This window comes from Anolis sagrei, chromosome 4, assembly GCF_037176765.1.
Source record: "Anolis sagrei isolate rAnoSag1 chromosome 4, rAnoSag1.mat, whole genome shotgun sequence".
In the NCBI taxonomy this organism is placed as follows: Eukaryota; Metazoa; Chordata; class Lepidosauria; order Squamata; family Dactyloidae; genus Anolis; species Anolis sagrei.
In genome coordinates, this window is record NC_090024.1 from 185,416,952 (window position 1) to 185,623,167 (window position 206,216).

A 206,216-nucleotide genomic window follows, 5' to 3' on the forward strand; every position below is an offset into this window, starting at 1 on the left:
AGACCAGGAAGACACAAGGGGAATTCCAGGTCAAGGAGTTCTGGTGAAAGGTCACTAAGATCGTAGTGGTGACTTCATGGCTCCAATAATAATTCATAGAATAATAAAACATAAAATATTAAAACATACACATAAGGAATCCTGGTATCGCCTTATTTGCGGATACCGGAGGCATCTGGTGCTTCAGATGCTGGCGTCTTTGGGATATGGAAGTTGATCCAGGGTTTAGGCATGTCAAAGGGGCAGTGGAAATGGGGAAAAGAGGGGAGAGAAGCCCCGCTTGGGACTGAGGGGCTGCATAGTAATTGGCTATGAAAGAAAAAAAGAAAGAAAAAAGGAGACAATGAAGGCTAAGTGAAGAATGTATGAGGGCAAAAGGGGTGTCCGTTTATTAAGGGGGTTATTTTGTAATTCATAAAGGGGGCTTGCAGACAATGTATCCTCTGGTGCTGGTGACTCTCTTCAGCAAACCACCAAGAGTCAAAGCTCTAGTCAGCGAGGTTTTGATCTCCCACCATTGTCCAAATGAAGACTTTGCTGAAGGGATGGGGGAGGTGTTCTTGGCTCGATATCACCTTTATGATTGATTTTTATGTTAGCATGCATTTTGGTGAATATAAACCCACTTCTTTAAATGCAATACCACATAGTATTCAGGCCTCTGGTATAAAACAAATTCATATAGCTGTGGGAATGAGATAGATGTATTAGGATCCAGAAAGATGCAAATCATGTCCCTTATCCTAAATTTTCAAAGGGCTGGGTGGGGCAATATAGGATTTTCAGATCTTTACAGTGGTTAGCAAATGTTGATGTGTGAAAGCATGCTCCAGATCGGACACTGTATAAAGTGGGTTCGTCGAAGTTCATTATTTGTTTGACCAATTTTTATATTAAATAGCAAATGTTGGTCCATTTAAATGTATCCTGTAGATAGACATGGCTTTGGGCTGGACCAAAATCAGTTGTACCTGATAGAGAAACATCCTCCCAGATATGACAGTGTTATTTTTTTTTTTGTGAGCCACAGCTTCTTTTAGTGTGCAGAACTTTTTTCTTTATTGATTATTGCCATCTTTATCAGCTGTTTATCTCTAATTTTGAAAATTGGTTTCACAGAATAGCAAAACTATTTCTTTATCTTGAAGTGGACACTTTCCTGAATATGGCAATATGTGGTGTGGGATAATTAGGATATGTTTTAGGGATTTGGAGGATTTGGGATATTAACACCTTGCATTTTGATTTATCTGATGGGTTTAGTGGTGTTGCAGAAATGAGGGACAGGGAATAAGTAACTGTCTTCAACCTTGTGAGCCAGTGAGGAATGTATAGGTGCCATCTGGTTGCAAAGTAAGAGTGGGGGTGGGGAGAAATAGCAAACCACTGGAATCAAAACAAGATAAATCCCTTAGACTTACAGCGTGATCATCATATTTAAACAGGACTCTGGCAAAGAAAATCGAACCCTCAGTAGAGTAAATTAGGTGGAAATCAGTGGAATCTCTGACTTTTAAATTTTGCATTAAGATTTTTTAAGCTATACTTTGTTTTAACTTGTTGCAAACTGCCTTTATGCTAACACATAAAATAATATCTAAAAGAAGCGAATAGCAAGGTAGATAGCATCATATGCATATAAAACAGAAATCTTTATGTATTTACAAAACAAGGAATTTCAGCAAATTGTGCCTCCAAAACCTGTGATTGGCAACGATAGTTTTTGCAGCATTAAAAAGAGAAAGAGAAAATTTATAAATACACAATCTGTCCATTTGCTGAAGAGATACTAGAGGTAATATTAGATTTTGTAATGTGATTTTAGGTTAAATATTTGGTTTTGAAATTTGAAATATATGAGGCTTTTAAAGGCAACTTAATACTTACATTGTGGTAGAATAACAAAGATATACATCTAATTGCTGTTGCTACATGCCTTTATATCAACCTAGAGTTATGGCCATCGCATCATAGGATTTTCTTGGCTATTATTTTATTCATAGGTAGTTTGCCATTGGAGGAAAGTTCTGAGAGTGCCTTGGACTGCGAGAAGATCCAACCAGTACATCCTCCAGGAAATAAAGCCCGACTGCTCATTGGAGGGAAGGATACTAGAGACAAAGTTGAAGTACTTTGGCCACATCATGAGGAGACAGCAAAGCCTAGAGAAGACAATTATGCTGGGGAAAGTGGAAAGCAAAAGGACCAAGGGCAAGATGGATGGATGGCATCCTTGAAGTGACTGGACTGACCTTGAAGGAGCTGGGGGTGGTGACGGCCGACAGGGAGCTCTGGCGTGAGCTGGTCCATGAGGTCACGAAGAGTCGGAGACGACTGAACGAATGAACAACAACAAAGTTTGTCATTGCTTTCCTCTATGGCTGGGAGAGTGTGATTTGCTCTAAGTCAGTGGTTCTCAACCTTGCTAATGCCGTGACCCCTTAATGCAGTTCCATATGTTGTGGTGACCCCCAACCATAATATTGTTTTTGTTGCTACTTCATAACAGTCATTTTAGTATGGTTATAAATCGCAATGTAAATATCTGATATGCGGGATATATTTTCATTCACTGGAATAAATTGAGCACAAATACCCAATATGCCCAAATGTGAATGCTAGTGGGATTGGGGGAGAGGATTGATTTTATAATTTGGGAGTTGTAGTTGCTGGGATTTATAGTTCACCTATAATCAAAAAGCATTCTGAACTCCACCAGCGATGGATTTAAACCGAACTTGGCACAAAGAACTCCCATGACCAACAGAAAACACTGGAAGGGTTTTGTGGGCATTGGCCTTGAGTTTGGGAGTTTTATCCAGTGGAGTGCTGTGGATTCATGCAATGATGGATCTGGACCAAAGTTGGCACGAATACTCAGTATGCCCAAATGTAGACACTGGTAGAGTCTGGGGGAAAATAGACCTTGGCATTTGGGAGTTGTAGTTGTTGGGATTTATAGTTCACCTACAATCAAAGAGCATTCTGAACTCGACCAACAACAGAATTGGGTTAAACTTCCCACACAGAATCCCAATGACCACCAGGAAATACTATGTTTTCTGATGGTCTTTGATGACCCCTTTGACACCCCCTCACGACCCCCTCAGGGGTCCCGACCCCCAGGTTGAGAAACACTGCTCTAAGTCTTCCTACAGGTTTACATAGCTGAGCAGAAATTCAAACCCATTCCTAGTCTGACACTCAAAATACGACCTATGCTGACTTCCCAACAAAAATAATCCCTCTGAAGCAATTGGAACATGGTATGTCAAAATGTGTGGAAGTTACATTGATTAAATAGTTGTCTCTCAGAAGCTAAGCAGGATCAGTCCTAGTCAGTACTTGCATGGGAGAACCACCAGGGATTGCCAGGCATAGTAGGGTGTGTTTCAGAGGAAGGTAATGACAAACCACCTCTATTCATTGCTTAAGACAATCCTATGAAGTGTATGGGGTCACAATCAGTTATAGGTATAGATAACTTAAAGGTTGATAGACTCAACTTGCTTCCCACTTCATTTCCCTTTGCTACTCCTCCCCCCTCCCCCCAAATTTTGGGAGCATTGGTGGTTTCCATGGATATTCTTTCCCCATCATTTGTGTATGGTCTCCTTGTGTGTTTCCCCCGTATCTTTCCTGGCAGCACAAATATTGAATGTACTAACTGTTTGGCCGGTTGTAGCAATACATTGACTGAATTGATATATAGGATTTCCTTGTTAACATGGCAGCTGAAATCAGTTTTACTTGATGTGTAGTAATCCACAGGCTGCTAAACCCTGTGTCATCCTAAGAAGTGTTGTCAGAGCATCAGACTCGGAGAATGACATTCCCTGCTTAATCAGCCCAAGGTTCTTAAAGGAACAGGTCACATGACACTTGTCTTTCTCTATCTCTCTGCCACTGCTCCCCTTCTAACTACACACTCAGGGATTAGTCTAAGGGCTTTAATAGGTTTTGTGAAGAGCCTGCTAAAAGAAGCAGGGTCTGTCCACAATCACATTACTGTCTCTTCTGCAAAGAAAAACAGATGGGCAAACTTGGTTAATCATGACAAAGCATACAAATCTGCGGCAAAAGTGTGCTAAAAATATTGGGATCCCAGTGTTACACTACTCTAGCAGACTGGATGACTTGTAAAGTACTTCAAAAGACAACATTTTACTGCTTGAAAGGAAAAGAAATCAGAGAAAAACAGAGAGGGGAAGAGGAAGGCTCCCTCCAGATCAAGGCCATGGGGGCCTCCCAGTCAAAACGGGTGAGTAGCTTTCCTCTTGATGATCTGTCAGAAAGGATGAAGCTTAAAGGACTTGCCACATCTCATGATATGGCAAGATCTCTTTGATCAGCAGAATCTGTTCCTCTGCCTTTGTTGACTGTATACAGAGTCTGCAAGTGCTTCCAGATGAGGTTGTCATTATGTAGTCATTTTGCCTCATTTGCGGAATTTTTATGGGATTGGGAAAATCAATGCTGTCTTTCTGTTTTACTGCGCACCTCTTCCATTTTTCACTATTCCCCTCAGTTGAGAAGGTAAAGTTGGAGGAATATTAGCTCCAACTCTTTTGGTTGTGATTTCTATGACCTGGGATGAAAAGAGATATGTGACCCTCCTTTCTTGCACCACCCACCTTTCCCCCCCCCCCCTCTTTTTGAAAGCAAGCAAAGATTAGACACACTGGATAGCCATGCCAGGCTATTCACAGCAAGGGTGGCACACACACACCCAGCTGATATCTGGACTACGCAAGTGTTATGGCATCGCCTACGCATGAAGAAATCATGTGTCTAGTTTCTCAAGGGTGCAAAGAAGTGAACAGTTGATCATGTACTGAGTATAGCCATGTGATGTCATTTAAGAGCTGAGTATTAACCTTCTTGCAATGGTGAACTCTCTACCTCACAGTGCCATTGTGCTATAAAAAGTAATTTATATTTTTACAGATGGAAGAAGCAAACAGTTCTTGCACTCACACAAAACTGTGCCCTGATAAACTCTTAAATGTGCAATCTTGCTGTCATGACTGGTCTACATTTTCACTCTTTCACTGATCCAATGCACATAACCCTTTCTCCCTACATCCTCTCAATAGGAGCCCAAGCACAGCTGAAGTCCAAAGGATTCATGAATGCCTGTCCAAAAAGCACTGGGCTTGTTGACACCACAGATGAAACAGAATGAAGCTTTGCCTTCCACAGCCCCATCTCATTTGTTTAGTTGCAGAGAAAAGCAACACTAATCAACATTTCAAATCCAATCAAGGAAGAGGGGGGAAAGCTCAGAGTGAAAGGCGGAAGAGATGCTGGCAAAACCACATTAGTGTTCCTGACCCTCCCAAGACCAATGCTGAAATAATTGTCTTGGGAAAAACAACATCATATGAGAAAAGGAAGCAGCTCACTTTACAGGGAGAAATGTTGAAACTCAGCATCCAAGGAAGGCTGAGGAACTAATGAAGTGTCTACAAAGTTTATCTTGTTGCCACTGAATGATAGCTTCATTCTGCTGCCTCAATACATTCCACAACTAAACATGTATTTTGCTTATGTTCTCTGTATGGTCCTAGCACTGGGCAGAGTGCATAAAGCTCCCACTTGAAGAGGCATTCGCTATAAGACAGGTGGTGGCTTCCATCTTTTTCAACTAAGAAAGAGATGTTACTGGCCATTAAGAAAGAATCCTGTGGGAGAAACCAGTGGTATTTTGATTTAAGTGTATAAGGAAGCATCCTATGTGCCTGTACTCATTATCCTATTATTTAAGGTAGCATTTGTTTGAATAAGCAGCAAGCAGAAATGAAGCACAGCAATGAGTGAGCAAGCAGTGAGAAATACACTCATATGTTAAGGTAGCCTGCTACTCCCTGGTTCTGTAATGGATGCTATCCCATTACTAATGCTGAAGTAAGATTCATCTGCCACTTCATTCAGCTTCACTGGGTTGAACAAGGTTTGTGTGCGTGCGTACAAGTGCTTGCATGCATGTACCTGTCTGCCTTTGTCTGTCACATTGTCTTTCAGACTACACAGTTGTTGATGTGTGTTAGAGATCTGGTTTATTCTCAGACCCTACTCATGATAAGGAAGGATTCAGCAGAAATATAGACAGTTCTTGTACTGCTTCAGAGCAGAGTACAAGTTGCTGCATATGCTTGGCTAGAGAGGTCTGGATAAGCATTTGATGGGGTGTGACCACTTTTTGGATGAGGTCTGTTACTATATTCTATATATTTTGTTTAAGTTATGCCCAGCCTTTCCCCAACACACAACCCAAGGGGGCTTACAGCAAATTAAAACAAGGTACACTTAAAGCCTTATAACACCACAGTATTATACCCAAAACCCCTCCGCAATGATATTAAAAGCATACTGTTAAAATGGTTTAAAGTATGTTTGGAACATAAACCAAGAGAAAAATGCAGCACACCAAATTAAAAGACATTTCTGCCACATGTGTTAAGAGTAAGCACAGCACTACCTACATAAAATGGTATTTACAATGAGATAGTAAAGTGAGACCAACTGCCTCTTCCAAGGGAAGGAGGTACTGTATACTGTTTTCCACATCTTGTGAAAGGGAGTGTAGTATAATGATCTTATGATTATAGTGTTGGACTGAATTCAGGGAGAAACACACTGGGCAACCCTGGGCTGGCCACTCTTTCCCAGCCTCTTTGTCTTCACAGAATTGTTGTGAGGATAAAATGGGGATGAGAGCCAAATATATAACTCTGAGCTTTATTTTTTCCATAAGTTTTTATTGAGCATTTTTTAAAAATCATACAACAAGAAAAGAAAAACAACAAAAAAGAGGCGATTGGTAGTGGAATTCTTGTTAGTAAATTAAATCTTTACAAATGTCTATTATGTTGCCAAGGGAGAGGAAATTTGTTATAATTATTACATCTATTACTTCATCTCAATTACTATTGTACACACTGTCTAAAAGTATTAAAATTCCATATTTTCTCTATAACAAAAAGAGCATACTCCTGTCATCCAATGTTAAAACTGGTAGTCATGTCTTCTTATGTTGTCCCAAGTTCTTCCTGTCTTGTCTTACAGATCTTACCACCTTGAGCTTTCTTCTGGTTGTCATTGGCATTATTGCTTTGCCTGTATCACTGGGGTTAACATAAGAGTCAGGTTAACAATACTGCCCAATTGCCCAGCTAGAGCTCTTCTGAAAGACTAGTGAGAGAAAAAATAATTAGGACATCTAATGGGAACTCCAGTCTTCATGTCTAATGCCATCAGCATATTCTTAATCTTGCAATGGTGTCCATGAAAACTTTGGGTATGGGGTAAGCCTATGGATACTGATAACATTACAATATTTTTCTATCAATTTTTTTGGATGAGGGACACAACTTCAACCTGACAGACGATAGGCAAATCAGCAGTGGATTAAAGGGAAATCTGCTCAGAGATGGAAAAATCTAATCTTCCAAAACTGCACAGAGAGACAGAAGGATCCAGAATAGTCTTATCATTTTGAGACAATCTTACAAATAATCAAGACAAAATAGAAGAAATCTAGAGTGGGGGTTATATGGTCTGAGCTAGCTTAAATATTATGTGTAATGCTAGTGCTAATCCATCAGCTGCTAGACTGGTGGGAAAGCCTAAATTGCAAAGAAAGCAAGACCTATGCATGGTAGACACATGAAGGTGTCAGAATATATAGAATATTTAGAATCATACAGACTACAAGGGTGATCCAACCCAACCTTATGCCATACAGTGATACACAATCATATGGCCGTCCAGAATCTGTTTTAAAACCTCAAAACAAGGAAACTCCATCACACAGCAAAGCAGTGTATTCATGTGCCAAACATTTCTTACTACCAGGAAGTTCTTCCTAATGTTTAGATGGCATCTTATTTCCTATAGTTTAAATACTTTGCTCCACACTGTAGTCTTTGATGTGGCAGAAATCAAGCTTTCTCACTCATTAAATATTTAGACATGGCCTACACGCCACCACTTAACCTTTTCTTCTCCAAGCGAAACATACCCTAGGCCAATCCTCATAGGGCTTGGCTTCTAGACCAATTTGATAAGTCTAATGCAAAGGTGAGATATTAATAATAATAATAATAATAATAATAAATCTTTATTTATAGCCTGCTTTTCTCCCTAAATGTCTTTTAAACTGCAGTTCCCATTCTCATTTACTGGATACTGTTGAACTGTAGTTTCTGTTCTCCTCTACCAGCATAACTAATAATGAGAGTCATTCATTTTGATGTTCAAATGGAACATCTCTATGCCACGTTAGACCAAATGCTAAAGTTAGTGTATTGGGGAGACACAAAAGAGAGAGGAAATTAGAATTCAAACTCTAGAATGTGTCTGGGATTAAGATTGCCTGTCTTTAGAGACTGAGTTTTGGTGTTGCGTGTACAGGCTCTGTATTTGTAAATTTACTAGCATTTTGCAAGACTATACTCTTTCTGTGACTTCTTTTCAGTAAAATAACAGCAGGAAATATTCAGGGACCTTGGAACCTTTTACCACTCAGAGAATTGGGCGAATCATGTAATTTGGATACTATTTATTCACTGCTTTCTTGAAAAGCTATTTTCTTCCCTAATTTCATCTTTTCTGTGTTAGGGTGAATACAGAACCCACAAGAGCAACCGAAACTCAGGTAAGAATACACTGCACAACTATACCCTGCACTGAATCCAACACAATTTCATAACCCACGATTGCATGAAGGTCTCATGGGCCATCCAATCCAACCCTCCGCCAAGAAGCAGGAAAATCCCATTCAAAGCACCCCCAACAGATGGCCATCCAGCCTCTGCTTAAAAACCTCCAAAGGAGAAGCCTCCACCACACTCTGGGGCAGAGAGTTCCACTGCTGAACATCTCTCACAGTCCGGAAGTTCTTCCTAATGTTCAGGTGGAATCTCCTTTCCTGTCGTTTGAAGCCATTGTTCCAGGTCCTAGTCTCCAGGGCAGCAGAAAACAAGCTTGCTTCCTCCTTCCTATGACTTCCCTTCACATATTTATAAATGGCCCTGATCATGTCTCCTCTCAGCCTTCTTTTCTGCAGGCTTAATACGCCCAGCTCTTTAAGCTGCTCCTCATAGGGCTTGTTCTCCATAACCTTGATCATTTTACTTGAATGGATATTGGCAACCTCATGTCTTAATAACAAAGAAAATGTATTTTCCTTCTTTATATTTTATTGATTATATTTACATCAGCTTTACATTAACTTACACATGATAGGTTAGACCAGAGTTTCTCAAACTCTGCTCCTCCAGATGTTTTGGACTTCAGCTCCCACAGTTCCTAACAGCTGGTAAACTGGCAGGGATTTTTGAGACCTGAAGTTCAAAACACCCAGAAGACCACACTTTGAGAAACACTCGGTTAGACAGATGATGGTCTTAAGTCACCCATTGACTGAGAAGAGATTTGAAGGTCATTCATTCTTGTCTGTTCACCACAACATGTCACCTTAGGGTCACCATAAGGCAGAAACAATTTGAAAACACAACAGCAGTTGTAACAACAAGGAACTTTAGTTATTTTCTACATTCTGCTTTACTGCTTTCTGTTGTTTTATCCATGCTATTGGTTTTACCTTTTTAATTTTACTTGTTTTATTATTGGGATTTGATTGCATTTATAATTTATACACTGCTGGTAACTGATAAAATAAAATAAAATATTAATCAAATTAATTCATGTTGTCCTAATTATAAATATGTCCAAACACATAATTTATGTTGTATTTTTTAATGAAACCAAGAATGTTTCTCAATAGTTCTACACTTAAACAATTTTATAACCTGCAATGCCCTCGTGCAATGAAAATGACAGTAAGTGTCAGGGATTTCAAGTTCCCAACATGTTTTGTGGGTGGAATTTCTGGTCTCACCACGTGGGGGCGCATTAATATAATAATTAACAGAGGACGTGATACAAGGTCTCTTGATGGACCATTTGTGTGACTGACCTTCTATGGCAGCTGAATTCCGAAGAAAATCTCAAAACCAGAAAACCAATCAAGATTTCCCTGCATGGCAATTGCTGTGGGCTGAATCAAGTCATTCAGTATTGCTCAGGCATTAAGCAATAAGCCTTTCCATCTCCACAAACAGTTTGATAACTCTCCCCAGTTTGATACTGGAAAAATCTAGGACCACGGAGAAGCTCTGCAATGGAACTTTCTAGGCACTGAACCTAAGAAAGCAGAATGAGCAGAATGAGGACCTCTAAGGAATTTTCCAGCGGCTACAAAACCCTGGCTCCTGAGCGACATCGCAGAAGGCCTCTCTTATCACACTATTCTCTTCCAGAAGGAGACAGCAGAAGTTTCGAGCATGGCACCTACCAGGCATCCGAGAGCCACAGAAATCTCATTGAGCCCAAGAAACTGCCAAACCCAGTGAGGGAGTCTAGGCATCACCGGGAGTTGCACCGAGAGCTGCTCTTCACACAGAGGAGGTAAGTGGGACTTCATTGCACGTTGGCCGTTTAAGGGAGTTGGCACACTTTTTCTACATGCAACATGAGAGGCAAACACAAGGCAATGATGCAAGGAGACCGCCACTGAATGAAAATGAGACTCTGGTATCTATAACTAGATAGGACAAAATGGAAACAGTTGTGGCCTTGTGCTTTTGGGTTGCTTTGGTGTATTTCTCGACCTATAGTCATTCTGAGAAAATGGCAATTCCCAGAACTCTGTACCAGCAGACATGATCTTGGCATACCGTTTTTGGTTGCAAGACTTGCATGATACAAAGGGATTTTGACTGAGAAAGATAAAAAAATGAGAGGAGCATCTTGTTATTATTGTTATTTTTTATACCCCGCTTTTTCTCTCCATAAGGAGATTCAAAGCGGTTTACATTAAAAGCATTTCAGTACAATTTAAAATATGCAAATATATAAACCTTAAAACAGAATTAAACATCAATGGTTTTAAATTCATAGTTAAAATCCATAAAAACACAATCAAAGCTTAAAAAAAATCACAGCACCCCCGACTTGATCTTAAAAAGTGAAGCACTTTCGCTTCACTTTGGGAGATGGCTCAGGGTTAGGGTTAGGGTTTTAAACCTTCTTCTTTAAAACCCTGACTGAATAAAAAGGTTTTAGCCTGTCACCAGGACAGCAGGGTGCACTTTGGCTTCCCTGGGCAAGGAGTTCCAGAGTTCAGGGACAGCCACCAAGAAGGAAGGCCTGTTCCCATCAATTGAACTTTAGATGGAGGTGGGACCGAGAGAAGAGCCTCTTCTGAAGATCCTCAGGGCTTGGGCAGGTTCATACAAGGAGATGTGGTCAGCCTGATATTTAGGTAATACTGACGCATCAGACTTATCTGGACACAGATTAAGGGGGTTTCATGAAATAGCAGAAACTGAACATATAGATTCCTGGTTATTTTCCAGCAGGCCAAATAACTATCCAAATTAGGCAGAACCATCTAAGGAAGAATGAGTTTTTGTGACACATTTGAATTCTGATGCCAGGAGAATCCTGGGTTTTTATACATTCTGGATGATGAAAAAGATTTATGGAAAGATAGAGAAAAAAACTGAGTTATAGATGTTTTTGTTGAGTGAGTTAGTTTATTAACAAAAGACCTTCCTCATAAACGTATAGCAGAGTAACTTATTAGCAGCAGTATGACCCAGCACCAGTAGCCAAAAGTGATAAAAAGAACAAGAACACATAGACCAATATTATATCTTCCTCAGGAGGCTTTTCTTTGTAGTAAAATAATATGGTTGCACTATTTACAAGAACAAGGTTTCCATAACACAAATAAAGTTCTTTATACTTCCTTCTTTGCTTCCATTCTGGGCTTCTTTCTTATGCAGATAGAAAGATTGGTTCTTATAGAATCTTTTCTCACACTAAACTGACACAGGAGTTTCACACAGTAGCTTTTTACACACAGCAGCCTTCACACTGGATCTTCCCACATGAAGTCTTCAACCTGGGGCTTCTCTCACCGAAGCTTCTCACACCAGGCCATCCTCACACTGAGGCCTACTCATACTGAGGCCTACTCATACGGGAGCCTTCTCTTACCGAGCCATCTCACACTGAGGCCTCTCTCAGACCTAAGCTTCTTCATACTCAGGGCAACTAATACTGAGGCATACTAAGCTATAGCCACACATACTGAACTACAGCTTTTGCTAAGTCATTGCATCCATGTAACGTGTTCAGTGCTTGACTCACATTTTATAATTAAAAATACCTAGTTAATTTTTAATATTTCTAACAGTTTTGACTTAGGTTGTATTGTTGTTTTTGTAGGGGCTTGCTTCCAGAACACAAGCCTGAGCTTCAGCGAGTACTAGAAGCCAGGAGAATGAAGCAACTGAAACAGCAAGAAGAGAATCAAAAGCCTCTGTCAGATCTAGAAGAAGAGCTCAGAAAACGACAGCAGAAACTTGATCAGGTTTGTTCCTTACCATTGCATCATCAGTGCCTTTTGATCTTTCACAGCAACATCAAATTATCTTTTCCATTTCAGAATTTAGCAGTATCTAATCTTATTGCAATAGTAGGTAGTCATCCTCAACAACACTTCCAAATGTAAAGGTTGTTTCTGCAATGATTTGCTTCCCTAGCAAAACACCCATTTGACAATCCTCTAAATTCATTTTTCTTCAAAAACGTTTCCCCTTGACATTAAGACCAGTCGTGTCCGACTCTGGGGGGTTGGTGCTCATCTCCACTTCTAAGCTGAAGAGTTGGCGTTGTCTGTCGATGCCTCCAAGGTCATGTGGCCGGCATGACTGCATTGAGCACTGTCATCTTCCTGCCAAAGTTATACCTATTGATCTATTCACATCTGCATGTTTTTGAATTGCTAGGTTGGCAGAAGCTTGGGCTAACAATAGGAGCTCACCCCAGATTCGAACCACTGACCTTTCAGTTGGCAAGTTCAGCAGCTCAGCAGTTTAACCCGCTGCGCTACTGGATATATAGATGTGTATATAGTGTACTTGATTATTTCATACCAGGTCTTTAATAGTATTATTTATTTTAAAGGTGTATGTCACTTTTCAATTGTATAAACAGCTGGGCTCTATATGATATTTATCCTGATTTAAACTATTAAAGCCATAACCTGTTTGGGCACAGTAACCTGAAAGACCTGTCAGAGTTTTCAGTATGTAATTTCTTAAGTAACAATAAGAAAGTGTAAGTAAGTGTAAGAATCAAGCCCAACCATACTGTAAGCATTAGGAATCGAGCCACCTGGTTAGCCTTGTGTAATTTACAGCCAGTGTGGAGTCGCTGTAAAAGGTACTAAAGTAGCACAAAGCTTCTCTATTGTTGAGGGTTGGTGTTGAAGGAGAGTTGCTGTTGGAAAGAAAGCTACAAAGATACAGAAGAATTGGAGAACAAGGCCAGTGAGAGCCTTTTGCAAGTACGAAGGTTTCAACTACCTAGGAGTGTCTGGAAGAAGGGCTGCAGAAGAGTCCCGGTCTTCTGCTATACTGTAAATATTCCTTGTATAAAGCAATATCTACTTAGTAGTAGATTCTACTACATAGACAAGTTGTGTATGTCTGCTTCTTAACCAGAGGGGGAGTGCTTCTGCTGAAAGAGGAGATTTCTGTTGCTTCATACAAACCTCATTAATTCACTGCAACAAGACCATTATCGTCTGCCATTGGTATCTTCCTGAACCTTAAAAACTCTTTCAGGGGGCAAATAAACAGAGGTAGATGGCTAGCAGGGAGAAGGCCAATTTGCTAGTGACATCCTAGTCATGGAACAGCTCTAACCAAAATATTCACATGGCATCTTTATGGGAGGGGTATCTGTGCTATAAAGACAGTTTTGCTCATTTGAACCTTTTGAACAGGCACATCTTCTAGTGTGAGCTTCTTGTTTTTAAAATCTGTGTTCAGAGCTTATTTTTGTGTTCAGTACCTTTCGTTGTGCTATGATTTAGATTTTGGCTTTTTTAAAATCATTCAGAGAACTTGTATTATATTGTAGGAGGAGTGGGAAAAATATTCATTATACACTGTTCCCAAAGCAAGCAAGCAAACAAACAGCCAGGTTTTCTGGCAGCCGAGAAGCTCTATGAGGAAAAAAAATAGAAAAGCAAGAATTTAGTGTAAGTTTCTCCCAGTTTTTAAACATCCCAAAGTGCTATGTAGAAATTATCATGTGTAGAAAAAGACATGAGCTTTTTAGCACAAAAATACTGTTTTCTGCACATAAAAACTGTGCTAAAGACCCAGTTTTCTGCACATTTTTTTCAGTTCAGAAAATGAGGTATTTGTGAAATAAAACCACATATTTTTCTATGTTGGATAATTCCTCCACAATACTTTGGGATGTTTGAATATTGGGAAAATATTGCAGAATAATATTAGGCATCTCTGTTTTTAGCCCAGAACAAACTATCAGGTGGCTATTCATGCTGTAAACATTCACTACACACTTCTAGGAAGTCTTTCTTGTTTTGTTTTTTTGGTTTTTTGGAGTTTCAAAAACAAATATTATTTACAAAGATGTAACAGGGAGCTGGATGAAAACAATGTCTATGAATGACTGGAAACTATGCCTATGTATCAAACCAGTGTTAATGAAATTTGAAATAATGTGATCAGTTGCTTTATGATGGCTTGTTTTATAGAGAGTTTCTGGCATGGGATTTTAGCTTTTGCCACAATGAATGATGAGGCATTGAGATATTTCCCTCTTTCTCCCATTTGTTTGCAGTACGAGCGAGATATGGTTCTGAAGGGGGAGCAGGATGGCAGGCCTGAGTTCATCCTTGTGAAAGAGAGCCTGAAGAAAATCAAACTTTCCAAGGAAACAGACATAAGGCAGACATGAGAGATCAGCTGCAAATGCTGTTTTTGTCAGAATGACTCCTTGACAGAAGTATATGTGAAGGAATTCAAAAATGATCCAAGAGCACTTTCAGTTGTGTGACCACATCAGCAAACTTCCTCTCTATGGCCTGTGAATCTGTGCTTAGGCTAAACCCAGGACAGCAGGATGAAGGCAGAAGAAAGGACTAGCCATCTGATAAATGGAGTACAGATGGAGATTAGCTGTCATTCAGCCTTGTGGGGATGCTTGTTTGAGAATGGATGGGCAAACTTGAACTTGTCCTACAGACTGTTCAACAACGCATTTTATGAAGAAAATATTGGGATTGTTGAATGCATTCCACTTTTAGTAGGTTCCCATTCACTCTAGCTAGAAGAGAAATACTGGTGATAACTTACCTGGTAGCCCCACTATCAACATTTGCAGCAACTTATCATTGATGCTAAGATCGCTGCAGAAGATCATGGTGGGAGAGTTATGCTTGCTACCAGAACAATCTGTTTAGATTTAATTTATATCTTCAGGATTTAACTAAATAGCCTACCTTTTCCCCAAGGATGATTGCAGGACATGGATTTCCCCAACATGTGTTGCTACCATCCACCCTTCACTTTATTTATTGTTGTGTGCCTTCAAGTCATTTCTGACTTATGGTGACTCTAAGTGGAACCTATTGCAGGTTTTCTTTTGGCCAGATTTGTTTAGAGGGGGTTCATCATTGTCCTCTTCTGAGGCTGAGAAAGAGAGATTTGCCCAAGGTCACCCCATGGCTTCTCATGACTGAGAAGGGATTCAAACCCTGGTCTCAAGAGTCATAGTCCAATGTGCAAACCACCATGCTGGCTCTCAGTTTTATGTATATACCATCTTTTTTCCAGATTGGGACTCACGGTGACAGAAAATTGCAACAAAAACTTACACAGTTAAAATATATAAAAGTTGAAATTAAATATTACATAACAGAATGTAAACAATTTTAAATATTATTTTAAAATCAAAGACAAAAACAAAAACATTACAACATCATGGAAACCTTTGCTAGAATGGAAAGATCTTTACCTGGTGTCAAAAAGAAAATACAGAGCTATCCTAGCCTCCCTAGGAAAGAAATTCCGAAGTCTAGGAACAGCCACAGAGAAGATTTTCTCCCACCTTCCAAACAAACATGCCCAGGAAGATGATTGGATATAAAGAAGTGACTCCACTGAAAATCTAAGATGTTTTAAGAGGCTCATATGAGAAGATTCACTCCTTCAGATAGCCTGGACCTTAGCCAGATGCTTACCCACCTTAAGCAGAAGCTAGCAGATTTCAGACTTGAAGAAATTATTTATTTTTAGTAGAAACCTAAGTTCCACCAACCTCAACCTGGTGCCTAGGAATCTGTTTTTAATACCATAACTGGACACAGCTCATACAACATATCTTTTGTTGTTAGCAATTGTATAAGTATTTCAGGGGGTGAAGTCATTTTGATGTTTGTTGCTTGCTATTGTTGAACTACAAGGTGTTTCAAAATTATGGACCCAATGTCAAAGCAGTTTATTTCATGATGTCAACATATTACAGTTACACAAAAAGTTAGTTTAATGAGTTATCGGATTTTACTAACAATTGTGAGCCCAAAACAAAAATAATCCTGCAAATGGGGAATATTTCATTAGGCCTTATGTTGAGGGGTTGCCATCTTGCGAATGACTGAAACTAGGGGCTGTTTGTGAGCTGGGAGAGGCATCGAGTGGTAATCAAACTCTATGCGCCACCCTTTCAAGGGGTAAGAGTTTTATTCTTGGGCAGTTTGTGATTGCAGAGATACAGCAATTTCAAATCAGGTCATGTTTCTGAAACAACTTGATTAATAGTTATGCACCTGTTGTTGTTCTATAGCAAATCATTCACATTTACAGTAACACCTTGGCCCCACTTTGATTATTATACCACTATTAATTCTAGCATGGAGGGGATTTTAAAAGACAAAACTGGGAAAAAGAAAGTGAAGTATATTTTATTACACAAAAACTGCACTGGCAGCCAGTTCAACCCCCTTGTGCATTGCTGTGAGTTTTTTTCTCAGTAGGATTCAATTTTACACAGTTTCCTGTTAATAGATGTTTCAGCAGATCCTGACAGCATCTAAATCCACCTGTCTCTGAAAAGTTCTAATAAAAATTAACATAATAATGGTGTCTAGCATTTTTTGCGCCTTTATTGTTCTTTTAATTTGCTGAGATGCTGTTTACAGTAATTCCTTCTTTAATCTGCCATTACCTTCCTGTTTGAAGCATTTTAAAGCATTCTAAGGCAAGCAAAAGAATATGGTTCTGGCATTCAGAACAATGCTTTTTGCTCCTTTTTAAAATCATACTTTCATACCAAATGACTAAAACGGTAAGCTCAACTAAACTCAGAGGGACTTGTTGACCCTATTTGAGATAAGTAAAGGTAAGTCTACTTGTGTCCAATTCTGGGGGGTGGTGCTCATCTACATTTCTAAGCTGAAGAGCTGCTGTTATCTGTAGACACCTCCAAAGTCATGTGGCCAGCATGACTGCATGGAGCTCTGTTACCTTCCCGCTGAAGCAGTACCTATTGATCTACTCACATCTGCATGTTTTCAAACTGCTAGGTTGGCAGAAGCTGGGGCTAACAGAGGGAGCTCACCCTGCTCCGTGGATTTGAACCACTGATTTTTTTGGTCAGCAAGTTCAGCTGCTCAATGGTTTAACCTGCTTCACCACTGGAGGGTCCCTCTATTTGGGATAGTATTGCATTGTTATTTTTAAAAGACTATGCCCAGGTTTCCTGCTGTGTCCATTCTCTACCCATTTCTTCCAGTTAATAATTTTAATAATGATTAAATATTTCAAATTAATTGTTTTTATAGTTGTCATTGTAAGTCGCATTGAGTGCCACTGCTGGGGTGTATACATTTTCTCAATAAATAAAACACAATTTAAAATATTTTTAATAGAGAATCATCAAATTGGTAGAGGTTGAAAAAGGTATCCAGTATAATTCCTAATTAATGAATTAGTCACTTATCAGTCGGACTTTACTCACAGAAAAATGAGAAGCATATTTTAATGAGATACTGACTGTTGAGTGTAGAAATAAAATATCCTCAGCAACTGTATTAGTTTCTCTTTGGAAACAGATAGGGAGATTTATTGAACTGGCCAACACTAAGTTGGACAGTGAATTATATGAATAATAAAACATCACCATGGCAATCAGACAAGGGCTGCAGGTAAGAAAATAATACGTTAGTGTAAATAGGCTATGTGGTTCTTTATGTAATGGATTGGATAGCAGAGAAATACGTAGAGTAATTATGAACTCACATTTTGCTGGGATGGAGCAGGGGAGATAATAGATCACAAATAAGCTGGTGGAACATCCACTTTATACAATGTGTATCCAGGAAAGAAAGAAAAAATCATTCTAGCAGTAAATTCAAACTCAACTGAAGCCTGTCCCGTTATTCTGGAAAGGCCATCAGTACTTAATTATCATGAACATGGGTTAAACCCTTGTGCCGGCAGGACTGAAGACCGACAGGTCATAGATTTGAATTCGGGGAGAGCGCGGATGAGCTCCCTCTTTCAGCTCCAGCTCCCTGTGCGGGGACATGAAAGAAGCCTCCCACAAGGATGGTAAAACATCTAAATATCAGAGCATCCCCTAGGCAACGTCCTTGCAGACGGCCAATTCTCTCACACCAGAAGTGACTTGCAGTTTCTCAAGTTGCTCCTGACACGAAAAAAAAAAGTTTGTATGCTTTTGCAGAGGCATGGCTTCAGATCCTCTTTCAGTGATGGTTTTCAAACACAACATACAAAGATAGTGAAGAATCCATGCAAATCAGCACAGCAGTTATAACATTTCCTGATGAAGGGGCTTAAATGAAGAACTGACAGTCTTCTTAGGATCAAAATTTATCTAGGATGGATTTTTGTTTTGCCAAGCAAAACAAGTGGGTACACAATAATGGCAACCAGAAACTTGCTGCACCAGTAAATTCTAGAAGACTATTGCATAAAGGTTATTTGGACCGGCCAACATTTAAACTGCCCACAGTCTCTTCTAGTTTAATAAAACTACAAACCTTTGATTTGTTTAAAATGAAACCAGGCAGTCTCATAGTTTGAGGGTGGAGGGACAAAAAAGGACAGGCACTGAATGCAATATATTTAATCATTTTTCAAATGATGATATTATTTAGACATGGATGCTAAGTAAATAAAGCAGTGGTTCTCAACCTTCCAATAGTCATGATCCCTTAATACAATTCCTCATGTTGTGGTGACCCCCAACCATAAAATTATTTTTGTTGCTACTTCATAACTCTAATTTTGCTACTGTTATAAATTGTAATGTAAATATCTGATGTATTTTCATTCACTGGACCAAATTTGGTGCAGGTACCCAACAACCCCAAAATTGAATACTGGTGGGCTTTGGAGGGGGGGGGGGGGGAGTATGGATTTTATCATTTGGTAGTTGCAGTTGCTGGGATTTATAGTTAACCAACAATTAAAGAGCATTCTGAACTCTACTAACTATGGAATTGAAGACAAACTTGGCACACAGAACTCCCATGACTAATAGAAAATACTGGAAGTATTTGGTGGGCATTGACCTTGAGTTTTGGAGTTGTAGTTCACCTACATCCAGAGAGCACTGAGAAACAATAATGGATCTGGACCACGCTTGGCACGAATACTCAGTATGCCCAAATGTGAACACTGGTGGAGTTTGGGGAAAATAGTCATTGCCATTTGGGAGTTGTAATGGCTGGGATTTATAGTTCACCTACAATCAAAGAGCATTCTGAACTCCACCAACGATGGAATTGAAGACAAACATGAAACACAGAACTCCCATGACTAACAGAAAATACTGGAAGTATTTGGTGGGCATTGATCTTGAGTTTTGGAGTTGTAGTTCATCTACATCCGGAGAGAACTGTGAAACAATAATTAATCTGTACCAAACTTGGCACAAATACTCAATATGCCCAAATGTAGTGGAGTTTGGGAAAAACAGATCTTGTTATTTGAGAGTTGTAGTTGCTGGGATTTGTAGTTAACCTACAACCAAAGAGCATTCTGAAGTCCACCAACAATGGAATTGAAGACAAACATGAAACGCAGAACTCCCATGACTAACAGAAAATACTAGAAGTATTTGGTGGGCATTGATCTTGAGTTTTGGAGTTGTAGTTCACCTACATCCAGAGAGAACTGTGAAACAATAATGGATCTGTACCAAACTTGGCACAAATACTCAATATGTGGTGGAGTTTGGGGAAAATAGACCTTGACATTTGGGAGTTGTTGTTGCTGGGATTTGTAGTTCACCTACAATTAAAGAGCATTCTGAACCCCACCGACGATAGAATTGGATCAAATTCCCCACACAGAACCTCTATGACCAACAGAATAAGTAAAAATACTGTGTTTTCTGATGGTCTTTGGTGACCCCCCTGACACCCCCTTGTGACCCTCCAAGGGTCCCGACTCCCAGGTTGAGAAACACTGAAATAGACCCTTCCTGCTATCTAGTAATGGAACTCCCTCGAAGGCAGAAGGAGGTGGAGCACATGAGCAAAGGTTCTTACATGTAAACCTGCATCGCAATATAATGTCCAGATCCCCTTGAAATATTTTTCTGCTTTGTACACCATAAGACACCCTCCCACCCACCACCCAGCCAACACACACCATTTGATTTTTTTAATGTTTAGTTTTAAAACTATTTGAAATTTTGAAAGGAGGTGTTATCATAACAAAAGAAAAGCAAATATTTCACCTAAGGAAGATTTTTAAAATGCTCATGGCATAATAAGTCTTCAAAAGCAGACTTCTGATGAACCATAACTAGACAAATACACAGAAAGAAAGGCAAGACTATTTAAGATATTTATCTTGTTTGGAAGTACTAGTCATAACCACAGTGAAACTACTGAGTAACATGAGGTTCCTGAGCTGTCTCTGTATTTGTTGTTTATGGAGTTATATTGCTACAATCTGGTTTCGGGGGGGGGGGGGGGGGGAAATCACACACCTATTGTTCTCATTCACCATTATTAGAAGCACTCTTCTTGGTAAGTTCAGAAAATCATGAGTCCACTAGAATTTATGTAGGACAGGACAGGAGGCAGGATGAAAACCTGCATCAAATAAGGATGAGGATGCTGTGCACACACATTAGATCATTTTCTGGAACAAAGTTTTCAACCAGCCATTTAGATGTTGAAGCAACAGTTCTTTCTCCTCAAGTAGATGAGATGTGCCTCACAGATCCCCAGCTGCGTATCTCATTATCTGCCATAGTCAATTGTCCAAAATGAGCTCTGTAATCTGAAAAGTATGACATGGGCAGGATGATTGGTTGAAGATAAGAATGGATAAGAATGGCATGGGCCTTGATATTGGTGAATGCATATCACAACATCTTTCACATTCTTTATGTTGGTTAAATTATGGTGAAATTGAGAGATACTGATTAATTTTACCAATAGCGAGGGATGGGTGAATCAAAGGGAGGAAGCAGACCAGCAGCAGGATCTATATAGCATCATACGATAAGGACTATCATCAAAGGTGACTGTCCAGCTGCAATGCCCTCTTGCCTGCCTCTTGCAAGTCCTTTCTGTCAACTTTATTGTTATTCAAACAGTTCATGGCTAGTGCCACGAATCAGAATTATATATGCAAAGGCGCTTTCCAGTGTTTCATCTCAGTATCAAAAAGTACATCTACTAAAATGTACATCCCTATGATTTCTCTCTAGCTTATAGTCCCAAGTACAGATAGTCCCTGAGTTCACAACCTCTGAGGGTGCCCTGCCATAGATGCAGGTGAAACATCAGGAGAGAATGCTTCTGGAACATGGCCATACAGCCCGGAAAACACACAACAACCCAGCTATAAAAGTCAGCTTGATGGGCATTTGATTGACTGACTGATTAAATACAACCTTTTATCACAATGTCAATTCAGCACCCATTGGACCATTCTGTCAATAGTTTAGTTTTGAAAGGACATTATCTGCAAATGAAGCAAATAAAAACCACCTTGGGTTTTGTAAACTACCCTGAATTCCAGAATGAAAAAAGGTGGGAAGATAAGTAAGTAAGTAAGTAGTACTATTCAACAACTACAAGTGATTGTAAACTGCGTCCTGGTCTGAATCATGATCTCAATTTGGAATTTAACTACAACCATGACCCACTGAATGTAACACAAAACCAGTTTAATGGCTGTGAATTGCTATTTATTCATCTTTACTTTCTTATATAGAACTAGCTGTGCCCTGCCACGCGTTGCTGTGGCCTATAGTAAAACTTATCAAAGTTGAGGTAGATATCTGGACTATTATGAAAGAGAGGTCCCTACCTATTCCTTCCCCCTTTTCCTCCCCCTTTCTCTCCTTTCTTCCTTCTCTACCTCTTTCTTTCTTTCCTTCTTTCACTACTTGGTTTCATCCTTCTCTCTTTCCTTCATTCCCTCCCCCTTTCTTCCTTTGCCTTTCTTCCCTTCCTTGTTTGCTTCCTTCTTTCTCTTTTTATTTCCTTTTATTTCACCACCATCATAACAATAACAATAATGCAATGCATTGCCTCCAGGACCTGACACCTCTCCCATTCCCCCTAAAAGGGTCTCATAGGAACAATAGCATAATAATAATAATAGAAATAACAACCTTTACCCGCCACGTGTTGCTGTGGCCAATCTTCCCTCTTTCTCTCCTTCCTTCCCTCCCTCCCTCCCTCCCTCCCTCCCTCCTTCCTTCCTTCCTTCCTTCCTTCCTTCCTTCCCATCTTTCCTTCTCCTCTTCTTTCTCTATCTCTTTCCTTCCTTCCCCCTTTTTCTTTCTCTTCTGCTGTCTCTCTTTTCTTTCCTTCCATCTTTCCTTTTCTTTCCTTTTCTTCTTCCTCTAACTTTCCTTCCTTCCCCCTTTTTCTTTACCTCCCTTTCTCTTTCTTCCTTCTTTCCTTCCTTCCTGTCTTTCCTAGATTTTGACAGGACGGGAAGGGGCGGGGTGGGGTTTGGAGGTGGCGTGAAGTAAAAGGAGGTAAGATTGGGGCAGGGGAGTGATGGAGCGTGGGGTTGCGTGTGTGTGTGCGGCAGCGGGGGGAGTGATGGAGCGTGGGGTTGCGTGTGTGTGTGCGGCGGCGGGGGGAGTGGGGTTGCGTGTGTGTGTGTGGCGGCGGGGGGAGTGGGGTTGCGTGTGTGTATGCGGCGGCGGGGGGAGTGATGGAGCGTGGGGTTGCGTGTGTGTGTGCGGCAGGGGGTGTGTGTGTGCGGGAAGCGGCGCGGCGGGGCTTGGAGTGGGCATGGTTTCCGCAGAGGGAACGTTGGCCGGAAGGCCATGTGCGCGCGCCAGGGAACTTGCGGCTGGGCGCCAATGCGCATGCTCAGTTGTTTTGCCGTTTTGTGAGTGTGTTGTTGTGTTGTTTTTCATTTTGAGTAGATATGTTTGTACCTTGTGGGTTGTGTTATGGGCATGGGAATTTTGGTTAAGTTTCGTTGGGGTTTTTTTGAGTTTTGTTCTTTTGCCGTTTTGTGAGTGTGTTGCTGTGTTGTTTTTCATTTTGAGTAGATATGTTTGTACCTTGTGGGCTGTGTTATGGGCACGGGGATTTTAGTTAAGTTTCGTTGGGGGATTTTTGAGTTTTGTTGTTTTGCCGTTTTGTGAGTGTGTTGTTGTGTTGTTTTTCATTTTGAGTAGATATGTTTGTACCTTGTGGGTTGTGTTATGGGCACGGGGATTTTGGTTAAGTTTCGTTGGGGGATTTTTGAGTTTTGTTGTTTTGCCGTTTTGTGTGTGTTGTTGTGTTGTTTTTCATTTTGAGTAGATATGTTTGTACCTTGTGGGTTGTGTTATGGGCACAGGGATTTTGGTTAAGTTTCGTTGGGGTTTTTTTGAGTTTTGTTGTTTTGCCGTTTTGTGAGTGTGTTGTTGTGTTGTTTTTCATTTTGAGTAGATATGTTTGTACCTTGTGGGATGTGTTATGGGCATGGGAATTTTGGTTAAGTTTCGTTGGGGGGTTTTTGAGTTTTGTTTCCTCGTTGGATGCCCCTAACAAATTTATATATATAGATGCAACTTTTAAAAATAAATAAATAAGAAATAATTTATCAACACTTTCTAAACACTTCTCATTTTCACTGAATCATGAGTCTGTATCTTGGTAATCAGTTTGGCTGCAGAGAATATACTAAATGCATACAGATATTTGTTTTTCTTTTTCCATATCTTGATATTCCAGTATAATTGGACCTGATGAAGAGTTCCAGAAAACTCCAAAACTTGATACACTTGTTACATTTTACTGATTCAAAGAAAGATGTCGCACGATTCTGATTTTCATTTTATTCATTATTTAATCATACAACTGTCCTGACTGCCTACCTGTGCAAGAATAAGAATGCACTTTGCCACTCATCTAAGAAGACAGCAGAAAGAGAGTTTTCAACAGTTGCAAAGGCTTTTAAAACCCTGGAACAGAACCTTTGTCTGTGAACATTTCTTTGTCTATGGCAGTTTTGTCCTTTTTGTGCACTTGTTGCTTCAGAGCTTGCACTTTTATGCTGATCATTTATCATTAATTCAATACTGTCCAATTCATACTGCACAGATGAGTCATTTCAATTTCTAAAGTATATAAAATGTTTGGCTAATTGGCTTGTAAATAATTAATTGACTGTTACCCTGTTTCAATGTGGTTTTGAAATGAAAAGGAGAGCAGCATCAACATTTAAAGAGTGCGGAAAGGAGAAGAACAAAAGTAATACTGGAAAGTTACATTTATATAAAAAAGATGCCTGATATGTTTAGGCAAAAGGTTTTTGAAGGAGCACAAAAATATAGTTTTCTTTAGATATTGCCTCAAGAAAACTATATTTTTGCTCTTCTAATTAATTATTAATCAAAGAACACTAGGCGTTTTACTATTTTATAAATTTTATGATGTCATTTTTATGTTTTACCTTTGGTAAAGTGTAATACATTTAAAATTTTGGTTTTAATAACTTGCTGAAGTAATTTCTTACTTATACATAAGAAGAAGAAGAAGAAGAAGAAGAAGAAGAAGAAGAAGAAGAAGAAGAAGAAGAAGAAGAAGAAGTGGTGACAAGAAGCAACCGGAAAAGCTTTCGTGACATGAGGATTTAAAGACAGAACTGCAAAGACTCTGGCACAAGCCAGTAAAGGTGGTCCCAGTAGTAATCGGCACACTGGATGCAGTGCCTAAAGACCTTGGTGTGCACTTAAAAACAATCGACGCTGACAAAATTACCATCTGTTAGCTGCAAAAGGTCATCTGCAGGCATTATTCGGAGATAAATCACACAGTCCTAAACACTTGGGAAGTGTCTGACGTGTGATCAAATACAAAAGCCAGCATAGTGTTCTTGTTTGCTGTGTACTAATCTTGTTATGTATCAAATAATAAAACTTTATTTATACCCCACCACTATCTCCCGTAAGGACTCAGAGTTGCTTACAAAATAGCACACAATGGTGCCATACATACATAAAATACAATACATCAACATATAGAATCAATAACACATTTACATAAAAACATACATATAAAATTAACAAAAACAATCTCTATTAAATAGTATTGGTAAAATGTGGCTATAGTCATTGGTTAGAAAGATCCATAGCAATTGATTTAGCAGCCCAGCTGTATACCCATCAAAATGTAGATATAAGGTACTAAAGTAATTGGCAATCGGTTTGGCTACCAGCTTAAATTTTATTAAAGGCCTGCTGAAAAACCCAAGTTTTTAACTCTTTCCAAAAGTGCTGTAGTGTGGGGTCTTGCCTACGTTCCTTGGGGAAGGAGTTCTGAAGCTGGGGGCCACCACCCCCAGCTTTGGGCCCTCTCCCTCATCCCCGCTAACTGCACTTGATATGGAGGTGGGACCGAGAGGACGGCTTCCCTGGAAGATCTTAGAGCCAACACCGGTTCATAGGGGGAGATGCGATCACAAAGATAGGCTAGACCCGAACTGTCAGGGGTCCTCAAACTAAGGCTCGGGGCCCGGATGCGGCCCTCCAAGGTTATTTACCCGGCCCTCACTCAGGGTCAACCTAAGTCTGAAACAACTTGAAAGCACACAACAACAATTCTATCTCATCAGCCAAAAGCAGGCCCACACTTCCCATTGAAATACTAATAAATTGGTATTTGTTCTTCATTTTAATTATTGTATTGTTTTTAAGTGGTTTTTGCACTACAAATAAGGTATGTGCAGTGTGCATAGGAATTCATTCATGTTTTTTTCCAATTATAATCCCGCCCTCCAACAGTTTGAGGGACTGTGGCCTAGCCTTCTGTTTAAAAAGTTTAAAAAGTCTGAGGACCCCTGGTGTAGAGCATTGTAGCTAATAACCTGCACATTGAATTGGGACCAGAAACTTATTGGCAGCCAGTGGAGCTGCTTCAGTAGGGGCAAGGTGTCTCCCTATAGATAGCCCCAGTTAGTATCCTGGCTGCCGATCTTTGCACCAACTGCAATTTCCAAGCCATCTTCAGAGGCAGCCCCACGTAGAGTGCATTGCAGTAATCCATTCTAGATATAACTAAGGCATGGATCACAATGGCCATAATGCAGCATTTAGCAGAAATGTATAAAATTTAGGAGGAAAGGATCTTGTTTAAGAATTGATCCCCCCCCCCCCCCGGTGATTGTAGAGCTTAAAATACAGGGTTAGTCAAAATGAATAGGCCAATAAGAAAATTAATTTTAGACGAATGTATGTTTATTGTAACCAAACTACAGCTACGTATCGACAGATAAATTATCAAAGTTTTGTCTCACCTTCAGAGATGTTTGATATGGGCGCCCCGTGTGACACGGCAGACGTCCAAGCGATAGTCCAGTTAATTCCACATCCGTTGCAGCACATCCGACGTAATGGCATCGAATGCAGCACATATGCGCTGTTTTAAGTCGTCCAAGGTCAGCGGTAATGGAGGTCGGAACACAGTGTCTTTCACATACCCCCAGAGAGAAAAGTCGCATGGTGTGAGGTCGGGGGACCTGGGGGGCCACAGGAGGAATGGAAGATCAGTCACTCCAGCACGGCCAATCCAACGTCTGGGAAGGTGTTCGTTGAGGTACTCGCGTATACTGTTGTGCCAATGCGGAGGGGCACCGTCCTGTTGGAATACGAAATTGGGCACTTTCTCTTCTAACTGTGGCATCAACCATTCAGACAACATGTCAGCGTACACTATGCCTGTTACGGTTTTCTCCGCAAAAAAGAATGGGCCAAACACGTGACGGTTGGTTATTGCACAGAAAACGTTTACCTTCGGCGAATCCCTTACATGTTCCAATACGGCATGAGGATTTTCAGATCCCCAAAAGCGGAGATTATGCCTATTGACCTTCCCGCACAGGTGAAACGTTGCCTCGTCACTGAAGACCAGTCTGTTGGCAAAGCCTTCCTCCTCTAGTCTTCGCTACATTGATTCGCAAAAATCGTGTCGTTTCGAATAGTCACCTTTTTTCAAAGCCTGCACCATTTGCAATTTATATGGCTTGAACTGCAAACGTTTGCGTAACACGCGCCACACAGTTTTTTGCGGAACGTTCAATTCCATGGAAACACGATTTGTCGACTTCTGGGGACTTCGTTGAAAGGATGCATAAATGGATTCCACTGTGTCTTCGGAGACACACGGTCGTCCTGTGGTTTTACCCTTGCATAAGCAGCCCGTCTCCTCAAATTGCTTTACCCACCTGGAATGTCGATGAGGTGGTTCCTTGCCATACTTGGCTCGAAATTCTCGCTGGACCGTAATTACTGACATTGTTTTAGCAAATGTCATCACACAAAACGCCTTCTCTTTGCCTGATTCCGCCATTTTGAAAACAGCGACTCCTAGCGATGCCTAGCGGCATTAACGTACATGTGTGTTGCTCAAAAAAAACTTTGATAGTTTATCTGTCGCTACGTAGCTGTGGTTTGGTTACAGTAAACATACATTCGGGTACAATTAATTTTCTTATTGGCCTATTCATTTTGACTAACCCTGTACATGTACCAGATTCAAGATCCAAGGGCTGAATCTGGTCCTCTAGATGCTGGACTAAAACTCTTGTATTCCTCATCATTAGTCATCATGACTATAGCTGATGGAAAGCAGCAATTTGTTCTGTTTAGTCAGGATAATAGGATTTGAATTTAGATACAAGACTTCTGGATAGTATATCTTACTTTAAATTGTCTTGTAACCATTCTTCTGAGCCACAAGTACTGTTGAGTTGCAATTCTTACAATCCCTAGACCATGACAGATAATCAAAAATGATGGGAATTGTCATTCAATAACATCTGGGGACCCACAATGGATGAAAAGTAAAGAGCACCAACCACTATGTAAAGAATTATTTTTGGCCCTCTGTATCAACAGATTTTCCATCCATGGATTCAACAGCTCTTTGAAAGCAAACATAAGGCTGATGTGGCGCTTGGTAGAATATGAGTTTGACACCCCTGGCTTAAAGGTTGTCAGGGTTCAAATGAATATCATTCTGCAAGTAAGCCATTCCACTTGAGAAGCAACTCTTGATAAGCACTGTGTGAAAAGTCCAACATTTTCTTTGATGCATGCTTTAAGGACAGTGATATTTATTTTCTGATTTCATAAAATCTGCAGTGAAACAAGTAATCATCACTGGATTGCAAATATCCTGCTGCGACCATCATAGAAGGTTCCACCATGATCATAAATGTACACACTCTTCAAACATAAGCATCCTGATACCCAGTTTCTGCAATCTTAAAGGATTTCCAAAATTGGGTTGATGTCAAGCTTTCAAGTTGTTATTGCTTGACTGAAACAAACCTCTACCTCTTCATGAAAAGCAAGAGGAAGTTACCACTAGAAAAACAAGAAAACCACTCTTTAGACAACACCCACCTGTTATAGATTGAATGTGCCTTGGTGTCCTCTTGCAACAATATTGCTGAAGACTCTTCAGTGAATCCTTGTTAAGAGATGGAAGCTGCTCAATTGTCAACTACATCAGCAATGACAGAAAACTGGAGTAGCAACTTTGAAGAATACCCAACTGAATATGATGGATTGGATTCTATGAATATCTGCCACCTGGAACTACCATTTGCTTACATCTTTATCCCCATTCTCTATTTCCTGAGTTTTTTCATCGGTTTCTTTGGGAACCTATTTGTGATCCTACTGATGGCACGAAAACAAGGTAGCAAAAGGCTTGTGGATACCTTCGTTCTCAATCTGGCCATAGCTGACCTGGTCTTTGTATTTACTTTGCCTTTCTGGGGTTTGTCAGCAGCTCTTGATGGCTGGCTCTTTAGTGAAGGACTATGCAAGCTGAGCAGCTATACCATCTCTGTCAACCGCTGCTCAAGTATCTTGTTCCTGACAGGCATGAGCGTGGAACGCTTCCTTGTGATGACCAAGCGTTGGGATGCCAGGTCCATTGGAACCAGGAAGAATGCCATCACGAGCTGTGGCTGCATCTGGGCAATCTCACTACTTCTAGGAATACCATCACTGGTCTACAGAAATCTGGCCTTCAAGGGAGATAGCAAATATTCATGCCAGGGTGACCCCCCTGCCACCTTCAGTGTGGTCATGCTCAGCTTAACCTTCCTGTTGCCGTTGGGAGTCATCTTGTTCTGCTATTGCTCTATCTTCTCCAAACTTCAGAGCCATGCCAGACTAGGCAAAAGAAGAAACAATGCCCTTAAAATCATCTTTACCATCATTGGGGCATTTGTCTGTTCTTGGCTGCCTTTCAACACCTTCAAGATAATCTTCACTATGGCTCAGAACATTGATCTCTCTTGCCAGGCCCTGAGAACTCTCTTCGGGGGACTCACCATCACCGCTTGCCTGGCTTTCGTAAACAGCTGTATCAACCCTGTCATCTATGTCTTTATGGATCAGCACTTTCGACAGCAGGTCCTGATGTATTTCCCTGGATTTTGGAAAGCAAAGGGAAATATGCAAGCCTCCAGCATGTCCTTTTCATCTACAGAATCAAGTGTTTTGTTTGGCAGCAGGAAAAAGCTCCCACCCGCCACGTCTGTTCAGATATGAAACACAGTAAAAGATGTGTAGGTTTGCAAAAGCCTCCAAGATTTGGCACGTTTTTGGCTTGGACTGCTGAGAATAACCACAGGGTTTCTGAGTTATGTTGATTATGAAAAAGAGGGTAAGGAGATGGTCTGTAAATGTGGGTGGAAATTGATATATTTTGACTATCAGTTGTAAATTACAATAGGAAAAGAATTTATTTTTATCATTATTTCTAATGTGTATGAATGAAATCAACTCCCCACTTATATAATTTGACCCCATTTCTATTGCATTATAAGAATAGAAATTTAACATATACCCATCATTATAAAGCTATTTCTGCTTGCTAAAATTGAGATATGCTGGGACTGAATAGGAGAGACATGTACAAGTGTATCTGCAGCTGAAATGTGAATTATTTTGCTTTTACTTTCAATTACATATGTTCTCACCACCACATTTTTGAATGTTTGTATCGTTTTTACAAAATTGATGAATAGATCTTGATTGCTCATTGAAAATATTTAGCATGAAAGAAAAATAAATTACCTTATAATTCTAGACCAGATTTTTAAAACGCATTAAGACAAGCATGCTTAATTAAAGATGAATATAGAACTAAAATTGTTCTTCTGTTGTGACATTATTCAAAAATTCTTGACAATTTCCTTTGTATCTAGGTTTCTCGCAATATGCTTTCTTAATTTTAATTAAAAATGTAAATCTAACACTGTGTGTGTGTAAATCTTTTTAAACGTGGTAATAGCAAATAACTCAATATGTGGGACCTACTCTTCCAGATATTTCACATTTTCAAATTTAAATTGGCAATTGACTCATTAATGACCCTATATCAGGCATGGGCAAACTTGAGCCCTCCAGGTGTTTTGGACTTCAACTCCCACAATTCCTTGCCTCAGGCCCCTTCGTTTTCACCCTCAGCCACTTAAGGGCCTGAGGCCAGGAATTGTGGGAGTTGAAGTCCAAAACACTTAGAGGGCTGAAGTTTGCCCATGTCAGCCTTATATCCATCAATTAACTCACAACATAGCAGTCTGGTTGTCTCTGTTCTTCTAGAAAGGCATAGGGAAATTTTTGACTTGAGCAAGATATACTTCATTTATTTTAGAATCTTGACACCCATCAATGAGAGACAGATGCAAAATTAGCTCTTTGGGAGGGTGGACATGGAATACCCCTAAAAGTGCCTCTGAGCCCATATACCCAAGTAATTTGCCAAAGTCTGTAAGATGCAGCCATAACAGTTAAAATGGAATCAAATTACACACACACACTCCAAGTTAGAGTCTACCACATTGTTATTTAAAATAATGGAGCAGTGGATGATGCAGTGGGTTAAACCCTTATGCTGGCAGGACTGCTGAATGAAAGGTTAGTGGTTCGAATCCAGGGAGCGGGGTGAGCTCCCATCTGTCAGCTCCAGCTTCTCATGCAGGGACATGAGAGAAGCCTCCAACAGGATGGTAAAACATCTGGGCATCCCCCTGGGCAATGTCCTTGCAGGCGGCCAATTTTCTCACATCAAAAGCGACTTGCAGTTTCTCAAGTCACTCCTGACATCGGGAAATTTTTTTAAAAAGAATGATCAATGCTATTTTGTGACAGAAAAAATGAAATCATTGCTTTTTAAAAACTGATTACATTGTCTGTTTAAAAAACCCCAAGCTATGTGTGAAAAAGAAATGCTATGTCTACTACCCGTGCTGACTAATTATGAAATGCAATCTGTTAAAAGCGGGACTTTGATTTCCAGTCTCACCTAGGTTTTGGTGAACCTTAATAAATCTTTCCAAGCGATGATTGCCGTAAGTCAGAGTCAATTCAAAGGCATATAACAACATTTTAAAAATCCAGTGCTTAGTACCTTAGCAGTTTGCTAAGAAGTTCAGCAACAGTATCATAAACAAAAGATCAAAAACATCACTACGTCTATCTGGTAAACATTTTAATTTCCCTGGAGACAAAGCTACAGACCTCAGAGTCGCCTGTTTCACAGAAGACAAATAGAATATGATGAGCATAATAGAAACTCATATTAACACCTGATCATTATGGAACTTTGAGCGAACAACTGCAAGTTTGATGCACATTACAGACACATATTTTGTAGATATTTCCCATTCTTTCTTGCCATGTTTGATACCATTTTTATCCTGTACATATTTCTTTGCACTTTCTACCTGTCTGTATAGCTCTGTATACAAATGGGACCGACGATGAACTAAAGAAAGTGTTCTTTAAGACTTTTACCAATAAAAGGCAGATATTCCTTTGAAAAAAGAACTAGTTCTTCAGCCATTTCTGCCAATTCTGAAGTTCAAAACACCTTTTCTTCAACATGTTAATATGAAATATGCCTATCTCTTACATTTTTCACCTTATTTGCCTTTCTTCCTCATATATATTCTGGTCATTCTGCACTTCATAGACATTTATAAGACTAGAAGTCACTTCATTGGAGGCTTCTACTTCACAAAAGTCCATGCAATTTTTTAAAAAATTGCATTTTTATTTTGTTTTGATCATTTACTATAATAGAACAGAAAATTCTAGTGCAACCTGATTTATCACCATCTGATCTCTTCCTTGAGAAATTGCCAGAGTTGTAATAATGCCATTTAGAGATGCCAGGGCAGATATCAGTTAGATTTGGAAGTCAAAACATTTTTTAAATGTGAGGATAAAGAGAAAAACAGTTTCAAAATGAATCGCATAGCACACCTGCAAAACAATTTGGCTCCTATCCTGTATGAAGGTTAGGAAGCCATCACCGAAATGGTGAATAGTGCAGGAGAAAGAGCATTGCAAGATTGCAACCACAAAATCAAGTTGCTGTCGAAGGCTTTCATGGTTGGATGCTTGCCATAGATGTGGGCAAAACATCAGGAGAGAATGCTCCTGGAACATGGCCTTACAGCCTGGAAAACTCACATCAACAAAACCAAGTTGCTTTAACAAGCATCAATGGCTTCTGATCAGAAAGAAAGGGAGACAGATCACTAAGAAAAAATGTTAGAAGGATGCAAGCAGCCATGCAGTCAAAGGAAATGCAAGGCATCCAAAAACATGTATGGAACAATAATAAGTTATAATTCTGGACATTTTAGGGGTCATTTACCTAACCCCACATATATTCATCTTAACCCTGCAGGGACTCAAAGTGGCTTCCAATACAGCAGGCAAACATTCAATGCCTATACAAAACAAAAATGATAAAAAAATTATGTCATTACTTAGCCTTCAAATAATATCTAGCTATCATCTATCTATCTATCTATCTATCTATCTATCTATCTATCCATCCATCCATCCATCCATCCATCCATCCATCTACACACACACTTTAACAGTTAATAATAGCTACAGTGATTATTTGACTATATATATTTGGGCTACCCTATAGGTTCCCTGCATGTGGCTGTCTTCACATTCCCATCATACAGCCACTTTTTAGATGCTGGGGATTGTAGATTCATGAGGCACCAATGTTATTTGGCAGGTGAGGCCAAAACTGTAAAACTACGACTTCCATGATTCCATAGCCATGGTAGTGAAAATAGTGTCAAACTGCATTAATTCTACATTGTAGTTGTACCCTGGGCCATTTCCTTGACAACAAGTTTGAAGAAATAGAAAGCTGGGAGACCAAGGGGTAGCTTGAGAGTATGGAGCCACCAGCCTATTACTTGGGAGAAGTTACTAGAGAAGTTACTTGAAAGGAAGCCAATAACAACCCCTGAGACCTGCACTTGAGGCTCATATGCGCCTGTTTCTCATTGCCAAAGTGGCAAAGCCTCACTGCATTCACACTTAAATAAGTTAGAATAATAGAGTTGGAGGAGACCAGTCCAGCCCCCTGTCAAGAAGCAGAAAAATCACATTCAAAGCACCCTCAACAGATGGCCATCCAGCCTCTATTTAAAAGCCTCCAAAGAAGGAGTCTCCACCACACAACATAAGTTACAAGCCAGGCCCGTAGCCAGGATTTCGGTTTTTTTTTTTTGGGGGGGGGGGGGAACTAAAATTTTTTCAGGGGGGTTGGGGAGGCTGAGTTTCGGGGGGGGGGGGCTGAGTCTGAGTGAAAGAGGGTCTAGCTTAGCAAACCTTTTGTATCATTACCCCAATACCCCCATGCATATTGGATATATTGAGTATGGTGATCAGATCATGATATGAATAAACATAACAGTTTAAATAATGCACCAGTAAGACCATTTTGCGAACCACCATGGGAATTTCAGGGGGGGGGGGGGGCTGAAGCCCCTCAAGCCCCCCCCCCCCCGGCTACATGCCTGTTACAAGCCCAAAAGGCCTTTCCTGCCATTCTTCTTGAAAACCAGCAGTTACAGCAAGAGTGAGAAAACACTGAAACAGGTAAACATGAATTTGGTTCCTGTATCCTCCAGTTTCTGTATTTTTCAATTATCACAATAGGCAATGAAGCATTGCAAACCTCTACCACTACCACAACTTACTTTTTGAAAACAGAACTTTTTGCAAAAAAATGCTGCAGCAATGATGAGAAGTATGAGTGAATTCATCTCTAAAATGCAAACTTCAAACACACCGAGACAGCAGAGTACAGAATGAAAAACCACAGAACTCACAACTCAGTTTTTTAAAAGATGACCATCATGCAACTATCTTTTTCAAATGTGTTGATTTTTAAAATATTCTTTTTAAATGCATTTTAATAAGTTTATAGATTACTTAATTGCTTAAATATATAGGTGTCCCAGATCCTCTCTAATCTTTCAAGCAAACTAGAGTCAGCCAGGAAAGAGCTTGCAAAACCACCTTGCTCAGTTCCTTGCCTAGAAAAATCCATGGGGTCACAACAAATCAACAGGCAAATCAGAGGCACACATTCTCACACATAAACACACACATACCCCAGTTAACAAAGTAGATGTGTTTCTGAGCATTACTTCTTTAACAAGAAATGTGATACAAGAGGCAAAAATAATGTGGAAAGAATATGGGTGGTTTCCCGAATTATCAAAAAGAAGAGAATTTTAATGTGCTTCAGTAAACCTTTTATCAATACCTAACAATTTCATATATTCAACATTAAGCAGCCTGGTCAGTCTTTTACATTGGTGACTATAAAAACATTGCTAAAAAGAAACTTCATAATTAGAGATTTTGTTAACTGAGATATGTCTATATTTTTAACTGAGCTTTTGGCATATTTTTACATTTTATCCTATTTTAATCTTTGTAGCATGCATTTTAATATATGTATTTTATAGTAATGTGTTTTAATATAAGCATCACATTGTATGTATTTTATGGTGATGTGTTATAACAGTGTTGTGCCCTACCTTGAGCCTTTAGAAGAGGCAGGCAACAAAATAAATAATAATAATAATAATAATAATAATAATAATAATCCTTTACAAGTTAAAATTTCAATGCACGCTCCTTTTCCATTCTATATTGGCTGTAATTTGGCTAGATTTTAAGGACATCTTTCCAAAATGAAATGTAAAGTTAACTACACTGAAGGGAAGTTGCTGCTAACTGAGAGAAGTAAGATTGAACATTGTGAAAGCCACCCACTGAATGGCTATCAGCCTCCTCCCACTAGAGTCAAATCAAGGAAAAGCTTCATGGGAACCACCACTCCTCTTAATGTTCCCCCAGCAACAGCAAGAGAATCCCTTTGGGCAGTTAAACCAGGAAATCCCAGTTGGATGGTCCCCCACAGGAGCAAACCAAGAATGGGCAACCTGAAAGACCCTGAACAGACTCAGACGTGGAGTTCGTAGATCAAAAGACTACTTTGGCACTACCTAAAAAGAATCCGCCACCTAGTGAGACTGTGGAGCAGAACAACTCTGCACCTGTATGCTTGTCACCAATGCCCTGCTTCATCTACAGAGAAAGAACTGTTTAAAGCCACAGACAATGCAGTCCTTGTTGCCCGGTTTTGATCAAAAAAATATTTAGCCACTTGTGTGTCTTCTATTTTTATCAGTTTTTATTCTTATGTATGCCATGCTTTTGACACTAAATAAACTACACTGAGAGCTTGCTATATATATTGAGAAAACACCTGTGGGAATATGATATGGACTTCTTTGGGGATTGCTCAGAGTTGGAACCAGAACTCATAAAACCCAAATGCCAGATATATTGATTAACAGGAAAAATGATATCAGCTGCCACCCTCTTTACTCTGATATTTGCTACAGTCCTCACAGAGAGCTTTCACAACAATTTATATTGTCATTAGCTATTCTTGCTTTACAAAGTGTTTGGTTTGAATTTGAATGAGCAATTAAAATACTTTGGTTTTATAAAAGATGCATTGGCATAAGAGACAGGGCTGCTAAAATGGTTTATTGATAGGGAATCAACACAGCTGCCTACATTATTATATATATATATATTTTTGCTTTCTCAGGCATCCCAGTGGAAGCTGTCATGAAGTGTGCCTGCACCTTTTAATTTGCCTTAAACCATGGAGAATGTTCCTGATGAGTCTGCTCTCCCTTCACCAAATATAATTTATTATTCACATTCTTCCTCTAGGGCAGATAGCATCTAATGTCAAAATGTCAGAGAAAAACTGGAGTAATTTTCAGTTGAAGTTTTATGAATCATGAACTGGCAGAAGTCTGCTAACTCTGGGAACCAACAAAAATGTTTCTGTGACAGGGATCAACTTCAATCCCTCAACATTTTTTTAAAAAAAATCATTATTTTATACTTATTTTATATGAGGATGGGTTCATTGGGCATGTGATTTTGCCATTTCTCATTTCTAAAACAGCAGCAAAGGTTATGATTTGAGTTGAAATTCTTCCAGTATTTCTTATATTAGATGAATGTGATGAAACACAGAGCAATTTTAAATTGCCAATAACAGTATACTCAAAGCCGCTTTGAGTCCCTTCGGGAGAGATAAAGCAGAGTATAAATAATAATAATAATAATAATAATAATAATAATTCTCCTCCCCTTCTCACAGCAGCCTGTTAGATTGAAATTAGAGACAATTACTATGATCAGTAGGCTTGTGCATTCTAGGTAAACCGTGATCCGTTCTGGGGTCCTGAATTTCAGTGGGGCCTCGATCCATTTTACAGAGTCTCCTGAAATCAGGAGGGTGGATATCTGTTTTCGCTGTGCGGTATAGAAAGATTTGTTTTCTATCCAGCCCATTATGGGGGGGGGGGGGGAGGGCTTCCCAGGCCCCTCTTCCCATCATTTCAGATATTTAAGCAGTTTCTACTCTAGAAGAGACTAGAGAGGCACTGCAGGTACTTGCACACACTTTAAGGACGTTTTAAAGCTGTTTACTCTACAGGAAACTGAAGAGGTGCTGCAGGCAGGTGTGTGCATTTTAAAGGGGCTTATCTGTTTCTACTCTAGATGAGTAGCACTACAAGCAGGTGTATGTTCTTTAAGGAGGTGTTAAGAGGAGACTGAAGAGGCGCTGCAGGCAGGCATGCATGCTTTAAGGAGGTTTCTTACCTGTTTCTACTCTAGGGGAGAGATACTGCAGGCAGACCTGTGTGCTTTCACTCTCAGGCCTGCACCACACTATGCATTTTTTTCCTAGGCATTTAAAGGAGGCTTCTTAAAGCTGTCTACTCTAGAGGAGAGGTGTTGCAGGCAGTTAAAGCTTTTTTACTTTAGAGGAGAGATGCTGCAGGCAAGCGCACATGCTTTCTCTCTTTGGCCTGCACCACACCACACAGTACAGCTATTTCTGCTCTCTATTCTAGAGAAGAGGTAACTAACTGGTAGTCATTTTCAGGAAATTAGGCTTTTCTTTTTGTTTGCACTACTGGGATTAATAAAAAAATATTAAACTGTAGTGCCAAAAAGCAGAGGAGGAGCCGAGATTGGTTTTTGCTTGTTTTTGTTGCAGATGGCTTTTTGTATAAAGAGGGCCCTTGCTGTTACGTGCTCCTGAAAGTACAGAAGGTACCGAAGGAAAACAGATCTGTGCATAAGCCTAATGATCAGTTGCAAAGAATTAGATGCAATTAATAGTAAGAAATATGCAGAATGATCCCTGACTAACATGGGATTGTTATGCATAATTCTTTTTATTAATTGCATGTGTTGATTTGCAACTGATCAAAGGAATTGCTCCTTGTCATTTCAACCTAACAGCCTGGATTTGTGAAAGGGAGAGACGCTGTATGGTTATTGGCAATTTAATATTTATCTGTGCTCTCAACCAGTTACTTTCTTCTACCTGATAGGTTTGTTGAGAAAATAAAGTGAATTTGTCTCATTGAGAAAAGTGTGATATAAACTTATTTAGTAAATAAAAACATGCAGACTTAAACCCCACTGAATTCAAGGTACCATTCCAAACACATACATACATAACTAAAGTAGCCATATCAGTCAATTCATTGGGCAATACACAACTGTGCAATACTCCTCTTTAGAACCAGCAAAATGTCACAAAAGTTGCAACCTCTTGATTTCTTTAGAACTTTTCCTTGGGCAAAGTGGTAATAATAATAATAATAATAATAATAATAATAATAATAATAATAATATAAAACTTTATTTGTATTCCACCCTATCTCCCCAAGGGGACTCAGGGAGGATTCCAGCATAACAATGGCAAACATTCAATGCCTACATAAAACACATAATACTAACATAAAATCCCAGAAAACCCACACATATAAAGTAAACATTAAAGCCTGGTATAAAAAAATAGATAATTGGTCAAGAAATAGAAATTAGGAACAGGATTGTAGAATACCAGTCCAGCCCTAGTTGTGCTAACAAGAAATAATTCTCACTGTGATCAAAAGGACTAAAGCCTATAAAGCTAACATACAGTGCAGTCCTAAAATGCCTAGTTTGAATAAGTCTGACTGAGGTCATTGGGCTTTATTCCCAGGTATAGGATTGCAGGCTGAAGCTGACTGATTTGAAGAACTTGAGACCTGAAGGACTTCACAATTGCTTCTTGTCCTTTGCTCAGCTCTGACTTTCATTAAGCTGAAAAAGATCATCTTACCTTGCCATGCAGTTTTTAAGCATATATTGGATTTCCCTAAGGTTGCAGTCTACAAACCTGATCTATCTTTATCAGGTAAAACTTCCTTTGCTAGTAGTTGTACTGAGAAAAGACACACATAGTTTCTAACTGCTTGTTTTTCAGAAAACTCAGGTTAAATGAGGGCAGAAAAAGTCACAAACCTGCACCTTTGTACCTGCGGGAATTGTCAGGCCAAGTAAGAGTACTAAGGAAAGTGATCTTTTGAGATTAATTCAGGATAAGCTAGCACACCACTATTTTACGGCACATATTAGAGACTTGTATGCAAAACCTACCTCTACTTGCCTAGTACTTTGACAATGTACAAGAATATTTTTTGGATTTTGTAAAAACAAAATATATCCATTTCAGCAGATTCATAATTTGGTTTGTTATTACATGCATGCTAAAATAATTTGAACTGATGCCTCGATTTAAATTGGACAAAAATCTCAGGCTCTCAGAATTGCATCCTGTGCTTCTCTATCTGCATTTTAAAGAAAAGTCAGACCTAGTGTTGAAATTGCACAAAAGACAGAGTGAGTTACCCTGGCTAGTTATATTACAAGTGTGAGAATGTGTTGCCACCTAGTGCCGATTTCTGTTTTACAACATCAGGACAGGCTCTCCCATGAGACAGAGTGAATTGCAAACAACAGGCAAAAGATTTCAGGTGCCATGATAGCAAATATTTAGTTAATATGTTGTCATTATATTGTTAGTGCTCCAGATGAAATGAGGGGATTCTAGATTTTTCTGTTTCCTACATGAAAATAATTTCTATTGCTTTGGATACTGTGCATCTTTACTTGAGTAGTGGGGTAGGTTTTATACTGTATAAAGGTAAAGGTTTCCTCTGACATTAAGTCTAGTCATGTCCGACTCTGAGGGGTGGTGCTCATCTCCATTTCTAAGCTGAAGAACCAGTGTTGTCCCCCAAGGTCATATGGACGGCATGACTGCATGGAACACCGTTACTTTCCCTCTGAGACGGTACCTATTGATCTACTCACATTTGCATGCTTTGAACTGCTAGGGTGGCAGAAGCTGTGGCTAACAATGGGAGATCACCCGACTCCCCGGATTCAAACTGCTGACCTTTTGGTCAGTAAGTTCAGTAGCTCAGTGGTTTAACCCATTGCGCTACCGGGGGCTCCTCTATACTGTATATGGTTCAATTTATCATTATCATCTTTATTTTTATCCCTCTTTTCACATGATATTAGGATTCAATGCAGCTAACCATAAATATAAAACAATGTGAATATATAGAGATATAAAAAACAAACAAAATCAATCACATTGTTTCTTATTAAAACCATTAAACATTACAATATCAAAATGCATAAAAATGTTCATCCATATTAAAATTGATCACACCATATTTAAAAGACTGCCATTCATCAGTTTACAAATCCTTGATGGCAGAGGAATATTTTTATCTGCCTGTGAAAGACAAGTAGGGATAGGGCCATCCTGGCCTCTTAGGAGGAAATGCCAGAGTCTGGGAGCAACCACTAAAAAGGCCCTCTCCCCGGTTCCCACCAAAAAAAGCTTGAACTGATTATTGGACAGGGAAAAGGCCTTCTCCCGACAACAATGATATTCTGAAGGTTTCATCAAGACAGACACCAGGTCCTTCAAATAACCTAGATTCAAGCCTTATGGGGCTGTATAGCTCAAAACCAGCAGTTTGAATTGTGCCCAGAAACAAGGTGGCAGTCAATGGAGCTGTTGCAATGGAAGTTGTGTGCTTCCTCATGGAACATTTGGCGGGGGGGGGGATGGGGACCCTGCATAATAGAAATGTGTGGAGAGTGCAGAAATGTGTCCCCTGCAATGTGCTCTGTGTTGATGTCAACATGATCTGATCTATTTATTTATTTATTTATTTGGTTTACTTTTACCCCGCCCTTCTCACCCCGAAGGTATCTATTTTGCATGGGACTCTGATCCCATTGTGAATAGAAGGAAATGTGGCATATTGTATAAACAAAACAGGAAAATTCAGGGAATATTAGAAAATTCAGGAATATATTAGTCCTGGACAGTCTCACAATATATTCAAATGGGACTTTGAAGGCCATGCTTTTTGAGCACTTCTGGTGTGTCACTATTATTGATGATGCACTGCTGTATCATGTACAGTGGATTTTGTGATTATGAGGCAAAGTGTAGTATGGTGCTGACATTAGGTGCATTTACACTACAGAATTAATGCAGTTTGACAACACTTTAACTACACTGGCCCAGTGCTTTGGAATCATGGGAATTCTAGTTTCACAAGGTCTTGAGGCTTCTGTGCTAAAGCGTGCTGGTGCAAAACCAAACTCCAAATCCCAAGATTCTATATCTAGAAGCTATGTCAGTTAGCCTGATATCAAACTGCATTAATTCTACAGTGTATTGCAGATGTACTGTATCCTCCTGGCTGTTCATTGCAATGTTGGCGGTGCTCAGCCATAGGCTGGGCATTTCTCAGATCCACCTTGCACATATATAGTCATGAGCATAAACTTAAGACTTTTGAATGCTATGATTTTAACATATTCATTATAAGATGCTACAGTTCTTTGTACAATAAGTTATAAGAAAAAAGTCCCTGAAACTTACCATCTTGCAGTTAGGCACACATCATCTTTTGTCCTGGTTTCCATCACTAGAGAATGAGTCTTGAAAGAGCTGCAAGATGTTCACCACTCTTCTGATTTGCAAGGCATGGGAGTGAGATGGGGGTTAAATTTGTGGCTTCAGAAAAATAACTGTTCTTACCCAAATGACCGAGAGAAATTTCCTACTGCCTACTTTGCCAGCCATTCAAAGAGGATGTGGTCAGCTTAGTAAAAGGTCACATTTTATCTCTGATTCATCTCAGGCACCTTGTGGGCACCTAGAAGAGCATATTCTCATGGGGTATACAGACAGGGCAACCTAGATGTGTCTGTTACCTCTGCCACCTGCTCTGACTACTGCTGGGCGTGAGAACAGCAAGTGCTTGATATAGCCAACTAGAATTCACAAACTAGACCAGAACTGGCATGTAATGGAACCAGGCTGATTAAGGCCTTCCTGAGGAACTTTGAAGAAGATTGCCACAATTAATTCTATTAACCACATGAAATCAACTAGAATTTGGAACATATATGTGTCAGCATGTAACTTTAGCGAACTTTTGAATGGTAGCTGATGCCTATTGGGACTGGTAGGACATAGGATGGGATCATCAGAGGTGGTACCAACTACATTTAGGTAATATAGCTGACCTCCTCACTTACAGGATATCAGAATGTCTAGTTCCTCATCTACCCCAACAGTGGGGGACCTCCCCCAGTTCTGCCACAGCTTTTGTAGAGTGGATTCAGTTGATCCATCATTTCCTATTCTGAACATGGTGATCTGCAGTCAGTAACTAGCAGAAATTGAGCCCCTAGGTACTGGAATTATCTGTGTTTTGAACCACGAATCTCATCATAATCCTTCTTTAATTTGCAGGATGGAGGAGACGGGCAGCCGTGCTTGCCTGGGTGCTAGGATGACTTCCATTAACCTTGCCCTAAGTACATTTCCAGAGCAAGCTTGCTCAGCAGCCAGACTCTATCCATACTTATGATATTCTCCAAACCACTGCTTCTTAGACTGTGGGCCCTGATCCCAAATGGGTCCCCTTATCTCAATGTTGGGGTCCTCAAAAAATTGGCAACAGTAAAGGTTTTCTGAATGATACCTAATGGCTGTTTTAGATGTTTATATGAATCTGTTGTGCAGTGTTTACAGCGGACTCTGCAGAAGGTGCTTCAATTGTACTTCGTAAAAAGAGAAAACAGCCTTGCAAATGCTGATTTGTTACCAGTAATGTGTTATCAATTTGATTTTTATATCTATTTTATACACCTATATACCCAGGGTCACATAAACATTACTTAGGTGGAAAGGAATTGTGAGTGAAAAAGTTTAAGAAGTTCTGCTACAAAATATAGATTCTTCTGTTATCCGCTGTTCCTTTCTTATGTTCATCAGGCTCCTTGTTTGCCCCTCTGTGAGCCCGCATTTTCATTCATGGATGAATTCTTATTTCAAACCATGGCATGCAACTGACTAGTCTTGTGTCTTAATCATATTGTGGATCTGCACTTGCAGACTGCTTTGCTCAACTCTTGCATTTGACTATTTCCAAACTGCTTCTTGTTGCCATTCCACATTACAGCCCTTTCCTGAGGTACCCCTGGTTTTCAAATGGGGCGCAGGAGGCTATAGGGAGAAGTGAGAGTAAGGAATTATCATACTAGTCATCCATCCAATATCTCTTTGCATAGATCATGCTGCACACTAACCCTTTGCTTTTAATCAGCACTTTAGTTCATGGGGTTTGGGATAAAAAATAATGTTGATAGATGGATTATGCAGAAGGGCAGAAATTGGGGGAGCTTCTATAGAATTTTGTTTGAGGTAGGCCAAATATCAACAAGAAAAGTAGGAGTGTGGTATTTCAGTAAACAAGTAGATATGGGGTTGGCCTTTGTACCCATTTGGCTCTGTTTAAAATGAAATAAATAAATAAATATACAAAATGTGCAAGCAGTGCAAAGTAAGTCTGATGCTGTGATTAGCCTGAACAGTTATTTTGCTAATATGACGTTTGGTTAAATATACAGAAGATTTAACTCAGGCTTTTAAAAGATAAGCTTTGTAAAAGGTTGGCTGTCCAAATTAAAGGTTTGGCATTTACGACCACCTGAAACCACTGTGGATGAACAAACATTTCATTTTCACCCAAACATAAGACAGTTTAGAAAGCCCCCTTCTTGACAATTTCCCATAATTCCCCAATCAGCTTGTTGGAGGGTTCTGGAAGAAGTCGTCTAAAAAAGGAACTTTGCCAAGCAGGTTCATTGTCAGAAATAAGATTTTATAATTTCAATGCATATATTTTACCAGTCTTTGCATAATACTAATTTCATATTCAGCATTGCCCCCAATTTGTAGAGAAAGTTGACTGAGAAAATGGATGGAGGGTCCAGTACAGGTGGCTTCTACATTAGTGCAGCAGTGAATCTGTTCAGTGCTTTAGTGTGAACTCTAAAGGCACAATTCAAGATGCTGAAACTTAATCCCAAAATAGTATTCACATATCTTGGAGAGCTCGTTTAAACTTTGGACTGAGCCCAAGATTGGATTCACCAATGAATCCGATCTGAAGTGGAAGCCACCAGACGCAACTGAAGAATCAATTATGAGCAGAACCAACATGAAATGCCATGTTTGTTCAATTTGCTGATTATAAGGACTGGAAGGTAAGTCAGGGATCTTAACATACACTGTTTAGGATGCTTGTCACATGATGCTATTATACCATTAAAGCAATTAATCCTGCTTTTGCCTTATATTTATAACATGACATCATGGCTCTCCTACTGTTGTTCTGCGGTAAAGTAATTGAGAAGTCCATTTTTTTCTTTGTGCTGGAAATAATCCATTAATGCTCCCCTTTCCCACTACGGTTCAGCAAGCAGTTGGAGTGTGAATGTTTCATTCTACTTCATTGTAGAAATTATTGCAGAGTGGGCATGCTGTGGCTGTGGTTTGGGGTGTCCCTCCCTTGGAAATCTCTGGCAGGAAAGCCTCAAGTCATAAGCAGGGAGAACAAGACTTCCCAAACAAATACCTATGTTTCCTGGTTATCTATGTTTTATGCTCTTGAAACCCCCCTTTTCTTGTAATTTTTATACTGTAAATGATTTGTTGTTATCGTGAAAAAACATCACAGTCCTGACCTTAACCTTTGGAAATCTCTATTCAGATTCCTTAACTGTGTGGGATGTTTTCCAAAATGCCTCCTTTACTTTATTGTAGAACAGTGTTTCTCAACCTGGGAGTCGGGAGGAGGTGTAAGAGGGGTCACCAAAGACTATCAGAAAACACAATTTTCTATTGATCATGGGGGTTCTGAGGGGGAAGTTTGACCCAATTCTATCTGTGCGGTTCAGAATGCTCTTTGATTGTAGGTGAACTTTAAATCCCAGCAACTACAACTCCTAAATGTCAAGGTCTATTTCCCCCAAATTCCACCAGTGTTCACATTTGGGCATATTGAGTATTTGTGCCAAGCTTGGTCCAGATCTATCACTGTTTGAATCCACTGAATGGAAGTGAACTACAATTCCAAAACTCAAGGTCAATGCTCATCAAACCCTTCCAGTATTTTCTGTTGGTCATGGGAGTTCTGTGTGCTAAGTCTGATTCAATTCCATCATTGGTGGAGTTCAGAATGCTCTTTGATTGTAGATTAACTATAAACCCAAGCAACTACAATTCCCAAATGACTAAACCACCCCCCGAAAAACACCCACCAGTATTTAAATGTGGGAGTATCAGATATTCGTGCCAAATTTCATCCAGTGAATGAAAATACATCCTACATTTAAGATATTTACATTATAATTCATAACAGTAGCAAAATTACAGTTGTGAAGTAGCAACAAAAATAATTTTATGGTTGGAGGTCACCACAACATGAGGAACTGTATTAAGGGGTCACGGCATAAGGAAGGTTGAGAAACACTGTTGTAGAACCATATACCACACTGTAATTTATGTTTCATTCTCATCATTTGTGATGGTTTAAGGCACAGCATAATAGCACTGTGACATTATGCCATGATTGTATTAGAACAACTAAAAATATTTTAAGGCAATGCATAGTCTGGGCAAAACTAGGCAGTATGAACAACACTGTCAGAACCAAGGATCTTATACTGCAGAAAAGAAAATAGTGGAATATTACGCCATTAAAGCGCAAATATGCCTTGATATGCCGTTAAAGCACAAATATGCTTTAATAGCATATTAAACTGTTTTCAAAGCAGTTTTCAAATGGGGTGACATGAAAAAATAATAACTAGTGTGATAGTTCTGCTCATTATGCACAGTATGAACCGCTTTAGTACACAATAAATTTGGGAGAAATTAACACAACTTCTGAGAGTGGTTTAACAGCTCTGGCAGGAAGACAGCATGAAGGATCCCCAACCTGTTTCATCGCCCAATTGACAGGTGTATATACTCAAACCTTGGAAATTGTTGGATCAATACCATAATAGGGAAAAGGACTCACAAAAGATCACTGCGACTCATCCTCTGCAAGCATTCAATCTTGCTTGCTCTTGTACCTGGAAACCTGATGGGCACATCCTTGACTAACGCCATCAAAACTGTTTAAAACCCTTAGATGTAGGAGAGTCCACCATCAACTGAGGCTGTCCACTCCATTGTTGAGTAGCTCTTACTACCAGAAACTTCTTCCTAATTATGTAGAATTCCTCTTCTTGCAATCTGCATCTAATGATTAATGTCCTAATCTCTGTGCAACCTCTCTTCCTTTTCTGCATATATCTTCAGTTATTTACAGCCATCTCAGTCCCAGAAAATATTGTGCTACATTCACCTTAGGCTTGTTATAAATTTGAAATTACTTAATGGCACACAACAACAGTATATTCCTGCCTAAGGAGATATTTAAAGGTAAAGGTTTTCCTTTGACATTAAGTCTAGTGAAGTACAACTCTGGGAGATAGTATAGTGCTCATTTCTATTTCTAAGTCAAAGAGTCCGAATTGTCTGTAGATACCTCTAAGGTGATGTGGCCAGCATGACTGCACAGAGTGACATTACCTTTCTGCTGAAGCGGTACCTATGGATCTACTTCCATTTGCATATTTTTGAACTGCTAGGTTGGCAGAAGCTGGGGCTAACAATGGGAGCTCATTCCGTCCCACAGATTTGAACCACCGACCTTCTGATCAGCAAGTTCTGCATCTTAGCGGTTTAATGCACTGTGCCACGGCACCCCCTTTAAGGAGATATGTATGACCCCCTTATTTCATTGTCACAGTGTACTTGTGAGGTATCAAGAAGCAAGAGGTCATGAAGTCAGTTCAAAGGCTCAGTGGAAAATTAGAATCCAGATCTGGGAACTATATTGCAGTTTGACACTGCTTTCACTGCAATGGAATCATGGGAAGTTGTAGTTTTATAAAGTTCTTAGGCTTCTCTGCAGAGTGCTGGTCCTTCACCAAACTATATCTCACAGGTTGTTGTAGGTTTTTCAGGCTATATGGCTATGTTCTAGAAGCATTCTCCCCTGATGTTTCTCCTGCATCTATGGCAAGCACCCTCAGAGGTTTTAAACAGACCTTATAACTTCTGAGGATTCCTGCCATAGATGCAGGCAAAATGTCAGGAGAGAATGCTTCTAGAACATGTCCATATAGCCCGAAAACCTACAACAACCCAGTGATTCCAGTCATGAAAGCCTTCAACAATATAGATCTCCCAGGATTCTGTAGCACTGAGCCATGGTAATGAATGTGGTATTTATTTATTGTATCAGACAGGCCCGTAGCCAGGATTTTGTTTCGGGGGGGGCTAAAAAATTTTTCAGGGGGGGTTTCGGGGGGGGGCTGAGTTTCAGGGGGGGGCTGAGTCTGAGTGAAAGAGGGTCTAGCCTAGCAAACCTTTTGTATCATTACCCCAATACCCCCATGCATATGGGATATATTGAGTATGGTGATCAGATCATGATATGAATAAACATAACAGTTTAAATAATGCACCAATAAGGCCTTTTCGCGAACCACCATGAAAATTTCGGGGGGGGCTGAAGCCCCCCGAGCCCCTCCCCTGGCTACATGCCTGGTATCAGAAGCAAACTGATGGTACAGTTGTAACATGTTTAAAAACACAAAGTTTAAAAATGCAGCATGAGAGAAGCCTTCCCGCAGCATTGCAACACATCTGAGCATCCCCCCCGGCAACATCTTCGCAGATGGCTGATTCTCTCACGCCAGAAGCGACTTGCAGCATGCAACCAAACAAACAATGAATTTGGTGTCAAAACTGAATTATGTTTTGTCGGTTTTCACTGGGTTGCTGTGAGTTTTCCAGGCTGTATGGCCATGTTCCAGAAGCATTCTCTCCTGCCATTTTACCCACATCTATGGCAGGCATCCTCAGAATTGAGGGGTCTGTTGGAAACTAGGCAAGTGAGGTTTATATATCTGCGGAATGTCCAGGGTGGGAAAAATAACTCTTTTCTTTCTTTTTGATACTTATGAATCTCTTGTATCTGAATGTTTCCCAATGGTGTTCAACAATGGTACATGATACAATTTTAATGATACATATATTGTGCAGCTAGATACTGTTCCAAATGATGGTGAAGCAAATGTGTACAAGATGCTAAGCAGAAGACTCCAAAGGATTTGTATTATTGAAGGCTTTCATGGCTGGAATCACTGGGTTGTTATGAATTTTCCGGTTTGAATGGTTATGTTCCAGAAGCAGTCCCTCCTGACATTTTGCCTGCATCTATGGCAGGCATCCTCAGAGGTTGGGATGCCTACCATATATGCAGGTAAAATGTCAGAAGAGAATGCTTCTGGAACATGGCCATACAGCCCAGAAAACTCACAGCAACCCAGTGAATTAATTCTGTTGTGTAGATAGAATCATAGAATCATAGATTTGGAAGAGACCGCATGGGCCATTCAGTCCAACCCCCTGCCAAGAAGTAGGAAAATTGCATTGAAAGCACCCCTGACAGATGGCCATCCAGCCTCTGTTTAAAAGCCTCCAAAGAAGGAGCCTCCACCACACTCTGGAGGAGAGAGTTCCATTGCCGAACAGCTCCCACAGTCAGGAAGTTCTTCCTAATGTTCAGATGGAATCTCCTTTCCTGTAATTTGAAGACATTGTTCTGTGTCCTAGTCTCCAAGGCAGCAGAAAACAACCTTGCTTCCTCCTCCCCATGACTTCTTCTCACATATTTATCCATGGCCCTCATCATGTCTCCTCTCAGCCTTCTCTTCTGAAGGCTAAACATGCCCAACTCTTTAAGCCACTCCTCATAGGGCTTGCTCTCCAGACCCTTGATCGTTTTAGTCACCCTCCTCTGGACACATTCCAACTTGTCAATATCTCTCTTCAATTGTGGTGCCCAGAATTGGACACAATATTCCAGGTGTGGTCTAACCAAGGCAGAATAGAGGGGTAGCATTACTTCCCTGAATCTAGACACTATACTACTATTGATGCAGGCCAAAATCCCATTGGCTTTTTTTTGCCACTGCATCACATTGTTGGCTCATCTTTAACTTGTTGTTCACGAGGACTCCAAGATCTTTTTCACACAGGTATTGCTCTCGAGCCAGGTGTCCCCCATTCTGTATCTTTGCATTTCATTTTTTCTGCCTAAGTGGAGTATCTTGCATTTGTCCCTGTTGAACTTCATTTTGTTAGTTTTGGCCCACTTCACTACTCTGTTAAGATGCACCCCCAGTCTATCACTTGGCTACCCCAAGCAACGCAGTACATTCACCTGTGGATTTTTCTGTTTCCCTGAATCCTATTATATCCTCCCCATCTTTGTCCAAAGAACTTGGAGGCAGGCATTCCTGGCCCCTTGCTGTGAGCTAGCTTATTAGTTTTGCCAAGCTAGGCTCGGTCTATCTGGCAAAGCCTTCTGCTAATCCATCACTAATACGACATTAATAGCCAGCTGCCCTGCACACTTTCCTTCTGGGGAGATCTCTCTGATGCCATTCTTTCACACGTTCTCACGGCACAAAAATCCGCCACAGGGGAGGCATTGTATTGCCGGGAAGAAGTGCTTTGATTCAGCAAATGACTCTTTCCTACCACGAGGGCTGGAGCAAGCTGGGCTGGAAAATGGGATAAGAAAGGGGGAGGCGATTATCCCCTTATCAAACCAGAAATTAACAGAAAACTGCAATATCAACAAATTTAAAAAGGGGAATCTTGCAGCGTGGGATGTCTTTGCACTACATGTCCCAGGGAATTCTTGGAAATCCCCCCATTCCTTTGTAATGGAGCACATTGAGGAGAGAGATTCCCCTATTTTCTCCCAGGGAGTGGTCTGCCCCAGGGACAGATGTCTTCGGATCTTTTCACATTTGGGGATGTCGCTAATGCACGAAAAGCTTCAAGAAGTTTGAGGAAAGTACCAAGAAGAGCAGGAGAAACCTGGAAGACGGAGGAAGCAGCAGCAGCCGTCTCCCCCCTTCCTCCACTCCTTAGGGACAGAGCAGAAAGCCAAATAAATGGAAGGACTTGCTTTTAAATAGGTAAGTGAAACACTGGGCAGAACTTTTTGGGATGAGTGAAATGAAACCTTCTATCCATTGGGAGGAAATATGTGTAAACAAGCACAGATGTGATGGAATCAAGGCACTCTTACAAAAGGACAGATCCCTTTCTCGTGTAACTTGGGCATTAGCTTGTTCACAGAAGTTCTCTTTGACTATGTTGGAATTTCCCCCCTGAAATCCTTTGATGGGCACCAAGGGTTAAAGGAAAGTGCAGACAAAAGCAGGATCTTCTTCCAGTAGCTCCTGTTGTTGGAGTCCCTGCTACTACCAGAGGTACTACAATCTCAGCAAATGGCTGAGGAGGAAATTGTGTGTAGGTTGATGCTTCTTGAAGAAGGAAACTGATGAGCAGCATCTGGAGAAGTTGGGTTATTGTAGGTTTTTCGGGCTGTATAGCCATGTTCTAGAAGCATTCTCTCCTGATGTTTTGCCTGCATCTATAATAATAATAATCATCATCATCATCTTTGACAAAATCACGATTTGTCAACTGCAAAAGGCCACCTCACTTGGATCTGTGCACATCGTCCAAAAATACATCACACAGTCCTAGATGCTTGGGAAGTATTCGACTTGTGATTTTGTGATATGAAATCCAGCACATATATCTCGTTTGCAGTGACATACTGTGTTTTTGTGTCAGTATAATAATAATAATAATAATAATAATCTTTATTTCTTACCCGCCTCTCCTTGTGACTCAAGGTGGGTCACAACATAGCTAAAACACATAAAATCATAAACATTATATAAAATACATATCATAAAACATATTTCTACAAATACATATATTAAAATACACAGAACAAAGCTTAAAATATAGTGAACACAAGATGTGAGTTTAAAATTCATCATGAAAACTGGCACGGTCTCCATACAAAAATCCTCCCATTTATGCCTTAAATGCTGGATTTACTCAAAACCCTTTGGCACTGGGCTTTTAATCATTTTTTTTGAAATTAGTATATTGAATCAAATCATGGATTTCCTGTCTGCTTGTTTTCTGACACTTTCAAGATCGCCAAAACATTAGTGTCACAGTTGAAACTTAAGGAGAGATTGAAAAGTTGGTTTTGGGGGGTGGGGGGTGGGTGGGATCTGAGATCTTATTGAGATCTGCATGCATTATTCTCCAATACATGATCTTGTTTGCTGTGCACTCATCCTGTTGTGTTTCAAATAATAATAACAATAATAACTTTCTTTGTACCCCATCACCATCTCCCAAAGAGACTTGGGTGACTAACATAGGGCCAAGCCTGAGCAATTACAATAAGGCAAAATAAAATAAAATACGTACAAAAACAGATGATAACATCAAGCGAAAATGCTAAACAATGACATGGTAATATAGTGACAATAACATAATAAAACAGAGTATAAAACTGTACAAGGATTAACAAGGGTGAGCTGGGCCAAATGCGAAAGGTAAAAATTGTAAAACCTGTGGGTGAGATAGGTAGATAAAGTGCTGTGTCTAGTGAGAGACTCTGTGGGATAAACAATGAGGTTAATCTCCCCTGAGGGATGAGATAAAGTGCATCAGAAAAACAAATCGACACTGGGACGGGACCTGGTATAGGAATTAGTTATTCATTCTTCAAATGCACACTGGAAAAGCCAAGTTTTAAACTTTTCCTAAAGGCTGCCAGGGTTGGTGCTTGCCTAATCTCCCTGGGGAGTGAATTCCAGAGCCACGGGGCCACCACAGAGAAGGCCCTCTCCCTCGTCCCCACAAGTTATGCTTGTGACGGAGGCAGGAGCAAGAGGAGGGATCACGCAGGTTCATAGGAGGTTCATAGTGGGCTCACAACCTCTGAGGATGCCTGCCATAGATGCGGGCGAAACATCAGGAGAGAATGCTTCTAGAACATGGCCATAGAGCGCAAAAAACCTACAACAACCCAGTGATTCCGGCCATTAAAGCCTTTGACAATTCTCTGGAGAAGTTACTCTTTTGAAGCACAACTCCCAGGGCCCTTCCACACAGCCATAAAACCCAGAATATCAAGGCAGGAAATCCCACAATATCTGCTTTGAAGTGGGTTATCTGAGTCCAGACTGTTACACAGTTCAAAACAGGTATTGCGGGATTTTCTGCCTTGCTATTCTGGGATATAGAGGGCTGTGTGGAAGGGCCCCCAGAGTTGCCCAGCAGTGAGTTCCAGAATCAAGATTTTTAAAAGTTATTTCTCTCATCTCTGGTTACAAAAGAAAAAAATAGGGAACTACTTGTTGGAAAAGGATCATCCTCTTAGTCACACAACCAGAAGAAAAGAATTGGAAGAAGAATGTGAAAAAGAAGAAGAATGTGAACAAACAATTGTTTCTGGACATAAGAAACATCTGCAGCAGTTTAATTCTTCTCGGTGCTAAAATACATTTGCCATTGATTAATGTTTTCAAATGTCGCTTTCCCCACAGAACTACATTTCTTTGGGATAGCTCTTTAGACAGTAACCATGAAAACTTTGGACTAACCACTGCAAGTATGTGACTGGGGGCCCTTCCACACAGCCCTATATCCCAGAATATCAAGGCAGAAAATCCCACTTTATCTGAGTATGGATTCAGTGACCCAGTTCAAAATACGTCTTGTCGGATTTTCTGCCTTGATATTCTAGGATTTAAGGCTGTATGGAAGGGCCCCCAGCCTCTGAAATCATGTGCTCTCAACTTCATTCTCACGGGGCCCTCCCACACAGCCCTATAACCCAGAATATCAAAGCAGAAAATCCCGCAGTATCTGCTTTGAACTGGGTTATCTGAGTGCACACTGCCATATATTCCAGTTCAAAGCAGATAATATGGGATTTTATTCAGTTGTGTGGAAGGGGCCTCAGTTCATCTCAAAGGCTCCATCTACAGTGCCATATAAAAACCAGATTATATGATTTGAACTGGATTATGTGGCAATGTAGACTCTGTTTTGATCATATGGCTTAAATGGCAGTGTAGAAGGGGCTTAAGGTACTGCAAGAGCTCTTTTATTCCTTAATATACTTGCTCATGAAAAATGTAAGAAATTTAACCACCAGACCCCTATTCGTGTTTTGATTTTATTTGCTAGAAAACCAACTTCAATTTACTGTATTTTTTCAATTCTGAGATACTATTGATTGTAAGATGAACACTAATTTCAGTACACCAACAGAAAGAAAGCTCTCCCCCCCCCCATCTCTATATATATATTAGTGGTCCCCAACCTGTGGTCTGTGGACAACCAGTGGTCTGCAAGAACAAAAATATGGTCCACAGCCTCACCATTACTACACCATTACCTCAAAAGCATGAGGCAACAAGAGCAACTGGTCTCGCAAGGGATGTCGGGAGGGGAGAGGCAGATTGCCCACAAAATATTACTACTAACATCAGCTCTAGATTATTAAATATAGTTTTCTGTGGGAGAGCAGATGGTGACTACTGGATGGCATATGTTCTGTATCAGAAACTAGAGCTGATATGGTCTATCCAATGCAATTTTCTGAATCAGCACTCCAAATAACCAAACCAAATCTAATGTTGACCAAAACACGTGTCTTAGAACTAGAGAAATGTAGCATCTTGATGACCATACAAATAAAAGACCTCTAAGAGCTCCAGTCTTCAGTTGCTGGCTGGGGGATTCTGGGAGTTATAATCCAAAAAATGACATTTTCCAAGAACTATCAAGATCAACACCCTCTTCTCTGGGTCACTACCCCCTTCCACTTTTTACCATTTTCATAATCTATTGCAGCTTTCCTGATTAGTACCATACACTCAAAACCCCTTGTGTACAAAACACTGGAGCACCATTACTTGAGGAAGCTGTTGTGAAAATATATGGTAGATTCTTTTGCAATGAACCATCAAACCACCCATTTCTTCCTTTGCTAAGAGTTTCTACTATCAATTGCTTAAATACACACCGAAGCCCCTGGTAGCTGTGGAATTGGCTTGGATAGAAGTTGGAATGCCTGAAATATGATCAGGTAGACAGCTCTTTAAATTAATAGTTACATATCCTTTTAATTGAAGATGAACATGGTTAATAGGCAGGGAAGTTGGACAGATATGCAGCTGTGATAGGCTTTATCTTTCTGGAGCAAAAGGAGTTGGCCTCTCCTCCTGGCCTTGATGGGATGATGGATGGCCTGCATGCAGGGGGCACTAAAAGGGTGTTTGTCCTTCAGTGCTCTTTATTTGCAGAGGGCACGTCTGGCATCCATTGGAAAGAGTGAGATGAATCCCTTCAGTGTTATGAATTTCCCTCCTGTGAGGCTCCCTGTGATGACAGAGCCTGGGAGAAGAGAGATAGGACATGGCTCTTTGGGAGAAAAGCCAACTGGGATGATTGGGGTGTTTATGATAAGCTTCCTCCTCATAGTAGATCTGGGAAAGCTTTCCGGAAGACACAGTGTGACACAAGTTATTTTGTACAGTGCTTCCATTGGCAAGGGGACAGCTGAAAGAGAAGCGAGGAAGAGTTGGCTGAGAATCCAACTCAATTCCCAGAGGCCAGGGTACTGTACTCAAAAGAAAAGGCTGCTGTTTGCAGATCAACGGATTCTTTATCTGGCAGCGTCTCTCTGCAGTCCTCACATTTGACTATCTCACATACACCATCCAATGCTCAGTTGTCTTTGTTTTGTTAAATCACAGTAAAAAGTTAACAAAGCAAGTTTGGTTGGACACTTATTCTAAAGCCCCAAATGTAAAACGGTATTTCCCATATGTATCTTAGGTGTGCTGTTTTAATTGTACCTCTGTATCAAGGTGATCCCCGTTATCTTATTGAAAGAGATACAATATGTAACATTTGAAAGGGCTCCTCCAGAAGGAATGAATGTGTAAAAGGTTGTGGTATTTGTTGCTGCCGTTCCTGGTACCCTGCAAAGCCCATTTCGTCTCGAGAGTTGCAATGAGGGTGGAGTGGAACAAAGCTCTTATTGCACTAGTGACCAGACACAAGTTATGCTTGATTTAGATCAGTGGTTTCCAACCTGTGGGTTGCAGCCTTCTGGTGGGCCATGAGACCATGGCTCTAGATTATTAAATATGGTTTTCTGTGGATGAACACATGATGACTACTGGATGGCATATGTTCTGTATCAGAAACTAGAGCTGATGTGGTCTATCCAATGCAATTTTCTGAATCAGCACCCCAAAATAACCAAACCAAATCTAAAGTTGACCAAAAACTGATTTGCAACCCCTTTGGTACTAATGTTGGAGACTGGTCCCTGGTCAAGTGCTGCCTGGACAAAAAAAAAAAAAAAAAAAAAAGGTTGGGAACCACTGATTTAGATCCATGATTTGGAAACCATCTTGGGTCTCAGTTTTGGAAAAAAAGTATCATACAAATAAATTAAATAAATATAATTGTGCTTAGTCCCTCCTTTGGTGCACAACTCTGTTGTTCCACACCATTTTTGTGTTATTATTTGCTATGGACAATTCAGAAAATTCTTCACCTGTAGCTATTCTTCTGGTGATAAATGTCAAGTAACTTAGTTATGTAGTAACTTAGATGAAAGAGCCAGTTTGTGTGTAAAGTGATCCTATAAATGCAAGTGTGATGGCATTATGTACACCTGAATGTGAGGTTTTTCAAGACTGACATTGTAGAAAAGATAAACTGCCCATCAGAGACAGTGTGTTATAGTAGTTTGAGTGTTGGATTATGACTTTACTGACCAGAGTACAAATCCCTGCTTGGCCCTAGAAACCCACTGAGTAACCTTGGGTAAGTTACAAGATTTATTGTACAGCTGGGAGAGTGGGTCAACCACACTCTTCCAGTTGTAGAATAAATCTTGTCAAGAGAACCTTATGATAGGCCTGCAATATGTTGAAGTCAACCCAGAACTATATAATAGTAATAATGAACTTAAATGAGCACTTGCTAATTAGCCTCATGCTGAAATTGCAGTATTCATCCAGAGCTGAACTCTGATATGTCTGTCTGTGCCACACCATAGTAAGGGACCAAAGTGGGACTTGCAGAAGCAACTAAAATGTTTAACTTCAGTTTCCATGCCTGTCAACTGCCCTGCCCAATCACTCTTATAATGGTCAAACTATACATTTTGTTAAATATTTCAGTATATCCGATCCAGCTGTAACCACAGTGTGGAGGCCTGATCAGGAACTAAACCATGACTGAACCATCCAGCTGCTTCCTCCAATGAAAACTGCGATTTCTTCAAGAGAGAAGCTACTACAGAAACAATAGTTGAGGATGGGGATGATAAAAATCCCTCTCTATGATTTGTAGTATTGGTTTTGATTGTTGCTGTTATTAAAACAAAAACACTCACATACATTTAACACAGAATGTAGTTTTCTTCATGCAGCAGAAAAGAATATGCAACAGAAATCTTTTTGAATAGGTGTGGTCACTCTTTTCCTCAATGTGGTCATTTTGTCAGCTGTGGTACCAATCTTTGTTCGTACAAATCATGAACAATGTGGATCCTGTTAAAAGCCAGTATGCTATATCTTCCGATTGTCCTGAGAATAACCTGTATTTGAGACAAGAAGGTACTATTAGGGCAGAATATGGAGAAATCGAGTGGTTTTCAATTAGCAAGAGAGTTAGGCAAAACTGCATTTTATCACATTATCTGTTTAACTTGTATGTTGAACAGGATTAGACTTAGAAGATGGTGTGAAAATTGGAGAGGGAACATCAATGTAGGGTATGTAGATGACACCATACTGCTAGCAGAAAATAGGGGAGTCTTAGAACAATTATTGAAGAATGTCAAAGAAGAAATTGAAAAAAAATGACTATAGATTATTTTTTTAATTTTAAAGCAGACCCCACTCAAAAATATTGAAATAGTTCAAGATTTTTAATTCCTTGGCTCAGTCATTAACTGAAATGGAGATTGCTACAAAGCTGTGAAAGAACTAGATAAGATCCTGAAGTGTAAAGATAGATCACTGAATGTTAAAATGAACACTGTCCATGGCATCATCTTTCCCATTTCTATGTATGATTGTGAAAGCTAAATAGTGAAGAAAACTGATAGGAAGAAAATCAATTTATTTTAAACATGCTGCTTAAGAAGAGTTCTACAGATATTGTGGACTATTAAAAAAGACAGTAATGCTTGGTAAGGCATAAGGCATTTGAAAAAGATGAAAGCCACATTCCAGATGGATAGACTCAATCAAGGAAACCTCTGCCCTGAGCCTGCAAGACCTGAGCAGAGCTCTTGAGGACAGGGTGACTTAAAGGTCGCTCATGCATGAGGTTGCCATAAGTCAAAGTTGACAGCAGCTAGTGACAATTAACCAGTTTGCCCCAGGAAATTCCTTTGGAAACAGTAAGACTTGGAAAAAGGATTTTTAGAGTGGTAACTCCCTAAATCCCCTGCTAGTTTTCCTCCCACAGCTGTAGGAAGCAAAGTTGGTAATTACAGGCAGTCCCCACATTACAAACAAAATAGTTTCTGAAGGTTTGTTCTTAAGTTGAATTTGTAAGTAAGTCAAAACAGGGACATCTGTCCCTTGGATTCTGAAAAAATTAGGCATCTCCCTGAAGGTACAGGCTCGCAGCTTGGGAATGATTCTGGACTCATCACTGAGCCTGGAACCACAAGTTTCAGCAGTGGCCAGAGGAGCTTTTGCACAGTTAAAACTTATGCGCCAGCTGCGCCCATACTTTGGGAAGTCTGACTTGGCCACAGTGGTCCATGCTCTGGTTACATCCTGTATAGATTACTACAATGCACTCTACATGGGGTTGCCTTTGAAGACTATTCAGCAGCTCCAACTGGTCCAGCGAGCGGCAGCCAGGTTGCTCACTGGAGGGGCGCTCAGGGAGCACACAACTCCCCTGTTGCGTCAACTCCACTGGCTGCCAGTTTGATACCGACCACAATTCAAAGTGCTGGCTTTAGCCTATAAAGCTGTAAATGGTTCCGGCCCAGCCTACCTGTCCGAACGTATCAATCATCCCCTACAAACCAGCACGTAGATTAAGATCTTCTGGGAAGGCCCTTTTCTTGGTCCCACTGACCTCACAAGTGCAGCTGGCAGGGATGAGGGACAGGGCCTTCTCAGTGGTGGCCCCTCAGTTGTGGAACTCCCTCCTTAGTGACATCAGAGCAGCTCCCTCCCTATTAGCCTTTAGGAAAAGAGTCAAAACCTGGCTCTGGAAATTAAGGCAATGCAGTATTTTTTAATCAAAACCTTGTGCAATTGACCATGGAACAGATTCGGACCATGAACTTGGATGGCATGTTTTCTAAGATTTTAACTTTTTAAATCTGTTTCAACTCTGTTTAATACGTTGCAATTTTTGAAATGTTTAGGTGATTGTGTTGAGGCACAATGTTGTGCCATTGTAAGCCATCTTGAGTCCCCCTGTCGGGGTAGAGAAAGGCGAGTACAAGCATGGAAATAAATAAATAAATAAATAGATAGATAGATAGATAGATAGATAGATAAATGTCGTGGAAACAATATAAAGATAATAAATAAAACTTTATTTGTACCCTGCCACCATCTCCCTGAAGGGACTTGGAGCAGCTAACAAAGCACTCAAGGAGCCACTCATAAAATAGAGTTACATATCATCAAAACAGTGCACAATTTGACTGAATACAACCATGAAGAACATTGATTGATAAAATTAAAAATTTCTAAATTTCTAAAACACAGTCATGCCTGTGGGTTATTGGATTGAAGAGAAAGATTCAGTGGAGTCACCTCTCTCTCTTCTCCGCCAAATTGTGCCATTGAGCAATTACATCTCTTTATTTTCATTAGGTTAACAGGAGTAGCAGCCTTCTCAACATTTCTGAAAGTTAAGGAGCTGCTTTCTCTTGTGCTACTTTCTTAATATATTTCGTGGGGCTTATTGTGGTCCACTGAGAAACATCAGACCTATTATCGAGGCAAAAGAAGCTGACCACTTGTCTAGCAGTCAAAGTTCAGACGTTCTCCCCCCCCCCCCCCCCCCCCTCAGACTTCCAGAATCCTCCAACCAGCATAGCCACTGGACAGATTCTAGAGGTTTGTAGTCCAAAAATATTTTTTTCCAATTTGAGAAAGTCACTATATTTACAGAATAATTTTTAAAAGCATGTAAGCTTCAATCCTTCCAAGCAGAACCCAACTCTGTAGAAAACTTCTCATACCAGCGCCCTCTGGTGACATCAAGGAACAATATTTTGTTAGTTGTTTTACAGACTTTTATCTCTCTGGATAGGAACCCCCAGTGGTGCAATGGGTTAAACCCTTGTGCTGGCAGGATTAAAGACCGATAGAAGAGCACGAATGAGCTCCCTCCATCAGCACCAGCTCCCCACATGGGGACATGAGAGAAGCCGCCCACAAGGATGGTAAAATATCAAACATCTGGGCATCCCCTGGGCAACGGGCTTGCAGATGGCCAATTCTCTCACACCAGAAGTAACTTGCAGTTTCTCAAATTGCTCCTGACACAGACACAAAATCTCTGGATGGTTTTGATTCACGATGCCCAGAAGAGCTACATAGCCAGTGTTGAGGCAATTTGGGAACTGTAGTGCAAAACTTCTGGAGAGTCAAAGGTTTCCCCACAAATGCTATAAGGCAGGGGTCCTCAAACTTTTTAAACAGAGGGCCAGGTCACAGTACCTCAAAAAGTTGGAGTGCCGGATTATAATTTGAAGAAAACATGAATGAGTTCCTCTGCACACTCTTATTTGTAGTGCAAAAAACACTTAAAAATAATACAGTAATTAAAATGAAGATAATTTTTAACAAATATAAACTTATTAGTATTTCAGTGGGAAGTGTGGGCCTGCTTTTGGCTGATGAGATAGGATTGTTGTTGTTGTGTGCTTTCAAGTCATTTCAGAATTAGGTTGATTCTGAGCCGAGGGCCGGGTAAATGACTTTGGAGGGCTGTATCTGGCCCTCGGGCCTTAGTTTGAGGACCCTCGCTATAAGGCGTCCAATAAAACTTCACGAACCTTCTTTAGGAAGCAGTTATGATGAGGATGCTGCTGGAAGAACCACGATCCATAAGAAGAGTTTCACATGTATGGTTAGTTGACTTGTAGGGGATGTTTGCACTCTGTACCAGTGTTGGGTTTCAATTAAGAGATCATGAGGAAGAGGAGATTATTTGTGCCATGCACAATATGTTTCCTGGGTGGTTAAAATGGTCAAAATGTCAATCACCAGAATTGATAGTGTACCATTCTGTCTGGCGGGAGGGTATATAGGATTTGTAGTCCAAAAAAGTAACTTCTGAACTTTGCTCAAGTTCTCAGTATCAAGAAACACATGTTTGAGAGAAACCTGGGAGACAAAAGTTATTCTGGTTTATTCATCAAGTTAAAAAGAAATAAGCAGCAACTATACACACTGCATTTTGAATGGGTATTGGTCCTGATTAAATATACTTCTCTGGCTTATTTGCTATACAACCTATTGCTTTTTTTTCCGGGCAAGACCCAAAGAAAGAGGCCCACACTTCAGAGCAGAAGGTTATCTAAACCATTTTCAAAAGACCTTGACTTTCTTTCATCAGGAGGTAAGTTAGATCCCAGGTATTGTTCCTAAATGCCTTGTAAAGTACTTGGGAAGTGGGAAATTGTCAGGGTGGGATAATCTTATCATTGATTATTAGGCAAACATTTACTTCGGAGGCTCTAGCATGCTTGTACTTCCTGACAAGGCTCCTTTAAAACCTGCATTACCAGCAAACATTTTAACAGAGTGAAGCATTTCTCATTGCTTCATACTGGAAAATACAGGCTGTCCTTTTTCTTGTCTTTTTCTGAACATCACCACAAAGCTGTGGTGGAGCAACTTGGCAGCATGTGAAAGAACTTGCTAACTGAAGTCTCCCGCCTTTAATATTTTTATTGGCATTCGGGATCAAATGCATAGCAGTAGATGAAGGATGGAGAATGCTGCTTTTGCAAGATGTTTATTAGGGTAATACGGCAAGAGCAGTTTCCTATGTAATTCTCAAAAACTAAACACACATGATCCAAAGGGGTTCCTCTTTAAAAAAAATATATTGTTACTAACATTTACAAAGCAGCCAAGATTTCAGATTGCCGGGAATTATTTTTGAGAGCTGAATATGTGTTGCATCTGTTCCACAATACAATGCCATATGATTCTCATCACAAGGCAATTGACAAAATACTACCATGTGCTAGGAGAAAAACATGTGTCTGTAAAAATTCTCTGTTCGTTCCTTCAATAGCATATAAAGATCCATTCTATACAATGTGCAAAGGTAAGCCTGTGTTTGACACATTAAGCTTCAGATGATTTCTGGGTAAAAAGTAGTAAACTAACTGTAGAATTAATGCAATTTGACACCACTTCCACTGCCATGGCTTTTTTTTTAATGTCAGGAGAAACTTGAGAAACTGCAAGTCACTTCCCAGGGGACACCAGGATGTTTTGATTCTTTTTTTTTTTTTTTGTTATCCTTGTGGGAGGCTTGTCTCATGTCCCCACATGGGAAGCTGGAACTGACAGAGGGAGCTTATCCGCACTCTCCCCAGATTCGAATCTGTGACCTGTCCGGTCTTCAGTCCTGCTGGCACAAGGGTTCAACCCATTGCACCACTGGGGGCTCCTACTGCCATGGCTCAATGCTTAGGAATCATGACAGCTATAGTTTTGCAAGCCTTTTATCCTTCTCAGTCAAAGAGTGCTGGTGCTTCAGCAAATGACAACTCCCAAGATTCAGTAGCATTGTGCCACAGCAATTAAAGTGATGTCAAACTGCAATAGTTCTACAGTGTAGATACACTCTTGATTAGACAGAGAGGAAGTGACTATAGGAGTGGAGGGGGGAGAGAAGAGACAGACAAAAATTCAGGACCTTACCAGCAGTCTAATTGCTGCATTTTGAGCAATGAAGTTTCTAGATTTCAGTGACAGATCCGTGCATTTATTTATTTACCTTATTTATTACCCCACCTTTCTCAATCCCGAAGGGGACTCAAGGCAGCGTACATATGGCAGTTATTCAATGCCTTGGAACATATGCAAACATTAAGTTTAAAATCAATTGAATTAAAATACATTTGACATTTAAAAGCATTAGATTAGTGTTAAATCCCACCATCCAAAAATCATAATCCAAGGCCGTTCCGTAATCATTGCACATATTCCAATCTATTGTTGCACTGTGCTATTCTTTAAATGTCTGATTCCAGAGCCAGGTTTTTCATTTCCTTCTGAAGGCTAGGAGGGAGGGGGCTGATCTACTGTTGCTGGGGAGGGAGTTCCACAGCTGAGGAGCCAGCACTGAGAAGGCCCTGTCTCTCGTTCCCACCAGTCGCGCTTATGAGAGTGTTGGGACTGAGAGCATAGACTTCACAGACTATCTAAATCTCCGAGGTGATTCACAGTGTAGCATATATTTCAATAATAATCTACTCTTCCTGTAACTATAGGTGTGTGTGGTAAGCTTTATCTTTAGGAAAGTTGTCACTGGTACAGCACTACACTTGGCACCAGTTGATCTATAAACAGTTTTCAATTTAATGTACATTTTTCAAATCTGCTTTTTATGAGGGAAATAAAGCCTTATTCAGAACCTGCTGGCTATTCAGACTAGCTCCACCAGCCCAAACCAAAACAGTATTATTTGGATTAAAGCTCAGTTTGTTTGCCTGCCCATGTTTGTATCCCTTGTGACATAAATTCTCCATCCTTTTGAACATAATTCCTAGCCTTTATTATCATAGCCATTATACATCTCATGGGGAAAACCCAGCTGCCTTAACTATATGGCTACTCTTAAAAGCTCAGTGATATTGATAAGCCTAAATGTTAGCTGTAGCTTCTATTTTGTACACATCGGAATAGAAGGGAAAATTACTGCAAATCTGCACTGGCATTTTACCTTGAACTGTCATAAGCAAGCTCTGAGGATTTGTTCATCTGAATAAACATCACATTTCAAATTTTATTCAGCTATACATAGAGACCAGACCAACGACAGAGTAAATACAATTCCCAGGATGAAGATTTTGTTTGTTCTGCACATCTGGTGTTGGTGCCTAATTGAAATGCAAATTATTTGTTGAAGTAAGAACAGTTGTTCTGATTGATCACCACAATTAAAATAATTTATATGGCATTTTAAGTTGAAAATATTTTGCAATTCCCTTCATATTCATATTTGGGACGTCACTACAAAACAGGTTATTCCTGTTTTCCACTTGGAGAAATAGGACTGAGAATTGATTTGCTCAGAGTGAGTCCACTGATGAGCACAAAGTTGGACTTTGGTCTTCTGAATCCCAGATTCATTGATGGTCTTATCAGAACTGGACTGTGTGAAGCAAACAGAGTTGAGCCAGGGAATTGGAGTTATATAGCAGTCAAGAACTGAAATTCTAACTCAGAACCACAGGATATATAAAAGGCAGCGGCAAGAAGCAGCTCAGCTTCAATCAGAAGGATTGAAGAACAATTCAGGACTGAGAGACAAACCAAGAGACAGAACTGGAAATCAAGCTAAAAGACAAGTCCAAAGAACAACCAAGGATCCATGAACATGGCAGAGACAGTAAGACCTTGTTAGTTAAATAAGGCTTAGTAGGAACAGGGAGTCCTTTTAGACTCCTTCCTGTCCAAGATGTTCTGATAGCCAGCCTGGACTTGAACATATCTCACTGAGAAGATGCCAAGTTCTGTTGTGGCCAACCACAGATATAGCATCTCATGACAAGTCCTCCCTAGTGTTTGAGCAGAAGGATGTTCAGACAAGAAGCCCAGAATATCAAGGAAGCTGCAAAGGTGGGGAATCTATGCCAGTGTTTTTACTATTTCTGATGCATAATGAAAAAAGAGGAAGGAACTCACAAGGAAGAAGGTGATTGGATCTGTGCCATGCAGGAATATTGTGTGTGTATAGGCCTAGGCCCTGTTCTGACTATTTTGGCTACACTGCTGGCTCAGAAGTCTTAAAAATTGTAACCATGCAATATCCCTTCATTAGATACCCGTAGATATCTCAGTTTCTCTGTGATAGTATTGGTTATTGCCTTCATCAACATACAGTGAGTTAGGCATTGATCAATATATGGTAACAATGTAACTATGGGAATTAATATCTTCTTTGCCATTGTCTCCCCTGTCCCTGTTCCTGACACAATAAAAACCAGAGCCTGTGTCTTTCTGACTGTTCTTTGATTTATCTGCATGATATGAATATTGACCGAACTGACTTATGGGATTTTGCTGTCTAAATGGAAATGAGACAGGCCCAATAAATTCCCATTCCAGTCCAAATTGATCATGTGTAGATCTGGGGAGAAAGTTATTTTCTTGGAATGTAAGTCCCAGGATCCCCTTGACAATCGGCACTGATCGTTGGAGGATTCTGGATATTGTGGTCTAGAATTTCTACTTTTCCAAGCATTGTTACCCTTGACTATAGTGTTTATAGTTGAAAAATATTGGTCATTGTAGCAGAAGCATAACTAATGGATAAACAGCAGCAGCACAGAGGAGAAGCATGTCAGCAATGAATGTGGTAAAAAATACCACATTCATACCACATACCTGTCTGGGTGCACCTCTCTTTATGAGACAGCTAGAACACTAAGCTCTGCTGGGGAGGTCCTGCTCTAGGCCCCGCTACCTTCGCAGGTGTGATTGGTGGGGACGAGAGACAGGGCCTTCTTGTTGGTGGTTCCTCGACTGTAGAACTTCCTCCCCACTGAGATTAGATTGGCCACCTCCCCCCTAACATTTAGGAAGCAACTTAAGACCTGGTTATTCAATAAGGCATTCAGTGAATGACAGGAATATGGAAACATGGAAGTAATTAGCTTCACAACTCTGTGTGTTTTTATGAGTTCCCTGCAAATAACTTGCTCCTATTTTTATCTCATTAAAGTCTTTTAATCATTTTATCCTGTACATGTGGCCTGCCCATTGTTATTGTGATTGTGCTTATTGAAATGCTATTTTATGACTGTGTTTAATTTTTTTCTTTTATGTAATTTTGATGATGTTCTTTATTGTTTATGTTCTGGTTTTATCTTTTTGTAATATGTTGTCCAGGCTTGGCCCCATGTAAGCCGCTCTGAGTCCCCATTGGGGAGATGGTGGCAGGGTATAAATAAATATTATTATTATTATTATTATTATTATTATTAGTAGTAGTAGTAGTAATTAAAGATAACTTCAGGATCGATGCAAGGCCTAAAAGTTTTATGTTGCATTTGTGGTTGTTGTTTATAGTTTTATAGTTTTATTGGTTTTAAGCTATTGCTATATATGGTTGATTTGATATGTGATGTTTTTATATGTGTAAGGCATTGAATTTTGCCATTGTTTATGTTGGGAACCACTTTGAGTCTCCCTAGGGGTGAGAAAAGTGTATATAAATACAATAAATACAATAAATAATAGTGGTGAGCAGGCTTGTGGATAGTTGATGGGGGAATAGTTCAATTCTCTTTCCAGATCACTGCTATAGTTTATGGCAGTGTTTCTCAAACTGTGTTCCTCCAGATGTTTTGGACTCCAGCTCCCACAATTCCTAGCAGCTGGTAAGATGGCTGGGATTTCTGGGAGCTGGTCCAAAAGACTTGGAGGAGTACAATTTGAGAAACGCTAGTATATGGTATGGACACACCTGGTGATGGTGAAATGTGGTACCATATTGAAGGGGGCTTTGATTTTGGTGTCACATCTATACATACATTTGGGATAGGACTCTAAATACCTCAGAGGTGCCAGTTTCATCAGATCTTGGTAGCTAAGTGGGGAGAGCACCAATGAATCCCAGGTTCTGTAAGCTATATTTCAGGGAAGGAAATGACAAAATTGCCTTATTTGTCTAAGAAATCTCTGAAATGCAAGAGGTTCTCATGCCAGCAGGCAAAGTGAAGGCACACACACGTTAAGAGGCAACATATTTAAATAAATTTTAATAGCTCCCTGATAACACTGATCACTCCTTAATTTGTCCAGAACCTGGCACCCGGACCAGGGCTTTTACACTCTTTCATTCAGGATTTGGTCTTCCGTATTCTATTGCTTAGACAGTATTGTCCTTCTTCATTGTAATGCGCATGGTTCAGACAACAGTATGCACTCACATGAACCCTGCCCTACTGCACAGTGTTTATTGCAATATCTGGATTAAAGCTGGCTGTGATAATGCTTGGCTTGGCTTCCACACCCTTATGTCTGCAATAGTTTAAATTGAGGAAACAGCATTCCTGCTTTTGAATTATTTTTCTTGTCATTCTTTCCCTGATTTGTGTGTCCTTTTGAACTCTCTCAGCTATTCCTGACCTGTGACTTTTTAATTGCAGAACATAGGCCTCACAAAAGAAAGATTTTGAGGCAATGGTGTAGGAATGATGAGACTGCAGACCATATTTTGGTTCTTGCGGACCACTGATGGTCCATGAACCACAGGTTGGGAACCACTGTAGTAGAGTGAAGCAGCTTTAGGAGGAAAATATCTAGGATCCCATGGGCAAAGCAGCAATTGCAGTGAACATACTGTAGCAGGTAGAAGGATGTATTGTGTACACTTATATCAATGCTTCTCTGCTGTAAATTATCCTCTGAAAGCTGTGGTTTTTTAACACTCACCACTTGTCATGGCTTTGTTATGTGTCTGAATGACAGATTTATTTGTTTTTATACTCTCAGTCTTTACCAAAATACAAAATGTTGTTATAGTATGCCTTCAAGCTACTTCTTATTTACAGTGATCTAAGACAAATCTATCATGAGTTTTACTTGGCAATATTTGTTGAGAGGGTCTTGGCTTTGCCTTTTTCTGAGGCTGGGAGAGTGTGACTTCACCAAGAACACACACTCAGTTTCCATGATCAAGCACAGATTCAAGCCTTTTTTTCAGAGTTGTAGTTCAATGGCCAAACCATGTTTGCTTTAAAAATCATTTTGCAAAAAGTGCCGCCTAAAGTTATTAGGAAAAGCTTAAATACCAAAGGCACTAGGTCATATCTGATTTTGGAAACTAAGTAGGGCCAGCCCTAATTAGTATTTGGATGGGAGATTGCAAGGCGCTGTAGGTTGCATGTCAGAGGAACAGGCGAAACTGCTTCTAAGTATTCCTTTCCCAAGAAACCCCACAAAACCCATGGGATACATTGACAGGCAATTTGAAAGCACACAAACCCTTTGCTGGCAGGACTGAAGACTGACAAGTCACAGCTCCACATCCGGGGACATGGGAGAAGCCTCCCACGAGGATGGTAAAACATCAAAACATCTGGGCATCTCCTGGGCAACACCCTTGCACATGGCCGATTCTCTCACACCAGAAGCGACTTGCAGTTTCTCAAGTTGCTCCTGATATGGGGCGGTGGGGGGGGGGGGGTGTTCTAATTTAAGTTCTAATGAAATGCCAAAGAAAGGCTCAGAGCATGTTTATTTCATAGGAAGTTTTAATAAAAAGTCAGTTTCCCTGCAAATGTGCAAAAAACATTCTTAGTCTTAGCCTGGCTATGATCACAATATTTCTACTTTCTTCTATCAATTGGTTAAGGGGCGGAGGGGATTCCTGGTTGTCTTTTGCAAGAAGCTTTTTTGCAAAGTCCCTCCCCTCGAGTGCCATGTGTCGGCTTGTCCTTCTGCGCCTGGAAGGACTTGGCTGTGTTGATTCTACCGGGACTGAGAAGGTATTGCTCACCTGCCCCTCCCCTCTGACTCAAGTCAAGACAAGTCGCACAGTTTCTTTGGCATAGCCAGAGCAAGACAGCACTTGGAAGAGGGAAGCAGCCAAGGTTTCGGAAGTGTGAACACAGAAAATTCAGTACCAGGCTTGGATATCAGGCACTGGAATAAATCTGTCAGAGTTTCCTTTCACTGATTTCTCTCAAAACCAATTGCTGAATCAGGGACTCAGACCAGCAGGTAAGAGAGTCTGTAGACTTTCTTTTATACTGAATGGGAGAGAGAATAGCCATTTATTGAAGACCTTTGTAATCAAATCTGTTATAAAATATTGTCTGAACTTTTAATGATGGGTGTTTCTAGCTTCTTGATGTTCATAGGGGTGGAATCACATTTGCTGGTTACTTTCATGAATTTATTAATGTTGGGGCGATGATTTAAATTGGAGGTTTGATTAAAATATCTTTCCATTTCCTATATGGGTCATTTCACTCATTACAAATTCTGTATGAAGAGTTGACCACTATGACATATAGCTTGTCATGTGTTACTTATGCATTTTTTTTTACTCAGGCCAGTTGTAGTTTTCATATGTGTGTGATAGTCAGATAAACTACATGCAGGCTGTCTATAATTTCCTGTATAGCTATTACTTTGTTATAGGAAGGCTGTTCTGCAAGAAAGAGCACTGAAGCTTTTTCAGCAAGATGTTTCTCTGTTGTTCTCTTAATTGGTTTCTGTATCTAGAAAACAGGGAACATTCCTGGGCTGAAGGTTGGGTATGCGAAGACATCCAAGTGAATAGAGTCAGGACTGAGAAAGAACAGACAAAAGACAATTTTTGTTTCCATCCCTTTTTTTAGTGGCTTGAATGACAAGATGGAGAGGAAGTGGTATTTCAAGTATTGCTTGGAAAGATTTATTTCGGACTACAATTCCCAGAATCCTTCCAACCAGCATGGATGGACATTCACCATTCACCCACCTCAGAGGAGGGATTCTGCGAGATTGAGTGAAAAAATAAAAATATATGCTTTAGAACTAAATGGTTGCAGTGAACACTGGAACTTTGTGACGTGACTGAGAAGCCCTTTCCTTAGGACAGCGTTTCTCAACCTGGGAATCGGGACCCCTGGGGAGGTCACGAGGAGGTGTCAGAGGGGTCTCCAGAGACCATCAGAAAACACAGTATGGGGGTTCAGTGTGGGCAGTTTGGCTCAATTCTATCCTTGATGGAATTCAGAATGCTCTTTGATTGTAAGTGAACTATAAATCCCAGCAATTACAACTCCGAAATGCCAAGTCTGTTTTCCCCAAACTCCATCAGTGTTCACATTTGGGCTTACTGAGTATTGATGTATTGTTGAAGGCTTTCATTGCCAGAATCAATCAGTTGTTGTAGGTTTTTCAGGCTGTATGGCAATGTTCTAGAAGCATTCTCTCCTGATGTTTTGCCTGCATCTATGGCAGGCATCCTCAGAGGCTGTGAATATTCGTACCAAGTTTGGTCCAGATCCATCCTTCTTTGAGTCCACAGTGGTCTCTGGATGTAGGTAAACTACAACTTCAGAACTGAAGGTCAATGCCCACCAAACCCTTCCAGTACTTTCTGTTGGTCATGGGAGTTCTGTGTGCTAAGTTTGGTTCAGTTCCATCATTGGTGGAGTTTAGAATGCTCTTTGTTTGTAGGTTAACTATAAATCCCAGCTACATCTCCCAAATGACAAAATCAACCCGCCCCACCCCCCACCAACCCACCAATATTCAAATTTGGGCATATCAGGTATCTGTACCAAACTTGGTTCAATGAATGAAAATACATCCTGCATATCAGATGTTTACAGTACGATTCATAACAGTAGCAAAATTACAGTTATGAAGTAGCAGCGAAAAGTAGCAATGAAAATAATTGTATGGTTGAGGGTCACCACAACATGAAGAACTGTATTAATGGGTCACAACATTAGGAAGGCTGAGAACCACTACCTTAGTAGTAAGAGGCTGCCACTGCTGACCTGTCACTAAAGAGAAGGGCAAGTGAACTTAGTGTGTGAGAATTGGCTGTCTGCAACGACATTGCCCAGGGGACAACCGGATCTTATACCATACTGTTATATTGCTACTGAAGCTCCCATGGCATTTCAGCCTGGAGGAGAGTGAGGGTAATTACTAAGCATTTGGTTATGCCCCCTAATAATAAAGAATGCAGCTATGTATGTGCTGAGTTCCTTCTGGTCTCCATAACTTATGCAATCATTTTATGTCTGCCTGCAGGGGACATAGCCTGACATTGCCTCCATGGCACAACGGGTTAAACCTTTGTGCCGGCAGGACTGAAGATCAATAGGTCAGAGGTTTGAATCCAAGGAGAGTGTGAATGAGCTCCCTCTGTCAGCTCCAGCTCCCCATGCAGGGACAAGAAAGAAGCCTTCCACAGGGATGCTAAAACATCAAAACATTTGGGCATCCCCTGCGCACATTCTTGCCGACGGCCAATTCTCACACACTAGAAGCAACTTGAGTTTCTTAAGTCGTTCCTGACACATAAAAAATGTTTGGGGGCACTAGCTAAGCAGCAGCCCTATTCCCACGCTGCTGACCTGAAGACCCTTCAACTGTTGCCACTGGAACAGGTACTAAGTTCACTTGCCCTTCTCTTTAGTGACAGGTCAGCAGTGGCAGACTCTTATTACTAAGGCAGTGGTTCTCAGCCTTCCTAAGTTCACTTGGGAGGCTTCTCACATGTCCCCGTATGGGAAGCTGGAGCTCACGCCACTCCCTGGATTTGAACCACTGACTTTTTGGTCAGCAGTTCAGCCAGCAAAAGTGTTTAACCCATTATGCCACCAGAGCTCCTTTCCTCAAACATGACTACATAATGCGATTATCCATGGTCTTCAATACTTTGTGGTCCTCAGTCAGCAGGTGCACACCTGCATCGTGCTGACTTAGCAACCTCCAGTGCCTCCAGTGCCTACTCCACTGATGTGTAAGTCATGCTCCTAAGGGCCTCAAGTTCCTCTCTTTGTCGATTGCTTTTCAGTATTTGTGGCAAATTATCTGCTTTGACTTGGATTATATGGCAGTGTAGACTCAAATAATCCAGTTCAAAGCAGATAATGTGGATTAACTGCTTTGATAATCTGGATTATATGGCAGTGTAGAAAGGGCCTTAGGGAACTCCTCCAGCAATTGTTGCTGCTTCTGGTCTTGGCATATCTCAGAGACTTCTGCTGGCCATTCTAAAGAAAACAATGTCTTACTTTGTATTCGCATTTAAAACTTGTAGTCTAATTGGAAACAATGTCTTACTTTGAATTAACAATTAAAGCTTCAAGAGTTGTTCCCTTTGAATAGCATAAACAATGAACACATAGTCTCTAGTGAGGATGGAATAAGGAATGGGTGCCAAATCAGTAAAACTTTGTTGATGAGGTACATGGTAGTTCAAAATGACATTAGGAGAGACTTGTTGCTGTCAGAAAAATAGTTGGTATTCATGGCTTTATATGTGGCCCCAGCCTTCTTTCTGCAGACTGAATGGGATGCAACATTTATTTCTGTTGGATGTAAGCAAGACAAGACAGCATGGTGTAGTGCTTTGAATATTGGACTGGGATTGCGAGAAACCAGGATTCAAATCCCCACTCAGCTATGGAAACCCCCTGGGTGACCCTTGATCAAGTCACACTCAAACTAAGAGTGTGGCAAACCTCCTCTGAATAAGTCTTGTTAAGAAGACATGATGATAGAGTTACGAGCTGACTTGACATCAGAGAACAAGAACAAGCATGATTTGCGTTTCCTAAGAATTAAGGTCAATGTGGTTTCACAATTGTGGTTCTCCTCAGCAGAAGCAATTGCTCAGACTTCCGAGCTGGGGAAAGTTTCTTTTATGGACCACAATTTTCAGAATTCCCTTCAGCCAGCAAAACTATCTTAGTGGGAAATTCGAAGTATCACCATCCCAAAAAAGTATTTTGTTCCTCCCAAACTTGTCATGTTTAAACTATTTCAGAAAGTCTTAGTATTGTATTAATGATGATGATGATGATTATTAATATGTTTATTTATATTTTGCTTTCTCCCTCCATACAGAGACTCAAAGCAGTTCACAATTAAAAGTATTACAATGCAACTAAAAATAGACAATATACAAATATTAAGACAGTATTAAACATCACTAACATTAAAAACAATTCAAGTTAAAACCATTTTTCTTGTGTCAGAAGCAACTTGAGAAACTACAAGTCGCTTCTGGTGTAAGAGAATTGGCTGTCCGCAAGGATGTTGCCCAGGGGATGCCCGGATGCTTTACCATCCTGTGGGAGGCTTCTCTCATGTCCCTGTATGAGAAGCTGGAGCTAACAGATCTTGCAGATTCAAACCACCGACCTTTAGGTCAGCAGTTCAGCCAGCACAAGGTTGAACATTGTGACACCGTGGCTCCTTAGTTAAAACCATAAAAGCATATAAAACCACAGTATCATCTGAGTTAAACACCACCTTTAAACGCCTGCCTGAATAAAAAGGTTTTAGCCTGCTGCCGGAAGGACAGCAGGGAAGGGCCATTCTGGCTTCCCTGGACAGGGAGTTCCAAAGTTGAGGGACAGCCACCGAGAAGGAAAGCCTGCTGTCTCGTTCCCACCAATGGAGCTTGAGATGGGAATAGGAGTGTATTAAATGTATGTATAAATACTTATCATTATTGACTACATATTAGTAACTGTGGAAAATAGAAAGGGAGTTTAGCAAAGTAGGCATCAGTATACTATTACAGGGGGCCCATTTGGGATCCACAGAATTCTTCCTCTACCCTGGAGGAAACATAGATGTCCAGACCTCTCAGGGAGTGGGGTATCTGGGAGGATTCTTGTGAAAGGAGGTGATAATTGTAATTTAGTATCGAGATTTTAATCTTGTAATGTTTCAATTAGTCAATTAAAGTTGCACAGCTAATTAAAAATACAGTCCAGCCAGTTGGCAGCCCTATTTCTGGCTCAGCGAGTCGAAAGCAAATAAAAAGGAGCTCACTCAGCACGAGTGCTCAGGGGCTTGTTGAAACAGCCTCTGATTTTGATAGGGGAAGAAATGAAGTTTTTGACTCACAGTCTGGGATTGGGTGCCTGGAGGACCTTTCCAGAATAACATTTTATGGTTGCAAATAAATCCAAAGTTCTTAATCACGACCCATGGGCAGCAAGGGTTGGAGGACAGTATTTCCTGAAGCAGGGCTTCTGCTTGGAGAATATCTTACTTCTTAAGCAAATAATTCACAGTGACTTGTAACTACTGTATAATGATGTATTCATTCACTTCCCATTAGATTTACCCTTGGAGTTAGTTCTGTGTGTACTGCATTTGCAAATGAGTCTTGATTATCTACTCGCTAATGTTTCTGTCATCAATACAATTTATTCTCCCACCCACACTGCATGCTGGGGAGGTAAAACAGCAATTATAAAATAATAACAGTTTATATTATGTAAATTAATTACAGCTATTATTTTATATTGCAGAGGGGTTGCATCTCTAATGTATATTATTACAATTCTGAGTTATTCCAGCACAGAAGGCATTATTTATGTCTTCCTCACATCAATGTCCCATATTTTTTATTAATCCTCCTGCTACCAATCCTTCTTTTCTTGAGTTCTAGATCAGAGCTTTCCCAAAAATTTATATTGGCAACCCACTTTTTAGATATCAAATAGCACAGATATCTATATATAGTGAAGAAACAAATTGTTTATTGCTGTAACTTTGCTAGCTACTATTAAGTGATTATATAGTTTTGATGGTTTATTAACATTAAACGGATGTTTATATACTGTAGAACTATTTAGAATCAGTGGTTACAGTAGTAAACAACATTTGTTTTTCCACTTTTTAGATATGCATTATTTCACAGCACAGTAATCCAGCTTTACTAACAAACCAGAGGTTAAACCAACCCCCTATAAGGAATATCTCATGAAAACCTTTCATTTATATTTTTAATATATGATTTATTGCTTATTACGAATACAGTTAGAGGTGTCTCATTACGTTTGTGCAACACACCTACACACTGTAGTCAACAACTAATGCAGTGGTTCTCAACCTATGGTCCCCAGGTGTTTTGACCTACAACTCCCAGAAATCCCAGCCAGTTTACCAGCTGGGTTGTTGTAGGTTTTTCGGGCTATATGGCCATGTTCTAGAGGCATTTTCTCCTGACGTTTTGCCTGCATCTGTGGCAAGCATCCTCAGAGGTAGTGAGGTCTGTTGGAACTAGGAAAAAGGGTTTATATATCTGTGGAATGACCAGGGTGGGACAAAGGACTCTTGTCTGTTGGAGCTAGGTGTGAATGTTTCAGCTGTTAGAATTTCTGGGAGTTGAAGGCCACAGCTTGAGAGCCACTGCACTAATGTGTCATGACACAGAGTTTGTAAAGCTCTGTTCTAGACTATACATTTCCCATTGTGCCCATTGTGTTATGTTGTGTCTGTATTTTCAATCAATAGTCTGTTTTTCTGAATTATAGTATCCTCCCCCACATACACATTGCACTCCCCTCCCACACCTCCCTTTTATTTGGAAATTTTCTGTGGACATTAGTGCCCAATTTTTTGGTGGAAAGATAGCTGGATATTCATTAATTTTGTAACCCCCACTGCCTTAATCATCTAGCTTTACTTATATACCAGTAATATGCTTCCTGTAGCTTTCAGAAATGCTAAGTAATGAGTCTTTCATATAAGCTATGGGATAAAGGACCTCGAACCCCATTTTAATCATTGGAACACAAAGGGCAGATTTTCATTGAGAGCAGAGCTTGAAAAAGTTATCCCCAGCACTCCTCAGCCAGCATGGCCAATTGGGAATTCCAGGAGCTGCTGCTAGAACTGAGTCCAATGTATACCTCTTTTTTTCTTTCTAAAATTCTGCTCAACACAGTATTGTGTATAAATTGTGTATTAATGTGTATTAATTCTGATTTTAATTTAAAATCTTATTTTAATCGTATGTTTTAAGGCTTTTTCAACAAGTTTTTGACCATGTTTAAACTTTCTAATAATATATATGAGGACCTTTAGGTTCTTTGTTAGCACTTTATACTTCTGAGATTGAATACTGTTTTTTTATCTACACCAGTTGCTGTATTTTATTGTTTTTACCAGGGGCTACTGTGAATTTATGATATTGTGTTAGTGGTTTATTGTTTACTCGTATGTTTTGTTTTGCACTTGTTGTATTTTGCATGTCACATCTTGAGTGTTTTGGGAGCTGCCTCGAGTCCCTCTGGGAGATGGTGGGGGGATATAAATAGAAGAAGAAGAAGAATATGATGATGATGAGGAGGAGGAGGAGGAGGAGGATGATGATGATATGTAAAGCCACCTTGAATCCACTTCAGGGTTAGGAAGGGTGGGAGTATAAATACAATAAATAAATAAATAGTGTTTTAGATATATCCTTGATATATCGCTGAGCTAGAAATGCAGATATGTTACAGTGGAGTCTCGCTTTTCTAACATAAATGGGCAAGCAGAACGTTGGATGAGCAAAAATGTTGGATAAAAAGGAGGGATTAAGAAAACGCCTGTTAAAAGTCAAATTAAGTTATGACTTTACAAAATTAAGCACCAAAACAACATGCTTTACAACAAATCAACAGAAAAAGCAGTTCGATACATGGTAACGTTATGTAGTAATTGCTGTATTTACCAATTTAGCACCAAAACATTGCAATGTATTGAAACAGCTGTGGATCTGGGTGAGAGGCAGACTATGTTGGATAATTCAGAAAGTTGGATGAATGAAGGTTGGATAAGCGAGACTCTACTGTATTACTTTTTCAGAAGTGAAGTGTATTTTAGATGTTTGGCTCCAATAACTTATGATGATTTTGTTTTCCCTGATTTTGTTTTTCTTGCTTCTTGGCAAGAGGTTGGGCTGGATGGCCCATGAGGTCTCTTCCAACTCTATGATTCTATGAGTAGGCATGACCCACTTAACTTGTGTTCTAGAGGGAAGAGTAGATGCAGAGAATTATCAGGAATCTGGAAACATTTGCACAGCCTCTTATTCTCTGCACAGGTGAATTTGTTGCCTGTGTTTCAGCCAGTTGTTCACAGGCCACCTAATAAATTGGAAGGCTTTGTGGTTCTGGTATGCACACCCATACTTCATCTACATGGGATCAAGTCACTATCGAAGTGAGGTTGTAGATAATGTGTAAATGTTCTGCTAGATATGCTGAAATCTACACTGAGGTTTTCCCCTGCCATAAGATGACTCCATAGTGCCATGCTACTGGTCTGTGGTTTGTTTATTGCTTTGTAGCAGTTGCTCCTGAAAGTTTCAGGGGAACTGTAAAGAACAGGGAACTTTCACCAGCATGATGTCTCCTCCTCCTCCCAGTCTTGTTCTTTAAATAATATTGGCCTATGCTTCCCAGTCTAGTATCTAAGATAGTGAATACATAATAAGAACTTAAATAAAAACTGGGCTCTGTGCCCAGGGAAACTGGAAACTAGTGTTCTCTTATACAACAGATACAATGCATCTTTTGATTGGCTGCCTGTGGCAAACTTCTCTTTGCTAACAAACACATAGTGTAATTCTCAGTAAAGCCAACAGTTTGTTTGGAACTTTTCACCTTCTTCTAAATTTTCACATACATTAAAGCAATCATGTATGTTTTGGGAGGCCAGTCAACAAGGAAAAGACTGGACAAAGTACAGAGAGAGACCCAAAGGGAGGGTAAAAGTAAAGAATATGAAATTCAGGTTAGCTTAATGCAATTTTAAGTGAGAGAAGGGTCGTCTTTTAAAACTGTATCTGTGTGTTAATAGCGTCTTTCTGCAAGCAAATTTCGAATAACCTCCAATATAATAATATGAATTAATATTTGCCTAATGTCTTGAGGCACAGATATCATTCTGCTTCCAGAGAGAGGGTTTCTAATGCTACCAACCAAAAAGCAATGCCCCTCTCCCTTTCAGAATATTTTTGGTAGGTAAAAGAGTAATTATTACACAGCAAAAGGCTTTTCTTTCTGGAACCACCTTGGGCCTCTCCAGTTTTAGAGTGCTTTCAGACCTAGCACAGACAATCAAAAGGCATTCTGCCACTACTGCATCTCCTCTTCCCTCTCCCCTGTTTTTTTCTTGTATAAAAAAAACCCTACAGGAGTGACCATGGGGCTTCAACGTAGCCTATAAAGTTTAGTGAGTAAGTGCATAATAAATCTTTATCTGGAGGCAGGATTGTTGGAGTTGGTGTTGTTTCTAAACATGGTCAGAAATATTGACTAGGTAGCAACTAAAGACAGGAAATATCAAGTAGAAGTGAGGAAATTTTTTCATATTAAAAAAATGGCAATGTTTGGCCACTGACCTTCTCACACACAGTCAAAAAGCCTGCTTCTGACACCCTTTGCATACTGGTTCCTTTGAGTCCTATCACATGATGCATGGTCTGCTTCGTGGGAAACCTGTAGGCATCTATAGGCAAAGGATCTGCTAACAGTACCTTTTGTAAATGGGAAACAGTCAACTTCATTCATCCTTTATTTCTCCATGTGTGTCAGAGATGTAGCTTTTTTTGGAACTGTACAGCTTCACAGAACCAAAAAGATTCTTACATGACTGTGACATGGTGGAATATCTGACTGATTGGGAGGAGTCATCCCTCTGCCATGTGAAAAGTCAAAGGCACATTTTTTTTTAGATATGGAAAGGAGAGGTCCAGATGTGATGGGCTCGGTATGCATCCAGTCCTCATCGAGCCTTCTTAAACCATGAGTAGCCTACTTAAAAAGCATTTTCTGTCCTGTGTGTGCTAAGGTCCCTATCTTTCAATTTGCTAATAGGAAGAGAGTGCAGGAAGATTTGAATAGATATTTGTTATGGAAATGTCATTACTTGAAATCATTTGGAGGAGTTTGGGTTCATATCTTGACCACAGAAATAGATCAGGTGGTGTGATTTTCTAACTTTGTCAGATGCTATGATTCTCCTGCTGGAGTCATTGAATTTACACTGTTTTGTTTTTGTATCAGTGACCTGCCAAGGTTTCAGTGAGCAAAGTGACAGCTAGGTTTCTTCAGAAACTTGGAGACACCTTAAGGACGAAACAGTATTATTAGATATAGGCATTCAAGAACTGCAGCCCACTAAAGCAGGCTACAGGAGTCACTGACATATATCTTTGGTAAAACTTGATTATCTTTAAAGCGGGAATAGTCAAAGTGGAATTCATGGGCCACAAGTTGTTCCCAATTCCTTTTTTTATGCCTGCAAGTTTCTACCTGCCCAAGACCCCAGAACAATCCATCCCACCGCTTTAGGCCTCTAGAAGTTGCAGTTTTGACGTGGAAATCTCAGTCCCCACCTCACCCCACCTCGGTGTTTGTTCACGTACCTTAAACCATTAGCCTGGTTTTGCTCATGGTAGGTACTGGGGCTCCAAATGTGTCCCTTACCCATATCAAAGTTGTCACAATGCTCGTTGATTTTGCTTCAACAGACTAACACAAAATCTGCGCAGGTAGATTTGCTTTTGGGATTCAGTGTTTCTCCATACTTCTTAACTTGGTTTTTATTGTGCAATCACCCAGCCTCACAGAGTTTTACAGGGCTCCAGATGTCATAATTGCCTTCCCTCTATAATCCTGCCATCTTCTTCAAATTGCTTCAAAGTGGAAAAAACAATACAGTTGCATAATATCTTTTGACTGGTAGCCCTTGGAGCCATCCAGCGGAAGGCACCCTCCCTCTCTGGTTATAGCTACCTGAAGGAGGAAAAATACTGAATTTCTGAAATGATTAACCCAAAGGCACATAGCATTCTGTAGGAGCTTGCAGCAATCTACATGTTTTGGCTGTGCATGCTAGCCAGTCATTAAAACCATCTATTAGTCACATCACTTAGGCTAGTCTTCCTTGCTTCCTGGCCCACAGGGATAAAGTAGGTATGTTTGCCCTGGTATCCGCAGCCTAGCGAGGGTGGTTCATAGAATCATAGAGTTGGAAAAGACCCCAAGGGGCCATTCAGTCCAACCCTTATCATGCAGGACCCACAATCAAAGCACTCCCAAGGGATGGTCATCCAGCCTGTGTTTAGAAACCTCAAGAAATGGAGACTCCACCATACTCTGTGGCAGTATATTCCACTCTTCAACAACTCTAATTGTGAGGAAGTTCCTCCTAATGTTTAAGTTTTTTTATCAGTTATAGCTGGATGTCTTGTTTTTTCCTTTATATAAGAGGACTGTGGGGTGGTGAACATGTCCACTCCCCATTACACTAAGGCAGTGTCTAACACAAGATTTAGCCTGGTGCCATTTTGAAGAAGGCACATTCTATACTGCTAGTAAATTATGTAAAATGCATTATATCTATGGTGGTAAAAATATACTAAAGTTGTCCCAGCTAGTTGAAAGAATTAAGTGTGTGAACTGCTTTCATTCTTTTGACCTTCATAGCCTACATCATTAAATTGTGTAGCCACTGGCTTTCAGTACAATAATTGTCATGTTTCTTACTTCTTTCCTGACTTTTTTTTCATTTTGCTAATCTCTGAACATTTCTCAACTTTTATCAGACTCAAAACCAGAATTTGGAAATCCTCGTTTTGTTTACATTTGTACAGGGTCCCCAATGGTTATGCTTGTTGGAGGATTCTGAGAATTGTAATCCAAAATATAATAGTTATTCCAAACTCAGAGTAAAGTTAACAAGGTTGCCTTGACGTAGCTCACTGCCATTAGCCTGCAAAGCTGAACTGCTTTGGATACTTTAAAATGCCACCGGATTTTGTTACACAACTAGTGAGATATCCATGCCTTGAAGTGATAGAATGTCATGGCTTATCATTTTCCATACCTGAAAGCATACCAGGATAGCTCCTCACCATCTGATGCTCTCACACTTCACACTGTCTCTCTAGGTTTTAGTCACAGTGCTCACTACACACTACTTACCTTGTATCCTCCAAATGACATTCATGTCTAATGCTTACCATGCATAAAAGGAAGACCCATCTGTGTTACTTTCAAAAACTAAATACTAGTCGAGTATCTTACCCAACTACTTCAAAATTGTCCACCTGGGTGGCTAAGATAGTGCCAACCTTGCTTTCTGATTATTCAGTTTATACAAAGTTTGTCTAGTGCGCCAAACTATTCAAAATGTTCTGTATAAAATTACCTCCAGGCTATATGTATATAGTGTATATGAAACATAAATAATTTCATGCTTAGACCTGGGTCCCATCTCCCAAGATATCTCATTGTATATATGCAAGTATTTCAAAATCCGAGATATGGAATACTCAACCTCACTTTTTGATGCTTTTGGGGGGGAAACAGGAAAAATATACCATATTTTCCAGTGTTAACAGTGTTTGCCTCTGGTTTTTCACATATCTGCTCTAATGAGAGCATGTTTGATTAATGTGAGCCAGCATTATGTAGTGTCTTGAGCATTGGACTTTGACTCTAAAGACCTGACTTTGGATTTGACCAGAGGCTCAGTCATCGAAACTCACAGTCTCACTTTCTCAGCTTGAGAGGACAACCAAGTGAAAGCCCACTCTGAATAAATCTTGCTAAGAAAATCTGGTGATAGGTTTGCTTTAGTGTCACCATTAAGTCAGAATTGACTTGAAAGTACTCATCAACAAACAGCCTTAAAATTGACAGCATAAGGTTTGCAGTGTGGGAATGCAGCCAGCAGAGTTACTTTACTCAACCCTCTTGCCCTAACATGTCTTTGTTATTGGAGCAACAGGCTTCTCTAGCTCCAACAAAGCTTTACTTGTACCTACTTACCTACATCTAACACAGAGAAGCTCACACCCTTTTAAAATACTTGATTCAAAATCCAGACGTATTCTGATGTCATTAGAGCAAAGACATTTTGGATCATTCAGATGTTAGAGCCTTCTTTCCATGTTGTTTCTATGTTCGTGACAATTTTTGTACCAGTTCATCATCTATTCCTTTTAATAAAAAGAAAAAGGAAAGCTTTAGCTGGCAATGTTCACGAGAAGGTATGGATGTTTTTTTTTATTGTAACTCTTCACACAACCATAGAACTGACTGGATTTGGATAAAGCTCATTTTGAGATGCACTAGTCATATGACTTCTTTCCCATACCTTCAGTTTATTATGCAACTATTTTTTCAGTCTGTTACTCAGCCTATATCTGAAAGAGGAGCTTGAAAAATCTGGTTGCATGTATATAGTGAGCAAGAAATCATAAAACCGCTTAGTGTCTTTCCAAAATGTGATGAGATTGCTTGGACTGTGCAGCTGTCAAGCCGACGTGGTTGTGTGAAATGGCCATCAGAGAAAGCAGAAAGGTCACAGTAGCTGGCATAGGATAGTGGCTAACGGGAATGCTTTCTGAGCTGAAAATGGCATGACCAAAATGACTGTATGTAAATGAATACTTAATGTATGTAAATGAATACTTAAGAGTGCCTGTACAAATACACTTATTTCCTTCATATATTTAATTCTCATATTTTTGTATCCCTCCCACCTAAATATTCTTTAATTCATGATGCTTTCCCTATATCAGTTTATGTCAGTGTACATGTACCGTGGCAATTGGAAATAATCCCTTTTGTAAGGCATATGAATATTGCACATTCCTGAATTTACACTGAGCGGAACTTGTAAAAGGTGCTCTCTTTTGGACTAAAATTCTCAGAATACCACTGTCAGAATGACCAGACTTGTGTGCGCTGGCTCCTCCTCCTCTTCCCATTCTTCGTCTCCCTATTCTTCCTTTTTCTTCAACACTTCCTCCTCTTCTTCCTCCCTGGTTTCTCCCAAAATTGGGACACAAGATGGCTCTTTTGTGTGTGTGTGTGTGTGTGTGTCAGGAGTGACTTGAGAAACTGCAAGTCGCTTCTGGTGTGAGAGAATTCGCTGTCTGCAAGGATGTTGCCCAGGGGATGCCCAGATGTTTTGATGTTTTATCATCCTTGTGGGAGGCTTCTCTCATATCCCCACTTGGGGAGCTGGAGCTGACAGCGGAAGCCTATCTGCGCTCTCCCCAGATTCAAACCTGCGGCCTTTCGGTCTTCAGTCCTGCCAGCACAAGAGTTTAACCTACTGCGCCACCGGGGTTTAAACAAACAAACAAAAGTGTACAGAAAGGAAAACATTAAAATAAGATTAAACCACCAAAATGATTTAAAAAACACTTTAAAAGATAAGATACTGATTAAAAAAGAGAACCCCTTTATACAATGACTGAATGTAAAACATCACCCCCTATTCTTTGAAAAGCCTGCCAAAAAAAGGAAAAAAAAGGGTCTTTTCCTGGTTACAAAAGGGCGTCAGGGAGAGGGACATTCTGCATTGGAAGGGAGCTGCAGCCTAGGGGCAGCCACTGAGAAGGCTGTCTCATGGCCCCAGTAGTTGTGCTTGTAACAATGGTGGGGCTGAGAGAAGGGCCTCACTTGATTATCTCAGGCCCTGGGTAGGCTTATATAGAACAGGCATGACAATCATCAGTTCTCCAGGTGTTTTGGACTTCAGGAGTTGAAGTCCAAAACACCTGGAGGACCAAAGTTTGCCCATGCCTGATATAGAGGGACATAGTCTCTCAAATAACTGGAACTTTGATTTATGCCTGGTAATACACTGAAAGACAATTAAGCTCTTTTAATAGGAGTAGTATGGCTCCCTAAAACATGTCCAAGTTAATACCGTGGTCAACACCATGGCTGAATATTTTAGCTGGAATTGCCTGTAATACCTTGCCTTGGTCAAGCAGCCCTGGTAACCTGAAGGTAGTGCCTGGTGCAAAAGGTTCGTGGCTCAAGGCCTGCATGGGTTAATGCCACAACTGAGTGAGTGTATAGTTCTGGGGAAAGTATGCTCGTGTTCCACAACTTTGCCTCATGAATGGACTCACCATTGCAATCAAGATGGAGAAGTATACACCTACATTGCCTCTTGTGCTAATATGATTTGAGCAATAAACTAGACAAGTTCCAGTGACGTTATCCCAGGACATCATTGGATTGACACCAGTGCTGTGAACCTTGTCCATCTGGCTCTTTTGCCATTTGTTTCCTGGGAGATTGGCAATCCCAGGATAAGCTCCAGACAGAAACTCAGTGTGACTTTCAGACTGACTCACTCGGATAGGGGTGGAGAAGTGCTGTGTAAACACAAGCATGGCTGCAAGTAAGAGGAAGGTCAGGCCATGCCTAGCTACAAGGAAAGCAAGAGGAACTATTCCTAACAAATGATGCCACAGGATCTGAGTGACACACCCTGGCAGTGGGACCTTGAACAACTGTCACCTGTTCTTCTGACACAGGAACCTGGGTGGGAGGAGCATTCATGGCCTGGGTGAGCATCTTTATAGCATTATTGGCACTGGTGAGTTGCGTGCTTTATCCACCCTATCTGTTTTATGGTGACATTTCCATGATATGTGAGATTAGTGTGAGAGAGAAATGCATCAGGAAGTGAACTAATCAGGCATATGGTATTTTAACAAGGTTAGAGAGACATCGTGCAAAACCAGCTGCAGGAGCTGAAACTGCATATCAGATTGCCTCTGGAAGCCCTAATAACTTATACTATATCCTGACAGACAGCATGCTTATTTTCTCTAAGGTCTATATTGCAATAGTAAGATATTGTTGTCTGACCATAGGAAAAAAGGTCTTTGCCTCCCAAGTTCCCCTGTCTATTTGCTTTGTGGCCTGGTATAGGTGTAAAACTGGCAAAGCCTGGGTGGCAATGGAGTGACTGGGCTAGGAACTTATTTAGCTGAGTTCATAACTCAGAATGAAAGGCAAGGCACTTTGTCTCTGGCTCTCACTCCATCCCCATATGAAACATTATTTATTTCGTATCAAAAGCATTGCATAAATTAGTAGAAAACTGATAAAAATAGAAGGAGTGCAGGTGGCTAAATATCTTTGGACCAAAACCAGGCAACAGCAACAGCACTGTCTGTAGCCTCCAACAATTCTTCCTCTGTACATGAGACAGGGCATAGTGGACAAGCATACAGATGCAGAGTTGTCTGTTCTGCTCCACAGTCACACAAGGTGTAGAATTCTTTTAGGTAGTGCCATTTTGCCAGGTTGTCTGCCCACTCCACTTCTGAGTCTGTTCAGGGAATTCCAAGTTGCCCATTCTTGGTTTGCCCCTGGAGGAAGTTCCTCGCAGGGGGCCATCCATTTGGGCCTGTCTGCAAGGGTCCCCTGTGTTTACTGGGGTGAATAGTACCTTTGAAGATGTACTGTGGATATGTAACATACAGGCAAGTCTCAATTTGCATAACAGTTGCATTTGTGGAAATGGGGTGAAAATTCTTCATCTTTTTTTACTTTAGTGTTATAAACAGAATTACCCCTTTTGGCACTTTTAATGTTAACTCAACTTGCCGTCTCACCATCATGATTTGTCAGTCTAAGCTGACAGAGAAAACCCTTCCCTCCAGCAACACCAAAACCCCAAGATTTCCGCCTCTTCCTTCCTCTCACACACACAATTTCTAAATGGACAGAGGAAACCCCTTCCTTCTGACCACGTCAAGATTGTGGTTGCTTTCTCCCTTTCTCTATTCTCCCGACATATCAAGTGAAGAAATCCAGTCCAATCAGCTGTTCCTATGCCAATACACCAATAACTGCAGTCTCCTGACAATCCATCTCCCTTAACTTTACAGGGACACTGGGAGAGTTATGCATTATGGATGTGACTTGCACTTGATTATATATTTCTGGAGAAACCTGGTGAATTTGAAGAGTTGTAAATAGGGATAATGTAAATTGAAACTCGTCGTCCCCCCCCCCCCAGTGGCGCAGCAAATTAAACTGCTGAACTGCTGAACTTGTTGACCGAAAGGTTGGCAGTTCGAATCCAGGGAGCAGTGGAGATCCTGCTGTTAGGCCCAGCTTCTGCCAACCTAGCAGTTAAAAACATGCACATGTGAATAGATCAACAGGTACCACTTCCGCGGGAAAGTAACAGCACTCCATGAAGTCATGCTGGCCACATGACTTTGGAGGTGTCTATGGACAACACTGGCTCTTGGACATAGAAATAGAGACGAGCACTACCCCCCAGAGTTGGACACAACTAATGTCAGGGAAAACCTTTATCTTTACTTTAAGGTGAAACTTGCCTTTGTGTTTTTTTCAAGTATTCCTTAGTGTTTGTCTTATTGTTTTTGTGTTAGCAGAAGACATTACGGCACTTTCCAGGTGTGACCACACTACCTCCCCACACCACCCAGAGCTTGGCCATGAAGAGTAGGAGTAAGGATGAGACTAGCGACACAGACAGTGGGATCATAGTGCAGTCAGGTAAGTGAGTAATGGGGGGAATTCCTGGATTTCTTCCTTTGTCAACAATTACTCTTCTGTGAGGTCTTCCTTTCATCGCAGGACCTGGAACTGCTGTAGCCTGTGGTCAGAAGACTAAGCTTAGTAGCTGCCTGAACACTGTGGCCGGTGAGATAAAAGCATAACTGCGGAGAGACAACCTTGCCTCCTCTCTCTGTTACTCACGGCAGCTCCCATATTTTTTCTCCCAGCTGGGCTGTGACGTAAGCCAAAATATTCAGATGGAGGTGTGCAAGGTTCCAAAGTATGACTGTGGTCTTGCATTAGCACATATAGCCAGGAGCAGGTGATATCAGTATAGTGGAAAGGTGTAGTCTGGGGGTTTTTTTTGTCTTGTATTTTTTAATGTTCCTTATCTTACAGTGTAATTAGCAACACTTCATCACACTAAAGAATAAAAATCCACTTAAAATCCAGTTTTTGCCTCCTGCAGAATTCTGGGGTTAGTATTTTAGTGATGCTGTTAAAGGCTCATCCCTAAACTACAAACCCCAGAATTCTGCAGGAGGCAGAAATCGGATTTTAAGTGGATTCATTCTCTAGTGTGATGAGGCCCTAGTTCCTTAGAAAATAAGGTGTCTTAAAATTGAGGCAGAAATTTGTTGAAATGAGGAGTGAACGTTTTGGTTTGAGAAGGTAGGTTTTGCAGTGTTTTACTAAAAAATCTAGGACAGTGTTATATTTGGCATTTTTTTTCTCCATAAGCACTTTCCAGTGTTTCTATTCCTGCTTTCCCTGTTAAAAAATGCTAAAGAAGTCTAAACAAAATGCCGGTAGGAAAGGTGAATCAGGAGGCCAAACTGGAAATGCATATACACAGTTAGATTATCATGTATGTAGAGAAATGTTGCATATGAAATGTGCTTTCATGGTTTTAAATCATTCTTTTTCACAAGGTGCTTTGTTCATTCAATTTGATCTAATGCAGAAATGTTCCTTGAGATCCATAATCCATGGCATTTCTACACAAAAGCTGAAGTAGAGAGTGTGGAAGTTTAGAGGGTAGACTAGTGTATCTGCTAGTAAGATACAAGATGTGTGCTGGATTCTCCCATGCTTGGCAAGAGGTGAAATATTTCCTGGTCTTTCTTCTGTATTGAAGTTAAGAACAGAAATGATAAATGTAACCTAAATACGATTGTTAGATTTATAATTTTTTCAGAATTCAAAAAAGTTGCTGTTTGACTGAAACATCCAAATCTCAAAATGCCATAGTAACTGGAGGATTTGGAAAATTGCAGTGTACTAAATAGCTTTTCCCAGGCTGTTTAGGACCACAGAAATTAAATGACAAGGAAAGAAAAGAATAAGTGATTCGGAAAGAAAAATGAGTACATTCTGAACATGGACATTTCATGCCACTTCTTCCAGAAATGAAGGAATACAAAACGTTGACATTTCAGCCTCTCCTTTTGAAACTCTGGTTTCTTATGCATTTCCCAGTGCTTGTTTGCTTATCTCAGAATACATCTGAATAAGAACCAGTCCATTGGAACCAGACTACTTTGGGAAGTCTGACTTGGCCACGGTAGTCTGCACTCTTGTTACAGCCCCTCTAGATTACTGCAACACGCTCTATGTAGGGTTGCCTTTCAAGACTGCAAATAGTCCAACGTGCTGTAGCCATGTTGTTAACTGGGGTGTCACAAAGGGAGCATACAATCCTTCTGTTGTGGCAAGTCCATTGGCTGCCAATTAGCTACCGAGGAAAAATTCAAAGTGCTGGCTTTAGCCTTTAAAGCCCTAAATGGCTCTGGTCCAACTTACCTGTCCGAACGTATCTTCCCTCTATGAACCAGTTTGTAGATTAAGATCTTCCGGGGAGGTCCTGCTCTCGGCCCCACTGGCCTCACAGGTGCGGCTGGTGGGGACGAGTGACAAGACCTTCTCGATCGTGACCCCACAGCTGTGGAACTCCCTCTGAGTGAGATCAGGAATATTTAATGTGAAAATGAAAGTTGAAAGTTCAATGACCCAGGACTGTTTACAACAACAGCTATGTGCCTGTGTGATAGGTGATGTTATTTTATGTGATGTGTTTAATAATGTTTAATGTTTTATTAGGGGAGGGTAAATTTTAATATTTTATACTATTTTATCGACAGCATTGAATTGTTGCCAACACTGTGAACAGCCCTGAGTCCCCTTCAGGATTGAGAAGGGCGGTATACAAATATTGCAAATAAATAAACAAATAAATCAGTATTAAAGTAGGGAAATTTCCTGGATACAATGTGACATCAGAAAACCTTCTGCACCCATTCATCTTGAATCATAGCTGTGTAATTGTCTCCTGTTGGATGATGAACCAACGCAGACTAAGGTCAGACCTATATGTGACTGGCAAGAAGTCAGTGAGTTAAGTGAGTACCTCTGATCTTTGGAAGAAATCCTGTGGGTGATGCCCCTTAAGTGAGGACTAAAATTTTATGGAACGCTGTCTCAAGGCTTTTCAAAGATCAAAGTCTTGCTCCCTCTTTCTGTCTCTTTTTCCGGTCTATGGGCAGAGCAGCCAATCTGTTTGCTTAGTTTTCCAATAAACCTAACAATCAGGAACGTGGCCAGGTCTTCTTTTTATCTGATCTGCAGTGACCTTGAGCTGCCTACAGCCTGTGAAGCAGGAGCTAATCAGTCCCTGGTGCTGTGCACATTCCTTGCCCCACCTGATGAGCTGTCAGAATAGTCGCCCCTTTGAAGTTCTGCACCGGTTTTATGATAACTGCTAATGACATTGGGCTTTAAGATGCATTTGCAAGACCTGCAGCTGGCTCCAGCCTCCTGCCAAAGGGCATCCCCATCTGGCTCGTTAAACATTGTTGATTCTCTTTTCCCTTCCCTCACTGCAACTGACTGATGTGTCTTTCTGTGTCTTCCGTGTCTCATTCAGGATTAGACAGCCCCATGGCTCCCATGAAGGACCTCACCCAAGCCATGAGGAAGCAGCAGAAGGCTTTAGAGGAGAAACTTGAGGCCTGCATGCAGGAGCTGAGAAGGCTCTGTTTGCGTGAGGCGGTAAGTGGCCAGCAAAGCTGAGGGGGTTTGCACAACCTGTGTACAAAGGGGTGTACATGAAAAGTTCTGCTAAAGAAAACTCATCTTTGGTGCCCAAGTAAAAGGGAGAGGCTTTCCATAGAGTTGCTAGACCTGGGAGGCACTCAGATAGGAAGAAAGCAGGATTGACAGGTCTTGGGGTGCCAGCCAGAGTATCCGGGAGTTGCAATGTTTCCTCATCTTTCCCCAGCTGAGGAGATATATATCAGGGCAGGCAGTGATGGGAAAGAAAGTTTGTCTGGCTTGTACCTGTAACATTACAAAGCCATTCCTTCTGGTCTCAGTTTTTGGCCCTGAAATCACAGAGAATGGGATGTTGTTGACCTGGTAACTCTAAGGAAGATGTAATCCAATGGCAACACTAGTGTAACTGTCTCCTGGAGAGAAATAAAGGACAAAGTGTGTATCAGTATTATTGCCTTGTGTAAGATGTTTTCCCATTATTCCAAAGGTATCATAGTAAAACAGTGGGAATGCTTTAATTGAGCCTAGCTACATTACAGGCTTTCTTCCTTCACATTGAGAGGTTCCTCTGCCCCTTAACACATCCTTTCTGTGGTAGCCCCCGATGGTGCAGTGAGTTAAACCATTGCACTGCTGAACTTGCTGACCGAAAGGTTGGCAGTTCGAACCCGGGGAGCGGGGTGAGCTCCCATTGTGAGGCCCAGCTTCTGCCAACCTAGCAGTTCAAAAACATGCAAATGTGAGTAGATCAATAGGTGGTGCTCCATGTAGTCATCCTGACCACATGACCTTGGAGGCATCTACGGACAATGTCGGCTCTTCGGCTTAGAAATGGAGATGAGCACCACGCCCCAGAGTTGGACACAACTAGACTTAATGTCAGGGGTTTTCCTTTACCTACACTACATCAATGGGCAATAAGTGCCCCTCTAGCCAATAGACTGGGACTCCCATCATCCTTCAGTTTCAGGAAAAAGTAAAGGCAAACTTTCTCTGAACAAATCTTGCCAAGAAACCTCATGATGCGGTATCATGACTTGGAAATGATTAAAGCTGCACAACTACAACTAGCTGCGATTGTATTCTAAACAACATCTGGAGTGCCATATGTTGATCACATAATCAAAGATCCCTGTTTCAAATTTCCTAATGAATCTGAAGATGTGATCCTCCCGCTCCCCTAGCTGAAATGCAGGTATAGTTAGTTTTTCCTCTTAACCTATTGTTATAATTCCCAATTCTTTGTCATAAGATGGAAAACATATTAAAAGAAGCTAATATCAAAAGATTTTTCAAACTTCTGCAGTCTATTCTATAATCTTGGGAGGCTAGGAGGTTTTTCTTCTGGATCCATCCAAAGATAACATTGGTCATCACCTCTAAAGCCTCATGATAATAAAAAAATTAAATCATATATCAAGTTATTATATTAAATGACTTGCTGTGGGAATGTTTGAAATGAACTTTGCCCTGGGTATTTTGCGTGATAGCTTTTATGCCATTTATGAAACAGTCTCTTGTGCCAGACATTAACTCGTGGTCATGGGATATTCAGGAAATATGAACAGCTGCAACATTAACAATGAACTGCCCCATTAAAAGAGACAAGACATATTTTGTAAGTGACTCTCAAGACTTATCTTCGGCCATTAGAAAAGGTAAAATAAAGTAAATATAAAATAATCTGAAGTGCTCTTCTAAATGGAGGAATTAAATACTTTTACATGCCCTCTTTTCCATCTAGCTTCAGATACTTTCTTGCCCAAGGTAGAAAAAGCAGATGTTCTCTTCCCCTGTCAGTCAAGGTCTAGGACCACTCAAAATTATTTTGGCACTTTTATCTCAGTGGTGATCTCTGTTGTAAACTGTGACCTATTCTTCTCTTTCCTTGGCAGGAACTGACAGGATTGCTGCCTTCAGAGTATCCGCTGAAACCAGGAGAGAAGCCTCCAAAGGTGCGCCGTCGAGTAGGTGCAGCTTTCAGATTGGATGAAAAAGCCATTCTTTCAAGAGGAGCGGTAAGGAAGTTCCTAGATTGGGATGGGAAGAAATATGCTTTGCAGCCCATATTAGAGCATTATTGGCAATTGTGGCTGACTATGGTTCTGGCCTGTGAGTCTGAAATACAAATGCACCACAGTCTTTCCGACCTTTTCCTGGTGGAATCTGCTTTCATCATGGCTGAGCCTCCGGTGGTGCAATGGGTTAAACCCTTGTGCTGGCAGGACTGCTGACCAAAAGGTCAGTTTGAATCCAGGGAGTGGGGTGAGTTCCCATCTGTCAGCTCCAGCTTCCCATATAGGGAAATGAGAGAAGCCTCTCACAGGATGGTAAAACACCTGGGCGTCCCCTGGGCAATGTTCTTCCAGATGGCCAGTTCTCTCACACCAGAAGCAACTTGCAGTTTCTCAAGTTGCTCATTGACACAGACACACACAAAATGGCTGAGGAGACTTATTAATGGATACTGTTCCCAGACTACATGGAGCTAATGCCAATAGAATTAGCAATACATAAAGGGGCAGTGTGCTGATTCCCGACAATGCAGTATCCTGTTAAATTACATCATCTCATCAGGGATCAAATTGGCATTTCTGATATTCTCTGCAACAAAAAGAAGATTCTTTGTACGGTGAGCTATCATAAAGCAACAGTAGTTTCGTTTGTTGTGTGGACTACGTCTCCAATGAAAATAATTTTGTCCTCTTATGAAAGATTCATACACCTTGGTAATTTCCTGTGGGTAATTTTTGTCAGAGGTTTGCCACATAAACTTGCAATTTTGACAGATAGTTAACATGCATAGAGATGCGAAAAGGTATTTTTAACTCTTAGAATCATAGAATCATAGAATCAAAGAGTTGGAAGAGACCTCATGGGCCATCCAGTCCAACCCCCTGCCAAGAAGCAGGAATATTGCATTCAAATCACCCCTGACAAATGGCCATCCAGCCTCTGCTTAAAAGCTTCCAAAGAAGGAGCCTCCACCACACTCCGGGGCAGAGAGTTCCACTGCTGAACGGCTCTCACAGTCAGGAAGTTCTTCCTAATGTTCAGATGGAATCTCCTCTCTTGTAGTTTGAAGCCATTGTTCCGCGTCCTAGTCTCCAAGGAAGCAGAAAACAAGCTTGCTCCCTCCTCCCTGTGGCTTCCTCTCACATATTTATACATGGCTATCATATCTCCTCTCAGCCTTCTCTTCTTCAGGCTAAACATGCCCAGTTCCCTAAGCCGCTCCTCATAGGGCTTGTTCTCCAGACCCTTGATCATTTTAGTCGCCCTCTTGTCCTTTTGAAAACAAGTTAAAGCTCCTCCAGAAAACCACAACCTTTCTATGTAGGGGAAAGAAATATCTTGAATAGAATCTTGCTAACTACAAATTCCTATGAAGTACACAAGGCGTCAGATATAGCTGTCAGCACAAAGGGGTAATTCTACGTAGTTCAATACTTTGTTTGGAAAGGCAAAGGGACGTGGAAGCTTCAGGCTTCAAGCAAAAAAATCATAGTAAAGCCTCATTATCATCAAAGGTGCGTCTTAGGTTGTGCAATTCCTCTCTCCCTCTCTCCTGTGGCCTTTCTTAATAAAAATCGTAGTAGGAGGCAATCTGGGTGTGACATTGTTTATTCTTTCTCTTTGTGCTCTTAGTGGGTGGCATAGGGCATGGCCACTGTGTTGAAGGGTTCTCTTGCTGACCATAGATTCTTTCTAATACATACACATGCACACAGGAATACACACACACAAACTAGCTGTACCAGACACTAGCTGTGTGGCCAACCTTCGGTCCCTCTTTCTCTCCTTCTTTCCTTCTTTCCTTCGCTCCCTCTTTCCTTCCCTCCTTACCTTTTCTTCTTTCCTTCTCTCCTTCCTTCCTTCTCTAACTCTTTCCTTCCTTCCCCCTTTTTTTCTTTTCCTTCTCTCTTTCTCTTTCTTCTTTGTTTACCTCTTTCCTTCCTTTGCTTCTTTCTTTTTTTCTCCCCTTCCTTCCCTCCGTCACCCTTCCCTTTTTTCTGTATCGTCATTTAGCTTTTCATGATTTAGCTTTTTATAATAATAAAATAATAATAATTATTATTTATTTATACCCCGCCACCATCTCCCCAAGGGACTCAGAGCAAATTACATGAGGCCAAGCCCAACAACATATCAATATTTATTATTTATTTATTTGCTTTATTTCTATACCGCATTTTTCAGCCCAACCAGGCGACTCAATGCGGTTTTAAAAAAGCAATAAACAAAAACAATAAATAAAATACAATTAAAATAAATCACATATAAACAATAACCAACAAACAGTAACACACAAGGATTTTTCGGGGTTTTTAAAGTTCTTTCTGCTGTTTTTTTTGAGGGGGGTTATGAGTAATGGTCACTCATTGGTCTGTTAGGGGTATAGTGTCCAAATTTGTTGTCAATTCATCCAGTGGTTTTTGAGTTATGTTAATCCCACAAACAAACATTACATTTTATTTGTATACATATATATATCTAACTGATGTGTTGCTTACAACTCAGAAAGCAATTTCAGAAAAGATTTTTATCACACCATAATTTTGCCTCATTGACTGAATTTTAAAAAGGCTTAACAATGTGCATGGTATTCTGTTCATGACACACATGGCAAAGTCACATTGTGCACACAAAGTGAATTATTCACCCTGGTGGAACATATATATTCTGCTGACAACGGTTGAAACAGAATAGCTTATACAGGAATGATGTGCATTGCTTTTCAGCATTGTATTTTCACATTGCACAACAGTACCCGGTCATTAATATGTGTTTCACACTGTTGATATTCTGCATGGGGGTTGTGTAGTGCTGCGATAGCATATCTCACACAGAGATAATAACTCCATTATGCTGAAGGGATGTTGGACTGCAGCCAGTGTCTCTCTCAATTTGTAGCTATTCCCTGTTTTGCCATCTCTACTTCTGCCTTTTCCTTGTCAAAGAGAAAGAGGTGGAATAACTGCACAGCGCCTTTTAATGGGTAGCCTCAGGAGCTCTCTGTCTGGAAACGCCCAGCCTGAGCTTTCTTTGCCCCTTCCTTAATTCTTAGGCACAATTCCTCTTTGTAGTGTTCCTTTTGTAAATCTCCTGGGTTTTTCCATAGCTGCTTCTTTTTTTCTTCCATATTAAGGAGAGAAAGTTGGGATGCCTTTTGATCAGTAGGACTCAGAATCTACAGACACCCTTGGTCTGTGAAGAGTTTACTTCATCCACATTTATGGGCTTATTGGACAGGTGGAAACCAAGCCTGAAACTTAAATCGCAAGGTGCGCTCAAAGGAAACACCCTTTAAACTGCAGATTATCTAAATCCAGAATAATTACCATCTCTGGCTCATGAGTCTCAAAAGACTCTCACTGGATTAAGCAGGCATCAAAGCAGTGGAAAGTCACCTTTATATTCTTTAATCAACTCAATTGCGGGAGTGACAGGAAGGTTGAATTGGTTAAAGGAAGCAGTCTTAATTTGTAGTATTTTCAGTCTTATCTCTATTGAAGTATCGTCACCACCCATGCTTTTCTCCTTAACCCAATAAATAATGATATTATGGAGTTGGGTATTATCCTAAAGTGTTTGAATCTCTTTGACTATTCTAAAAAAAAATGGCACATTAGTGTTGTCTTATTCACACACACTTTTGCCATAGATAGTGTAATACTGCCATTTTTCATTCCATAATCTGTCGTATTGCTAGTGAAGCTCCCATGGCATTTCATGCCTAAAACATCTGGTTATGTCCCCTAATGAGAAACAATGCAATTATGTATCTGCTGAGCTCCTCCGGGTCTCAGTAGCGGATATAATCATTTTATGTCTGACTACAGGGGACATAGCCTGACATTGCCCCCGGTGGCACAATGGGTTAAACTCTTGTGCCGGCAGGAATGAAGACAAACAGATCAGAGGTTCGAATGAGGGGAGAGTGCAGATAAGCTTCCTCTGTCAGCTCCAACTCCCCATGCAGGGACAAGAGAGAAGCCTTCCACAAGGATGATAAAATATCAAAACATCTGGGCGTCCCCTGGGCACGTCCTTGCAGATGGCCAATTCTCTCACACCAGAAGTTACTTGTAGTTTCTCAAGTCACTCCTGACACGGAAAAAAAACCCTGACACTTTTCAATCCCTCCCTCCAGGCACAAATAGTTGCAGATGAATGGCTTCTGATACTCTTTGGAAGGCCCAGGGGAGAAAATTCTGATGCAGAAAAAGGAGGAGAATACCAATATATACAATTGTATATATTGGTGTGGTCGAGGCTCCTTCTTTGGAAGCTGTTAAACAGAGGCTGGATGGCCATCTGTAGGGGATGCTTTGAATGCGATATTCCTGCTTCTTGGCAGGGGGTTGGACTGGATGGCCGATGAAGTCTCTTCTAACTCTATGATTCTATAATTCTATGAATTCACTGAAATGGCTGAACATGTTTCTCATCCCACCCAGACAAGATGTGATTACCATCTAGGTTGTATTTTCCCCTTGTTTCATTTCCTTTGGAGCATTATTTCTTTATTTCTCTAGCTGTCATGTACTTTCTGACTCAGTATTGAAGCACTGAATCTTTGTTTGGAGGAGGGAAAATAAATTCAGTTGTTTTCTCCATATAGATAGCAAAGGTTACCCCAATCAGATTTTCACTGCATAAAACATAGTTGCAAAGTTTGTGATATCTTTCATCCCATCCTAAGAGAAAGGTGGAATATAAATTAAATAAATATATAATATAAATAATAAAATGACAAGTGTACACAACTCTATAGAATGTGCAAAGAATATAACTAGGAAGAGAAAGCACTCATCATCTAATTTGGTTTACCTTGAAAAGATATTTTAATTTAGAGGGTTGAAGCTGAGGATAGAATCATGATAATGACAATAGCTTAGATACACCCACTTTTTCAGAGTACTTTGTTTCCTGCATAGCTTTGACTTTTAATTCCATCACTTTGGCCCTTACGTGCTCCTTTTAAGATGCTAGATCATCTAATCCTTTCTGAAGAGTCATCTCAAAAGGTCATAATTTGGAAGAAAAAAAAAACAGTTGTCTTCCCCACAGGATCCTCTGAGCACACTGGAAAGAGACCTGGCTCTCCAGCTGCAAATCGCTGAGGCTTCACGTTGTCTTTCCCGGGAAGAGAATCTCACCAAGCAGGTTCGGAAGCGTCGGAAAAGTGCTGTGTTGAAGGAGGAAAAGAAGCTGAAGGAGCTAGAGCATGCCCTCATTGAGTATCACTTGACAGCCAGGCATTCACCACAACTAAGAGCCAGTGCCCCAGCATTGGAAGGTGAGCAAAATCCATTTGGAGATACAGTTCTGGGTAAATGGTCCCGAGATAATTCTCAAAGGGCTTCAAACACAAGAATATTAAGTGTCCTGATGGAAGAGGGTGGTCTTAAGGAAGAAGATGGTATAATAATGAAAAATTAAACTGAGTTTTCTGGACTGGAAAAATTAAAATATCTAAAAGTTTAAATAGGGAGATTGTTTGTTGTCACTGCGAAGTAAGACAACATTAACTATATCTGTAAACTGTGGGAACTAATATCGGGAAGTGTTTCCAAAGAAGTAATAGAACAAAAAACAAAAACAAAGACCAGAGTCTCCTGACATATTAAAGACTGGCACATTTGTTATAGTTTGACAAAGCTTATATCATAATGTTTTCTTTAACCAAGATGTCATAAGACACTTCACTGTTATGAGGAAGTGGGTTTTGTAAATATGATTTGTCTGGAAATGGGAAAGAAATTTGGATTAAATACCTGTCCCTGGAAATAACAAGAAGTAGGTCAAATGAACTTTTGGCAGGCATGGTTTAGTTGGACTTCATCCCAGATCAGGGCAGGAAGCTGGCCTTTTATGGTTTTTCCTGGTTTAATAATCTACAATCTGCAATTTTCTGTAAGCGGTTGCCAAAGAGAGCTCATGAAAGAACAGGGAGAGCCAGCTGGAGAAGGAAGCATGTAGAAACCTGTAGCGATTGACGCCAAGCTGTGTAGCATTAGATTAACCCTTAGTAAATATTAGGAAGAAGAAAATATTGAGTTTGCAGTCCAGCTAACCTAAGAATTAGTTGATCACATTGAGACTCGGTTGCAAGTAAGATAATAAGTGATTCCCCAGGAATTTTAGTACGAAAATGTCTGTACTGAGAACAGTTCACTGGTATGAGTGGGTGGTTTCTTATGTTCTCAGTTCAGTGGTATTCCTTGAAGAATGAATAACATTATATAGTTTCACATGAAAAGTTGCCACTGCCTTCACATGCAACATCTCTAAGAAACATCGGCCAGAATTCTGTTTATGCCTCCCATAGGTATAAGTTCCTCTACAGAACTGATTGAGTATTTTTATCCAAAGTGCTATAGCACCCAATACTTCTCAAAGAAAAGAATTTATTTATTTATTTATTTCATTTACATTCCAGCCTGTGATGGCGCAGTGGGTTAAACCTTTGTGCCAGGAGGACTGCTGACCAACAGGTCAGTGGTTCGAATTCGAGGAGAGCGGGTTGAGCTCCCTTTGTCAACTCCTGCTCCCCATGCGGGTATATGAAAGAAGCCTCCCACAAGGATGGTAAAACGTCAAACATCCAGGCATCCTCTGGGTAACATCCTTGTAGACAGCCAATTCTCTCACACCAGAAGCAACTTACAGTTTCTCAAGTCGTTCCTGACATGAAAGATAGATAGATAGATAGATAGATAGATAGATAGATAGATACATAGATAGATATAGATAGATACACACACACACACCACTTTTCTCTACCTCTAGGGGAACAAAAGTGGTTCACAACAAAGTAAATGGCAAAATTCAATGCCTCACAAGATATAAAGAAAGAGAGAAAGAGGGAAAGAAGCAAAGAAGGAAAGAGAGAAGGAAGGATGGAAGCAAGCAAGGAAGGAAAGAAAGAGGTAGAGAAGGAAGAAAAAGCGAGGGGAAGGAAGGAAACTGGTAGAGAAAGAAGGAAGGAGAGAAGGAAATAAGAAGGAAGGAAGGAAGGAAGGAAGGAAGGAAGGAAGGAAGGAAGGAGAGAAAGAAGAGAAAGAGGAAAGGTTGGCCATAGCAATGCGTGGCAGGTACAACTAGTATAATAATAGATTAAAATCAGTGACCTATAAAATATCATACATAAACAACATAACATAAAACATTGGACATCACACCATTCCTGATCTTGGCTGCTTCATCTCACTCTCCAAATGCTTGCTTAAAAGGCCATGTTTTGAGTAACTTCCTGAACATCAGGAGGGAGGGCGCCAATCTGATCTCGATGGGGAGGGAGTTCCACGGCAGAGGTGCCACCACCGAGAAGGCCCTTTCTCTCATCTCCACCAGTTGCACCTGCAAAGGTGGTGGGACCGAGAGCAGGACTTCTTCAGCTACCTTAATGCTCTAATTGGGTCATAGAGGGAGATACATTCAGATAGGTAAGCTGGACTGGAACTGTTTAGGGATTTATAGGCTAAGGCCAGCACTTTGAATTGTACTCGATAGTAAACCAGCAGCCAGTGGAACTGATTCAACAGAGGAGTTGTATACTTCCTGTGAGTCGCTGTGAATGGAAACATTCATTTCAAAGCTATGGAATTGTCTCGATAAATTAGCATTCCTGTCCAATTCATACTCTTCTGGCTCTACTGGAATTGACAACAGTACTCTTGCAGTTGTGCAACATTAACATTCAACAAAAGAGTAGCATGACACAATGCCTATGGTGTATACTCATGTATGATTCTAGAAACTTGGGTCAACTTATCCATAGATTAATATAAGTACTGTACTTTAACACACACACGCACACGCACACACTGAGCAGTGTGGCAGAGCAGAGCTTAATCAATTCTAGGAGAACCTAAATAACCACTACTCTCTGCCTCAATCCCACATCTGTCTTTTTGAATTCCTGGGCAGGAAAATGGCAGTGGTGGCCATTTCCCCTCTCCACAACATTACCCAAGACTTATCTACAGATCTTATCAAAATATATAATTTTGGCCTCCAAACTTGCCTTTGACTTATACAGAAGACAGATTTCTACATGAGTATATGTTGTAACTCTTCTTGTAGAGGTTTGCACTATGCAACTCTGATGTAGGATTGAGCCATAGAAAACCTGCTTTATATCAGATTAGTATATTAGTCTGGTACCAGCAGTGGCTCTCCAGACTCTCAGACAGAAGACTTTCCCAGCCAAACCATACAGGAAACTTATGTATGGAAAAAAACCAACAACATGTGGCACCACCACTGTGCTGAGGACCCTCTGCCAACATGGATAGTCAGAAGATCCAGTTGTAGGAAGTCTTGTCTGATGAACTTAGTTCCCCATCCAATTCCAGAGCTAACCTTTGTGGGTAGTAAAACATATTCAGTATTTGCCAACCACACTCTGCTGCAGAGTTAAGTGTGCTTAACCCTTTTAAATCAGTCAGCTTAAGGGCATTTAGCCTCACAGTAAATTACAGCCAAAATGTATCATCTAAGCTTCATGTATAAAGTGAAAACAAATATTAATTTGTAATTAAGTATTTAGACTGTGTAGGAAGAAATGGCCCAAAATGCAAATGCAAATACCTTAGATTCACTGCACCAGGGAATATTTCTTTGAGGCATTTAAGTGCATGCACATGAATGCAATGCCCTGAATGATGTGTTTTGCACTATTAATAATTGTGAAGAGGGGAAAGCCTTTCTCCCATTGTTGAGATGCTTAGTAGAACTTACTAGTACAGATTTCTAGGGAATGTGAGAGAGTTCTGGTAACTGCTTAAAAATCTATTTCAAGAGAGATCTATACTTGTTCTATAATATCTTCAGTTTCCAATATTTACATAAGTGATGAATGTTTTCCCTTAGGTAGCCACTATGTCAGAGAGTATAGAAGGCGGGGGCATAGGGAATCCCATACTTATGGAAGTACAACTAATATATGGAAGAATTCTGAAGGAGGAAGTATTTTAAAATAGTTCAGTGAGAATTGGACCTGCTCATTGATCACAGAATCCTGACAATCAGAGCCAGCTAATACCTCCCAACAAAGGATTCCCCCAGGCAGAAAGCAGCCAGGCATTGAAACTGCAAGGCCATTCAGTGCTAATCAAGGTGGCCAATTGCAACATTCACACTTGCCTCAGGCAGACAAGAGTTCTTTCTCCCACTCTGGACATTCCACAGATAAATACAGCTCACTTGCCTAGTTTCCAACAGACCTCAGAGGATGCCTGCCATAGATGTGGGTGAAATGTAAGGAGAGAATGCTTCTGGAACATGGTCATACAGCCCGGAAAACTCACAGCAACCTGCTGACACACTGCTGGTGGGGAAAAATATCAAATGGAAAGTGTGGAATGAAATCACACATTTCAAAATTTCAATAACAGCACTCTGTATTGCAACGTTTTGTTACAAGTCCTGTCTTTCAAGGTCTGTTCCTATTTTTCTCCCAGGGTTCAGTGTCTGTAATGAGAGCCTCCTGCTAGATCCTTCTCAGGTAGAGAAAGGTAAGCTAGAAGTTAATGATCTCAGTTTTATTGTCGCCTTATGCATATGCCTTTTCCTCTTTTGCACAGACAAGCGTGAGAACAAATTTATGGGAGTGGATTGCAGCATTTCTCAATGCAAATCTTGTTTCCCAGGCTGTGATAGATTTGAGCAGTCCCATGCCCGCTATGGCACTCCTCTTAATGGCTCTCCATTCCGTACAGACCAGCTTTCTGTAAGATTGTGAAACAATGATAGAATGCAGGATGTAGAGTCAAAGGGTACATCAACATCTATGGACAACGCTGGCTCTTCGGCTTAGAAATGGAGATGAGCACCACCTCCCAGAGTCTGACACAACTAGACTTAATGTCAAGGGGAAACCTGTACCTGTACCTTTATGCTATATAATTGTGAAAAGCTGTTAAATTTAACACCCTGTTTTCAGTTCAGTTTAGTGGTGATAATCTTCATTGTGGATTTTGAATGGGATATTGAAACTAAGATAGCAGTCACTGATGTTATCATTTAATTTTCTAGTTTTGGCAAATTATAATTTTTTTCACGTATTTATTTAAGAACCCCAGACGGCGAACCCTAGTCTTCCATCAAAGCTTCCAGCTTCCACACACCACCAACCCTTGCAGAATTCTTCAGTTCAGTCCCCTCATCCTGGCTTGCTAGAAAGACCAACTCACAATCAAGCCACCAGCGTGGAAAGCTCACCTATCCAAAACAGTCCATGGAAAGAGACCAGTCTGGATAAACCCTATGAGAAGCCCAAGAAAACTTCTGAGCCCAGCAGTGTGCCAAGGTGAAGAGAGTTCACTTGTTCTTCTGTTCTTGCCTTTGCTATAGGACAGTTTTGACTGATCTTTTAAGTCTGAGTTGAAACCTTCATATGCAAACTATAGCCTTCAGGCAAGCAATTTGATAGCAAGTATAGCACAGTCAGCTGTTGCCGACAAAGTGTATTACCTAGAAGCCAGTGGATCAAACATCCATTCATGAACTCTTAGCAATCATATCTGACAATATTATGTACTTTAAAAAGGTGTTATAAGCATGATTAAAATAAGGTCTTTGTGAAGCTTTCAGCACTTAAGAAAAAGTCTATAATAATATTTATTACAGAGTCGAACATTAGGAAGAACTTCTTTATTGTAGGAGAAGTTCAACAGTAGAGCAGTCTGCTTTGGAGGGTGGTGGAGTCTCCATCTATTTAAGCAGAAGTTGGATGGCCATCTTTTAGAGATGTTGCAATATGTGTATTTCTGCATGGCAGGGAGTTGGCCCAGATACCTCTAAGATTCTATGATACTATGATAGAAACAGAACTTGTTTTCAGGATTCATTTTGAAATCTCACCTGTAGGAAAAATCACTGAAACAATGAAGGGTGAGTCACAGAGTAGGTGGTACTCTGGTCCTTTTGTATGGGAAGAAGTAGATTGCTTTTGGGGTCAGTTTATGCATATGCATTGTAAGTATTCAAGATAAACCTGAATCTTACTGTCTCCATGAAATTCTGTGTGAGATCAAGTTTTTAAAGTTTTTGAGGAATTGGCTTCATTTGTAATGCCACTATTTATTTTACCCATCTACCATTGTAAAGACGGTGTCCTCAGGTTGTTTTCCTGCTTTATTCTAGTTGTTTTACATTTCTTTAACTAATTCCTAAGTGTGGTAATACTGAAAGGCAGCATATAAGTTTGTTAGATAAAATAAAATGTAAAGTATATACATATCTTTGCATTAAGGAAGATGCAAATGCAGAAAAGCAATGTAGTGGCCTATTGACAACTACTGACCTAGACACAGCAGTTTCAGCTAAACAGTTAACTATACCAGAACAGCTGACTTTGCAGATATGCTTAGGTCTATGGCCCTCATAGATTTGCTGGCAAGGAAAAGTGAAAACAACTGGAAGTCAGAGAAATAGACTACTCTCTAATTTGTCATTTCATTGGGTTTTTTTGCAGCAGTCCAGTGGTGGTGGCACAACCTGCACCCAGTCCCGCTGCTCAGAGGAGAACTGAGGTTTCTTCTTGCAACGTTGTTCCTCCTCCTAGGAAGCTGGACGGAAGGAGGCAGGCTGGTTCCAGTGCTCCACCAACACCAGAATTGCTAGGAAGAAGAGGGCAAGCTCAGCTTATAAGGTACTAAGTGATACTCTATGCAAAAAGTTACTGTAAAGTGTTATACTCATGCGAGCAATTTGCCCTTGTAACCTGACTTTGAATCTGGAACCTGAACAGATACATTAATGTGATGCTGCAGCACAAAATTGTGTGCATGCCACAGTGGCATTTCACAAGTGCAGAATTTTGGACAGAGCATAACATTCAGCACTGTGATAGCCGTGGAAGAGCGTGAGCAATGTTGGAGACATGTCAGAAGCTACAGGAGGGGCAAATATTAATACATAGTTATTAAAATATAAACACATGATGCAAAGTAGGTATATAGTGTACCATTCTGGGTGTTTTCCTTTGTCTTTTATAACTTGATGTATTAGTTTGGTACTTTTTGGAAAAATAATGCCATAACTTTTCGGGAAACGGAAATCTCTATAACCTTTTGGAAAATGGCATTCAGAACCATTTGAGAAAATCAGGAATCTCCCAGAGAAGAGTTAAAAACTCGCCTGAATCAACCTTCTTCTTCATGGTAAATATTCTTGCAAAGGAATTAGGATTCTTGGCTGTTAAACTGATATACTGTACCTAGTTATCTCTTTGAACTGTTAGGGACAAAGATATGCTAATGCATAAAAACATATAAATAGCAGAGTTTCAGAAGTGATCTGCCACTTCCTGGCAACATTTCCCCAAATCATTCTCTCAGGAAAGCAGTACTTATGAAACTAGATAGATGATGAACTGTGTCCCAGTCAGTTACATTTTGTACAAGAATGTTTTAGTGGCTGAGCAAAGACTAGAACAGGATCAGTGGCAGATTTTCTGATGAAATATGCAGTACTTTGTATTTGCCATACCAATACAAAATTATGATTTGGGGCACTGAACAACAGGGGAAGTCCTCATTTACTTTTTCTCTCTCTGTTCATTTACAGCCTTTTAATGTCAAAACCTTGGAAATAATTGTTATTTAAAAAAATAACAGTCCCAGGAATGTAAAATGTATGAGAAAATTTGGGGGAGCCCCCTTACCAAGCCCATGACCATTTTGGCTGGAGGAATCTGAGAACTGTTGGCTAAGAGAAAAGTTTTTCCAAGCTGATTTTTAGCTTATTTTAGCTTCACATGTGATATTGTTACTTATTAATTTCTTCCTGCTTCATATTTTAAATTTCCAGCTATGTTGTTGTTGTTGCTGTTGTCATGTGCCTGCAAGTCATTTCTGACTGATGATAACCCTAATCTGACCCTGTTATTAGCAAGATTTGTTCTATGGGGGGGTTGCTATAGCCTCCTTCTGAGACTGAGAGAATGTGACTTGCCCTAAGTCACCCTGTGGACTTTTTATGGCTGATCATGCATTCAAACCCTGGTCACCAGAATCATAGTCTAATGGTCAAACCGCTACATGATTCAGTTTTGTTCTGTTCATAATGCTACTAGATTTTGCTTAATCAGAATTTTGGCCTATTGACTCCACAAAAAAGAATTTAAAAAAACCCCGAAAGTTTAAGTGCACTTGTTATCATCTTGTGCCTCAAATAAAGCACCAGATCTTGTTGTTTTTGAAGTAAGTAGAATAGTAAAAGGTAAAGGTTTTCCCCTGACCTTAAGTCCAGTCGTGTCTGGCTCTGGGGATTGGCGCTCATCTCCATTTCTAAGCTGAAGAGCCGGTGTTGTCCATAGACATCTCCTAGGTCATGTGGCTGGCATGACTGCATGGAGCACCGTTACCTGCCGGAGCGGTACCTATCTACTCACATTTGCATGTTTTTGAACTGCTAGGTTGGCAGAAGCTGGGGCTAACAGTGGGAGCTCATGCTGCTTCCCAGATTCAAACCTGCAACCTTTCAGTCAGCAAGTTCAGCAGCTCAGCGCTTTAACCCACTATGACACCGGGGGCTCCTAATTGGCATAAATAAATTCATTGCACACTTTGAAAACCACACCTAATATCTGTTTTCCTCTTCACTGATTATGTTAAACTACCCAAGATTTGGGGTATAATGGGATGATGTACACAAGAACAAGAATTGCTGGCATTTGGAGTTCTAACTATATCCTTCTGGCCACAGAGTATCTTCATCCCGGGATGGTTTGGAGCCCCACAGAAGAAGTGCACTGCCAAGGCGACGCCCCACCTACTACACTGTCACTGTCCCTGAATACTGCTTTTCTACACCTAAACCCAATCCAGCCATCAAACCAACCTTTCACTCTGCCTCAGAAGACAGCAATTCAGATGTTTCCAGCATCTCTTATACCACGTCTGCAGGGAGCAGCAGTCCCGACATCTCCTTCTTGAAGCCGGTGTCTTCAGTGCCCATGGAGGAACCCTTCCAAAGCCAGACCAGCAGGGGACAAGAAACAGAATACCACTGTCAGTGTCCACAGAAGCTGTTGTCATCTTCAGGTTACTTCCCTGCTGCAGAGTATGTAGCTGATGGTCACCTTCCTGCTGGGATGGAGTTCTGTCAAGGTCGGCCACCTTTTCTGTCTGCTAGCTCTGCCCACTTGGCCTTCAAGGAAGAAGTGGTGCCGGTCAGATTCCACAGATCCATTGTTTCCCACAGTCGGGTGGTACGCACACCCTCACTGAAGGACTGCCCTCCAATAGGCCCTCGGGCCCTCTCCAAGTCAGTGGTGACAGAAGAGCTAAAATCATGGCATGAACGGACCCGGTTGCGCAATGCACGGCCACATTCACTGGACAGGCAAGGGGCTATCCGCATGCGCAGTGGGCCAGGCAGAGAGGTGCACCTTTCATCTTCCAGAGGACGGCAAGTTCAGGTAAGATCTAATTTGCAGAAAGGAGAACCCGGATTCCCCATTACTCTTTGTTCACGGCCCTATAATTCCCTTAATAGACCAGCTACTGTTATCTAAGAATGCAAGCTAATGTGTTAGCGGCAAAGATGTTAACCTTTTCTTGTAAACCAAGAGAGGGCAACTATAAACCAAGAGTGAAATTAGCAGACATTGGCTGGCATCCTGTTCATTAGTCTCAGCTAGTAGATTCATTCAATCCATTGTTGAATTGTGAGTCAATATAAATTTCAGTTATACAGTACTTCTGTTCTAGGCAGAACTTAATGGCAGGATTTCATCAGTAAAGCCCAGCATCCTTCAACAATGGTTTTGGTGAACATAAATGATGAGAAGTGAACATGAATGAGGTGACCATGTTATGAGCAAATGAACGTGTGAATCCCTTAAAAGTATTTCTCAACCTGGGGGGTCAGTACCCCTGGGAAGGGGGTCACAAGGGGGTGCCAGAGGGGTTGCCAAAGACCATCAGAAAGCACAGCATTTTCTGTTGGTCAGGGGGGTTCTGTGTGACACATTTGGCCCAATTCTATAGTTGGTGGGGTTCAGAATGCTCTTTAATTGTAGGTGAACTATAAATCCCAGCAGTTACAATGGCCAAATGTCAAACTCCACCAGTGTTCACATTTGAGCATATATAGAGTGTTCATGCCAAGTGAACTACAACTTGGTGTAGCTGGTGAAGTTCAGAATTCTCTTTGATTGTAGGTGAACTGAAATCCCAGTAACTACAACTCCCAAATAACAAGATCAATCCCCCCCAACCCCACCAGTATTCAAATTTGGGTGTATTGGGTATTTAGAATAATAGAATCATTGGGTTGGAAGGGACCTCCTGGGCTGTCCAGTCCAACCCCCTGCCAAGAAGCAGGACAATCGCATTCAAAGCACCCCCCGACAGATGGCCATCCATTTGTCCAAATTTCATCCAAAGAGTGAAAATACATCCTGCATATCAGGTATTTACATTACAATTCAGAACAGTAGCAAAATTACAGTGATGAAGTAGTAACGAAAATAATTTTATGGTTGGGGGTCACCACAGCATGAAGAACTGTATTAAGGGGTTGTGGCATTAGGAAGGTTGAGAAACACTGCCTTAAAAGTAGTGTATAGTGTCTGAGTGCATTTTTCATGGTGGATGAAGGCTATGGATTGAGTTTTATGACTATTAACAACAGAACTGTAAAAGCAAACCATAGTGTGTTGTTGAATTCAAGAAATAGTGCTCTCAACTTGAATGAGTTTTATTTGTCCTTACTGATGCCACCACATAGCTACATTTCAATTATTGTGTCATAACACTGCTGTTTCTAGGAAGATAATATCTAAGTGAAATTAAAAATGAGCAAGAAGTGCCTGTCCTTGCAGTTCAATTATGAACCGAATTCAGCCAACCAATCTATTTCCTCCTCCAAAGCATATAATAGCTCCAATTCAGACCACATTGCTCTCCTCATGACATAATTGAAGCATAATATAATCAGATTATAATCTTGCCTGTAATGCTGAATCCCCACTTTTCCATTTTCATTTAACTAAGCTGGATGTGGCATCACATCCAGCTTGTTGGAAATCCCCCAGCCCCATTCTCCCCTAAGGCAACAGGAGGTATCTCGCTACTTGTTCACTGGTGCCTTCTGGACTAGTGCAGAAGCTGTACCACCAGTGCCAGGGTCCTCTGGGCATTGGCCTTGACCTGACTTTGAGCAGCTAAAGTGGAAGGCATTCAATGAGAACGTATTTTGGCATTGCTGCCAGGAAAAATAAAGAGGGAAGACAGGAAGGTGGCCAGAGTAATTCAGAAGGTCTCATATTGAAAGTGGGCAGTACAAATTGCTCAGGTTTGCATTCCAAACTTATGATTGAGGCCTATTCATGCAATCATTACTACAAAAGCAGGGCCAGAGTCCTTCTATAAACCAGGGGTTAAACGAGTATAAGTCCTTTTTTGGTTGTTGCAAAATAATGTATGGAATGTATACTCTTGCACAACTCACCCCCAGAAGGCACATTGCAGTAATGCAGCTGAGGAAAGAGAACTGGTAGTATGTTCCCAGATTGAAATCCTGGAGGACTCTCCACCACAGAACTACCTAGGCATCTACTATCCTTCCAGGCCAGTAAACGGCTGTTGTAGGGTGCTCCAATGATTGAAACCTGTCTTTGGAAGCATGGGCAGAGCATTAGAAATGAATTGTGTAATGGGTGATTCTGCCCATTGAAGAAAACAGCCAGGACATTAGCTTGAGGGAAGTTGCAAACAATATGTGTTATTGTTTGAAGGAAAGAAGTACCTTTCAGAGCCCCTTGGGGGCAAACACTTGACACAACTTAGGACTGATTATTATATCTTAATCCCTATGTTAATTTTTCTCAAAAGGCATTGCTGTGAAGGAGTGAGTTTAGATAGAAATAGTGTGAGAGTTGCTCCTGACACATGCACACAAAGCTGTTGGGTGCTTCAAATTTCTAAATTTCTTATGTGGATCAGTAATTGAAAACTGCTTGAGCATTCAAAATTATTCATGAATTATAAATGTCTGGATCAAGGCCTAACAAGTTGCTTAATATCTGTGATAATGAGAGATTAATTTATGTTCTCTAATCATATAGTTAATATATATTATAACACCTAAATTTTGTCTACTGGACGTCTTCTGAATTTCCTTCTCAGCAAAATCCAGCCATCCACCAATTTCTGAGCCTCTATTTATATGCTTCTTGGAGATGTTGTTAGATTTTTTGATGGTTATTGATTTGAGGGCTAATTACAAATTTTGCACACTATCCTTTTCACATTTCTTGGGAAATATACTCAATGACATGTGTTCTACATGATATACATCCTGGTTTGTCTTTATGAATTATGTCTTCCAGATGTATGAAACTGTTGCACAATGGAATATACTGTAGCTCTTTCCCTTCCTTGGGCATCTCCCTAGCCTGAGGCACTGGGAAGAGGCCCAACCATGCAAGTGAGAGCTTGCCTTTTGGGTTCCTCCCATTCTGTTCAGTGCTTGCCTCCACTCTCACAGACAAGAGCAATGAAATTTTAATCTCGCAAGGATAGACCCCTTCCAGAACTCTGCACAAACAGGAAACCGATTCCTGGACTAAACATTTGTGTGCCTTTGATCACTCAATCCACTTTCATTGGAACTCAGAAGTTGTCCAACCATCAGATCAAGCAACATGATTATCTAAACCTGTGGCAAGGTGATGGTTAATGCTAAAATTCCAATATTGAGGCATATGAGGTTTTTTTTAGTGTCTTGACTTTGAGAGCCTTGGTGCTCAGAGTTTCAGTTGAAAGACTTGTCTGGTTTCAAACCTACTTTGCATGATGAATGGAAGCGTATGGTTTGGATTCTGTAAAATTCCTTTATATCTAGCAATAACTGTGCACAATGTTGTTAACATTAAACAATTAAAAATAAAACCATATTAAAACATACATAATGAAGGCACACATGCACACCAGCATGATTAGCAATACCCAGCACACTGAATAAAATGGCTTTATACAGGAAACAATAAGGCAGTGCTTCTCAATCTTCCTAATGCCACAACCCCTTAATACAGTTCCTCATGTTGTGGTGACCCCCAACCATAACATTATTTTTGTTGCTACTTCACAACTGCAATGTTGCTACTGTTATGAATTGTAATGTAATATCTGATATGTAGGATGTATTTTTATTCACTGGACCAAATTTGGCACAAATACCCAATAAACCCAAATGTGAATACAGGTGGGGTTGGGAGGGATTGATTTTGTCATTTGGGAGTTGTAGTTGCTGGGATTTATAGTTCACCTACAATCAAAGAGCATTCTGAACTTCACTACCAATTGAATTGAACCAAACTTGGCACACAGAACTCCCATGACCAACAGAAAATATTTGGTGGGCACTGACCTTGAGTTTTGGAGTTGTAGTTCACCTACATCCAGAGAGCACTGTGAACTCAAACAATGTTGGATCTGGACCAAACTTGGCAGGAATACTCAATGTGACCAAATGTAAACACTGGTGGAGTTAGGGGGATATAGACCTTGATATTTGGGAGTTGTAGTTGTGGAACTTATAGTTCACCCACAACCAATTCTGAACTCCACCAATGATAGAATTGGGCCAAACAAAACCCCCATGACTAACAGAAAATACTGTGTTTTCTGATGGTCTTTGACGACCCCGCTGACACCCCCTCACAACCCCCAGGTTGAAAAACACTGCTATAAGGATTCTTATTGTTATGATCTAGTATGATTGTCAAATGAAGTAGAACTGAGTCTACTAATGACACATTGGTCTTCCATGAGGGTTTTAAAGTACAGTAGAGTCTCGCTTATCCAACCTTCACCCATCTAACGTTCTGTATTATCCAACGCAGTCTGCCTCCCGCCCAGATCCACAACTGTTTCAATACATTGCGATGTTTTGGTGCTACATTTGTAAATACAGTAATTACTACATAACATTTCTGTGTAATGAACTACTTTTTCTGTTCGTTTGTTGTAAAACATGATGTTTTGGTGCTTAATTTGTAAAATCATAACGTAATTTGACATTTAATAGGCTTTTCCTTAATCCCTCCTTATTATCCAACAATTTTGCTTATCCAACGTTCTGCCAGCCCATTTATGTTGGCTAAGCAAGACTCTACTATATCTGGTAGTAAAAGATGTAATACAGCAACTCTTCTAGAACAAGTAGTTTAAATTCTCGCTTTGTAGCTCCTGGGCCTTTGGGTCTCATGCACATGAGAATCAATACTTGAGATTTCGAGCTCATTTGTGAAACAATTCAGATCTAGTTTTAGGGAGGGGAGAGGCAAGTAATTGTATCCTTAAATGCCAATACTGATGTAAGAACTGTCTTGTCTCTGGCAGAATATTTCCCTACTCTTGCTAAAACCCAAGGGTTTTCAATCTGAGTTGTCCGATTCTGTGCTGCTGTGTTCAGTGAGTTAAATTTTTCTATGCATTGTGTAAGTTCTGAATATTTGGATGCTGCCAGACACTCAGCTTTTTAAAGTGAATTCCTTCAGGAGATTATTATTAATTGAACACTATTGAATATGAGGAATAGAAGAGAAACTATTTTCCCCCTTGACTTAATTATAAGAGTGGAACTGATTTTATAAGTAGAGCAAAACAAATCCCATTTTCCTGACACAAGAGAGGCGAGAAGTGACTGCAACCCGTAGCATATGTTTTAATATTTTCTTAATGAGGAAAAATCTCTTTAGTGGTGGTGGAGTTTTTCCTGGTGGACACTTCTATTAACATTTTTCTTTTGGATTTTGCAGGTGCCCCGTATCCATATCCTCAAACGCTCTCCAGAAGGAGCCCCTGTGCAAGTCTATGTGCCAGAAAATGGTGAAATCATTACTCAGGTCTGAATCTATCCACCTTGCAGAAGTTGGCATTGTCAGCAGACTGACCTTCTAGAATACAGACTTGGATCAAGCATAATCTTGATTCTACCAGTTTTGCTATATGAGTGAACATTAAACTCCCAGAAGCCTGCAGAAGAAAGTATACTTCAGGATTTTTCTTTGCTCTTATGGTCATCTGACATAATGGATTTACCGTTATGGATTTACCACCCAATAATTGGGTTTCTTTGTGCTGTGTAGATTGCAAAGGACACAGAGGACTTCCAGCACAAATTAGTGTTTGCCTACATACCTATTTATTCATTTCTGTCTGTGCTGGAGACATCTGGGGTGCCTGTAGGTTATGAAAACAAGATTTAATCTAAAGAGCCATTCATAGCTTCTAAGGGAAGAACCATCCTGAGTGTACTTTATCTTATACTCCACTGTTCTACCTTGCTGTGGAGGCTGCTATAGATTTTTTTTTGTCTCTTTGGTTTTATGTATGAATTGCAAATTCTGTATTTTCATTTGAATAGAGAATTGTACTCAAAAGGAAACTCATTTTCATGGGTGAAAACATAGTACATCACTGTTTTTGTAGGTATTTAACCCTCATCAATTTATACAGTGGAGGCATCTCTTTTTCCTTTTTTTGCCACAAGATTAGGTCTAGTCATAGTTTCTACTTACTGACCAAACTAGGTAAAGATAAAGGTTTCCCCTTGACATTCAGTCTAGTTGAGTTGACTCTGGGTGGTAGTGCTCATCCCCATTTCTAAGCCAAAAAGCAGGTATTACCTGTAGACGCCTCCTAGGTATGTGGCCAGCATGACTGCATGGCGCACCGTTACCTTCCCATCGAAGCGGTAGCTATTGATCTACTCACATTTGCATGTTTTCAAACTGCTAGTTTGGTAGAAGCTGGGGCTAACAATGGGAGCTCACTTCGCTCTGCGGATACAAACCACCAACCTTTTGGTCAGCAAGTTCAGCAGCTCAGTGGTTTAACCTGCTGCACCACTGTGGCTTTCAACTAGAATTGCAAATCAGTAGGGCGGGCAATGAATGTACAATAAGACAGCTAGTATTGTCCTAAACTCTGGTGCAAAATTATTGGACATACCATTCACAGAAAGCACCTGAACATTACAAAGCATGTGTGTCTGTATGTCTTTGATTTATGGCAACCCCAATACATTTTATAGGGTTTTCTTAGGCAAGGAATACTTAGAAATAGTTTTGCTAGTTCCTTCTTCTGAAACACATCCTACAGCACCTACTATTTGTTGACACTCTTCCATGCAAATACTAACCAGGGTCGGCCCTATTTAGTTTTAAAACATTTCTTTTGATTCAGAAAGTTTGAGATATTGCTACCACCTATGGATTAGCTCAAGTTCCCAGTTTTAATAGCTTGAAAGATTGCTTAAGAAAGTCTCAGTGAAGGTATGCTTAGCAAGAATATGTGTTATTCCACCCCTTTGCCTTTTGCAGACCCCTGCTTTAGCTTCCTACTGCATATTACATGAACATTTCCAGGCAACTCATTCTACATACTTCTTGTGTTTTTTCTGTAGTAAAACTAGGGATGCCAAACCACTAATAATCAGACATGATGAGTAAAGGATGTAGCATCTGCAGGACTCATTGTCAATTAACCAAGTTGTGCAACATTTTTCTCTGAAGTGCCTGTCTCTGTAATGGCCGTCCCTGACTTGGCAGTAAACAGTGTTAAATGTATTTGGACACTTTATTTTGAATAGAATACACCATTTAAATTTCATGTTTTCCTTGACATGTCAGCATTCATTTTTGTTTTGGAGACAGTCGATGTATGATTTGAGCCCCAAAAACATGCTCTATTTTAGGTACGGATGTACTATTCACTTTTAAAGAAGACTTTGGATCTCATGCTACTTAATTCTGCTTAATCTATTTGTTGGCTTTGTTTGCTATTTTCTACTGGACTGGAGTAATTTTCTAAAACCCACATCAAAAAAAAGTTCATTGCTTTTGTCTTTATACTATTTGGAGAACCTTTTGTTTCTTATTTTTAAAAAACACAACAATTTTCTTAAATTTATTTATTAATAGGAGAAACAAACACGTTCATTGGAAAAACCATGTACATCCAGAACCTTAAATAACTTACACTATTTACACAGAGGTATAAAATATTACACACCTTATCCTTTCATACATACGCACGCACACACATACAAAAGACCATTATGCCAGATGACCCAGCTCCTCACAGAATCCCCAAACAAGCACCAGCTTTTTGTTAAAAACACACTAAAACCCCAAAACACAACCCTTTCAGGTCAAGAAAAGGCACATGCTTTTTGAAGCAAAGTCTTGCAGACAGGGACCGACTGGTGGAGCAAACAGCCACGTCTTAGGTTATTTATGTGCATAAGGACCTTCCCTGCAGTGCCTCTTCATGGGATGCAGGGAAATTGTACTTTATCACCAGGAGGCCTCTCCTAATTGAAAAGTTGTGCCATTGGGACCCCTATGTTAGTATGGCTTAAATCTCCCAGTGCTGCTGGACAAACTTAAGAAGATTATGCAAAGCCACCTTTGAGTCTTATTACAGTGTCCCATTGATGAACATCAATAGGCCACTAGAAACAGATGAGATTTTCAGCTTTTGTTATTTTTAATCCTTTCCACTATGTGCTTCAAGTACTATCCCCAGGAGGGCAGACTCTCCTTAACAAATTCCAATAAAATGCTTCCACCAGATTGCACCCGATTTCAGATTCTAGAGATTTGCACTTTCTGCCACATCCATGGGAACTGGAGAGAAAGAGAAAATGAGAAAATGTGGCTGGGGTTTCTTCAGTATGAGGAAATATAATCCCATTACCTAATGGCTAAGAATAGCATTAAGGCACATGGGACTATATGGCAATATGGTCAATAATTTAACAGATGAGAAGAGTGCCCTCTGGCAGACTGATTCAGTTATATCAAGTATTATTTTATAGGACATTTCATATTCTTTGTTCTACACAAACCTCCTACGAAAATATAGGAAGGCTTCAGGTGAAATATGTGCAGCTAATTCACAATCTATTCCTAATTTTTTGCAGGCAAAAAAACATTCACAGGTGACTACAAGCTTCCCTAAATACTAGCCAAGTTAGCCTAGGTAGCTATGTGAAGGGAATGGGGATTGTGCCAATTTCGTTGCCAATGGAAGATGGTATCTCTTCCAAGATTTAAACAACCGGGTCCTCTCCTATCTCTGTCCAGAATGACAATTCAAAAGACTAAAAAAGACAACATGATTCAATAAATATCAGGCTTAACATTTATGAACAGCTTATTCAAATGGTGCAGCTGGCAAAAATACAACAAGCCTTGAACCTAGCTTGCCAGCTGTGAAGACGAAGCAGAGAGCCCAGCTGTTCTCAACATGCCTTCATTTTGCTGTTTGAACTCTTAAACTCAGAAACCAGGGCCAGTGATAATGTGCGTTCCCCAGATCAATTCAAGTTTCATTGACATTAAACACAAACAAACAAAACTCCAAATACCTTAGACCATGAGGTAGGTTAACTCAAAACAAGTCCTCACCTTCTTGAAAGTATTCACTCGCACACAACACCCTCCTTCCTGCTACCCCCCTCCCCCAAATAAAGCACAAGACAATATGTAGAACCTCTTGAATACTCATAGAAAATTACAGTACAACTTCCTACTCCAATGGAAGAAACCACAGCTTCACCACATAGAAGTGGGCTCTTCACAACGCCTGGAGGTGGACAAAGTTCATAGCCAGCCCAGCTTATTCGAACAGATGCTTCTTTCAAACCAGGGCAGGGACAATGCTGTCAAAGAGCCTGAAGCATCTGGGAGGCAAGGTTCCTTCAGTCTGATTGTCCACATTTGACTACCAGTGTGCTGCTTTTCCCAAGTCTGCTTGGCCATGAGCTGCGATGAGACTTCAAGTATGAAACATATTACCATCCAAGTGAGGGAAAGGAGAACCCGATAAACTCCCCAATGAGATTCGGGCTGCTTAGTATGTTTGAAACAGGTGAGAGCAGCTGCTTCTCCCTTACACCACGTGCCGATTGGTAAACTCAAGTAGGTTGACAAATGTCCAGTGAAATTCAAGCTGAGTGAATGAAGCATAGAGAATCAAACCTCTCCTGTGTATTTTTCTTGTGATGGCGACAGTATAAATATGAAGAAGCAGTATCTCTATCGTCCAAACAGGTGTAAACAAAAAAAAAAGTGGTGGGTTAATGAGATTAAGGACCTAGGGTCATTTTCTTCAAGGGAAAGTGTTGCTACTCTTGTCACTGTCAAAAGTTCAAGTGCCTTACCCTGTTTGAAGGCTGAGGGCGAAACTCACCACCATCATGACACAAACATATTTCTGCTGCCAGACAAAAAGGTCTTTTCTCTGAGTGTAGAGAGTCTTTTTTTCTCCCATTTTTGTGACCAGGAGTGAGGAAAGTAAACAGTTCTACAATCTAAAATGATTTTGGATTTGCCAGGCCACTTGAGAATTTTTTTACAGTGAGAATCCAAAGCATATTCCAAAAGACTGACACCCCCCCCCCTTGTTGTTTTGTTTTGCATATCCAGAGTAATGGGCAAAATATCCTATGTTATAATTTCTGGTTTGAGGCTGAAATCCCCTAACTAAATTTCCAATTTAAAGAAATTCTAATTCCATAGAAGATAATGCGCCAATGTTATAGTTTCATTGAAACTATAGATTTGTACAATTTTAACATGAAAAAGGCAGCATGACAACCACCTAGGTATCTCAAAATAAAAACACTTTGACCCATTTTACTTTTGGAAGGGAAATGGATAAAAAGTATACATGCGCTTAAATCAATGTAACTCTTTTTCACATCACTTCTTCCCATCCTTCTCCCATTTATAAATAATAATTGGGTGAACGATCTAAAACAAGAAATATTCTCTAAAATCTGCCAATTAGCTCTGCAAGCTTTTGGCACATGTAGATTTCCTTTTGTCAGTTTCACTGTTAAACCATAAAGGCTTAAGCCGGGGACAGGCAGCTCCATAATCATACAGGAGATTGCAGATACAGCTCCCTAAGGTATTAGGGAGGTGGGGGGGGGGGGGGAATCTCTCATCTTTTTCTTTTAACAAAACTGTGGCCTAAAAACTGAAAAAATCATCCATTTTCAGAGCTCACCATCCATCTTGACAGGGAGCTGTATATATGACAAAGGAATTCCAATGACTTGAGAAACACATTCAAATGCCCCAGCTTCACCTTCTTCCCTTGCTGGCAATTTATAGTTTCACTGTATCCTTCAGTTAATATTGCAAAATCTTATCACACATAATGGTAAAGGAAAAGGGATCCCCTCATGCCATTCAACCAAAACACTTGCTGGTATATATAATACCTAAAAACCAGGCTGCCATCTGTTCATGAAGCTTTGAGCATGGTAGATTCCAATGGAAAGCTAAATACTACATCTTAGCCCCAGAAAGCTAAGTTCAGTAAGAACACCACATTTGCCTTCTCGCAATCCCTACTGTGGTCCATCACGTCTACTTTTCCCCCAGATTCTAGGTGTGGTTCTTCAGTAGCTTCCTTGCACTCCAGAGCTTCACTGTCAAATCACTGGGAAACAAAGAGGAAAAGGGTGAGAATATGAAGCCTCTAAAGTCAAAAGAGATGACAAAGGGATAGGCTAAGCACTTGTAAAAGGCATGCTTATGTGGCCACATTCATTCTGAAGCATAAAGCTGCAGAAAAATTGCCATTGGGGACCACCAACCTGGTTCTTGCTCCATTATGGTTTCCTGTTCCAAATCCCTCAATAATTGCATTTGCCTCCTTCCTTCTATTTATTTATTTTTTGCTGCAAAGTGCACCACTGGAGGCAAAGAATAGCTGAGGAGATGGTGGCAGGAACACTGGCATGTCTCTTGGCAATCCAAGGCAAGATTCCTGAGCAGCTGCTTTCAGCTTCAAACTAAAATGGGCCAGCTTAGGCATGCGTTCTTAAAAGTGAGTTTTACAAGACATGCCATTTAATAAGACTGTGACATCATCTTATTTTAGTGTGTCCAGAAACAGTAATAAAAACTGTCATTTTTTGTCTTTTTAGAGTTCCCAAAGGCACTAAGGTTCCCCTGTTTATAATAATATCAAGCATTTCAATATATTTGCTATTGTAGAATAAGGCTGCCAATGAGGGTGGCTTATAGTGTCACCACAGAAAATCATGTGCCCCTTTTAATGGATCCCAAGTGACCCTTATATATCGAACCTGAACCAGTTTTATTGGAAGCAAGGTTCATTTATTTCACAGACTGGGACAGAGTGCTAAGTGAAGCATGCAGCTTTAGCAGTGTGACTGTGATGGCAAATAAGGAAGCTTAGTGAGATAGGACTTTAATGCATATTTTAGAGGTGGACTAGTAGGGAGTCAAGTCTCCCATGGAAAACACCTTCACATGCTGCCCTAAAAGGAAAGAAAAGCAAGTAATCATTGCATACCGTTAGGAAGTAGCTGAGATCAGCTCGCAGAGAGAGGGGCAGGGTAGAGAAAGAAATGGGGGAGAGAGAACAGAGTAAGAAAAAGTAAGCAGAAGAGAAGACAGGAGGAAGGTCAAGGCAGACTGGTAGCACGGCCCTTGATGGCAAGGACACGTCGTGGAAGGCAGGGGGTGAGCCCAGGCACGTAATTCCATAACTTTACCCGGCAGTCACTGCGGCACAGAGAAAGAGACGGAGAGAGAGAAAAAGAGAAAGACAGAAAAGGGAAAAAAGTAATGTAGTCGGAAAAGAAAAGACCAGAGATTGCATAAGGAAGAAACCGAGTGATTCGGTCTGGATTGCCCTCCCAAGGAACGCCCACTTGCTTTTGGTGTGCATGTTCCACTCTCAGCTCTGCCAGAATCCTTCTTGTGACAACAGTACCAACAGTTACCAAATTTTCTTCTAACTCTCCTCTCTGTTAGTTATTACTGAGTTAGCCATCTTACTCTGTCTTAGCTGGAAAAGTTTTTTTTTAAGTTGCCAAAAAACCAATCACTGGCTATATCACGGCACAATTATATAATAAGCAGTGCCAGAGGAAGAGATCTGCATAGTACAGAATCTTCTTGCAGACATATAAGGAAGCTATGAGCAAAGGAAGTCTCCCAGAAATTCTGTTTCTTGGCTTCAGGGACTCAGTTATTGGTTCTGGCAGATTCCCCAGTGCTGAGTGGACACCAGGAAGGACTCAGTTAAGAACAATGGTTTGCTGCAGTTCATCTTTCAACCAGGCAGTCAAGCCTGCAGCCAGATTATCTCTTAATTAAACCTTGTAACTTGAATTGTCTAGCTAGAAGTACTGGGATTGAGTGGGCAAATAGCTTTGAGGATGTCAGTCCAAGACAAAGAGGAACCCTCACCCAAGGACTCACCTGGAAGCAGTGAATATGTGCTTGGAATTGGTGCAGATGGCATTGATGGGACTGTCATGTCCCTTGATGTCCCCAACGGGTGTGAAGTTATCAACATTCCAGACCTTCACTATTCCACCACGGCAGGCACTCAGCAGCATGGGCCGGCTAGGCACAAAGGCCAAAGCACAAACCCAGTCTTTGTGTGCATTAGGGATTTGCTAAAAGCAGGAAATACAATGACCGGAATTAGTAAGAACACACCATTATACACAATTCATTCTATCCACAAAGGCTTTCAAGAGCCAATGAACCCTTGATATTGGGGTCCAGATGCCCTCTCCAGGCACTCCATAAGATTGTGACCCACTCAAGGTATTACCATTCAGTGACTGGAGATAACTCCCTGCTAGGCTCCAAGGGATGGAGTTTGAGAACTTCCACAGACCAAACTGGGCTACAAGCTAGAGGTTCCCCATCCCTAAGTCCAAAGCATGTTTATGCCTCTTCATACCTGGATGAGCTCCTGCTGCTCTAGGTCCCATTTCTTGATCCCATTGTCTCTGGAGCCACTAAAGAGAATATCTCCATGAATAGCTAGGCACTCAATGCCATCATAATGTGGAGGCTCAAAATTGTGAGCAGGGCCAAAGTTCCCACCAACTCCTTCTGCAATCTCGAACATCTGACAAAAAAATTTAGACAAACTATTTAACAAAACCCTGACTCAGTTTCCAATACTTTGGTTTCATATATCCTGCTTTACTTTTGAAGGACTAGTGTGTTCTCCTGCTTCGCTCTCCAATGGACTCTTCTAATGAGTAGTAAGTCAATAAATGCTAATAGTGGGATTCATGAGACCTTGACTTTCTTTTTAGGACAACTACATTCCTTTCCTATTGTAGACAAAAATAGAACATGGGGTGGATTTCAGTTCTAGGGACAATGTAGATTACTTATTTCATCAGTACACTTAAGTTTAGGTCTGCACTCTGAAATACTTCAGATTAGTTCCATAATGTCCTTGGAGTGTTGTCTCATTCTACTTGAGCAGAGAGACTTTTTTGTAGACTGGCAGATGTATATATAGGATGCCAGGAGAGACACAGGAAATGTATTGAGGACTTGTAATATAAAGTATGACAATCTAAGTTGTAGTGGGTGGAATGCTAGGCTTTTCTCATTGATAAATAAGAAGCATAGATAGAAAAATAAGAGCTGAATTGCTAAAGCGGCAAGCAAAGCCATTGAAGACAGCGTTTTCAGCAAAACATGGTAAATACCTTGACGTAGTGATCTTTAGATCCTGTGATGACCAGATCATGGTTGCTTGGAGTTTTGTTAACTGTGAGACACATCACAGGGCCAATATGGCCTGATAGCTTCCCGATGGGCTGAAACCTAGTCAAAAATAGGACGGCAAAACAGGAAGGAAATAGCAGTGAGAGTCTAACATATAGATGCTTGTGTAGGAAACCAAATATTCTTTCCTTACACAGGCAAAGGACTCAAATGAAAAGGAGCCTAAACCAATCAAGTTAAGTTAACTGAGGAACTGAATGCCACAATGTTTGTTGTATTGGACTAGGTTCAGACAGACATCTTTAGTTAAGGCTGACTATCAGTTAACAGGTTAATGGAAAGCACAAATAAGTCTAGATCCAGCCCCAAATAAAATACTTTGGAACTACAGGCAGGCCAAACTCTTTTGCCAATCCTTTTGATAATGTCCCCTTGCCCTTTATATCCCATTCAACGTGCATTGAGAAGCTATCCTAGACCAATCCTTACAACCTGACAGCCTACAGATGTGTTGGGGCTAAACATTTCTATCATTTCTAGCCAGCACTTTCATTGCAGTCAAACACACCAGGGATACCAGATTAGGGAAAGTCACTTTAGGTAACCCTGGGTCACAGCTTTCCCTCTGACCTGTTCAGCTCCCAGATGCGGACAGAATTGCCACTGGCTGCATAAAGAGTGGTGCCTGTGGGATTCAATGCAATCTGGTTGATCTGGTGCTCGCCTTGCACACTGGTGATGGTGCGGGTAGCAGTTCCAGCACAGGCATCGCCAGAAATCACTTGGCCTGATGAACTGAGAGAAAAAAAAGAGAGAAAGGGGAAGTTGAGTTGAACTAAAATTGAAACAGATAATGAAAGGTAGTAGAGAATCTCCCAAAAGTATGAATAGAGCTGTATAGCAGTTGCCTGGGAACAGGGGAGGGAAAATGGGTGAGTGGGTGCTGACTCATGACTTGACTTTTTCCTCTTCCATTTCTCCATCAGCAGGGCTCTTGCCATTTTTGTGTGTGCTTTAACAAAAGGAATATGAAAATGAAATTCTACCTTAATCCTGGAAAAAAATATCCCTATCTCAATGTAAAAGAGGTGATTTGGTATAATGCATGACTATTGTTCACCATGGCTAAAAATGTTCCTAAACTCCAGACTGCAAACTAGTCAGAGGCGACATCAAAATTTGGGAAAGCATTAAGGCATGGAATGAAGATTTTCCAAGTACTTACGTGAGAGTGCGGATACACTTTGCAGAATCCCGAATGTCCCACACTTTGATGTAAGAGGTAGAGACTGTGAAAACCAGCCCAGAATGGCTGCTGTATTTTATGGAGACAACATTGTTTGGATGACTTTTTAAAGAGACAATTTCCTGGCCAGTCACTAAGTTCCACATTTTGCAGCTTCGATCTTTGGGAAGAAAATAACACTTTAGTTGTGACAGTCTTGACCTTGTTTCTCATCCAAGTCGTAGAAACCATTTTCTGAGAAAACCAACATATTTCTCCTGTTTTAAATAATATGTGTCTATCATTTCTTAAAAACGGGTGCATGTAGCATGTAAAACAGGAAGCAGTTAGTTTTAACTCAAATATGGGATCTGAGTGGCCCACATTTTTTCCTGTTTTATGGAGTCTGTTTTCATATGTGCATATACATTCACAATAGCTTCTTTGTTCTAGAAGACAACTGGGATGTGATTATTTCTAAAATGATATTATGCACATCTATTCGATATGATGCATATCATATAAGTCTAGAAATTATAGTAAAAACATAGACCTCCAAATCCTGGATCAACTTACCCACAACTCAATGTAAGTGCAAGATCTGACACTTATCAAAAAAGGATCCATTTCGCAAAGTGGTAAAAGGGGTGAGTTTAGTCCATTTTGGGAAAACCTAGAAGACTGATTCCCTCTACTCTCTCTGCTGACATGCCACTTCTAGACTTTTTGAATGCCTGGATGGAAAAAGAGTGGTGGCAGAACCCAGGGGCAGCTGGCTCTCTGAAGCAGAGCTAGCACTTTCTCCTTTCTGTGAAATGACCCTCGACTTATCTATGGGTCATATCAAAATCCATAATTTTGACCACAAGCCCTGCTCTTGGCTTATACACAAACATATACAGAACTCATGCCTATACTTATAGGCAGCCACCTCGAAATTGCCAGCATTTAGTTAGCTAGTTCAAAGTCATTAGAGACAATCCCTGCCCTTCTGTAAACACACACACACACACCTTTGGATCCAGAAAACAACAATTCATCAGTAGCATCCAGGCACAGAACAGGCTTGGTGTGTCCCTCTGCCACAGAGATGCATTGCAGTGGGGCTGTCCGTGCGCTCCTGGAGCCTCCCACTGGGTTAATGATGCCCCTTGCATGGGAGAAAAGGAGAGTTACTGAGAGAGAGGCTTCTTGCAGCCAGAGGAAGCAGACATCTTAACAGCAACCAAGCATGCACCAGGGAATTCACATTGCTCAGAAGACATAGCCTGCTGAAAAGGCCAATTCCACATCAAGCTCCAATAAAAAGACAGGCAGGCACATGCACAATTAAGCTAAGGAGCACACCATAAAGTTCTGGGTGCAATGCTCTGCAATATTAAGAGACATGTATTTTACTGGTGTTAATACCACTCTATAAGTTGACACACCCACTCCAATGTGTATACAGGGCACAGGAAATCCATACATAGGCTGTCATTTGCCTTAGGAATGGGACATAGAAAGTTGCCTATCACTGCTCCACCTGACCAAAGAACATCTACGCTGTATTGTCAAAGGCTTTCATGGCCGGAATCACTGGGTTGTTGTAGGTTTTTTCGGCTGAATGGCCATGTTCTAGAAGCAGTCTCTCCTGACGTTTTGCCTGCATCTATGGCAAGCATCCTCAGAGTTTGTGAGGTCTGCTGGCAACTAGGAAAATTGGGTTTATATATCTGTGGAAGGTCCAGAGTGGGAGAAAGAACTCTTGTCTGTTGGAGCTAGGTGTGAATGTTTCAAATGGCCAACTTGATTTGCATTTGATGGCCTGAGAGTTTTTAGGTGTGACTTGTACTGCCTGGGAAAATCCTTTGTTGAGAGGTGATTAGGTGTTGCTGATTGTTTCTTGTCTACGCTGACTGGCAGCGGCTAACACAAGAGTCGTTCCACCTTTCTGCTGGCAAAGCAGAGCTTCTAACATTGAGCTACATCCCCTTTCTCATCAATAATTCAAATACACCATCGTTTCATATTTTCCTTTTAAAAGGTTCTGACCAAACAAATTATTTATTTATTTATTTATTTATTTATTTATTTTGTGTAAGAGCAGGATGCAATTTAAGATAGCTTTGGCTTAACAACAGTGCACCAAGGGCCACTGGCTTCAATATGAAACTAAAATCTGTTTTGCTCTTGCTCACAATGATTGTATGGATTCAAAGGTCAATTATTTTAGACGTCTACTTGACTCAGCAAATGTATCAAATAAAATTTTTCAGATGTATACACTTAACGGCAATGAAATAATGATCTTGCATTCTTTTACTGTACACAATTACAGTGCTATGTTTTTGACTTTAATAGGGATGGCACTATCCTATGGAGTCCTGGAATTTGCAGTTTGAGGAAGGATAGAACTAGAGAAAAGTAGAAACCGGGATCTCTACTTCTTAACTAATCTATGCCAAAACAAATCAGAGCCTCTACAGAAGAACATTACCATCTGAGTACTTCTATTTGGCCTGATAATCTTGCTAACAATCCTTGGGGTGCAATGTGTTTTCTGATCTGAATACATGCAAGAACCAAACAATGATATGAGTGTCAAAAGGGGAATAGAGAATTTTCTTTCCTTGTTTTTTATCTTAGCTGAAGCAGGAAGCAATGCAACCCCCACAACAGGGAGGCAGTCTCCAGCCATAGTGCAGTGCTTCTATCTCCATCCATGTTGGTTGCATCAAGCAGGGGAGACAAAAGGAGAGGTCTTGGGAATAGAGTTATGGATAAAAGGGGAGGGGAAAGGGCAACCCTAAAACTTTCCTTGGTAATATTTGTTCCAAAAGGGGCTTCCTTCCTCTGAGGTCGAGGGAGTATAATTTGACCAAGTGGATTTCCATGTCTGAGGAGGGATTCAAACCTTGGTCTTCAGAGTTGTAATTCAACACTCTAACCTGTACATTTTACTTGCTCTTCATAACATCCTCACCACCACAAAATACAATGCAATACAAAAATTAATAATAATAATAATAATAATAATAATAATAATAATAGAAATACATTTTTGAATAAATGGATTTGGCAGTCAACTACTTGTCAAGTGGGTTGTTAAGGTCCACTGCAACTGGGATGTGTGACAGCTGGTGTATATTGTGGATTGTTGTTTTTATCTATGGCTACCTTATACACAATCAGTAAGGTATTTTATCATCCCCACATATTCTAGGTTTCTACACCTGTTGTTAAGTACCCAAACCACCTTCAAATCAGAAGCCTTTTCTATCAGTAGCTTCCTAGACATGTCCAGGATTGCAAGGGCCAGGAAGAAATTGCTCTCATGAGGAGATTTAGCTAATGCTATTTGAGTGATGGGATTAGAGAAAGAAGTGAACTGCAGAACAAATACAGTTTCCATAGCGAAAGTACAGGTCATAGTTGTCAGTGAAAGATTTGGACCATCAGTTGAAGTATTAGACAATATTAAATCTGAAATATTTAAGGTTTACTATTTAAAAATCCAAATGTTTGAGTAAATGGAAAAGATAGCGCCGTATAGAGATTATTATTTTTTAAAATGTATATCATAACAGGGTTGCTGTGAGTTTTCTGGGCTGTATGGTCATGTTCCAGATGCATTCTCTCCTGATGTTTCACCCACATCTATGGCAGGCATCCTCAGAGGTTGAGAGGTCTGTTGGAAACAAGGCAAGTGGGGTTTATATATGTGTGGAATGCCCAGGGTGGAAGAAAAACCTCTTGTCTGCTTGAGACAAGTGTGAATGTTGCAACTGGCCAGCTTTATTAGCATTTAATGGCCTTGTAGCTTCAAAGTCTGGCTGGTTACTGCCAGGAGGATCCTTTGTTGAGAGTTCTTAGCTGACCTGGATTGATATTTGCCCTGGACAGACCACAAAGGAATGTTAGGCAACCCTTTCAATTATAATATCTGCTACCAGAAAGTAAAGAAGATGAAAAAAATGCATTTTCAGCATCAAAATTTATAGACAGGAAATTGTATTCTGTGCTTGAGTGCCCCTGGTGGTAAGAACTGAATTAATAGAACAGAATTTCTCCCTTACACAGGCAAAGATGTACAAACACATTAATCTTCAATAGGATTGGGTAATGACTAAAGTGTGCTTTACATGCAAGCTATTTAAAAAGAATGGAAACTCATTTATATCCTGCCACTTCCTGCTTTAACATAAGATCTAGTTACTACAATAACTGATGTCTCCTGATCTGCATTCAGAGAGTCTAATGTACTCACAATACAAGCCTGGAATGCATTGTGCAAGTTAGAAAATGCACCTATATTTAGCTTCCATAACATAATAGAGATTTCTAAAAAGGGGGCTAGAGCGTTGGACTGAAGCAGAGCATGAGGAACAATAGCTTTATGGAAGGAAGGACTCTGAGCTTTGAAGAAGAGCTGCCTCCACATTTCCCAGACTTCTACCACTATGAGGATGAAAAGTGACTCAGAATTTAAAACAAATCCAGCACTCAAAACCAGATTCATTAAAATCTTTACACAGTGACAATGCATGCAACGGATTAGCACTACTCTTGGGTTATGACTACACACATGCACTACCTGGAGATGAGTGTGAATGGTCTAGGTCCAAAAGACATGTCAGAAATTGGCAACTTTTAAGGTCTGGAGAAACTGACAAAACCTTTCAAATGCAGCAAGCCCTTGGTATCCACTGGGATCTTGTTCAAGGACAATCTGTGAATACCAAAATCTGTGGATGCTTATGTCCCAATATATACAATAACATAGCAATATGATGTCCCTTATATATAATGGCAGAATCAAGATTTGGTGTTTGGGTGATTAAAAAAAATATGTTTTCAAGCTGTGAATGGTGGAATCCATAGATGCAGAAAAAGAGGGCCAACTGTATAAGTCCCTTGGTGCCTTGTTTAATGATATCATGTGCCCTAACTACACAGGCAGCAGTTGCTAGCATCAGTGCAAAAACGACAGGAAGGCAGGAAAAACACACTGCTCCAGGTAAACTATGAGGTTGGGCTGGCTTTCTACAGAGAGCTGGGAAAGCAAATCTGCTGCTCAGAAAGTGGAAGCAGCTCAAAAAAGGGTCACCACACGAGGTTTGGTTACATGCAGGTTTTAAATGCAAGGAAGGGGAAAGTGTGAAAAAAGAGAAAGGCTGGAAAAGTTATGCAATAAACAGTAAGTTTAATACCTCAGCACCTCCGAGATAGAGGAGTCACTGTCATCAGACCTAGGGGACAGAAAATTAGCAGGATTATGGGTAATAAAACCAGGAGAAGGAAAAGCAGCAGCAAGAAGTCAGAAAAGGGAAGGTTGTTATTGCATCCAAGCTAGCAGGGCAGGAAGGAACAGCAGACCACAGAGAGAAAAGGGTCAGAAGCAGAAGGACTTGAAGAGAAACCATTTGAAATTTCACTAGGCATTTAATCACATACTCCCAAACTTATAGTTACAAAGGCAAAAAAACGGTTTTGAGAAATATTCATGAATGACCAAACATGTCTGCTTCTTCCAGAACAATATGTATTTTATGCACACAAACCTACCCAAAGCCCATGGCCATTTATTGTGACTTCTATGCATGAGGTATCATGATATCCTCTGCATGCAATTATGCACACTGCATTCACAAAATCATTTAAAATAGGATTTAACTGACTACCAGGAGCCCCCGGTGGCGCAGTGGGTTAAACCCCTGTGCCGGCAGGACTGAAGACCAACAGGTCGCAGGTTCGAATCCGGGGAGAGGTGGATGAGCTCCCTCTATCAGCTCCAGCTCCTCATGCGGGGACATGAGAGAAGCCTCCCACAAGGATGATAAAAACATCAAAATCATCCAAGCGTCCCCTGGGCAACGTCCTTGCAGACGGCCAATTCTCTCACACCAGAAGCGACTTGCAGTTTCTCAAGTCACTCCTGACACGACAAAAAAACCCAAAAAACTGGCTACCCTCAGGTAGGTTTCAATTGGCACTTTTCTTTCTTTTGAAAACAGCCTGTGTCCTTAGCCTTAATGATAGGATAAAAGGAATTCTATCCCATTAATGTCATTGAGAAGGCCTTGCATAAACCATTCTAATAAATGGCATTGAGAAGGTCTTGCATAAGCTAAACATATATCAGAACAAAAGGCAACAACCCCAACAGATTCAAAAGGAAACCTACTGGTACACAAAAGGAAACCCACTGGAACACAAATGTCACTATTCTTGTTCTTCATGTCCTGATCAAAGGACAGTTGTGGTCAAAAGCAGTGATACCTGACTGGTTAAAAACATACAAGAAAGTCAGGTTGGTTCAGACAGGCTGCATAGAGGGTTGGAAAATTTACACGCTTCTAAGCAACAAACCAGCTTTACAAGCATGGGAGAAATGGAGAAAGTACATCAACAGGAATATTTTTTGTAGGCGTATGAATTATGTCACACTCCAGATATCACTGGAATACAACTCTCAGCATTCTACACCATTGGCTAAATCAGCTATGGCTACTGAGACTCAGTTCAACAATATCTTCACAGTGACTTGACTCCCCACCCTACTTAAGGCACTAACAAAGATGCCTGGTAGAGGACCTTGGTCCAGAGGCCTTCCTGTGATAGTGTCAGTCAAGCTCCCTACTTATTTGGCAAGGTTTTAAGGTGCCAAGGTGTGAGAGAAATAGGATTACTTCTACTACAAATTGGACAAGAACTTGATGCTGGGTAGAGGGAGATGTGACTGGGTAATATTTCTAACATTAGTAGTTGCCAGTTTTTCTGCTCATCCCTGGAATAAGAGTCTCTTGAAGTCTCAGGGGTGGTCTTACTTGTCTAGAGCTGAACCCAAGCTCTGGTTGCTGGTGAGGCGAGAGAAGACGTTGCGGTCATTGCGCGGCCTACTGGGAGGGGATGAGGGAGGAGTGTATCCTACATCTGGGTTTCTAGGCAGAAAAGAAAGATGCAGGGATTTAAACTGATGAGAAAGAGGATTACTTCTAGTACAAATATGACAACCACCAGCAAGTGAGAACAAGAAGTCAGTTCTTGATGATGGGTAGTGGATTCTCTCATTATTATTATTATTATTATTATTATTATTATTATTATCTTTATTTGTACCCCGCTAACATTTCCCGAAGGACTCGGTGCAGCTTACAAAGGCCAAGGCCCTCAATAAAACAACAGCATAACAAATACAACAATAAAACTCATAAAGCAAACCAATAAACATTAAAACAATAACAATAAACATCAAAACAATACATCATGACACATTTAAAACTAGGGCTGGGCCAAATGTAATGAATAAATTAAAAGTGCTGGACATGATAGGTAAAATGTAAGGATTTTAGGGTAGGTGCAATGTGCAGGCAATCTTAAATCTCTGGTAAAGTGCATTTGGGACATGATGCTGGGAGTTTCCTATTCTGGAAAGGCACACTGGAACAGCCAGGTCTTCAAGCTCTTCCTAAAGACTGCCAATGTTGGGGCTTGTCTGCTGTCCTTGGGGAGAGAGTTCCAGAGTCGGGGGGCTACCACAGAGAAGGCCCTGTCCCTCGTCCCCACCAAACGCGCTTGTGACGCAGGTGAGATCGTGAGCAGGGCCTCTCCAGATGAACGGAGGGATCGTGTGGGTTCATATACGGAGATGCGGTCACGCAGGTAGGCGGGTCCCAAACCGTTTAGGGCTTTGTAGGTGAGCACCTGCACCTTGAATTGGGACTGGAAAAAGAACGGCAGCCAATGGAGCTCCTTAAACAGGAGGGTTGACCTCTTTCTGTAAGGAGCACCAATTAACAACCTGGCCGCCGCCCGTTGGACTAGTTGAAATTTCCGAACCGTTTTCAAGGGCAGCCCCACGTAGAGCGCATTACAGTAGTCCAATCTAGAGGTGACCAAGGCATGGACCACCCCAGCCAGATCAGCCTTTACGAGGTACGGTCGCAGTTGGCACACAAGTCTCATCCTCTTCAATCACTACCATTAGATCCTCCATCTCAAAGTAATGTAGTCATGAACAAAGCAGAAAGCTCTCAGTTGGATATACATTCATTCATTCATTCTCTCTCTCTCTCTCTCTCTCTCACACACACACACACACACACCCCTTCAAAAACTCACCTGATGGGCTGACCCCGGTCATATGATTTCCTTCTTGTGAGGGGTGATGTGTCTGCACCACGAGACTGTCGGGGGCTAAAGAAGGAGTAGCCATGGTTAGCAAGTGTTCCTTCCAAAGCTGTGGCCTCCCAACTTGGAACTGTGATGGGGATGTGTGAAGCCTGACTGCATATTACTTAGAGCACACAGAAGGTGGTCTGCACGTTGCACTGTGCAGTCTATTTTGTGAAGGGGGTCACTGACTTGCAAGCACATCAGGGATGCTGGGGGACACAGAAACATTCCCTCTGTGCATGCATACATTGTATGGGCAGAAACAGGAGAAATTGTGATAGGGATCTTCATGTTAACTGCAAGATAATAGGCTAGATAGTGGATTGCATCAAGTTAATTTTCAAGTAGGGACTGGGAACTTCTGTTGTGCCAAATTTTGTGGGACTACAGCATCCATGACAGCCAGTCTGAGTATTGGACCAGAACTCTGGAGATTGGAGTCTGAATTCCTAACTGACCATAAAAGCCCACTGAGTGACCTTGGGCAAGCCATGCCCTCTCAGTCTCAGAGGGGGGCAAACCAACTCTCCTTCAAACAAATCATGCCAAGCAAACCCTATTAGGGTCACCACGAGTTCAACAAGATTTGAAGGCACACAGCAACAGCATTCATGCCCTTTAACTGTGCGGTCTTGAGCAGATGGGTCTTCTAAATCAACAACAGCTGGAGCTTCACCACCCCTTTGCTCCTGCTCTAGGGGCTGGTAATGCTATTTCAAATTTCTATTTCCATTTTTCAAGTCCAAATGAGCGACTATATTTGTTTTAGCCTTTGCTTGTTACTGCCAGTTTGTCATTGCTAGAGGCGAATACAAGTCATACTACCCAGCCTTCTGAATTCACAACAGAAGTAGCATATAGGAGGTGAGAGAAGAGGGACTACCTGTGAAGTTGTTGGTTGTGTGGGGCCTGTGTGAAAATCTGGTGGGATATTTCACAAGGATAAGGTATCTAATGAAGCAGAATCTCTCCATGTTGCTGCTACTTCTCATACAAGTTTTGGCAGCAAAAGAGGAAGTTTACCTTGGCACAAGAGCAAGCTGGGAGACACAGTTTCCTCCTACTGAACCCTTCACCCCCAAAGCACAGAAGAAATTTCATTTGTCAAATTTTGACTGATATTTCCCACAGGGAGGGGATAATGCAGATGTATTAGTCCATAAATCTCAAAGCCAGCAGTTGATCTACCCAGTTTGCCCAACAGGACCCGCATGAAGGTAAATGTCCACAGTGACCATGGCTTACAATGTGCTTCCCCGGATAGGGAGGCTGATGGTACGGGAGACTCTCTCTTTGTAGTAAGGATCACGGATAGAGAACCCAATGCCATCCTCTTTGATTTCCATGAGTGATGCTAATGACTTGGTGATGTTTTTGGTAGAGATGTCCAATGTAGGGCCCAGACACTCTGCAGATACAGCCTTCATCTGCCCAGAAAGTTTGGGCTCTCCCTAAAAGAAAGTCCCAGAAGGCAGGAGTCAAAGAACATCAGTCAACATGACAATGTAGAAGAGTTTCCCTGGCTGCCTCTGCAGGAAGCACTAACATTGAAACTAGAGGAAACCAGAACCAGAATGATAGCATTTCCGTGACCCCTTGCACACAGCTGAATAAAACCTCACATTTTCTGCTTTGAACAGGAATATATGGCAGTGTGGACTCAGATGACCCAGTTCGAAGCATATATTGTGCCTTGATATTCTGGGTTAGATGGCTGTGCAGAAGGGCCCTCAGTCACCTTTCCTGCAGAAACCCCACAGAAGGTGTCCTAAGTAGCTCTGGAAGCCCTTGCTGGCTGATTTAAAAATTTGCATAGTCAGCACTAGAAAGCACATCTCAAGACTGAGCGCCAACTGCTGTGTCATCAGAGCACCAATGAACTTCCTGTGATCACCACATAGGCTAACTTTAATGCTACTCAACTGAGTGGCCACCCCAAGTTGTGGGCAGTGGTGTCTTGTCTTGCTAAAAAGCTTATTCAGCAAAGTTGTGACTGGGAAAGATAGAAAGAGACAATTAAGTCACTCTGAGCAACCAATTACATTTTACTGCTGGCTTATTGCAGAAGAATCAATGTTCAGGAAGCCAGAAAGACCATGTCAGAAATAATAGGGGCAGGGATGAACAAATTATGTGAAACATAACATCACATAGGTTAACATCATTTGGTTAAGATTTTATGTGCTGCCAATCTAACTACAAAACCAAAATATAGGTCATGTTCTAAGCATGTTAAAAATGGGTTTATTCAGAGATAAATAAGTATAAATCTGCCCACATGAAGCACCTTCGCAACATGTAAAATCTACAACATGGTGGCACTTACTGTAAGTGCCACCATATTAAGGAAAATTTCTCTTTTCCATATGTAGCCTGGCTACTTGCGATGTTGTAGTCACATAGTGGCTCTGTCCATCCTTCCTGTAACTGCAATCTATGCAAGCAAGCAAGCAAACAAACAAACAAACATGCCTAGTGCTGTATTTGCTGGGAGACAGCTTTCTACTTACCCTGCACTTGAAGTCATCCTGACTGGCAGAGCCCTTCATGGAGAAGGACTGGGAGAAGCTATAGGACACATAAAGAAACAATACGCATATGGAAAATTTGACAGTAAAGACTGCAGAAGTCTGAACCAACAACCCACCAAAGAATTTCCTTCCTCCTCCCAGAAGTGTTTTAGTCCCATAATGAGGAATGAAGCATCTACACATTCCTGGAGTATGTTCCTGGTCCTCCCCAACACAATAAATATCCATGCTGGTATTTAGGAGATAAGTTACAAAGTGTACATGAGTTCATTTATCCTAAAGTGATTTCCTTCAGTTTTGCTGGTCAACAGGTGGGGTTTTCTACTTTTTAAATGTCAGTACTGGTGAGGGGGAAATGAGGCTACAATATCCTCTTTAACCCCTTCTCTCTCTGAGAGCACTCACCTCCCCTCTGAGGCCAAACTGAATTCAGAGAGTTCCTCATCTGTGCTGGCATACCCATTTTCTGCAATAAACAAAGCAAACATCCAAGTTATATTCATTAGCATTTGGGCATTTTTCATCAATAAAGTGGTGTTATCATTTGGGGAGCCAACAGAGTCAATATATTAGTGATCTTTCAGGACACTTGACCAGGACATTGTAACCTTGCCCCCAAATAAAAACCCCATGATGGAAATCTCCTAAGTCTAACACAGCTGGAAAAACAGGTTGTCTTAAATATTTTATTCATTAATTGAAAATAAAGTATTTCATATTTTTTTAAAAATATTTTTATTATTTTTCCATGAAAGAAGATGAGGGGAAGGAAATTGGCATGATATGCAATGAGAAGACTGCTATCTGCCATGCAATTCAACCTAAAAAGAAAAATAGCATGATCCCACCTTGCTGTACATTGTGGATAAGTGCCTGCAGCTCTGGATGAGATTCTGCCTTTTCCCGCAGGGCATCCAGGATGTGATGGTTTTGAGAGGAGCCAGTAACATCTGTTTGTTTCAAGCGTCCTTCCAGCAGACGGATTTGAGCTTCCTTCTGGGCCACCTGTAAGCTCTGTTTGCAGAGAATCAAACGTAAGAATCAAATGTATTAGTGATAGTTTTCTAACTCTTAAGAAGTAACAATGGAGGGTGTGAGGATGGGCTTTGGGCTTCAGCTGTTTCAACGGAGCTATATGTAGCCATATAAAAACATAGGTCCAAAATTATGTTGTTGTAACGACCAATGGGGTTCTGTGTGTCTCTATCATGGATTCTGAAGCAAGAGGAGAATGCAGAGCTCACAATCTCCAACCCTAATGGAGTCTATTGGAATTCTTTTATTTCTCAGTAAAATTGTAATGATTGGATAGACCACAATGTATTTATTTACGGTATTTATATCCCACCGTTCTTACCCTAATGGGGACTCAGAGCGACCTTACAATTGGCAGCAATTTGATGCCATATCAACAGATATGACATAAAATAAACATATACATGAAAACAAAAAATTAAAAAGCAATATAAACATTAAAACACATTATTAAAATCACACAAACCAAACACATAGTCAAAAGTTGTTCCGGTTGTTATTGCATGTAATTCCACTTCACTTATTTCACTGCACTATTAGCCAAATGCTTGGTCCCAGAGCCATGTTTTTACTTTCTTTCTGAAGGTCAGGAGGGAGGGAGCCAACTTGATTTCACTGAGGAGAGAGTTCCATAGTCGAGGGGCCACCAATGAGAAGACTCTGTCCCTCGTCCCCATCAACCACACCTGCAAAGGAGGTAGGACCAAGAGCAGGGCCTTTCCAGATCATCATAACCTGAGATGGTTCATAGAGGGAGATGCCTTTGAACACATAAGCTGGGCAAGAACCATTTAGGGCTTTATAGGCACTTTGAATTGTGCTCGGTGGCAGACAGGCAACCAGTGGAGCTGATGTAACAGGGGAATTGGAAATCTTGGGTCAAATGCAAAAATTTCAGTTTTTCAAAACAAACTCAATTTTAGAATTGGTTATCCAAGTTCAATATCTTTATCAATTTGAAAAACTGACTGCTCTATCTTGGATCTTTTAAATTAGAATTAAACAAATAAGCTGTAGATGGAAGATTTCTGAGTCTGTTTTTACCTACTTTGTCTATAGATGCCTTAAGGAAATTGTCCAGCAAAAGCCGTGCCTCAGCCAAAGAGCAGGAGCTTATCACCACAGAAGTATCGGTAGAATCCAGTTCTTCCTAGGAACAAGGACAGACTCATGTAGGACAGACAGTAGAAGAAGGCCTGGGAAAGAGGCTATTGTACTTTCCTGACTGAAATGTTCATTTGACTAGCTCCACATGCTTTAGCCTAACATACTCCTCTGGAGATCCAATCAGTAGATTCTTGCATGCAAGGAGTTATCATCTTCACACCATCCATTCACCCCCTAAGCTCAAACCATATATATTGTGAAAAATTAGAAAGCTTCTAATTTGACATAGGTACCACATTCTTACAGCTCTGAAGAAGATAGTTTTATAATCTTTGCTCCCTCTACAGGGAAAGAGAACAGTTGCAGGTCTTTCACAGGTCCCTGGCATAAAATAAGAATTACAATTTTAGCTATATACTGATCTGTTTCTGTGACCATATGACCATACCAAACTCCATTTTGGCAATAGCTGACATCTCCTCATGGCCTATGTTGTTTGCTGAGCAATACATTTGTGCTTTGTGAGAAAAGCTATATCCAGAGTCACCAACCGGATGTTATGGCTACATATAGTGGCAGACCCTGAAAGTCACCCTCATCAAGAAATCATAAAAACATTATGTGCTGGTCAGACAGACCTCAGATAAGGATTACACATATGTATTAGATATTGCTCATGTACACTCCGTCTTTATGTATCTGAAACCAGTGCTGGGCTTGGTGACTCCTTTGGCCAAAGTTATTGTTGTTTGTCTGTGTTCCTGCTTTTCAGGGCTCATCCTAGCTTTGTTATCCACCTGGGAGGATATTGTACATCCCACCCAACAGGTTGATATTTGGTGAGTGCCCCCACCCCAAAACCTCTCCAAATGTGTTCCTAAACCATAGCAGTTTGCTTCCCGTCCACCCCAAACCTTCCCAAAACACAAAATAAAAATTTAAAATCACTCAAAATGGTATTCAGAAGTGATGTCGCTTAACTTTGGGCATGCCAAAACACACCACTGCTGCTTGCTCAGTGTGAAAATTATCCATGCAATCTGCACAATTTCTTACTTCGGTTATACTTTCTATTCCAAATATTTGCCTATTTTCAACTTTCAAGAAGCTGAGACCTTCTGGATTCACTTATTACTTCTGAGCATCTAAATCAAAACTGAACTACCCTTATCTTATCTCTAGTCTCACATACAGAACTACAGTATGCCCCTCACTAAACCTGGGGCGTGGACACACCTTGGTCTCTTCGATCTGCATGATGGTGGCCTGACAGTCTGAAATGCTGTCATTAATGTAGTCAATATTGGCTGCCAACACTTCAATCTCCTCATTCAGTTCCTGCAGCCCCTTCAGCTCTTCTGGGCTTTCTGTTTGCATTTTCTCTCTCTTCCCAAGGAGCATCTCCTGCATCAGTGATAGTTCTTCACGTTTCTGAAAGGGAGAACAGAAGGTGGGACTTTTCTTTACAGTCAGCGCTCTGAAATTCTGTCCAAACTTTGCCCTCTGCTCTGGTGGAAATATGGCCTCCTCACCTTGATGAGCCGCTCCATATCAGATTCCAAATTAATGACTGTCATCCTCTGCATGACAATGTCAAAGACACGACGTTCCAGTGACTGCCATTTCATGCGGGCTGTTTTACTGAAGGTCTGGTTTGCTCCTTTCTTTGGGAACTTCTTCCTACAGATAAAAAATTATTTCATATGAGCTGGAGAACATAATCTTGACATTGCTCTAAACCAGTGGTTCCCAACCTTTGGTCCTTCAAGTGTTCTGGACTTCAGCTCCCACAATTTCTAACTGCTGGTAAATTGGCTGGGATTTCTGGGAGTTGAAGTCCAAAACAGCTGGAGTCCAAAGGTTGAAAACCAATGCAATTTCTCAAGCTTAGTAATTCCAAGCACAGCTGGTACACACAAACAAGAACCTACTCTGAGTGTTGCTGAATAAAGGAAGGCTCAGAGAAGCCAGTGTCTTTCTTGTCCTGTCCTTCTTTGTTTCTTTCCAGTACTATCTCATCTTATATTTAAAGAGGAATGATACAGTCAATAAAGGCCATTTTAAAAATCATTAAACAATTTAAAATAATTTTAAATAACTCAATAACGAATCATTGGTTAGTCCGAAGTCAAATTATACTCAGATTTTAAACTTGCCTAGAACCTGACCTGATGGTTCGAGACCCATTTGCAGATGAAGGAGGGTCTCCCAGAAAGGTGTTGATTTTCCGATTCCACTGGCGCACAATACTGGAAACTGAACGAGAACCAGATTCGTGATCTGAGGAGGTGGTGCTGGTGGACACCTCAGCACCTGAGTCCACCATGGCTTGCTTCTGGTTCATCCTCCCAGCAACCCGGTCAGACATAGGTTTGGTCAGACGACGCAGAGCAGAGACCTGGAGAAGAAAATGGTAATAGTTTCAGGTTTTTTCATTGTTATACTGCCTGAGTTGGGATGCAAGAACCCTGTATTGCTTGTTTTTTCCCTAAACATTGATGGTCAAATTCAGAAAGTTGTACAATTGTGCTCTGTTTTATCCACCATACCATTTAACATCTACACAGAACCACTTGGAAAGATAGTCCAGTGATATGAGCTGATTCATTACCAACATAGGATGACAGCTAGTTCTATATTTCTCCTTAATAATAGAGGCAGGTGATGCTCTGAGCCAGTGTCTGGACTGGATGATAGACCACTAAACCAATCCTCAGTCTGGACAAGATAGAAATATTTGTTATGGTTGGACCATATGCTTAAATGGTTTTACATCTAGTCATGAGTATGTTGCACTCTTACAAAGGACAAAAACATAGTTGGGGGTGCCCTACACTTAAGTGGAAAACGTGCAGCCCACCAGTCTCATCAAAGCCACCCAATGCTTTTAATGCTTTTAATACTTCTTTGTGTAAACAAGAGATGTGAGTAAATTTAACCTTGGGTTTTTTTCTAAAGAGCTTTAGAAAAAAGAATTGGGGATTTTTACAAACAGAATTGAAGAATAAAAAGTGTGTGTGTGTGTGTGTGTATATATATATATATAGAGAGAGAGAATACTATGAACATGGAGTTTAAAAAAGTGTGAGAAGCAATCTATTTACTTCTGAATCACAATAAGATCATGGATATACTGTTTTGCTTGAGTTATTTTACTGAGATAAGTATAAGTGAATCTAACATTTGAAATATTCAAAGAATTCTAAGATAAATATGTCATGAAAAAATGGGGATGTGTAGAAGGTAATAGAAAATGTCCAAACAATTTTAAAAATTTGGGATGAAATACTGAAATAAGTGAAATTAATAAAAGAGGGTTTGAATCAGATGGTGCCAGTTTGGATATTGTTAGGAAACTCATAAGACAAATATAAATTAGTTTTTTGTTGTTCTTTTTGGTTTCCTTGAGGTTCACTTCTTTCTTTAACTGTAATTTCCTGTGTTGGAAAATATCTAATAAAATACTATGCAGTCAAGACCAAGCAAGAGAAGACATGCATACAATTTTAACAGCAGAGATAATATCAAAACCAGTAATGGACAAGCTGAAATTAAGGTAAGATAAAAGCAACACTGAAGATTTCAATGCAGCAAAAGAAAAAGAGGAATACATCCGGGGGAAGAGGGGGACCAGTAAACCTACCACTCACCTCTTGTGTTTTCCTGCGCAGAACAATCTCCTGTTGGCGCTTCTGAGATTCTAGTGCGCGGATCTGAAACTACAAAGATGGAGGGGAAAATCAGAGTTTCTTAGAAAAAAAACCCTCAAGATAAAGAAAACAAAATCTACACTATTATCTTTAAGTGCTCTTTATATCAACACAAATCTTGGTAGGCTCAACATCAGTCTGATGGTACTGAATTGCTTATAAGGTAAAATGACTTTAAAAAAATGGGATCCAGAATATTCACAAAATCAACATTGTCAAAATTGCCAGGAAAGAGACCTCATAGATCTTGTCCAATCACCTAGAGTTGAAGGATCCCTGAAGAGGTACCTACTCAAACCTCAATCATTTCTTAAGACATTTTGTATTAAATAGCATAATCTAATTCCAAACTGCTAATTCCATCAAGTAAACTCTTCAACATGTGTTAACCTAACCAACCTCCCAATGATTTTATGCACTTCTTGTTCTTTCTTCAATAAATGAGAATAATAAGTGAGTCCCACATTACAAATTTCTCAGTATCTTTGAGAGAAAGCAAAACTGATAGATATCATGCTCACTATCTTTATTCTCTTGATATCAAAGATTGCTCTTGAGGCATTGCAAGGTATCTCTACTTTCCTTTTAGCCATTTTTCTCCATGGCTGTCAAAAAGAGCTGAAGCACAGGCTTCTCATAGAGCCATAGAGAACGCCTGAGGCATGGTCCCTCCTTGCTCTGAGAAGCCTAGCACCAAGCTAAGTAGTAGGTCAACCCATTTTATATTTAATTTTCCAATAAGAGGTCATTTGGCCCCCATATGCAGTGACCATAAAACGCAGTTTCATAATGCAATTCAACTGCATTATATGAGTCTACACTGCAATATAATGCAGTTCAATGCAGTTAAACAGCATTATGAAATAGCATTATATGGCACTGTAGATGGGGCCCAAGATAGACTGGAGCAAATACCATTTCATAAACCTATCCTTAAGAGATTGGTTCTTCTGACCCCTTTAAAATGTGAAATTGTGACAATGTAAAATTCATATTAAATCATCTAACTTGTAAAAACAGGGTGCCAAAGTAAAAAAAAGTCTTCTAGGGTCCTCATCCGATAATTCTTTATCAACCACATAGCATTACATTACAAGTAATATTACAATAAGGAATCACTATCAACTCCCAACCTTTTATTATGGTCTGTTTCTTGAACTATCATGTCACTTTCTCAAAATACTGTCTTCTATGGCTATAGATCCTACTGTTGCATTCACTGACTACATAAGGGAGGAGCAAAGAACCATCAGCTAATAATAATACTTTTCCCCAACAGTCATACACCCCAAGGCTATGTCTTCAAAATTCACATATTACAGCTGAATAAATGAACAGGGTCCATGACTTCATAGCTCAAGCTTTCAGGCCATGGCTCTACAGATGATCTGTGAAATGCATCAAAACATTTTTTTCTTCCCTTCCACCTCTTTCCTGTTAGTTTGAAAACTATGTTTTCATGCATTTTTCTAGGAAGGAGGACTGTAGCTTTCATCAGATTCTCAGTCTTTGGACTCTCAGTGACTCTGTTACCTTTTAATTTAAATTAAAGTTATAGTTTCACAATATTGGGCATGGCCATAGAAGCTCTCAGGTGTTGAGGCCACAGGAAGCCAGCACATACTCCATCTTATTCAGATGTTCACTGGATGTGCAATGTTCTTCCTCCATGAAAAGGACCCAGTGCAGGTGAGAACCCAAACTTTCCTTTCTCATGATTCCTCTTACTGTTCCTTTCCTCTTTTCTCTTCCCTCAACAATCTATGGTGAATGCTTCAGAATGCTACAATTGGCATTCACTCCTACCTCTTGCCTGCGCTGCTCTTTCTTCAGCTGGGCAATCTCCCGGTTCCTCTTGCTCTCTGCCAGTCTCCGCCTCTGCTGCTCCTCACGCATTTGTTTCATTAGTGCCACCTGTTGGTGAAATGGTACAGGTAGACTTAACAGAAGGCATGGCTGGAAAAATGAATTTGTTCTGATAACTACAGACTGTGTGTGTTGCTAATTGTGGTCCTGTCTACATGAGACAAATAATGCAGACTTATCTTCCAGCTGCTATTGAGAGCTCACAGCTGGATTTTCAAAAGAAGTGGTACATCTATTTATTTATTTATTTATTTGCTACATTTGTAGACCGCCCTTCTCAGCCCTAGGGCGACTCACGGCGGTGTACAACATATAAAAACCAGGTACAATTTCAACAAAGCAATTACACATCAACAATAAACAACAGCACTATCAATAATACAGTTACACTAAATCATTCGCCACGTCTCATCGTTGAATCATAATCCGAATCTCATTATCCATGTTCCGTTCTAATCGTCATTGCCAATTGTTGCAGCACTTACACAAACGCCTTCTCAAAGAACCACGTCTTTAGTCTCTTGCGGAATGTCATGAGGGAGGGCGCCACTCTGATGTCCACAGGGAGGGTGTTCCACAGCCGGGGAGCCACCACCGAGAAGGCCCTATCCCTAGTCCCCGCCAGGCGTGCCTGAGAGGCAGGCGGGATCGAGAGAAGGGCCTCCCCGGACGATCTCAAAGTCCTCGTGGGCTCATAGGCCGAGATGCGGTCAGACAGGTATTTTGGGCCGGAACCGTTTAGGGCTTTGTAGGCCAACACCAGCACCTTGAATTGGGCCCGGTAGCAAATTGGCAGCCAGTGGAGCTGGTACAGCAAGGGCGTTGTGTGCTCCCTGCGTCCCGCTCCCATTAGTAACATGGCTGCTGAGCGCTGGACGAGCTGGAGCTTCCAGGCCGTCTTCAAGGGCAGCCCCACGTAGAGAGCGTTGCAGTAGTCCAGGCGGGATGTGACCAGAGCGTGTACTACCATGGCCAAGTCAGACTTCCCAAGGTACGGGCGCAGCTGGCGCACGAGCCTAAGCTGTGCAAATGCTCCCCTAGTCACCGCTGAAACCTGGGGATCCAGGCTCAACGATGAATCCAGGATCACACCCAAGCTACGAACCTGCGCCTTCAAGGGGAGTGCGACCCCATCCAGCACAGGCTGTAACCCTATACCCTGTTCGGCCTTGCGACTGACCAGGAGTACCTCTGTCTTGTCTGGATTCAATTTCAATTTGTTCGCCCTCATCTAGACCGTTACAGCGGCCAGGCACCGGTTCAGGACCTCGACAGCCTCCTTAGTAGCAGGTGGAAAGGAGTGACAAAGTTGGACATCATCTGCGTACAGATGACACCGCACCCCGAAACTCTGGATGATCTCACCCAGCGGCTTCATGTAGATATTAAACAGCATGGGGGACAGTATAGAACCCTGTGGAACCCCACAAGTCAAAGGCTGTGGCGTTGAACAGGTGTCCCCCAATAACACCTTCTGGGTGCGACCCTCCAGAAATGACCGGAGCCACTGTAGAACAGTGCCCCCAAGGCCCATTTCCGCAAGGCGCCCCAGAAGGATACCGTGGTCGATGGTATCGAAGGCCACTGAGAGGTCCAGGAGCACCAACAGGGACATACTCCCCTGTCTAGCTCCCGGCGCAGATCATCCACTAAGGCGACCAAGACCGTCTCAGTTCCATGTCCCGGTCTGAAACCAGACTGTGCCGAATCCAGATAATCCGTGTCTCTCAAGAATACCTGGAGTTGTGAGGCCACCACGCTTTCCATGACTTTGCCCAAAAAGGGGAGATTGGAAACTGGCCGAAAGTTGTCAAATCTAGTGGGGTCCAGTGATGGTTTTTTCAACAGCGGTTTTATAATAGCTTGTTTTAAGCTCGCTGGAATCTTGCCTTCCCGAAGGGAGGCGTTAACCACCACCGTTACCCACTCAGCCAATCCCCCTCTGGCCTCCTTCAGAAGCCAGGATGGGCAGGGGTCTAGGATGGACGTAGTAGGCCTCATTCCTCCAAGTATCTTGTCCACATCCTCGGGCTTCACCAATTGAAACGAATCCATCAAAATAGGACAAGCAGGTGCTCGTGTCACATCCTCGGAGACTGCATTTAATATGGTGTCCAGCCCAGAACGGATCAAAGCGACTTTGTCTGCAAAGAACTGAGCAAATGCTTCACAGCGCGTGACCGAATTGTCAGGGCTCCCACCTGAGGTGGCGGGAGTTAAAAGACCTCTGACAATCCGGAACAGCTCCGCCGGACGGTTCCTTGCAGACGCAATAGTAACCGCAAAGAAAGTTTTCTTTGCGGCTTTTATTGCCGCGGCATATGCCCTTAAAAAGGACACAAACCGTGTTCGATTTGACTCGCTCGGATCCGAACGCCACACGCTCTCTAGTTCCCTCTTCCTTTGCTTCATCACTGCCAACTCCTCAGTAAACCAAGGAGCTGGTTTAGCTCGGCTACTTGAGAGGGGACGTTCCGGAGCGATCGTGTCAATTGCCCTGGCCATCTCTCCATTTCAGAGAGCGACCAAGGCATCGACAGGGTCACCTACCGAGGTGGCGGGAAAATCCCCAAGAGCCGTCAGGAATCCATCCGGATCCATAAGCCTCCTGGGGCGGACCAACTTAATGGGTCCTCCACCTTTGCAGAGGTTGGGGGGCGCAATGAGCCTAAATCTGACCAGGAAATGGTCGGTCCATGGCAACGGAGAGATGGTCAACTCCTCAACACCGCCACCTTGCTCCCATCCCTGGCAGAAAACCAAGTCCAATGTATGTCCAGCACAGTTGTTGGGACAGCCCCATGGTTGCCATGGCAGACATGAAGTCCTGAGCTGCTCCTGTGAGGGCCGACTCGGCATGGATATTGAAGTCTCCCAGCACAAGTAGCCGTTGAGACTCCAACGCCAGGCTCGAGACCACCCCCGCTAGCTCAGGTAGGGAGACCGTAGTGCAGCGAGGTGGACGGTACACTAACAGAATCCCTATTCTGTCCCGGTCACCCACCCTCAGGTGGACGCATTCAAAATTTGTTGACTGCGGGATGGGACTCCTGGTCAGATGGATGGAATCTCTATAGACCACTGCAACCCCGCCTCCCCGCCCTCCGGATCTCGGTTGGTGCTGCACAGAGAACCCTGGAGGACAAAGCTGAGTTAAATTCACACCTCCAGCTTCATCCAACCAGGTCTCCGTGATGCACGCCAGATCTGCCCGCTCATCCAGGATCAGGTCCTGGATAAAGGTCGTTTTTCCGTTGACAGATCTGGCGTTCAACAGCACCACCTTCAACCCGGAGGGACCGCCAACCTGGTTACACCAATTTACCATAGGAGACCGATTTGGAATTATTAATGTAGATGTGCGATCCGAATTAGGCCGAATTTGTGGTCTCCTTTTCCCGCATCTCCCCTTCCCCACCACGACTTCTATGGGGGCCCCTCGGCTAGTGGAACACCTCCCCTCCTCCATGCCGCAGTTGAAATCCATGATTGTAAACTTTCTATTATTAGTGTCTATGGGCCCAATAAGGGGCAAAAAAGATTTACTAATAAAATCTTTAAAAAAATAGAACGAGAGGCAGAGGGAGATATAATTATAGGTGGTGATCTGAATTTAGATCTCTATAAGGGGAGGATCAATAAGAAGACTGGGAAAATGAGGGGAGAAAATAAAATTAACCTTAAAAAATGGAATCTTTGTGATGTTAATGAAAGATTAGGACAAAAAGTCGACACCCCCACATATTACTCTGCTAGGCATAATTCCTTTTCCACTCTAGACTATTTCCTTATTGGTAATAATAATGTGTTACCCATTGTGGAGACATCAGTTGGGAATAGGTGGCCAGGAGATCATGCCCCTCTTTTTCTTAGAGTGGGTAACATAAGTAGGAGAAAGGAACTAGTAACAGCCAAGGAACAGGATAAACAAGAGCTAAAAGCGGAAATCAAGCAATTTTTTGAAATTAATAGATCCCCTGTTTTAAAAGAAAATATAATTTGGGATGCATTCAAAGCCGTTATTAGAGGGAAATGTATCACAATGGAAATAAGTATTAAAAAAAATTAAAACAAAAAAAAGGAGGAGGTAAAACAGAAAGGGGATAAACTATTTCAAAATTTTTTTAAAAAACCCAACAGATCAAAATAAGGAAAGATGGAAGGAGAATAGGAAGATAATAGAAGAGTTAGAGAAAATTGAATTAACAAAAAAATACCTGTTTGTAAAAAAGGATTTCCAAATTAACACTAAAAGATTAGCTAGCTACCTTAAATCAAGGAAAGGAATGAATAAGATAGTAAAATTAAAAGATGCAAAAGGACAAATGAAAACCAAAGAGGAGGATTTGAGAGAAATAATGGCTAGTTATTATGAAAATTTATATTCGGATAAAGAAACTGAGAAAGCTGAGGGAATTATCACGAGAAAATTAGACCTCCAAGCACAATCAAAACTGAATAGACCTATCACTAGTAAGGAAATCGAAGAGGTCATTAACAATCTTAAACCAAACTCCTCTCCTGGACCAGATGGCTTTACGTCTAACTTTTATAAAATATTCAATTTAGAAATTACCCCTCATTTAGAAATTTTATTCAATGAGATATTAAAAAATAAAATTATCCCAGGAACATGGAAGAAATCTGAAATAATTACAATTCTGAAACCTAGCAAAGATGAAACCAACCCAAACTCATATAGACCAATTACTCTGTGCAATGTAGATTATAAAATTTTTACAAAACTTCTTGCAAATAGATTGGCTGATATAATTCCAAATTTAATAGGTGAAGACCAATATGGGTTTATCAAAAATAAAAGAATAGCTGATCCTATAAGAAATATCCTAAATATAATTAATCATGCTACCAGGGAAAAAGAGAAACTTTTGTTACTAAAACTAGACGTGTATAAAGCATTCGATACGGTCAATCACCAATATTTGCATAAAGTTTGCGAAGACTTTAATTTGGGAAAACAATTCTGCGAAATAATAAAGGAACTCTATAAAGATAACCAAACACAAATATTGATTAATGGGACCAAAACAAGAATTATTAAGATTAATAGTGGAACAAAGCAAGGATGCCCTCTTTCCCCCATCCTATTTGCGCTAGCAATAGAACCCCTAGCTAATCTAATTAGAAACAATGTTAATATTGAAGGTATAAAAATAGGGGCAGAAGTAATGAAAATCAACCTTTTTGCAGACGACGCCATGGTGTTATTAGGGTCACCAGAGGACTCTATAAAGGTAGTTACAAATACCATAAAGAAATTTGAGAAATTATCAGGATTGGCCATTAATATACAAAAATCGGAAATACTACACAAAAATTTGACTCCTAAAGAGTTAAAAGAAATCCAGAGTATTACAGGGATAAAACTAGGAGAGAAGAAGATAAAATATTTGGGTGTATATATTCCCAAAAACCTTAACAATATAATCCAATCTAATTATAATAGCTTATGGAAAAAAATAAACAAACAGATGGGTAGTTGGAAAAAACAAAATTGGGATACCTCACCCTCTGAGGATGCCTGCCATAGATGCAGGCGAAACGTCAGGAGAAATGCCTCTAGAACATGGCCATATAGCCCGAAAAAACCCACAAGAACTGAGAGAAAATTGGGATATATCAAGCAAAATTAAAATGGTTAAAATGGTGATTCTCCCCAAATTTTTATTCCTGTTCCAAGCACTCTCATGTAGTATCCCCATCAAAATTATTCAAAAATGGGATTCTTCGATTAAAAACTGGATAGAAGGAACAAATAAAAATCGTATTCCCAAATCAGTATTTTATTCCTTAGAAGAGAATGGAGGATGGGGTGCCCCTAATTTACAGAATTATTTCGACGCCTGCCAATTAACAAGACTGATAGAACTAGATTTTGATGATTCAAGAAGATGGGCTAGAATTGAAAAAGCAATAAATGGATGGAACTACTGTTTATGTTTAAAAGGACGGGTTGATAAAAAAATCTTAACAGAAACTAAAGGGGGACCATTGATCTCATCTTTGGAATGTTGGAAAAAATGGCAAAACAAACTTCAAATTAATAGGGTAGATATACTCCCAATAGGGTTTCTAGACAATAGAATAGAACAGACATTTGGTAAGGTTATAACAAAGTTGAAACAGAATGGAATGAATCTGATAAAAGACCTCTTGAACTCAGATGGGACAATTAAGGACTGGGAGACAATAAAGGGTAAATGCGGTGAAGGTAATTGGCTTCTTTGGAATGGATTAAAACCAAGGATCATTAAAGAGAAGAAGAAAGAAGGCCCTGAAACAGCCCTAGACCAAATCCTAAAATGGAAAATAGAAAAGGAGAAAGGGCTGATGGGGTTTATTTATAAGAAATTAATTGGAATACAATATAACTTGAAACAAGCCTTGATAGAAATATGGAAAGAAGATTTAAATAATAAAGTTTTAGAAATAGAAAATTGGATTGACTCAATTAAAAGTCTTAAGCATATAAAGATCAGAGAAACGCAAAGGAAATTATTGACTAGATGGTACAGAACCCCAATTAAAATAGCCCAGATGACAAAAAACACCACAAAACTTTGTTGGCATGGATGTGGGAAAATTGGCTCTTATTCCCACATGTGGTGGGAATGTGATAGAGTACAAGAGTTCTATAGCAAGGTAATGAAGGAAATGGAAGAAATAATAGGTTATAAACTGGCCTTGAATAAAATAGAACTTTTTACAAAGAAATTAGACAAAAAAGATAATTGCAAAGACTGGGAGGAAATTATAAAATACATGATATTAGCTGCTCAAGCAACTGTAGCGTTGGGGTGGAAAGATTATAGAAAATGGGAGGTTAAAAAATGGTACGAGTATTTAGCAGAATATATGCTCCACGAGTACATCTATGAAAAAAGAAGCAAATACTCAACAAGCCGACTTAGGAAAACTTGGATGCAGAAATGGGAAAGACTGATAGAAAAAGTGGAAGGAAATGAAAGATACAAGGTGCTAAACCATTCTCTCTATACAATTGTTCACTTAAATTAAGTTCTGAATTAAGGTATTTACTGTTCCCTGAAGGGTGGGGGAGGGGGGAGGAGGGATGTAAAATCGTAAGACACAAGGGTAAGGTGAAGGGGAGACAGATAAGAGCACTAGGTAATTATAATGTGATATGTGTTATATGGTATGTGATGTTTCCAGAATGTAATTTAGTAACTGAATTTCTAACAATGAGCGGATGTGATGGTATGATATTTGTGTCGGAAAATTCTAATAAATAAATTTATATATATATATAAAAAAAGAAATCTATGGTCTCAATTTCTGTTCTATTAATGGTTGTTTGGTTTGTTGGAGTCTTTTCTTGCCAACTTTCTCCATTCCCTTTCTCCCCCCTCCCCCCCTTATTGTTACCCACCGCCTCCAGCCCGCTTCGTCCCTTGCCCCTCCCACAAGTCACTAATACCAGGGACAATACAAATAGGGGGATAGGGTACCGCATGGGTAATGATGGAACACTCCAAAAGACTAACAGTAGCAAAGTGCAGTAGGTGTCACAACTGCGACCAGTTGGGACAGTTCATAAAGTGCAAGGGTCTTAAAGTGCAAACACAATAGGCGTCACAGTTGCATGCCACTGAGGTAGTTCGTAAAGTGCAAAGGTCTTAAATTGCAATAAGGTATCCGAGTCTGGCTCTAAGTACTAACTAAAGTGCGGCATGGAGGGAAGGGGGTAAAGTGCTAGTTCGATTGGCAGCAGAAGAGGCAGGCGCCGTAAAGTGCTATACAAAGTTATTATACCAATTAGCAGCAGATAGGTAAGGAACAAAGAAGTGTTACATTAGGCAATATATAGCCATAACATTAGAAAAGATGGTAAACAATGCCGGTTGATAATATTGTAGTGATTCAGAGATGTAGTCGATGGACGGCTGATGTAACACAGCGAATGGGTCTCTCAGTCTTTCCGGAGTTGGTCACCACGGCGGTTGGTCAGCACAAAAAGGTCTACACACAGCTTGAGTTGCACAATCGGGCGGCACAACATCTAGCCATTAATGTGGTTCAAAGGGAAAAGAGCTTTACTCTGGAGTCTCCAGGAAGCTTTGGAATCATCCTTGATCCACTCTGAACTATTTCCAAACTTCTCCTGCATTGCTACTACAAGCAACTTCCTGGCCGAGCTTGTCACTTCTAATGAGATCACACCAGGCCATGTCACCAGGAAATGCAATATCACTAGCCAGCCCTCTGACTACCAATGAAGCACCCTTGGTCTTGCCAGCTGTGTGGATGCACCTTGGCTGCACTGGAGCAGCTACAGAATAGTTTTCCCTAGATTCATTTGGTGAGTATAGACATACTCTGTCTGATTTCATCTGAATAGATGCATAGTACAGCAACTGGTTATTGGAGATCTATCTAGGTTCGTGTGCCTGCTAGAGTCCAAAACATTAAATCATCAAGGACTGGTCACTAGTTTTTGGCCGAATTGATCAGTGGACTGTTGTCAGGATTAAATTCTCTCTTCAAGAACTTGGAAAAGGAGAGGAGAGAGTGTGTTTATAGAGGCCATATCACATTAGTCAACAAAAATTCCCTGTGATTGGCAGCCATGAGAGAAGTACCAAAGAAGAAAAACTCTTATTCAAAAGCCATTTTCCCATCAAGTTACCTTGGCCTTTTTCATCTCTGCAACTTCTGCATGCAGTTTCTTTAACTCTCGCTCATATCGAGACTGGTTCTTGAGGAGACGGGCATGTTCCTTCTGGGCTGCCTGCAACTTCTGCAGATCCCTGTTCATTTCTCTCAGACGTTTCTCATAGTCTGCTTTGATCTTGTTGGCCTTCTCTTCTGTGTAACACTCCATAGAACCTGAGGGAAGAGCAGTTCAGTGGGAAAAATTAGTCCAGTCTTCTCCCCAGCCCCATAATCAAGCAACAATTATATGGGGAGAGAGAGTTCAGCAATAACCCAGCATTTCCTTACTGAGGTTCTGCAGGACTCTATCTCTCTCCAATTGGGTGTCCCGAATCTTGTTTTGCAGCAGAATCAACTTCTCCTCATATTGGTGCTTCAATGTCTGCAGGCGCCTTTGGCTGTTCTCCAGTTCATCTATTAGCTTCTGTTTGATCTCAATCTCACAGGTCAGGTCAGCCAGATCAGCCTGGAAATTTGCAGCTAGATATTTAAAGCAAAAGAAAAAGACTCACTATCTCGAGGGAAGTTGGATCCAGTTACAAATTCCTTGTAATATAAGAATAAACACTCCTTTATGGAACTGCAGGGGAACAGAAAAGGTCTAACACAGTCTTTCCCACTTTGGTGCCATTTGGATGTATTGAGCAGCAACTTCTATCTTTATACAGTCAGTGCAGACATAGCTGAATTAACATTAGGGAAGTTTTTATGAAAAGATCGGTGGGAACATTATCATTGGTTATTTCTGTGTCAATGGAGTGACTAGAGTTTGACGAGTTGTTTACTCATTTATATGCCCTCTTTCTGTCAGAGAGGGACCCATGGCTTCCAATATATGCACTTATTTTGAGTATAGGGTATATTAACTTGCATAGTGTCTTTAAAATTCGGACTAAAACTTGAAGTAATTCACCACCCCACTGAGCCCCATCTACACTGCCATATAAAATCCAGATTATCTGATTTGAACTGGATTATATGACAGTGTAGACTCATATAATCCAGTTCAAAGCAGATAATGTGGATTATCTGATTTGATAATCTGCATTGAATATGGCAGTGTAGATCCAGCCTGAGATGAAATCCACCACCCACTACTTACATAGATATTTACAAATGCACAGCCAGGCACTGTGATTTCAGTATTTGCATCTGCAACTAATGTAAAGCTCTTGCCTCTGTATACATCTTGAAGACTGCTGCATATTCACCTGTGTCTCTACAGGGACTGCATCAAACTGCAATGTCATAAGCACATTTTGAAAGCGTGAGTCAGCCTCTTTTGTATCTGTGTATCAGCCTACCCTTTTCTTCAGCATCTGAGTCAGAATCCACTAAACTTTCTTCACTTCCTGAATCTTCTTCCTCTTCTTCCTCTTGACCGCCCTCTTCCTCACAGCCACTTTCATCTCTTTCTTCCTAAAAAGGGGGAGAGGAGGCATAGCAATGTGAGAAGAACGACCATGTGGAAGTTCATTCCTAGCTGCCTCAATTCCTATTGCAGATTATATTTGGCAGAAATTTTCTTTTTTGTTCATTAGTTAGGAGTAAAATATAAATCAACACACAATCAAATTTTGGAAGAATATATACATATACAGCCAGTCCTCCACATTCACTGGGGTTAGGGGCACAGGACCTCCACAGAACTAAAATAACCCACAAATTAAAAATTACTTTTTCAAAAAAACCCGAGAAAGCATATTTTAGGAATACCTAGCTTTTCCAGCATGATTCTATGATCAATTTCCACTTGATTGTATTGGAAGACTAAGAGATTCCTAGAGAGTAATTCTCTTTAGCCATCTTTAGGTCTTCCTGTTTGACTTACAATGAACTTCCATCATAAGGACATAGAGATTTCTAGAGAACATATTAGTCAATTCTTGAATATCCAAAGTCTCAAAAATCAAATCTGCAAATGTGGAGGGCCAAATGTCTATACACACATTCATAAAGAGATGGAAGGCATATCTATATTTGGTTAGTCCATCTGATAGAAATTAGCACATTTTTGGTGCATTATGAACACTGTCCTTTTATTAAAACAGTCATTTGTATTTTGAGGGATACAAGACAAAACATAGATCACTTGCACTAAATAGACCCTGGCTTCTCTGCTTCATATATCTAAGAGTCAGATTAAAGGGAAGCATAGCAGAAGACCTTTACAGAGCTCCAGAAATAAGTCAACTATTGAGAAGTGCAAGGGTCTTTGGATGCATGTGAAGGCCAAGATCTCTTACCTCTTCCACCTCATTCTCATCTGCCTCATCTGCCTCATTTCCCTGCTGCAGCTTCAATCTTTTTTTAAATCCTTCTTTGTCTGGACTGTAAAAAAATAGTACATATGTATGTAAGCATATATGTACTTTTCATTGGTATTCTAGAAACATAAATAAATGTTATGTTTAAGTTCAGATCCAATATTTAATATATCTCATTATGTACATGCAAATACAGGAAGTCCCTTGGTTACAAACAAGATAGGTCCTATAGATTTGTTTTTCAGTTGAATTTGTATGTAAGTCGGAACAAGTACATTTTAAAGTATATTTCAGCCACATTTCTTTTTAGTTTGGGATACCAGAGGGAAGGGTGAACATTCCTGTAATGCTCATTCAGAAGATTTCACTTTCTGTCCCTGTGACAACTGGATTTGGAGAATTTTGGGTTATTGTTCAAACAAGGATTGAAGATAAAGCTTCAGTTGGGACACCTTTTTCTCTTGTTAACTTACAAGAGTGAATTTTCCTTCCTAGATGTAGATTTCCTCTCACTTCCTATTGTCTCACCTCTGTTTGTAACTAGGAGTCATATGTTTTGGAAAACAGGAGCTGGCTATTTTCCAAATCCAAAAGAATCTGAAATGCAGAACTCTTCTGGTCTCAAGCATTTCAGATGAGGAATACCCAACCTGTACTGTCTAGCATCTATCTGATTATTTTGCTCATTCTGACTTCATATTTATTGTCTATACCAAAAAATAAGTAGTAAATTTCAAAGCATTTTTATTCCCTTACTTACTTGCCAGAGCTAGGAAAACCTATTAACTACCATGGAGGGTTGAAAGAAGTTACTTGTGCTGCTCTGAAAAAACTCCCCCAGCTCTGTTGTACCACCCACATATATACCATTGGTTATGGAAAGAGAAAACAAAAGTCACAGGAAATAAATGTTACAGTTTCACTCAATTTATAACCTATAGATGTTTTGGTGTCTGCTCTGCTAGCATGACCACTAGTCAGGAATACTAGGAATTATTGTCCAAAGCATCTGTTAGGCAACAGGTTGAAGGAGACTATTCCAGGCAATGACTGCTATGTGAAAAAGAGTTGGTTAGATAGAGTAAGAAAGCGGAGGATATTTTCCCCCTGAAGTTTTGAAGTTGTAACTCACAACCCATTCAGACAGGAATGTCATACCTTTTCCTTCGCTGTTTAGTTTCCTTCTTGAGCCGTTCTAAGTCTTGCTTGGCACATTGAAGGACCTCAGTAACCTCTGCTTCCACAGAGGTAACGGGGCTGTTTGATGCCCCCATCCCAGGGCCTGGAGATAAGCCCAGGGAATAGGGAATCCTGGATGAAACCCGTGACAGATTGCGACGCAACGACTCATTCATAGCTTCACTCTCTAGGAGTTTTGTCCTGTAGAGATGAAAAAGAATGGAAGATAGGTTTCAGCTTGCCTAGATGCAAAACCTCGCTTACTTGGAAACTCTTAATTTATTTTCCAGCCCCAAAGTAGTTGTGGAGACTCAGGATGGTCTACTGGTTTGAACATTAACGAGGGCTCTGGAGACTAGGGTTTGAATCTCTACTCAGCTACTGGAACCCACTGGATGACCTTGAACATGTAATACTCTCCCAGTTTTAGAGGCAAAGGCAAAACAGAAGTAGGAAATATGTATATGACCCAAAGACTGTGTGCAGTTAAAAGGAGTGTTTTGGGAATCCCCTTCCATCGCAGAAAGATTTTTTAAAATTGGCAAAAAAGAGCCTGTGGAAGCCTCTGGATATGGTTGTGTTAAATTCTCCAACAGATGCAATTTCTTGGCTCTGAATCCTAGGGTCCCAAGCAGTTGTTGTTTGAGAAATGATACGTCTAAAAGTGATATTCTGGTCACTCCTAGTTTTGTCAAAAGGAGCTGTGCAAAGCGGGATGACTGGAGCCATTCCCTAAGACAGTTGCATACTCATGATTTGAAAAATACAGGCCACAAAAATCAGGAAGACATACAGATATAATGTTTTGCCTGATAACTACTTGAATAGTCATCAATAAAGCTGATCTGAAAAGGATTCAACTCCATTATTTTTCTCAAGCACATATAACTTTCTTTTAAATGAGGAAAACAAAGCAAATGCAGCTTCAAGTTACCTGAGCTCCTCAATTTCCCGAATATAATTCTGGATCAGAGCACCAATAGCCTCATTGCCATCACCTGAAAAAACAGAATGAAGAAGCAAAACATGAAAATGGTATTAAAGTCAAAGCAATAAACTAAGACAGTATGCCAAAGAACAAGCAAGTTCACAGTGTAATCAGACAAGTCACATTGTACATAACGGTAAAAGTTCTACATCTTAAGACTTCAGAAAATAAATAGGTTTTACTCCAAAAATAGCTGAAACTATAAAAGAAGCCACAAGCGAGAGGTAAAAAATCAACTACAGAATAACATAACAATGATATTTGGAATTGTTTGGTGAGACGTTATAATTCTGTAAAAAAAATTAATTAATGTCAAGTGATGTGATGCTCAACCCTGTTTTTGTGAGGGTCAAGGCTAAGCAAGTGCAGAGTTTCCAATCCAGAACTTGCTTTCAATTTGGATCAGGGTCTCATATTAATTTCCTTTGGAAAATACCCCTGGCCTAGATGCTATTTGTCCTCAGTAATAAAGTTTGCAGTAAACAATATCTGCACCCATAAAAAACAACCAAACAGAAGTGTCACCCAAACCTAGATCACATTCTAGATTAGGGCATCAAGTCTGTTCCCCCCCCCCCCCCCCGATATAAATATGGTTGCATACTTGTTTAGATAAAGGTTTAACATCACATTGGTATTTAAAAAAATACGCTAGACCTCCATAAATAAAGAGTGCTATTGCCATTTAGGAATCCCATTCTCTGAACTATATACTGGCTAATGAAGCCAGTGGCCTTTGCAGTCTCACCTGCCTTGGCAAGAATCAAGTTTGCTTCTTGACTCATCAAGTGGGTAACCCGAATGTTGATAGCATCAATAGCTTCTTGCATGGCTTTTACCCGCATACGCAAAGTGGTGTTCTCCTTCTGAAGCATGGCATTCTCATGAAACAGGTCGCTGTAGCCATCTGAACCATCCTCTCCAATGACACGCTTACCCTGTGAAGAGAAGATTGAGAAGAAAAGATTGAAGGAAAGGAGCAGGAAGGACTATATGTAAGTGTCAGTCAACTAAGGTAGACAATAGCTGCCTTGCACACATCCCAACATATATTTTTTTTCATGTCAGGAGCGACTTGAGAAACTGCAAGTAACTTCTGGTGTGAGAGAATTGGCCGTCCGCAAGGACGTTGCCCAGGGAAAACCCAGATAATTTGATTGTTTTTATCATCCTTGTGGGAGGCTTCTCTCATGTCCCCGCATGAGGAGCTGGAGCTGATAGAGGGAGCTCATCTGCCTCTCCCCAGATTTGAACCTGCAACCTGTCGGTCTTCAGTCCTGCCAGCACAGGGATTTAACCCACTGCGCCACCAGGGGCTCCCAACAAATGAGAAAATATACAGTTGTCTTAAGACTGTTATAGGACTGTCCCACTTCAGATACATCAAGATCCATGTAATCTTACATTCATCAGACTCTGAACTTGTTGGACTTTAAAATATCTTCTGCTCTGCATTCACTCTGAGGTAGACCTTCCATTTCTTCATATTCAAACAACAGACAACTGCAGACTATATTGTTCCACTGTGCCTTGGACTAGATCAGCGGTCCCCAAACTACGGCCCGCGGGCCACTTCCGGCCTGCCAAGGGCACTTATCCAGCCCATGGGGGAGGAGCGCCCCCCCCCACACACACAGTGCCCCTCCCTTGGCTGGCTCACGCTGCCCATCGGGCCTGACGGATAGCGTGACCCAGCCAAGGGCAGCTGCTCCGTGTGACCTACTCGCGTGCAAAGCACCTCACTATCCATCAGGCCCGATGGGCAGAGTGAGCCAGCCAAGGGCAGCTTCTCCGTGTGGCCTACTCGCGCATAAAGCACCTCGCGAGGTGCTTTACGTGCGAATAGGCCACGCGGGGCTGCTTCTCCCTTGGCAGGCTCACGCTGCCCATTGGGCCCGATGGGCAGCGTGAGCCAGCCAAGGGAGGCTGCCCCGGCAGTCATGCTGGCCACATGACCTTGGAGGTGTCTACCGACTTAGAAATACAGGTGTCTTCGACTTAGAAATGGAGATGAGCACCACACCCCAGAGTCAGACACGACTGGACTTCATGTCAGAGGAAAACCTTTAACTAGGAAAATTGTGGAAGATCCAGGGTGGGAGAAGGAACTCTTGTCTGTTGGAGGTAGGTATGAATGTTTCAGTTGGTCATCTTGAATACCATTTCATAGCCTGACAGTTTTTAGGGAGAATCCTTTGTTGAGAGGTGATTAGCTGGCCCTGATTGTTTCTTGTTTGGAGTTCCCCTGTGTTTGAGTGTTGTTCTTTATTTACAGTTATAATTTTAGAGTTTTTTTAATACTGGTAGCCAGATTTTGTTCAGACTAGAAATAGGAGGATTTCCCATTCTCTGCTCCTGGAATTACTGCCTAAGGAGGGCTAGAAAGAACCCCTTCTAAGGGCCCTTCCACACAGCAAAATAAGATATGTGCAATGTGCATAGAATTTTTTTATTGATTTTTTTTTTAAAAAAACTATAGTCCGGCCCTCCAACGGTCTGAGGGACAGTGAACTGGCCCCTGGTTTAAAAAGTTTGAGGACCCCTGGACTAGTTAGTTCCCCAAATAATTCTGGCTCCCAATTTGATCCATAAAAGGAACTTACACATCACCACTGCTCCCTTTTAGAGACATAGTGCTCTTCTTACACTACCCTCCAGGTCCTAATCTTGCCATCTGGCTTTAGCAATTTATCCATCAACACTATCCTTTGGCAAGTGATTTGCACTAGTCTCCCAACCAAACTCAGAACTGTGCAAACCATTGAAGGTTGTTAGATGTTCGCTATGTATTGTATTCTGTAGTATTGTTGAAATGCTTTTCATGAATTTTGTTGTTACATTTTGATTATGTTGACTCTCGGGCTTGCCCCCATGTAGGCCGCCCTGAGTCCCTTCGGGGAGATGGAGGTGGGGTACAAAAATTAAGTTGTTGTTGTTATTATTATTATTTTGCAGAAAATGAACTCCATAAATGGAAGAAAGAATTGCTATCGAGTGAACAAAATAGTGTTACTCACAATTACTGTACACTCTTTGGAATTGATGGAATTTGTCAGTAAATATTGAGGTTAATTCTATTAAATCAGTTCTCATCTCTGTGTTAGTCTTCCTGACCAGGTTTCCCAGGTGTTATGAAACAACAGCATTTTTTCCTCCTATTCTACAGTGGTGCACCTGAACTAACCAAAGATGGAGATACTACCACTGGGAAAAAGAGATTATTGTAGTGCTGAAGGACCTGTGGTTCAACTTCAGCAACAACAAAGAATGAATCCATGGCAGCCAAATGTTCTCAGCTTCTCCTTACCGCTTTGTACTCCATGAGCTCCATTTGGAGCCGAGCAATCTCAGCTCGCAGGGCACTGATCTGCTGACTTGTCTTATCCTGATTCACCACCACTTTGTTCTTAATGTTGCGAGCACGATTAGCATACTTAAGGGTGTTCAGGGTTTCCATAAAGTCCCGGTCTGAAGGGCTCACACAGGCAATCATTACGGTTTGGCTGCAGAGGAGAAAAAGCAGTTCAGGTCAAGCAAAGCAGAGTTACTTAATACCTTGTCATGTCATCTAACATGCAGCATGAGGATAGCAAGATGGTGATCAAGACATCCCCAGTAATGGCTTCAGATGCACAGTGCAATCTGACAGCTCAAACCAACAAACTGGTGTAATATACAAAGGTTCAGTGGATTGTAAAAACAAAGTGAACAGACACATGAGAAGTAGATAGTGTGAGGTGTAGCAAGATTTGGTAAGAATTCTAACAACCTTGACTCTTTCTGCCTTTCTGTCCAAAAATAGATAAGAAATGGGAATCTCAGATACAAAAACAAGAATTGTCTAGACAGATCGTGAGGAACAAAAGAGCATCTGTTAAGGGGAACAGACTAGAAAAGGAGGGCATAGGAGAACAGATTACAATGATCCCATGTTAGGAGGTTCCATTGCCAACATTTGGGATCAAAAACAGCTTAGGGATATGTTGCATAAGCATCCATTATGCAGAAGCCAATAATCATATTTGGACCTCAGGGGATAATGAAGCTTGGGCTCTGTTTGAAAATGCCTTTTTTGGAAGATTTATTATAGCCCTGATTCAGGGAACTTGTTAATGAAGCGAAGCCATAGCCATGTATTGCTAATTGTAGCACATAACTTAAGCTATCTTGCCCCCAATGCCAGCCAACCTACATAGGCTCTTCCAATTTTATCATTTGCTACAATTAGATGTTTAGTGACTTTTCTCATTACCTGTTGCCACCAAGTGAGTCTTGGAGAAGCCGTGTCAACTTTGAATCCCGGTAGGGCACATGCAGGGCTTTCTTGCTCTGATCTCCAAGAGCACTGATGACATTTCCTAGTGCTAACTGTTAAGGAAATGTACAGGTCAGTAAATAAGGTTGGTGGCTTTGCCTTGTCACATTATTTTTAAATCACTGCTTCAAAAACAAACAAAAAAAACACTCAACAAAAAGTCACCCAAAGTTCCAAATTGCAATATTTTTTGCAATTGCAGTTAGGTTCTTTCACACATACACATTTATTTATGTATTTATTATTTACTTAATTTACTTAATGTATTTATTATTTACTTAATGTATTTATTATTTACTTAATTTCAAAAAGGCCCTCTCCCACATTCCCACCAAACGTGCTTGAATGGATAGTTGGACAGAAAGAGGCCCTCCCCAGTTGATCATAGATATCTGATAAGTTCATATAGAGAGATACAGTCCTTCTGATAACCTGGATCGAAACCGTATAGGGCCTTTTAAGTCAAAACCAGCATTTTGAATTGTGTCCAGAAAGGAGTTGGCAGCCAGTGGAGCTGTTGCGACAGCTCTTTAAACCAACTGAAGTTTCTGAGCACTTTTCAAAGGCAGCCCCATGTAGAGCGCATTACAGTAGTCCAACCGGGATGGAACTAAGGCATGTACCACCATGGCCAGATCCAACGTCTTCAGGAATGGGTGCAGTTGACACACTAGCTTTAATTGTGCAAAAGCATTTCTGGTCACTGCTGATGTCTGGGCCTTCCGGTTCAGAGCTGAATCCAGAAGTACCCCCAAATTGGAAACCTGTATTTTCAGGGGGAGTGTAACCCTATCTAACATAGGGCGAATCCCTATTCCCAGATCTGTCTTTCGACTGGCCAAAAGCACTGACTAGGTTGGAAGTAAGCTCTCTTTACTTAAAACAAAATCATACTAGTAAAGGTCAGTAGTTTTCCATTTGGGGTTTACTATGATCACCACAACAATGGCTTTGCAGACTATGCAGTTACACATCTCACTTATTCCTGCTATAAAACAGGAGTGGACAACTGTGATCTTTTTGATGTTTTTAGGCTACTACTTCCAGAATTCTTCACCACTGGGTGTGCTGGTGAAGGTGATGGGAGGTGTAAATATATGGAAGTCAATAAAAATATCTGGAGGGTTCCAGGAATTGCTCCTTCTTATATTGAAACACAGGACCTAGCAGTGAGATGATCTTATATGAAACCCTGCGTCCATATTTATCTATTTATGTATCCAAAGCCATACCAAACCACAGTTGATGGAGATCCCTTCTTTGGCTCTCTCGCCTGTAGCACCTGTCCGCTTCAACCTCTCTGAGCCAGCCAGGTCAACAAAATGAAATTTGGCTGTTCGTGTCTCGTACTCACTGGTAGGCTGGGATCCCTCAAGAAGACTATTTGTGTCTCCATTCACCTAAGACCAGAAAGTACCGAAATCATAATTCAATAAGTAATTGACAATGTTTATATACAACACTAGTATAAGTACTGACTATTGTTGTACATTTTGCCACAGATTGCAACATTTGTCTACAGATCCCATACATGTGATTGCTGCTCTCAGACAAGCAATGGACAGTTTCCTATTATTTCTTGACGTGCACAGTACTGTAAAATATTCAAATAATAAGACCAGATATCCCTGCCAGTAAAAAGGAAATATAGGCGAGAGGAGTGGCAAATATGTAATCTTGACATGCAGAACTGTAGAGGTATAATTAATCATTTCCTCAAATAATGGAAGACAATTTGATATCCCTACTTCTTGCTTTCTGCAAAGGTTCCCGTACAAGTATTCCATGAATTTCTATTCAACTACAACAAGAAGGAATGCATAGCCAGTGCTTCCATACTCTCATCTCACTTACCAAGTGTACAGGAGAGCAGACACGCATTTGGCAAACATAGATGGTGAAGATAGCATGGGAGCGGGAGCTCTGGACATTCATCTGGGTGCTGGCTGTGGTTCGTGACAGAGCTCCCTGCTTCAGGCACTGAATCAGCTACAGTGGAAGAAAGCATCTGTAGTTTACATTTGCTGCTCAGATGCAAGCTTCCCAATCCTATCCCTCCAAACACATAAAAGCAAAACAGACCATTTTCCAAGCCCTGTTTTAAAAAGACTTTAGTTAAGTTTCCTGTAGGACATTTATTTCACCATTAGCGTTTACAAGAATCAACCCTTTGGCATATTATAACAACCAGGGCCAAACTAGATCCTATATATGCAATGCTTTGAGTGTCTTTCTTCTAGCTAAAAGAAGTTGCTGAAGAAAAAGTTGTGGAGAGGGAGAAAAGGGAAAAGGGATGCTTAATCTTCTTTGCTCTGGCTTTTTCTCTATTCAAAATAATCCCCCCTGGGCACAGTTACATGGGAATTAAGTTCCACAAAAGTCACTAGAACAAACTCCTAGGAAACTGTACAAATAAAGTGCAAAATTCAACAAAAATTCAGAACAGATCAGAAATGTGCAATATCAATGGGTCTTGGGCAAAAGCTTTTGCCTTTAAATCTTCTAGGAGCTTCATAAAATGTAAAGGTAAAAATTTTCCCTGACATTAAGTCCAGTTGTGTCCAACTCTGGGAGTTGGTGCTCATCTCCATTTCTAAGTCAAAGAGCCGGTGTTGTCTGTAGACACCTCCAAGGTCATTGCCTTCCTGCAGAAGCAGCACCCATTGATCTACTCACATTTGCATGTTTTCGAACTGCTAGGTTGGCAGAAGCTGAGCCTAACAGCGGGAGCTCAACCCACTCCCTGGATTCAAACTGCCAACCTTCCAGTAAGCAAGTTCAGCAGCTCAGTGGTTTAACCCACTGCACCTTCAGAGAAGATCAAAATTTCCTCCAAAATGAACCCAACCAAATGAGAAGTGGCTGACAACCTTCCACTGTTTGTTTTAAAATTGGTTAAAATAGTTTTTTTACCTATTCCAAAAATAAATTGCTGCTGCTGGAACCTTCCAGAAGAGGCGAGCCAGGTTTATAGTGGTAGTGGTTTCCCCAAGAAATGCTAACTAGCACATATTTTAACTACTTATAAAAACTAAATGACACAGCAACTATCTATTGGTAGTTGCTAGGCTATTTATTACTAGACTCATGACAATCAGAATCTCCAAATTATTCTTTGTTCTAAAGTATGGAGAAATGTGCAAACACAGTTTACGGGGTGAGGGGGAGGGGTGATCCCAAAAAACTAAATGAGCAAAATCAGAACACAGAAGGATAAATTCACAACCAACAAGAAGAGAAGCCAAAGATGAGATTCCCTGTTGTAGCTGCTCTTCATGAAAACAAGGTATGGAATTTGTAACAGTAGCATCAAGTTTGGCCCTCAAGACTTTCAAAGGAACAATATCTATCCAGGACCATCATGATAAAATTAACTTCAAAATTCTGAGTGCTTTCCACCAGTTAACACTTAAACTATAGTTAAAATTCTAAAAAGGAACAAGATAACTATTTTAGCAGAGGTGGGGTGTAAAAGAGAAAAACAAAAATTCAAGGAGAATATTCTGCATCATTAAAATCAAAATGCAGATGGATTTGAGAGTTGACTCATTGAAAAACAGACTGGTTTATGCCCTTCTCTCAAATAAGGGCAAGTCAGTGAGGAGGCCATATAAAATAGTAGCCTTTTCAGTGAAATCAGGCAATGTAATTAGGCAAGAGCCTGAAACACAGTCAGGGAATTCTCATGTTAAAATGTTTACAAGGCAGGATAAAACATTCATAACTTTTTATTACAGCACATACTCAATGTCCCTTCATACAAATAGTTTAAAGCTAATCTTAAAGAGAACTTCTATTACGGATGGCAAACGTGAGCCATTTTTACCATATATGTGGGATTTGCAAGTTAGCATCTATGTACTTGCAAATCACACATATATGGTAAAATGGTTCACATTTGCCATCCGTAATAAAAACCCTCCTAAGCACACAGAAGACTGGGCGACTTGAAAGGCACTGAACAAACTGTGCTCTGGCACCGCAAGATGCAGACAGAGCTAACCTTAAGAAATGGGGCTACAACATGGAGTTCACGACATGCGACTGCGGAGAAGAGCAAACCACAGACCACTTACTACACTGCAGTCTGAGCCCTACTATGTGCACAATGGAGGACCTTCTCACAGCAACACCAGAGGAACTCCAAGTGGCCAGTTTCTGGTCAAAGGAAATTTAGTACAATGCCAAGTTTTTAACTTTGTATGTGGTTTTTCTATAAATTATAACTGTGTTCTCAATTCACTTCTGACATGATAAACAAATAAAACTGCATACATGCATGTGTGTCCCCCATATACACTCCTTACATATGTGGACAATGAGGAGATCTTAACTTCTGTGAGTGATTGGAAGTATTTACATACACTAATGAACATGGGATGCAAGAGCAGCTTAGTTTACCCACCTCGTCCTGCGAGCCAATGAGACGTGATGTGACACCCGTTGTGTAGATTCCACCATTGGCATCCTCATGGATTTTGATGTTTGACTTCCGATGGCGGGAATCAGGGTCACGTGTGCTATCAAAGAGGTCCAGGATCTCTTCATTATACAACTAAATAAGGAAAGAAAGAGGAAGTTGTTTTTTTTTTTAAGTTGCTTTGTTCTCAATAGATTGCACAAGTATAAAGTTCAAGCAAATGTATAGAATGGCTGCATCTTTGAACATGGAGGTTGCCTTAGGACTTCATTCCACAAGGGAGGGAAAGCGGGTGGAATTGTCTTCTTTGCATAGGGTTTCATGGGGTTCCGTCTTTAAAGAAGACAGACAATTTGCTCATCCCCAACACACAGGATCACCTCCTTCCCTTTCTAGCTCAATCATCACAGAGATATCATCACACTTTCTAAAACAGTCATACTTTTTGAGACACCTTTTCCCATAGGATCGTTTGCTCTGAAGTCCCTACACTAAAGGAGACAGAGACACCCTTTCCTTTGGGAAAGCATTTTAAAGCATTTTTTCCAATGGGATCCACACCATCTAATGGAAATAGGAGGAGCATTAGCATATTGCTCACATAAACACTCACAGTGAAACATCACAAAGTAATTCAGACAAATCCACCACTTCCCATCACAAGGAAAAATACCAGTTTTAAAATGTTTCTATGTGCAGGGAAAGGATTGGATTCAATTTGTGCTGTTTTTGAAATCCTAATGTTTTTACATTCTGTGGAGATGGAGTCCCATTTGATGGACTCCGTGGGAGTCTGTCTTTGAAGTGTGTAGAAATGGGTAGCAATGGAGGAAAACTTTCATATGAGGAGATCCTTAGAGATCAACAAAAGACTTCGTATGGGGGTAAAGCCTAGATTTGATGAGGACATCAAAGTTTGTATGATAATCAATATGCCTTAAATTCTGTTTCTGGAACAGTTTGTGTCACCTAATTTATTTTCTTTGGTTACAAAATCTGATGCTCTTCTTATAACAGGAATTTGGTTGACACTTTGATTTGTTCCAGGGAGAGAATATGAGACAAGGTTGAGATTCAAAAAACCCCACAAGGCAAGGCCTGATCGTGAGCCATGGAAAGGCAGTATGTGACAAAAAAGTTAAACTACAATCAAATAAACTACTGCACAATGAACCAAATAGCAACATGCCCATCAGCAATTCCATTTTCACATATGAAATCTCTTTTAAGTCTCCATTCTCACACAGACACCAATGTACTTACCTCCAAGAACTGTGCACTAACTTTGAACTCTGGTGCTGGCACACCTTGCTCCTGTGCTGCTTTCTTGCGCTCATCTATTCCACTGAACAGGTGAGAAATGGCCCGTGGGATTATACCATTTTCCTCTTCAGAGATGTTCATATCAAAGCCAGTACCCATGGTATATGTCTTACCTGCACCTGTCTAAAAGTAAAAAAGCAGGTGTTTCTATTAGTAATGTGCCTCAGGGTCAACATTTCGCTTTGATGTAGTGAGAGAATGAGCTCTCAATTATGCAGCTCTATTGGTCATTAAGGTACACACACACACACAGAATCACTGCTAAGCAAAACTAAGACATGTAAACAATCCTGTTATTAAAATCCCAAACTTAGTAAGGAAACTGTGGACACACTGACACACAGATTCTAGGAATTGAACTCCAAAAATTAATTCTTCCAAGTTCAGATAGATTTCACTTTATCATTCCAGTTCAAACATATATTGGGTTGTTGTGTGTTTTCCAGGCTGTTTGGCCATGTTTCAGAAGCATTCTTTCCTGATGTTTCACCTGCATATATGTCAGACATCCTCAGAGGTTGTGAGGTCTGTTGGAAACTAGGAAAATGGGATTTATATATCTGTCCAGGGTGGGAGAAAGAACTCTTGTCTGTTGGAAGTAGGTGTGAATGTAGCAATTGGCCACCTTGAATTAATTTTTGGACTTTTTCCCTGATCTTTCCTATTTCCTACTTTTTTATCTTCTACACAATATTCCTCCACTTTCCTTGTAATTACATACTCTTTCAATAATTTTTTTCCCAAAAAGAGTTCTTTCTCCCACCCTGGACATTCCACAGATGTATAAATCCCATTTTCCTAGTTTCTAATAGGCCTCACAACCTCTGAAGATGCCTGCCATAGATGCAGGTGAAACAATAGGAGAGGATGCTTCTGGAACATGGCCATACAGTTGGGAAAACACACAACAACCCAGTGATTCAGGCCATGAAAACCTTCTACAATACATCAAACACATGTTTCCTTGTATTTTCCCTAATTATTCATGTTACAGTATCTACAAGACTTATGTTCCACAACCACGTGACAAACCTGTCCATGTGGAGGGGGGTGGAGAAGGAATATTGGTAAAAAAAACAACAGATCAATGCAATCATTTTAATTTGATTACTTAAGCTATGTTTTGAACATTAAACTGAAAGGCTTCTCAGTGCACTTAATTCATTTCAAATGTCTTCCCAGCCTTTCCTGAGAGCTGATGCAATGTGAGCTGATACGTGAGAAATCCAGCCTCAGATCCTCACACAGCCATAAAGTTCCCTGGGTGGGCTTGAGTAAACCAGTATTACCCAACTCCACAGGCCTTCCATGAAGCTAATGTGCCATTCCTTGAAGTGTACGCCTCTGGAGAGAAAGGTGCCAGAAAGAGCAATGGTGTTCAGCCAAAATCTTTAAAAAGGTGTATGACAAAAACAGAATTTGAGAAGAAATGTGACATTCCTCCCTCCCTTTATTTGTAACCTGTATTTCTCCTAGCTTCATCCTCTTTCTTCAGATCTACTATTATCTTCCCCAAAACCCTACTTGTTGGCCTTTTCTATCTTTAAAATTAGAGAGAGTCAATAGAAAGAGAATGAAATAGTACAAAACTATGCACACTTCTGCAGAACAGGACTGCCCAGGATGATCACAAAAAATTGAAAAAATTGAAAAAATGAAAAAATTGTGCTTAGCTTTGTCATGTGCACAACGGAAGCAACTGGACAAGGTTATACCGATATGCTGCTTGTAAACAACAAGCCTATTCCTGTCTAACATAACCAAGCACTAGTATAAAGAGGCATCCTTCAGGATTATTGGCAAACATATTATGATCCACTCACAGCAGAAGTTGTGAAAAGGGCAGAGGAATCACCTACCTGACCATACGCCAACACTGTGGCATTGTACCCTTCGAAACAGCCCTCGATAAGCTTGCTCACACAGGTTGTGTAGATCTGCTCTTGCCAAGTTTCCAGATCGAAGACAAAGTCGTAGGTAAAGGCTTTGTCCTTTCCTAGAAGTACCTGGGGTTCTCCAGGTGTCACTGATGTGCAGATGTGACATCCTTCGATCTTCTCCTTTGGCATCTGAGGACGGATCCTTAAAAAAGGAAGAAAGAGAAGAATAAACACTACTTCCTTTTAATTCTACAAGTATCATAGATTAATTAGTGGGGAAGAGGGCAAGTTGGACTTTTTTGTTGTGTCAGGAGCAACTTGAGAAACTGTAATTCACTTCTGGTGTGAGAGAATTGGCCGTCTGCAAGGATCTTGCCCAAGGGACGCCCAGATGAATTGATGTTTTTATCATCCTTGTGGGAGGCTTCTCTCATGTCCCCACATGAGAAGCTGGAGCTGATAGAGGGAGCTCATCCGCCTCTCCCCAGATTCGAACCTGCCACCTGCCTTCAGTCCTGCCGCCACAGGGGTTTAACCCACTGCGCCACTGGGGGCTCCACAAGTTGGAAATGAAATGAGTTGAAGTTGATGTATAAATAGTGATGGATGAGCAAAACCAAGTAGTCAAGTACTATCAAGACATTGCCATATTTAAAAATCAAATAATCTTTGAAAACTAACAAATGCATTGGACCATCACTTCTTCATGGGTTAGTGAAATGAAAAGTTATTCATAGTTGGCAAGCTAAACGCAACTGCACACACAGGGAGTGGGGATTCTTATCAAAAAAAATGAAAGAGATACAGTCTATGAACATTTAAGTGTAACTGGATACAAAAGAGACAAGCAGTGACCTATGTCTAATGACAGATAAGGAGGCATTAGTGTTTCCTATACTGGATCCTTGGATATTTTTTTTAAAGGGGAGATTCTGACAAGCCATCCGTTCTCCCTTCTATGTTGTCCATGAGAGGAAGACGAAAAGGAAGTGGCAAGTCCAAAAAGCCTGCTTAAGACAAGAATGAGGAAGCTTTGACATTCCTGAGGTTGCTAGATGTCAGCGCCCATTAAAACTGACTACTGTACTGGCAATACTGTCTGGAGCTGATGGGAGTTGAAGTCCTACAACATCTACAAGACCACAGGTTACACACCTGGCATGTTCCAACTTGACCACATAGCATTTAAGAAATACTCTGGGTTTTGTTTTCCTGAATAGCAGACATTAAGGCCTTACCTCTTCATCACACTAGAGAATGAATCCACTTTCAAATCCAGTTTCTGCCTCCTGAAGAATTCTGGGGTTTGTAGTTTAGTGAGACTGTTAAAGGCTCCTCCCTAAACTACAAACTTCAGAATTCTGCAGGAGGAAGAAACTGGATTTCAAGTGGATTCATTCTCTAGTGTTATGAGGTCCATATAACAAGTAAGGAAAGGTTTAAAGCTGTATGTGTTGTGGTGTGTAGAGATCTACTAACTAAAGCAAAAGGTGTAGAGGTAAATACTAAAAGATGTTTGGCATACTTTATGTACTTCTCCAGATGTTGGTTTTGCAAGCGTCAATATGGAGGATGTGCCACTGCTAGGAACCATTCCCTTACTGGGATGTCTGCTCAAATAGCTTATCACAAACATCAATAATGGCTTCAGACTTTGGTGAGGAAGGGGGGGAATCTAGTAGGAACAGGATGTCTCATGGCTCCAGACCCCAGTTCAGTCCCACATGCACACACCACCTGCGTCTTAAGAGAAACGACAGCTTTGTATTTAAGGAGATGGAAGTAGCTAAGCTATTACTATGTGTAAACCAGGGCTTAATGAGAGTCACAAGGTAATACAACTAACATGACCTGGCAGGTGTCCCCCCTCTGAGCTGTTATGCCATAGCATGGTGAGCACTTCAGTGCCACAAGCACAAAAGGCTTTATTCATTCAATACATGACCTCACAAATCCATAGGAAAAGGCACATTGAAGGCTCACTCCTTTCCAAGCCCTTCAGACAAGCTGCCGCCTTATTTGCCCCCCTTGTTCTCAGAAGAGAACGATACCAACGGATATTTTACGAACAGACTAGAGGAGGCTTAAGTACCCTGCTGTGTGTGGGCTAGGAGTATTAGAAGACAATGGGGGTCACACCAGGACTTGGTTTTAATGCCTTCCTGATGCAGCCATCTGCTATTTTACCTCTTTACTAAGAAACCATAAATGTGAGTGACCACACAAGAAGGCTAGAACATCCCTTCAAGCCCTCTACAGGTACAAAGTGGTACAAATGATGTGTTTAAAGACTTCAAAGCCTCTTTACCAACCAGAATTAAGAACGGGCCAGAAAATATATGGAAGCAGTATCCCATAATATAAATGTGACATCAAATAGGAAACAGACTTATACTAAGAGATATAAAGGAATCCTGTAGCATTTTTTAGATTAACCAAGAAAAAGAAATCTCTAGCATACATTTGTTTTTTAGTTTCACAGACACTATAGTTGCCTTTACACATTAACAGAGGTTTGAATAGGCCTTTTTGGGTTGTCTAGTTTAATGTTGAAATATTGAGACTGGCTCTCCAATGTTTCAGACTAGGGCCTTTCTCTCTCCTACCTGGAGACACCAGAGATTGGGACCTTATGAATGCAAAGCCTGCACTCTAACATAAGGTAGTAAAGGTAAAGATTTCCCCTGTCATTAAGTCCAATTGTGCCCGACTCTGGGGGTTGGTGCTCATTTCCATTTCTAAGCCAAAGAGCCAGCACTGTCTGTAGATGCCTCCAAGGTCATGTGGCTGGTATGACTGCATGGAACATGGTTATCTTCCCGCCAGAGCAGTATCTACTGATCTACTCACATTTTCATGTTTTTGAACTGCTAGGTTGGCAGAAGCTGAGGCTAACAGCAGGAGCTCACCCCACTCCCCAGATTCAAACCTGTGACCTTTCGATCAGCAAGTTCAGCTGTTTAATCCACTGCACCACTGGGGGCTCTAACATAGATCTACATTATTCCTACAGTTTCCTTTAGGTTAAAAAAAAGAGAAAGCCTTGCATGGAGAATGGTCACCTTGCGTGCAGTAGCTTGAAATCTAAACTCAATTTTTTAAAAAGCAATTCTGTTAGTGACAAAAGCAGATATTTGAATATTAGGACAGAGAAATATTCAGCTGTTCTGAGTGGCATGTGCAGATGGCATCAGATAAATGTGAGGCTGACAGTACCAATTTTACACTGTGCTCTCCTTCTGTGATCATAGTTTGACAATGACAAGTTAATCTTCCAAGAACTGTGCATGTCACACACACACACAACACTACATGCTATTTCAGTGAAGCAGAATTCTGGCAAAGTCAAATTCCTGACCTAGAAAATTGTCATGCACGAAACCAAAACTCAAATGAGCAAGGCTCCAAATTGTTTTTATGGCTTTTCCCCATCCAAATTGTGACACGATGCCTAGATTTTGCTGATATTACCAACTTATTTCATCAGTTCAGATTAGGGTGTGTAAGTATTTTTTTTAAAAAAAAAATACACTGACAACATTTCATTTCAAGATTGTTCTTTTGCCACCCACATATTTTCTTTTCGAAGAATAATCTCTTGAAACAACAGGAATAGAGGTAAATAAATTTTCTTCCAGGAGATGCTACTGACACAAGTGTGTACTCAGCCTTTCTTTTCCTCCATAGTGTGAGACCTGTGTGATGCTAAAATAAGTAGACTTGATGCTTTTTATGGGCCAGGCATACTTTGCACCTATAACTCTACCTACCATATACACGTGTGTACAAGTTCACCTCATGTATACATCAGAATCAGGTTTTGGAGCCAATGTTATGGATTTTTATATGTTGTGGGTCATTCCACAGAGAGGGAAAGCTCCAATGTTGCCCCAGGAGGCCTGCCACCCTTGCCACCACTACTATTTTCCCTCCCAGGCATTCAAAAAGGCCAGAAGTGGCACCACGGTGGAGGCAACAGGACTTCTTTTAGGTTTTCCTGGGATGGACTAAGCTCTTGCCTTTCTCCACTCTACCCAGAGAAGGGGATGGTTCCTTTTTTGAGAAATGTTAAGGTACAGTACACACATTTACCCGTGGATACGTTTTTTAGATTCATTTTCTGACTAAAATGTATAGACTTATACATGAGTATATAGGGTAAGCCCACAAATACAAGTGTGATGCATTATGCACATATGACAGTGGGATTCTTCAATACTGTGTGGCCTTTTAGAAGAGGTAGACTGCCCATCAGTGAGCACACATCCAGTTTGCAAAGCATCCACAAAGCACTCTGCTGAAACAGAAAGCCTGCCCCACTGGTAGCTTGGATATAAGTCTCTCTGTGTCGACAAGATAGAAAAGCAGCAGCCCCCATGACATGATTGCCTTGACAACCAAGCCTCTACAGGAGAAGGAGGAGGAAAAGACAACTTGAAAAGAAACACACTGACACACTATATAAAACACCACTCAGGCATTTTCTCCAGTGGCCCTGACACACACAATGGCCTGACTGTTTAGCTCCATCTGCAAAAGCCAACATTTATAGAAAGGGGAACCATTTGGGCTGGGGTCCAAGGCACAAATGGGCTCTAGTCTTATACTCAAATCCATAGCCCCCGAGGCCAAGAAGGAGCTTTCCCTTTTCCCCACCCCCGTGGCAGCCTTGCTATACAGAAATGCTTAGTCCACAAAGATCCCCATAGAGAGGATTTTGTCTTACAACTTCCCTGATTCCATCCTAATCTTGCTTTTGATAGCAGAATGCCTCTTATAACTATGACTGTTAAAGAGGGAGATTAAATTCTTCCTCACATAGAGATGGCAAAATACAGATCCTGGCAACTAATAGCTCTTAAAAATATTTAGGGTTTTTTTTTCAAAAAAAGATCTGAAGGAGTCTTTTCTTTTGCTACTTTTCTTGCAGGCCAAAGGGTTCCCTCACATTGGACAGAAAAGATAACTTCGGATGGAGCATCTTATACTGACTGGTAGAGTTTCATCTTTCAATCTGCAACAATGAAGAGTAGCAATATTAGGAGGCATGGAAATGTAGAGTGAAAATGTTCGAGTCTTGAACAACTTCAGTCTACATTTCTAGCATTTAATTGATATAGATAGAAAGCCCAGGTAATTGGTGAAAAGCTTAAGCATGGCAGACTTAATCAGCAAATGTACCTCTCCTTCCTCTGCCACAGATTAAGAGAGGCCTTTAGCTCTTTAATAAGAACATTAGAGCTTTCCCAAACTTGCTTCTTTAAAGCCACTAGGAAGGAAACCCAGATATATATATATATATGGCAAAGGATATGTGAACAGTCAAGCCCCTTTGCTAAGATGAGCAAAGCAAGAATGTGAACAAGGTGGATGATAAACCCAAGGACTATGGCTTGGTAAGATATGTGCTTCTCTTTTCTCCTATCATACTACCACCATTGCCACATTACACATTGTTGTTGTTCATTTGTTCAGTCATCTCCGACTCTTCGTGACCTCATGGACCAGCCCACGCCAGAGCTCCCTGTCGGCCGTTACCACCCCCAGCTCCCTCAAGGTCAGTCCGGTCACTTCAAGGATGCCATCCATCCATCTTGTCCTTGGTCGGCCCCTCTTCCTCTTACACATAGGTACATGTATTTATTTATTATTTATTTACTGCATTTCTATGCTGCCTTTCTCAGCCCAGAGGTGACTCAAGGTGGCTTACACTGGCACAATTTGATGCCACAATGAACATAAAACAAAAATAAAAACATCTAACGCACATTATAAAAACCATATAAAAAGCATTAGAAACATAAAACACCAGTAACTTCCTATTAACTCATTTTCCAAAGACACTGTAAAGCCGTTCCATGTTCATTCTTTCCTGGGTTCCATATTCATCCTTTACACATGTATTGTATCTGAAAATACCAGGTCCCCTGAGATACAATGTGCAAATATTTAAAAACATTTAAAACATAAAATACATAAATAAGAACTTACAGAAGCAGACAAAAATAACTGAGAGCCATAAAGAGGTAAAACAACCAAAACAATTACTATCACTTTAAGTAACACAAAATATTAAAAAAACACTCTTCGCTATCAATCAAAAGAAGTGGAGCCAGTATATATTTTTTTGGAAGTGACTTCCATAACTGGGATGCTGCAATAGAAAGAGCCCTCCATCTACCAAGTTGCTCCTACCAACCTAACCACAGTGGATGATAGAATACATAAGAGGGCCTTCATTGAGGATACCAAATTCCAAACAGGCTCATATAAGAGAAAATGGTTTTTCAGATATTCTATCCACAAGTCATTTGAGGCTGTATGGATTAAAAACTAACATCTTGAACTGAGCTCTGAAACAAAGTCCAGTTCTTCTGATATCATATGGTCTCTAAGATATCATATGGTCTCTAACAATAATCTGGCCACTGACATTTTGTATGAGTTGTGGCATGCAAGCATTTTCCATGGACATTCCCACACAGAGGCCATTATGGTAGCCTAATTGGGAAATAAATAAGAGAGGAGCCACATCTGCCCTCCCTCAGATAAAGTACAGCATGAATACCAAGTAAACCTGGTGATGGCACTTTTGGCAGCTACCTGGCTTTCCAGAAGTAATCTCAGGTTCCACAGCATCTCCAGATTATGAACCTGCTCTTACAGGGAGCACAAACCCATTTAAACAGGTTGCAATCCTAATCCCAGGTTAGCTTTCCTATTGACCAAAAAAATTCCATTTCATCTCAATTCAGAGTATTTATTCATTCACATCCAGTCCGTCAAAGCATCCAAATAACAATGCTGGACTTCCACATACTTCTTGGCATCAGTTGCAAAATATTGAGAAAGCTCACTATCTTCAGAATACTGATGTCATGTAAACCCAAACAGTACTGACCTCTGTGAGAGCCCAAAAGCTAATAGCAAAGAGGCCAAAGAAAATTCCTCTAACAATAATGTTTGGGAATACTCAGACAAAAAGGGACATAACCATTATAAAACAGTTCCCCTGAGTACCACATTAGCCAAATGGACAGTTGGAAAAGTCACAAGAAGGTAATCTAATGTAAACATTTATGGCATAAACAAATTAACTGAACACAGTTGCTTAAAAGTCTGCTCAGTCATGGAAACTCACTGGGTGATCTTGGGCGAATAATACATTCTCATGCCAAGAAAATCTTAGGGTCAGGAATGACTAGAAGGCATTCAACAATAACAAACATATTCAGGTGGTCCTTGAGGTCTCTTTGAAATCTATGATTCTATATTTTGGTGCATTTTCATGTTAAAAGGATAAGACCTATTAAGATGCTTAAGACCCTAAGTAGCCATTTTCAATTATAAACAATCCATATTTCCAGTTGTAACTAGAATATAAAGAGTCAATTTCCTACATATTTTATATTTCACCAGATTCTGCATGCTCCAAGAGTAAAATGTATTCTCGGTTAATACGATACCAACCGCCTTTGCCCCATAATATCATTTTACTATGGAGAAAACTAACCTTATTCAAGCTACAGAAATAATATGGATTTATTTCACAAGACACAGCTCTTAACCAATATTTCCTGTTAATGTATGCTATAAAAGATTGAGAAATTCTGAAGAGGCCACTCAGAGCAGAATATGTAGTTACTGACTCCAAACCTCAGAGAAGAATGCCTAAGCACTAAGGTCTTTTATCAAATACACCTGACATGTGCATCATGTGAGAACCAGGATTGTAAAAATGTGTGGAAATCCAGATGAAATCTGTGAAAATGATTGTGGCTGCAGAGTTGCTTCCAGACATAGGCACGTCCAGCTCCCCATATTCCAATTCTACTTGTGGCTCTGTATGAGTGAGAATATTATCCCTGTGGGAAATGTCAGTCCTTCATATCATGCTAGTTTCAAATGTCACATTTCATCTCAATATGAAAACAAACTATGGTATTTATACCATGTCTAAGTCAAACCAATCAGTCTCTGAGTTCTGGCTTGTAGCCACTCTCCAATTAGAATTGAAACTATGTTCAAAGTTCACATGCAAAGTGTGTGCTCACAGGAGTTTAGAACAATTTGTGTTCTTTTATATTGGCAAAAACCTACAAGATATACTGTATGGGGGGAATGCTAACATGTATCTCAGCAATCTTTCATAGAAAACATTGGCTAAGTGATATCTCAGCAAGAACTGAGCTGAATAATTTCTCCATTGAAACCACTGACCACAAATTTCATTTCAACATTCTCAAAAACTATGGCTTGAAGCATTAAGCATTTTCTTGAGTATATTAATCAAGAGTACTGAAACATGGTTTGTAGAACAAAAATGTACATTGGGTTGTTGTAGGTTTTTCCGGGCTATATGGCCATGTTCTGGAGGCAATCTTTCTCCTGTACATTCTTCATGTACAGAATGTACATTCTTTGCATTTCGTAAGAAAATCCACAGTGTATTTTAAGAACTAGCCAGATCCTTTAAACAAGCTTCCATTCAACATGTAAGAAGATCAAGGAAGAAGCTATTTAAGCCATAATGTCTATGACCAGGGGACTATTACCATGAAAAATAGATTAGACAAGGCACAAATGATGAGGCTTTAGGGTCTCATTTATCAAGGGAAGAGCTATTATCTTCCCAAATGCAGGATGGGGAAGAAGGAATGACAGATACTAGCATAATCTGAGTAGGCCACACAGACAAACAGATTCTGGGTGCTTTCTCTAGCCACAGCGCTAACCTTGCAAACTCTGACCTGTCATTATCCAATACATTTGGCTACATTCTGCATGTTTTCCAAACATCAGTACTGAGTAGCATTAAACCTAATAAGTGACTAGACCTTAAGTATTTGTGCTGGCAAGGTTTAGATATTGCTATGTGTAACTCCAGAACTTGTACCCTCACAGGATAATCTTTTAAGAGACTTAGCATTTCCTACATGGCTTCAGATCCCAGTTAAATCCATATACTTATAGTTGTCTTGAGAGGTTGCTCACCCCATCTTAATGCCACAGAGCAGGGGGATATGTGCCCCTCCAGATGGTGTTGGACTAGAAATCTCATCAGCTCCAGCAAGTGGTGAGGAATGGTATAAATTCCAATCCAGTAACATCTGGAGTGCCACTCATTTCCTGCCATTCGGGTTTTTTTCTCTCTCATTTGCATCTCTGTCCATTCTGTCTTGCAGCATAAAGCAACCATACACCAGGCAAGCATTTTTTTCTGTCTAGCTCAGGCATCCTCAAACTGCAGCCCTCCAGCTGTTTGGGCCTCCAATTCCCATAAGCCCTAATGATCTTTTTTTAATTGTCAAGAATTCTGGGAGTTGAAGGCCCAAACAGCTGGAGAGTCACAGTTTGAGGATGCCTGGTTTAGCTTGTTTTGAGGGCATAACCATGAGTATGCTGTAGTTATTTCGTCCAACTGATAGTCACAATGAGTTTTCTTCAATTCTGAGATGTTTTTAATGCAACAGCTGGAGTTTATTATACTTATACATTATGCAAATTAAGAACATATTAGAATAATTCACAGCATAAATTCTGCTTCTGGAAATCACTTGAAAAGAATGAGCCAAGAAGAATACTGTAGCCCTGTCCCTAGACTAGTGGAAGTCCTACAAAACTCTTACACAATAGAGCACAGGATTCATAACAAAGTAATATATGTTAATGCCTTCTGGGTCAGTTTGCAAAATGACATCAGGTGGCCCTATTTGTTTCTATCTGCTCAGAGCATCTGCAGCATCAAAGCTGTAATAAAAAAGCATGGTAAGACTCCTTTAATTCTGAGGCAGGATTCACACAGTCCTTCAGAGGATATCCAACTGAAAGTCCCATCAGCCCTTGCCAATCATGAGGAACACTTAGACATGTAGTTCAACAGTATGACTAGGAGTTAAACCCTTGCACCAGCAGGACTGAAGATTGACAGCTCGCAGGTTCGAATCCAGGGAAAGCACAGATGAGCTCCCTCTGTCTGCTCCGGCTCCCAATGTGGGGACATGAGAGAAGCCTCCCACAAGGATGGTAAAACATCAAAACATTCAGGCATCCCCTGGGCAACGTCCTTGCAGATGGCCAATTCTCTCACACCAGAAGCAACTTGCAGTTTCTCAAGTCGCTCCTGACACGAAAAAAAATAGTGTGACTCTTATCTCTGCTGCCTACATCTGGGTTTCTCAAGCAGAATTTCCTAGAACCCTAGGATTCCACAAGTGATCATGATTGGGGGAAAATAAAATATTTTTGAGCTGCAGATAAAGCATAACAAGTTTACCTTCAGGGGAAATAATTTGAGAAACACTGGCTTAAGTCCTAGATGACATACACTTAATCACTTATGCACTTGTGTTGGGGTAACTAAAAAGGCAATGTAGATTTTAACAGCAGTTACCAAGATTTAGCAATGGGTGAGAATTCACCCCAAATACCTAAAGTTCTTTATTCTTGGGATGGAAGGAAGAGTTAAAACCCTCAAAGGCAGGAGGGAATAAATCAAAAGTGGGAGATTTCACCACCGTCACAGCATTGTCTCAGGGGAAGTCATCTGAGTTAGATTTGCATGTAAACTCCTCTTTGTGCATTCCATGTCCCAAGCCTGTCTTCCATTTCATGTAACAACAGAGCATATTTTGACAGTGTCTCATACAGGATACTCCCTCAGAGCCCAGAAGGTCAGTTCAACCAGGCACAGTTAGGCAATAAATATCCACATTCATTTGCTCTCCTCAACCCCCAACACTCCTAGGAGAAAAGTGTCTTCTCTTCTGAAGATCATTGCATGGATGTGCACTTTAAAAAAATGCTGTATCTCTCATTAGTTTTAATCTGTCAAAGATTTTGCTATTGCTCTTCCTGTTCCAAAACCCCCTTCTGTATCCTGTACACTAGTACTTAGAACATTCACATATATTCCTATTTGCCCCAATTGTCTTTGTTACAAAAATATGTATTAATGTGCTTGTCTATCTGTCACACTTTTGGTGTGTGATCTAATGGGAACAAGCAAAGATCAATCCAAGGTTCTGAACCCAAACTATCAAATACTTTGAACACCATCCCAACAAACTGTTCACATGTCTGCAGGATTTGCTTTGTACTGCACATTTATGTACTGACCACAATTGCTATTTACATCTAAGCTGGCATTCCATTTTTTTTGTGTTAGTCCAGCACCTATCACAATAAAGAATCCAGTAGGCTTACTTCCTCCATAGCAACTCAATGTTAACACAAAACGCTAAGGATATGCTACATTAATTTTATTCCATGATCACTTCCCCTTCTGCCCAAACGGTCTTGCTAACCTTCAAGTTTTTTTGCATTTCATCTCTTTCAAAGTCTAATTGCTTTACATTTGGTCAAACAACTGAATTTGCAGAATATAATGGGAGAAGTTTTTTTAAAAAAAACTCCTACACCATGATCCGCTCTTAACTTTGTGTTAATAGTACACCAAATATTATGCCTTCCTGAACCTTGTGCCTTGTGATCCTCACAATACCTCTCCATGGGATTTGCTACCATTTGTCTTTAGCGCAATAGGACGATTCTACTGGAAGAAATCTACAATGGAAACACCTATCAGGCAACTGCTTCCTTTCTGACAATTAACAGAATTTGTCCCTTGTCTTTGCCTTTCACCTTGAACTCTTGATTAGATGCCATGTATATCCTTTGACAGATCATATTAGTTTTCTAACAAACTTCCCATTTCATCTAGATTAAGGGCCCATCCACACAGCCATATAACCCAGAATATCGAGGAACATAAACCACAATATCTGCTTTGAACTGGCTGAGTCCACACAGCCATATAATCCAGGTCAATGTGCATTTTATACAGCTGTGTGGAAGGGGCCTAAGTTTCAGTTTCAGCTTCTTCAGTCATTTATCCCCAAACTACTTCCAAGCACCTATCCAGAGTTCCACAACCTTCCTGGGATGTCATCTGCATATTGGTGGTACTGTTAGCAATGCTTGCCAGGCAGTTCCCTCATAATTATAGTCTAAATTCCTTATCACCACTAGATTTCTCACTAGAAAAGAAGGGAATAATGAGTCTCTCCCCACATCACTGCTTCTTCACTTTGCATAAAACAATTCCGAACAAAACAACTATCTTTTCCCTTTCCGAAACAAAACTTGAAACACAACAAGATCAGAATGATCAAGGAGCTGATAAAAATGACACAACCAATCCATCTGATATTTCTCATTTGTAAATGTTCATGCAACAAGGCTGCTGCTATGGTAGTATAGCTATATAATCAGAATAAATATTGTTTGTGCAAATGCAAAAACTCTCTGGAGACCAACAAAACCATCTCAACGTCTTCTAAATGAGATTTTGTTGTGCAGTTTCTTCTTCTCACAAACAAAAACAAGATAAGATAGGATCTCTGTACTTACCATATGCAGTTTTATTTTAAATACTGCTGAAGGAAGCTGCTACCTTTCTTTTCTGTTCTTTTTAAAAAAAAAAACAAGTGGAAGGGAAAGAGGCTTATCTGTGGGGAAAGCTGCATCTTATGTGTTGGATTCTGAAAACACGGTTGCATCCCTGTTTCTCCCTGTTAATCCAGAAAACTCTGCCATGTCTTCTATGGCTGAAGAATAACATAAAAGAGGAGACCCCACGAGATGATAGATAGATAGATAGATAGATAGATAGATAGATAGATAGATATTGATCCCAACTACCTTTTATTTTTTAAAAAAATCTATATGGCAGTTCTGTCTGAACAGAGATAACATAAGGTTTATTGGCTAAGCACCAACTGCATACTGCACGAGAATTCAGTGAAGCCAACCCCAAAGCCACTCTAGTACTGAAATAAATTCCCTGGCATGGTGCCACAATACCAGAAAGAAAGAGGCATTCTGTGAGAAAAAAAAGATAAGCTAAAATTAAAACGTTCCCTTTAATGTGGCCATATAACCCATGAAAACTGCTTTGAAGTTCTACACAGTTCCAGAAAATTTCTTCTCTGCAGATAAAGCTAACAAGAGGAATGAACTAGAGAAGAGAACCATTATAACTGTCAACATGCCCTGCCCTTTATTTGCTTCACGTGTTTAGAGCCCTCAAGGCAAGATCTGACACAAAGAAAAGCAGAACTGTCTAAAGCTCAGCACAGGCAAGGATTGACCTAATACTCATTGCAGTTGATGCTCCATTAATGCCAGACAGGCGAAAAGGAAAGATCAGGGAGTGTCTCTCTGAGTATCTGCAAACTACACTTACAAACAGCAGAGGCTGCCCCTACTATCAAGCAACAACAGGCAGCAGACTGTCGGAAGTAACAGCAACACCTTATCTGTTGAAGGATAAAGTTGTAAGAGTCATATTATCTCCTATTCCACAAACAATCCTGGTATCTCATTGTGGGGAAAGGATGCCACTAGTATTTAAGTGTGAGTTCTGCCTGCTATTGAATGAGGAATAGGTTCAGTCTGTCCTTTGCATCAGAGAGAAAAATAACTTCGACTTGGTCTATGGAGACTCAGTTACACAGTACACAACACATGGGAATGATTTGTAAAGTAATATTCCCATCCCACCCTAAGTGTACTCTATCACTTTGAAAAGGCTGGTCAATACAGCCTGTATTTCCATGGACAAATCATTTCAGGGGATTTATATTCAGTGATTACTCCTATTTTTGTATTTTATTGGGTTTTAACCATATTTGTAATGATTTTTATGCAAGTTTCTGGAACAAGTATATTTTTATTATGCTCATCCATAATTCATTCATATCTTGAGGAACCTTTTTCCAGCAACAGCAAAATGGCTGCAATTTCATTTTCTTCAGATGCTTCATTCAGATCATTATTCCAAGGAACTTTATGGTTGGGGAAATGTTAAAACAAAATGGCTTTTGAGCCAAAAACTGAATTCTAAAATGTGAAAAAGTACATAATTGGAAGTACAACTGAGTCAGAACAAGACACATATCAGGCTGGTAAGGACCAAACTGTTTATTTAGGAATTATGCATTTCAGTTTTATCTTGCTATTCGGTTGGTTCACCTAAAATATAGAACAAATGCAACTTCTCTCCTATTCCTACCTAGAAATACTTCCCACTGAAATAATGAATACTGATTTCTAAATAATATGGTGAGTGTTGCAGGCATTCCTTACTCATAAAAAAGGGTGTGTGGTGTCAAGATGGCATCCCCTATAACCATAACCAAATCTTCATTATATATATTCCCTCTGTATGTTATGTTCTTCGTTTCAATATCAATCCAATGGCCAACAGAAATTGCCATTTGGGTTGAAAATTATCAACTGTTTGTTAATATGAGAGTCTCAGAGCAGAGTACATAAACAGGCTGTCTTGTTTTGCTAGCTCCTATTCTGCCTTCCTTGCTCTGACAGATTCAGTGATGCCAAATGAGATCTTACTGACGTGACATCAGACCTTCCAAGAACCCTAGGTAGCAAGGACCTATTTGTGCCAGTCATCAGCCAAAAGCAGCATTTATATCTTTCATTGATGGACAGGTTTAAGACAATAGGATCCCACTGGCAGTGTATTGTTGTGTTTTGGAACCAACTGTCTATATCATCACAGCCAAGGGAATTAATAAGCCTTACAAGGCAGAGAAAAAAAATAGCTCATCCTCCAAACAACCACACCACAACAGACTCTCATTCATTGGGGAATACCATCTTAGCAGATTTATTTATTTATTTATTTATTTATTTATTTATTTATTTATTACATTTAGATCTCATCCTTCCCACCCCAAAGATTTGGCACACACACAAGCATATATACTACTTACATGCTGGCAGATACATTCATTGGGTGGTAAGGTATATTTTTACATCTAAAAACTGGGGGAACACTGGAGGATTGGAGAAAAGATACTTGGGAGATGTATATGGCCTGCAGGTACATTTTATCCATACTTGTACACATGTATGGGAAATTTGCATGCATCCAAGGGTGACTGGTGGTGCAGTGGGTTAAAGCACTGAGCTGCTGAACTTGCTAACTGAAATGTCAAAGGTTCAAATCCGGGAAGCAGCATAAGCTCCCGCTGTTAGCCCCAGCTTCTGCCAACCTAGAAATTCAAAAACATGCAAATGTGAGTAGATCACTACTCTGGCGGGAAGGTAATGGCTCTCCATGCAGTCCACATGACCTAGGAAATGACTATGGACAATGCCAGTTCTTCAGCTTATAAATTGAGATTACCACCAACTCCCAGAGTTGGACACAACTGGACTTAATGTCAGGGGAAAACCTTTACCTAAGAGTGACTGACTTTTCAGATTTGGAATGTACAAAGCCCTTCCTGCTTTCTGATCCATTTTAATGTAATATATTGGAGAGCAACACCTCTTACTACCATGACTACTCTGTACAACCCCCCCCCCCCCCACTATTGAGGTCATTGTTACTTTGAAATCAGCATTTTTAACTTCCTTCCCTGACTCCAAGTATACCCACCAATTATATCCTGCAAAGCCTTCTGCTTAGATGAAGTCAGAGCAGGGCATGGAGCAACAGAGCAGGGAGATGTTCTCAAACACATTAAGGACTCACCTAGCCAAAAAGTTACAATTGGTAAAACATAATTTAAGACCCACTCTTCTGGAGTAAACATGCCTTTGTCAAAAGTTGCTAGTGCTGAAACATGATGCTCTTTCATCCTTACAAAGGAGGAAAGGCACTTGGCATATGCCAGAGCATAAGAGGGGATTAGCAGCAACAGAACCCCCACTTCCATTTCTTTGAGAGATCAAGAGCATGGCATGTTGCAACAAGAATGTTTATAAGACTGGCTGAGGTCTGGAGGTTGCAAGGGTTTAAATAAACTTGAAATCTACTTCCTTTCCTGGTTTCACAAGCTCCATTTCCTGACTCTTCTCAGCTCTTAAAACAGTTCACAGACACTACAGGAAACGCTCAGTGGAGGCTAATTTAAGTTTTAAATTTAAAAAAACACTTGTGTTTGATTCTTTGTTGTAAGCTCCCACTTAACTTTCTTTCTAATTATTGCTTCTATTTGGCAGTTCTAAGCTAAACCCTTAAGACACCTTTTTCAAACAAATTCAACCCTTGCATCACTTCATTGTCTTTGACAGGAGCCCCTGGTGATGCAATGTGCCAGCAGAACTGAGGAAGACAGGATGAAGGTTTGAATCTGGGGAGAGCACGAATGAGCTCCCTATATCAGCTCCAGCTCCCCATGTGGGGACATGAGAGAAGCCTTCCACAAGGATGGTAAAACATCAAAACATCCAGGTGCCCCCTGGGCAACATCCTTGCAGACGGCCAATTCTCCCACACCAGAAGAGACTTGCAGTTTCTCAAGTCACTCCTGACACACACAAAAGATATTCGACTGTCAAATGTGATGGCAGACTTGATTGGCATCATAAGTCTGCATGCTCTGTGTCCCTGTAGATTCAAGACATCATGACTGACTAGAACTTCAATTTCCATACTCGTGGTTTGTAGAGGAAACAATAGGAATAAAAGCCTTGCGAGAGCCAGCACACAAGCACTTCTGAAGAGGGTGTGGATGATTTCTGAAGTAAGGTGGGGATACCTCAGTTAGATCACAGCACAAGAAGGCAGGAAACCTACAAAGTACTATAATCCATTTATCTGCTGCAAAAACACTGACAACAGCCAGAGCCTGAGAAATTATTTCCACCTTCAAAATTGAAGTGAGTTAACTTTATGCCAGATTCAAACCAGGTTTCATTAATTAGGATCTCAAATGAGATCCAAACATGAAAAATATCATTGTGGCAAATTGGGACTGATTAGGAGAAGCTATTATGCCTTCTTCAAACTGAATGAAGCATGTGTAAATGAGTTTAAGCTAATCAAGACAACCAGAGACAAAATAAGTATGATTTCTAAGTCTGGGTATTCAAGGTCTTTTAATCATACCTTCTTCTTCTGACTTCAATGTAGTATAAGTGTCAGTGGGGAAATATAATGGAGTAGTTAACACAGGCAGCTTTACTAACAAGTGCACCCCAGGCGACTTTGTGCATGTCTATAAAACATGCACATATGACATCAATTGTGAAAGAATGTGCTTCAGAACAAATGGCCATGTTTCACTCTTTTAAAAATGCATTCAAAGGGTGGGGGCAGGTAAATCCTTGACCAAGCCCTCACTGCTATTGTTTAGAAGAAGAGCTAAAGAGGAAGAACAGCATCACACATGTACTCTTCACAATTATTTGCATACTGGATGTTTTAAAATGATTAACCCAATTTCAAAGCAGTATATTTCATAATGGCAACATGTTACAATTACACAAAAAGTTGCAAACACTTTAAAGAGTTATCAACCATTTTGAGCCAAAAACAAAATAAAAAAGCCCTCTGCAAATGGAAAATATCTCATTAGGTCTTTTGTTGTGGAGTTGCCATGTTGTGAATTACTGGGGCTGGGGGTTGTTTTTGCATTGGGAGAGGCAAGCAGCAGTAAACTCCGTGCCCCTTCCTTTCAAGGGGTAAGAGTTACATTCATGGGTGGGTCATGGATGCACAGATACAGCTATTTTAAATAGGGCCCATCTTTTTTTCACAGTATTTTACACACTGTGAAAAAGTTGCCATTTGAATTAAACTTCTTTCTCAAAGCTCTAGCTCAGTGTTTCTCAACCTTACCAATGCCGCAACCCCTTAATACAGTACCTCATAGTGTGGGGACCCCCAACCATAAAATTATTTTCGTTGCTACTTCATAACTGTAATTTTGCTACTGTTATGAATAGTAATGTAAATATCTAATATACAGGATGTATCTTCATTCACTGGACCAAATGTTGCACAAATACCCGATACACCCAAATTTGAATACTGGTGGGGTTGGGCAGGGGTTGATTTTGTCATTTGGTAATTGTAGTTGTTTTGATTTATAGTTAACTACAATCAAAGAGCAATCTGAACTCCACCAATGATGGAATTAAACCAAACTTGGCACACAGAACTCCCATGACCAACAGAAAATACTGGAAGGGTTTGGTGGGCACTGACCTCGAGTTTTGGAATTGTAGTTCGCCTATATCCAAAGAACACTATGGACTCAAACAATAATGGATCTGGACTATACTTGGCACAAATACTCAATATGCCCAAATGTGAACATTGGTGGAGTTTGGGGGAAATAGACCTTGACATTTGGGAGTTGTAGTTGCTGGGATTTATCGTTCACCTACAATCAAAGAACATTCCGAACCCCACCAATGACAGAATTGGACCAAACTTCCCAAACAGAACCCAATGACCAAAAGAAAATACTGTGTTTTCTGAAGGTCTTTGGTGACCCCTCTGACGCCCCCCTCATGACCCCCCCCCCCGGGTCCAAAACCCCAGGTTGAGAAACGCTGTTCTAGCTCCTGAACCACAAGATAATTTTGATGATCAAGGTATTCTACTTAGTAAATCATTCCTTGATATATTTTCAAAGTGCAAAATAGGACTCCGCAAGGATGTGTAGTTGTCAGGGAGGTGCAAACATGTGGTTTAATCTCTCCCTCATCTTGTGTGTTGCTTGACTGAAATTCAGAAGACAATAGCACTGACATAATACACTCTCTCTATCAATTGTCAATACGCCCTTTGTATTCTATCCTGCTTAGCTCCAAACTGAACTTTTTGGGGGACTAATATTAGCCTCATATCCTTTGCTTCCAGTCCTTCTAAGCATGTTATGGTCAATATCCCCATACACTCAAAGCATGGAAATATTCTGTTAAAAATAATTTGTTATCCCTAGATCAGTGGTTCTCAACCTGGGGTCCCCAGATGTTTTTGGCCTTCAACTCCCAGAAATCCTAACAGCTGGTAAACTGGCTGGGATTTCAGGGAGTTGTAGGCCAAAAACATCTGTGGACTCGAGGTTGAGAACCACTGCCCTAGATGGTCAAAAAATGAAATTCTTTTAAAGATGTGATATTAAAGAATTGGAAACCCCGGTGACACAGTGGGTTAAACCGCTGAGCTGCTGAATTTGCTGGTGAAAGGATGGCGGTTCAAATTCGGGGAGCAGGGTGTGCTCCTGCTGTTAGCCCCAGCTTCTGCCAACCTAGCAGTTAAAGAACTTCCAAATGTGAGTAGGTCAATAGGTACTGCTTCAGCGGGAAGGTCACGGCACTCCATGCCAACTACATACCAACTCCATGACCTCGGAGGTGTCTATGGACCACAGCAGCCCTTTGGCTTAGAAATGGAGATGAGCACCACCCCCCATAGTTGGACATGACTAGACTTAAAGTATATAACATTTTTGTAATAATTAACATTTCTTGTTAATGGCAATTATCACAATTTTTAACAATTAGCTTTGGTTTAACCATTCAACATAAAAATGTATTTTGATGACTTAGAGGTATCTCATTAATTGGATCTGCATAATCAAAGTTGACTTGACAGCAGTTAACAACAACAAAACTTTATAAAACTCTATTTGAAAGCCATATTCTCCACCTTTCTGGAGTGAGACTGACAACATCACATGAGACAGCATGATATTATTCCTCAACGGTGAAGCACAATTCTCCTTTTCACAGTAAGTTATGAACAGACATGCAAAACAGTGGTTTAGGCTATACTGTGTAGTGAAACAGGAGAATACAAGCCTAAAGGAAAACTTTCTGTGTGTTCCATACTTGCTTCTTTTTACACCCACGATATTCACGTTTCTGTGAATTAGTTTCCCATGTGGCTGCAGAGAAGACAAACAATAACCTTGCTTCTGATTATACCTTGGCCTTTCTCTGTCTGGGCACTAGAACACTGTTAAAAAGAGGAAACCATTATCCCTGGGTTCTCAAACATTTATTTTATTAATTAAAAAAGAAACAAAAGACACAGAAAAGCCCAGATTTCTTCTTTCTACTTTCAAATTATCTCTTCGCCTTCCACACAGAAATCTCTCTGTGCCTAAAAACGCAGCATTATAAACTCAAATCAAGTTTGGCTTTTTAAAATATCATGTGAAAAGGATTAAAGTTAAAGAGACATCTGGATAAACAGATCAGCTGGTAAGGCCAGAATTTCTGTTTGAAAGCAGGGTGATAGGCAAAGGAAGCTGATCACACATTATTTAAAAATATCAATGCAATTCCCATGTATCTGGCACAAGGGTTCTGTGGTTTCACCAACTGTTTTTTAACAGCCTTGACTTTTGCATGCGTGACACATTTTGCTTATAGTAAGCATAAATTCAGTAGCAGATAAAGGCAGCAGAAGGATGGTTACTGATGTGGAAAAAACACACATGAGGAAAAAGGCAGCAAGGACTCACAAAAGGTAAACTGTGCCAGATGATGACAGTGCAACACGCTGTTCCAGGCTACCAGAGAGAGGGTCTTCATCAATCACATGCCATGTCACAACCCATGAATGGAGTGGTGCCTTGATCTCAAAGGAGTGTGTGTGTGTGTGTACATGCTATGCAGGCTTATGCCAGACTAATCTGATATTCTTTTTAGAAAGATAGTTGGTTTTCTGGGCAAGGGAATTGCAGTAATGCATTCAATGCAGTATGACATGGCCAATCATTAACAAATGGCAGAAAATAAACATCCAGCAAGATGAAATGAGAACAGCCTATCTAAAGGGAAACGGGGGGATGTTAAAAGGCAAATCTTCTAACTGAAGAAAAGTTAACAGATGGGAGATCCTCAGGGATCAATCAAGAGGTCTGTTTTTATCAATATTTTCCTTAGTGACCTTGAGATACACAATATATTTAAGACATTGGTTGATGTCGCCAAGTTAGACAATGGTGCCAGTAAAGTGGATAATTAATATCAAGTAGGTTGACCTTTAGATTAAGGTTAGGCCAGCAGCTTGGGAGCCTTTGTGCAAAAACTGCACAACACAGAGTCATATGGTTGGAGCTAGCTATGCAATGATGGGCTTTTAAATGTTAAAGCAGCACTGAGCTGATGTCTGCTTAGACCAGGCATCCTCAAACTGTGGCCCTCCAGCTGTTTGGGCCTCCAACTCCCAGAATTCCTGACAATCGAACAAGCTCATTAGGGCTTCTGGGAGTTGGAGGCCCAAAAAGCTGGAGGGTCACAGTTTGAGAATGCCTGGCTTAGACCCTATTTGGCCCTTTTTCCTTAGCATTGCAAACAATTCAAAATGCTCACTTTAGCCTATAAAGCCCTTAATGGTTCCGGTCCAGCTTATCTGTCCAAATGTGTCTCCCTCTATGACCCACCTCAGAGGTTAAGATCATTGGGGAAAATCCTGTTCTTGGTCCCACCCCCTCACAAGCATGACTGGTGGCAATGAGAGACAGGGCCTTCTAAGTGATGGCCCCTCCCCAGTGAAATTATATCTGCCCCATCCCTCCTGTCCTTCAGGAAAATACTGAAAACATGGTTTGGGATCAGGCTTTCAGTCAGTAATGGGAGTAGTGCAATATGAGACTATAAATATAATGATGACTTGGACCGGCCCTGGAATACCATTTGGATCATGTGATTTTAACTGATGTTTTAATGCTATGTTTTTAATGGGTTTGGTTTTAATGCTTTCATTTATTTACCAATATGGCATTGAATCACTGCCTTTGTAAGGCTGTTCTGAGTCCCCTTTGTGGTTGAGAAGGGTGGGATATAAATGTGGTAAATAAATAAATAAACAAACACCAAATCTTATGGTCAGCACTACAGTTATGTAGCTCGTTCTGAAAATCACTAAATATAGACTAATAGATTGAAACAACTGCAAGGAAGCCAGTATAAAACAGCATGCCAGTGGGTACTGGAGCAATAATATCTATGTGATCACACAGAATATTAACAAAAGCATCTGAAAGTGGTAAGGAAGATATCCATGTGCTAAGCTATTCCAGACATATTAATGCCAAAATAACCCTGGGAACAAAATTTTCAGAAGCTTCCTTATGGCTGCTGTGATGTATGTATCAGATTTTCCTCTACGTGTTGAGCCTTGTTTAATGTATTCTGGCCTTGGGTGGCAAAGCACACCTCCCTTCCTTTTGTTCCCCATTTAAGGGGCTGAGCCTCATTATCAGAAGAGTCAATCTTTGTTGACTGACACATATTGAATGGAGAGGACCAATACCACCAAGTATCAAGACAGCATGACCCTTGAGACGGCCGTCTTCTCTTTCCTATCTCCCATTTATCACTAGCATTCAGCACTCAGTTCAAATGATTGCATTATCCGATTAGTAAGAGTTCCACTGAAGTTAACTCATCATGCACTCACACATGTATGGCCTTGCAGTTGCCAGATAATATTTTCTCCATGGACATGACTCTCCAAGCAAGCTAATCTAAGTTCAGTTTAGGATACTGCTGAACTACTTATTAGTATTGCTACATTAAGTAACTTCTGGTATCTGCTCTTCATGTTAGAAGTCTGAGAACTTGGGCCTTCCTATGATCAATTCCAATGGGAAGCAGGGAGATAGAGAAGATGCAGGCATGAATCAATCTTCAATTTGCCTTAAAATAAACTACTTTCCCTTCATCTACTTTTTTGTTCAGGTTCAGACATGGTCAGCAGTGAAAAAGGAAATTAAGGTACAATTGGTTGGATTTAATCGATACTGAGAGCTTGTATAGCAGGATACAATAATGGCAGAGACATGTTTACTTATAGATAGATAGATAGATAGATAGATAGATAGATAGATAGATAGATAGATAGATAGTATGTACATGTACAAGGAGAACAAGGGGGGGGGGGGGAGGAGTTGTCAGCCAAGGAGACAGGCACAGATCTCCCTCTCTGCTTTTTTGTTGGCAGGTTACAATTCTTCTGTTAATTAGCCTTCTCAGCTCTCAGACCCTCTTTTAGATACAAGTTTGCCAAAAGCTTTTCAACAAACTTTTGCACTTTTCCTCCACCCACTAACACTCATGGACAGCTCTATGTATACGGTGAATGAAGTAACACATTTTCTCCTCCTCACACTTTCCCTTGTTTCCCTTGTGACAAATTATAAACTGTGTCAAAATTCTGCCTGAATTATGCATATTAAGAAGGCTTGCATGCATTTGCTTAATTTATTGTTCTTTGGGGAGGAAAAGCATTAAAAACCTATGCAGAACCTGAATTCAGGGAATGAGGCTCTGTCCCTCTTGAGCTGACAATACCCTAGGAAAATGTTTAAAACAGGGGTCTTCTCTCAACTAAAACTCCCCTTTTCCCATCAACACATAAAAATTAAGCTTCTTAGGAGTTTATTATCTGCACTAAAATCAGATCCTGTGCTTGTGTGATGTAAACTTAGATAGTAAATACGATGATGGTCTATTCTCCAAAGAGGAGCACTTATCTAAAGCAATAATTCCAGACCCAAATTTAAGACCTTTCTCTAGCAGCTCTTCATCTATGGTAGGTGTGGTTTGATACCAAAATCCCTCCACAAGAAATCAGGTCAAGAGTGAGAGGAAAAGAAAGAAAATGGGTGTCCACTCACACCAGGCTGCAGTCCAACTAACTACCAATTTCAGCCCAATACAAATGCAGTTTTAGTCCCTGATCAAAAAATGAGGTTCTCTAGTTCTTAAATGTGGAGAAAAATATATTTAATATATTCTGGAAGTACAACTCCCCAAACACCCCGGCCACCATGGCAGTGTTCAAGAATGCTAGGAGCTATAGCAGTGGTCCCCAACCTATGGTCTGTGGATCACCAGTAGTCCACAAGAACTAAAATAAGGTTCATGGCCTCACTTTCACTACACCATTGCAATGAGAGTTATTGGTCTTGTTAAACCCTCTTATAGTGCCAAGGCTTATTAAATATGGTTTTCTATGTGTGAGCAGATAGCATACATTCTGTATTAGAAACTAGAGTGATGTGGCCTATCCAATGCAATTCTCTGAATCAGCACCCCAAATACCCAAACTGAATCTAAAGTTAACTAAAAACAGATTCATAACCCTTTTGGTACTAATGTTGGAGAATGGTCCCTAGTCAAAGTGGTCCTTGATCAAAGTGGGCGCTGGTCAAAAAAAAAAAAGGTTGGGAACCACTGAGCTATAGTCTAACAACCCTTCTGAGCTCTGCCTGTCCCTCCCATTTCAGTACTGGGACAAGTGGATTGCAGGTATAGTTACCTGGATATTCCACAGATATATAAACCCTACTTGCCCAGTTTCCAACAAGCATCACAACCTCTAAGGATGCCTGCCACAGATGTGGACAAAATGCCAGAAGAGAATGCTTCTGGAAGATGGCTACACAGCCTGGAAAACTCACAGCAACCCATAGCTAATTTTGTTTAATTTTTCCACACATGTCCAAAGGCTGCTCTGTCCAGCTGTAGAACAGTCTCCTAAAGGAATCACTAGCATGCAATTTCTTACAAAAGTGGGCTGCTCTATACATCAGAATGGTCTCCTGTCTTCCCTTTAACAGTCTGTCTCTTAGGGAGCCAGCTGTATGACACAAAAATTGCCTAAAGGCAGAGAGCACACAAGTCAGAAAAGAGAGGCAGCAAAACCATCCTTTTTTCACAGCCCCTCAGGCCAATGAATTGATTTGCCTTGGTCAAGCCTGGCTTGGGGGGGGGGGGAGGCAGTGAGGATGAGCAAAGGGTTGGCTTTTACTTTGCAAGGAAGCTTCAGTATGACAATGGTAAGCTGCTACATGATGGACAAGCAATACAAGGGTGCATTTCTGAATCTGAAAGCAACAAAAATGGAGGGAGCCCTCTTCCAGCACCTTGGGTACGAAATGAAGAATGACAGAAAGAAATGCAGCTCTGGATTGAGCTGTGGCAAGCATTGCCCTCACCTGGTCTCAGCATGTCCACTTTTGTTCTACATGTTGTACAGAGGATTTCTCCTAGCCCGGCAAAAGCATTGATGCTTTGCCAAAATGGCAGCCCCTTTAGTCTCTGTACTCAATATTCTCTAGTGTAACATTTGGTGGACAAAGCTCCCCCTCTCCCCCACTTAACTCCAATTCAACAAAGACCTACTTGACCTCATAATATGGCAGGTTGTTTTCCTGAACAACCTCTGAGGAAAAACAAGCATAACCCTTCTTGATGTAAAACACAGCCGCAATTCGTGGTTAGTACTAGATGTGATTCTTAATGAAGATCATTCAGCTAGACAGACACACAAAGGTGTAGTGTCGATACAAAAGAAAGCGACCTCGGGTAGTGAATAGCGTTGTCACTGCATGAACACCACCCTTCCTTCCCAAGGGTGAAAACAATTGCCTGGCTTCAGGTGGACAGAGAAAGGAACACTGTACCTGCAGCACATTGACACTTGATATCCATTGCAGACAGAAAATGCTCAAAGGGTTGCAGCATTTAACTAAGGAAAGAGAGAAATGGGTGTGAAGCAGCCCTGTTTGGTGAAACCGGTGCTGCATTCAACAGATTTTGCCCCAAACCCCACCCCAAATGAAGGGAGGATGTTCAAAGGAGGATATTATGCACCTGCATGTGATGACAGATTGTGGCACAAACATGGTATGGGAAAAATTAAGTCCCGGCCAAAGAAAATAGGTTTTTCTGTTGCAGAGAGATAAGAGATGAACAAGGGGAAGGAACCAGCCAGCCCCCTACGGAAACCTGACAGCACCGGATTTATCAGAAATATCAATAATGGGGGAGAAAGGCAAGCTTCCACACAGCCACCCAGACACAAGCAAAAGGAGAGGCAGAACAACAGAGAAAAAGAGGGCAAATGTGCGAAATACAGGATTTCCTTGTTTCTCAAGCTGGGCAAAAAAAGAGGAGGGGCAGCCCTGGGTTTCTTCAAAAGACTGACACACACACACACACACATCTCTTCTATGTAGCTATGGCAATAGCAGGAAGTCAGCTTTTATGGGAAATAATTATTTAAAAGGCTTCATAAGAAGGGATTGACTGTTTCATCATGGGGAGGTTGCTTATGAATGGGGGAGAGGAAAGGTAGAGAGAGAGAGAGAATGAGAGAGAGACCCAGAGTGACAGAGGGAGAAAGAGAGCAGTGGGAGTGTGACTGGTGATGCCCAAAGTATTGCTTCAGCTAGTGACATGCAGAGACAGAGAAAAAGATGGTGAGGGAGGAAGATAGACAGATACAGGGAGAGAGGAAGAGAGAGATACAGAGGGCCCTTCCATACAGCCTTATATCCCAGAATATGAAGGCAGAGAATCCCACATTTTCTGCTTTGAACTGGAATATATGGCAGTGTGGACTCAGATAACCCAGTTCAAAGTAGATATTGTGGGATCTTCTGCCTTCATATTCTGGGTGAGGAAGGGCCCTCTTATCTCTCTCTTCCAGAGAGAAAGAGAAAGAGAGAGGGATGAGAAGAAAGAAAGAAAGATCAGAGGGGGAAGAGGGGGAGAGAGAGACTCAGAGTGACACAGAGAGAAAGAGAAGTGCGAGTGTGGCTAGTGATGCCCAAAGTATTGCTAAAGGTAATGACAGACATGCAGAGAAAGAGATGGGGAGGGAGACAGAGATAGATATAGGAAAGACAGATAGAGAGGAAGAGATAGATACAGAGAGAAAGAGAATGAGAGAGGGAGGGAAAGAAAGAAAGAAAGATCAAAGGGGCGGGGGGGGGGGGAGAGAGAGACCCAGAGTGACACAGAGAGAAAGAGAAGTGGGATTGTGGCTAGTAATGCCCAAGTATTACTGCAGCTAATGACAGACATGCAGAAACAGAGAAAGAGATGGGGAGGGAGGCAGAGATAGATACAGGGGAAGAGAGGAAGAGAGCAATACAGAGAGAAAGAGAGGGAGGGAGGAAAGAAAGAAAGATCAGAAGGGGGGGGGGAGAGAGAGACCCAGAGTGTGTGAGAGAGAGCAAAAGAGAGCAGTGGGAGTGTGACTAGTGATGCCCGAAGTATTGCTGCAGCTAGTGACAAACATGCAGAGCCAGATAAAGAAATGAGGAGGGAGGCAGAGATAGATACAGGGGAAGAGAGAGATACAGAGAGAAAGAGAGAGGGAGAAGAAGGAAGGAAGATAGAAAGATCAGAAGGGAGAGACAGACCCAGAGTGAGGGAGAGAGAAAGAGAGAAGTGGGAGTGTGGCTAGTGATGCCCAAAGTATTGCTGCAGCTAGTGACATGCAGAAACAGAGGAAGAGATAGGGAGGGAAGACAGAGATAGGCAGAGACAGGGGAAGGGAGCAAATACCATCTGTATCTCTATATATCTTGTGTGTCTATGGCATTGAATGTTTGCCGTGTATATGCGCATTGTGATCCGCCCTGAGTGCCCTGCGGGGTGAGAAGGGCGGAATAGAAATACAGTCAATAAATAAATAAGAGAGGAAGAGAGAGATACAGAAAGAAAGAAAGAAAGAGAAGGAGGAGAAGCAAGAAAGAGAGATCAGAGGGGGAGGGGACACAAAAAAATAGACAGCTATGCATAGCGAGAGAGGGACAGAAAGCGAAATAGAGAACTACAGAGGAAAGGGAGGGAGAAGAGGAAATCGAGAGAGGGAGGCTGATGCAGAAAGAGAGAGAGATCCAGCGAGAGGGGAGGTCCTGCGATTGGACCGTGGAGCCTCCCACTGTGTGGACCTCTGCAGAGGAAACAAAGAGGTGTACTACTGCTGCCAACGCGTGTCTCTGTGTCTGAATACACACGCGCACTGAGCTCGGGAAGGCTGCCATGCCCCAGGCGTGCTGCTGCTGCTGCTGCTGCCCTCGGGCACCCAATTCCAAGCTACGACCTAAACCCAGAAGGAAGGGGAGGGAGGGAGGGAGGGGGAAAGGAGTCCTCCAGGGCTCCAAAAAACGCCCAGCCCCCTTTAGATGAATGGACTCGCCCAGCGGCGTGCGCGAAACAGAGGAGGGAGCGGTGAAAGGGGGGTTCCCTTTGTCTCTGTGCGGGGCGCTCACCTCACGGCCACCTTGACGCTGCAGCTGTCCCCCGGGGCAGCCATGCCTGCCTCCTCTTCCTCTTCCTCTCCGCCTTCCTCCTCCTCCTCCTCCTCTTTCTTCGCCTCCGCCGCCGCCTCCGCGCTGCTCCTCAACCACCATGGATCCCGGTTGGGGCCAGGCGAGGGCCAAAGCGAGGCTGCAGCTCGGCTACGAGCACGAGGCTCCGAGGCCGCCCCCGGCGAGGCAGGGCATGGCGCGCGCAAGAGAGAGAGAAGGAAAGAGAGGGAGGGAGGGAGGGAAGGAAGGAGCGCGAATGCGAATGCGGCGGGCTTCCTTTGCCGGGCCAGAGCAGCTACGCAGCCCCCCGCTCCATCCTGCCCGCCCCGCAGCACCAGCGGGACTGTCGAGGCGCCGCGAGTTGCGCGTTGCTGGGCGCAGGAGGGGGAGGGGCTCCAGGAAGAGGGGCACGCCCCGCCCCCACCAGGAATTGGAGAGGGAGGGAGGGAGGGAGGAAGGGGCGCCCCGTCACTGGACTGGGACTCTGGAGACCGGGGTTCCATTCCTCTCTTTGGACACAGAATGAATGAGGGCGCACTGTTAGGGAAACAGGGGAACTGTCAGACCTCACAACCTCTGAGGATGCCTGCCATAGATGTAGGCGAAACCTCAGGAGAGAATGCTTCGAGAACATGGCCATACAGCCCAGAAACTCACCGCAACTCAGTGATTCCGGCCATGAAAGCCTTCGACAACATTTTGAACATCTCTACGAGGAGAAACTGTTCCAAGCCTACTTTCCAGCAAACCTCACAACCTCTGGGGATGCCTGCCATAGATGTGGGCGAAACCTCAGGAGAGAGTGCTTATGGAACATGGTCATACAGCCTGAAAAATTCACAGCAACCCAGTGATTCTGGCCATTAGGCCTGGGTGGTTTCGTTCGTTAATTTTGTAATTCGTTAAATATTCGTTAATTTCAGCAATTACAAAACGATTACAAAACTTATTTTTAAACCCGGAAGTGTTTTTAAATATCGAAACGGCATGCGCCAAATATTTTTGTATTTCCGTCCATTTCGGAAATACGTAAGATGGCTATGCTTGCTGGGAGCTCTCCTCTCTCTCCTCTCCTTAGCCAGTCAGAGCCTGAAAGAGGAGGAGGAGGAGGAGGAGGAGGAGAGGGCGGGGAAGGCGCCGGCTGAGCAAGCGAGCGAGAGGGCGAGCGACCCTCAGCGGGAAGGCGGCCCGTCCCTCCTTCCTCACCTTTGCGGTGGGTGTGCTTCGTTCTCCCAATTCTGCACTGAAACCTTAGCGGAGGGCTGGGCTAGATGGCCTTTGGGGAGCCCTTCTCCCAATTTCGCATTGAGACCATAGCAGAGGGCGGGACTAGATGGCCTTTGGGGAGCCCCTTCTCCCAATTCCGCACTGAAACCTTAGCTTCAGAGGAGCCGGCCCGACTCGGCGGCAGTGCTTGAGGGCCCGCCAGAGTGAGTGCCTGCCTTCCCTCCTTAATAATAATTTCTCCTCCCTATTCTACTAAATTAATAATTAAATTAAAAAAATATTGAAAAAATATTGAAAAAAAGGGCGCCATCTTTACAAAATGTTTTGTAAATATTAACGAAATTTCGTAAATACCGAACTTTTTTAAGGGAAAATTTTGTAATTATTTTAAATATCGAAACAAAAAAAAACCCCAAATACAAATCGATTTTAGAAACAAATTTTTGCATTGTTACCCAGGCCTACTGGCCATGTAAGCCTTCAGCAACACTTTGAATACCTCTAGAAGGAGAAACTGTTCCAAGCCTACTTTCCAACAGACCTCACAACCTCTGAGGATTTATTTATTTATCGTGTCAGGAGCCAACCAAACAGTTGTATTGCATTTTTAAACAAACAAACAAAACACAAAGTTTGCAAGCTTGGTAGTTGATTAGATGTCCTTTGACCAGTAGCTGGCCACTTGGAGTGCCTCTGGTATTACTATAAGAAGGTCCTCCATTGTGCGTGTAACAGGGCTCAGGTTGCATTGCAGCAGGTGGCCTGTAGTTTGCTCTTCTCATCTCTGAGGATGCTTGCCGTAGATGCAGGTGAAATGTCAGGAGAGATTGCTTCTGGAACATGGCCATACAGCCCAGAAAACTCCAGCAACCCAGTGATTCCAGCCATGAAAGCCTTTGATAACACAGGGGAGCTGTCCTTAGGCAAGAAGCCAGGTGGACAAAGGTCAATGTTCTGGAAGACACGAATACCACCATGGAGGATTCTCCAACATCAACTTTGCTGGACTGACCTCCTTGTTCGAATGTCCCATCACCATCACCCAAAGAAGTTACTTTATTCTCAACTTAAGAGCAGAAAACAGAATGTCAATGGACAACAAAAGAGATTTAAAGATAGGCTTAAAGCTAGCCTTTAAAATGTGTTTTAGTTTTCAACTCCCTCCATTCCAAATAGCCTTGGACCCTTTCCTTTTCCCTCTCAGCCGCTTAAGCAGCCATAGGTGATCACCCATGCACTTTGACATGATCTTCAGCTTTCTCTACCCAAGAGATCTGGTGCCTCGCCAAACTACAGAGTTGGAAGGGACTTTGTGGGCCATCCAGTCCAACCCCCTGCCAAGAAGCAGGAAAATCGCATTCAAATCCCCAGGATTCCATAGCATTGAGCCATGGTAATTAAAGTGGTGTCAAACTGTATTCATTCTACAGTGCAGACACACCCTTGGCCATGGAACCTCACTTAGGCCAAGTCACACACTGTCAACCTCAGAAAAAGGTTAGTAAAAGACTTGAAGCACAACAAAGGATGGGCTTCAGCGTCTGTTTTCTGTCCTTCAGGTCTAAACCTAAGCCAGGAAACCATAATAGAGAGCTTGGCTAAGTATATGCAAAGTGCCTCTTGCTGCTTTTAGTCCATGCATCTAGATTTGAATAAAAGACAAGAAGAGTGTAAGGAGCTGTAGCAAACTTTAAATGTGTGAACATGATGTGTCAGTTGCCATACAAATCGGTGATGGGAATAGGATGTGGTGTGGAGTGAAAGTAGGCTACAAGGACAGGAGAGGATGGTGTAGGAAGGATAATGACAATCCATAAACACAATTCAGCATTGTTCTAAACTAAGACTGCAGTTCTATATAAAACATACCTGGGAAGGTATGGCAACCCAATACATCTTTCTTTCTTTCTTTCTTTCTTTCTTTCTTTCTTTCTTTCTTTCTTTCTCAGAGTGTACGTATTGAATTGCACAATTAAAAATGTGTAGGGAGACCTTTTATCTCACTGACTGGGCAGATCTGTTACATTTTAATAATTAAAGGAGAGTTAAGAGCTAGTACAAGAAGTAGATGGAGTGCTAGACTAAAACATCGAGAGACTAGGGTTCAAATCCATCCTTGGGCATGAAAACCCACTGTGTGGACTTGCACAAGTCATGGACTCAGCTTCAGAGGAAGGCAAAAGCCACCTTTCTCTGAACAAATTCTGCCACAAAAGCCCTGTCATAGGTTCATCGTAGGATTGTCCTCATGAGGGGACATGAGAGATGCCTCCTACAATGGTAAAACATCTGGGCAACATCCTTGCAGGCAACCAATTCTCTCACACCAGAAGCAACTTGCAGTTTCTTAAGTTGCTCCTGACATGGAAAAAAACCTGTAGGGTTTCTGTAGTCAGAAATGACTTGACCTTCAGCAAGTCATTTGACACAACAGCAAAAGGAAGTCAACTAGAGAGCAATTATCCTGTGCCCCCTACTGGACATACTGTATAAGTCTCATTTTGTGAGTTTGAATTCAAATTTGGGTTTAAGTACCCTAAAAGCATCAGATCCCATCTGAACTTGGAGCCTAAGCAGAATCAGGTTTGATTAGTTCTTGGATGGGAGACGACCAACAAAGATCAGGTTCAGTAGCAAAACCACCTCTGAGTACTCCTTGCCGATGCATTCACATGCCTTCAAATTGCCTATTGACTTATGATGAACCCAGGAATTTCATAGGGATTTCTTAGGCAAGACATGAGATGGCAGCACTGAATGATTTGCTTGTCCACTTGTTTTATTCAGAATGAATGACCTGCCAATTCAGAAACTTACTCCAACATATTACATCAAGTTGTGGTTTCTTATCCATCACAACAGTTAAGCACTCGGGTCAAGAAGCATGTGAAACTCACTGTGAAGTTCCAGGGTGTACTGTAACTTGCCTAATGTGTGAGATACATTTTGGTTTAAATTACAATGTAAAATACACTTACATTGAATTTTGTAAACATGTTGATTGTTTTCTTTTAACCTGACACAAATAACACTTTTATTGCTGAAAATTAAACAAGTAAAAGCTTAAATATTAATAATAACTAGGGAGACTGGGTCCACTCTGAATTTTACCACTGACCGTGCTTGTATTTTGAAGCTAGATAAGCAGCTTGTTGAACTATATCAGAAAGTTTCCATGTATTTCTATTAATTTTTACAAGCAAAAGCTAATCCCATTGCATCTCCCCCCCCCCCCCCCACTGTTCATGTATTCCCAAAGCTAGTTGACTTTTGATCAGTCAGCCCAAGACATTTTGCTACCTGAAGGAAAACAGTAAAAGGTACCCAACCAAGTCAAAATGCGTAGTAGTCAGTCCTCCTGATCAATTTCTTCTCATATATCCATAGATTCAACCAGCCATGGCTCAAAATATTTAATAAAGTTCTGAAAAGCAAAACTTGATTTTGGGTTGCTGTAAGTTTTTCAGGCTATGAAAGCCTTCGACAACACATGTTGATTTTGCCACTCACCAAGCACTATGCTGATATATAGGCATGCTCTGCTGTAGCTTCCCACCATTTCCCACCATTTCACAGGTCTTCATGCTCTCTCTGGCATTTATTGTTCTCTATTTTGTACAAGGGGTGCCATTTGTACACAATGGGACTTGGACATCCACAGATTTGGGTATCCACAGGTGTCACTCCCCCCCCCCCCCCCCCCCGATTTCAAGAAACAGCTGAAGACATACCTTTGCTCACTAGCTTGGGAGGAGAAGGACGAGTTGGTATGTAATACTACCATTATACCTCTGATTAATAGCTACCATATCCGTGCCCTGTTCGCCCCACCAGCTCAATATATATCTTGAGCAATGATCAATCTATTTGCCCCTAAGGAACTGGGAAATTGTTGCTTCTGTTTGATGTTTGATGTTTTGTCTTATGTCTGATATAACCGGCTGCATTTTTTATTTAATTTTAGTTGTTAAGTCATAATTTGTGTTTATATGTTGGTTTGCTAAATTTCGTTACTAGGGGTGTATTGTTGTTCGTATTTGGGCATTGAATGTTTGCCTTTTATGTTTGGAATCTGCCCTGAGTACCTCCAGGGAGATAGGGCAGAATAAAAACAGAGTTGTTTATTATTATTATTATTATTATTAATAATAATAATAATAGCAATCTTGGAATCAAACCTCAGTGGATAACAAGGGTACTCCCATATTATTTTTATGGATAACATAAAAAGCCACACAAAGACCTCTCTCTCCATACAGTAAAAATACATCAACATAAAATTAAATAAGTTTTTTTCTGTTTTGTCATACTGTACTTACCCGTCAGTGTTGCATAGATGAGAAACAGGTCAAAATCTGAGTGTGGTCAAAAGGGTATGTCCAAGCAATAAGAGAACAATGTCCAAGGAAAAACATACCAAAATACTATTATGTCCTGAGTTCAGAAAAATCTGAACAACAGAACAAATTACCCTTCTGGGAGGAGCCATCCAACTATATTCTGGATGGAAACTATCTTTTCAGCTGAGGATGAAGGAGGAAAGGGAAGGAATGAAATAAATCTGAGTATTTTAAAAGCAGCTGAGAAAGTGGAATTGCAAAGGATGAACCATGACTATTCCTTCTAAACCCAGACTGTTGGAGTATATGTTCATGACACCACCAAAATTATTGAGCTTGAGAAAATCACACCACTTTTGCCTATCAAAGGTGGAAAATGTTGGATAGGAGAGATACTGCTGAACTGCAATTGGTCAGCATAAGCCTTGGTGAAGAATTTTGAGAGCTGCAGTTCAATAATGTCTGATGGGCTACACAATTCCCACCCTGGCTCCGTATTTGCTTGTGTGAAGGGGTCTATTCTTTCTTGTCCTTGTCATAGCTCTCCTACATCTGTTTCATAGCACAGTTGGAGTTCTCCTATTAGCCACTGAAGGTGGGAGGAGTGGGCAGACAGCAACACTAGGAAATAATCCATGAGAGAAGACGAGGCTGCTTAATCTCTGTTACATCAGAGAGAAAGAGCAATGCATGTTCTTTAAACTGAGTATTGACAAATGTTTTATTGTATATATGCCATATATCTTCTTCATTGCAGTACAGCATGAAAGAAGATGATTGAAGAGTTCTTTCTGAGTCAAATGATTAAAAGCTCAGGTCTCTGGATGAACTACTTCTGTGTATGCTGTTATAAATAATTTGTTTCATGAAGCTGTGTTGGCTAGACTAAAAAAATATCCTTCTGGTTACCTTAGTCTCTTTCTGTAAGCAAATGCTCTGTCAGGTGTGAAAATCCTAGTTCACTGCGTCCATGTGCCAGCTGGCTGAGCTGGCAATGTTCCTTCCTAGAAAGAATTATTTGTTCCTTTCATATTTAAATACTGAGTGCAGGCCAACAAAACCCTGCTGAGATGTGTTAATCAGATCCAGCATTTGAGCTTTCCACTGATGTGCACTCTAGACAGCTGGTTTTGGATAGAGCTCAGTAATATCTAGCCTACCTAGCTGCCCAGTAGTTCCTCTTCAGGGGTCTTGGCTTTCCGCAAGACAAAGGTCCAGGATGAAAGTGTGATTACAATTCCATCAACAAATATAAATTTTTGAGACTCTTTCTTTGTCATCTGGCATGGTAAGCTGTCTGGGACAACAACTCTCATTGTTTTCTCCGGACGGGCCCAGGTATCTGCATAATCCTGTCAGATCAGCTTTTGGACTTTTCTTTGTTTCTGCATTCCAATGCCATCCACTCAGAGGTTGGCACAGCCTCTGGAGTCCCCTCCCTCACTTGGACCTCCTTTGCTAGTCTATTGGAAGCCTCAGGGCCTCCCTGCCCAGCTGGGAGGAGACCCCTGGCTACGTCACCACCGCCTGCTCCAATCAGGGCGCGCGCTGGCTTGGACCCACCAATCAGGGGAAAGGGCACGGGATTTCAAGACAGAACTATGTCAGTGAATGGAAACTCATGTTTATAAAAATGTCTTCTTATGATTATGCTTTTACGCTTGTACCCTTCAATCATCCATGCTGTACAAGTGTCTCTTTTGCGTAAATTGAATAAAGTCTCTGTTGTTTGCTTTCAACTTGGTGAGATTCTCATTTCTTGATTCCTGATTCATCATTCGCGGTTAGTGAAGCTTGCCAGGTGTCCCTCGGCTATCCACAGGGCATAGAGCAATTTCAAATTTTCGGCATCAAGCCGACCGTACTTTGTTTCTTTAGCTAAATGCTCACACTTTTCTTCTTTCACAAAGTAAGCTAATTATTTTAAAGCGTACTTACTCTGTCCTTTGTTCTCTGATAATACAGGTGATCTTCCAGATATTGGACTCTAACTCCCATCATCCTGCATCGTTACTAAAAGTGGGGAATGGTGACCATTGCAATACAGTAACATGAGGTATGTATTCCCTATTCCTGATCTTGATCCATCATCATATCATCCTATGCTTCATCGGTTGTCATTGGAGGCCAAACATCCCACCAGGCTATCTTAACTGTATCCATCTCAGTAAATTGCTCTAAAAATGGTGCCAGAGCTTGCTTTCGTTTTCTTCCTCTATGCCCATTCCAGTTCTTGAGGTGTCATGCCTTTTAGACTGTAAACTTGTGGGAAGGGACTGTATTATTGCTTCAGGAGCAGCTCTGGGAGCTTCCTTGGTTAGAGTGAGGGTGAATTACTTTCAACAAGCACAGAGCTTTAAAGAAACCCAGATGCTTGTAATTACTGGAGAACCTCTACTTTCATGCGGTTTAGGAGTACAGGACCTCCATGAAAGTGGGAAAACAGCAATTTTTTAAAAATGCTATTTTTAACCTTTAAAAAGCAACTCTCTAAGAATCTCTAAGGACTTCATCACACTGCAAACCAGGATTCGCCATGCATCTTGGCAAATCTGGCAGGGCCTGGTGTAGGGTGTGGGGAACCCGTCGCTTCATGCCACGTATCGTCTGGCTTCTTCCTCATCCCATCCCACAGCGGGAAGTATTCACCACCTGGCTTCTCCCATTGTTGGCTATGCAATACAGGAAGCCTCCTGTGTTCCTGCAACCACAGGTTGCTTGCATCATGAAGCCCCACCAGAAGTAAATCTATGTCATAGTATGGGAACCTGTGGGCTCTGTGGTGCAAGTGAAGTGGGGGCATCATACAATGGACAATTTTGCCCATCTGATGAAGTAGTAGTTCCTTCAGTGCAGCTCTGTAGTCAATTTCCACCAGATGTTGACCATAGAATCACACTGAAGGACCTCCAAATGTATAGAGAAGTAATTTAATGAGATATAATTTTGCATCTTTTAGTGGTGCCCTTGCAATTTTTAAATTACTTTCATAATTGTGGCAGCGTGGCCTCAATGGAATTTCATATGATTTAAGTGTTGGTTTATGTTGTGCCTCAAGTTACCTTTGCAACTATGTAAGTGGAATGGATGGGTTATCTAACTGTAATAAATAATAGTTTTATATAAGAAACATTCCAAGCCCTAAAATATGTGGAGAAATCTGCCTCAAGAGAGAAGTGAAACAGGAAAGGATTTATGGCCTCCCAGTCAAGGAATAAATGAGATGCAGATTTGTCTGAGCAGAGGCATCAACCCAGTTCTGTCTTTAGTTTGGAAGTCATGGAAAGGTGATCAGTAAAGGGGTGAGGAGCAACTCATACTCCCTTCCCCATTCCTGATCTAATATACTGTATATGGTAATCTGTCAGTTCAGGATATGATTTCAGACCACATTGCAATGCAGACAAGCTTAATAGCTTCTGTTTTTAAAGATTTGTTTGCCCATTTGAAGCCAGTTTGTTGGCTTGGCTGTGAGAAAACTTGGTTATACCATTGCCATTGATTCTGTGCAGTGTTTGTCTCATAGTCTGCCTATACAGTCCAAAATTGTTTCAAGAAAGAGTTAATAATGTGTGTGTGTGTGTGTGTGTGTGTGTGGGTGTAAGTATCTATCTATCTATCTATCTCCCTTATTGGAGCCCCTGGTGGCACAGTGGGTTAAACCACTGAGCTGCTAAACTTGTTGACCGATAGGTCACAGGTTCAAATCCGGGGAGCGGCATGAGCTTCTGCTGTTAGCCCCAGCTTCTGCCAACCAAGAAGTTTGAAAACATGCAAATACAAGTAGATCAATAGCAGGGGTCCTCAAACTTTTTAAACAGAGGTCCAAGTCACAGTCTCTCAAACTGTTGGAGGGCCGGATTATAGTTTGAAAAAAAATGAATGAATTCCTAAGCACATATCTTATTTGTAGTGCAAAAAACACTTAAACAATGCAATAATTAAAATGAAGAACAATTTAACAAATATAAATTTATTAGTATTTCAATGCGAAGTGTGGGCCTGCTTTTGGCTGATGAGATAGGATTGTTGTTGTTGTTGTTGTTGTTGTTGTTGCTGTTGTTGTGTGCTTCAGACTTAGGTTGACCCCGAGCAAGGGCTGGGTAAATGACCTTGGAGGGCCATATCCGGCCCCCGAGCCTTAGTTTGAGGACCCCTGATCAATAGGTACCACTCCGGCGGGAAGGTAATGGAGCTCCATGCAGTCATGCCGGCCACATGACCTTGGAGGTGTCTATGGACAATGCCGGCTATTCGGCTTAGAAATTGAGATGAGCACCAATCCCCAGAGTCGGACATGACTGGACTTAATGTCAGGGGAAAACCTTTACCCTATATCCCTCATAATGCTATAGCTATAGTGGTTATGATAATTAGATATTCCCCCCAGTTTTCCAAATCTCGCTGCAGTCCTGATTGTAATGCTGGAAGTCATTTAAGTTGCCCCCTTGGGATGAGCTTCCAGTCTGATAGAGACACTGAATAAGGCTTCATGGCAAAGAAGATTTGCATAAATGTCAGCTTAATTGGCATTAGCTAGTCATACCATTCTGCTCACAGAGCAATCAGGAAACGATATTGGAGAAACTGCCTAGGAGTTTATGTTTTGTAACTCTTAATTACACATTCAGTACTTCAGGATTATTAACCTTAGTTAACATCCAACATGAATATGAATATTATTATTATTATTACAGCACATTATATGATGAGTGATGCTTTATGAGCGACAAACTGTACGATGGGTAGAATCTAGTAGAACCATCATATTTATTGCTGAGGAAAAGTGCTATCACTTTCTAGTTATTGAATTTTCTTGGGATGCTGAATGTTGAATGCTGAAAAACAGCTGGCAAAAAAACCCCCAAAACATTCTGTAGTGAATCATTTTCATTTCTCTGGAAGTAATACTGTATGTTGTCAACATGCCTCTTCTCAACAAAGACTGAAAATAGAGTGTGTATTAGCTTGCCTTCCCATTTCTGCCACAATTTTGGTTCTACACGGCTACACTAGAAATTTACTGTTTAAAATACATGACCTTAAGAATCAGTTGAGAGGAAAACAACTTGGCCACCGTTGGGAAAAACTCTGTCAACAAGTGATAATAGGACATCTAATCATTATTTGTCTTGACATAGAAAGCATGATGGGTTGATTAATTAATGGCCTCACTGACAAGTCAATTTTCCAGCTTGCCATTACCCTCCAAATGTACTTCTTAATGTATATTTATTTTGAAAGCTTTCTTGTGGGAATGAATGGCACATTGATTCTTACATCTTATTTAATATCCACCTCAATTGAATAGATTTTTGTAGTTGCCTCTCCTGTTTTATGCCAAGCAATTTCTGACCTATGGTGACCCTAAAACAAACCAACCACAGGGCTTTCTTGGCAGAATTTGTTCAGAGGAGTGTTGCCCTTGATGTCCTCTGAGGCCAAAAGAGTACGATTTGTGAAATGTAGTCCAGTAGATTTTCACAGCCAAGTAAGTGCTTGAAACCTGGTCTCTCAGGCTGGATCTACACTACCATATAATCTAGTTTCTGAATCTGGATTATCTGCTTTGAACAGGATTATATTAATCTACACTGCTATATAATCCAGTTCAAAGCAGATAATCTGGATTCAGAAACTGGATTATATATGAGGCCTCAGTGTCTTGGATTAACTCAACACACTTTCAGTGGGTTGAGTTTAGTCCTTTGTCCTCAACAGATTTTGATCTATAAATAGCAGGGTAACAAGCAAAATTCTGTATTCTATATCTGATACCATATCTCTGGCTGGATTTACACTACTAAATAATGCAGTTTAAACTGCTTTATTTGGCTCTACACTTACCATATAATATGGTAGATCCAGCCTCATTTCCTGTTAAATAATATGAAATAGTGAAGTGCAGGAATCCTGCCAAAAACAAACATGGCATCCCTAAATCATTGGTGTCAAAATAGCCACATTGACCGGTTATGAATTATGTTCATAGGTTATACAGTTTATGTGAGACAGATCCTTGCTTGGAAGCATTCCTACCTGTTTTGGTGAGTATTGTCCACTTTCCCTGGCATGGTAACTCTTTTCATCATGCATTAAATGAAGAGCATTTTCTCATTACTGACAAAGGCAGCAGGAGACAGAAAGGAGAGCCAGGCATTACTTTTGTGGCCACAGGCCTTCTTGCTTGTCCCCATCTGTTCCATGATTATAATGAGCTGTGATTAACATTTTTCCTTGAAATAGCAAAGTTGAGAGCGCTTGCCTGTGAAATATTCTCCTTGTGAGTAAATACCCTGGTCTCTGTTTCTCATTATGCCTTCTGCTCCTAAATTATCCCCAGACTGTTCTTTACAGATATGTATTATGTAATACAGCAGAGATTACACAAGGGTAAAAATCAAAAGGACAGGGAAATGACAAAGGGCAACTACAGTGCAAGTATGGCAGAGAATATCCTAAATTTCAAGGCTTAGCTATAAAAAAGTAAGGAAAGCATCTCCTATTACCACTTTCCTTCTGCAGCCATTTGCCTCTCTTCCTAATACTAATTTATAATTAAATGCTTTGACATGGAAACAATTCCTTGGACAGCTGGGCATGTTGCTGCTCATTGCTCCTGGGCTTTCCATTGCTGACATTGGCTTTAATAAGAATTTGGCCTCCAGAGAGATGAGGGTTTCCTTTAACTATGAGAGAGGGAGAGAGAGGTCTCCTGTTCCCTTTACACAGTGGCATGGATGTGTGCATTGCTTCCTAACAGCCCCTCACCCATTCTCCCTTTTTTCGAGTTAACAAATAGAAGCCCTTAAAGCAGCCAGCTCTGTTGATTCAGCACTTCCCTGGGGGTGCATAATTCCTCAGTATTTTAATATTTATTAATGTTGAGGTGAAATGAGTTCTGGAAAGAGTGGGCTGATGTGATTCTTGAAAACACTGAATATTGAGAGCGGATGATATGCCGTAATAGGAGAGGCACTGCGGAGTTTCTGTTACTTGCAAAATGGCAACAAGATTTAATGGGGGTGGTTTACCATCTCAGGTGCTTTTGTCAGGAGAAAAGAGTTGCCTTTAGCAAAGTACCCATATTTTCTGGCATATAAGATGACTGGGTTTATAAGACGACCCCCAACTTTTCCAATTAAAATACAGAGTTTGGGATATACTCGCCGTATAAGACTACACGTCTTCCAACGCACACCAAATAAAAAATTAAAAAGCATCAGATTTGATTTCAATATGGTAATTTTCCTATTACTGTACCTCCTTCGCTGCCTCTCAGATCTCACACATGCGCACCTGCACCACTTCACTGCAGTCTTCAGGAGTGAGATCTGAGAGGCAGAGGAGAAGGTACGGTAATAGGATACAAAGGCGGGCCAGACAGGTAAAAGAGGTGTGTTTTTCTAGGCCCAGAGCCACTCTATCTCTTTTTTCCATACCCCGGGTGCCCCGCAAGCCTGCAGCTTGCTCCGCCTTTCACTTACACCTTCCCGGTGGGACGCCCCTTCACCTCACCATCGAGACCACGTTAATCCCACAAATCCTGATGAATGGATTTTCATCTATCGTATTTGTACAGTATCACCCTTAATACTTTCATACAGTCGCTGCATATAGCAGGGACGCGGCCACTGCCATTTTTGAGCTCCCCCCAGCATATGCAGCAACCACAGATTCTCCAATCTGGAATGGAAGTTTCAGCACCCACTCTATGACGATTCCCGGTATATTAGACTATTCCCATGTATAAAACAACTCCCACGTATAAGGCTACTCCCGCGTATAAGACGACTCCCACATATAAGACAACCCCTGACTTTTGTGAAGATTTTCTTGGGTTAAAAAGTAGTCTTATATGCCAGAAAATACGGTATTTATTTTCTTTGCAGTGAACAAGCAAAGCTTTCAATGACCCTATGAGGCATTAATATCTGCTAATGTTACTATCTGATAATATTGTAGATGTTAAAGGTGTTAGGGCATGTGAAAGTGAGTGTGTTAACTGAAAATGCAAATGGGCCACGCTCAGGGAGCTAGCTCAGCCTGAGAGTTTTGGCAAGTTACATTTTTAGGCTTGAGTTGTGCAGGAGCTTGCAGAGAGAGATTGTTCTTGCTTCATGTGCCACTGGAAGAAGATCTTCCACATGGACACTGAAAGATAATCTGAATCTCTCAAAAAGGATATTGTGTGAGTCAATGCAACTGTTCACATGATTGCATATATGTTGCTCTGCATTACGAAGAGTAAACTTCTTGTTCTTTACTGATCACGTGTGTGGCATATTTTCTTTCTCTGGTAGGACAGTGTGTGGTCTGATAAAACATGAACTATGTGTGATTTCCATTATGCCACAAAATGCACATAAGCAATGGCTTGGGAAAATATTGGCAAACCATAACATAAAATCATAACAAAGAGTCAGTAAACCAGATATTATTCCTCAAAATTATTACTCTGCCTTTGTACTGAAGCTCTGCTAGTGAAAATGGATGGAAATCCCATTCCCCTCTAAATGTATGTGATTCACAGCTGATTAGTGTTTAGATTTCATTGGTTTTGGATGTTTCACCAATGAAGATTTTTATGTTTCCTTCCAACATTTTTTGAAGAGTAGGCTAGATATCGCACCAACTGTAAAATATCATTGAATACCAAAGTCAAAATAACCTAGCCCTAGTATTTCCAATTTCTATATACCATTATGAAGGCTGGACAGTAGGCCTGGGTAACAACGCAAAAATTTGTTTCTAAAATCGATTTGTAATTGGGGGTTTTTTTTGTTTCGATATTTAAAATAATTACAAAATTTTCCAAAAAAAAAGTTCGGTATTTACGAAATTTCGTAAATATTTACAAAACATTTTGTAAAGATGGCGCCCTTTTTTTTTCAATATTTTTCAATATTTTTTAAATTTAATTATTAATTTAGTAGAATAGGGAGGAGAAATTAAAATTATTATTAAGGAGGGAAGGCAGGCACTCACTCTGGCGGGCCCTCTCGCTCGCCGCTCGCTCGCCGCTCGCTCGCCCCTCTCGCTCACCCTCTCGCTCACTTGCTCAGCCGGCGCCGAGAGAGGAGAGCTCCCAGCAAGCATCGGCAGGCGGCCATCTTACGTATTTCCGAAATGGACGGAAATACAAAATTTTTTGGCGCCTGCCGTTTCGATATTTAAAAACACTTCCAGGTTTAAAAAAAAGTTTTGTAATCGTTTCGTAATTCAAAAATTAACGAATTTTTTAACGAATTACGAATTAACGAAACGAATTGACCAGCCCTACTGGACAGTGAAAAAAAAAGCCAAAAGAAAGAGGATTTACTCATTTGAA

The 206,216-nt window shown here is 40.9% G+C and overlaps 4 protein-coding genes across 19 annotated transcripts; 3 read left to right on the forward strand and 1 right to left on the reverse strand.

The window, feature by feature from the left end:
- Nucleotides 1-3,910: 3,910 nt before the first annotated feature.
- LOC132773756 (protein FAM107B-like) lies at nucleotides 3,911-17,004 on the forward strand. 2 transcript variants are annotated; one of them, XM_060773217.2, is made up of 5 exons: nucleotides 3,911-4,261; nucleotides 8,623-8,659; nucleotides 10,326-10,473; nucleotides 12,301-12,445; nucleotides 14,734-17,004. In XM_060773217.2, exons 1-5 carry the CDS (start codon nucleotides 4,133-4,135, stop codon nucleotides 14,848-14,850), a joined length of 576 nt encoding a protein of 191 aa, XP_060629200.2. In that variant the 5' UTR covers nucleotides 3,911-4,132; the 3' UTR covers nucleotides 14,851-17,004. The 2 variants fall into 2 exon arrangements, with proteins under 2 accessions (XP_060629200.2, XP_067324063.1); XM_067467962.1 differs by having other exon boundaries at nucleotides 10,329-10,473.
- An 11,874-nt stretch (nucleotides 17,005-28,878) lies between these two features.
- Nucleotides 28,879-30,011, forward strand: GPR25 (G protein-coupled receptor 25). Its single transcript, XM_060771540.2, has one exon. It carries the CDS (start codon nucleotides 28,879-28,881, stop codon nucleotides 29,959-29,961), a length of 1,083 nt encoding a protein of 360 aa, XP_060627523.2. The 3' UTR covers nucleotides 29,962-30,011.
- A 19,635-nt stretch (nucleotides 30,012-49,646) lies between these two features.
- INAVA (innate immunity activator) lies at nucleotides 49,647-111,820 on the forward strand. Of its 9 annotated transcripts, none has more exons than XM_060773214.2 (10): nucleotides 49,647-50,121; nucleotides 84,989-85,115; nucleotides 88,042-88,166; nucleotides 90,065-90,187; nucleotides 95,244-95,472; nucleotides 99,641-99,694; nucleotides 100,254-100,488; nucleotides 101,656-101,832; nucleotides 103,890-104,604; nucleotides 109,954-111,820. In XM_060773214.2, the coding sequence occupies exons 2-10, from the start codon at nucleotides 85,055-85,057 to the stop codon at nucleotides 110,044-110,046; spliced, it is 1,812 nt and encodes a 603-aa protein (XP_060629197.2). In that variant the 5' UTR covers nucleotides 49,647-50,121; nucleotides 84,989-85,054; the 3' UTR covers nucleotides 110,047-111,820. The 9 variants fall into 9 exon arrangements, with proteins under 9 accessions (XP_060629197.2, XP_060629196.2, XP_060629199.2 ...); XM_060773213.2 differs by having other exon boundaries at nucleotides 84,992-85,115; XM_060773212.2 differs by lacking the exon at nucleotides 49,647-50,121 and adding an exon at nucleotides 67,839-68,016.
- A 274-nt stretch (nucleotides 111,821-112,094) lies between these two features.
- On the reverse strand, nucleotides 112,095-191,703 carry KIF21B (kinesin family member 21B). Of its 7 annotated transcripts, none has more exons than XR_009631342.2 (36): nucleotides 191,280-191,703; nucleotides 163,408-163,630; nucleotides 161,489-161,671; nucleotides 160,211-160,360; nucleotides 157,660-157,794; nucleotides 157,038-157,205; nucleotides 155,743-155,858; nucleotides 154,798-154,993; nucleotides 152,239-152,428; nucleotides 151,437-151,500; nucleotides 150,482-150,703; nucleotides 149,303-149,387; nucleotides 148,361-148,475; nucleotides 147,345-147,536; nucleotides 147,031-147,230; nucleotides 138,303-138,410; nucleotides 136,437-136,505; nucleotides 134,955-135,184; nucleotides 134,319-134,466; nucleotides 134,023-134,217; nucleotides 132,728-132,829; nucleotides 131,493-131,658; nucleotides 131,050-131,110; nucleotides 130,624-130,681; nucleotides 129,359-129,564; nucleotides 128,060-128,134; nucleotides 126,766-126,879; nucleotides 125,149-125,187; nucleotides 120,970-121,106; nucleotides 119,957-120,137; nucleotides 119,362-119,526; nucleotides 118,713-118,830; nucleotides 117,944-118,114; nucleotides 117,451-117,650; nucleotides 116,537-116,748; nucleotides 112,095-115,654 (listed from the first exon to the last, which is right to left on the reverse strand). XR_009631342.2 is itself a non-coding variant. In XM_060773209.2 (35 exons), exons 1-35 carry the CDS (start codon nucleotides 191,321-191,323, stop codon nucleotides 115,600-115,602), a joined length of 4,881 nt encoding a protein of 1,626 aa, XP_060629192.2. In that variant the 5' UTR covers nucleotides 191,324-191,703; the 3' UTR covers nucleotides 112,095-115,599. The 7 variants fall into 7 exon arrangements, 3 of the variants coding, with proteins under 3 accessions (XP_060629192.2, XP_067324064.1, XP_060629193.2); XR_010909880.1 differs by having other exon boundaries at nucleotides 134,943-135,184; XR_009631343.2 differs by lacking the exon at nucleotides 125,149-125,187.
- Nucleotides 191,704-206,216: the final 14,513 nt, after the last annotated feature.

Excerpts from the sequence above, each read along its gene's own strand:
- LOC132773756 (XM_060773217.2), top strand. The coding sequence starts at position 4,133 with ATGACTTGTAAAGTACTTCAAAAGACAACATTTTACTGCTTGAAAGGA. Across the intron at positions 10,474-12,300 it reads CTGCTCTTCACACAGAGGAG|GGGCTTGCTTCCAGAACACA; the intron begins GTAAGTGGGACT and ends TTGTTTTTGTAG. Across the intron at positions 12,446-14,733 it reads GACAGCAGAAACTTGATCAG|TACGAGCGAGATATGGTTCT; the intron begins GTTTGTTCCTTA and ends ATTTGTTTGCAG.
- GPR25 (XM_060771540.2), top strand. The coding sequence starts at position 28,879 with ATGGAAGCTGCTCAATTGTCAACTACATCAGCAATGACAGAAAACTGG.
- INAVA (XM_060773214.2), top strand. The coding sequence starts at position 85,055 with ATGAAGAGTAGGAGTAAGGATGAGACTAGCGACACAGACAGTGGGATC. Across the intron at positions 85,116-88,041 it reads TGGGATCATAGTGCAGTCAG|GATTAGACAGCCCCATGGCT; the intron begins GTAAGTGAGTAA and ends TGTCTCATTCAG. Across the intron at positions 101,833-103,889 it reads GGGCAAGCTCAGCTTATAAG|AGTATCTTCATCCCGGGATG; the intron begins GTACTAAGTGAT and ends TTCTGGCCACAG.
- KIF21B (XM_067467963.1), bottom strand. The coding sequence starts at position 191,323 with ATGGCTGCCCCGGGGGACAGCTGCAGCGTCAAGGTGGCCGTGAG. Across the intron at positions 157,795-160,210 it reads TCATTGGCTCGCAGGACGAG|CTGATTCAGTGCCTGAAGCA; the intron begins GTGGGTAAACTA and ends CTTCCACTGTAG. Across the intron at positions 136,506-138,302 it reads AAGAGCAGCGCAGGCAAGAG|TTTCAGATCCGCGCACTAGA; the intron begins GTAGGAGTGAAT and ends CCATCTTTGTAG.